The sequence below is a fragment of the Tetrahymena thermophila genome (genome assembly GCF_000189635.1).
Source record: "Tetrahymena thermophila SB210 genomic scaffold scf_8254650, whole genome shotgun sequence".
In the NCBI taxonomy this organism is placed as follows: domain Eukaryota; phylum Ciliophora; class Oligohymenophorea; order Hymenostomatida; family Tetrahymenidae; genus Tetrahymena; species Tetrahymena thermophila.
In genome coordinates this window covers 159,404-374,863 of record NW_002476418.1, presented here as the reverse complement: position 1 = coordinate 374,863, position 215,460 = coordinate 159,404, and the positions used below count along the sequence as shown (strand labels likewise).

The window sequence follows — 215,460 nt, the reverse complement described above, 5'->3', positions numbered from 1 at the left end:
GTTTATTTGAGCATAAATTTTATTAATACCACAATTATATTTTATTAATATGAAAATGTATCTGTTTGTCTTCTTCCTTATTTTAGTTATTTTTTGTCTTTCTAGCTTTTTTTAATTAAGAATAAATATACTATTGTCTATTAATGTTTATTAAGTTATTTCTTAAGTTTTAAAAATAGTTTATTTATTTACAAAAATTAAAATGCTCAGTTAAATATAAACAATATCATTCATGATTTACTAATTTTACAATATAATCAAAACAGCCATTATATTTTATGCCAAAAATAAAAAAAACAAATAGATTTCATCATTTTTAGTCACTATTTTATTTTTTTAAAATGTTCAGAGAAGAGAGTATTTTGTTTGATTAGTTTAGAGGTGTAGAGGAAATAGCCAGTTAGTTTAATGACTATTTCCAATCAGAAATTTTGTTGTTATTGCTCCCAGCGGGAACATCAAGGTATTACAAACATCTTTAGTACAATGACTTGCTCCACCTTAGTTGCTATATTTTTTGATATATAGCTAACTACAACATTGTAATTTAAAATTTTAATTTAGCAAATAGTCTCAACTAAAATAGTATATTATTTCTTAAAATTTTATGGGTTTTTAATATCATCTTTTATTTTTATATTTTGTAACACTTAAATTATGTGTCTTCATAAAAATATAATTAAAAACGGGAAAATATGTAGAGATTTAATTTTGAGAAATTGAGTCTATTAAATAGAATTTTCATTAGATTTATAATCATATCTAATAAATTTTTAAAATTAGAACTTGAGTATTGTTTGACTAAAATAAAATATTATTTGATGTATTTATTTGAAATCACTTTAAAGAAAAATATGAAGAGGAATAATAATTATAATTATTTGTATAAATAAATGTTATTTGATACTTAAAATCAATAAAAAAAATTGTTTTAGTTAATTTTAATTGCTTAAAAAATAAATGAAATATTTCTTTTAAAATAATTCTGAAGTTTAATATGACTGATTAAAGTGAGGGTCTTATATTAATAATTATTTTTTATTTTATTTAGAGCGTTTATGTTAAATTTTATGAATTTACAGCAAAAATAATTTTTTTATATAAAAATATTTTTTTATTTGAATACAATAATTTTAGAATAATTTATGAATATATAATTAATAAAGAAATTGCTGTTGATAAAGCGTTTCTAAGTAATTGATTTTATTTTACCAATAAATATATATATTCAATAGTTAGTAGAATCTATTTCATCTTTAAAGTTGATTGTCTCACATTTTTCTGATTAGGGTGAAATAATAGTAAAAATATTTTCTTAAGATTTATCAGTCTGTATACTTTATTATTATTCTTTAACTTATTATTAAATTTTAAAAATTAGTTTGAGTTTTAATATACTTAAATTTATTTACTTAAAGGGCTTTAGTTCGTAGCTCTTGAATAAAATGACAATTTTTTCTTCAAGCTGGACTTTTAATTTAGTTTTCTTTAAGAATTTTTACTAAAAATTTGATTGAATTTTTAAAGTGCAAATTTTGAAGTTTGAAATCGCTAAGAGCTACTATTATCTACTAAAGCTTTTGATAGGCCGAAATGTTATTGAATACTTTCTTGATTATAAAAATCATAATTTTTGAGATATTGTACAAGCATTCTAATTTTTCTTTTTACATTTTTTAACTTGATGAGAGATTAAATTTTTAGCTTATTCTCAATTTAAATATTCTTAAAAAATCGTGGATATTTAACTTTTAGATAATACAGAATATTATGAATTACATTTCTCTCATTTTAGTCAAAAGGAATGGTTTTTGTAAATAATCTTTAAGCTATTTACAAAATAAACATTAAGTTTACAAAGATTAAAGCCAAAGTGAAAATGGTTCTTTAAAATAGCTAATCAGTTAACTTATTGTCTAATATAGATAATATATTCAATGAAATCGAGGTTATAATGGCTGATTTCTATAATAAATTATTAAAGTCATTAACAGTATAAGGATTTGATTTAAAGATTATACATATCCACAATAAAATAATACTATTCATCAATGAGGTCTACATTTTAAAAAAATATTTTAAATTAAAAATTTTAATAGATTTTTATTTAAATTTTAAATTATATTTACCTTTAACTATTAATTTTATTGTAGTAATATGGAAATTGATATTAATAGTGATTTATAAAATAGTTTGCCAAATTCCCAATAAAAAAATTTATCTTTGAATCCAGCAAATACAAACGAATATTTAACCTCTTTGAAAATAGACCATTTTTATTTTTTTCCATTTCTAACATTTCTGAATAAGAATAAAGGTATTATTAAAGCCCAAATTATTAGTAAAGGTAGAGAGAAGTAAATTACATAGGGTTAATGATATTTAGAATCCATACAGTCAATATTATAATCAAGATCTAAATAGTACTTATCACCTATTTGTATACAATTTATAGATCTGCTTAAGAGAGTAACTACCATAGGGAAGAAGTAAAGATATGTAAAAATTAAAGCTGTTCTTAAATAATTCAGGAAAAAGTTATCTTTTTTTATCAGTTTAAATATTAATGCCAGTAAAATATAAAAAGTAAGGACTAAAATAGGTTAAGCTAATGAAAATAAAGTTTAATAGAACCATAAAGGCTGCAGGATTAAATATTTGGATATAATGCAATCAAAAGATTTGCTTGTAACACTAAGTGAATTTCCATATAATAGAACCGGAAATTTAAAATAAATAGGTATATTTATTGAAAATGAATTCAGTAATGAAAGCATTTAAAAGTGATCAGTTAATATTTTAGTTATAATTTAAGGTTTATCTGATAGTCTTACTGTTTATTAATAATAATTTAATGATTATGTTATGTTAGCTAGATATATTTTATAATTAGTTACATGTTGATCCCAAAAATAAGATTTCTGACTTGTTCAAAAAATAACCAATAATCTTTGATTGCATTTTTTAGATGATTTTAATTAAAATAATAAAAATATACAAAAAGACAAGTAAAAATATTAGAGAATTCTCAAAAGCGATAAGTAAAACACTATCATTACAATCATAGCATGCATCAGAACTAAATATTTAAGAGTATCTATTTCCCCATATTACTCCATATGAATCACACTATTCGCAAAGTGGGCCTATGTGTCCACGTAAACACATGAACTATGATACAAAAATAAATAATTATCAAAAGAAATTAAAATAAAAAAGTAAGTGAATATTTTTTATTTATAAACTTTGATAATAAATATATTTTTTAAATTAAAGAAAGGTTCTAATAAAAAGTGAAAAATGAACAGATAAATTATTTTTTTCTTCAATTTTATATCATCAAAGGTCTTAAAATAATAAATATCATCAAATATTTATAATCAGAAGATCCTAAATATTTTCATGACTCTATTAAAAACCCTGTTTTTAAAGGAAAAAAAATTACCTTTGAATCTGGTGACTCAGCTTAACAAAATTCAGGATTTTTATTACAATATACTATTATATCAGTTTTATTATTTTCTCTCCAATATCCATTCATTAAGTTTATTGTAGAACCATAGCATTCTTTAGCAGTATCAGGACACTATTTACAAGAGGTGCTGTATTAATCTAAAGAATACTTTCCTTATGGACACTCTTGGCAAATTATAGACTCAATTTATTGAGTTGTTATTTCTCCGATTGAGCAAGAAATGAAATTAATTGTAAAATTTTTTTAAAACTAATCTTAATGAAAGAAAATATTCCCTTTAGAGTCAATTAATTTAGGTAAACTATCTAAAACTATTTACAGGCTCATAATACTTTAAGGAATATACATAATCTGAGATTGCAAGTTAATTCCGTTGTTAATTTATTGTTTAGATTATACTTATCCTATCACCTATATTTTTTTATTTGACTAATCCCAATTCAAAGATACAGATAATGACTAAACAAAGCTTTGAACATCACTGCTGTAAAATTAAAATTCAGTTATATTTATATTTGACGTCAATATTGGATTATTTTCTTCATCAAGTAATTATATACCTTCAAAAGAAATTTAATTTCCACTTTTAAACTCTCTTATTTCTATTTGTCTTTCACCCAAAAATTTTACACTTCCATTTGGTATTTTAATATTCTATAAATCAATATCTATTTTCCTAATAGTTGAGCCTATATTATGACCAAAAATTTTAGCATTATTGTTTATGATTTTATTTTTATTATTATCAGTATTATTTGATTTTTCTAATAAAAAATCTGGTATAACTTATTCATAGTAAATCCCACCTCCTATAAGCGCAGTATTAGAAGTAATATTAGAATTTTCTATTATCAAATTTGAATATGACAAATTAATTGCTCCACCAGTTGAAAATGCAGCTGAATTAAATATAAATGAACATTTATATATATATACTTAAGCAATATTAACCAAATTCTAAATACTAATAGCTCCACCATTTAATCTCAAGCATTTATTTTATTTAAATTTGCAATTCTATATCAAAATATGCAAACAATTAAAAACATACAAAGAACCTCCTAGTCCATTAAAATTAGTGTTATTTTGAAATTGGCTATTATTTATTGTTATATTATTACATTAGCTCGCATATACTATTGATGTATAGGAATTTTACTTTAACTCATTATTCTCTATTAAAACTTCATTAAAAAGTATATTGTCTACGAAATTCAATTCAATTAATGGCTCATTAATCTCTTATCCAGAAAGCCTTGAAGAACTCATAATAAAATTACCACCATCATCAGGTTGTTAATTTATTGAAAATAGTGTTATTTAATTATTCAAAGATGTTAGGTTATTTATGGTGCAATTTTAGAAGCCAACAATCTATAATAAAACATATTTATTATTATTAATATATTAACTTTATTTTGAGGTGGTGTCTACTTATGGTTGTACTTCTTCGATTTTGAAATTTTTAATTGTTAAATATGTCGATTATACTTAAAAGCAAATTTTTGATATTGATGATTAATAAATATAAAAATCAGATATAGAAGTATCAGAGGCCTAAATATTAAATGAAATTTCTTAAGAATTTAAAACACTGATATATTATATTACATCAGATAGGCAAATATAATAAACATTTTTTTAGTAAAATGGCTCTATTGTTAATATTTTAATTTAATTGCTATTATTTACAGTAATTTGCTAAATTTAAATTTCAGTAACCCCTTATAGATAGAATAATTAAGTAGAATTTATTTAATTTAAATAAATATTTGTGATATTTAATTTTTAGCAAAGAGAAATTTAAAAAACTGAAATCAAGCTAGCATCAGTTACTTAGATATCTTATATATCAACGTATTGATTGTTTTAGATCTAAAAAATGTTGTTTTTACTTAAATTTTTAATGATTATTTTCTTTATGACCAAATTGACATTATCTGATAAATAAAATGTCAGCTATTCAGTCTAAATGCTATCAATGGTAATGTTTTCAATAATTACTAATTTATTGTTAGAAATAATTATTTGATTATTTCCAAGCTTTGTACTATTGAATTTTATATTTTAAAGATAAACCTAATCAAAATTGGAAATATTAAGAGAATTCTCAATATTTAATATTATGTCAATCATCTGGAAATTTTTCATTTAAGCATTTTAGTTTAAGACAATACTATCAATTATATTTAAGCTCATATTGTTTATTAATACATTTCTAATGTTTTGTGAGTTAGTTAGATTTTTCTACCAATAAATATTGTTAGTTATTAAGCTAGATTAGATAACTAAAGAAAGTGGTTTATTAGGATCTATATTTTTTTGTTAGATACTGTCTAAATCAATGCTTTAAATATATTGTTGATCTAAGTAATTCATTTTAAAAACTGAAAGCTTTTCCTAACTACTTTATAAAGTATTAAGACTATTACTTAGTTCAATTTGAAAATAAATGTTTTCTAAAGGTCTATTTTACTAAATAATTTCTATATTACAAGATTGTTTTTTAGACAAAGGTATTATCTTGTAGATTATATTTTGATAAGAAGAAAATAGCATTTCCAGAAAGATGTTATTATTTGAATCTTTGTTTATATCAACATTAGAAAGTTACAAACCTTCTTATTCAATAATTTAAAGGAGCTCGTACTAGGAATCAAAACTCAATTTTACTAGTAAAGAACTAAATTTTTATGTGATAATAAATAAATTATCATATTAGATGTTAACTATATTTGTCACTTCTTATAAACCTGATTGAATTTTAGGGTACTACTACTAGAAGCTTAAACCATTATAAATTATGATATCATTTGGGCATATAGAGTAAATGAAATAGGAATCAAAAGAAATCTTAGCTTACTTTAAGCAAGAGTTTTATATTATTTTTATTAAGTTTAAGCTGTAATTAAATACTAGAGTCTATCCTAAGTTATTTACTAAAAATATTAATTAGCGGAAAGGATCATTGACAGCATTTGTTATGATACTGTCTTAAATTGAATAGCTGTATTTTATTTATTAGTTATCTAATTGGGTTATAAATATATTAAATAAAGTATTTTCTTTAGCTATAACACAAATAAGAAGTTATTGATATGAGTCATTAATGTTATATCTTTCTTCGTATTCGTAAGGGATATTCCACCATTAATTAGAGTAATTCTAAAATAATTTAACTTGAAGTTTGAAAACAAATTAAATTTAAAGTGAATTTTAAAATACAATTTGATTTTATTTTTACTTAATAAAATCAAATGTATAAATCATATAGGTAGAAGGAATTATAATATATTAATAATATATTAAAGAGTTAGAAATATCTCCGTCAGTAAAGTTAGCCAGATTAACCTCTGCAGAATTTTTCGTTTCTAAACTCAAACTGGTTAGTTGATAGCTATTCTCATACAAAATTAGAACTTAGTTTTGTATTTTATCATAAAAAAAGTTATCAGGTAAATTTTTTAATTTGATTGTTTTTACTAAAGTTAATTATTATTTTTCTTAATCAAATTAGATTAAATTTAAATTCTCGAATTAAATATAGATAAAGTTGTTATCGTTTATCTTAATTAGCTATGCTAAATAAGGATAAACATTATAGATAGAAGGCTCAAATAATAAGGTATCAATTAATTTTGCATTTTAATATAAATTTAAAGAGAGATTAACTATGTTATAATAAACTTAATATTCGCTATTTATATTTAAAGTTTAGATGTTTTGATACTGAAGGAGATTTACCTCACTCGCATAAAGAACTTCTGTTAAATCAAAAGTAATAACTTTATCTAAGGCTAAAACTGTTAATATAGATAGATTTGTATCGAGAAAAACACTCTAAATAGGCGTTAAATTGTATGGCTGTGTAAATGTTTCAATCAATTTCATAGTAGAATATTCAAAAGCTGAAATATAAAAGTCTGAATATAAGAAAACTATATTTTTATATTTGTCTATTAAAATTCCTTAAGTATTTTATACTTCAATTTGATAAAGAGTTATATTTTTTGTTAAATAGTTATAAAAATACATAATTGGAGTTTAATCAACTAGAAGTAAAATATTTTTCTCTTGGTAATAGAAAAAAGCGTTTTTAGAAAATTAGCTTACTGTCTAATAAGTAAATAATTATATATCTCCTGGTATATTTATAGTGTTAATCTACTTGAGTGTTCCAGTTACTCCAATTAATATATTATTATCAAAATCATAAAACAAATTAGTTTCATCTTATCTGTAATCAAACAAGTAATCAATGCTTGAAAATTATCCATATTTGAATTAATTGACATTAAATTTATTAAAACTAACAAATAATGGGCCTTAAATATCTACTAATGGTGTTACCTATTGTAGATTCTTCATATAAAGCTTTATTATTAAAAAATTTAAGGAAAGATTTAAAAATTTTTTTAAAGAAATTTAGAATAAAACTTTAAAAAATATGCAAAAAATAAAAATGAGGGGTTAAGGTATTTTAGTTATTTATTGATTTAGGTTTTTCAAAAAATTATTTGGTTATTTTCAAATAAAAAAAAATAATTTTGTGCCTGAAATTATGCAATAAGAAAAAATTTAATAAATTTACCCAATTAAACTTATCATTTTGAATTCCAGTATTTAAATCATATATTTAAATATAAGAATAATATATTATAACCAAGCTCTGTTCACATTTTAAATTAAAAAGTATCTGTTTTTTTGGATTATCATTTTTTGGACTTATAGGAACTGTTGTCTTATTCTTAAACTAGTATTCAATAATTAAAATGATTTAAATATTGAGAAATTAAAAAAAAATTACATTAATAGAAAATAATTAGTAATCAGCTGTTTATACTACTATTACTTGTTATTATGAGCAGTATTCATACATTATTATGTTAGATTATATCTGATAAATGGCTTATATTTATTGACTGTCTAATTCATTAAATTAATAAATCGTGTTATTACTTATAAAGGCAAAAGAAAGAGGTTCCCAGTTTAAAATAAAAATTTTAAAATCAAATTTTAAGTCAAATTGAAAGCTTCTTATTCCATTAATTTTAACTGTGTTGATTAGTATTAACATTTTAGTTGAATTATCATAAATTGCTATTCGGTTTTATTAGAGTTAAATATCTTATATTATTTGACTTTATGAGATGTTGTAAATATTAAATGGATAATTAAGTAAATTTAGATGCCAAAATATTCCATTTTGAGATTAAAAAAAGTGAATTAATGTATTGTCATCAGTAGAAACATTTCCCAAATAATTACTATTTTCAAGTTTATTCTTAATTATTATCTAATTATTTACATCTAAAATACTTTCAGATTTTTTTATATACTAATTTTAATTATCTATTGCATAAAAGTCAATTTCAGCATTTTAGTAAAGAGTAAAGCTAGTAGCTGCCGTTATTTGAGTATATTTTTTTTTTTACATATCAAAAGTGTAAAAGTAATTTTGGTCATAATAAAACACAAATTGTTGATTAAAAATTAATGGTTAGTAATTACTATTAATAGTTGGATAGGTTATTCCTATATTAAGAAGAGTGCTTTATTGTAAATCAAAAGAATATATATATATCAGCTACTCATAAAAAATAAATATTTCTCCAGTTTGTTAATAATTTATAGAAGGATAACGTTAAAATGAATCCTATAAATTTACTGATTAATAAATAAATTATTTTTTTTTAATAGAGAATGGTTAGCAGTTAGTCATGGAAAAATAAATATAAATAATATCACTTTATGCAATTAATGGATAAGGTTAATAGCGATTAATAGATCCTTGAATTAACCAAAAGCTTGGTCTTTGCATTTTACTAAACGTATATATACTCTAAATTTAGTTTAATTAAAAGTCTACCATGTATAGCACATTTATATTTTGATCGTTTCTAGTTAAATAAATTATTTAGTCCTCATTTACAATAATAAAATTTTATAAAGAAAAAAAATAATTTTATGGATTATTTATGAATGCTTATTGTGTTTTCAGATTATAAATTTGAGGAACATTTTAGACTAAAAGCATTTCCCACTTTTAGAGATAGTAGCTTGAACTAAATAAATAAAAGTAGTTATAAGTATAGTTAACAAGTAACTATTTGTTAGATATGCTGAAAACGTATTCATAAACTGTTGAGTCTATTATTTTACTTAAAATAAGATATTTATTGCTTACTAATTAAAGGTTGTCATAATTTTAGAAATCTTATTAGACTTAATATTAAATTTATCTAGTGTTAAGTCTAGGCATTTTTTATAAATTTTTCAAGTAAAATTGAAGTTTAGAAAATCTTAAAGATTGCTAATCATAGACTTGGTTACCATCAAATAAATAAAATTAATTATTTTATTGATTATTACCAATGCTAAACATTAATTAGTTTTAATTAACGTTAAAATTATCTACATAGTAAAACATTTGGTATTAATTATTATAAAAATACTTTATTTAAAAAGTATTATCTGATAGATTGTATTACACTCTAATCTATTGATAATTATAGGAATTAGGTTATAAAATTTGAGACATGAATATGTCTAATATATTGTTCTCATAAAATATTACAGTTGTCAAAGTTGATAACTCTGTAATAAAAGGAGTGTCTACTGTTTTTACTAATTACTCGATTTGGATTTATGCTTATCCATCTTATGTTATTATCCTTAAATAATCTGTCATATTAATGAATTGTAGTAGTTTATTTTAAATGTAAAAAATAAATGTGCTATTATCCCACTAGTTTTCAAAGATATTAATCTAATTTAATTCCTGCTAAGTTATGTTGATTTCATTAATAATTTATTCTGAATGCGCATCTAAAATTGAAATTATTAAGCTGTAATCTATTTAATTATATTCTATGATCGAATTTAAATTCAAGCTATAAAATACATTATAATTGAAAAAAGGAACTTCCTTAATTTAATAAAATGATATTTAATTATTCTCAAAAGACATTTTTTGAATAATATTACTAAAATATTATCTAGAAATAGTTATTAAAAAATCATTTTTTTATATTGAATAGATAAAAGTAGTAGATGATAAATCGATATTTATAGTACTATTTTTTATTATTAAGGATCTATCTTTATTTAATAATATTTCCTATTATTTATTTTAATAAAATTTATTTAAAATATGTTTAAAAAAAAATTGATTTATTATTACCTTCAATTAAGTATCAAAAGCGTAATAAGTCACATTTTATTTATTTTAAATTTAAAATAAGATTTATGATGGAGATTAATCTATTGGCAACTTACTTACTTGTGAACTAATTCCATCAAAAACAATTATTTGGTTTTAACTAGGGCTTGTTAAAAATATAATTTAGTTATCAATATCAATATATCCTACATTAAGATCATCCTAAAAGCCTGTCTCTGAATAAACAGTTTAAAATGTAGTGTAATTCACAATAACTAAGCTGTTATTTGCTAAACACCCACCATAATTCCCTACTATAAAACTTTTTTAATTAACTTCTAGCCCATATTGCATGTATAATTCTTCAAAATTATTTAAATTTTATAGTATATTTGAATTGATTATCTCAAAATTTTAGTTGACCAGTGCAAATTAACATTAATTACCTCTAATAAAGTATTAATTACCTAAAAATGAGTTAACTTACACTATTCTTTAATTAAAATTATCAAAGCTACTTTGAAAATATGGACATTGTTGTGTTTATTCGCATTGATGAGTTTCAAAATTTTAATAAGTGAAAGAGGAGCATATTTTTGAGCATTAATTTTTTGTAAAAGGAGATTCAATAAATTCAACGCTTGATTCACAAAAATTTTATTTTAGAAAGCACTTGTTATTTTCTTAACTAAGTTATAAATTAACTTCGCATTTCAAGCAATTTTAGCTAGCATCACAATAGATACATCCTTCAACTAAGCATTAAACACATTATTAATTTTCTGTATTTATTTAACCTTATAGACAAGTTTAAGTACATTAAAAGTTATTTTATATACTATTAAAGGTGTCAGTTTGGCATTTTATACAGTTGTCTTCATTAGTATTAAAGCATTGTTAGCAACTGTTTTAACATTTCAAGCATTATTAAGTCAATATATTATAAATTTCCCCACTCAAGCACTAGCAGAGTAATTTTGAAAATATAACAGAAAATGTAATAATATAATAATCTATTTTCATATTTAATTTTGTATTGCACCTATTTTTTTGTGCTTTTTGTTTGCTAGTTTATTATTTTACTGTTTATTAGATAGCTTTTTTTTGCTTGATTGATTTTTTGCTTGATTTTTTACTGTTTATTAGATAGTTTATTTATTTTTTTATTTTTTTTAGCTATCTTGTTTGTTTGTTTGTTTGTTTGTGTGTCTGTCTATTTATTTATTTATTTACTTGTTTGTTTGTTTTTTACAATTTATGAGCTAGTTTGTTTGTTCTATTACTTACTATTTATTAGCTTGTTTGTTTTTTTACTGTTTATAAGCTAGTTTGTATGTTTGCTTTAATCTTTGCTTATATTTTTACTTTATGAGCTAATTTCTTTGTTTATTTGATTGTTTGATTTATTTATTTTATTTTTTTACTGTTTATTAGCTAGTTTGTTTGTTTACTTTTTTTACCGCTTATCAGCTAGTTTGTTTATTTAATTATTTACTTGCTTGTTTGTTTTTTACTATTTATGAACTAATTTGTTTGCTTGTTTTTTTACCTTTTATGAGCTAGTTTGTTTAATTGCTTGTTTGTTTTTTTTACTGTTTAGAAGCAAGTTTGTGTGCTTTTTTGCTTTTTTTTTTACTATTTATGAGCTAATTTGTTTGTTTTACTGTTTATTAGATAATTTGTTTGTTTGTTTTTTTATTTATTTATTTGTTTATTGTTTTTTAAACTTTATTTTTTTACTTGTTATGAGCTAGTTTGTTTGATTGATTGTTTACTGTTTATTAGATAATTTGTTTGTTTTTTTTGCTTGCTTGCTTGTTTTTTAATATTTATGAGCTCCTTTGTTTGTTTGTTTGTTTGTTTGTTTGTTTGTTTGTTTGTTTTACTGATTTATTTGACTGTTTGTTTTGTCTCTATCAATAATATTTCATTTTTTATAAAAAAATTCACTAAATGATGTAATTTAAACGAACAAACTATCAATTAAAAAACTACATTTTAAGATTTAAATTGCAATCTAAAAAATTTAAATATCTATTAACCAATATGAAATCCTAAAGCAAGGATAACTTATTTTTTTTAAGCCTTAATTATTGGATGTAATTAATTATTAAATTTTTTACTTAAAAATTATTTTACTTATTTACTTTCTTATTTGTTTGTTTTTATACTCTTTATTTGTTTGTTTTGTCACTATCAATAATAGTTATTTACTAATTGATGAAATTTAAAAGTATAAAAACTCAACCTACTTATTAATTAAAAATAAAGGAAACTGACGTATTATGTATGTATGTAAAAACCCACATTTTAAGACTTAAATTATATAATTTAAAAAATTTAAATATGTATTAACCAAAATGAAATCATGAAGCAAGGATAACTTTATACTTTTTAAGTCTTAATTATTGGGTGTAATTAATTATTAAATTTTTAACTTAAAAATTATTTTATTTATTTATTTTCTTATTGTTTGTTTGTTTTTATACTCTTTATTTCTTTATTTGTTTGTTTTGTCACTATCAATAATAGTTATTTACTAATTGATGAAATTTAAAAGTATAAAAACTCAACCTACTTATTAATTAAAAATAAAGGAAACTGACGTATTATGTATGTATGTAAAAACCCACATTTTAAGACTTAAATTATATAATCTAAAAAATTTAAATATCTATTAACCAAAATGAAATCATGAAGCAAGGATAACTTTTTATTTTTTAAGTCTTAATTATTTAGTGTAAATAATTATTTCATTTTTAACTTAAAAATAATTTTATTTATTTATATATTATTTTGCTTATTCATTTGTTTTTATATTGATTATTTGTTTGTTTTTATATTGCTTATTTATTTGTTTTTATACTGCTTTTTTGTTTGTTTTGTCTCTATCAATAATAATTAATTATTAACTGATGAAATTTAAAAGTATTAATCAATCAGTTAATAAATTAATAATAAAGAAAACTGAAGGAATTTAGTATGAAAAAACCCGCATTTTAAGATTTAAATTACAATTTAAAAAATGTAATACCTATTAACCAAAATAAAATCATAAAATCAATGATAACTTTTTATTTCTTAAGTCTTAATTATTGGGTGTAAATAATTATTTCATTTTTAACTTAAAAAAACTCAAATTTCATTTATTTGTTTCAGAATATTAGTACTACATTTTATGTTCCCATGAATAAATATACATTACTTTATATTATTATTATTATTATTATAATACTTAAAACAGAAGAATATGAAGGTAATAAATGAGGAAATTCAATGCGCATATGTATAATAAGAGAATTTACAATCGGAGCGTTTATGGGCCAGAGGGGGTAAAAAAAACCACTATCTTGCCAATCTTTTCATCTCCAACTATTTCACTTGAAGACCTACATTTTCAGACTTTTTCAACAAACATATATTGTATTTCTAAACCACAACTCCAATTTCGCAAAATAGTTTTTAATCAAAATCTTCAATGCAAATTGTTTAAAATTTGAATTTTACTCATAAAAATGGTGTGGGTTCAACTCGAATTCCCCCTCTCTATTATAGTATATGTAAACAATAGTTTTTCTTTCCTATTTTGTATGGGCTAATTTGAAAATGATATTATTCTTTTTTAATATAATATGTAATTGAAAGAGAAGTATAATAATAAAATATTTACATTTATTCAACAGAAGACAAAAAATTTATAAATGGTTAACAGCTAGCATGCAACTATTGACCTTAAGAGTTTCAAATATAAATTATTTTATTTTAAAAATAATTGATAATAGTAAATTTTTATGAGCTAAATCTTTAATATACTTTTTTTAATTAATAAAATTTCATTTAAAAAACCTAATTTTATATAAGATATAATGTTATATCAGAATGATTATTTAAATATTTAAAGCTAATATTAAATAATTTAAATATAAACAACACTATTGATCTTAATTAGCTAGCTAGCTTGGTATTTATCATCGTTTAGAAAAATAATACTTTGATAATTAAAACTTTTTATTTACAATTTAGAAATGAAAACCAAATTAAGACTTTTGATTTAAAGAAAATAATAATAAATGTATACAAATAACTGCTTTGTATTTATACATATTTGCTACATAAATTAAATCATATTAATTATCAAAAATGTTAATACAATTTACAAATACAGAATATATTTTAAACGTACTAACATATTTTTTAGCTTTTAAAACTTTTAAAATCAAGTTTTTTTCAGTATTCTGAAAATAATTAAAATGTTTCTTCTTTTTTTAAATTTAATTTATTTTTTTTTGGATTTTTGATGTTGAATTTTTAAATTATTTTTGTTTTTACATTTAAATTTCTAAAATATATTGTAAGAAGAAAAGAGTTTGCTTTTTTTTAATTAATTAAGGGGTGTGTGAGCGGAGACAGCACTAAGTGCACGTCTCCCCTAGCAGAAATTGTGCTGTTTCGGTTCCCCGCACGGGGAACAATAAGGTATTACAGACATCTTTTGTGCAATGACCTGCTCCACCCTAAGCCGCTACCCTTCATGATCGATAGCTAACTCCAGCCAGGTAAGTAAAGTCTTTCGTTAAGCAAAAAATTTCTTAATTAAATAGTTAATAGTAATTTTATTTTTTATGGGTTTTAAATTAATCAATATATAGTTATTAAAATCAATAAATAGATATAATTTAGTTTTGATAAATATTAGAAAATTAATTTTTTTCACAAGTACCTATTATTTTAAATGCTCTATATAATATTTGTTTAAATATTTTTCAATTTCAAAATTAATTCTTTCGAAATCAACTTGTTTCAAATTTATTTGAGTACAATTTTATAAATACCACAATTATATTTTATTAATATGAAAATATGTTTATCTTCTTCAGTTTTTTTTGTTTATATAATTTATCTTAAGAATTAATAATATACTGTTTGTCTTCTAATGTTAATTAAATTATTTCTTCAGTTTTAAAAATAAATTATTTATTTTATAATATAAAAAATTTATTTTTCAGACTTAATGTAAAAAATATCCTAATTTCCTTGTTTTCTAATAATTAATAATTTTTTTATAAATAATAATAAATAAATTTAAAAAGAGTTAAAAAAATTATGATCACATATATTTAGTAGTTATTAGAAATTAGGAAAAGTTTTTTTTAAATAAAATTTGTTTATTATTAAAAGCAATTGAAACAATTGTTAAAAATTTATCACAGATTTTTAATCCTTTATTAATAAAATTTATTTTTTAAATAACTTAATTTTAATATATAAAAGGTATTATTATTATTTTTAAACAGTTATGTAAATAAAAAATTTAAATACATTTGATTAAATTTTTTTTAAATTTTATAAAAGTTAGAAAAAATAATGAGATTTGATTTTAACTAAATTTTATCTGAATAAAGTATTTATAGAATAGGTTATGAATATATAATTAATAACTAAATTACAGTTAATAAAGCCTTTCTAAATATTGATTCTATTTTACCAATAAATCTATTCAAAAGTTAAAAGAAACAATTTCATCTTTATAGTTGATTGTCTCACATTTTTCAGTTTAGGGTGAATTAAGAGTAAGTATATTTTCTTAAGATTTATCAGTCTGTATACTTTATTATTTTTCTTTAACTTATTATTAAATTTTAAAAATTAGTTTGAATTTTAATACACTTAAATTTATTTACTTAAAGGGCTTTAGTTTGTTCTTCTTGTATAATATGACCATTTTTTCTTTAAGTTTGACATTGAATTTAGTTTTCTCTAAGTATTTTTACTAATTTAGTTAAAATTTTAAAGTGTAAATTTGGAAGTTTGTAATCGCTAAGAGCTATTATCTATTAAAACTTTTGATAAACCAAAATATTATTGAACACTTTCCTGATTATAAAAATCATAATTTTTGAGATATTGTACAAGCATTCTAATTTTTCTTTTTACATTTTTTAACTTAATGAGAGATTAAATTTTTAGCTTATTCTCAATTTAAATATTCTTAAAAAATCTTGGATATTTAACTTTTAGATAGTAGAGAATTTTATCAATTACATTTCTGTCATTTTAATCAAACGGAATGATTTTTATAAATAGACCTTAAGCTATTTACAAAACAAACATTAAATTTATAAAGAATAAAGCCAGAGTGACAAAAGTTTTTTAGAATATTTAATCAGATAAATTATTGTCTAATATAGATAATACATTCAATGAAATCGCACTTAGAATAGCTGATTACTATAATAAATTGTTAAAGTCTTTAACGACATAAGGATTTAATTTAAAGATTATACAAATCCACAATAAAATAATACCATTCATCAATGAGGTCTAAATTTAAAAAACAAAATATTTTAAATAAAAAAAAATTGTTGTAGATTTTATATTTAAATTATAAATTAAATTTACCTTTAATTATTAATTTTATTGTAGTAATATGGAAATTGATATTAATAGTGATTTATAAAATAGTTTACCAAATTCCCAATAATAAAATTTATCTTTGAATCCAGCAAATACAAACGAATATTTAACCTCTTCGAAAATAGACCATTTTTATTTTTTTCCATTTCTAACATTTCTGAATAGGAATACAGGTATTATTAAAGTCCAAATTATTAGCAAAGGCAGAGAAAAATAAATTACATAAGGTTAATGATATTTAGAATCCATACAGTGAATATTATAGTCAAGATCTAAATATTACTTATCACCTATTTATATGCAATTTATAGATCTGCTCAATAGAGTAACTACCATAGGGAAGAAATAAAGATATGTAAAAATTAAAGCAGTTCTTAAATAATTCAGTAAAAAGTTATCTTTTTTTATCAGTTTAAAAACTAATGCCAATAAAATATAAAAAATAAGGACTAAAAAAGGTAGAGCTAATGAGAATAAGGTTTAATAGAACCATAAAGGCTGCAGGATTAAATATTTGGATATAATGCAATCAAAAGATTTGCTTGTAATACTAAGTGAATTTCCATATAATAGCACTGGAAATTTAAAAAAAATAGGTATATTTACTGAAAATGAATTCAGTAATGAAAGCATTTAAAAATGATCAGTCAATATTTTAGTTACTATTTAAGGTTTATCTGATTGTCCCACTGTTCAATAATAAAATTTTTAAAATGAAAGATTAAATAATGATATATTTTATAATTAATTACATGTTGATCCTAAAAATAAGATTTCTGACTTGTTCACAAAATAACCAATAATCTTTGCTTGCATTTTTTAGATGATTTTAATTAAAATAATAATAATATAAAAAAGGACTACTAAAAATATTAGAGAATTTTCTAAAGCTATAAGTAAAACACTATCATTACAATTATAGCATACATCAGAACTAAAAAATTAAGAATATCTATTTCCCCATATTACTCCATATGAATCGCATTATTAGCAAAGTGGTCCTATGTGTCCACGTAAACACATGAACTATGATACAAAAATAAAAAATTATCAAATGAAAAAATATAAGAAAGCTTAATGAAAAATTTTTTTATAAACTTTGAAAATAATTAGATTTTTAGAATTAATGAAAGGTCCTCATAAAAAGTTAAAAATGGATAGAGAAAATTAATTATTTTTGAAAATTTCTATCACCAACACCTTAAAATCGCAAAATAATTATTTTCAAAAATTCATAATCAGAAGATCTTAAATATTTTCATGATTAAATACCCTGTTTTTAAAGGAAAAAAATTACTTTTGAATCTGGTGACTCAGCTTAACAAAATTATGGATTTTTATTACAATATATTATTATATCAGTTTTATCATTTTCTCTCCAATATCCATTCATTAAGTTTATTGTAGAACCATAGCATTATTTAGCAGAATCCGGACACTATTTACAAGAGGTGCTGTATTGATCCAAAGAATACTTTCCTTCTGGACACTCTTGGCAAATTATAGACTCAATTTATTGCATTGTAATTTCTCCGATTGAACAAGAAGCGAAATTAATTGTAAAATTTTTTTAAAACTAATCTTAATTGAAGAAAATATTCCCTTAAGAGTCAATTAATTTAGGTAAACTATCTAAAACTATTTACAGATTCATTTTACTTTAAGGCGTATACATAATCTAAGATTGTAAGTTAATTCCGTTGTTAATATATTGCCTAGATTATACTTATCCTATCACCTGTATTTTCTTATTTGACTAATCCCAATTCAAAGATACAGATAATGACTATATAAAACTTTGAACATCACTGCTATAAAATTAAAATTCATTTATATTTATATTTGATGTCAAAATTGGACTATTTTCTTCATCGAGTAATTATATTCCTTCAAAAGTTATTTAATTTCCACTTTTAAACTCTCTTATTTCTATCTGTCTTTCACCCAAAATTTTTATACTACCATTTGGTATTTTAATATTCTATAAGTCTATATCAAGTTTCCTAATAGTTGAGCCTATATTATGACCAAAAATTTTAGCATTATTGTTTATGATTTTATTTTTATTATTAGCAGTATTATTTGATTTTTCTAATACAAAATCTGGTATAACTTATTCATAGTAGATCCCACCTCCTATAAGCGCATTATTAGAAGTAATATTAGAATTTTCTATTATCAAATTTGAGTATGACAAATTAATCGCTCCACCAGTTGAAAATGAAGCTGAATTAAGTATAAATGAACACTTATATATATGTACTTAAGCAATGTTAACTGAATTCTAAATACTTATAGCTCCACCATTCAATTTTAAGCATTTATTTTATATAAACATGGAATTTTATATCAAAATATGCAAGCAATTAAAAACATACAAAGAACCTCCTATCCCATTAAAATTAGTGTTATTTTAAAATTGGCTATTATTTATTGTCATATTATTACATTAGCTCACATATACTATTGATGAAAAGGAATTTTACTTTAACACATTATTTTCTATTAAAACTTCATTAAAAAGAATCGTATCTATGAAATTCAATTCAATTAACGGTTAATTAATCTCTTATCCAGAAAGCCTTGAAAAACTCATAATAAAATTGCCACTATCATCAATATGCTAATTTATTGATAATACTGTTATTTAATTATTCAAAGATGTTAAATTATTTATGGTGCAATTTTAGAAGCCAACAATCTATAGAAATACATATTTATTATTATTAATATATTAACTATATATTGAGGAGTTGTCTACTTGTGGTTGCACTTCTTCGATTTTTAAATTCTTAATTACTAAATTTATTGATTATACTTAAAAGAACATTTTTGATATTGATGATTAATAAATATAAAAATCAGATATAGAAGTTTCAGAGGCCTAAATATCAAATGAAACTTCTTAAGAATTTAAAACACTGATGTATTATAATTGATCAGATAGACAAATATATTAAACATTTTTTGAGTAAAGTGGTTCTATTCTTAATATTTTAATTTAATTACTTCTATTTACAGTAATTTGCTCAACTTAAATTTCAGTAGCCCCTTATAGATAGAATAATTAAGTAGAATTTACTTAATTTAAATAAATATTTGTGATATTTAATTTTTAACACAGAGAAATTTAGAAAACTGAAATCAAGATAGCATCAGATACTTAAATATCTTATATATCAATATATTGATTGTTTTAGATCTAAAAAATGTTTCTTTTACTTAAATTTTTAATGAAAATTTACTTTATGACCAAATTGGTATTGTCTGATAAATAAAATGCAAGCTACTCAATCTAAACGCTATCAATTGTAATATTTTCAATAATTACCAATTTATTGTTAGAAATAATTATTTGATTATTTCCAAGTTTTGTGCTATTGAATTTTATATTTTAAATATAAACTTAATCAAAATTGGAAATATTAAGAGAATTTTCAATATTTAAAATTATGTCAATCATCTAGAAATTTTTCATTTCAGCATTTTAGTTTAAGGTAATGCTATCAATTATATTTAAGCTCATATTGTTTATTAATAAATTTCTAATGTTTTGTGAGTTAGTTTAATTTTTCGACCAATAAATATTGTTAGTTATTAAGTTAGATTAGATAACTAAAGAAAGAGGTTTATTAGGATCTATATTTTTTTGTTAGATACTGTCTAAATAAATGCTTTAAATATATTGCTGATCTAAGTAATTTATTTTTAAAACTGAAAGTTTTTGCTAACTGCTTTATAAAGTATTAAGACTGTTACTTAGTTCAATTTGAAAATAAATGTTTTCTAAAGGTCTATTTTGCTAAATAATTTCTATATTACAAGATTATTTTTTAGACAAAGGTATAATCTAGTAGATTATATTTTGATAAGAAGAAAATAGCATTTCCAAAAAAAAGTTATTATTTGAATCTTTGTTTAATTCAACTTTAGAAAGTTACAAACCTTTTTAATCAATAATTTAAATGAGCTCATGCTAGGAATCAAAACTCAATTTTACTAGTAAAGAACTAAATTTTTATGTGATAATAAATAAATTATCATATTAGATGTTAACTATATTTGTCACTTCTTTTAAACCTGATTGAATTTTAGGGTACTACTACTAGAAGCTTAAACCATTATAAATTATGATATCATTTGGGCATATAGAGTAAATGAAATAGGAATCAAAAGAAATCTTAGCTTACTTTAAGCAAGAGTTTTATATTATTTTTATTAATTTTAAACTGTAATTAAGTACTAGAGTTTAACCTTAGTTATTAACTAAAAATATTAATTAGCGGAAAGGATCATTGACAGCATTCGTTATGATACTGTCTTAAATTGAATAAGTGTATTTTATTTCTTAGGTATCTAATTGGACTATATATATACTAAATATACTATTTTCTTTAGCTATAACACAAATAAGAAGCTATTGATATGAGTCATTAGTGTTATACCTTTCTTCGTATTCATAAGGGATATTCCACGATTAATTAGAATAATTCTAAAATAATTTAACTTGAAGTTTGAAAACAAATTAAATTTAAAGTGTATTTTAAAAAGTAATTTGATTTTATTTTTGCTGAATAAAATTAAATGTATAAATCATATAGGTAGAAGGAATTATAATATATTAATAATATATTAACGATTTGGAAATATCTCCGTCATTAAAGTTAGTTATATTAACCTCTGCAGAATGTTGCGTTTCTAAACTCAAACTGGTTAGTTGATAGCTATTCTCATACAAAATTAGAACTTAATTTTGTAATTTATCATAAAAAAAGTTATCAGGTAAATTGTTTAATTTGATTCTTTTAACTAAAGCTAATTTTTATTTTTCTTAATCAAATTAGATTAAATTTAAATTCTCGAATTAAATATAGATAAAGTTGTTATCATTTATCTTAATTAGCTATGTTAAATAAGGATAAACATTATAGATAGATGTTTCAAATAATAAGGTATCAATTAATTTTGTGTTTTAATACAAATTTAAAGAGAGATTAACTATGTTATAATAAACTTAATATTCACTATTTATATTTAAAGTTTAGATGTTTTGATACTAAAGAAGATTTACCTCACTCGCATAAAGAACTTCTGTTAAATCAAAAGTGATAACTTTATTTAAGGTTAAAGCTGTTAATATAGATAGATTTATATCCAAAAATACACTCTAAATAGGTGTTTAATCTTATAGCTGTGTAAATGTTTCAATCAATTACATTGTAGAATATTCAAAAGCTGAGATATAAAAATCTGAATATAAAAAAACTATATTTTTATATTTATCGAATAAAATTCCTTAAGTATTTTAGACTTCGATTTGATAAAGAGTTATATTTTTTGTTAAATAATTATAAAAATACATAATTGGAGTTTAATCAACTAAAAGTAAAATATTTTTCTCTTGGTAATAGAAAAAAGCGTTTTTAGAAAATTAGCTTACTGTCTAATAAGTAAATAATTATTTATCTCCAGGTATATTTATAGAGTTAATTTATTTGAGTGTTCCAGTAACTCCAATTAATATATTATGATCAAAATCATAAAGCAAATTAGTTACATTTTCTCTGTAATCAAACAAGTATTTATAGCTTTTAAAATTTCCATAGTAGAAAAAATTACTGCTAAATTTATAAAAAATAACTAATAATGGGCCTTAAATATCTACTAATGGTGTTATCAATTGTAAGTTCTTCATAAGTTGCTTTATTATTAAAAAAATTTAAGGAAGGGTTTAAAAATTTTTAAAGAAATTTAGAATAAAACTTGAAAAAAGATGCACAAAAATAAAAATGAGTGGTTAAGGTAATTTATCCTCCACAGGAGGTTATTGATATAGGTTTTTCAAAATATAAAATTAAAATTATTTATTTATTTAACTTAAAATCAAAAGATTTTTAAATTATATGAAAAATATTTTTATAAAATTAGTTGATTTTTTTCATAGAAAAAAATAATATTGAGTTTGAAATTTTGTAATAAGAAAAAATATTTATAAATTTACCTATTTAAACTTATCAGATAACATTCCAGTATTTAAATCATATATTTAAATATAGGTAAAATATATTATAACCAAATTCTGTTCACATTTTAGATTAAAAAGTATCTGTTATTTTGGTCTATCATTTTTTGGTCTAATAGGAACTGTTGTCTTATTATTAAACTAGTATTTTATAATTAAAATGATTTTAATATTGTGAAATTAAAAAAAAATTACATTAATAGAATATAATTAGTAATCAGCTGTTTATACTACTATTATTTGTTATTAGGAGCAGTATTCATACATAATTATGTTAGATTCTATCTGATAAATAGTTTATATTTATTGACTGTCTAATTCATTAAATTAATAAATCGTGTTATTACTTATAAAGGCAAAAGAAAGAGGTTCCCAGTTTAAAATAAAAATTTTAAAATCAAATTTTTAGTCAAATTGAAAGCTTCTTATTCCATTAATTTTAACTGTATTAATTAGTATTAGCATTTTAGTTGAATTATCATAAATTGCTATTCGGTTTTAATAAAGTTAAATATCTTATATTATTTGACTTTATGTGATTATGTAAATATTAAATGGATAATTAAATAAATTTAGATGCCAAAATATTCCATTTTGAGATTAAAAAAAGTGAATTAATGTATTTTCATCGGTAGAAATATTTCCCAAATGATTACTATTTTCAATTTTATTCTTAATAGTTATCTAATTATTTACATCTATAATACTTTCAGATTTTTTTATATACTAATTTTAATTGTCTATTGCGTAAAAGTCAATATAACCATTTTAGTAAAGAGTAAAGCTAGTAGTTGCCGTTATTTGAGTATATTATTTTTTTTACATATCAAAAGTGTAAAAGTAATTTTGGTCATAATAAAACACAAATTGTTGATTAAAAATTAATGGTTAGTAGTTGGTCTAAGGAATTGGATAGGTTAGTCCAATATTAAGAAAAGTGCTTTCTTATAAATCAAGTGAATATACATATATCAGCTAATTTTAAAATATAAATATTTCTCCAGTTTGTTAATAATTTATAGAGGGATATAGTTAAAATTAACCCTTTAAATTAACTGGTTAATAAATAAATTATTTTTTTTTTATAGAGAATGGTTAGCACATAGTCATAGAAAAATAAATATAAATAATATCACTTTATGCAATTAAGGGATAAGGATAATCAGATCCATAAATTAACCAAAAGCTTGGGCTTTAATTTTAATCAAATATAAATATACTCTAGATTTAGTTTAATTAAAAGTCTACCATGTATAGCACATTTATATTTTAATCATTTGTAGTTAAATAGATTATTTAATCCTCATTTATAATAATAAAATTTTCTAAAGAAAAAAAATAATTTTATTCATTATTTATGAATTTTAACTGTTCTTTTAGATTGTATATTTGAGGAACATCTTAGACTAAAAGCATGTCCCACTTTTAGAGATAGTAGTTTGAACTAAATAAATAAGTATAGTTATAAGTATAGTTAATAAGTAACTATTTGTTAGATATGCTGAAAACGTATTCGTAAACTGTTGAGTCTATTATTTTACTTAGAATAAGATATTTATTGCTTACTAATTAAAGGTTATCATAACTTTAGAAATCTTATTAGACTTAATATTAAATTTATCTAGTGTTAAGTCTTGGCATTTTTTATAAACTTTGCAAGTAAAATTAAATTTTAGAAAATCTTAATGATTACTAATCATAAATTTAATTACCATCAAATATATAAAATATATTCTTCTACTGACTATTATCAATGCTAAGCATTAATTAGTTTTAATTAACCATAAAATTATCTACATAGTATAATTATTGGTATTAATTATTATAAAAATACTTCATTTAAAAAGTATTATCTGATATATTGTATTGCACTCTAATCTATTGATAATTATAGGTTTTAGGTTATAAAATTTGAGACAGGAATATGTCTAATATATTGTTCTTGTAAAATATTGCAGTTGTAAAAGTTGATAACTCAGTAATAAAAGGAGTGTCTACTGTTTATACTAATTATTCGAATTTGATTTATGATTATCCATCCTATGTTATTATCCTTAAATAATCTGTCATATTAATGAATTATAGTAGTTTATTTTAAATGTAAAAAATATATGTGCTATTATCCCACTAGTTTTCAAAGATACTAATCTAATTTAATTTCTATGAAGAAGTTACGTTGAATTGATTAATAATTTATTCTGAATTTGCATCTAAAATTGAAATTTTTATGCTGTAATCTATTTAGTTGTATTCTATGATAGAATTTAAATTCAAGCTATAAAATACTTTATAATTGTAAAGAGGAGCTTGCTTAATTTTTTAAAATGATATTTAATTATTTTCAAAAACCGCTTTTTGAATAATAAATTAGCGAGGAATACTATATACATCCATAGAAACAGTTATTAAAAAATCATTTTTTTATATTGAATAAACAATAGTAGATGATAAATCGAGATTTAGAGTACTATTTTTTATTATTAAGGATCTATCTCTACTTAACAATATTTCCTATTATTTATTTTAATAAAATTTATTTAATACATGTTTTAAAAAAAATAATTTTATTATTACCTTCAATTAATAATCTATAATATAATAAGTAACATTTTATTTATTTGAAATTTAAAATAGTATTTATGGTGGAGATTAATTTATTGGCAACTTACTTACTTAAGAACTAATTCCATCAAAAACAATTATTTGTTTGTAATTAGTGCTTATTAAAAATACAATTTAGTTATTAGTATCAATATATCCTACATTAAGATCATCCTAAAACCCTATCTCTGAATAAACAGTTTAGGATGTAGCGAAATTCGCAATAACTAAGCTGTTATTTGCTAAGCATCCGCCATAATTCCCTACTATAAAGCTTTTTTAATTAACTTCTACCCCATATTACATGTATAATTCTTCAAAATTATTTAAATTTTATAGTATATTTGAATTGATTATCTCAAAATTTTAGTTGACCAGTGCAAATTAGCATTAATTACCTCTAATAAAGTATTAATTACCTAAAAATGAGTTAACTTACACTATTCTTTAATTAAAATTATCAAAGCTACTTTGAAAATATGGACATTGTTGTGTTTACTCGCATTGATGAGTTTCAAAATTTTAATAAGTGAAAGAGGAGCATATTTTTGAGCATTAATTTTTTGTAAAAGGAGATTCAATAAATTCAACGCTTGATTCACAAAAATTTTATTTTAGAAAGCACTTATTGTTTTCTTAACTAAGTTATAAATTAACTTCGCATTTTAAGCAATTTTAGTTAGCATCACATTAGATACATCCTTCAACTAAGCATTAAACACATTATTAATTTTCTGTATTTATTTAACCTTATAGACAAGTTTAAGTACATTAAAAGTTATTTTATATACTATTAAAGGTGTTAGTTTGGCATTTTATACAGTTGTCTTCATTAGTATTAAAGCATTGTTAGCAGCTGATAGAACATTTCAAGCACTATTAAGTCAATATATTATAAATTTCCCCATTCAAGCACTAGCACAGCAACTTTGAAAATAAAACAGAAAATATAATTATATAATAATCTATTTTCATAGTTAATTTTGTATTGCACCTATTGTTTTTGTGTTTTTTGTATGTTAGTTTATTATTTTACTGTTTATTAGCTACTTTTTTTGCTTTTTGCTTGCTTATCGATTGATTTTTTGTTTGTTTTTTTACTGTTTATGAGCTAGCTTGCTTATTTTTTTACTGTTTATTAGCAATTTTGTTTGTTTGATTGTTTTACTATTTATTCGGTTTGTTTGTGTTTTTTGTCTCTATCAATAATATTTAATTTTTTTAAAAAACTTTCACTAAATGATGTAATTTAAACTGAACTAATTATTAATGAAAAAACCCAAATTTTAAGATTTAAATTATATAATCTAAAAAATTATTAATATCTAATAACTAAAGCGAAATCAAAAAGCAAGGATAATTTTTTTTTTTAATTCTTATTTATTGAGTGTAAATAATTATTTCATTTTTAACTTGAATTATGAAAAATTTTAATAAAACTTATTACTAAAACATTTTTAATTAAAAAAACTCAAATCTCACTTATTTTTATTTGTTTCAGAATATTATTACTACATTTTTATGCTTCTTAATCTAATATTATGAATAAATATACATTACTTTAAATTATTTTTTTACTAAAACAGAAGAATATGAAGGTAATAAAAGAGGAAACGGATTGCATGTTACTTAAGCTTTCCTCCTTTTAATTATACATATTTTTAATTAAAATTTTTCATATGCCTCTGTTTTTTTGATTCTCTTTAAAAGTCTGTCTCATCTAACATACCACCTAACAAAAAACAAATAAGATTTAAAAATAAATATTTATTTCATAAAACAAATATTATATTCAAATTCTTATAATTTTTATTTTATTTTAAAATTTCTAAAATAACATTTTAATTGTATCCTATATATATTTAACATTTATAAACTGGATAAATTAGAACATTAATTTAAATAAAACTAAAATTATCCAAAATATTTATTTTTGTTATTTTAAATACATTTTTTTTATATTATGCATATGTATAACTAATAAATTTTGATTAAGAATACACACCAAGTACTTATCTGATCAAAAATAATTTATAATTACAAATATTTCAAATTATTTGGGTTAAGAGTTTCAAATATAATTTATTTTATTATAAAAATTATTGATACTTGCAAATTTCATAAGAATTTTTATGAGCAAATTCTTCAATATACTTTTTTTAATTATAAAATTTGATTTAAAAAAACCAAATATATGAAATATTTAAGGTCAGTTTTTAAATGTTGTTTCTCAATGATTATTTTAATATTAAAACCTAAGATTAAATAATATAAATATAAATAACATTATTGATCATATTTAGCTTGCTTGGTATTTCTCTTCGTTTATAAATACAATACTGATAATTAAAACTTTTTATTTACAATTTAGAAATGAAAACCAAATGAATACTTTTAATTAAAAAAAAATAATAATAAATGTATACAAATCATTTCTTTGTTTTTATACAAATTTACTGCATATAGTAATTGATATTTATTATATATAAAAATTATTAATATAATTTACTAATACTGATTTATATTTTAAAAGTTCTAACATTTTTTTTAGCTTTTAATGCTTTTAAAATCAAGTTTTTTTCAGTATTCTGTAAATAAATAAAATATTTCTTCTTTTTCATATTTAATTTAATTTTTGTGGGTTTTATTTTGTTAAATTTTTTAAGTATTTTTGTTAATATATTTAAATTTCTAAAATATATTGTAAGAAGAAAAGAATTTGTTTTTTTTGATTAATTAAGGGGTGTGTGAGCGGAGACAGCACTAAGTGCACGTCTCCCCTAGCAGAAATTGTGCTGTTTCGGTTCCCCGCACGGGGAACAATAAGGTATTACAGACATCTTTTGTGCAATGACCTGCTCCACCCTAAGCCGCTACCCTTCATGATCGATAGCTAACTCCAGCCAGGTAAGTAAAGTCTTTCGTTATGCGAAACCTTTCTTAATTAAATAGTTAAGAGTAATTATATTTTTTATGGGTTTTAAATTAATAAATAGATAATTATTAAAATCAATTAATAGATATTATTTACTTTTGATATCTTTGATAAATATTTGAAAATTAAATTTTTTCGCAAGTACCTATTGTTTTAATGGCCATGCATAACATTTGTTTAAATATTTTTCAATTTCAAAATTAATTCTTTTGAAATTAAAATGTTTCAAATATATTTGAGCTTAAATATTATAAATACAACAATTATATTTTATAAATAGAAAATGTATTTGTCCTCTTACCTTTCTATTTTCAGTTTTGTCTATTTTTTTTTATTAAGAATAAATAGACTATTTGTCGGATACTTTATTAAGTTATTTCTTAAGTTTTAAAAATTAATTGTTTATTTTAAATATTATAAAATAATAAGTTAAATATTAATTATTTAATTCATGAATTTTTACAGTTTTTCAATATAATCAAAATAGCCATTTTATTTTATGGCAAAAATAATATAAATTATCATATTTTTATTAAAAAAAAAATAGATTTCATGATTTTTAGTTTCTTTTTCATTTTGTTTTTTAAAATTTTTTAGAGAAGAGAGTATTTTGTTTGATTAGTTTAGAGATATAGAGGAAATAACTGGTTAATTTAATGACTATTTCCGATCAGAAATTTTGTTCTTATTGCTCCAATCTGGAACATCAAGGTATTACAAACATCTTTTGTACAATGATTTGCTCCACCTTAGTTGCTATATTTTTTGATATACAGCTAACTACAATATTGTAATTTAAAATTTTAATTTAGCAAATAGTCTCAACTAATATAGTATATTATTTCTTAAAATTTTATGGGTTTTTAATTTAATTTTTTATTTTTATATTTTATAATACTTACTTAAATTATGTGTCTTCATTAAAATATAATTAAAAACGGGAAAATAAATAGAGATTGAATTTTGAAAAATTGAGTTTATTAAATAAAATTTTCATTAGATTTAATATGATAACATGTCGTCTAGTAAATTCTAAAATTAGAACTTAAGTATTGATTGACTAACATAAAATATTATTTGATGTATTTATTCGAAATCACTTTAAACAAAAATATGAAGAATAAGAAGAAGAAGAAGAAGAAGAAGAATAATTATATTTATTTGTATAAATGCTAGTTGATACTAAAAATCTAAAATATAATTTTTTTAGTTTATTTTAGTTGCTTAAAAAATAAATGAAATATTTCTTTTAAAAAAATTATGAAGTTTAATATAATTAATTAAAGTGAAGGTCTAGACATAATAATTTGAGAGCATTTATGATAATGAAATATATTTTATATTTTTTTCTTTAAAGGTAGAATAGTTTTTCAATATTTTTTAAGTAAAATTTAAATTATTTACTTTTATAAAAAACATTAATTATATTTCCATATTTTTGTTTGAAATAATCATGATGTTTATTGCCCAGATTTTTGAATTAATTGTGAAAATAATAATTTTTTAGTCAATATAGAGTAAGTACCATATCAATTTATTATAAGCAAAATTTAGTTTTTAGTGTTTTGATTTAATTAAGATAATTAAGTTTTAAAAAAAAATTTATTTAATGAAATTTAAACTTTATAAAAGTTTGAAAAAATAATGGGAGAATTTATTTTAAATAAATTTTATTTGGATACAATATTTTTAGAATAATTTATGAATATATAATTAATAACGAAATTGCTGTTGATATAGCGTTTCTAAGTAATTGATTTTATTTTACCAATAAATATATATATTCAATAGTTTATAGAATCTCTTTCGTTGACTGTCTCACATTTTTCAGATTAGGGTGAATTAAGAGTAAAAATATTTTCTTAAGATTTTTCAGTCTGTATACTTTATTATTTATCTTTAACTTATTATAAAAAAATTAGTTTGAATTTTAATATACTTAAATTTATTTACTTAAAGGGCTTTAATTTGTTGTCCTTGTATAAAATGACCATTTATTCCTTAAGGTGGACATTTAATTTAGTTTTCTTTAAGTATTTTTACTAGAAATTTGATTGAAGTTTTAAAGTGCAAATTTGGAAGTTTGTAATCGCTAAGAGCTACTATTATCTACTAAAACTTTTGATAGACCGAAATGTTATTGAACACTTTCTTGATTATAAAAATCATTATTTTTGAAATATTGTACAAGCATTCTAATTTTTCTTTTTACATTTTTTAACTTGATGAGAGATTTAATTTTTAGCTTATTCTCAATTTAAATATTTTTAAAAAATCGTGGATATTTAACTTTTAGATAATAGAGAATTTTATGAATTACATTTCTGTCATTTTAATCAAACGGAATGATCTTTGTAAATAAACCTTAAGCTAGTTACAAAATAAACATTAAGTTTACAATGAATAAAGCCAAAGTGAGAAGTGTTCTTTAAAATATCTAATCAGTTAACTTATTGTCTAAGATAGATAATATATTCAATGAAATTGAACTTAAAATGGCTGATTACTATAATAAATTGTTAAAGTCTTAAACGACATAAGGATTTAATTTAAAGATTATACAAATCCACAATAAAATAATACCATTCATCAATGAGGTCTAAATTTAAAAAAACAAAATATTTTAAATAAAAAAATTGAAAAGATTTTATATTTAAATCGATAATTAATTTTACCTTTAGTTATTAATTTTATTGTAGTAATATGGAAATTGATATTAGTAGTGACTTATAGAATAGTTTACCAAATTCCCAATAAAAAAATTTATCTTTGAATCCAGCAAATACAAACGAATATTTAACCTCTCTGAAAATAGACCATTTTTATTTTTTTCCATTTCTAACATTTCTGAATAGGAATAAAGGTATTATTAAAGTCCAAATTATTAGCAAAGGCAAAGAGAAGTAAATTACATAGGGTTAGTGATATTTAGAATCCATACAGTGAATATTATAGTCAAGATCTAAATATTACTTATCACCAATTTGTATGCAATTTATAGATCTGCTCAATAAAGTAACTACCATAGGGAAGAAATAAAGATATGTAAAAATTAAAGCTGTTCTTAAATAATTTAGGAAAAACTTATCTTTTTTTATCAGTTTAAAAATTAATGCCAATAAAATATAGAAAATAAGGACTAAAAAAGGTAGAGCTAATGAGAATAAGGTTTAATAGAACCATAAAGGCTGTAGAGTTAAATATTTGGATATAATGCAATCAAAAGATTTGCTTGTAATACTAAGTGAATTTCCATATAATAGAACCGGAAATTAAAAAAAAGCAGGTATATTTACTGAAAATGAATTCAGCAATGAAAGCATTTAAAAATGATCAGTTAATATTTTAGTAATTATTTAAGGTTTATCTGATTGTCTTACTATTCAATAATAAAAATGTAATGATTATGTAATGGTAGATATATTTTATAATTAGTTACGTGTTGATCCTAAAAATAAGATTTCTGATCTGTTCAGATAATAACCAATAATTTTTGCTTGCATTTTTTAGATGATTTTAATTAAAATCATAAAAATATATAAAAAGATAAGCAAAAATGTTAGAGAATTTTCAAAAGCTATAAGTAAAACACTATCATTACAATCATAGCATGCATCAGAACTAAAAATTTAAGAGTATCTATTTCCCCAAATTATTCCATACGAATCACACTATTAGCAAAGTGGGCCTATGTATCCACGTAAACACAAGAACTATGATACAAAAATAAAAAATTATCAAAAGAAATGAATATAAGAAAACTAAATGAAAAAATTTTTTTTATGAATTTTAAATATAATTAGATTTTTAAAATTAACAAAATATTCTCATAAAAAAGGTCTTAAAATTTCAAAAATAAATATCTTCAAAAATTCAAAATCAGAAGATCTTAAATATTTTCATGATTAAAATACTGGTTTTAAAGGAAATAAAAATTACTTTTGAATCTGGTGACTCAGCTTAACAAAATTCTGGATTTTTATTGCAATATACTATTATATCAGTTTTATCATTTTCTCTCCAATATCCATTCATTAAGTTTATTGTAGAACCCTAGCATTCTTTAGCAGAATCAGGACACTATTTACAAGAGGTGCTGTATTAATCTAAAGAGTACTTTCCTTCTGGACACTCTTGGCAAATTATAGACTCAATTTATTGCGTGGTAATTTCTCCGATTGAACAAGAAGTAAAATTAATTATAAAATTTTTTTAAAACGAATCTTAATTGAAGAAAATATTCCCTTTAGAGTCAATTAATTTTGGTAAACTATCTAAAACTATTTACAGATTCATTTTACTTTAAGGCATATACATAATCTGAGATTGTAAGTTAATTCCGTTGTTAATTTATTGTTTAGATTAAACTTATCCTATCACCTGTATTTTTTTATTTGACTAATCCCAATTCAAAGATACCGATAATGACTATATAAAACTTTGGACATCACTGCTGTAAAATTAAAATTCATTTATATTTATATTTGAAGTTTATATTGGATTATTTTCTTCATCAAGTAATTATATTCCTTCAAAAGTGATTTAATTTCCACTTTTAAACTCTCTTATTTCTATTTGTCTTTCACCCAAAAATTTTACACTTCCTTTTGGTATTTTAATATTCTATAAGTCTATATCAAGTTTCCTAATAGTTGAGCCTATATTATGACCAAAAATTTTGGCATTATTGTTTATGATTTTATTTTTATTATTACTAGTATTATTTGATTTTTCGAATACAAAATCTGGTATAACTTATTCATAGTAGATCCCTCCTCCTATAAGCGCAGTATTAGAAGTAATATTAGAACTTTCTATTATCAAATTTGAATATGATAAGTTAATTGCTCCACCAGTTGAAAATACAGCTGAATTAAGTATAAATGAACACTTATATATAAATACTTAAGCAATGTTAACCAAATTCTAAATACTAATAGCTCCACCATTTAATCTCAAGCATTTATTTTATTTAAATATGCAATTCTATATCAAAATATGCAAACAATTAAAAACATACAAAGAACCTCCTAGTCCATTAAAATTAGTGTTATTTTGAAATTGACTATTATTTATTGTTATATTATTACATTAGCTCACATAAACTATTGATGAATAGGAATTTTGCTTTAACACATTATTTTCTAATAAAACTTCATTAAAAAGAATCGTGTCTAAGAAATTCAATTCAATTAACGGCTAATTAATCTCTTAACCTGAAAGCCTTGAAAAACTCATAATAAAATTACCACCATCATCAGGTTGCTAATTTATTGATAATACTGTTATTTAATTATTCAAAGAAGTTAAGTTATTTATGGTGCAATTTTAGAAGCCAACAATCTAGAGAAATACATATTTATTATTATTAATATATTAACTTTATATTGAGGTGGTGTCTACTTGTGGTTGCACTTCTTCGATTTTGAAATTCATAATTAGTAAATTTGTTGATTATACTTAAAAGCAAATTTTTGATATTGATGATTAATAAATATAAAAATCAGATATAGAAGTATCAGAGGCCTAAATATCAAATGAAACTTCTTAAGAATTTAAAACACTGATGTATTAAATTTTATCAGATATACAAATATAATAAATATTTTTTACATAAAATGGTTCTATTCTTAATATTTTAATTTAATTGCTTCTATTTACAGTAATTTGGTCAACTTAAATTTCAGTAACCCCTTATAGATAGAATAATTAAGTAGAATTTACTTAATTTAAATAAATATTTGTGATATTTAATTTTTAGCAAAGAGAAATTAAGAAAACTGAAATCTAGATAGAATCAGATATTAAGATATCTTATATATCAATGTATTGATTGTTTTATATCTAAAAAATGTTGTTTTTACTTAAATTTTTAATGAATATTTACTTTATGACTAAATTGGTATTATCTGATAAATAAAATGTAAGCTACTCAGTCTAAACGCTATCAATTGTAATATTTTCAATAATTACAAATTTATTGTTAGAAATAATTATTTGATTATTTCCAAGCTTTGTGTTATTGAATTTTATATTTTAAAGATAAACCTGATCAAAATTAGAAATATTAAGAGAATTTTCAATATTTAATATTATGTCAATCATCTAGAAATTTTTCATTTAAGTATTTTAGTTTATGGTAATGCTATCAATTATATTTAAGCTCATATTGTTTATTAATACATTTCTAATGTTTTGTGAGTTAGTTTGATTTTTAGACCAATAAATATTGTTAATAATTTAGCTAGATTAGATAACTAAAGAAAGAGGTTTATTAGGATCTATATTATTATCTGATATACTATCTAAATCAATACTTTAAATATATTGTTGATCTAAGTAATTTATTTTAAAAACTGAAAGTTTTTCCTAGCTGGTTTATAAAGTATTAAGACTGTTACTTAGTTCAATTTGAAAATAGATGTTTTCTAAAGGTCTATTTTGCTAAATAATTTCTATATTACAAGATTATTTTTTAGACAAAGGTATTATCTAGTAGATTATATTTTGATAAGAAAAAAATAGCATTTCCAGAAAGATGTTATTATTTGAATCTTTGTTTAATTGAACTTAAGAAAGCTGCAAGCCTTCTTAATCTATAATTTAAATAAGCTCATATTAGGAATCAAAACTCAATTTTACTAGTAAAGAATTAAGTTTTTATGTGATAATAAATAAATTATCATATTAGATGTTAATTATATTTGTCACTTCTTTTAAACCTGATTGAATTTTAGGGTACTACTACTATAAGCTTAAACCATTATAAATTATGATATCATTTGGACATATAGAGTAAATGAAATAGGAATCAAAAGAAATCTTAGCTTACTTTAAGCAAGAGTTTTATAATATTTTAATTAATTTTAAGCTGTAATTAAATACTAGAGTCTATCCTTAGTTATTTACTAAAAATATTAATTAGCGGAAAGGATCATTGACAGCATTTGTTATAGTACTGTCTTAAATTGAATAAGTGTATTTTATTTCTTAGGTATCTAATTGGGCTATAAATATACTAAATGTACTATTTTCTTTAGCTACTACACAAATAAGAAGCTATTGATAAGAATCGTTACTGTTATACCTTTCTTCGTATTCATAAGGGATATTCCACCATTAATTAGAAAAATTCTAAAATAATTTAACTTGAAGTTTGAAAACAAATTAAATTTAAAGTGAATTTTAAAAAACAATTTGATTTTATTTTTGCTGAATAAAATCAAATGTATAAATCATATTGGTAGAAGGAATTATAATATATTAATAATATATTAAAGATTTGGAAATATCTCCTCCATTAAAGTTAGTTATATTTACCTCTGCAGAATTTTACATTTCTAAACTCACACTGGTTAATTGATAGCTATTCTCATACAAAATTAGAACTTAATTTTGTATATTATCATAAAAAAAGTTATCAGGTAAATTTTTTAATTTGATTGATTTAACTAAAGTTAATTATTATTTTTCTTAATCAAATTAAATTAAATTTAAATTCTCGAATTAAATATAGATAAAGCTGCTATCATCCATCTTAATTAACTATGTTAAATAAGGATAAACATTATAGATAGACGGCTCAAATAATAAGGTATCAATTAATTTTGTGTTTTAATACAAATTTAAAGAGAGATTAACTATGTTATAATAAACTTAATATTCACTATTTATATTTAAAGTTTAGATGTTTTGATACTAAAGGAGATTTACCTCACTCGCATAAAGAACTTCTGTTAAATCAAAAGTGATAACTTTATCTAAGGATAAAACTGTTAATATAGATAGATTTGTATCCAGAAAAACACTCTAAATAGGCGTTAAATTGTATGGCTGTGTAAATGTTTCAATCAATTACATAGAAGAATATTCAAAAGCTGAAATATAAAAATCTGAATATAAAAAAATTATATTTTTATGTTTGTCTATTAAAATTCCTTAAGTATTTTATACTTCAATTTGATAAAGAGTTGCATTTTTTGTTAAATAGTTATAAGAATACATAATTGGAGTTTAGTCAACTAGAAGTATAACGTTTTTCTCTTGGTAAAAGAAAAAAGCATTTTTAGAAAATTAGCTTGCTGTATAATAAGTAAATAATTACTTATCTCCAGGTATATTTATAGAATTAATTTATTTGAGTATTCCAGTAACTCCAATTAATATATTACTATCAAAATCATAAAGCAAATTAGTTGCATTTTCTCTGTAATCAAACAAGTAATCTAAGCTTTAAAAATTTCCATAAAAGAATACATTAGTAGTAAATTTGTAAAAAATAACTAATAATGGGCCTTAAATATCTACTAACGGTGTTATCTATCGTATATTCTTCATAGGTTGCTTTATATTTAAAAAAATTTAAGGAAGGGTTTAAAAATTATGTTTTATTTTTTTTAAATTCACTGAGCTAATAAAAAAATTAATTTTTTATAGAAATTTAGAATAAATTGAAAAAAGATGCACAAAGCAAAATTGAGGGGGTTTAGGTAATTTATTTATATTCCTTGTAAGATATTAATATAGGTTTTTTGAAAAATTAATTGATTGTTTTCAAATAAAAAGAATAATATTAAGTCTGAAATTATGAAATAAGAAAAAAATAAATAAATTTACCGATTTAAACGCATCAATATTCATTCCTGTATTTAAATCAAATATTTAAAGGTAAGTATAATAAATTATAATCAAACTCTGTTCGCATTTTAGATTAAAAAGTATCTTTTTTTTGGGTCTATCATTATGTGCTCCTATTGTAACTCTTGCTTTATTATTAAACTATTATTCCATAATTAAAATGATTTTAATATTGTGAAATTAAAAAAAATTACATTAATTGAATATAATTAGTAATCAGCTGTTTGTAATACTATTATTTATTATTATGGACAGTATTCATACATTATTATGTTAGATTATATCTGAGAAATAGTTTAAATTTATTGACTATCTAATTCATTAAATTAATAAATAGTGTTATTACTTATAAAAGCAAAAGAAAGAGATTCCCAGTTTAACATAAAAAGTTAAAATTCAAATTTTTAGTCAAATTTAAAGCTTCTTATTCCATTAATTTTAACTGTATTTATTAATATTAACATTTTAGTTGAATTATCATAAATTGCTATTCTGTTTTGTTATAGTTAAATATCTTATATTATTTGACTTTATGTTATGTTGTAAATATTAAATGGATAATTAAATAAATTTAGATACCAAAATATTCCATTTTGAGATTAAAAAAAGTGAATTAATGTGTTGTCATCAGTAGAAATATTTCCCAAATAATTACTATTTTCTAGTTTATTCTTAATGGTTATCTAATTACTTACATCTAAAATACTTTCAGATTTTTTTATATACTAATTTTAATTGTCTATTGCATAAAAGTCAATATAACCATTTTAGTAAAGAGTAAAGCTAGTAGTCGCCGTTATTTGAGTATATTATTTTTTTTACATATCAAACGCGTAAAAGTAATTTTGGTCATAGTAAAACACAAATTGTTGGTTAAAAATTAATGGTTAGTAACCATTCTAAGGACTTGGATAGGTGAGTCCTATATTAAGAAGAGCGCTTTCTTATAAATCAAGAGAATATACATATATCAGCTACTCATAAAATATAAATATTTCTCCAGTTAGTTAATAATTTATAGAAGGATATTGTTAAAATGAATCCTTTAAATTTGCTGGTTAATAAATAAATTATTAATTCTTAATAGAGAATGGTTAGCAGATAGTCCTGGAAGAATAAATATAAATAATATCGCTTTATGCAATTAATGGATAAGGATAAACAGATCCATAAATTAACCAAAAGCTTGGGTTTTAATTTTAATCAAATGTAAATATACTCTAGATTTAGTTTAATTAAAAGTCTACCATGTATAGCACATTTACATATTGATCGTTTGTAGTTAAATAGATTATTTAGTCCTCGTTTATAATAATAAAACTTTCTAAAGAAAAATAATAATTTTCTGGATTATTTATGAATGTTTATTGTGTTTTCAGATTATAAATTTGAGGAATATTTTAGACTAAAAGCATGTCCCACTTTTAGATATAGTAGTTTGAACTAAATAAATAAAAGTAGTCATAAGTATATTTAGCAAGTAATTATTTGTTAGATATGCTGAAAACGTATTCGTAAACAGTTGAATCTATTATTTTACTTAAAATAAAATATTGATTGCTTACTAATTAAAGGTTGTCATAACTTTAGAAATCTTATTAGACTTAATATTAAATTTATCTAGTGTTAAGTCTTGGCATTTTTTATAAACTTTGCAAGTAAAATTGAAGTTTAGAAAATCTTAAAGATTACTAATCATAGACTTGGTTACCATCAAATATATAAAATTAATTATTTTATTGACTATTATCAATGCTAATCATTAATTAGTTTTAATTAACCATAAAATTATCTACATAGTATAATTTTTTGTATTAATTATTAAAAAAATACTTTATTTAAAAAGTATTATCTGATAGATTGTATTGCACTCTAATCTATTCATAATTATAGGTTTTAGTTTATAAAATTTGAGACATGAATATGTCTAAAATATTTTTCTTGTAAAATATTACAGTTGTCAAAGTTGATAACTCAGTAATAAAAGGAGTGTTTACTGTTTTTACTAATTACTCGATTTTGATTTATGATTATCCATCCTATATTATTATCCTTAAATAATCTGTCATATTAATGAATTGTAGTAGTTTATTTTAAATGTAAAAAATAAATGTGCTATTATCCCACTAGTTTTCAAAGATATTAATCTAATTTAATTACTGCGAAGAAGTTATGTTGAACTGATTAATAATTTATTCTGAACTTGCGTCTAAAATTGAAATGTTTATGCTGTAATCTATTTAGTTGTATTCAATGATCGAATTTAAATTCAAGCTATAAAATTCTTTATAATTGTAAAGAGGAGCTTGCTTAATTTAATAAAATGATATTTAATTATTTTCAAAAACTACTTTTTGAATAATAAATTAGCGACTATATACATCCCTAGAAATAGTTATTAAAAAATCATTTTTTTATATTGAATAGACAATAGTAGATGATAAATCGAAATTTATAGTACTATTTTTTATTATTAAGGATCTATCTCTATTTACCAATATTTCCTATTATTTATTTTTAACAAAATTTATTTAAAATACATTTTAAAAAAAATAATTCTATTATTACCTTCAATTAAGTATCCATAGCGTAATAAGTCACATTTTATTTATTTTGAATTTAAAATAGTATTTATGGTGGAGATTAATTTATTGGCAACTTACTTACTTATGAACTTATTCCATCAAAAACTATTATTTGGTTTTAACTATAGCTTGTTAAAAATACAATTTAGTTATCAATATCAATATATCCTACATTAAGATCATCCTAAAACCCTGTCTCTGAATAAACAGTTTAGGATGTAGCGAAATTCGCAATAACTAAGCTTTTACTTGCTAAGCATCCACCATAATTCCCTACAATAAAGCTTTTTTAATTAAATTCTACCCCATATTACATGTATAATTCTTCAAAATTATTTAAATTTTATAGTATATTTGAATTGATTATCTCAAAATTTTAGTTAGCCAGTGCGAATTAGCATTAATTACCTCTAATAAAGTATTAATTACCTAAAAATAAGTTAACTTACACTATTCTTTAATTGAAATTATTAATACTACTTTCAAAATATGGGCACTGTTGTGTTTATTCGCATTGATGAGTTTCAAAATTTTAATAAGTGAAAGAGGAGCAGATTTTTGAGCATTGATTTTTTGAAAAAGGGGACTCAATAAATTCAACACTTGACTCACAAAAGTTTTATTATATAAAGCACTTATTATTTTCTTAATTAAGTTATAAATTATCTTCACATTTTAAGCAATTTTAGCTAGCATCACATTAGATGCATCCTTCAACTAAGCATTAAACACATTATTAGTTTTGTGTATTTATTTAGCCTTATAGACAAGTTTAAGTACATTAAAAGTTATTTTATATGCTACTAAAGGTGTCAGTTTGGCATTTTATACAGTTGTCTTCATTAGTATTAAAGCATTGTTAGCAGCTGCTAGAACATTTCAAGCACTATTAAGTCAATATATTATAAATTTCCCCATTCAAGCACTACTAGCACAACAACTTTGAAACTACAACAGAAAATATAATTATACAATAATCTATTTTCATATTTAATTTTGTATTACACTTTTTTTTTGTGTTTTTTGTTTGTTAGTTTCTTATTTTACTGTTTATTAGCAAGCTATCTTGTTTGTTTGTTTGTTTGCTTAATTGATGTATTGTTTGTTTTTTTACTGTTTATTAGCTAGTTTGTTTATTTGTTTATTTGTTTATTGTTTATTAGCTAACTTGTTTGTTTGTTTGTTTTTTGTACCGCTTATGAGCTAGCCTGTTTGCTTGCTTACTTGATTTTTGTTTGTTTTTTTTACTGTTTATTAACTAGTTTGTTTACTTGCTTGCTTTATTATTTGTTTATTTTTTACTATTTATAAGCTAGTTTGTTTGTTTGTTTATTTGTTTTTTTGCTTGATTTTTGTTGAATATTTATTGTTTATTAGCTAACTAATTTGTTTGTTTGTTTTTGTAACCTCTTATGAGTTAGTTAGTTTGTTTATTTTTTACTATTTATGGAAGTTTTTTTGTTTGCTTTTTTACAATTTATGAACTAGTTTGCTTGATTGTATACTAGCTTGTTTGATTTTTTGTTTTACTATTTATTTGATAAATTGTTTATTTGTATTTTTTTCCCTTGTTTGTATGTTTGTTATGTCACTATCAATTTTAATTAATTTATTTAAAAAACTTTCACTAAATGATGTAGTTTAAATTGAACTAATTATGTAGGAAAAAACCTGATTTTAAGATTTAAATTATATCATCTAAAATTTAAATATCTATTAACAAAAATGAAATCAAAGAGTATGGATAACTATTTATTTTTTAAGTCTTAATTATTAATGGGTGTATATAATTACTTTATTTTTAACTTAAAAATTATTATATTTATATATTTTTTTATTTTTTTGCTTATTTTTTCTACTGCTTATTTTCTTGTTTTATCTATATCAATAATATTTAATTACTAACTAATGAAATTTGAAAGTATTAAAAACCAATCATCTAATAAATTAAAAATAAAGAAAATTGTACGAATTTTGTATGAAAGCGTTATAATTTAAATTATAATCTAAAATATTTAATATCTATAAATCAAAAGGAAATCAAAAAGCAAGGATAACTTTTTATTGTTATAGTCTCAATTATTGGGGTTTAAATAATTATTTCATTTTTAACTTAAAAAAATTTTATTTATTTATATTGTGATTTGTTTGTTTGTTTTTATACTGTTTATTTGTTTATTTTGTCACTATCAATAATATTTAATTACTAACTGATGAAATTTAAAAGTATTAAAAATCAATCAGTGAATAAATTAATAATAAAGGAAACTAAACGAAATTTGTATGAAAAAGTTATGATATAAATTACAATCTAAAAAATTAAATATCAATTAACCAAAATGAAATCAAATAGCAAGAATAACTTTTTATTTTTTAAGTCTTAATTATTGGGTGTAAGAATTATTTCGTTTTTAATATAAAACTAATTACTAAAACAATTTATTTCAAATATTAAATTTTTTTTAATAAAAAAACTCAAATTTCATTTATTTTTATTTATTTCAGAATATTATTACTACATTTTTATGTTCCCTAATCTAATATACTGATTAAATATACATTACTTTATATTATTATTATTATGATTATTATACTTAAAACAGAAGAATATGAAGGTAATAAATGAGGAAAATGCATTGCGCATATCCATAATATAAATAAAAATATAATAAAATAACTGATTAAACCATTCATATTTCGTTTCTAAGAAAATATATAAATATTTTTCATTTAAAACCTACAATTGATAATAAATAATAAAGAAAAAATTGATTGAGTTGTTGTTTTTAAAAATTCTGCTTTAATTTGTAAAAAGGAAATCCAATCAGTAAATTATTTAATTACAGATTTTTTCTAATAAAATTAAATGATTAATTTATATTTTATTTAAAATTTTGTCACAAACCCAAATTCTTTTATCATTGATAATTAAATAAATAAAAGGACTCATCAATCTACTAATAATTTCAATTTTATCTTATTTAATTCTTTTAGATCAAAATTTTAAAAGAAAAATAAACCCACCTATATTCAAGCTAAAATAGCTTTTATTATTCTTAATAAATTAATTTTATTTTGATATATTTATTATTCAATTCAAAGATGAGAAAAATCTGTTTTTTTGGCTAATTTTAGTTTTATTTAAATTAATTTTCTAATTTATCCATTTTAAAAATGGTTAATATTTAAAGGATAATATTGAAATATTATTTTCTAAATTTTAAAATAAAATAAAAAATTATTAGAGTTTTTAATATAATAATATTTTTAAATTGTATTTGTTCTGTTTTTAGGCAGTAAGTAAGATGATACAAACTTTTATGTAGAAAGCCAAAAAATTAGAGGCATAAGAAACACTTTATTTGAAAATATGTATAATTTAAATGTGGAAAGCTTAAGTAACTATTAAATTTTGATTAAGAATACTGAACAAGTAATTATCTGATAAAATATAATATGTAATCACAAATATTTCAAATTATTTGGGATATATGCTATTTTAAAAATTATACATTTATATATATATGTAGAATAATTATAAGTAAAAAAAGTTTTAAGTTGAAGGCATAAATGTTTACCAAGAATTCTTTAAAATTTGATTTTTACGCATTAAAATGGTATTGGTTGGGCTATAATTCCCCTTCTCTATTATAATATATGTAAATGATAGTTTTTCTTTCCCATTTTGAATTGGCTAAACTGATAATGATATTATTCTTTTAAATATAATATGGAATTGAAAGAGTAGTAAACTAAAAAATTATTTACATTTAACCAACTGAAGACTAAGCATTTATAAATGGTTAACAGCTAGCATGCAACTATTAACCTTAAGAGTTTCAAATATAATTTATTATTCTTAAAAATAACTGATGATAAGAATTTTTATGAGCAAAATCTTACTTCAATACACTTTTTTATTTAAGAATTTCATTTATTAAAAACCTAATTTCATAGATTAAAGGTTTGTCTTTAAATGTTAAATCTGAATGATTATTTAAATATCAAAATCTAAAATAAATAATTTAAATATAAATAACATTTACTGTTAATATTAATTAGCTTGGCTTTTATTTTCGTTTAGAAATACAATACTTTGATGATAAAAACTTTTTATAAACAATTTAGAAATTAAAATTAAATGAATACTTACTTTTAATATGTAAATAGTAAATGATAATACTTATCAAAAATTGAATACAATTTACTAATACAGAATTATATTTAAATAGTTCTAACATTTTTTTAGTTTTTAAAACTTTTAAAATCAAGTTTTTTTCAGTATTTTGTAAATAAATAAATAATTCATATTTACTTTTCTTCTTATTTTATGTTTAATTTAATTTTTTTAAGGTTTTGTTTTGTTAAGTTTTTAAAGTATTTTTGTTTATTTATTTAAATTTATAAAATATATTGAAAGAAGAAAAGAATTTGTTTTTGTTTGATTAATTAAGGGGTGTGTGAGCGGAGACAGCACTAAGTGCACGTCTCCCCTAGCAGAAATTGTGCTGTTTCGGTTCCCCGCACGGGGAACAATAAGGTATTACAGACATCTTTTGTGCAATGACCTGCTCCACCCTAAGCCGCTACCCTTCATGATCGATAGCAAACTCCAGCCAGGTAAGTAAAGTCTTTCGTTTGGAAAAGCCTTCTTATTTATATAGCTAAATTAAAAAATAATTATTATGGGTTTCTAAATAATTATTATTAATAAATTTTTTGAAATTAAAAGTAGAGCTAATAATGAATTAATTACCTATAATTCTTTTTAGAAATAGGTGTCTATCTCAAATTCAAGATTTAAGACATAGCTCACAAATATTAAAGAATATGTTTGTTAACGCATAAAAATAATTAAGTTTTCATTTTTTATTTATTTTAATGCAATATAGATACATAATACCTGAGACTAGTCTTATATCTTATCCAAAATTAATGAAATAGCTCAATATTATCTAATAATTATGTCTCTGTGGAATTTTATAAAATGAAGAATGTATAAATTCTAAAAATGAGCTCATAATTATAAAAGTAAATTATTAATTTGAAGATATTTTAGTTGACCTTTTAAAAATAGCTCCTTAAAATTGTAAAATTTAAACAAAATATGCTTTTTTTTTGTAACAATAAATTATAATTTATGACAAGTATTTATATTTTGAATGTAATATATATTTTTTTTACATACATAAATATATATATTCCAAAGTTAAGATGATGTTTATTCTAACTAAAAAAAATCATTAAGTTAATATATTTACTAATTTTCTCAATTTCATGAATTACTTAAGGAATTAGCTAATATCCTAAGACTGAATTTTTTCGTTCCTTTTTAATATTTAATTGATTGATTGATTGATTAAATATTTTATTTTAGTTAAATTTTCTAATTATTTACTTATAGATATTGAATCTAAACGCATTCAAATTTGATAAAGTAAGAATACATTTTTAAAGGCATTTAAGTGATTCTCTATTTAACTTATTTCTATTAAGAATGAGAGGATTGAAACATTTAATATTTGAAAGATATTTACGATCCAAATGATAGTCCTAGATAGACAAGCGTTTTCAGCTGAGAAAGAGATTTCGATATTTCAATAATACCTTGATTACCTATTTTGTTCCCACTAAATAATTATTAATTTGATTACTCTTATTTAATATCTAAAAATTTTACTTTCCTAAGTGAATATCTAAATATCTTAAATTCTTTAATTTCTAAATGGCTTATGATAAACTCTCAGCTCCTTCAGATTCTATGAAGTTACAGCTTCAAAATTAATATCAAGAAAAATTAATATAATATTTTAAAAATAAATTCCTTACTTGCCTAGAAGTAAATTCAATTAAATCAGTGAATTAAAATTTTGCAAGGAACAAGCTAATTCCTAAGCTCCTAATTTCCCTATTTCATTACTATTTTTCAATAATAAATAAATATTGATTTAAAAAATGATTTTATTAAGTTTAACTTACTAAAGAATATTTATTGTCAGTGTTTTTAGATTTTGATATTTTCTTATCGAGTTAGCTATATTTTTTGTGCCTGTACTTTTTAGGTTGTTATTACTATTAATTAAAATTAACATTTTCATTAATTTTTCAAATTAAAAACCTTACTCTCCAACTAAAATACTCAATTCTTCTATATATAGTAATTCTTAGATTCCTTATTCAAATCCAAGAGATTCCATTTCTCCAAAATTATTTCCTCTATTAAATTCAATTAAATAATAAATAAGATAGATAGATGCTTTGAACAATTTAAAATACTCTCCAATGAAAATTTTTAGGTTTTTGAGATTTTAACAAGATTTAATTGAGCTGAATAAATGCTAAAACCCCTTAGAGTTAGTACAACACTATCTAATTTTTTATAAATTTAATAAATTGTATTTAAGCAGCGATGTGTATGTAAATTTACTTTCCTAAATATATATCTAACTAAACTAATTTAGGTAAATTATGCAATAAACCTCCAATACTTTTGAGTCCATTTTCTCCTATTTAGTTGTCTCTTTAAAATTGTTTGATTATTTTATGTAAATTACAATTTAAATATTACTGCTATATTTAAAGTGAAAAATATTCTAAAAAATGGCAATTTTAAAACCCTCTTTCAAGCAATCTTAATCCTTAGTCGCTTACTTAATTTTGTCTTTGAAAAATATAATTTTTTGCAACCATCTAAAAAAGACATAAATTACTTTCCAAATTTTAAACTTAGAAATTTAAGCCCTTAATTGCTAGCAACCATTTAAGATATTTGATCTAAACCTTAAACTCCTAATCCATTAAAGCTATAAAATGTAAAAATAAAAAATATTGATAGTTGGTCAAAGCATGAGGTAAAATTCCCATACAAAATCAAATATGATAAAACTTTGTGATAATTTTGATTATAAATTAAATGATAAGAAAATACTCTCCAAATACAAACGAGAACTCTTAAAGGAGAGATTAATCTTTAATTCCTTGGCAAATTAACTCAACTGACTCTGCATCTATCAAATTATTACTATGGAAGATTCATAAATATTATTTAAATTAATTTTTTTTTGCATACTTTCCTAAAGTAATATGCAGCTTCTCTAATTGCTTAAGCTCATTTAAGACAAAACCAAGCATTCTCGAACCATCAACACCAAACTCTTCTCCACTGAATTATAACTTATAATTTTAATATGAAAAGTATAAATCTAATTAATAAATACATTTGTTATTCTCCTACATGAAATCTAAATTCTTTTATTTTCTTGCAAAAGCTAATTCCTTACAAAATGTAAGCCAAAATCTGATTCATATTATTTTAACTTTATTATAAAAAAATAAATGAAAATAGCTGCTATTTTAATAATGAATCTATAAAATAGTTACTCTTCAATTTTAAAAGTTAAGTGCTAAATATTCTAGCATTCTTTAATGGCTTCTCCCAAATAAAAGGAGCACTCTTCATCTAATTTATTTGAACTATTATTTGTTTAATAGATTATTAAATCTTGTGAATTCATTAGATTACTATTACCCCTCAATAATGAATTAAATGTTAGTAAGATTTTTATTTAAAATCAAAATATTAGCTATGCTTTAACAAAATTGGCTATCTATTTAGTTATTTCTAAAATAAAATATTTTTCATAAACAATTTTCTTATTTTTTCATACTATTTTATTATAATCTAGAAAGAAGAAATGAGAGAATGCTCTTATTTTTCTTCATAAATTGAAAGCTTTGGGTATTCTAAGTTTTATCGCTATGCTAAAATATTTGAAAATTGATCAGGTGAAAGGTCTATCTCCCTGCTATTTTCTACTTGTAATCTTAAAATAATGTTTATTACTTCTAAAATATAGCAAATAAAGAATACTTAATCATTATTTTGGATTTTCTACCTTTTATTAAGATATTTGTAAAATTAACAAGCGGCCAAATGCAAAAATGCAAAATAAAAATATTTTACCTTGAAACTTACTGATTTAAAATAAATACTTTTTATTTTTTTTATTTTGATATAATTATCAACACTTTAAAGTTTTTTTAGCTTTGATTATAAAATAAATTAACTAAAAACTGATTTTTACTTTACTCACAAATTAAACAAACGACTAACTCTACTAAAAGAAAGCAAGCAATTTTCATTTCTAAAAAAACTTTGTATTTAAATATGAATAATATTTAATTGTCTATGAGAAAATTCTTTTCAAAGAACGTCATTAATTAATTCAATTAAATTTATATTATTTATGTGTGAAAAAATCTACAAAGACTGAGTAAAAAAATTAAAAAAAGAATGAATGTAACCAAAGGCAGATAGAAACTACTTAAAAACTAATAAAAAGATTACAGTATTCAAAAATATCTATATAAATACATAAATTTTCTACTAATATATTTGTTTATTTTTTATTTGTTAGATTTATTTCATCCAACAACTCTGACGTTTAAGGGGTAGGAAGCATCGTATAAGATAGCGCATTAACCGCAAACTCTAGTTGGGGCTTCTTGGCCTTTGCATGCTTGTCCTTTCAAAGGAGTATAGTCGACACCGCACTTTGTTTGAGACTCTCTTCTTAATCTGATGTAGCCATTTTCTCCGAATTTGGTACCCCAAGAATTTCTAACGAGCCAGTAATCACCTTCGACTTCATCTGTTCCGTAGCCTACCAAGACGACAGCATGATTGACATTCATGTTGGCTGTGTAGTCGCAACCATCGAATACACCACCTTCATAATCATGCCATTTAGAAGCATCAACTGCAACAGCCAAAGGACCAACAGTAGCTAATGCAACCATAATATCTTCATAGCTATTAGTAGTCAACTTCAAGTAGCCATCAAGCATAACTTCAACTGATTATTTATCGGGATTAAAGCTGCAGCTACCTTCTTCGACTCCCTAATATGAAGAATATGAGTATTTATAATCAGAGGTAATACCAAATAACTAGACATAACTAAAAGCCAATTCAGCAATAGAACCATGACAACCTCCAACACCTCCACAATTGTAGCTATTTTGGGCACAACTTACTAGCTATTGAGTAGAAAGAGTCTTTAGCTTACCACTAGCAATAGCAGCATGACTTTCAATAGTAGCAGCTGAGGCAAAAGCCCAGCAAGATCCGCATTTTCCTTAATCTTTGACAGGAGTAACAACATTCTTTTCTCTCCAATCAACTGAAGCAGGCAACTCTTAAAGAGTTACATTTGAAAGGGTGGATGACAACAATCTACTTGAGGATGAGAAGGGTGATTTTTATCCAGAAGAGACATAACCAAGTGTTTAGTTTTCTAATTCTTGCTCACTTTGATCAGTAAACTAATTAACACCTTTCTTATAGTAGGTGCCTTATAAGCTGTTGAATGAAATGATAGCTTGGAGCTTCTTATTAAAGATAGTCTTTCTCATATGGTATTCAGGAGAGTTAGGAGTGTAACCCTTATTGAAATCAGTTATATACTAATCAAAGGTATAATTATTTAGTTAATTCCATTTGGGAGCACATAAAACCAAACAGAAAAGAGCACAGAGTAAGAAAATTTATTTAATACAAGGACTCATATTTCCTTAAACTTAATTTTCTTTTTTGTTAATTCTAAAAATAATTAATTAATAAATTTATAAAAAATATCGATGCGAATCAGATTTAAATTATATAGATATTTATAGCGAATCATTTAATCATAATATTTCCTAGTAAATTAAGATATCTTATTTAGTTCTTCCTAACTTACTTTTGTTGTATCGGAGTATTCTGAAAAGACAAAATTAGTGTTTAAGCCTAAAGTAATGCTTTAAGCAATTTCTTTTATTGTGAAATTAATTTTCTTATACAAAGTATTCTTTTTCTTCCCAAATAATTCTTTCATATTAAATATCTCACTCCATTAAAGATTTCATGAATGAATGAAATGAAAGCTTTTAGCTATTGAAAAACTCAATTTATTTAACACGAAAATTAATAAATAAACAAACAACATATAATAAATTAATTACTATCACAAAAAACAAATTCTTGAGAGAAAAATAAAAATCAAACAGAATAGTTTACTGAAAGTTATCTTTAATTATTGTATGATTTTCATAGGATTATCTAAAAAATTTCATAATTTTTATTAATAGTGTATTCATTTAAATTATAAGAAGAAGAACTATAATTAGATATTGTATCAAAGAATAAATTAGATATTTCTAATCAATTAAAAAATGTATGTAATAAAGATAAGTAAGTAACTAAATATTTCGAATGAAAATTTGATTTAATTCAATTTTACTTCTTTTTAAATAAAAATTCTAAATTAATTAAAGATAGAAAAAAAATGTATTTTTTTTATTTTTAAAAAGTAAGAATGGAATGTTGGTAATATTTAAAAAAACAAATTAATTAAAAGAGATTAATATTTGTGAAATTTATCTTCATTTCTTTTTAAATTCAAAAAAAAACTTCAAATTATAAAAACTAGTACGAAGTTAAAGTAAATAAATAAATAAATAAATATGTGGAAAGTCTTCTAAAAATTATTATTCATATTTATATACATAAAATGGAATTAATGAATAATTTAAAATTTCTTTTATGAGTTAATTTAACCTTAATAAATAGATAATATGCAATTAATTTTAATTGCTTAAATAGAAAATTTATTATAAAATAAATAGGTTATTGGTGAAGATAATAAAATTAAAATACTCGATTAGTTACATAGATTAAATTTTCTTAACTAAATGTATTAAATTAATATCTATTTAATAAAAATCTTTCCAAAATTCATGTAATTTGCTAATATAATAGATAATAGACCTAAATACTTTCTAATATAATAGATTGATTAACTAAATTTTGAATTAAATATAGTTGATTTTTTGACAATATTAAAACTTAAAATTATTTTTCTTAAAGTAGCTAAAGGATATATTTTAAAATTTAATTATCAATAATTAAAATATATATCTCGTTAAGTTAGTTTATTAATTAACTCATTAATCAGGGGTTGCTCATATAATATAAGTTTTTAGAAGGGTTTAATTGCCCAGCAATATTTTACTATCAATTTATATTTCTTGGTAGAGGTTATTTAATCAAAAAAATTATTCGATTTTGAAAATCATTTGAAAGGTCAACGGCTGAAATTATGGATTGTTTCATTAATAATCATATTATTTTTAAACATAAATAATATTATTATGAGTAGATAATTAATAACAAGATTTTTTAAATTAGGTTATATGTAGAAATATTTTGCAATATTATAGATAGATCACCTTTTACTTATTCAAATGATATTTATATTTTATCATAAAAATTTATTATTTATTTTCCTATCAGAATAATCCTCAAAGACATTCAGACTCATTATTCTGTTTTTATTGCCAAATAATTTTCTAATAAAAATAATTATCAAAACTAAATATGATGAATTATCTCATAAAAATAAACCAGAAATGCAAAACTCTATTATAGAATCACTAATTTGATCATAATTCAATATTCTTGCTTTCAATTTCATTAATTAATATATTGAATTTACAAAAATTTTATAAGATTAAATAAAACAAATTTTTTATTTTTCCTCATTTTATCTAACAGATATTCTAGTGTTTATGACTAAGCAAACTTTTTTACACACTAATTCTTATGCAATTTTAACTAAATTTTTTGAATATAGGATATAAAAATTTAAAAACAATCCTCAAATTGATAGTTTAAACTAGAGGGTTATAAATAAATAAAATATCTACATAAAGCTTATTAAAAATATTTCAATAAATCAAATTTTTTGGTTTTAAAATCAAATATTTTGATTTAAATCCCTGCTTAAAATTTTGATTATTTTTAATAAATAAAATGAAATATGTTCTACTGAAAAATAAGTTTTTATAGTTCTTAATCTTTGTTATTTTTACTCATCAAATCAATATCATTCTATAATCTATTAAAAAACAATAATGAATGCTTTAAATTACATATTAGCTTTAAATAGATAAAGATATAGTTAATTGATTAATACTATTTAAGAGAAGTAGAGTTAATATTTTCAAAGATATTAATTTAAAATCACTTAAATGCAATTTATTTTACTATTCTGAAAACACTAACTAAGCTAGTAACTTGCATTAGTTATTAATATTAATAGAACTAAAGTATTATCAATAACATACTAATTTTAATCTTATTTATTTTAATGTTATAGATATTTCAATTTCAGGATATAAAAGCACTCAATTAAATTATTTGACTTTTTTAGATACAAATATAAACAAGTTTTTACTTCTAAGTATTTAATATAAAAAAGTAATTAAAATAAATAGCAATCTTATTCAAAAGTTAAAAATAAGCCACTTTTAGAAAATATAAAACAATTTTAATAATAAAAATAAGATATCTTCTTTGTTATGATTGAAATTTAGTAAAAGCCCATTGATCCAAGTAATTTTTTATTATAAATTTAAGAATCTTAGATTCAATTTTTAAAAAAATGGTTTATTCGATATATAATCTATTCAATCAAAAATGTATAGTTTTTAGCTAAATTTAAAGGTTAACATGCTATTTTCCAGCGTAATTTTATCACAATTTAGCTGAATTTCTTTGATAATAAGTTAATTCATGTTTTCTTAATTAAAATAATCATTTTTAAGTGATAAATTAGCAAAAAATGGCTTTTTGATCAGAGATCTATTTAATTTTTTGCTTCGTATTAAAAACACAAAAAAAATTTAAATAGATTTTGAATTAAAATATAAATTAATTGATTTTGTTATTGAATTCTACTCATATTTCAAAATAGAAAATGAAGAAATAGTTAAAGATAGCAACAATAAAATTGTTAAAGATATATTAATTTAAGTAATTACTGTTATTGCCTTTTGTTTACCAGGAGTTCTCGTTAGATTATTATTATCAAACCTAACAAGTAAACATGAAATATTTATTTAAAATTCAGAATTTCTACCTAACTCAGTAGGATCTTTTGTTATGGGTTTATTTTAATCACCAGATTTTAAATCAACATTTAGTTTAATGCATCTAGGAATAACTGTAGGTTTTTGTGGTTCTTTGACAACATTTTCTAGTTGGATATTAGGAATTTTAGACAAACAAGAAAATAAATATATAGCTGTTGATATTATTTGTGGGATAATTCTTCCTTTAATCTTTGTATATATAGGAAGAAAAATTGCAGATATAGCTTTTTATTCAAGAAAAAGAGAAAAAATAATGAGTATGCCTCAATAATAAGTAGATTCCCACAATTAAGTTAACAAAAATAGATATTACGAAATAGCAGTTATTTTATTTATTATCTCTATAGAAATTATAGGCTTTAGCATAGCTTTTTCTTCATATTTTGATTTAAACTATTTATATGAAATACTTTTCGGACCTATTGGTGCTTTACCAAGATATATTTTGAGCACTAAACTCAATTACTTATTTTCTTGTTTTTAACTTGGTACACTTTTATCTAATTGGTTTGGAACTGTTATTGCTTTCATATTGTAAGTCACATGCATAGAGAAGTCTGTATGCTATTAGATCTAATTTGGTTCGATGGGTTCTCTTTCAACAGTTTCTTCATGGGCCAATGACACAATCAATAACTTTGAAAAAAATAAACTAAGATCATTACTTTATAATTTAGGAACTTTTGGAGTTTGCATCATATCTGCAATCATAGTAAACGAATTAAGTAAAATAAATAATTGATCTCATTTTGAATCTAACAAGAAATAAACAAATAAATAATGTAAATAATAAACTCAAAAATAATATTTTAAAAATTCTATATTTTACTCTTTAATATGAGTCTAAAGATTCATCTTTATATCAAAAACTTTTTAATTTACTTTTATGTAATACATATTAATATAAATAATTAAATAATTTAATGTTGAAATTCTAATAAATATCTTTTTTCTTTTATTGTCCTTGAACAGGAATGGAGATTAGTTTTATGTAAAGATATATTGTATGTATGATAAGTATTGTCAATCTCACAGAATATTTGATTAAATGAGATTGCTAAAATAGATTAAAGAAGATTTATTCTATTATTAAAAAGATTGCTTCTTAATATATTTAAATTTATTATAATAAATTAAAGGTTTTTTTATAATAGAAATTTTAAGAAAATAATAATAAAAAAATGATAATAAACTAAACTAAATTATTTATAAGCAAATAAGATGTCCAATTATTTTTTTGCCGAATTTTTATTTCGCCAATTATTATTTTGATAATATGTTATATTCTTTTAGATTCTTTTATATATTTTTAATTAGAAGAGTTAAAAGAATAAAATTTAATTAATATTGAAATTATTTTATTTATATATGGTGAGTGAAGAAATTTATTTGTTTAGAATAAAATAATATATTTATTTTTTATTTTTCTAGTTAAATTTTCAATAAAAACTTATTGAAATTCAGTTGACATTATGTATCCAGTCAGCAGAATTTCAATACATAGATTAGCAATATTTATTCATTAAATAAATAGAAAAGAAATAAAAATGTAATAATAATCACATATTTAAAAAACCTAAATTAATTAGAATTATTTAATTAATAGGTAATAGGAAGGAAATTTATTAAGATTTATACAGTCTCATTATTATTCCATATCACTTGGGTATTATTCAAGTCTAGTCAAACTCTAATCTACCTTCTAAGAAAATTTTGGCATGATAGGTCTCGATTTCGAACCTATCCGCCCTAAAATGCTCCGATTTTAAATTCTGCATAGCATTAAAAATTTATAATGATTGCAAACATAAATATATAAAAGCATATATATTAATACAAATTACAGAATAAATTAATTTAAACCTAACAATTAACTTTATATACTTGTTTTATTACAACAATTGTAAAATCTCAAATATTATTTTTAAATTTTATGGATTTACCAAGGATCCATAGTCATTTTCATCTATTTAAGAATTCAGTAGTTGCTTTATTAGTGGGAGCACCATCACCATTAATAACTTATATAGGATCTGCTACTTGACTCATATTATTGATGACTCGGTGTCAAACTAATATGAAGCTTCTTCATATTCTTGTTATTAGTTTCTTCTTCTATTTCATCACTATAGTCATGTTGATACTGTGATTAATTTCCATTATTTTCTTCATTATCATACCCATACATAAAGACATAATTATTATCAAATTAATATGGAGTCATCAACGTATTATCATCCATAATATACTCATCTACATCCCATTTTACTGGTTAATGATTCTCTTCTTAAATTAGCATACCCTATGTTCTTTAGTCATTTTGCTCTTCTTCCAATTTAAAAGTAGACTAGAAGATATCGAAGATTTTTTAAACTTTTTATTCGTTATTGTTTAGCCTTTTTAAAAATTTTTCCCATCCTTTATCCAACTCTTAGTATGTGAATTTGTTCATTTTAGAGACCATCAAGAGAGCACACTATGTAAATTCTACATCTAGCAAGTACAATTAAATCCAAATTTCTTATACATTCTGGCATTTTTATAATCTATCCTTACAGCTAATAGATGTGTTGTTAATAATCTGAAATTATTATATCTACTGCTTACATTTTTATTGTTTCCTACATTTATGCGCTATACAATGTTACTCAAAGCCATTCAAGACAGAGCATATATCTACAAGTCCATAAAACTTTTTTATATAAAAGTCTTAAAATTCCTTCAAATATTACTACTATTTGTTAAAGTTTTAAGTTTCAGACCATGAATCGAAGATTTGTTACATTTTTCTATTAGTTTCTTAAGCCTCAGTTAAAAATTTTTTAAATTCTCCCAGGGTTTTGATTTTTATATCACCCATATACGCCTTGAAGAAACTATATACCTGCAAATTTTTAATCTCAACTTAAGTATTTCTTCCTAACATTTTCAGATTGTCTAATGAGCTCCTTGCGCAGGCGAGATGATAATAGGGTGCGAACTTGTATTCTTAGATCCTAAGAATATCGGAAAAAAAATCCTTATTAAAGGCAGTTATACAACTTCTGAAATCAATGATACAAGCAGCCAAGTTGTCACTTTAACAAACAATAAAGTCACACCATATTAATTCATGGTTCAAATCTTTATGATCTTTATCTTATGATTTCTAATTATTATTTTAATTTCCAATTTAATTATCATTTTAATTATTTACATTTTTGAGACTTTTGACAATACTTCTCAAGATTTTGTGCATGACAAAAAAACAAATATCTTTCGCATTGATATTGCTTTTTTTTACCTTGTAGAATCCTATAATCTAATATCTTTAAGATACCTACTATTTTTGTTGTGATCTTTCGACGAGAGAATTGACCAAACCCACGGCATTATTGTTTGCGTAACGTGATTCATTATTGAGTGTTTCAAGAAATATAAATTAGTTTTTTTAGGTTTTTAGATTTTCTTCAATAGAAATATCAGAATCATTGCGTCCATCATTATTTTATATATCTTCAAATTCTTCCTTTTTTAATTATGATATTTTTTGATGAAGGTTCTTGTATATTGTAAAATAATTTTTTTAAAACTACTTGCGGGTTGTGCAAAAGTTTATTGATTCTGCTAGTAATGCGAGAACTCATTTCAAATTTATTTTCAATTTTTTTTTTTCTTAATTAATCTTTTTGTAGTTATTATTTTTATTAAATTATCCCGAATCCCGTACATTTTTAAAGTTGAGGTATTTATTAGAAATAGCAATCGATGACAAACCTTTAATAAAAAAAATTTGATAATTATGATCTCAGATCTTAAAGTAAAGGAAACTGATGTATTCTATTTATCAATTAATCAAGAATGTGATATCATTCGGAATGAGGAAAATATCGAGCCGAGATTAAATCCAGAAGGAAAACAGAAAAAATAGCTGAGTCTGCATTGAGACCTGTTGAAGCAAAGTAGAAAGATAGCCAAGCGCTGAAGGAAAGCAAAAAGACAAGCCTTCAGCCAACATCCAATACCCAGAATCTGACAGCCTGCATCCGACAACCAAGTCAGCATTTAATCCTAGTAAAGGAAAGCAGAAAGAAACAGCCAGCACCCGACAGCAGCTGAGTCGTCAGAAAGCAGAAAGACTAGCCTATAGCCATCATCAAATAGCCAGCATCAAACAACCTCCAAGTCGCAGAAAGCAGAAAGACTAGTTGCCAGCATCAAATAGCTAGCATCTGACAGCCGCCGAGTTGGCAGAAAGCAGAAAGACTAGCTGCCAGCATTAAACAACCGCCGAGTCGGCAGAAAGCAGAAAGACTAGCTACCAGCATCAAATAGCCAGCATCTAACAGCTGCCGAGTCGACAGAAAGCTGAAAGACTAGCTGCCAGCATCAAATAGCCAGCATCAAACAACCTCGAAGTCGGCAGAAAGCAGAAAGACTAGCTGCCATCATCAAATAGCCAGCATCAAACAACCTCCAAGTCGCAGAAAGCAGAAAGACTAGTTGCCAGCATCAAATAGCTAGCATCTGACAGCCGCCGAGTTGGCAGAAAGCAGAAAGACTAGCTGCCAGCATTAAACAACCGCCGAGTCGGCAGAAAGCAGAAAGACTAGCTACCAGCATCAAATAGCCAGCATCTAACAGCTGCCGAGTCGACAGAAAGCTGAAAGACTAGCTGCCAGCATCAAATAGCCAGCATCAAACAACCTCGAAGTCGGCAGAAAGCAGAAAGACTAGCTGCCATCATCAAATAGCCAGCATCAAACAACCTCCAAGTCGCAGAAAGCAGAAAGACTAGCTACCAGCATCAAATAGCCAGCATCTGACAGCTGCCGAGTTGGCAGAAGGCAGAAAGACTAGCTGCCATCATCAAGTAGCCAGCATCAAACAACCTCCAAGTCGGCAGAAAGCAGAAAGACTAGCTACCAGCATCAAATATCCAGCATCCGACAGCCGCCGAGTTGGCAGAAAGCAGAAAGACTAGCTGCCAGCATCAAACAGCCAAGCAGCCGAGTCGGCAGAAAGCTGAAAGACTAGCTGCCATCATCAAATAGCCAGCATCGACAGCTGCCGAGTTGGCAGAAAGCAGAAAGACTAGCTGCCATCATCAAATAGCCAGCATCTGACAGCTGCCGAGTTGGCAGAAGGCAGAAAGACTAGCTGCCATCATCAAATAGCCAGCATCAAACAACCTCCAAGTCGCAGAAAGCAGAAAGACTAGTTGCCAGCATCAAATAGCCAGCATCTGACAGCCGCCGAGTTGGCAGAAAGCAGAAAGACTAGCTGCCAGCATTAAACAACCGCCGAGTCGGCAGAAAGCAGAAAGACTAGCTGCCAGCATCAAATAGCCAGCATCAAACAACCTCCAAGTCGGCAGAAAGCAGAAAGACTAGCTGCCAGCATCAAATAGCTAGCATCCGACAGCTGCCGAGTTGGCAGAAGGTAGAAAGACTAGCTGCCATCATCAAATAGCCAGCATCAAACAACCTCCAAGTCGGCAGAAAGCAGAAAGACTAGCTACCAGCATCAAATAGCCAGCATCTGACAGCTGCCGAGTTGGCAGAAGGTAGAAAGACTAGCTGCCATCATCAAATAGCCAGCATCAAACAACCTCCAAGTCGGCAGAAAGCAGAAAAACTAGCTACCAGCATCAAATAGCCAGCATCTGACAGCTGCCGAGTTGGCAGAAGGTAGAAAGACTAGCTGCCATCATCAAATAGCCAGCATCAAACAACCTCCAAGTCGGCACAAAGCAGAAAGACTAGCTGCCATCATCAAATAGCCAGGATCTGACAGCTGCCGAGTTGGCAGAAGGTAGAAAGACTAGCTGCCATCATCAAACAACCTCCAAGTCGGCAGAAAGCAGAAAGACTAGCTACCAGCATCAAATATCCAGCATCTGACAGCCGCCGAGTTGGCAGAAAGCAGAAAGACTAGCTGCCAGCATCAAACAGCCAAGCAGCCGAGTCGGCAGAAAGCTGAAAGACTAGCTGCCATCATCAAATAGCCAGCATCTGACAGCTGCCGAGTTGGCAGAAGCAGAAAGACTAGCTGCCATCATCAAATAGCCAGCATCTGACAGCTGCCGAGTTGGCAGAAGGCAGAAAGACTAGCTGCCATCATCAAATAGCCAGCATCAAACAACCTCCAAGTCGCAGAAAGCAGAAAGACTAGTTGCCATCATCAAATAGCCAGCATCAAACAACCTCCAAGTCGGCAGAAAGCAGAAAGACTAGCTACCAGCATCAAATAGCCAGCATCTGACAGCTGCCGAGTTGGCAGAAGGTAGAAAGACCTGCTGCCATCATCAAATAGCCAGCATCAAACAACCTCCAAGTCGGCAGAAAGCAGAAAGACTAGCTACCAGCATCAAATATCCAGCATCCGACAGCTGCCGAGTTGGCAGAAAGCAGAAAGACTAGCTGCCAGCATCAAACAGCCAAGCAGCCGAGTCGGTAGAAAGCAGAAAGACTAGCTGCCATCATCAAATAGCCAGCATCAAACAACCTCCAAGTCGCAGAAAGCAGAAAGACTAGCTGCCAGCATCAAATAGCCAGCATCTGACAGCCGCCGAGTTGGCAGAAAGCAGAAAGACTAGCTGCCAGCATCAAACAGCCAAGCCGCCGAGTCAGCAGAAGGCAGAAAGACTAACTGACAGCCACCATCAAACAGCCAGAATCCAACAGCCGCAGATTCGGCAGAAAGCAGGAAGACTAGCCTACAGCCATCATCAAACAGCCAAGCCTCCTAGTCAGCAGAAGGCAGAAATACTATCCGATAGCCAGCATAAGATAGCCGCCGAGTAGGTAGAAAGTAGAAAGAGTAGCCAACAGCCATCATCAAATAGCCAGCATCAAACAGCCAAGCCGCGGAGTCGGCAGAAAGCTGAAAGATTAGCTGACAGCCAGCAACTGAAAGCTGCCGAGTCAGCAGAAGGCAGAAAGACTAGCCGACAGCCGCTGAGTCAACAGAAAGAAGAAAGACTAGCCTACAGCCATCATCAAATAGCCAGCATCAAACAGCCAAGTCGCCGAGTCTGCAGAAAGCAGAAAGCAGAAAGACTAGCTGACAGCCAGCATCTGACAGCTGCCCGAGTCGGCAGATGGCGAAAAGACTAGCTGACGGCCAGCATCAAACAGTCAGCATCCTACAGCTGTCTATTTGATGCTGGCTGTCGGCTAGTATTTATGCTTTCTGCCGATTCGGTGGCTGTCGGATGCTGGCTATTTGATGATGGCTGATTGAATTCTGCTGAAGGAAACATAAAGAAAATTTTTGGTAAAATATAAAAAGAATAATAAAAACTGGGGAAAATTAAAAAATTTCTAGCAATTTTTCATGCAGAAAAAGTTATAAAATTTGTTTTATCAACCCATCCTTAGCAATTTTGTTAAATTGTTAAAGAAAGATGAAAAATGAATCATTTTCATATAATTTTGTAATTAAATTAATAATAAAAAAATATTTTTTTATTAATATAAATAAAATAATTTAATATTCTAATGATAATATTTAGTGCTAAAAAACATTTACTTATAAACATAATTAACTATTATTTATTTTTGATTTAAGCAAGATAATCTTACTTGAATCTTATATAATAATTTATTTTTTTAAATCTTCGTTTTTCTTTCTAAAAAAAAGACTTTGATTAATTAACTATCTTAATTTATGTAGAATCTTTAAATTAACAACTCTTTTTATTGTTTTTATAGGGAATATTTAAGTAAAATATGCTTCAAAGATTTAAGCATATCTTGCTTCCGCCTTCGAAATATATGTAGTCTAAGAGAATAGTAGCAGCTAGCAATAAAGTTTTTTTAGTGTTATCTATTGCTTCAGGGAATGAAATAAAATATTTTGAAGTATCACTAACACATCCAACATAGCATCCTATTTACTTCTTTTTTATTTATGTAAAATCGTTTCCTTCACTGTCTTTTACAAAGAACTCTAATTCTTAGCATGGTTTACATCCAAAGTTTTAACACAAAAAGCCGCATGAACAGCAAGAACCCTCTATAGTAAAAATTTATTTATCAAACCTATCAAAGACTAAAATATCTAAATCACAAAAGTTAAAAGGGTTAACAACTCTTCCCAATAACTCATTAATTCCATTTTTAACTTAAAAAACCTCAATGGTAGGTCTTTACCAACAAAGAAAAGTGCATTTAAATTCTCTATTGAGAACTAATATCACATGTTCCTGAAATTCACTATCTCCATAACTATTATGTGTAGAAATAGACATTTCAAAGGGTCTGCATCTTCCTGATAATAAATTTCTAACGAAACAGTTGCTTTCTTCAAGTGACCTCATAATTGGAATGCTTTATTTATCAATTTCTTCATCTTCTTAATCAGCAGGAAAAACATCATAAACATTTCTTGTTTAAAACCCAGTAAGTGCCTCGCAAGGTCTAAATTACTATTTAACTATAAATCCTTTCATATTCTTTAAATTAGGAAAATTATTTTGAGACTCTACTTAGCCATCAAACATGTCTATTTCATCTAATTCCTCTTCATCATCATCAATATGCTTTTTATTTTTTTTTCCTGAAGAAGAAGATTTTCTTTTTTTAGAATTTTGGCTGCTAATCAATTTATTTTTGTTATTTGGCGAGTCATCTTATTTTATTTCTGTCAATTGCATATACATATCTTCGTCTTAATCCTCTTCTTTATTACTTGCTTACTTTTTTTGCTTATTATTTTTCCCCATTATGATTGATTAAATATATAAATAGATCTATCTATCAATCTTTATGTTCAGCTATAAATTCTTTGTGTAAACCTAAAAAAAAACTAAAATTTTTCAGTAATTTAATTTATTATGATTTATTTATATTTTTGTTATAAAGCATAAAAAAACAAGATTTCTAAATTGAATTGAAAAATAAATAGCATGAAAAAGAATAGAAGTAATAAATTCAAATATTTATGATTGTTTAAAATACAGAATATCATAAAATACCAATAATTATTGTCTATTCTTGTTAATTACAAATAGAAAAATAAAAAATCTATCTATTGTTAGTCTACAAAAAAATAAACAATTTATTCAAAATTAAAGAATAACCTAAAAAAACATACGATATATAAAATCAATATAAACAAATTATTTTGGCTAATATTTTATATTTAATTTTCTAAATTGTTAAAGTGTGTGTATGTCTGTGCTTATTTAATAGAGCTCTACCAAAACTTTGGTTCTTATATCAAAAAAAAATAAATAATATTGAGAAGTAAAAATTATAGATAAAAATCTTTTGTAGATCTAATGAATTTTAATTATTAAAAACCGATATAATATTAATTATTTTTACTAAAATTAAGTAATTATTTGAGAGATTTAATTTTAAGATTTTGATCAACTAAACTTTACATCATTTTTTCTTTGAGTTTTTTTAAAACAGCATTTTTAAGATGGACGGAATTAATTAATTATGGAAATAAAAATACTTATCAAACTATTTCTTCATTTTTTATGCAAATTATTTTATTTAATCTTTAGTTTCCTTCCTAATTATGATAATATTTAAGTTTAAATAATGTTTAGATATGACTATTCAAATTATTTTTCAACATACCATATTCCTTTAAAATTACTCCTCTGAAATGACCCCATTTTTGAAAATACTTTATATCATTGTTAAAATTTGGTGAAAAAAATTAATATTTCTTAAGAAATAGGTGTTAGTTAATATCTTAATTCTGGAAAAACAAACTAAAATATTTTAAATTTTGGTTGAGTATAATTTCTATTATGTTTAATAAATTAAGAAATTGTTGATTAAATTTAAATGTTTTTATTCAATCAAAATAATTCAATAAATTATTAATGAAATTAAAAATAACAATTTTATTAACAATCAAAAAACTTATTTTTTTATTTAGAGATTAATTTATTTATTTATTTAACATTTTATTTATTTTTAATAAATATATATGGTAATATAAATCATGTACATTCATTCATTAATTCATATTACTATTTTTAATTTTATTTATTTATCTACTCAACCAATAACTTGGACTTTAAGAGGATAAGCGCTGTCAGAGAGAATACCACACATACCACAAACTTTAATAGGTTCTTCATCACCAGCACAACCAAAACCATCAGTAGGAGTTGTATCCATAGCACATTAGGCAACTGATTCTCTCTTGACTCTAATGTAACCATCCTCACCGTAGTCGGTTCCCCAAGAGTTTCTGACTAACCAGTAATCACCGTACTTAGGATCAGTACCATAACCAACTAAAACGACAGCATGATTGATGTCAACGTTTTTAGAATAGTCACAACCATCAAAAACACCTTCTTCGTAGCTAGCCCAGTTAGAAGCATCTACAGAAATGGCAATAGGACCAACTGTAGCAACAGCTTCAAGGAGAGCATTTTAATCGTTGGGAGTAACATTAGCATAACCTTAGTTAATAACTTCAGCACTTTAAGTCTTAGGATCGTACTTGCAGCTGTAAGTTGTACCAAAGTAGGACTAATAACTATATTTATATTCAGAAGTAATACCATATAAGGTAGTGTAAGAGAAGGCTAATTCAGCAACTGCTCCAGAGCAACCACCAGTACCACCACACTAGTTGGGATTAGGAACGCAAGAAACAAGTTGTTAAGTAGAAAGAGTTTTTAATTAGCCAGGTCCAGCAGCAATAGCAGCAGCGCTTTCTAAAACAGCAGCTGAAGCGAAAGCCCAGCATGAACCACAACCACCTTAGTCCTTAACAGGTGAAACAACACCCTTTTATCTCCAATCAACACTTTAAGGTAAATCAGTTAAGCTGGCAGCAGTATTATTTTTAGCGAGCAAACGTTGAATAGGATTTTTTCTGTTCTTCATTGACTTCTTTAAACCAAGTTAAACTTAGAACTCCTTAGTAGTTAAGTCAGTGTTTCTGTTAACACCCTTTTTGTATGAATGATCCTTATTATTAAAAGCAATGATTTCAACCAAATTCTTTTCGAAGGTCTACTTTCTTTGATTGTATTCTACAGAATCGACTTCGTATTCCTTTTCGAAATCAACTATGTACTATTCAAAAGTGTAATTTTAAAGTTAGTGCCATTTTGGCTTGCAAGATACTACACTTAAAAGAAGAGTAGCAAAAATAATATACTTAATCATCTTTCTTTCTTTTATCTTTTTAAAAAGTAAGTCTTAACTAATTTGTTTAACTTTTAATTAATTAATTAACTAATTAAATAAATTCTTTTTCTAAGATTAAATATCTATGAATTTATCTATCTATCTATCTATCTATCTATCTATCTATCTATCTATCTAACTTTCTTAGAGTATTGAATTGATCTGCAAATTGAAATTCTTTTATTACGCTTAGCTATACTTTTTATGTCAATGTTACTTTTCTATTTAATAGTATCTCTGTTATTTACTTATTATCTGCTTTCTTTTATAAATTTCAATCTTAATCATTCATAAAGCTAGTTATTTATTTTCCTATTTATTTGTGAATTATTTTTTCCTTTAGTATATCCAATCAGATTCAAAAGCTTCTCAAATATTCTTAAATCTTTTTCAGTATAAATTTTAAGTATGTAAGATATGTCTTAAATAAAATATAAAACATTGCATTTGAAAATCTAATTAGAAATTTAGCATTTTAATTTATACCAAACTAAATAGTCAAACAGTTAAAAAAAACTAAAGCAAATAAATCAATGTATAAAAATAATTTTAAATAATTTATTTTTTTACTTGTTTATTAATAAAAAGAGATAAATAAATGTTTGGTAATTATCTAAAGCAAACTTTTTAAAATTTACTTTATTTTTTTTAAAATTTCTTAAATGTAAGTGAAGAAAAAAGATTTGATAGAATACAAAATATATTTAATTTTTCTATTTATTTATTCATTTAAATTATAAATTATACTAGTACACATTTTAAAGTTTATTTATTTGTTAAATGTAAGGGGAAAAAAAAATTTAATAAAATATAAAATATATTTAAATATATGTATTTCTTTATTTAAATTATAAATTATACTAGTTTTCATTTTAAAGTTTATTTATAATTAGAAATAATTTTAAGTAAAGACTTTGTTTATTAAATAGATTTTATTTATTTATTTGTTGAAAAGTAAGTGTAGTAAAAAAGATTTGATAGAATATAAAACATATTTAAATATCTTTATTTATTCATTTAAATTATAAATTAGATTGAGTATAAATTTTAAAGTTTATTTAGAATTAGAAATAATTTTAAGTAAAGACTTTATTTATTAAATAGATTTTTTTTATTTATTTGTTGAAAAGTAAGTGTAGTAAAAAAGATTTGATAGAATACAAAACATATTTAAATATCTTTATTTATTCATTTAAATTATAAATTAGATAGAGTATAAATTTAAAGTTTATTTATAATTAGAAATAATTTTAAGTAAAGACTTTGTTTATTAAATAGATTTTATTTATTTATTTGTTGAAAAGTAAGTGTAGTAAAAAAGATTTGATAGAATATAAAACCTATTTAAATATCTTTATTTATTCATTTAAATTATAAATTAGATAGGGTATAAATTAATTTTTTAGTTTATTTATAATTAGAAATAATTTAAAGTAAAGATTTTGTTTAAGTTAATTTGATTTATTTGTTAAAAATTAAGCGAAGTAAAAAAGATTAGATAGAATACAAAATATATTTAGTTATATGTATTTATTTATTTAATTATAAATTATACTATTATAGTATACATTTTGAAGTTTATTTATATACAATATTTATATTATTTGATTAATTAAATTAACTCCGATTAAATTTTTAAATTTATTTTTAAGTCATTCATTTCACAGCAGAGAGGATATCTCCTGCTGTAAAAGCCTATCTAAGCCTTTCGTGCTTTAAAATTATATCTATTGGAATCATATTTAAAACGCCTTTAGTCATCCATATTCTTTTGATTAAGGCTCCTAAGTAAGGTATCCAAATGAAAACAAAAATTATGCAAACAAATACAATGAACAAAGCGTAGCAGAGCTTATCCAGCATGTTTTTAAAGTCTAAATATGATTGATACTGTTACTAAAATTCGCTATTAAGCTGATCTATTGTTGGAGAAACAAACACCATCATGTTTTCTATTTCTTGATATGTAGCACCTTACAAAATAGCTGAAGAATATGCCACTTTATCTCCAGAAGTCTAATGAATAAACCAAATAATTTTTTACTGAAAAAATATATAATAAATTTTACATAAGCCAAAGTATTTGCTAGTATAGAGTTGCCATCTACTCCGATTTGTGTAACTACTCTTGATAAACCATTTTAAAGAGCAGGGATGTTTTTGCAATTAAGTTGTTGATCAGAAGAGACTGTATATTTAGTATATTAGCACACTGATCCATAATTTATGTTTTCAAAGTCGGTATAATAAGTTGAAAATTAGGAAGGGAAAGAGTTTTTAAAGCTTGAAGTTATCACATTATCATTATTCTATATTAAATTTGTGTACATGTTTTATAAATTCTGAGAGCTCGGTACTTTAGGATCAGATAATATAGGAGAAAGGTTTACTAATCCTTCTTAAATGAAGTCAAAGTAGTACTTAAGCAACGAAGGCCTCTATCTTGTGTATTGAGTATGTTATAAAAGTGATTAAATATTTTATTAAAAGTTAATCTCAAGTACAGCATAGACTAATATAAAATACAACATCAGCATAGCTGTCAATAAAGTAAACTATAGAATCACAAATTTCCTTGAATTAGTTAAATTAAAATAATATTTAGTTCATTGATTTTTTTAATTTTTGTAATAAATTCATTAAAGAATAAATTTTATTTTTATAATCAAGCATTTCGAATAAAAAATTTTATTTATTTTTCAATTTAAAAAAATGATAAAATTGTAATGAAAAAAAAAAAAACTAAATTATTTTTTACTTTTTGTGATCTTTTGCATTTAAAATCTTCATTCTTTGGTTTTCTTCATCTTCGTTTTTCTTATCTTCTTCTTCTTTTTATTTATCTAAAACCTATTTTTGCACAACGGAATTACCTAATTAGTTATTATTTAAGACTCGTTATGTGTTTGCATAAGAAGGATTAAATGATGATTAACCCTAGGCGACTTTTAGTTATTAATTATTAACTGCACTGATTAAACCTTGCTCTTAGGGATTATATAAATTATAGCTTTAATTTAATGACATATTTGGGTTTTATGTCTAGTTTAGGATTGACATGTTTGGGTTTTGATTGTAGTTTAATATTGACTAATTTTAATTATTATTTTCATTTGCTATGATATAAACTCCAGGTATTTTTGTTATTTCACCATTAACATCTTCTATTTGCTTTTATTCCTCAGTCTGACCTCCTAACATAGATTTATTGTCTCGATTGCTCTCTTCGGTGTCTACATCTTGTTTTCTTTCTATAAAAACTTTGAGGAATTTCTCACAACGCTTAGCAAATTTATTTATCTCTTCCATTGGTACTATAGCAAAAAAGCTCAGCACAATAGCATTCGTTTTCTGAACAGAAAAAACTATTGGGAGTAAAATAAACTGAGAAGTTGAAAGAATTATAATAGCTAAAATCATAATTGCCAAGAAAATGCTTTAATAAGTATTGATCTATTTGTAGTAAAAATCAAAATAGGTTTGTGCAATATACTCAGATCCATTTCTTAAAGGATATATCCCGTTATAGTTTACAGAGAAGAAATTTGACTTAGTAGTTGTTACTGAGGTTGGTGTTGAAAGGGAATCTTAAAAATCTGAAAGAGTAGTATTAGCTAATCCACCAGCTTATGCCATATAAACATTCAAAGAATCTGTAAAGTTGGCTTACTGTTCCGTTATTTACCCATTTGGAAGAAGTTTCTTTATATTTTAAATAAAAAACGCAATTTTAAAAATGCCATTGTTCAAATAAATAATTATTTCTTATTTTAACTTTAATAAAATAAGTAAATTTAAATTAAATAATATGATTTACTTCTGTGCTAACAACAACGGAATCCATGCTGCTCCCTTTTCTCTATTCAATATTCATTTAAGCTTACTAAGTGTTGAATTGGATATTATTCAAATTCTAAACTTAAGTTCCAAGCTAGTTTATTAAATTATTTTATTTAACAACAAGAAATTTTTTTTTTAGCAAATTATAAAAAATCCTCAAAAAAGAAAGAAAAATAAAAAAAATAAGGTTTTAAATTTTTAATTTAGATAAATTTCTTATTTTAATTTATTTTAATCAAAAATTTAATGAGTTAAATAAATTTTTAAAAAGTATTTTAAACTTTAAAAATTAATTAAAAAACTCAAATAAATTAAAACAACTGGATGGATTTTATTGATTTATTAAATTACTTTTTTATTTATTTTTTATTATTTTCTTAATTTTTTATTTTATTAATTTACTTATTGATTTATTGATTGATTTATTTATTTTTTGATTGTTTTTATTTTAAAAAGAAATTGATTTTTTTAACAATGAATTTAATGGTTAGTTACTGTTGATTGCAAAGAAGCACCATAAGCACTTTATGTAGAAGAAGAAGGAGCTTGTATGTAAGAGCTATAAAAATTAAAAAAATTTTTTAAGATTTGAAAATATAAACTAAATTACTTGCTTAGGAACCATATTTTTCTAGTTGAATAATTGATATCTGCCATGATACTATGTCTGTTATAAGAGTAGTAAATGGCATTCATCGCTTCTTACAACATGTCGTATTCTTTAAATTTATAAGCAAGATCTACACTAGTTAGAATAAATAAGAAAAGAACAATTAGTACGACTGTTCTTTGTAATATTTTTATTGTTTTTGGTTTTGTCTTTTCAGAAATAGCCTACTTTATATCCTTCAATTATCTTAGTTCTTCATAATCTTACGATGTTTGAGATATACTCGAATGACCTGCTGCTTCCTCATTTTCATTTTCTTAATTATTTTCAATATTTTATTCTTCCTCGTTGTGAATGTTATTCTGATCAATAACTTGCTAATCAATTTCGATTTGCTTTGTTTAAGTTTGCTACAAGACATTTTAATCAAGTCCCTCTTCATTCCTTGAAGTGCCCTCTCCTAATAACTCAACAAATTTCAGAATGTGAATAGTGGTGTCCTAAGCATACAAATTATTAATATTAATATAAAAAAAACATGAATGAATGAATAAATAAGTTACTTTGTAAGTAAATTCTTCTTCCAACCATAGATTAATTTCACATTTTTTATACTTTTTGTTTAGTTAATGTTTTTCATAATCAGACTCTCCTAGGCTTTCATCTCCTTTTCCATCTTCATCGTCCTTCAATGGATCTCTTAATTCTTTAATTTTAACTTCTTCTTCCTCACTCTCTTATGAAATTAAAAATAGTTGCTCTATAATAGTTGTGTCCATAGTGATCTAAGCTCCTTGCTCAGTTTGAATGTCTTCTTATACTTTGGGGTCTAAAATCTATGGCATAATAAGATCGATAGTAAACTAATTGCTCATAGGACTATTATTATTAATAAGTGAAGTAGGAATTCCAAAGTTCTCATACACTGAATGAGTAATTCCTACAATAGTCTGATTTTGGAGATTATTATCTAGCTTATATATTAAATAATGCAAAACTTCATCATCAGCATTATCTGTCCTTACATAAGGTGAGCAATAGATTTCATCTTTTTCTTTGAAAAATCCAACAAATTGCAAACCTTCTTCCAAATTAGGTAAAATCTTAATCATAAGAATCGAAGGTACTAAGAACCCTTCTTTATTTGTTGGAGTTATGATTCTTTCGATTCCTATAGCTCTAGGAATAGAAGATTCTATGTAGTGACTAACCAATCCATCATGAATAGATTAAATAAGTTTAGGCATAATATGGTTTTTTATATTTTAATCTACAATTTCATGTTTAGGCCATCCAAGAATTCTAGTAAAATCTTTTCAAATATAAAGGTTTTATAAAAATTATTTATATTCTTTCAATTTAATTTAATTAATTTTAACAAAATTAAATTATTCACTAAATAAAATAGTTTAAAATTCACTAAATAAAATAAGTTTAAACTATTTTATTTAATTAAACCAATTTGTTATTGAATAAAAATTTATTTGTGTTTTCTGATATAAATAAATTTTATCCACTAAAGAATTTAAATCTGAATCAAATTTTAAAAGTCAAATCTTTAAACAGCAAGAAGGATAAGAGTAAGTGAATATAAAAAGAATTAAATCAAATATGTAAAATGAGAAATAAAATTTATTTATTTTGCCTATGATTGTAAGAAAATAATAAATTAAATTTTCAAAAAACTGAAGAAATTTATTCTTTTTATTAATCTAATTAAACAATTTTAAGGAAAAATGTTTAAATTAACTAATGTGAACTCATTCATTAAAATAAATCTCTTATTTTTTTTGTATAAAGGCAGTTAGTTAGTTCCATTAAAAAAAAATAAATTAATTCAGTTTTTAAAAAGTTGCAACAATTTTTTTTTTTTTCAATCTTTTCTATATTAATTTTTTTTATATTGACTAAATAAAAATGAATAGTTGAATCAAAATTAAATTTAGTTCATTGTAAATAATTTAATTAAATTTTTATGCAAAGAAAAAATATAAAAATCAGATTGATTGATGAATTAATTTTACCGTAATTGGTGTTTTGAACAAAGAATCTGGTATCCAAATTTGCACTCATAGTTAGGATACCAGTATTGGAGTTTTCGTTATATTTCATATTTTCATTATCAGCAAATTATTTATTAACAACTGTGTTCTTGCTAACGTAAGCTGCTTTTTCTAGATACACTTAAGCTTCTATTTCGTCATTAACAACCTTTTTAAATTAAATAAATATTTCATATTTTTTGCTAAAAATAAAAAATATTCTTACTTCCTTTATAAAATTACCATAGATGAGCAATGATCTAATATTGTTTTAGCGAATAGAACACAAGCTAATAAAACAGGTCTTAGCATCTTCAATTGTATTAGTAATTCTACTTCCCACAATCTAAAGCTTTTCGATATCAGGACTTTCTTCGAGTAATTCTCTCCAAAACTCTAAATGTAAACTTACAGAATTCTCTATTGACTTCATGAAAACAACAAGTTAGTTTTCAAAGTGAACAATTCCATTTACATCAACATTTTTGTTTTGCTCATTCCTCATATCAGTTTCAATAATATCAAGTTCGATCAAATATTTGTATCTTTAGTTTTCATCAAAAAAATTAATATTAAAAAAGATAAATTAGTCAACAAATTAATTTAATTTAAAACAATGAATTTTAATTGAATATTGCAAATATATTTAATAAACCCTATTAATTAATCAAGTCAAAATTTTTAATATTTTAATTAAGGATAATATTAAGAATTTAATTGATACTAATTATAAATAATAATTTCATTTATATTTAAAGACTTGTTAACTTTTTACAAGTTTAAAATAGAATTTTTTAAATTTTTTAATAAAACAAATAAGCTAGCTAAAATGGAAACAATTATTTATTTATTTATTTATTTTGTTTAATATACAAAATTTGAATTAACTTATTTGCTAAAATATTTGATACTTTAAAATTATTTATGTATGCAATTCAATAAATTTGTTTTCTAATAGTTTTTATGATAATTCAAATAAATTTATCTTTTTTAAAAATCAATTAATTTTATTCAAAATAAAATAAATAACTTTTTTGGAAGTAAATAAAATTGAAAAAAAACAAGATTTATTTATTTCGAACATAAAATTGATGTTTCTTTTAATAAACTGATAAATAAATTACCTAAACATTGAGAATTTTTCATGGATTGAAGGTTTAAACATCTCAGATGTCATCATTTCAGTGAGTGCCTTAAATTTTAATTTTAGTTTTTCATGGTATAAATAAGCATTTAACAAGTGCAGCTAGGAGCATTTATTATATTTCCTTAGAATGACACCAATCACACTTTTTAGGAAAAGATACCATTTTTTTTCTTAACTGTTTTAAAAAATAAAGTAAATATCTTTATTGCTTAATGAAATTAAAATCTTGTTTTAAATTTAAATAATTTTGATTTTAGATACTCTTCTAGGTGTTGCTTTGTTTACGAGTTATGTTCCATGTGGCTTGCTTCATCGTTTATTTATACTTCTTTGGCTATCAATAAAGAGCATGGACAAACTTCTGGAGATTCCTTACATTTTTCACTATGCATACGTAAAATACCTTCCAACTTAATCAGACAAGATCTATCATGCCTGTTTTCAATAAGGTAAATTAAAATTAGAGAATAATTTTCCATATCATCTGGCTTTTTTATTTCATCAGGATATAGTTAAATGTATTTATTATCTCTATATTTCAGGATATTAATGTAGATCATACTTACCATAGGCATACCTATAAGCAAATAAAAAGCAGGAACATTATTGGCTGAAGCGTTTCCGCTAGGTATAAGTATTGCTTAGGCAGATGCACAAAATGATATCCAAAACAAAAGGACATCTATAACTATTTGAACCTTCTGAGTGGTATAATCAAAATAAGGCAGTTTATTATAAGTTTACACCAAAAATATAACATAGTAAAGAGTAAGAAGAATGGTAAGAGTGAGTTGGAGTTATGCTTTGTAATCGATAGCAAAATAGAGGCAAAGAATAAATTTAAGCAAAAGTTTAATTTCAGTAATAGAATTTGGAGGAGTTGCAAAAGCTAACTTTGAGAATGGATTTATATCAATCATTGTCATGTTAAAAACAAAGCTAAAGAATATTTATATTAAAAGTCCAATAACCGATAGCGTTACATAAATGAAGTATAATCCACTATAACACTAAATATCAGTGAATTTACTGCTTTGACAAACAATTGCATTCAAAAAAATATCAAAGAAAGGCAAAGGCTGTACCGTCTTAACAAGTATCCCAAAAAATGACAACAGCTTCAATCCATACGTAACAAATCCTGACACTTATTTGCTTTTTAAATATTCAAAGAAATTAATTACATTAATTTAATATTATTTAAATTCTAATAATTAACTATAGTAATTATTAATTGATTAAAAAAACACTGATTTATTCATTCATATTTACAATTATTATTTAATAATTTTGATTATCTATTTATCAATTTAAACTGAATGCTATTCTATTTAATAAATTCATTTGATATTTAAAATAATTGTTCTTTAAATATATCCTTAAATGTAAAATAACTAAGATTATGTCAGTGTTTGAAATGCAAGTAAAGACTTGCTTGCAATATTACTAGCAAATGTTGATACTTTTTTTATTCTTAAATTATACATGTTCAAATAATTATGTAAAATAAATTACTTTTTCTACTTCTTTCTAAGTGCGATTCCTGCCGCAATAAATATTAATAGCATAAAAAAATTGATACCAAAGCAGAAATAAACTAAAGATTCCATTACTTATCCCTAGCCATTGTCCAATATACCTTAAAACTTTATAAAAAATGTTAGCTTGCTTTTCAATTGTAAACTAGAAAGAAACTGAATATTGTTTGACTGACTTATTTGTAATTTATTTTTATAGGTTTTATATTAAGTAGAAAATATAAATAATGCTAGCAAATTAAAAATGTAGTTTTTAAATTTTATTTACTTAAATGTTCTTCAGTATACTTTGAATCGTCTAAACTACTTGATTGTTCCATACAAAGCTAAGTCTTGGATGAATTGAAAAAATAGCTAGCTAGCAAGCTTCTAGTACAATAAATATTCTATAGAGAAAAGGAGAGACAAAATTGGCTTCTACAATATAATTCATTAAAGTAAAGAATTGTAGTTTTATCTCATTAATGATTCTCTCAAACTGAGACATATCTTCAAAAATTATTTTTTTATTTTGCATAATCATTTTCTCAATACAACTAAATCACCTAGTTTGAGCTTTGAAAGTTATTTGGGTTGCTTTTTAGCTACCTTATTAAATTTTAGTGCTATTTTATCTATCTTTCTTTGTTATCTCTAATATAATTCTTTTTAATTGAATAATACAAAAACCTTTTTGATTGATTTTACTTGAAAAAACTATAATTAACAAATTAATCAATTAGTCAGCCAAGAATTTTACATATCCATTTCAAAAATATTCAAATTAATTACTATTTATGTTTACAAGCTGTACTAACTATTAAAGAGCAAGTTATTTCTTTTTATTTTATTAATATAAAATAACGAGAAATTTCATCAATACAATACAATATAAACAATTTATCTGTTAAAGATGCTTAATTCTTGTTGAAGAGTAAAAAAATTTATTAAAAAATATATTCTATGTCTTAAAATTTATTTAAATTAATTTTTCAGAACTTCATGTCAAAATAAAATTTGACACAAATTAGCAAGAAAAAAATAAACAATAAATTTGTTGTTTAAATTAAAATTTTTTCATTTTTAATTAAAGAAGTTTCCTGCATATTAAAAGAAATTTCAAAAATTATTTATTGAAAAGATTATTTATTATTGCAACAAAAACTACTTTACAATTTAAAATGCATTTCGGCTATTCAAAAAAAAAAAAAAAAGACTGATAAATAAACAAAGTTTTATGAACATTATTTAAATAATCATAAAAAATTAAAATAAATATTTGAATCACTTTATCTTATAATTTAATTTAAAAACTATTTAAAATTTCAACAATTAATTTCAGTTTTATTCAAAAAGTTATCAAAAGCCAAAATTAAATAATTTAGCTAGTTAGTTAGATAATTAAATAAGTAGATAGTTAGTCATTTTTTATTAGTTTTTTGTTTTGAATAAAATAAAATTAAATTTACATTTTCTCTAATTAATTTCATGAATTTTAATAGGCAATGTTTGTTTATTTTTCATTTTTTATTACATAAATAATTTATTAAGATTATAAAATTTAATTATATTATGCTAATTTTGTTATAATTACTCTAGTTAATAATATTAGAAAATTTAGGAGAGTTAATTTGTTTAAAATATCTGAAGATTTTTATTTAATTTTAATAAAATAAACTGCTTTGATAAATTAAAAGAAATAAAAATTAATAAATGGTTTGCTAATTGAAATATGAACCAAACAAATTAATTAATATGAATTACAAATAACTAATATTTAAATAGGAAAAATTAATTAATTACAATAAATCTATCAATTTTCAAAGTTATTTTGAAACATGAAATTTGTTTGGACTTTGAAATGAAATTTCGCTTGAATTAATCAGCTTTGTTTTGCTTTGTATTTTTGATTGAGGACTTGTTTTAATTGAAGTAACATTTGAATCCTAATTTCTTGTGGGAGAAATACTCACTTTATTTATAGATTTCTTTTTTGGTGTTAGTTGATTTGACTTCTTTTGAGAATTTACAAACTAAGTTTCTTTGTAGCTTAATTTAATGTAACCTTACTTTTTAAATTAGTTGCATTTTTTAACTATTTTTATTGGATCTTCCACACTTCCTCCAATATTAATTATGTTGAACATATTTGATTGGTAGAAGGATTAAAGTGTCGAGTCTTTTGATTTAGATTTAAATGATTTTTATGTGCTATTAGCTTGGTTTATATTTGGACTCTCATTTTTCACAATTATATTCTCTCTCAACCACTAGCTGCTGTCTTAGCTATCTGTCCTCAAATATCTTCCTTCATTCTCAACTGTGTTGAATCTTTTTTTTCTCTAACTTTATTCATCTTCATGAGCTGCTTCTGTTGTTAAAAATTCTATATGTCTGTTTTAGCCTCTCGCATTTTAAGTTTCTAGAGACTCTTTGTGAAAAATTTACTTTTAAATATAACGACTGTCATTAGGATATTTGTTACTCGTCTCTGTCTGATTGGTTTTTTCTTCTGCCTCACTCTTCTTGTCTTATTTTTTATATTTTTGTTGTTATTAAATTTAGGCTTTTAATTTTCTTCTTTCTTTTTCATAAAATTAGTGATTTTGAAAACCATTTTATGATTAATTCAATAGCATATCTTACTTTTGGTTGTTTATTTAGGACATTTGCTCAATTTTGTCAATGTTGTTCTCTCTCTTTTGAATAAATTAGGCATTTTCTATGTTTTATTAATGCAATTCTTCATTAATTTAATCTCTATTAGTATTTTAATTGCTCGAGTATGGAGTTTCTTCTTAATTGTATTAATTAGGATTACTATCACTGTTTTAAAAACTCGGGTCTTTTCTAAGAGTATTCATAAATATTCCTTGATAAAATTATTAAGAAACACTATTCTTTTTTGATGTTTGTTAGGATGCTGTTTAATGAGACTCGAGAGCTGAAGCACCTTGTAAAGATATTTAATTATGGTCTAAATTAATTTATATGCTTCCATTTTAAATTTGATTCTAATTCATTTGAATAGGTAGATTAATTTTATCATTACTTTTTTACTATAAAAGCTCCTCTTAATTATTCCTAGCTGAGTTTGTTTCAATTTAAATCTATTTTGATTTACTTGATGAATTGCTATTTCTTTTGCTTATTTGCTTTGAATTTCCTTCTTATGCTATTATAATTTAATTTCTCTTATCAGGATTAAACTTCATAAATGCATTTTAACTCTGATGACTTGACTCTTAATGTTACTATTGCTATTAAACCCTTTATGAATCTAATCTTTAGTTGTTTTCAAGCAATTTTGTCTTTGAACAATTATAAGGAGAAAAATTATTTGAATTTTAAGAAGGAAATTAGTTAGATCCTTAAGATAATAATCTATTCGAATCCTATTGTGATTAACTACTTAAGTCTTAAGGAGAATATTATTCAGAGTTTCTCTATGATAGTTCTTTTGAGCTTTTATAAGATTATTCATTAGGTGAATTTTAAGAATTAGGTTAATTAGAAATTTAAGAGGATTAATAATAAGAGCTTTGTGAGGATTATTGATTTACTATTTTATAAGATTATGGCGAATTATAGGAGGTTTAATTGCTTGATTTTTATGAAGAAAGTTATGCTGTCTATGTTAAATATTAATGATTTTTAAGTAATCCTTTAGATGAATTATTATTTTAATTGTTTTTAGGACTTTAATTTATTTATTATTGAGTATTTTCTTGTAGTAGTTCTAGTTGAGTGTTTTTACTATTTATTTATTGATGAGAACTGTTCTTTATTTATTTCTTGCTGCCTTTATTTGAATTATAATTTATTCCAAATTCAGCAGACCGCTTTTTGTCAAAAAAATCTATATCTTCTTAATTTATTTATTAATTTTGTTGACTGCTGTTTTCATCCAAAGAAGATTTTTGAGATGGGATTTATAATTGTTCTTATGAATTAAGTTTTGGAGTTTAATCTACCTACTCGCTATTTCTCGATAAAGGAAGAATACTTTTGTTCTAATTATAACAAGCTGAAAAACTATATTGTCTTGAAAGAGTTTCATTCATTTAATTATTATTCAGTTTTTCATCATTTTTATTTTATTAATCAATATTTTATATTTAATCTTTGTTCTTCATGTCTTGATAATTTTTTTATAATTATAAATTATTTTGGTTTTTCGTTTCTGTTTGTTCTAAAGAGTTCTTATCCTATTAATTAAAATCAATATCTTGTTTAGGATTCATTTAATATAAATTCTAATCTACCACTTGAAGCTACTTAATATCTTAATTTTATTATTAAAATGTATGTTGCTACATTATAAGAGGCTATTCTAAGTGAATGTCATTTTCTATGAGAGTTTATCTCAAATCTTAGTTTGAGTCAGTTTATTATAAATTATTCAGCAATTATTAGTTCGATGAATTGATTTTCATTTAATTATTGAAAACGTGCTCAGCTAGATCAGAGGGATGTATTACGTTTGGTCTTTTAAAACTCAAGCTGCTGTTGTTATCAATATCGTGCTACTTCTTAAAAACATACTTTTATATCTATCTGATGTATTGATCCATTTCTGCATTTTAAACTTAAATGTTGACCACCTTTCTTTCGTCTATCAAGTATTAGTTTTTAGAAAATGAAGTGTGATGAAAACTTAAGTTATTTTAATTGCTCCTATTAGATTAAATTTCACTATCAGTTACTATCCTCTCATAATATTATTACTAAATATTTGCTTATTGTTATTTACTATGCTATTAAAGCATCATTTAAGGTGAAGATAAATTGTAATTATGCTTATTATACCTATTAGATGAGCTTGATATGTTTTTCAAATGATTTCTGTTTAGAGAAATTTAAATATTTTCATTTTTGATAATATTTTCACTTAATTAATCATTTTATTCTTCTATTTCTTTTAACTCGGTTTAAATGTTTTTTTCATTAGTTTTAGTCTTATGAAGCAAAGGAGGTTTTATCTTTAAATCATAGTCATAGCTTTTATTCAAAAACATTTTAGAATTCATATCTTTATAGTAACCCTTGTGAGGAGTTGAAAAACATTAGTTAGATAATCTTAGATTAGAGTAATTGCCATTATTATCGTTTGTATTAATTTAAAGTTCCTAAAATCTATTGTTGTTGAATGATTGTGAAATAGGTGTTAAACTTTGATTTTTGACTATATTTTTTATATTTATCATATGTTTTGATAGAGGTTGGCTAAAATTTTATGATGAAGATGTATCTAATCTATTAACTGCGTTATTGTAGATTTAAAGATCATCTAAATAATTTCTTGATTTACTATTTGAAGAGTTGCAATTATTGTTATCTATAGTTAATGATCTAATGAGATCTCTGCTTTGTAATTATCTACCATTACTTTGCTAAAGAGTAATTTTGTTAGATTATGAGTATTTAGTTGTATTTGGATATCTATAATTAGGCTTTCTCATTTGTAGTTCATTCCATAAATTAGAAGAGTTTGTTGATTCAAATTCATTCTGCGTAATTATGACTTCAACAGCATTCTTTGGTTAAGCATAAAAATTGTAATTGTGACTTCTCTTTTAATTTTTAGAAGATGACTATCTATTGTTGTAAAAAGTTTATTTTTATTAGTCCAAATATTATTAGCTGCTATTATTTTGAGCACCATTTTTATTTTCGCTTTTCGACCTTGGATTATTGATTTAAGGTAAAATATTGTCTCTCGTTTATTCTTAATCAGTGTTTTGTCTCTCAACCAAAAAGCTTCTATTGAATTAATTAGATTTATTTGATTAAGGTGTAATGGATTCTAAAAATTAAATATAATTTTGGTTGTTATTCTAACTCTGCTTAAGGATTCCTCCCATATAGCTGGCATTATTAATTGAATTTTCAGTTGGCAGTCGATGCTACGGCTCTAATTTATTGATCGTAAATTAAAGCTTCTGTTCATAATTCTTTATCTTGTCGAATTGCTAATTCATAAATTACTAAAATTTAGCTGTTAAATATATGCTCTTGCTTGTATGAAGTATTATTAATAAAAAGCTAAAAATCCACAAATTATAGTAATAAAACAAACAAATTAAATTCTATCGAAATAGATTTTATTTACATTTTTTTGTTAATAAATCTTGTTTGCAATAAATAAATAATATTCAACCAATATATTTTATAAAATTTATGTCCTTACTAAGATAATCTAATTTCTCTAAGATTCTTACAAAAAGAAATAAAAGAAAACCTCTTAAAGTAAATCTTAAAAATAAGCAATAATATTTACATTTTTCTGTAATTTATTTTTTGATTGAAATCAAATTTAATTTAAACATGTAATAAATTGAAGCTAATTTCATAAAGAGTATCATTAGAAATATTTATGAGAACAAAATTATTAAGAATTTTAAATAAAAATATATTATCATGGATGGTAAAAATTTTATATGATGTAAATCTTATTTAATCTAATCTAACCTTAAAATAAATAATAAAAAATAAAAAGTTTTTTAAAACACAATAAAAATTAGTTTTTAATAAAGTGGTTTCAGACAACATTTTTCCTTTTATATGATATTTACACAAATTAAAATTTGTTTTAATTAAAATATATGCTACTATTTTTACTACTAAAGATACATGATTATAACTAAATATTATGATTTGGGTGATAAAATAAGTAAATGATTTTACATAAAAATTAATTAAGTAAATTATATTTTAGTATAATTCTTAAAATTTTCATTAATTAGGTTGATTAAAATACAAGAGTTATTTTTTATTGCATTATATTAATTTTATTATTCAATATTTTTTGGCATTTAATCAGCTCTACTTATCCAAATCAATTACTTCTTCATTGCTGTCTCTTTTATTTTTCATACTTCTAAGCAAATTTTTGTTTTAGTGAATCAAAAATTGCCTGTCTAAAAGCTTATCATCAAGTCCTCTGGATAAAATCAATTTTAAATTATTTTAAATTAACATCCACTTCTTTTAACTTTTTTCGTTATTTATCTTATATGTATTTGGGATTACCAGATTAAAAGCCATCTTAACATTGTCTATCTTTGAATTATTTTCCATTAATGAAACAACTATTAAGAAAAGCATCTTAAATAAAAACCAAAAGAAGACAAAATAAGCAAAAAAGACAAATATATAGGTCATGTACTCAAATCTATAATCTCCATTAATTTATTAAATAATCAAAAATGAGAATAGACAACCTGCTTGTATTAAATGACATTCGTTTTCTAAATTATTGAGTTATTTAGTGACAAATGGCTGCTTCTTGCTCAAAAAATAAAAATAAAAAATGTAAAAAACTATTGAAAGACTTCCTGCAAAAATTGGTATTTCATTAGAGAAAAATATCATAATAATGATTACTTATCTAAAAATGAATTTAACTATTTCCCAATACTAATATTCTGGTTTGTAGCCAACTGTTAAGTACCAGTAATTTATTTAATTTAAAGATTTTTCTGTTAACTTTCCTTCAATTTTTTTACCAAATAATGGTTTTTTTAGGTCTCCATTATGTGAACAACTTTTCTCTCTAACATAATTTATTACTTGATCCTCAACATCGTATTCCATTTAGATTATATTATCTTGTCTTTCATCGTATGGCAATTATGAAGCACTGTTATCAGTATAATTTGATTTACTAAAACGATCGCTTCCATTAATTCTATATAAGTAGTTATCACTGTTTTTGCTTAATTGTAGAGTGCTTCCATCACTCAAAATATTTATTTTTTCTTGATTCGTTTAATTTTCAGTATTACTAAGTTATTTTTAGGTATCTTAAAGCTCGACACTCTTTCTAACTGGTCTATGAATATTAGATTGTCTTGTTAAAATTTAAATAAGAGTTAAAGGAAGATAAGCACAGAAAAATGCAAATATTGGCAGAATGAGAGAATAAATTAAGACTATTCTTGTTGTATTATTGTCACATTGAATATTGTAATCAGCAAACATTCTGTTTTAATCTCCTACTTATGTGCAAGCCGAAATAGAAACTAAATATCTAATTATTGAAATAGAAAACAAGCTACAGAAGCAGAACCAAAACAGATTCCTAGAATAATACTGCTTTTACTGTAAATCAAGCTTTTTAACTTTGTGCAAAGCATAAATCAAGAGATAGCCAAATAAAAAGAAAATAATAGGAGAAATCTCTACAAGAATTAACTAAGTGAATGCAACTGAGGAACTGTTAAGTCCAGAATTTGGAACAAAAAAGCAAGTACTAAGCTGAATAATAACAGTAATTGTGTCAGTTAAATATTTAGGGATCACATACAAATTAGAACTAATATTGGCATTTTGGATTTGCATAAAATTCAAGCAAATTGAGATTTAGCAAAAATGTAAAAACATTTTAATGTAAACAACTGAAAGTCTTCTTTAACTCTGTCTCTTATCAAATAAAAACACTTTCATTTTAGTTAACGTGAATGACATTTTCTCTAGCAAGAAATCTTAAACCAAGGAATTCATTACTAAAAAAGAAATAGCTACCAAGTATATACAAAGTAATACAATTTAAAATATACTCTAGCCTTATTTTTCTTCACAATTTGTGCATTCTAAGTCAAACAAATTTTGAGTGTACTTTGTGTTATCATTAAAAGCACATTATTTGCACATAACTCCTTAGTATCCGTTTTAACACAAACCATTTCCATATCCTAATTTTATTTTTCAAAAAATATTAAAAAACTTTGTTAAATTGTAAAATTTAAAAGTTATTTTATTCAATTCATTAATTTTATTTTTGACTACAAAGTGATTTCAAAATTTGTTTGAAATATTAAAATTTTAATCATTATCTTTGTAAGAATTTTAAGTAGTAAAGTAATGGGAATTAAAGATAATTGTGATTGCCTAATGAGATAAATTATTTTGAACTTATAATTTAAAAACAAATAATACTTCAGACATAATCATCCTTAATAAATTGATCTTTATTAATAATAAAAAATTGGAACATCAGTTTTCTTTCCTCTTTGTAAAATTAAAGAATAAATTTTAGGAATTAATAAGCTTATTTTTATTTCTAAATAAATAAAAAAATTATAAAAATAGTTTTAAAAATGCACCTTCTCCACCAATGCATGAGCCTTAAAATTGGCACTCTAATATAGTTGCAGAGTATTAAGAAGAGCGCCAGTATCCAGGTTGCATAATTAAAGTAGATCCAAAGCTTTTTTGAACTCCTTCAGGCTAATTGAAGCAGCTGGCATTGTAAGGATCGCTGAATGAATAAGTTCCTTATCTGCATTCTTAGCAAAGCTAAAAAGTACTTTAAATATATACTTCACCAATCTAACATTTTCTATAGTTGAATAAAATATTAACCACCTTTGCAGAGCCCTATATTCCAGAAAGAAAACTTATTTATACTTATTAGTCTTTTGAAGGCTCACCAATCGTGAAAAATATAGTTGAGAATTCATTCTCAGAAAATATTGTATAATTTTGTAAAAAGGACTACTTTTAAAAAAGATTGTACTCAGTCATACGCTCTTATATTTCAGGTGTGTTGTTAATGCTAACTATCTGAGTTATATCATTTTGGGTTGGCTTAATTGGAGCTATTATTTAATCATTTTCATCTACCAATTTCCAAAAGAAAACTAAATTAGATGGACTCTTTACATCATTAACGACAAAACTTTGTATCTCTTATTATTAGAGCATAATTTATTTGGTAAAATTAAGAGGTTTCAATTATTGAGATCCTTCATCATAATAACTAATATGTGTTAAAAAAATTGATTTGGGGATAAGCCCAATGTTATTTCCATAAATTTGAGCATTATTATCTTAAACTATTTCATCTATTTGTATTTTAGATAAATCTTAATATCTAGAAATGTTGCTACAAGCTAAACCTCCACCAATCAAAGCAGAGTTATTTGAAATTATCGAACTTTAGTCAACAGAATGCTTAATTTATTTAGCATAAATAGCCCCTCCTATTCCTTAAGCTATATTGAAATGAAATTTAGTGTTAACCATTTCCAAAACATGTGTATTTTCTGATAAGAAAACAGCTCCACCATCTTATAAAGCCTAATTCTTTTCAAAAAGAGAATTTGTGAGTTAAAATGCTGAATTTTCATAGAGATATAAAGCGCCTCCAAATATTGCTTGATTTTCTTTGAAGTTACAACCATTGAAATCAGAAGAATAGTTAATTTGAATAAAATAGCAAGCTCCTCCAGTGTTATTAGCAAAATTTTTGGTAAAATTAGATAAAATAATATTAATTAAATTGGAATAGTCCACTCTCAACGATCCTCCTTTAAAAGCTTAATTTTTTGTAAAATTTACATATCTAACAAAAATTGTCTCAATATTCCTTTTATATAAACAATTTAATTAATTAATTATTTATTAATATATTTATAAAATTTGTAAAATATTTACCTGCCATAAATAGCTCCACCATCACCTTCAAATGCCTAATTATGATCGAAGTCAGCAAATTCTAATTAAATAGAATTAAATTTATTTGTAAATAATGCACCTCCATTACAATAGTGTACATAATTATTTTTAAAAGTTGCATTGAATACTTTTAAAGCGTTTGATAAAGTATTTGATGAAAGAAAAATTGCTCCTCCACTTTAAATGGCAGAGTTGGACTAAAATAGCACATTATTAATGTCTATTGTGTTTGTACTTTCTACGAAAAGAGCTCCTCCATTCCCTTAACTTACATTATCCACAAATTTAGTGTGGTAAATGTTTATAAATTACGCATTTATGTAAATTGCACCACCAGATGTATAAGCAAAATTTTTTTTAAAAACGCTATCTGTTATTGTGACAAGTGAATTTTCAACTCCTGTTGAATCTATCGCCATAGTACCTCCAAAGTTACCAAGTTGGATGTTATTTTCCACAAAAACACTAAAATAAAAAAAGAAATTTTTATTTAGTTTTTTAAATAAAAAGTTAAAAATATTTAATAGGGTGGGTAGGTAAGCAGGTGGCATACATTAAATTTTACAATTTTTTATGTTAAGATAGTCAATAAAAATTTTGATAAATCGCAAAAATTTTTTTTGATACCCACTTTATCTGTTTTGCTAAAATCATTATCGATTGATATTTATTAAATAATTTTAAAAAAATGATATAAATTGCAAATAATAGCAATAAAAAATTTATACCTCACTAATGCTATGTTGACTGACTTAAGAATTTCCATTGAAGAGTAAGAGTTAGTAGCATTATTAAATTTAATGAGAGATTTGTTAATTTTAACAACATCACTTCCTTAGATTGAAATAAACTTAAAAGTATTCTGTGTTCTAATGGTATTATTAGTTATTATCATTTCGTAAAGTGAGAGTTGTTGAACTGAGTTAAAATTAAATATATTTTAATTTAGAGGTTAGCCTGCATTTTTGATTTAACACTTATATATGTTCATTTTTAATATCTTGAAAATATTTACATTTTAAACATCAGCAATGTAGTTTTAGTTGTTTTAATTTAAATCAGCAAATCCGATAGTTGTGTTGTAAGAGTTTAATACTTACATTAAATAGTTTGATGAAAATTATGATTGATTTACTTAAAAAGTTTAAATATAAATTGTTTTAACATTATTAAAAAGTGTAAATTATGATTAGACCCAAGTAGAGTAACTAAATGAACTCTTTGTAATAAAGACGCTTGATATATTGAAAAATTAAAGCATAAATAAATCCTTATAAAGTAATTGTAATACTTATACTGATATTTTTTTTTCTTAATCTCCTAATATATAAATTCCGTCGAAAAGCAAAGTAGATTTAGGTCCATTTTAAAAAACAATGCTTTTAAAATTTTTATAATTAGTTAATACTTATTCAGCCTTGCTTATAGTTAATTCTCTAAACTTTAAGACATTTTACTGTACTTATTCACTGAGAGATTGAATTTCAAATACAATTTAATCACTTTCGACTTTGTAATTATCCTAAGTAATATCGAAATCTGCACAATTAAAAAGGGCTCTGCTAAAATCATCTAAATTTGGATCATCATTAACTAGCTTTGAGAAAGTTTACACGAAAAAGAAACCAACTAGCAATATGAATTTAATAGAAAATTCGAAATTTTTTCGACTCTCCTTCATGTTTGCCTAATTAATTAATTAATTAAAACTATGTTATGTTATTTAATGTGTTTTTCTTAATTATTCAAACAAATTGATTTTCTTTATTCTCAAAATTTAATTATAAAAAACTAAGGAGACATTTACTCAAAGCAATTCTTTTTATATATCTTAGGTTTTGGCAAATTCTTTTCCACAATTTTTTTTTTGACTTCCCAGTAATAGATGATAATAAAGTAAGCTAAGTTTTTAGCTGTAGATTCTTTCTTGCTTGATAAATCAAAAAATGAAAAACAAAAATTTATAAACAATTAATTATTAACTCAATAAAAAATAATCAAAATTCTATTTTCATTTTGTTACTTGCTTTAAATTACTTTATCTTCACCATATTCAGATTATATTTCTTCTATCTATCTCAATAAAATTTAGTTTTAAAAAAGATTTATAAAAAGAGTCTAAGATATAGTAAGATAGTTAAATATATTAGATATGAACACCCACCCTTACACAAAATATTAAGTTTGTTTTTATAACATTCTAAATTGGGTATCTTCTTTTAGCACTCATCTAATTTGATTTTTGATTCCCCCAAAAAAAATATAAATAATTTGTTAATTTCTAATTTTAGGGAAATGTTCTGCTAATAATTAAATCTGATTAAAATTCTATTTTAGTGAATCAAATTCTTATTTTTTTAATGTTTATTTTTTTTTTCTTCAATACAAAAAATATCTTCTTTTGTATTTATTTATGATGTTCCTAAAGCAATATTTCTAAATTAATTAAATCGCTTTTAGATAAATTTTTTTTATTAATGTAAATCTTTGTATTTTTAATTAGCTTTTCGTTTCATGCTTACTACACATTTTAAAGCAATTCTAGCTCTTTTTTCTTATTTATCAAAAACAAGTTTTTATTTCTTACAATTCAAAGCTTATCAAAATTTTTTTAAACACGAATATTTATTTATTTGTCTTTGAGAATTTACTTTGAATAAAAATAATTTTGATTTAAGATATTTAATTGATTCAATGAAAGCAGTAAATAAATAAATACAATTAATCCACAATAAATGTAAAAGAATAATCTAATTTAATTGTGACCAAATATTATTATTATAATTTAATCAATTAAATCTTAAAATAAAATATTAGATTAAATTCTCAAGATTATTTTAATCAAAGATTCTATTAGAGATTCTGATATTATATATTATGAATAATTAATTTGACTAAAAAAAAAATTAAACATTTTTAATAATGTGTTGACAAATTATAAAATAAAATTTAAAATTTAGAAAATAAAACAAATAAATTAATTTGAATCTAAAAACAAAATAATATGTTTTAATTTTAAAATTGTACACAAATTAATAAAGTAAGTAAAAAACAATATTTAATAAATCAATCCTCATTTTAATGGATTGTTTATTTATTATTCTACCTTCCTGTTGATAAGTAATGCGCTCTCTGATCTATGATATCTTAAAGTAGGTATTAGGGCAGACAGGTTGTGAATGAAAAATTTATTCTTTCTAAATTAATTAAAAAATAATGAATGAGTTTGCCAATTAGGAATCAAAAGAATTTTATAAATATAATTTGATTTATTTCTAATTAAAGATTAAGTTGAACAGATTTAAATGAAAACACACACACACACACACACATATTCATTTATGATCTGATGAATTAGATAAAGAGTGCATTAAAAAAACTAATGAATTAATTGTTTTGATTATGTTCATTAAGATTTATTGATGAGATAAGTTTTTATGAATGATTTGGCACTAACAAAAGATTATATATATATATCTCAAATTAGTTAATTAACAAATTAGTCGCTTATATTTTGTAAAAATAAAAAGTATTTGTTTTGCAGTAAAGATAAAAAAGTTAGCAAAAAAGAAAGAACTCAAAAGAAAAAGTTATAGAATAGCATTATAAAAAAGTAGTTAGATATAATTTATTTAGTATTGATTGAAATTAGAATTTTTTATAAAATACCTTTATCAGTTAGTTAGAAATTTGTTTACTTTTAAACTATCTCTTTCATTTTATTTTATTTTAAGTTCATTAAATAATTATTTAATAACTCAAGATATGGAAGGAGAATTTACAAAACTTAAAGCCGAATTAGTTGAAGGTGAGACATAAGAGCAAGCACCTCAAGTAAACGAATTAAATTAGAATCAATTTATTACCCTTTTAGTTGATTAAGCTACAAAATCAAACTAATTGGGTTCTGTTTTAGACTTATTATTCTGTCGATTAATATTTTTTTGTTAATTAGTAAAATGGAAATGCAAACGCAAATGCAAATGCATCTCCAAGTGAAGGTAAAACTGAACCCACATAATCGCCCATAAAATAAAAAGTTAAATAGATAGCACCATAAATATAAAAAATTAAATACCCTGTTTGCTAGAAAGGCAATTTCCATGAAGGAGAGTTGCTCAACTACGTTTATTTAAACACAACAAATAAGGAAGACGTTTTAGGATGTGCTGTTTGCCAAGAAGAAAATAAAAAAGGTTAATGGAAACCCTTGAAGGTGTTGCTCCATCAAGCTTTGGAAAATTCAGCTAAACAAGCAAAGTCTGAATTCAATTGTGATGAACTTCTAATTTATCTAGATGAATAATAAAAACTAGCAGAAAAAGAACTCAATTAAATATATGAATCATTCAATGAAAAAATTCTTTCAATTAAAACTTCTATTCTTAGCTTTTTCGATAAAATGAAGGATTAAGTGCTTTCTCATACATCAGCCACAACTGAAATTAACAACCTCTTCGACAATGTATATGAGTTTAATGGAGATGTAGACAAACTTAAAAGTTCCGTTTCAAGGCTTGTTAATTTCATTCCTCAAGAAGAGTAATTAATTAATTAATAAATAAATATTCATGAATATACATGCTAAAATTTCATAAGCGCAAGAGCAGGTCAGTTAGTTATTTCTAATGTTTTATGCTAGAAATGACATGTTATTTGCTCTTAAATAATTAATTATATTTTAATATTCAATCAAATTAACTTTTATTAAATTAAAAATAAAGCGATGAAGAAGGAGAAGCTGAATTGGAATAAAAAACTATCAAGATTAACATAGAAAATCAATATTAGGAAATATAAAGAACATTAGAAAAAGGTAATAAGGAAATAGAAACTTTATTAGAAACTCAGAAAAAGAGTCTGTCAGAACAGATTCTTTAAGCAAACATAATTTATAAGAATAACATTAAGTTCTGGTTTTCTAATACATATAAGCATGCACAAATTACTCTTGTTTCCAAGAATATTGTTAAATCAAATGGCTCAAATCCTAGCTATAGATTTGCAATTATGGAACCTGCCTTGCCTAAAAATAAGTAATGCAAATTTGCCTTTAAAATTAAGCAAGGATCTACTAACAACTGGCTAGCAGTCGGTATTTGTCACAAGAACACAATAGTCTCCAAGAATTATGGTTTCCAATTTTCAAATCTAGGTATATATTATTAATCAATTAAATAAAAATAATAAATTAAGTTGACTATATTGAAAATTAATATTAATTTATTTAAAATTTAGGACATGGTGCTTATATGATTAGCTCAAACGCAGGTACTTGGTCAACTAGCTAAAGTGCATTCAACAATGTAGTTAAGGCATTTAGCTTTGCAAAAAATGATGTAGTAATTGTTGATTATGATCCAATCGGTAAAACAGTAAAATTCTCTAAAGAGAAAAAACCTGACTCAACTTACAAACTTGATATAACTCACATTGATAACGATCCTCTTCATGCTTGTGTCTTATTTTATTATGTGAATGATGAAATAGAATTTATTCAAAATTATAGACCCAATGCAGCCAATTGAAGCTTTATTATGCTCATAAATTGTATAATATCTCTAAAATTTGATATATTTTCTATGTTTCTTTGTGCATTTAGCTTAATAAATCTGGAATATAAAAATATTATTAAAAAAAACCATTTTTTTTTTGAATTTTATTAATAAATCTTTTTTTTCTTAATATTTAATAAGTTATATTTTTCCGAGTGTTGTAAATCGAATTTTTAAGATTCTTAATAAACCCATAGCAAATGTCAAAATTTTGGTCAATTAAATAAAATGAACAATAGAAAATCAATTAAAATTTATTGACGACAATAGAATAATTTAAATTTAAATTTTTATAATTTTTCAGATTTTTAAAATTAGAATATTTTAGTATTTAAAAGAAACAAGCTTATAATAAGTAGATCCTGTATATTAAAAAACATATCATATGAAAGTGAAGAGGAAGGTGAGTATAGTTTTATTATCATAAATACAATTCCAGAATTGAAAGAAAAAAAATTTACAAAAGGAATCTTTCTTTTAAAAATTAAAAAAATTAAAAACAGAAAAAAACTTTAGTCAAAATAAATTTTTTTTGCATGTAATTAGAATTAATGAAAATATATTAAAACTTATAATATATTTGTTATTTAAGTTAGTATTTAATATTTTTAAATAAAGAAAATCAACAAATAATATATTTAATTAATTTAATTCAAATTTATTTGAGCATGGTAACTTAAAAAATAAATTCTAAAAAAATATTTTCTGTAGATCTTCGTAGATTCTCACCTCACTCATATAAATATTTTCCAATAAACAGATTTTTGAATTAACTACTCAAAAAATAATGACTGTTCACCTAAAATGTTTATGCTATTTAAATAGGCAAAAAAATAAAATAGCTTATTAAATTTAATTCAAATTTATTTTATAATTAAAAAATAAAAATAATTTTTACAATTAAATAATAAATAAAATATTTTGTTTTTTTTAGTAGATTTTAGTATTTATTTGAAAGAGTTTATATTTAATATAAGAACATTAATTAATTAATAATATTATTATAAATAATATGAAACTTTAATATATAAATTTATTTTATTTAATTCAATATAATTAGTTTATTATTTATTTATTTGAAGAATAAGGAAAAAAGAATTATGAGTATAAAAGTGTTTCATCTAGTATTTATTTTTATTTATTTATTGATTTAGGTATTTGTTTTCAATTAACTTTAGAATTTTAAATGCTACTTGTAACCGTATTTAAAGGTTAAAATGTCTTAACATTACTACTAAATGTATTTATTTTATTGTAATTGTTTATAGAATTATTAGATTTTTCTTGAATTGCAGCAGAGATTGTTGGTATTTTCTTCAATGAGTGTACTTCTAAGGATGCTGAATCAAAATTGTTTTAGAAGTTGCTGTAGTAGCTTTCAGTCTCAGCATTGAGATTTTTGAAACTCTTTTAAATGCTATTTTTTGATGTTTTATTTTCTTGGATGGATCTTTAATTATAATTTTTCAATGGGCTGCTCTACTCAATTTGATTTTTTACCATCGATTTATGACTTGAATAGAAGTTTCCTTGGCTACTGCTGTAGTAATTATTGTATAAAGAATAGTTTGGTCCTCTTTAGGAGCTTGATTTGCTAGGTGAGTACTGCACATAATTTTATTTCAAAGAGCTACTCTAAGGAGGATTTTTATAGTTATATCTTTAATCTTTTAGCTATAGATTATTTTTTGGTGTGGATGACTTATTCTATAAGCTTTTAACTGGAGCAGTATCATCTGTTAAAGAGGCTTTTCTTTATCCCCTCCTATCTTCAGCTTATATAACTTCGTCTTTGGCTTTAAATAAATCATAATCTACCCATTTTAGCATTAAATCAACAAATTCTTGTTTATTAATCTAATTAATTTAATAAGAGTTTATTTTTAATAAATTTTTAAATTGATACAAAAAATCATTATTTTTACTTATCCATCACCATTCACATCGCATTCTTTCATCATTTGTTCCCAAACCTGGTCATTTAAAGAGGTTCCTCCTATCACTCTTTGCAGCTCATCCTTTGTAATTTATCCATTTCTATCCTAATTTGTTAATAATTAAATTTATTTCCACTCTTCATTTTTAAAATTAAAATAATAAAATTTTACTTCATCAATCAAATCAAATGCTTTGTAGAGGTTTTCTTTGGTAATAATCTGTTCTTTGCTAGCAGTGGCAACTAAGAATTCCTAGAAACTAACTTTCCCAGATCCATCATAATCAATCTCTTTGAATACATATTCAACGATTTTCTATGCTTGTTGTTTGTCTCCTATTAATCTTTCGTAACCTAATTTGAAATACAATATAATAACTGAAGAATATTTATATTAATTTAAAAATTATTTACCTTCAATTAGCTCTTCTTTTGAAAGTTAGCCATCGCCATCTTTATCAAGTTCGATAAAATTTTAAAAAATTTACTCTTTCTCTTTATTTTTCAGTATATGCAAAGAGATCATATTTAAAAGTGCAGTTTTCACTTTATTCCTAGCTGAAAATTATGCTAGATTTTTCATTACCGCATCTTAAATGTTAGAGCTTTTAATACTCTTTTATATCCAAGGATGTTAGTAGGCCTATTATGCACTAATACGAAGATTTGGATCCTTTTAGAGCATTTTTTCTATTAGATCCTTAGCTTAAACACTAATTTTTTCCCATTCTTTACCTTTATTAAAATAAGTTAGTAAGAAAACGATTGATTGATGATAAAATAATTTGATATACCTTCGAATTATACTTATTTATTTTAAATTGAATTAAAAACTTCTTCATCGTTTTTGCCATCGAAAGGTGGATAGCCACAAAGCATAATGTAAAGTACAACCCCTAAACTCCAAATATCGCACTTTTCATCATATAAATTTTTTTTGATTACTTCTGGAGCAAGATATAAAACTGTTCCAGCAATGTCTTTTATTTTTTTAGCTTTATCAAACTTTGTCGAGCATCCAAAATCGATAACCTTTATTATTTATTTATTTTTTTTATTTTAATTCATGTATAAAATAACTAGAAGCAATAATAGTACTAACTAAGTTACTATCATTCAAGTAAACTTTTATTTAAAAAGTTACATAGGTAACTTCAAAAATTCAATTGAACGGATGGTTGATTTAATTAATAGATTTGATTATTTGTTTTGATATAAAAGTTTGTTTGTTATGTTAGAGTAAATACATCAATAAATAAAAGTTAGAGAAATTCATGCGATAATATTCAAAAAAATTAATTGAAATTGAAAGAAAATGAGAATAATAGAGTAAATTAAATAATAAGAATAAACAAAATATCTGAAAATATTACTTTGATTTAATCAGACTTTTTACTCGTAAACAGAATGTTTTCAGGCTTTAAGTCTCTGTGCACAATATTTTGTTGGTGACAATAAGAAACAGCTGAAAGTATTTGGCGCATATAACCTGATGCTTGAGCTTCATTGAAGCCATTTAACTCCATAATTTTAGTGAACAGCTCACCACCTGACAGAAGTCTAAAAAGTAAAAAAAAAATATTTATTTATTAATTAATTTGTTTACCAGTTAATCTATAAATAGAATTGATATTTATTTATTTTAATGCGAGATTTACCAAGCAATAATATAAAATAAGTAAATAAATTAATAAATCAATCAAAATCCAAAGAAATTAATTATCTCTGTTTTTCAAAAATTTTGAGTAGTGGTAGTGGCTACTTTATTAAGTTTTCTTTTATATAAATTTAATTGATAATTTCAAAATAAGTGCTTTTTATGAGCTTTTATAGTATGGAATTAAATGGTAATAATTTATAGATTATGTTGAATTTTATTTCTTTTTTTTCAATTCCACTTATTTAAGTTTAGTTAGATTGCCAAGGATAAAGAATTGGAATTTTACTCTGTAACAAAGAAGTGGTGTTGATCATCTTCGTAGTGTTCAAGAATTTTTAGAATGTTAGGGTGGTCTATTGACTTTAGTAGAGCGAGTTCCTACAAAAGTATTTGTTTATCTTTTTCGCTAAGTGTAACTTTGCTGACCATCTTAATGGCTCTTTTAACATTAGTTACCTTTTAAATTCCTACACAAACAGTTCCAAACCCTCCTAATATTATTTAAAACAAAAAAACAATAAATAAATAAAATAAATCTGAGTACTGAATTTCTTGTTGTAAACATGAATTAAACTTTTACTGTATTAATTAAAAATGCTTATGTATCTAGATTATTTTTAGATAAATTTAATTATAGATTTTTTTAAAATTGCACGTAAATAAATAAATTCTATTTTAATTTATAACTAAGTCAGTATGTAATTAGAACCGTTGAATTAAGCAAGTAAGTAAATACCTTGACCAAGAAATTTCCCCATAGTATATTGGCTAAAAAAGTCTGCTTTGGGAGTGTTACAAACATTTACATTTATATATCCAAGATTATATTTCATATGACTTGTCCCTTGTTTCTATCTTCTCTGTTAATAAATGAATGAGAGTTCAATTAAAAATAATCGTTTTATATGAGAATTTCATTTATTGTTGTTTAAAAAAGCAAAAAAATATTGTTTTGTACTTCTATTATTTGGTCATATCTTAATGAACTCCATGTTGATCCTTTATTAAATTCACTTATTTTCTCGCTAGCCATATCGCTACTACTTGCTATGCTTCTCATGCTGTAATTTTATTAATAGTCTATTTATTATTTTGTAAAAAAATTAAATGAATCAATCAAAAAGTCATAGTTTTTAGAAGGAATGAGTCAAATCATTCAGATTTATGAATTCCTATTTGTTCCATTCATTTAATAGTCTAAGTATTTTTCAATCATTTGTGAAAAAACGCTCTTAAAATATATTCATGCCAATGTAAGCAGATGATTAAATTAAATCTGAAATATAAAAGGATGATTGAAGTTATTGATTACCAGTTATTATGTTGAAATCTCTTTCATCTGATTGGCAGCAACCCATTTTATAACTAATTAAATATCTTATAACAATGCTTTAATCTATCGAGGAGTAATTGAAATGCTAGTAATAGATGCAAATATTTGCTGCTGCTAAATGAGTTTTTTACAGTATATTAAAATAATGCAAATCTGATTTATTGATTTAATTAATTATCAAAAATCAATCAATCTCTTTTTTATATTTCTTACTGTTATTTAATTGAATAAGAATACTTTATAAAATCCCTTAATTATTGCTTATTTATAATTTCTTTTTTTTAAATAATTTTTATATTTCAATCTGTGGATTGATGACTTAAACAAGCAATTATAAAAGGGCTCTCAAGATACAAATTAATTATTATTCAGATTTTACACAAACATAACATTTTTGAACTAAAAGTATAAACTTTACATATATAAAATTCACATCGAACATATTTAATTCACATTTAACTTAATCATGGTCACTCATTAGACTTTATTTAATTATTGGTTTTATTTAAAGTAAGCATAATTGTTTAAAAATATTTTTAACCAATTAAAACACATTTTTCTCTCTCAAGGTCTCTTTTTTCTCTCAAGTTTCCTTTTGATTAAATTTGAAACCATTTGATTTAATAATCAAACAAAACTATCAATCATTCAAATTATCTATCTATTTCATTGAATCAATGTAATTTATTAAATATGATTTTTATTATAAATAGAAAAATATTAATTTCAATCTAAAAACAAACATTAATTAATTAATTAATAACCTATCTACCATTTCTCTTAAAGATATCAAACAAAATATGAATTGAATAACAAGAATAAAACCTAAAAAGAGCTCATTTACTATTTTACCTTAATTACATAATCTATAATTAGTAAAACACCAACGAATTCTTATGTAATATAATTATCAACTGTAAATTAAATAAATCAACGTTTAATAAATAAATTGTCTTCTTAATTTTTATAAACATTATATTTTAAATGAAAAGAATATTTTTATTCAAAAATAATTTAGAAATAAAATGCATAAATTTAAAATGTTTTAATTTTTGATTGTTTTATCCTTCAAAGAAATGTTTAAGCAAGTTCATTTACAAATGTTATTTGTTTCAATAAAAAAGTAATATTAATTTATATCTATACACATTTAAATATATATTCTTTTAGAATAATTGCTTCTATTATTAAAGTAATTTAAAAAATATAAATTTATGGTAGATTGCCAAATTTCATTGTTTGATCTATCACTATTATGGGAGATAAAATAAAACTATTCAATAATTTCTAACTATGAAACATGTTTTAAAAAAATGAAGAGATAATTTGAGTTTCAGTGAATAGTGTTAGCAAGTATTTTCTATAATTTGCAAAATCTCCATTTAATAATTACGTTTGTATAAATATAAAGGTCAAATCAATAAAAACCAATAGTAATATATTATCTCAATAGAAATTAATTATGTAATAATAGCCTAATACGTGATTAACTTGTAGTAAGCAATTATATATTATTAATTAAATATACAATTATTATGAGTAGGTTATAAACCTTATTTATCAATTTTGTTTGTTAGTTAGTTATTTTGCATTTTAGTTTTTTCATTGAATTCAAAATTTTATTTTGAAGCAAACTCCTTTATCAATCAAGACATTTTGAAATTATATTTGTTTTTCTAATTGTCTACTTTTTTATGATTTTCCTGATTTTACCAACTAGCTGGTTGGACTTGCTTTAAAATGGCCTGATTTAAGTTTGGTTAGCAATTAAGCTGCTTTTTTTTTATTATATATGCGCTTTTTGTTTGTTTTTATTTGACGTATTCTTCAAAAGTTTCGTTAGGTTCTCCGTTCTCAAGTTTGTCGTCCATGTAATCACAGTATACTTTTACCCATTTGGCTACTGCCTCAGCACCTATTCTTGTGTCTTCTACAAGTTTAGTTCTGCTTATATATCTGCAAAAAAATGCCACTTTCTTTTTTACATAAATCGGATACCTAATTTATCCATAATCACTTATATAATAAGGCATTTCTTGTTTCAATTTCTTCAAAAATTTCTCATATTTATCTTTCATGGCCAACTTTTGGCAAACAATCCCAGGCTCATCGTTAGGAAGTGGTTTCATCTTTTTAAAAGGATACATTTTCTTAGTTTATAATAATGTCGATATTCTTTTCTTTTTTGGTTCATCTTTTTGGATATTCTGTTGTCTTGGTTTCATTAGTTTTGGAAACATCTAACTCATATCAACTAACAAATGATTTTTATCTATTATCTCATTTTGAAATAAGCTTCTATCATTTTATTTAGATAAATTCAACTCATTTTAATCTTCTTCGTCTTATTCTTCTTCAAAGTACTCTTCTTCATCTTCCTAAAAAATATTGCCACCATCATTTTTGTCTTAGTAATAATTATAGTTATTTGTTATATTATCATTATATACGTTTGAACCATTTTTAGTAAGTTTATTCGTATTTTATAACTAAATCTAACTTTAAATATCTCCAAGCAAGCTGCCACCCTGTAAATTTTCATAATTTTTCTCTAAATACATTATCTGCCTGTTAACCTCTGAGTGGTATTCACATAGCATTTACACTTTTGTCCTGATAGATTATTCAATCAATTTAAGCCTCTCAATTTCTCTTCTGTCGTCTACTTCCAATTCATTATCATTTTAATCATGAGTAATCATTTTATTTATGTTATTTAAAAAATAATAGCTTAAAATAAATTTATAAATTTATAAAGATCTTCCTGATTATAAAATATGACAATTTTATATTCATACCGTTGTTGTATGTCTAATTCATTCTAAAGAATTTATATATAGCTTGCTTATAAACAATTTTTTAAATTTACTTTTTTTAAAAATTTTTTTCATAATTCTCAAATAAAATTTTAATTCTAAGTTATTGTTTTCCTTCATTAACCCATTTAAATATCAAATCAAAATCCTCATTCATTTTACCTTTACTAAAACATATATTAAAAAAAAATTTCTTTGATAATCAAAAGTTTTCTTAGATATTCAGGGATTATTATTGAATTTTTAAAATTGGTGGGTGATAGACGTTCATCAAAGTCTAAAAATGTTTAGAGAAAGTTATTTTTTTACAATTTTCTATCATTAAAGTGTTAAAAAATAAAATAATAAATTCTAATATTCATAATCAAATGATGATTTTGATAAACTATCAAAATTTCTGTGTATAATTTACAAATTTTCTTTGATATCTAAAAAAATAATTATTCTTTAAAACATAAACTAGGTTGCTTTATTTTAAAAAATAAAATTATTTTTGCTATGATTAGCTCATTTATATAAAAGTAAATTGATTATTTTTTAAAATAAAGAAACAAAAATATTTAAAACAAAATAAATAATATCAAAAATTAAAAGCAAAATAACAATTTTATTTTCAATTTTTATTAAAATAATTAATAGCAAAAATATTTTTGGTTAAATAAAATTTTTAGTTAAAATTAATTAGATCTCAAAGAATTTTATTATTTTAAGGAAAACATATAACACTATTAAGATAACTGTGAAGCACATCATAGAAATTAAGCACATTCTATATGAATTAAATAGAAAAGTTAAAGAAAAAATGGCAATTGTAAACTACAAATGAATATTAGCACAATTTTTAATTTATTTTAAAATTCTTTTTATATGATAGAATGATCAAATTTTTATTGTACTTCATCAGACATAAAGACTTTAGATGAGAAAAATAATGAATTAATATCTTTTTGAGAACTTTATATGAGACAGACAAATAGATTGATTATTTAAGTTTTTATATGAATTTATTCTATAAACAATTTGTATTATTTTGATTGGATTTCAAACTCTTTAAAACAAGTTTTAGTAAAATATTAGCTTTAAAAAGGGGTAATTAGCATTTAAAAAATGGACATAGGAGAAGGAAAGAATACATTGAATATTATGCAGTGTGAGTAAGCTAATAGAATTAACATTGAGCAGAATGGAGAAGATGAATATGAAAACATTAACGAAGATGATTTTTTCAATTTGCTTGAATGTAATTAATTAATTAATTCACTCATTTATTAATTGATCATTTTATGATTATTGATCCAAAATTATCTAATTTCAATTACAACTTAATTTATTTTTTTTGAATTATTAGAGGAAAGTATGCAAAGTAATGAAGTTAGTTTCAAGGGCCAGGGACTTAAAAAAGAACGTATTGGATAAACTGGATTAAGAGAATAGTCAGATAGATCAAACCAAAAAAAAAAAAGTAATAAATTGAAAAAATTAGAGTAGTTACCTCTCACAAAAAGATTATTGGTTTACTTGCTGAGATTCACATTTGAATCAAGTCATCATCAAGATTAGATATAAAAGTATGCTGAGGATCGTATTTTCAGAGAAATTAAAAACGATTGTATGAGAGCAATAGGAATGCTTATCGAAATTGTAAGCGATACTTAAGATGACACTTAAGTTATGAATGAAAATACTATCAATGATGGAAAATTAAAACCAAAAAAGTCTAAAATGGGTAAAACTTTAGCTTCGATATAGCAGTATTAATTATATTTCTAAATAAAATAAATAAATAAATTAGGAACTACTGATTTAGTGAAAACTGCAGCTGCTGTACAACTTGGTTTAATTAACAAGTCTTCATATTAAGCCATAAGAATTAGTGATGAAAATAAATTAATATTGATTAAGAGTATTATGGTAATCCTTTGCCAGTCATCTAATAGCACACAAGTTAAAAGGCATATGAGCAAAGCCCTCATTTCTATCTTAGAAAAAGAAAAATGTAAATAAATCATATTTTTTCAAATTTCATTTAAATAATTTGCAAAATTTATGACTTCAAATAAAATAAAAAATAATCTTCACAAAAGCAAATTATTTTCTTTGTAAATCTTCATTCAAAATACAGCTAGCTGCAATATTATATTTACAATTTTTAATATTAATCAAAACGCTTAATCTTAGAATATTTGTTCTACAAAATATTCTTTTAAAAACACTTTTATCTCAAAATAAAACACTTTTCCCAAAAATAATTCTTTAAATTTATTGGAATTAAAATGTATCAAGTTTCTTCAAATTAAGTGCTTAGAAAATGTTAGATACTTTTTTAATTAAAAGGATATTGACTAAGTAACTTTAAAAAAGTTTGAAATAATTGTTTTATTTAATAAAATAATAAAAAAAGTTTTTTTAAAAATAAAATATCAGCAGATATTTATTATCATCAATTAAAGCTTTTTAAATAAAAGGATACATACAATTAATTAATGTCAATAAAAATTTGTAATAATTACTTTATTTAATAATAGCATTTAGCAAAAATAGTTAAAATAAAATTTCAGCAAAATATCAATTATTAATTATCATTTTTATTAACCAATTTTATAATCCATTTTATCATTTTTCAAAAATAAAAAATAAAAAATAAATTTTATTGATAGCAAAACATGAATTTAAGCTTAATTTTTTATTTTTATTTTTCATTTTATTATTTTATTTAAAATTTGATAGCTTGTTGCAAATAAAATTAAATTATTATAGAATTACTTGTTTTAAAACAAATATTAATTATCAGCAATAATTTGAATTCCCAAATTTATATCATTTATAATAAGATTATTCAATAATGACAAATAGAAAAATTGTATTTATGCAAAGTAAGTAAAGTTTATTTTATTGAAAAACAATTAAAAATGTTTGTTGATCTAAAATTAATTAGATTTTTACTGATAAAGCTAGCTACTATTTTTAAATTTAATCAAATTTTTTTTGCTTTAACCAGATTTATATTTGAATAAATAAATTTATTCTAGAATAAATTTTTTAAGATAATTAGTAAAAGTATATTAATATTTTTTATATATTTAATAGAAGAAACGAAAGATGAAGTTTTGAAATTTGTTTCTTAAATTTTATAAGCTTAATAGTTTGATAAGTAGATTGGATCTTTACTTTGCATAGAATCTGTTATTAGTGTTCCTTTGAATGATTCATAAGCTTAATATATTTTAAATAACTTCTTTAATCCCTTGTACTAAATAGCAGATTAGCTTTACTAAAAGTGCAATGACGGTTTGATGATATATCAAAATTAGGTAAATTTTCTTTATTTTTAACAAAAAATTATAAAAGTTAGTTAAAATAAATCAATACTAAAAATTAGCTTTAACTTAAACAAAAACTTTTATAAAATTTAAATGAATATTAAAACTTTCAGTGAATAATAATTCTTTTTTAGATAAATCAAGCAAGGCTAACCTGGAAAAGACAACCTCAAGATTGGGAAGATGAAACTATTGATAAATTTAAAGTTTAAAGTCAAGATTTAGAGGATGACTTAGTATATTTAGAAAATTGGGGCCAGTTAATGAATAAGATTGTAGGGCTAATCACATTTAAAAAAAAAATATTGACTAAAGAAAACTCTTTTCAAATTTTAAACAACGCTTTCTATTTCTAAGTTTTGTATAAATTAATTAATATGTAAGTTAAAGTAGAGGAGTAAATAAATGACTGTTTAATTTCATTCACAACATCCTATGGCTTAGACTCATAGTTGAATTCAAATTTAGTTAATTATCTTAAAATTGTCTCTCGTTTCATTAAGGTCTTGCTAAAGCACAGAAACAACGACTACACTCTCCCCGAAAACATAAAAAACACTCCTTTTTGCTTGATGTTAAAGTAAATTCCTCATACATTCATAAATAAAAAAATAATATTAATAATTTTCCTTACTAAAAATTAAAGGGATTTAATTCCTAGGGCCGTCGTCTCACTTAAGGGTTTGAATTCATTTTTAATTAACTTCGCTTCACTTTATAATGAATTCAAAGTAGAAGAAACTAAAAATCAAATTATGAACATTGTCAAAAAGTCTCTAAAAATTTCTGAATTACAAAATTATTTCTTTGATATTAAAGTCTCCTTCATCTGTGATTATATCGCTCCTTTGCTATAAGTTACGCCTAATGATTATGAAGATTTTAAAAAGTTTGGTCCTTCTTTTCTATAATATCTCGAGGATTTCATAAACATGAAAGATCAAGATAAAAACAAAACTACAGCTGCTAAATTAATAATTAGATACAGCAAATACGTCCACGGTGCTCTTACTTTCTTCGTTTAGTTTTTCTTAGAAAATATACATTCAATCATAAACGGCATCCCTTCATCTGATCCAGTCTTTTAGGTAAATCAATTTTATTTTCTATTTTTATTTTTGAAAAATATTTACAAAAAAAATTTTTTTTGTTTTTTGTTTTTTCATAATTTTATAATTTTGAAACGAAATTTATCTTTTAAATGTTTTTTTAATTTATCCAAAAAATTGAATCAAAAGATTTTGAATACCATTTTGAAGAAAAAAATTATCAAAATTTATTTGAAAATTTTTGAAAGACATCATTATATGATTTTGAATAAAATTAAACTAAAAACATTTTTATAATTTGTAAATAAAAGGTATTAGGAGCTGCTTAAAATAGCTTGATAAAATAAAAATATTAAGATGAAAATCAGCTTGATATGTCAACGGTTGTATTGATTTCTGTAAGGAATTTGATTAAATAAAGAAAAGATCTTATTGAAATTGTTGATGGATTTTTAACTAACAATTGCTAGTTAATCTGCAGCTTAGAAAATAGAAAAATATCTTATTTCGCAATATCATAAATTTTATTGTTTTTTACTGAAATGTCTGATACAGTTTTGCATAATAATTAAGATATTTTCATGAGATACTTTTAATTATTGCTTGACTGTACAAATAGCCATGGATAGAAAGACCTTGTTGGTTTTTGTTACTAAGTATATAAAAACATCTACGATATTGTTTCAAATAAAAATTCGTCGAAACGTTTAAAACCTCATGCAACTTAAATTTTCTAATTTATTCTATCATAAATTTAAGATAGAAAATTTGACATGTACTTTGAGTGCCTAAATGCTATTATGCAAACTTATAAAAATGAGATCTTTATATAACAAGAAATAATTTACACTACTATGAATACTCTTTTATGTAAGCTTTTTGAATCTTGCACACTTTCAAAAAATAAATCGAAAATGCATTTAGAAGGTGTTAAAAACCCTCTTTTAATGCTTGAAATTATTACATCATGGGATGAGTTAACTCCAGATATGCGCTAAAATATAGATTAATTATTAGATCCTTTGTATAAAACTTTATAAACTTCGAAAGAGCACGATTTAGCTGTGAGTATCCTCAGAATTTTCCGTCTTAACATGGAAAGGCAGAATGGAATAAAATCAGAAATTTAATTATAAACAATATACTTATTGAAATATGTTTATGAAAAAGAGGAAATCTTTATATTTGAAATTTATAAGATTATCAACTACATCATTTAACAGTAACCACAATACCTCACTGAAAATTAAGCTCTTTTCTAATTCGTAAATAGCTTTAAAAATAAATATAAAATTAATTAATATTTTTTAAAAGTTCCTTGAAATGGGTATAAATGGTATCAAGACTACTTCAAGATTTTCCTGCGCTTTTGATAAATCCCTTGGATGCCTTGTTGTTCATCTTATGATGCATCATTTTAATACTCACATTTCCTTGGATTATTACAGATCAATTATTCAAAGTACCTGCTATTCTTTTAAGCAAGAGTTTTATGAGCAGTATCTTGAAACAAGGTATTTATTTCTACATTTATTGAATAAAATAATTTAAACAATCAGCAAAATATAATTGCTTTTTCTATATTTTATTTGAATTTCTTAATACTTTTTTTATCTTTTTCAATATTTTATTTTAGCTTTTAATATTTTATTTGAATTTTTAAAATTTTATTAACATTTTTCAATTTTTTCTTAATTGAAAAGTGCTTTTTTTCAAAGGATTTAATTTTATATCAATAAATAATTAGATTAATGGAAGTAATATTGAGTTGCTTTGAAATAAACTTTTAGCATACATTAACAGTCTTGTAAGAATTACAATAGACCGAAAAAAAATGTCAACAAGTATTAGACAAAATGTAATTAATTAACTATTTATTATTTATTTATTTTATAATATATCTTAAAATAAAATTGAATGAAATAGGTTAGAAATCCTTCTTTATAAGTTTGGTATATTTTAAGAAGTTTATGATAAGAAACTCTATATTATTGGATGCTGTAAGCTGCTTCTGAACTATGAATAGATTCCATATATATAAGCTAATTTCATTGAGCTCTTCACTAGAGTACTAAACATGCTCCTTTCTATTAAGAATGACTAAGAATTTGTTGCTAAATAGATGGAACAAAGAAAGAATTTAGTTGATGAAGTGAAAATTGTTAAAAAAAAAAAAGATTTAGATTCTGAATCTGATTCCTCTGACCTTGATGGTTTTTATGATGAAGAAGCCAAGGATAACAATTAAATTAGTGATGACGACGACGATGATGATAATAATTCTGATAGAGAAAACAGTTCTTTAAAAGAAATATATTCAAGAAATAAAAATAAAGATGATGTCATGCAAGTCTCTGAAGACGCACAAGTTATCTAAAGCAGAAAGAAATAATTAGCTCATACTTACATGCATAGAGATGCTTAAGAAATGTATGAAGACATTAATGATTACAAAAAAGTTGAAAAATACATATAAACTACTTTTATTGAAGATCTTCCAGAAATCAAAAATTCTATGACTCTTGGAGCTCTAGAAAAGCATTCAGAAAACTCTTATGATGACTTAAGAAAATTGAAAGTAATAAATTAAGTTACATTTAAATTAATTAACTCTTTCTTTTAAAATAAAATTTAGCGTGCTTAAAAGAGCTTAAAGCTTTTGCACACACCTCTGAAGAAGCTAGATGAGTTTACTGTATTCTAAAAGATGTTTATTGAACTCAAATAAAAGTTAGGGCAAGATATTACCAAATTAACTTCTTCATTGACTTAATATTAAATTTAACATCTTGAAGAAATTCTCAAAACAAAACGTGTTATTAACTAACAAGAAACCTAAGAAGAATTATAATCAATTAGAAAAATAGTAAAGTTGAAAAAGAAAAATTAATAGCAAGAAATTAACATGAATAATAACCATAATTGAGTTAATGATTCAGTTAGTTAATCAATAAATCAGTCAATCGTCAGTCTACTTTAAAATTAAATTATTAAATCAAATAAAGTAAATAAATAAATAAACTAAATATTAATTAATATTCACTTTTTGTTTATAAGAATTTATGTATGTATGTAATCTAATAGGATAATACAATATCTTACTTAATACTTTTCATAATATTTTCTTTTCAGTTTTTTGCGGATGTTTATTTTTTAACTACATTTTAATTAGTAAACCAGTTTTATTTTAAATTTATTTATTTATTTATTTGATTTTCAAATATTTTAAAATTAAAAAATAATTTTTTAACTTTTGAAAAATAAAATTAGGATTTTTTATTAAAAATAAATTATTTAGATTAAAATTAAATTTTTAATTTGAATATTTATTTAGATTGTTAAAAATATTCAATTAATAATTCATTTATTTTTACAATTCATCTTTTTTATTGTTATTCATTAATTTAATTAATTTTATTTAAGATTAATTCTTTATGATAGAGAAAAGAGGGAAAAAAATAAACTAGAAAATTAAATATTTAAATTTGGCTTCTAAGCAATATTTACAACTGTTTAAATAATATTAAATATAAAAACATAAAGTTTACTTCTTATTTAAAAAATTTGTTTGCAAATTTATTTATTTTTTGAAGATAGATTCTAATCAAAAAATATTTGATAAAAGCAAAATCAAATAGCTAAATATGAGAATCCCCTATACAAATCTATGAATAGAGAATTTAGCTGTAATGCTTAAGTTAGTAATCATAATGAAATTCTTTATTAAATCAATTTCTTTATTTTAAAAATGTTGGCCTTTATCTTGAATTTTGTTTACTGATTTAAACCACTACCTCTTTTTTTTAAATGTTAAAAAAATATTTAATAAAAAAAAATATATATAAAACAAATTAATAAATTCAAAGTGAAATAAACAATAAAATAGTAAAAAATAAAATAATCAAGGCAAACAACTTTTCGCAAAATAATAAAAAAAAATTTTTTTTTTTTTACAAATTAGCAGTAAAGATTTAAAGGTAAGGACATTTAGATAAAGCTAATCCAAAAGCTAAAGCACTTTTATCTTCGAATTCATTACAGCTTTTAAATTAATTTTAAACATAGTTAAGTTTAATCATTATTTATCTAAATAACAATTTTAGAGGTTTTGTTTCAAATGTTTTAAATATTAAGAATAATTAAAATAGATGAAAGAAAGAATTTTCTATCTTTAAACATTAATAAATGAGCTATATATACACAAATTTTAAAAAATTTAATAAACTGATTGATTCTCAAAAAATAGATAAATCAGAAAATTAAATACATATTTTATATATTGATTTCTATTGCATGAAAAATGAATTTTAATTTCTTGGAATTATCTAATTTAAATCCTCATTAATTAAGACCAAAAAAATTTTTTGTTCTTAAAATTGATGAAAATTTTTTAAACTATTTTTTTACTATAATCGTTATTCAAGAGTATATCTAATTTATGTAATTTATTTTCTTTTCTACTTTTATTAGATTAATTTCTGAAAAAACTATTTCTTTAAACCAAGTCCAATAATTAAGACCATTAAAGAAATTTAGGCTTTAATATTAAGAATAAAATTTTTTTTCACTTTTTAACCATAATTATTGAGGATTTACTATATTTTTTATTTATTCTTTAAGTTAATATAATAAAAAAATTAAAATAAATAAACAATTTTGGTTACTAGAGCTCAAGATCTAACTTTTAAAGCTGAGGGCAGCTTTATAAAGCAAAGCCTAAGCCTGAGACACTTTAATCACCAATTTAATTGTCACTTTTAATGAATAAAGCATAAATTATTTTATTAAAACAAAAATAATTTATTAAATAAAAATGCCTAAATAAAATATTTTTTATTTGAAAATGTAAATGTGTTTTTTATTTTAAAAAGTTTTTATGTGAATGAATTAAGTAATTTAAATTGAAAAAAATAAATTATATTTACCCAAGATAAATCTACAAATTTTTGAGATTAGATAATTTTGCTAAAGAAGAATTTAGGACTTATGGACCCTCATCACAAATTTCATTATGACTTTAAATAAATATTTTATTATTAAATGAAAAATTGAGATAGTTATTTAATAAATCTATGAATGATTTTGGTTGTTTTGTTTTAATAAATTAGAAATAAAATTATGTAAAAAAGATTCAACAAAACTATAAACATATTTTACGTTAGGTCAACATTTAAAGTTGAGATATTAATGCATTTTGATAAACCAGACCATAAACCTGAGACTCCTTGGTCACCAATAGAATTAAAACTTTCATTAAAAAGTTAGTTCAAGCGAAATAATAAAAATAAAAATTAGTTTTTATTATTTATTTAGTTCTTAATAATAAATTTAAATAAAGAAAAATAATAAATTTACCCTAAATCGATTGAAAAATCATAAATATTAGACTGCTTAGCCAAAGCTAAACCTAAGTTTGAAGCACCCAATGCACCGATTTTATTTTTACTTTTAAATATTTGAAAGTAAATTGAAAATATTTTTAAAAGATAAAAATTCTGAAAAAAAAAACAAAAACAAATAAATAAATAAAATAAATTTGAGTTAATTTATTATATCTTTTTTATCTCTTAAATACTGTTTTGTTTGTAAAAAAATAAATAAATAAAATAAATTTGAGTTAATTTATTAAATCTTTTTTATCTCTTAAATATTGTTTTGTTTGTAAAAAAATAAATAATATTAATGTTATAAGATAATATTTTTACCGTAAACTAAGAGTTAATTTAGAAATATTTATGCACTTTTCTAAAAATTAACTAAAACGAGAAACACCATTATCACTAATTAAATTGTATCTTTTAAAATAAAAATATTTACTTTGAATCAATTATATAAAGTGAACAAAAGAAAATATAATTAAATCAAAGTTAAAATTAAGTTTAAAAAGGAAAAATATTATTTAATAAAAATAAAAAAAGAAATAATAACAAAATTAAATGTTTAGAAAATATTTAATTTAAAAAAAGAACAAGAAACACTAACTAGTGAGTAGAAAAAACCAATAATTATATTTACCCAAAGTTTATTGTTAAATTTAAGAGATTTGTACGCTTAGCCAAAGCAGAGCCTATATCTGATATACCTTCATCATCAATTTAATTAGCTCTTTAATGAATAAAAAAATAAATATAAATAAAATAAAAGAAATTTATAAATTAAAATAATAAAATAATATGAAAATTTAAATGCTAAATTTTAATTACAGTAGAACCTTGTTTAACTCTCAACTAACTAATTATTGAGGTTCGATTTTTAAAATATTATAAATTAAATTAAATATCAGATTTAGGATTTTTCCTAAAATCGAAGTCGAAGAAATAAAAATTTTATGGTAATTATAAAATGTATGTAAAATAAACCAACCAGTAAAGTTTACAAAAAACAGAATTTAAAAATGCTCTCTCTTGATAATTTTTTACTTAAAATATAAATTCGAAAATTAATTAAAAAAATATATTATTACCTAAAATCTATATTTAATATTGAAAGTTTGAAGCATTTTTCTAGAGCTTAAGATAATGCTGATGCACCAATTGCACTAATTTTAGTGTCACTTTTTATTTATTAAATATATTTCAAATAAAATTGATGATAAGAAGATATTTATTAAAAGTAAAATTGAAATAAAATTAGTAAATATTTAAATAAATAATAAACATTTTTTAAAATAAATAAATTATAAAAAGTTTAAAATAAAATATAAATAAATAAATATAATTCATCAATTCTGCAAGAAAAGATAATAAACTATATATATATTTTACTTTAGGTAAAGTGATAGATTTGTAAGACTAATGCATTTTGTTAAGGCAGAACCTATGTAAGAAGTTCCCTCATTTCCAATTTAATTTACTCTTTTCATTGGTTTTAAAAATAAAAAATAAGTTAATAGTAAAATAGTTATAATTAATTAAGGTTATTATGCTAAAGAAATTGTTAAATCATACAAATATTGCTTAATTTATTTTTTCTAAATTATATATTATTAAACTTTTTCACAAATAACTTAAAATTAAATTAAATCAATAAATTATTTTTACCCCAGATCAATAATTAAGTTTTAAAGATTAATGCATTTTTCTAAGCTATCTTGTAAGCCTTAAACACCCTATGCACCAATTTTATTACCACTTTAGGTTTATTTAAGATAAATATATTAATAAATTAAAATTAGAATAAAAAAATGAGAAAAAATAGATCAATAATTAAATAAATATTGAAGCAATAATGCTAAATCTAATAAATCAATTAGTTAAAATTGTTAAAATATAAATCTTATTTATTAATAAAAACTTATTCTTATGTTATTAATTTTCATTTATTTATTTTTTTTAATAATATTGTTTAATGTTTACAAAATAAAAAGGAAATAAATATATTACGATAGCATAAGATTCAAAGTTGATAGATTAATACAGTTAGATAATCTAGATATCAAGTGTGATGTCCCCTTATTACCCAGCTTATTGACACTAAAAATATAAATACAAAATTGTTAGATAATTAAAGGAAAATTTAAAGGTAATTAATTAAAAAATGGGTGGGGATTTTTTAGTTAGAATAAAAGTTTTATTTTCAATTTAATTAATTGCTTAATTATTATAAAAATATCATAAATATCACTCCTCCCACATAAAAATAATAAAGTATAGTTTATCTACATAATTAAATAGAAATGTTAAAATAAGCTAGTTAATAGTAGCATTAAAAAAAATAAATCTATGTTTACCCAAAATATAGTGACATATTAGAGATATCAGTAAGTTTTGATATAGCTAAACCTATTACTGAAGCATTTTAAGCACTAATTTAATTTCCTCTTTTATTTTAATTAAACAAATAATTATGTATAAGTTAATTAAGAGTAAATATTAAAACCATTAAATTTTAAGTTTATTCTAATTATAAATCAAATACATTTTTTAACATTAACTTAGAATTTTTGTTTATTCTAAATAAATATCTTCTTATAATACAAACTAAATCAAATAATTAATATATGTATTTTTACTAAAGCCAAAGCTCGAAAGTTTTGAGGTTAGTGCATTTTTCTAATTTAGAACCTAAGCAAAATATAGCCTAGTCATCAATAATTAAATCACTTGTTACATTTTAGATTAAATAAATTTAAATAGAATAAAAAAATCATAACTATAAGAAAGATATAATTTATAAATTAAAGTAAATATAAATTTTATTTATATTTATAAAAATTAATTAAATAAATAAATAAATTTAAAAATATATAAGAGGTAGGATTAAAAGTTAATTATTTTTACTTAGCATCAATACAAAGATTAGTTTCAGATGATAGAGAAGGCCATTCTAAAAACTTTTTAATTATAAATAAAATTAATGTTGTAAATATGTAAAAAATCTATTACTTAATTTAAACTTAATAATTTTTATTTCTATTATATCATCATTTTTTTTAAAAGATATTTATTGAATTACAAATATTATTAAGGTTAATCTTTGATAAGTTTATGATGTAATTTAATTTATAAAAATAAATTATTCATCGCAATTAAAAAAATCAAACATTTATGATTTGTGAACAAGACATAGATTACTTTTTTAACAATAAAAAATTTAACATTTTTATTTATTTCATAAATTAAATTAAAAAAAAATATACAATTTTTTTATTTATTTGAATATAAAAATTTTAAAATAAATTAAATTAAATCCAAACTAAAGCTTGATTGGTAAAAAACAATTGCCATACCATAATTTAGTGTAGATAATTGCTTTTTAAAAATAAAACCAAAAAAATCTATAAAAAAAAAAACATTGTCTTATTCTGCATTTGGAATATTTTGAAAAAACACATTTATTTGGACCCTTTAAATTTTTATTAATTAAATATTTTTTATGTTAAGCTTGCAAATGCTTTCTAATTCATTTGAAAGTTAAACTCTGATATTTAATTAAATTTGATGAAATAAAGGCAAGTAAGTATATAAGATAAATACAATTTAATTAATATTTTTAAAGGATATATATACCATATTGATTAGAAGAATAAACAAATTATTAATAAATAAAAATACAATTCAACTAATATTTTTAAAGGATATATATACCATATTGATTAGAAGAATAAACAAATTATTAATAAATAATATGTTGAATTTTTCTATTTTACTTTTTATAAAATAACCTACAAAAATATTTCATATATTTTAAAAGTTGTTTTATTTGTAAATTATCTTTTCAATAATTCAATAAATAAATAAATTAATCAAGCTATCAATTAATATTTTATTTATTAATTAATGTATTAATTCATAATCAATAATCGTTTTATTTGATATACCAAAAATATTTATATTTAGTTAGTTAATAAATAATATTAAGTGAATTAAATTTAATTCCTCTTAATTATTTTGATATTGTCTTTCTTTCTTTTAATTTAGATTTACTTATATTTTTATTAAATTTTTTATTTATTTTGACTACAAAATACTTGAAAATTAAAATTTTTTTTTTTACAATTTTCAGATTAATCATTTTTTTATGAAAGGTTTTCCAGATGCCTTAGCTATTTTTGCACGATTAGCACATATTTATTCATGTTTGTTATAAGAAGACTCCTAGAATTTTCTTTTACAGTGAGGACATTCTATTCTGTCATCATATTATGGTATATCTTATGCTTATTCTCCTCCTTTATTTGACCTTAAAACAGCTCTAAACTATTCAGATTGCATACGCCACTTAGATTTTTTGTCTTATTACTATGTGTTCGTTTTGGCAGGCTATTTATTTTTAGATGCATATTAATTTCTCATCTTTTCTTCCATTTATGCTTATTACAATATTTATTCATGTTCTTCATCATTTATTCTTTATTTTTTTGTATCAAATTTTTTTCTTTTTTACTAAAATACCTTTTTACATATTTTAGCGTGTTTTTCTAGAGCTTCTGGAGCAAATCTTCTCCCGCAGCCCTCAGGACACTCTTCTAAATTATCTAAATTATCTTAAATAGCTTCTCTCGCATTTATTTAAGTAAGATCGTACTTACTAGGTTCGTTTACTTTTTAATTTGATATAATTGGCTATTCTAAAGCACTATTTACTTGTTTCTATGAATTATTCTTATTTAATTAAGCTAATTTATTATTTTTTTGTTGCTAGTTATTATTTTAATAGTTATTTTTATATTAGCCATTGTCGTACTATTTTTCTTCTTCATCAGTGAATGTCTTTGAGCTATATTTTCCCTAATTGTTAGAAAACTTTGTTTTTGATACAAATTTCTAGTTTGCAGCATTCTCTTACTCGTCATCATCGTCATCTTTATGAATTGAAGTATCTAAATTTTTTGAAAAATTGTAATACTTTTGGCCATTTACTTCTCCTCTGTATGAACTAGTTCTTGGTGGTTGTTATTATTACTATTGTTATTGCTGCTATCTTTAGCTAAAATCTCCTTAGTTAGGTGAATTAAACTGCTTTTTATTACCAATATTGCTGCTGTAGCTATTTTACTAGCTATAATCAGGCTGAACTTTATTTTGCAAAGGTGGTTTCTTGACAGCAGGTTTCTTTTTCATCTGATTAGAAAATATTAAATCGTCATCGTTTGCATCTTAGTTACCCTAATATTCATAATTCTACATCTAATTTTATCTCTAAGAGTTATAGACCATTTATGGGTCTTTCTTTTCCATCGTCCTTTGCATGGATGACTAGTATTGAATTTATATATTGTTGCTATTATCTCTTTTTAAGCTTCCATTTAAATTTGTATTGTTATAATTTTTAATTTGCTAATTACTATCTGCTCTTGCAAAATTATCTTGTCTCTAGCTATTTTAATTGCTTCCATATTAATTATCTGAATTCTATTACTACTGAGGGCGTTATAGAGATCCTCTTTATCTAAGCGATGGTTAAGGAGCGAACTCATTATCTGAAAACTCGTTGGATCTCTAATTTTTAAATTCTTAAAGCGTATCACTGCCATTGTTTTATACATCTACTTTAAAAACTTTGCGAAACTATTTATTTTAATTGAGTGATGTATTTGTTGTACTTTGTGAGTTGGCTCCCTAATATCCATCGTTTAAGTTATTTTACAAATCTTGCTTGCTGTAGTAGTTATTAGTTTCCTTGTTTTGCATTTTTTGCTTTAATAAACGCAGCGAGCTCTGAGCTTGCTCAAAATCACTAGGATTTATATTCTTAGCTCCTGACCCAAATTATTATTGCTATTGTTGTTATTGCTATTAAATTCTCATGTAAGGTTACTGATTAGCATTCATATTAAAATGGTTAGCTTAGTAGCTATTGTTATTATTTTTATATGGGTCCGTACTGTATCCTTAATTATCAAAATTCATATTGCCAGTGTAATTCAATCTTCCTCCATTAACTTGCTAGTAATTATTGTTCTTCCCTTTAAATTAATTAAAAAGTAAAACTTCAAGATGACTGAGTCAAAATTCTAACCTAAAATATTAAACAAAAAATAATTTAAAATAAATACCTAAAGCTAATTCTCCTGTGAGTGCTAAATTTCCCTTTCTTTCATCTTTTGTCAAATAGTTTGGTCTGTAGATATTCTGTGCTGACTGATTCGCTGAATGTGGATACTACATACCCATGTTAGTTTGCTAAGTATAAGAAGATGGCTAATATTATTAATAAGATTGCATCTGAGGATTCCATTGGTTAGCTCCTCCATACTAATTCCTTTGAAACTAGTGATTATTGTTAACATTCCATTAATCCATGTGTATTTGCATCCTTTGAAATATACCTTGGCTAACTATTTATTGCTTCCTTTGAAAACTTAAAAAAAATAGACTACAATGTTTTACAATTAGAATGTTTTTATTTTGAAACTAAAAAACCTCTTTAATTAAACTTTATCTCCAATCTTTTATATGATTCTTCGCCTCTCTTAAAAAATTAATCAGAATTGGCATTCTACATTTTTCTTAAAAGTTATCTATCAATCAGAGATTAATAAGGTAATAAATTATCCTTAAAAACAAACAAACAAAAAAACAATTAAGAGTGTCAATTGATTGTTGCATTTTCATTATATAAAAACCTGCTCTTTATAATATTTGTTTATTATTAATTATAAATTACATACTTACTGGTTTCTCTATGCTCTACTAAGTATTTTATCTTTAACAAATTAAAAAGAGGTTATCTAAAACAAATAACAAAAAATCAATTAAATTATTGATTTTTTTAATCATTTCTTAAATAAATAAATACTTTAATTTCTTATCAATTAAGACCAACTCAGAAAAAATAAAATTTTACATTAAAATTTGACCTGACTTTATGTCTTAATTTTTATTTTATTAAAAAATTGACTTTAATTAACGAGTATTTACAGTATTTTCTTTATTTATGGTTAGTTTATAAATGATTAATGAGTCTAAAATTTGTTTAATTAAGGTGCATAGGCTATATGTTGTGCTCTTTCTACATGACTAAACATTGAATAATTTCAACTTTTCATTTTTTGATTATGTGCTTTGCATTTTAAATGTTATTTTAAAACAAAAAAATGAGTTACAATAGAATGTTAGATTTAAAAATTTTTGATTAATAAATAGTTATATTTTAAATTAAATTTTGGTTATTTCCTCATATAATTCTATTCAATAACAGAGAAATAGTTATTTATATTATAAATAGAGTTACTATTGAATTACTTTAAGAATTTTCTCATAAATATTTATTTTTTCTTTAATGTATTTTTCAAAATAAAAATATTTTTTATAAAAATCTTTAAACATCAATTATATTAATAATTATTTTTAGTAATTATATTTTATATTAATTATTAAATTATCATAAAATATCTTTAATAGAAATTTATATAAAATTTTAATAAACTTATGAAACAAATTGATAAATCATATTACTAAATTTAAGTAACCCTTTAAAAACATGAAAATTAATACTTAATAAGAAATAAAGAAAGTGTTAGGTTATTAATTGATTATAAATTAATTGGCTTTTATTAATCATATTGAAGCAAGTAATATATTTAAATCAAATAATCTAAATTAGGAAGTTTTTAATATTTATTTGGTTGAAACTTTAGATTCGTTTAATATAAAAGAAAAATAAATAAATAATAAGACAATTATATATTTACAGTAGTAATTTCTTTAAAATTTAAATATTATAACAAAATTATATATATTTTAATTAATAAACATTTTTTATTTAGAATAGTATATGCGTTTGTTTTTAACTTATGCAAATTCCTTTGATATATTTTTATATTCAAAGATTAACAAAAAGTTAGCATTTAAAAAGCGATTAATTAAAATTTATTAATATTTAAACAAAATAAATATATGATCAGTTAATCAGCTAAACCAAAAAATGGAATAGTAAATTATTTTTTTATCAGTAGGAATATTTTAAAACATTTTTAGAAATTGAATTATTTAAATGATGGATAGATAATAAAAATATAAAGATAATAACTCCATTTAAGTATTGAATGGTTTTAAAACTTGTAGGATTTAATAAGATATTTTTATTACTTAAAAGTCTACAAAAAATTATATCATTTGAAAGTAGTTTGTATGTTTTTTTAAATAATATTAATAAATGAAAGAGTAATTTGAAATTGGGAGCAATCAAAACATAAATGATCTTTAAAATAAGCTCTATCTATCTAACTATTCATTTATTTTTTTACTTGTTTATTTATCTATCAAAACAAAAAATTTAATAATTTGATCATTTAAATTAAAAATCTGGCATTTTAAATATTGCTTAGCTGATTCCCAATTAACGAATTAGTATAATAATTTAAATAATAAAAAGAAAAAAAATCACTGAAATAAAAATATATTAATGACAGAACCGGGTCAAGAAAACCAGCCTTTCACAAAGGTAGCTTAGAGCATTAATATTCCTGATAGTTTGGAAACACAAATCTCAAAGAATGTCTCAAAAATGGAGCTTCCTGAGTTACAAAATTTGAAAATTGAGTTTATTATGGCAATCAATAACTTGTACAAGAAACACCAATTGAATTTCTAATTTTAAAATTTTTAGAGTATGAAAATAGAATAACTCTCTACTATTATCAATCGCATTATGATATTGCTTATTACTTTAGTAGCAGCTTTTGAAGTCATTTAATAACTATCATTTTTCTTGACTAGTCTTCCCCTTTATGACTCTTAAAATGTCCATATGGCCAGGTTGATAGCTACTTGCGTATAAAGTTTATTTTGTATTTACTTATTGCTAAGATTGGGTTTTATGAATGATTCTAATCATATTATTGTTAAGACATTCTTGTGTTTGCTTGTCGTTGCTATGTTAACAGGTGTATCTGTATTTAATAATTTGAATTATATTTATACTATCATAGATAGCACATATGATGTAATTACTTACTACACAATTGGAGGCTAAGGATTGCTTTTCTTAATTTCTCTCTACTTTTTCTTGAGATTATTTGTTACGAAAGCAATAAAAATAACAAATGTTGATGGTGAGAATGTATGCTATGATTTTTTTACAAAATCAAAAATAATCACAACTTATCATAAAATATAAAAAGCTAATATTTGAACTACCTCTAATATGAGCTGAGTTAGTTAGTTAGTTAGTTTATTGGTTGGCTACTTTGATTGAAATAAATTATTTATATTAATTTCAACAAACAAATTGAAGATTGAAGAGCTTACAATAAATAATAATTTATTGAAAATTGTTTATTTGTTTATTTTATTTAGCAGATTTAATTAATTTATCATAATTTTATTCCTACTTTTCTTTTAAAAAACAACAGTCAATTTCAAAAATAAATAAATTTGATTTTAAAATAATAAATAAATAACATTTTAGTTATTTTTAATCACTTAATTGCAAGTAATTTTGTACTTATAAAACAGAAATTGACATTTCTAAATCCTTTTAATAAAATAAATAATCAAAAAATTTTCCAATTGGAGAATAGGAATGAAAAGAATAATTTTTAAAAAATGTTATTTAGTTTTTACAATAAAAATGATAAAATAATTATTACTTTAAATAAATAAGAATAAAATCAATGAATTTTCTATGTTTAATATTAATTTATCAATAAATTATTAAAATTAGTAGAACTTATTTTTAATATATTATTTACTCCTTAGCATTTACAATCACATAATTAATCAAAAAATTTTCGAATTGGAGCATATGAATGAAATATATAGTTTTAAAAAAATGTTATTTAATTTTTACAATAAAAATAAAAATGATAAAAGCACCTCAAAATAATTATTACTTTAAATAAATAAGAATGAAATCAATGTATTTTCTATGTTTAATATTAATTAATCAATAAATTATTATAATTAGTAGAACTTATTTTTAATATATTATTTACTCCTTAGCATTTACAATCAAATTAATCAAAAAAAATACTTTTCCAAAATTTTTTACTAAAAATTATTATTTAAAAATATGATAGATAGTATCATTATTAATTTATTAAAATATTATTTATATTATATATATCGTGTAATATCAATCAATATAAATTATCAAAATATCAAATATAAATATATAGATTGTTTGTTTGTTTGTTTGTTTGTTTAACTTCAATCAAAATAATAACACCTTATTTTACAATTATGACTTTTAAAAAATTTAATAAGACTTACTAAAAAATTTCATAATGAAAAAAAATGAGTAATTAATCACTCCTTATTATTAATATTTAACAAAAGGATCCTTTAACAAAGGTATTATAAAAAAATAATTAAAAATTTGAAAGTAAGATAATTAATGAGCTCGCTACTCATTCATTAAATTAGTAAAAATTAATTTTATTTAAAAAATTATTTATTAAAATTAATCTCGCATAAATTCTCTTTAAAAATTAAAACACATTTTTTGATTATTAAGAAATGGTTTTTTATTAATATTAACTATATATTTATTTACTTTTTAAAATTTGTTTGATTTAAGAAATATTTTGCTTAATTTTTAAAACAAACAATGAAGATACAAGGGCTTTCAATATCTAAATTGTAATTATTTGCATTCAAATTTTTATCTAATAAAGCTTAGAGAAAAATTTCTTCTAAATTAAAAAAAACTCAATTTCAATTTAAGATAATAGTTTCCTATTTTATTTGTTTGATCTATTAAGTTAAAATTAAATAAAATGATTTCAAGTTCAAATAATTAAATTTTTGCTTTTATTTGTTAAAGTTAAAAGTTATAGAGTTTTTATTGAATTTGAGAAAAAGGCTGATCTAAATTTATGTAGAATAACATTACTACATCATTTTAGATATTTGATCATCAAAATTTGACAAAAAGAAATAATTACGTTTATGATAAAAAATCAATAATCTAAGTTATGATTTTAATAAGAGAACTTAATATCCTTAGTTAATTACCTTAATTTATCATTAAAATAGTCTGTCCTAGACCCTAGAACAGAGTCAAAATTTTGAGTTTTTTAGCTTAAATTTTTTTCCCTAAAAATATCAATTTCTCTTGTTCGGAATATAGAGAAAGTACGGTAATTATATGACTAAAACAATAAGTCCTATATGATCTCTGTATGTATGTAAGTATGAATGTATTTATATATTTGTATTTGTTCATCTGAAGTTTTTAAAATCTAGTTTTTTTGATGAAAGAAATACTTATTTTAATTAAAAAAACAAAATTTCTCAAAAAATATTTGAAAATTAAATTAATTAAAATATTAATATTTTAAAAAATTAAATTAGTTAATTTAATATAAAATTTATTATTCGAGAATTTCAATTTTATCTAATTTAAAACATAATTGTTCTTTATAAAATAGAAATTTATTTCATTATAATGGTTTCGCAATATTTTCTTTTTTTCAAGTATTTTCGAACATAATAAATAAAAAAATTTCTTTAAAAGTAGATGATTAATAAGTTTAAAATAAATAAAACTGTTTTAAAATAATCTTGAAATTAAAACAGTTTAAATAATTTAAGTTATTAAATTAAAAAATATGTCTTAAAAAACGTACTGTTGTTTATAATTAAATATTACTTTCTATTAATTGTGTCTAGTTTAATAACTTTTTTTATTTTCTATTGTGAAAATATATTTTTTCTCAAAAAATATCTATATTTTTCACTCTTAATCATAAAAGAGTATTATCTCAGATCTATTGTAAAGTATTTAAAAATAGTAATCAAACAAAATACATAAATTATAAAATTCTTAGCTTTTCATTAATGATTAGAATCTATAAAAAATTGCATTTTAATTTTTTTAATAATGTTAAAGATATAAATAAGAAATAGTCTAATTATTCATTTAGAATGAAAGATAATATGAAAGCAAAGAAACTAACTAAAATGATAAAGCATAATATAAATTCAAAAAATCATTTCCTTTATACTTTTAAGTATTAACAACTAATTAATCTTATTTTAATTAAATACAAAAAAAAAAGTATTTAAAATAAAAAATATTAAAATTCTTAAAATATGTTAAATTGTCTATAACACTCAATAATATATAAAAATTTAACACTTTTATTTTTTAAAAAACACTTTTATTTTTTTAGGATATAAAACACTTTTATAGAATCAAAATAAATTAAGGTTAAAAACATGATATAATTAATAATTCAATAAATTAAAAATAATTCATAAAATTAGTATTTTATTTGTAAACTAAAAAAAAATATTATCTAACTTGCTAACTTTTTGTATCTAAAAAGCTAATAAATGGGAAAAAAAATAATTGAAAATTAGAAAAAATCATTGCTTATTCTTCCTAAATTTGAGTGCAAATGCAGAAGAGAATATGATACTCTTTCTTCTTTAACAAACCACATAAAAAATGAACATAATAATCTCTAGTAAGAGTTTAGAATTCCCAGAGGAGTTCCTGGTGGTAGAAATAAAAAGATAGTAAAATCTGAAAGACTTTATTTGGAAAAAGTATACAGTAAAGACATAAATTAAAGCTAGTAACTATCAGATGATGAAATTAGATTGATTTTTAAATATATTAATGATCTCATATAAAACATTGTTTAAACATATAACGTCCATAATTTTTAAACTGAGCTCTAAAGAGAGAACATTAGACTTTAACCTATTTGGATTAAAATCAAGAAAGAGAATATTTTACAAATGATGTAATAGTACCTACTTGGCTTTCTCATGTTTTCTTGCAAACAAAACTTAAACTTACCTTTTAAGTATTTAAACAATGATGTATTCAAAAGTTTAAAAGATTGCTTAGTGGATGAAGATAACAATTAAAATAAAAATTCAATTGAGATATTTAATTAAAATGAAAACTCATTAAAAATGGAAGAAATCCAAACAGACAGTAGTAATTAATAAATTGATGAATTTAAAGACCAATTTATAAAAAAACATTTGGAAAATAATCTGGCATTTAAAGAGATTGCACTTTGAAATTTTTTTTTTTTTTTTTCAATTATCAATAAAAAATGTTCAAGCTTTAAAATGTTAATGTAAATATTTATATTAAATTTTATATTTTTGTAAATTAAATGTAATAAATATTCTAATTATTAATTTAAGATTTTTTTACTAAATCAATTCTCATCATTTAAAATTTTACTTTTATTCATTAATTAATTGGTAAGATTAGAATCTTTATTCAGTAATAAAAAAAATAGTTTCTAACAATAAATACCTTTACCTTGCACATCAATATTAATAATAGCTGGTTTTTAATAATTATAAACCAATCCCGGCAAAAAGTATAAATAAAACTCTTTTAATCATAAATGAATTATGATTTTACTATCAATATTTTTTGGTAAAATAAATTATTTTTAATATACCATTCATGGCTAATTATTTTTTAAGAATTTGAAAAATAATTCCCACAATTTTATGAAGCCTAAAACTGAATTTTATTTAGGTATCTCAACTCCCTAAGAATCCAAAGCCTTTGTTCATGATTTTGCTTTAAAATTCTCTAAAGGGTAAGCCTAACTTCCAAAGAAAGAAGGAGGAATAAGAAATTGAATGATATTGAATTTTTAATCATTGAATTAATTTATAAAATATGAATTTTTTAACTTAATAATATTAAAACTTTATTTAGCACCAATTGTTGTAAGAATTAATAATTAGTTTTTATTTATATATCTTTGATATGATTTTTATATGCAAAATAACCACAGATTAAAAGAAAATTGAACTAAATTTTATTTCTCCGTGGTAAAAAAAGAGTAAAAATACTTTTATTTCAAATCATCTTAACAGCTATCATTAAATCTTAATATTAATATTTTATATTCAGGTTGAACTATTTTTTACTTAAAAGTGATTAGAATATTTAACAAAAAACTCTTTTGATCTTTTTTGGTTTTTTTACAAATAGAAAATTTTAGCAAGTTTATTAGACCTTATTTACATATATATTTACAAAACTTTAATTTTTGTATAGAAAATTGAAAATAATTTTTTTATTTGAAATTTTATTTTTTAATCATTTATTATTTAGCTAAAAATAGTTATTCAGTATTAAAAAAAATAGTTTCTAATAAAAAATACCTTTATATTGTAAATATTATTTATAGTTTTGTTTTTATCATATAAATAAATAAAAATTATGATTTTACTGTCAATTTTTTTTTGGTAAAATAAAATTGTTTTTATACCACTTTCATTGTGAAATATTTTTTACGAATTATAATGATATATTTTGTTTAATATTTTTATATCTTTGATATTATTTTACATCTCAAAATCATAACAGATAAAGAGTCATTTTAACTAAATAATATTTCTCCGAGGATAAATAAAAATTAAAACACTTTTATCTCAAATTATCTTTACAGCTATCATCAAATTTTAATATAAATCTTTAATTTCTTCCTGAACTGTTTTTTACTTAAAACTACTTCGCTAACTCAATCTTATTATTTATGAGATAAAAAGAGTAAAAATACTTTTATTTCAAATAATATTTTTTTCTATCATTCTTTCTTAATATCAATCAATTATTTTTTTTCTTATTGAACTGTTTTTTAATAAAAGCTAATTAGAATATTTAACAAATAAGGCTTAATTGATCTAAATGGTTTGTATTTTTATAAATAGAAAATGTTAACTAAACTATTTAGATCTTATTTACATATTTACAATATTTTTAGTATTTAAAAAATTGAAAATAATTTTTTTAATGTAGGAAAAATTTATCTGTTAAGTTGCCAACTCCTATAAATAAATATATTCAAAATAAATTTCTTATAAAATTTCATCTTTTGATAAAATTCAACAAGTTTTATGCTTAAATGTATTGTTTAGACAAAAAAGATAATTTATTCATTATTTCTGTTTTTGAACCTTTAAAAATCATCAATAATTTAAGAAAACTTTTTTTTACTATGAACAAAAATTTTTTCTATTGCTGGCAAATACAAGGTTTTACTCAATGATTTAAATGAAAATATTAGGTTTAATTTATTATTTTACAATACTTTTAAAAGATATAAAATAACTTGTTTAATAATTTAGACTTTTTTATTAATATAATTATTTAATTTAAGTTATTTTTTTAATTTTGATATTTTAACTAATTATTTTAATAGCTATCTAAGTTACCATTTTTAAATAGAAAAAAATTTTTATATGTTTGAAAGATATTTTTCAATCAAGTAGCATTAATAAAATGATTTATCAATATGCAGAACTAAATTCACATTAATTTTATGAAAGGCATTTCCTTCGAATCCCCATAGAAATAGGTATATTAATTTATCTTTATTTACTTTTTTCAAGATTAATTTTATGGATGTTTGTTTCCTTTGGTGTATTATTTTAAGCTAATCTTGATGTAATTTTGGTTGACAAGGTAGAATAAGTAATTGGATTAGTTTTTGGAGATAAAACTTCATTGATATTGTTTTGCAATTTATCTATTTAATTAATTAAATTTTATAATTGGATGATTTAAATTATTTAAATAAAAATATTTTAATTTCATTTTGTTGTAAAAAAATATGCTTATCGTTAAATAAATCTTTTGAAATCTTTCTATATGTAAAATTAGAGATAAAATGTCATCTTTTTGCTATTAGAAATTGTTTAAACTGATTTAATTATTTATTTTAAGTAAATTAAGAGTATAAAATTTACCTTTACATAAGCTTGTTGTTTATAAAAGTTTTCTATGGCCTTTGCTGGATGTTAATCCGTAAACAGAATTATTATTCGGCTGAAAATCAGTTACAATAAAAGATCTATTCTTATAGTTATTGGTCTAATTATTTGATGCATCTTTTTTAAAACCAGTTGCAGAAGATTGAAATCTGTTTTAATTGTTGGTATTACTGTTATTCAAATTCAACTTTTTGTTTTGCTGTATTAATTATTTTATTTTGTCTAACTAGTTGATATTTTTTTATTCTACTTTATTGAAAATTAATTTATTTTCTTCATAATCACCTAGTGTTATTAAAAGATTAGGATGCTAACATTTATTATTTGGCGTTTGGTTAACAAAATAGTCTTCTTTAATAGCATCAATAGATTGATCATGTAACTTTCTATAATTATTATTCATTTTTTTCATTTATGAAAATTAAGCTAATTTTCTTGAGCTTGTTTGATGTTAAATAAAATCTTTTAAGCTACTTTAAGTATTTTTTTGAGACATTTATGCATTAGCTAATTGAATTTATTTTTTAGTTTGAGGAATATCTCTCTCAGTGAGAAAATCTTTCACAAGAATATCATCATTTTTAAGATTGCTTTATTCGTTATATTGAGTTGTTTAGCAAAATTAACTAATCTAAGACTTAGCCTATTCACTATTAAATCTTTTAATATCTTGTAATTAATACTCTGTGTCATTTCTTTCAGTCATAAATTATGTTTCAGGAAATGATTGGAAAGAGCCTTGTGTATTTTTCTCAGTAAAATGAGACAAAATACTTTCTCTAATACTAGTTTTATCCTTATTATTTTGAATTCCCTAAATTTAACCTTACAATATATTTTGCTTTGCTAAGTTACCCTCTTATGATAAAATAGTTCCCACAAAATTATTGCTTTATGCAGCTTATATTGCTTAAAAACGAGCAGAACTAAATTTAGATAAAGCAGCAGTAGGTGAAATAGATCTTTCTTATGTAAAACTCTTGTTCTCATTAAGAATATTACCTTTTTAAATATAGTTTGCACTGAAATTTCTATTTATTTTAATATTTTATCTGTTTAATTCTAATTTGTTTTGATCTTTTCTGTAAACTTTTTGATCTTCAATCTAATTTTTTTGGTTTTCATTTGACTAAAGCTTATTTTCTTCTGGTTTTCTTTTGAGTACTTTGATTCTTTTGTCTTCCAATTCTTCATTCATATATTCTTAAAACTCCTTTTCTCTTTTTTCTCTCATAATAGCTTCTATCTTAATTCCTTTCTTTAGCATCTAAATTGAATCTCTTCTCTAATTTAAGTAAAATAAATTTTTTTTTAAATAAAATTTAAAAATCAACCAAAAAAAGCAAAATAAAATGTTAAATAATAAAAAAAACTTGAAACTTAAAAATAAAAATAAAAACTATTATGTTACAAAAGAAAATATTTATAACATAAAAAATTTAAAGGAAAATATTATGCTTAAAATTAACACTTAACACTTAAATAGTTTAATTAAAACAACTTCTTTTTTAATTTAAGAATGGATTTGTTTAAAGATTAAAATTGAAAGGAAATAATAAAAAAAATTTTTTTAATTTTACTTGCTATTTATTTTCAATTGATTACAAGAAGATTTATTTAAAGTTTTTCTTTCCCTTTTAATATGATTTAAATATCTGCTTTATTGGGTTGTTTGCTAATTATTTAATTAATTCATCTTGATCTGTTTATTGCTTTTCTAAAGAAAATAAACCATGATCTTGTTTGCTTATAAGTATAAGCGACTTAGATAAGTTTTAATCTTAATAATTTTTCCTTGCACTTTTTTAAATTTATTAATGTAAATTTTCATTAAATTCTGTAAAACTTTATTCAGTTTCCTGAGATGAATTAATCAAAACAGTTTTAGGTCTTTGATAATTTTTTTAATGTTTGGGAGAATGAGATTATTGCTAATTATTTTACTAGTTTTTATTTTATATAGAAACTGATCTAATTTTCTTATCCTCATTGAGGACTTTGGCTATAACACCTTTTACTGATGCAGGAGTTAAATGCCTTAACTATTTTATTTTTTTTATAATAATTTCTTTCATATGCTTTGGCATTGTTGAATCGAAAATTGAATCACCCTATTTTAGAATATTCATTCTTTTAACTAAAGATTTATTCAAATTGTCCATTCCTTCAAAATCATCTTTGTCAAAAATTTCTTTGTAATCAGCTTTATTCTACTGTTGTTAAGCATATTCTGAATGAATATTTTCCTTTTGATTTAGTTAAAGCTAATCCAAATTCTCTTCTTCTACTTAATTTTTATGAGCTTATTTAGTTTTATTTTTTGTTTCTAATTTCTTTTATTTGACTTCATAAATTTTTAAATCTGCTTTATTTTCTTCCTATTGAATTTATTCCTCTTATTTTTCTTCCTCTTCTTTCATTTTAATATTTATTTTTTTTCTCTAATTGATTATTTCCATCAACTCTGAAGTGCCAAGCGATTTCTTCTTGTTAAAATTCTAGTTCAGCAAAATATAATCAATAGTTCTTTGCATATAAAACTCATCCTTTTTTTAACTTTCTGCAACCATCATATCATAAGTTTTATTTAATTTTAAAACATTCAGAAGAAGCTTTTCAAAAATAAAAATTGAATAAATTAATTTAGAATATTGAAAATTTTACCTAAGCTGTAATTGACAAAATAATTGCTTGGTGAGACACAACAACCACCCTATTTTGTCTAACTGTGATTTCTTCAAATAACTCTTTATCTCCACAAAATGAACCAGGTGTATATTAATATAAAGTGACTAATCTCATATTTCTAAAGTTATCTCTTGCAATTGATAATAAATTAAGATTTGTTTTATCTTTATTAGTGCGTTTTACAGAAATTCCTTAGCAGTTTTAAATAATTTTATCAACAGGATTTATATGCTTTCTTTTTTAATTTACATTATTAGAAATGTCAATATAAAATTTATTGTTATTTTCTGCAAATTTCCCCCTCAATTCATTTTTATAATCAACAATAATTTAGTTAAGCTCCTAAACAGAATAATTCTTTTGCAATTCAAGCTATCCAGAATACAGAAAAAAAATTTCATCAGTTGGATCTCCTTCTTTAAATAATAGACTGTTTTTACCTAGAGATAATTCCTTGATTTCAGGAATAATATTTAAAATATCTCTTTCTGCAATGCAATCAAAGAATTTGTATTATTTCAAAAAGTTTAACCTACTGCTAACTATCTTAAGATAATAGCTTTTTACAATATTTTCAAATCCATCTCTGCTTAGAGAAATCACTAGGCAGTCATCATCTAAGCTAATTATATTCCCATTGCTATTAAATAAATTAAAATATAAAAAAACTGTAAAAATTTGTAAATTTTAGCTATCATCGTATATTTCAAATATTTAATTTCTTTATGCACTTAAATAAAAAAAGTAATCAAATTAAAAATTTAGATTTTTAAGTGGAAAATAAAACAAAAAGCATGAGCTTTTAATAAAATTACTGTCTTTAATCTTATCTTTTAATAAATTAAGACTATCATAAAAAAATAGATTTTATTACTATTAAAAACTTACTTAAACAAATTCTATGAATCTCCTTTTTTAAATTATTTTAGATTTATTTATTTATTAAATTTCTATTTACTTGCTTATATGAAGTCATTTTTAATTAAATTTTATGCTATTTAATGATTTTTGTGATTTTCATTTCTTGATAAATGAAATAAGCTAACATTTTTTGTTTCATAAAGATTTTTTGTGTTTTTATTAACTTGAAATATGAAATTATATGATAAATTTTTATGGTTTTTAAAAATATTACTGCTTGCTTCTTGAAATTTGAAGTAATCAAGTAAAATTCTTTGCTTTTATTTAAAATTTTTAATTTTATTAGGTTCTTGAAAAAATGATTTCATAAAATACATTTTTATTTCTTTTAAATATTTTGATTTTTATTTTTATCATAAAATAATCTATTTATTCATGATTTATTTATTACTCAAAAAATAAAAAATAAATTCAAGTGCTTTCATGCAACTTTTACCTGTGAGTTTTGTAAATCAGAGATTCTTCACAAAAGTAGTCTCCAACATTTAAAATATATGTTAAGTGATGATGAGGATAGTTTAATTAGATATGATCTTTATCTTAAGAGTTTAGTTGTTAGTAAATATTGTCACTTTCCTTTATTGATTCTACTTTTTGCTTAAATGTTTAAATCAGATCAGTCTTTGACATATACTTGGCTAAAGCCTCCTTCTTAGCTTAACCATTAGAGTAATTTTTTTTGATAATATCTTTGTTTAAATTTTGAAAATACTTAATTAGTTCATGTTGAATTCTATATTCAATAAATTTTTCCTTATCACTCATATTTTAATGTGAATGGCTATGATGCTATTCATCTATACTGTGAAGACTGCTTTTAAATATTTCTTACTCATTTTTATGTTAGTTTTCATGAGTTTAGGTTAGAGAAATATTTAAATCTTATTTATGTTTGATTAAATTTTGAGTTTCTAATTATTTTTTGCTCTTTTCTTTAATAGAAAGTAAAGAAATACTATGACGTTTCTTAGTTGGCTCAACTCTAAGTACAGCAGCTTAACCTCGTAGGATAATGTATATAAAATTTGATTATTAACCTAAATTTAATTATAATGAAAGAAATAAGAAAAACTTATTTATTAATTGAATAAATAGTAGAACAAAAAGGTAGAATATTATTTACCATGCTCTTATATGCAGCTGTATTTAGAGAAAGAATGAACTTTAATAGATGCATTTATTATTTCAGTCATAGAATCGTTAACTTAAAATATTTATTTCTTAGCAAAAAAATCTAATTGTTAAAATGCCATAACAGCTAACTTTGCTTCATAGAGTGATTTTTGTTAGTTATTTATAGCACCCAGAAGAATCTTTTTTAAAATGCAATTTTATGAAATGACCAAATTAAAATTTTAATTACTTCAGTGTCTTCTTCTCTTTTAAAATCTACTTTTTCAGATTAAATGATAGCATTTAGCTTTCGATTCAAGGTTGTACTTTGAGCTTTTTAAATATTATTTAGCTTTTTCTAAAGATTATTTACTTTCTCATTTTAATCAGCTTTTGTTTGATCATTATTTTAAGTATTTTTTTCTTAACCAAATCCTTCTAAATTACTGTTTAACTATGGTGATTAATTGTTAACTGCATTTCTATTTAGTTATTCTTTAATTTAATGTCTTGTCCTAGAAAATATTATATCTAATTCCTCATTTACTACTTCGTTTTGTATGAACATTTAATTATGAGAAACAGCACAAAACTTATGATTTACACTGAATAACTTTTTAAAAAGTAAATTTACTTGTTAAATCTTTAATGTTAAATTTCTCTAATTTTTTTTATTAATTATGATATTTTGTCACTAATTAAAATAAGGTTTTTAAGCAATTGTTAAAGCCAATCATAGTCTTTTCAAAATTTATAAAAATTTCCGTAATACTCACTCAGTAACATTATTGATAAATATGATTTATTTTTGTTTTAATAATTTTTCAGTAATCTTAAAATGTTTTTCTCTCTTAGATTCTATTAAAAATTTGATTTTTGATTGTTAAACCAGTTAAAATATTTCAATTATTAATCTTTAAAATGATTTATTTAAATTTTTACACAAATTTTTTGTTTTTCAACAATTACAAAATATGATAAAAAAATTGAACATCTTAGAAGAATTAAAAAATATTTTAAAATTTAAAAAGTTTATTGAGTATTTTAAAAGATATTCCTTATGGAATTTTTAAATGTATACACTTAAAAAGCTTATTATAGACAAATAAGTTTGTGATATGATCATATATTTGCTATTAAAAAAATATAGCTAAAGTGATAAAAATTCAAAACAATAAATGTTTACTTTTATATTAAAAAAGAAAAATTTTTTATTGAAAAATTATTAACTTAATAAAATCTATAATACACAAAAATAGCTCAAAGCCATTCTTAGATTTTAATGAGCAATCTATGGAATCTTTAAAAATAAAAATTTATGTAAGCTCTCTTATTTTATTAAATTTTGGATTCTAGTTGTTTACATTTTTAGAAACAAGTAAATCAAAAAAAATATATACTGTAAATCCTCCTTAATTAACACCAGCTCAAAAAAAAAATTTTTTCTCCGAATATTGGTGATAATCATCAATACACCCATAAATCTAATTAAATTTTATATTAATTAGATATAAATTTTAAATGGTAGATAAAAATTTTAGATAAAAAATCAAGAAATATCTAAAACTAGAAAATTGTAGGAAGTTAATTAATTATGGCAGTTTTACTGTTTATATTTAATAATTATGCAAATAATAAATATATATATAGCATACAATATGATAATTTATCTCAATCATATAAATCATACAATACTTAAATTTAATTTATTTTTTAAGACGAAGACAAATAATTTTTGGAGGCAACAATCTATAAAATATTTTTTGTAATAATTGATTCCTGTTCATTCATTATCTTAATTAAAGATTCAAAACCTTTTGATTAACTTTTAAAATGTATTTTCATATGGAATATTTAAGCTACCAATCTTTTAACTAAAATCTTTTCATTTTTTTTGCTTAATTTAGCTTTCAACGCAATATATAGATAATAAATGAAAGGAGACTTAAACTTAATCAAAAAATTAGAAAATTATTGGACATTTGAATCACTTAAAAGTATTGATAATTTATTACAATCCTTAGCAAACCAATATTTGTTATCATAGCAAATAAAAAAGCTTTGATTGTCTTTCCTCTTCAACAAAAATTCTAAAATTATATATTCAAATCACTTTCATAACGAACAACTAATTTGTTAATGTTTATAATGGTTAATTAATTTAAAAATGTTGTTTAATTAATTTTCTCAATAATTTATTATAAATATTATTATTGCCAATCTTCGATTAATTAGTATTAAATTTACTAATAATTAGGATTAGTAATATTTTCAGCAATTAAACCTTTTATCTCTATGGCCGATTCAAATAAGTTAAAGACTTTAGCTATCATAAAGATGAGAGAAATAATAGAAAATACCAAATAAATAGTTATTATTATCTAGAGCAATATATCATTTATTGTTGCTAAAATTCAGCAGTGCTAAATATATATATATATATAACTATTTCACACAAGAATAAAACCCTTTAAGATAAAAGGAGATAGAATCTTTTTCCTTTACAGTAAATTTTATAATACTTACTCAGAGGTTCATTGTAAATAGGATAAATAAGAAATTCATAATTAAATGAGCAGAATAATATAAAACATCTTATTATCAGTATTTTTGTTAATTAATGATTTCCCTAAATGATTAAACTCTAAGCTTATAATAAAGCTATGAGAATAGTAATAACGTATTAAATCAAGATGTATGGATAGTATATTAGATATATTAAAAAATCTGTTATTATGTAAAGACAGAACTAAAAATAAAAATGAATATCAGTATATTTCTAAACTTCTATTCTTAATATCTTGAATATATAACTAAAGTATTGATGATATGACAGTTTATAAAAGCAAATACATCAACTTAAAAAAGTGTAAAAAAGTAGAGTATATTTTGATTCCTTTCTTTAGAACTATAATTGATTTTAAATATTTAGTAAGCTCGAGAAATAAAAAGAAGAAGATCCAAACTTTCAAAATGTATGGAAATAATCAATAAATATTAACTTTGTCTTAATTAATCAAATACTCTAGCTAATTTATTAGTATACATAGTATCTTATTAAGCAACAATAATTTGGTATATTTAATTAAATATTATGTAAAGATGGATTTAAAATCTAAACGATAAATTAATATTACATAATAATTTCCGCTATTAGTATCAAAAACAAAATAACCCAATAATGGATTATTTCAAAATAATTTTAAACAAATGTAACCTGAAACCAACTCATAAAGATCGATTGAAAAAACATTAATTAGTTGTAAAGTTTTCGTAGCTTTTCTGCAAACAAATAAATTCTAAACCAATTATCAATCTATTTATTTTATCTTTAATTATATCTTTTTATTATTAAATTAATTTATTTTTTTTATTCAATTAAATTAGCTTTTCAAATATAATTTTCATAATGTTTATTAAAAATTTTATATTTTGATAAAATATGAAGATCAGGGAATTTATTTTAACTACCTGATAGCTAGAATTCAATTCCTTATGATATTATATTGTAAAAAATTAAAAAAGGTTTATCATTTATTTCAAACTTATTTATGGGATAAATAGAAGATAAATTACCAACAGGAACATCTGTTTAAGTAACAAAACATTAAGATTTACAAAAAAGATTAGATTTAGCTTAATTATCTTGCATTATTTAAAAAGAAGCCAAATAAATAAAATTAGTTCAATAATTAAAAAATTTATTTTTAGATGAATAATGAAAAATTGATGGGTGGATGGATCACCATATTTTTTTTACAAACCAGCCTCAACTTTAGCTGTCATTGTTTAATAGTTAATATAAAAATTAATTAAAATATAGAAAGTTTTTTTGAAATTTATAGAATAAAAAAATATTTTTTACAGTAAATTAATTTTTTTGCTTTGAACTTTTTTAAAGACAAACATTTTTAGCTAAAAAAGAAGGTTTTGCTTTTCATATAGAATTGAATAAAATAACTTAAGCCTTCTTTTAGATCCTATTTTTTCAATTTGAAAATTTTAATTAAATTTTATCTCTTAATTGTAAAAATAACTTTAGCATAAAAAATAAAATACTCTTCGTAGTTAAAAAGAAAAGATTTAAAAAAGAAAAAAAAAACAAGCAAATTTTCATTTAATCATTTTTTATTTTAATATTTTTAGAAATTCAGCTAATTACACATATCTTATCTACAGAATTTTAAAACCTAGAATAAATGTTCTGTCTTGAATGCTATTAGATATTATAGTAGTAAGATCTCCGATGACATAGTTGCTTCATTTTAAAATCAATAGCTCATCTGTAATCTGAATAAATTATTCCATAATTAAATCCGATACCGATTTAATTATTTGACTTAGATCTGCTATTTGTACAGATGAAGTGCTTTCATGCAAAGTTTTACAGAAATGGAGTACTTTACTTTTATGTTGGTTGTGATTACCAAAATTTAGTCTATCAAGGCTAGTTTTTGGCTTTTTATAGTTTCCATGGTCTTACACGTTAGCTTCGAATGCTAGAGGATTTACGTATTCATAATAAAAGGTTAATTATTTCATGTATTTGCTAAAATATTCTTATTTTTTAATTTTTTCCCAAGTAATACTACTGCAAAAATACTAAACTTGATCCAAATTCCCGTTATCTATTTTTATAACATCTTCTTTTTTTAATATTTCAGTAATTTATATAGCATCATTTTCTTCTATATGACAATATTTGTGTAGCAGTTGAGCTATCTGTAACGTTTCCTTATCAATTTGGGAAAATTTTTTAACTAGCTGGTCATGAATTTTATCAACAATAATTGGAATCTAATGCATGACATTATAAATATCTAATATTTTTATACCTATGCTCTCTGGATTGATAGTTTCAGACACTATTCTATCTATTAATCCTCTGAGATTTTTTTGTGATTTACTCATACTATCTAATGCATACATCTTACGTATTAAACCCATTAAGTTTGAATGGCATAACTTACTATTAACTTAATTTTGTATAAATAAGGAAATTTGTGGATTGAAATATTTTAATGCAGAGTGAGATGCATAACTTTTAACTTGATTTTATGCTTCTTTAAGTATTACTTTTTAACCATTCATAATAACTTTGGTACTTACCTGCTCTAATGCCTCTTATTCTAATTCTAATAATAAATTTTTAGCTCCATTACATGCATTTTTTAATCTTTGCCATCCCCAAGATAGCAGTGATATAACTAAACTAGTTGCTTTCTGATTCCAATAATCTGACCAAGAAAATTACCTTGTGCTGTAAGCTCCATAAGCAGTAATTATATCTGCTGCACCTTCAGTAATTAAGCCCATTCCAAAAGAGGACCAGAATCCTGTTGTTATTAACACACCACCTACTGCAATTTGAATACCAGCAAGAGCTCCAACTTCTATAACACTTCGCCAGGGGATAAATCTTTTTTCATTAATCACCACTAAATACTCAATTCCCCTAGCAGCAAATTCTGATAACTCTAAGATAGGTTTAGTTTCATCCATAAAAAGTTCACTCAAAGTTCTTACTTTACTTATTTTAATATTTTCTTGATCTAATGATGCTTTTCCAATTATCCATTCTAACTGCTGCGCTTTTAGATGTCTAAACACTAAACTAAAATCCATATTTTTTTTTCTAATACTGGAAATAAGTTTAATTGCTTCAATTTACCCCAAATCATTAAAGCTTACATTGATCTGTTCTTCATTTAATCCTCCTAAGCTTTCTTTAAGGGTTATTGCTATAAAATGAATACTAAAACTTGCATTTTGGCATAAATCTATAATTTCATTAACAACCAAGCTATCTAAATTTTCAAGTTTTATACTAATAATACTTTCTTAGATATGACTAATTTTTTCTTTAGCTTTATGGAGATATACAGATTCAGTAATATTATTTTCTGAATTGAAGAAGTCTACAGTATGAACATTAAGATTGCTAATAGCTGTGAGTATTTCATCTTTCTTACCTGTTATTTCAAGACTAACATTTTAAGATTTTATTTCACGGAGTTTATTTTTAGCATTAATGGAGTCTAATCTTGGAAACTCAATATTTAACCTTGAATAAGGTAATACGTTAGTTGCTTCTTTGACTGCAATATCAGGATTTATCATTAATTTTAGTCTTTCTGCATTAACTTGAGTTAAATTAATACTAATATTCTTATAGTTATCTAGAATTTTAGAACCCTTATTAAATATATTATAGAAGGGCTTAGAATTAAGAAAGGCTTTCGTTATAGTATCAATAGCTTGGTCAATAGTACCACTATCTTCCCTTACTGTCAAATCATTAAAAACAACTTCAAATTCATCATAGCAACCCAGTTCTCGATATATCTCCCCAAGCCCATTTCTTTCAAGACCATTATAAGAAACTGCTACTTTATAAATTTCAGTATTATAATCAGTGCTCTTTTATTAAGTATTGCTATTACCATTGACTATCTAAATATATTATTTCTTATCTTGGTAGTTTCTTATGCATGTTATGTCTATTAACCTTTGTGATTTCTTAATAGTAGAGACAGCATTTTGTAAACTATTTGAATAAGAATCTAAAATTTATATCTTTTGAATTAACTGTTTAGATAAATCATTTTTAATGTCTGCCTAACTCTACTGTAGTATAAATTGCATAGAATTCAATAACGCCATTTCATCATTTAAAACAGTTAGGGCTTTGCTAAATTCTATAATGGCTTGCTGTTTATAATTTCTACTCTGATCATTTTAAGTCCAAAACTTTTCTTTACCTTTTAATAATAGCCACGCCTTACCTGCAAATGCCGCTGCGCTGCAGTGTTAATCAAGCTAAACTGCTTGATCAAAATGACTCATCGCCTGATTGTATTTATCATTCAGTGAGGAATCATTAATCACTAAATCGTTAGCTATAGAAATGTGGTAATAAGGATTTTTTATTACATTATTACATTTATAATCATTTTCAATTTTTACTCTAAATTCTTAATATTCATTCTCAGCATCTTCAATTGGAATTAATCCCTCATCTATCTTACGTAAAAACATCGACCACTGTTCTTCAATAGCTGAAAGCAGATTAACCTCGTATACTGATGGTGTAGTTTTTTAAAAAAAAACCAACTGTTTACTTTTTTTTCTAATGCTCTGACGTATCTTATTTAATAATGAACAAAAATGATTAAACAACTTATCTTTTATCTCTATTAATTTTAGTTCTTCCTTTTGAAATTCGTTCAATATTTTCACTTCAAGGCCATCCCTTAGCTCTTTTACTTTCTGTGGATTAAATTCACCATATTCCATTAAGTCAACTGCGTTTAATATCATTTAACCTGTACCACATTTACCTTATCTTGCAGTCCTACCAAATGCTTGCTCTTCAACACGCTAATTAGATGGCATAAAGGTTACAATTACATGCATACCACCATTCTTTTCAATTTCATCAGTTTTGATATCAGTTCCTCGCCCTGCAAGATTTGTTGCGATTATTATTTCTCCAGGATTGACTTTTTCTATTTCTCTTTCTTAGTTCATGCTATTCATTGTGTAAAGCTTTATTGCTCCTGCTCTATACTCTGATTTAAGATTTTCTGCTATTAGTTTAGCGTGCTCTATTGTTTCACAAATAATTAAAGTTCCTCTTTCCTTATTCGCTTCATTTATTGCAGAAGAACATATTTCATTAAACCACTTGGTTTAATTAGCAGTGACTACAGTAGATAACTCAAGATACTGCTTTTGATGCAAACTAGGGATATCGACAAGATCTACATTATAAACTTCTGATAATACTTCTTTTGCTTTCATAGACCCAAGGGTACCAGTAAGACCAAAAAGATTACTACCATAATTATTAAAATACCCCATATTTGATCTAAAATTTGTCATAAAAGTCTCAGAAGTCACTTTCAGAGAGTGCTTAATCTATAAGAATTAGTGCAAACCATCACTCCAATTAGTAGAACTTTGAACAATCCCTGTGCTGTTATAGTCTACAGGTTTTATAACTCCTTCTTGTACGACATAATGTACATTCTCTTGATAGCCAAAGGCTACGACAGCATTGTCTATCCATTTAGATGCTTGATTTTCTACAAATTCTTTAAAATTACCAGGTATTTTTATAAAACTATTCTCAAATAGTTCATTTATGTAATCCGAAAGATGACTTTTAAGAAATACTTCGATTTCACCTTCTATAAATTGACCAATATCACTTATATCTTTAATAGATTTAATATAGTTTTTTAGATCAGGTACTTTTATAAGCTGTCCTTTTTCATCTGCATATTCTAATATAATATTGTTGTGCTCATAACTTATTTTACCATACAAGAGACACATTTTACCATCAATTTCAACAATTTTCTCTTGCATAGAGATCAGCCTTTGCCATAGAAAATGATATAAAGGTTGTAGTTGATCCATACCGGCAATAGCAGAACTGAGTCTTGCAATTTTAGAACTATCATCAATAAGCATACTGTCTACTTCATCAATAATTGCAACTTCATATTTTCTATTATCCAATGTACCAAGTTAGCTATATCCATCTCTTAAACTATCAAACTGGAATTGAGCTACTTCGCCATATACTATATCCATTTAGTAGCAAGGTTTAGCTCCTTTAATATAAACAGATTTATCATTATTATCGGTACAGCTTAATCCAAAGATATTATATAGTCCAGCTTTTTCCTTAGCATCTCGTTCAGCAAGTACTGGCGAACTAGTTATAATATCTACTTTCTTACCTTTCAACGCACTAATTATAGCAAGCACACTAATAATAGTGGATTTACCCTCACCAGTTGCTATTTGCAACAGTCTTCCCTGATCTTGATTAGCCTGTAATGTCACTAAGCAACTCAAAATTTGAGAATCTGTCATAAGAAAGCCTGTATGTAAAAAATTTGCTCTTTTTATTACAGCAAGTGCCTCAATAAGAGAATTATAATTTTTTAAGCTATCAGGATCAGATTTAACAATTCTGGACCATTCTTATATATCTGATTTGTCCCATTTAATAATTAATTGAGATCTATTTAAATTTCTCACATTTAAATAAATTTTACTTTCTAATCTTGTGTTTTAAATTTGTGCTATCTAGCTAATTAAGCCACCATCAATCATCTCCAATACTTATTAGTTGTGTAAATTTCTACTTTTTAATTCACCCACTAGCTCAGTAGTATTTTTTACCTTGCCTATAGTTTGAAAATTATGTCTTACTGCGATTTGATTTATTCCCTTTAACCAATCCTCTGGATTTTACTACATAAGCACAGTTAAAATATCTTGGTGGTAAAACTGGGCAATTTTGTATTCATCTAATATTTGAATTATGGAAATAAGGTTTTATTCTTTGAAGACTTGTTCTATGGTATTTAAAGATTTAAGATTGATAAACATGGCTTTTAATTGTTCAAGAGCCCATCCTTTCTCTAAAAGATTATTAAGTATATTAGCTAACTTAAAACGATCTACAGATCCTTGAAAATAATTACCTAAAATCTTTAGCTCTAATGATCTTATTAATTAATTAACTCTGGCCTATTGTATATTTATATCGGACACTTTGATTTAATTTATTTTAGCAAAATCTAATAAAAGTTCAAATTCTCTCAGATATGTTATAGTGGATATGGAATTTAGCAATTTTTCAACTACTGCAGTATCAAATTTGTTACAGATATCAAAAGCAAGTTTTTAAATATAAATATTACTTGTTTCTTGGTTTATGCGCTCTAATAGTAACTGTTCTACCCACTTTTGCTTTAGATCAAAATAACTGTTAGTACTATTCAACAATATATTATGTGCTGTTTCAGAATCAATAGTTGAAAAAAATATCACTACGATGTCATTTAACTGCTCAAATGATAAATTGTCATTATTTCGACTAATTATGAGAGCTTTAAGTATTTCTTCTGATTTTCCTATTTGAAATTTTTTACTTTATTCAATATATATCCAATTTTTATAAAAGTTAAACTAATCTCCCTCACTTAAATCAAATCTTGCTAGTAAATCAGAAAGTAATAGCTCTCTCTTCCATTAAATTTAAGGTTTTTGAGCAATCTTGTTGAGATCTAAATATTTTAATGAAGCTAGAGTATCAAGTAATTCTAAATCAAGCTTAACTTCTGTACTAACTTTAAGTCTTAAATTAGTAATAGCATCACTGCACCATATTTTAAATATTTCTGATGTATGCCCCTTATCCTAAGCAGCCCATAATCCTCTAAATGATAAACTCCTAATATTTTCATCAGAGCTATCTATATTACTTTCTAGAACAGATAAACATTTTTTAGATATATTCTTAGCTACTTCAGCTGCACTGCTTATGCAACGAAGCATTGCTAAATTCAATTTTTCAGTTTAGTTACCCTCTTACAAGCATTCTGCCAAAGTATCGACTGCATTATCTAAATTTAAATAACTCCCTTCTCTGATAATTTTGTTATACCCATTAATGATATCGCTGCTTACTTTTTTAGACAATATTCGTTGTTCGATAACCGAAACAATTGTTTGATTTGAACAATATTTAGGTTATTAAACTAAAATGTATGCAAAAATATTGGAGAAATTTTCTAAATTTGAGTAGTCTTCCATTTTTTGCTCAAAAAATTATATCTCTAACAACTTTTGAATAGTAAAATCAGTTAGCTCAAATCCATTTCTAAGTTCATGATGAATATCTTTAAGTAATTTATTTGAATCTTGTGTACTAATTGGAGGTTTTATACTATCAATCCTTAGTAACAGGCTTGCTTGAAATGAAATTTCCTGATTTTTAGCAGCTAGTTCTAAAGTGGATTGTACTAGCTCCCTACTTTCGTCACGTACTAACAATGACATGATCTTATCATTAAATTTTCTACCAGTTGCTATAATTTGATTTACTAAATGATAGCATGATCTCTTTAGGTCACTTGACTTAGTGCTAGCAGATAAAATTGCTATACTGTTCATTAATTCATCAGAAATATCTTGTTTATTTAAGCATTAAATTAAAATATATATTACTTTGAATTGTGAGTCGGGATAATTATCAATAATGAAATTTAATTGCTTAAAATTTTGTTTAAGTAATGGAGATTGCTTTGAAAGATTAGATATTTTTTCTAGATATTCACTGTCTGTAGTAGGATCTAAGCTAGATAGTTCCAGCTTTTATTTGTGAGCACTGTCTAATTTACAAGAACCTAATATTGTAAGAATATTTTTTTTAATAGACTCATTAGAATTTGTATTATCTGCCTTTTCTACTAAAGCATTTATGCACTCTTGATCTCCATCTAACTCTAAAAACTTAGCAAAGCTCCTAAATCCAATGATGCTACTTTCAACAATATTCTTATTTTCTTGTGTAATTCCATACTTTAGAACTTTTTTTATAAGATGTTTATCAAACAAGCTTTTTTAGATGATAGAACAAATTGTAGATAAAAATTCCTGTTTGATTGGTTCGTTGTCAGTAATTAAAAACTTATTACATATCTTAGTTATTACTTTTTCTGATAATTCCTCACCTTTTTGTCCTTGCAGGGCAAAGATTGATAATATTTGGTCAGAAATCAAATGATTATCTAAACCTTTTTCTAATTTTACTAAAAGTATTCTTGGAATATTTTGATTATTTTTTGCAATACTATAAAAAATTTCAATTATTTGATTACATGCTTGTTCAGGATAAAATTATAATATTAACTTATCTATTAAGTAATCAGGTACAAGCTGTTTATTTCTAGATATGTTATTTAAAATAGATAAAACTTATTTGTTAGTTAACTCACTAGTCAGTGCTTTCAGAGTGTCAATAGGCAGCTTTTACCCTTCATCAGTTTTGATCTTTAGGTAGGAAATAGCTTTTTCTTTGTAAATTAGATCATTAGAGATAGCACAACCTGCTCTTTACAACTCCAAATTATCAAATACTCCATCAGACAACTCCTGGTTATTCTCAGCAGCATCTAAAAGTTTAAAAGATTTTAATCTTAAGCTTGAATCTTCTGCTAAATGAAGGTCATCGCTAAATATATGTAAAGTTTTTTCGCTTAAAACTCTTTAGCCATTCAGAATTACATTTCCAAGTGCCTTAAGTGCCATATCACATACTTCTGGTATACCAAGTACATTTTCCAAAGCTGCAATAGTATTTTGAAGGATTAGGTATTTACCAGAGGTATATATATCAAGTATCTTAACAACTTTTTTTTAATTATATCCATCAGCAAACAAAATATGATCAAAAATACTAAAGACGCTTTCACCAAACTCCTGTTTATCTGCTTCATGTAGTAATATTGATAAAATATTATCATTTACATGTTCAGTGAAATCTTGTTCTCCCAGTCTTAGATTTTCAAAAGCATAAACTTTAGGTAAAAATTCAATATGACTGGGAGAAACAGGAACTCTATTCTGAACTAACTTATTTAAACCTTCAGTATAAGCTAGAGTAGTATAAGTCGAGACGTCAGCTATTTGATTATCAACATATTCCCTTATATTTTTTAAAACAAAGTCACTCATTACATTATGATTTGCTAAGATAGATAAAGCTTTTGAAGATAGGATTTATGTTTGTTTATCATTGCTATCAAGAGCAGATACAAGATGAGCAACTCCTCTTTCCGTGATTCGACCACCTTTCTGTAGAGAATCAACAAAAATCTTACTAGTAATTGATGAAATAGATGGGGAAGTAAGATTTTCCTTAGAACGCAGCTCAAATGTAATATCTCCTATTTCACCAACTACTACTTGATCATCCAATAACTTACTGGACAATTTGTCAAGATTGGTTACAGGTGTTTTTTCACAAATACTCCCTAAAGTTATAACAACTAAGTTAACCATCTTTTCGTCTAAACTATCTATATTATTTACCAAAGAATTAGCTATTTGCTCCGGTAAATCCTTGGCCTTTTCAGCAGTCAATAATATACACCTTAAAACTTCAGTTTTTAGTTCATTACCTGAGCCTATATTCTCAATAACATCTTTGCAATATATAAGCTCCTAGTCATTCAAACCTTTACTAAAAGTGTGCTCAAGATAGTTATTAATAATCTCACAACAATATACTTTTGTTTGGTCATCAAAAGAATCATGCTTTAATAATTTGCTAAGCCTTAGTATTGTTTCATCTTCAAATAATTCTTTACACCTCTTGATATCTTTTGTTTGTTAATTTATGTAACCTATTGATTGTTCTAATTCAGTGTTAATCTCTAGCTATTCTAAGCACGCATAGAAAATTTTTTTATAATTTATTTCTTTGCTATCTGCTAATGTGCCTAATATTTTTATTGTAAAGCCTTTGAATTTTGTATCATTATCATCTAAGCAAGATTAAATTATTTTTAGATGATTTGGATTTAAAATTTTTCTGTCTCGTAATGCACAGTTATAAATAGCACTAATCGCATCCAGCCTAATTTGATTAACTTCATTTCGAAATATATGCTCAATCTTTTACACTAAAATAGGTGTGTTTTCTAAAGTTCTTTTTAAAGCAATAATTCTACAATCGCAGGATTTATAACATTAACAAGTTTATGTAAATGTTTTTTTAAAAAACACCTTACTTAATAAATCAATTTCTTTTACAGAATCTCTTCCAATGTGATCGAATTCAGTTGGTTTCCAAGAATCAAGCATTTCAATTGTAAGTTAAATATTATCTTTTTGAAAAAATTTGGTTTTTATAAAATTTAAATTGCCTATACAACTAATTAATTTATTAATAGCTGAATAGGTCAAACTCTACCTTTTTGATATAATGTTGAATGTTGCAGCAATCATCCTATCAGTTAGAAGCGAACCTAGAAGACCTCCTGTAAACCATTTCGATGTACTTATGAATTTGTTTACTAAATATCTATCTTTATCGTCATCTTTAATAACCTTACCATTTTTAGCCAAACCATAAATGATTTTGACATCTGTATAGGTACCACCAAACCAAGTACGGTCATTACCTTCGTGATTCTGTTTGATCTCTGGTAAAATTTAAGCATTAGAATTTGCTTTTATTTTTTTGCTTCTACTTTTTAAAGCATTAGTTAAGCTTAACAGATTAATAGCTATTTCTTCTGACTTGCTATTTTTAAAGGTAAATTTAACTTTTTGCTAAGTTTTTGTAACAACTGCTGCCAGTCTTTTTCTAGGGTAATTATTTGGTACTCTTATTTTACCAAAACTTTTTATTGAATAAATTGTATTACCTTCATCATATTAGTTTTTTAATAGAATATTTAAAAAGTTTTTCGCATCAGACTCGATTTCTTCATTAATTAATATTTCTAATTGCTCTATAACTGTCTATTTTACTTACTCTTTAGAATTTCTAATTTTGTAACCTATAGCATATGCTATTTCAGAGTTTATATGTTTATTCTTACTATCTTTTAGTATTTTTATGAGTTAACTATATTCAATATTACCTTATTTTCTTACTGAGTATTTTACAATTTTAGCTAAATACATTTTAGTTGCTTAATCAATATCGGAGCAAATAATTAAATTGCAAACAGCTGTTAAATTTTCAAACATTTACTAAGCATTTAATATTAATTAATTGGCTTTCTGAACACTAAAAGACTATTTTAAACATTAAGGAGTAATTTTGATCTCACCTGCTACAAATTCGATATTAATCCTCTAGTGTAGATCAAAAAACATTTTCGGTAGGTGTAGACTACTTAGCTCTATTTAAGTTATTTCTTTAGCATTTTTCATGCTACTCAACTTAGAAGATTAATTTTAATTTGACATAGAGTTATTAAGAATTCTTGGAATATAAGCTGATTAATCTTCAAAGTGCGCTACTGTCTCAGAATTATTTAATTTACTTTAATTAGTATCTATAAACACTTTTAATTGCAATTAATTAGATTATCATTTATTTCATCATCAAAGACTTATTTAAATAACAAATAATTTTAAGGGCCTTTCAGTCATTTAAAATAAAAAGATTTTTAAAATTTATAACTGACAAATCTAATCATAATCTTACATTTAGACTATTAATTTATTATTAGAAAATTTTATTAAAGCATCTTTATAAGATATAAAATTAGATATTGTATCTACTATGTAATCTGTGGCAAATACCCAGAAGGGGAGATTTCTGAGCCCCTTACATTTTTCAGATCAACTTTTTTCTATATCTAGGCAATCTCCAAAAAATTTAATTCTAATTTTATTCAAAAGCTGCTAAATATTATAATAAATCCCAAACACTCAGATACAAGCAATAATTGTAAAAAATGTCTCTATGCCTAAATTTATAATTCAGTGATTTAATAAGCAAATAAAAAAAGAGAAAATAATCAACAATAATCAAGAAAGGTGAATTTCGGATAATCCAACCTCTAGAAAAAAATTAAACACAGACGAAATGATAACGATCTACTATTTTCTTTACTTAGTCTATCTCAAAAAAATTTTATTCTAATATTTATTAAAAAGCCACTATATATTCTAATAATACAAAGACAGATATAATAATAGAAAAAAATCTCTCTGTGTGTACATTTACAAATTAGTGATTTCAAAAGCAAATAAAAAAAGAGAAAACAATCAGTATCAATCAAGAAATGGCTTTTTCGGAAATTAAACTAAACTAACATAGGTGAATTCACTAATTTAAAATAAAAAGATTTTTAAAATATTTTATCTTATAAAGATGCTTTAATAAAATTTTCAAATCATAAATTAGTAGTCTAAATGTAAGATTATGATTAGGTTTAGCTAGACAATCTCCAAAAAATTTATTCTAATTTTTATTAAAAAGCTTCTAAATATTCTATTAAATCCTAAACACTTTGACAAAAACAATAATTGCAAAAAATATATTTATGCTTAAATTTATAATTCAGTGATTTAATAAGCAAATAAAAAAAGAGAAAGCAATCAACAATAATCAAGAAAAGTGTATTTCGGATAATCTAACCTATAGAAAAAAATTAGACAAAGACAAAATGATAACGATGTACTATTTTTTATACTTATTCAATCTCCAAAAAATTTTATTCTAATTTTTATTAAAAAGCAGCTAAATATTCTAATAATACAAAGAAGCATACAATAATAGAAAAAAATCTCTCTATGTGAACATTTACAAACTATTGATTTCAAAAGCAAATAAAAAAAGAGAAAACAATCAAGAAATGGGTGTTTCTGATAATTAAACCAATAGAAGAAAAAAAATGATAAAGGCGAAATGACAATAATAACCTACTTTTTTTCAATAGCTAGCCAATCTCCAAAAAAATTTATTCTAATTTTTATTAAAAAACCACTTATTCTAATAACTCCCAACAACGCAAACACAAATTATATTAGGAAAAAATCTTTTTATGTGTAAATTAATAAATTAGTGATTTTAAAAAGCAAATAGAAGAAGAGAAAACAATTAGCAGTAACCAAGAAAAGTGTTTCAAACCCTACATATAAAAAAATTTAACATATGCGATTTGAAAAACAAGTACATAAAAAAAAATTAATTTATAATCTCAAATTTTACAGGCTAAAAAACAAATATTATTCAATATCCTTAAAGCTGCTTAAGAAAGAGTTTGATTCAATAGAATTCCTCAAGAGGTTGATAAGAATCTCTGGTTGAAGAGCAAATTCAACTCTTTCTTCAAAGTCAGTTGAGGGGCTCTATTTTGACTTAAAGTAACTTAGCTTTGAGAAATTCTAAAAGAAAAGATCAAGAAAAAGAGAAGCCAGGTCAGATAATAATGCTTCAAGTTTCTTGGCTAGCAGTTCCATGTATGATATCACTAGTACTATTTATTTTTTTTCATAATTCCAAATTGCTTCATTCATCACAACTATTCTTTAAAATCTATGAATAGTTAGTTATTTCATTTTCAATTTTTATTTATTTTTTTATAAATTTTGTTAGAATTCTTAAATTTGTAAATTTTTAAAGTTTAATCTTATTAACAAAAAATAAAATAAAAACTTTATTTAAAATAATTTATATTAAATAACTAAAAAAACTCAACATTTATATTTATTAAACCTTTTTTTAATAAGGTTCAATATACAAATGATTTTTTAATTTTTTCTAACCTTATTTTAAATCTAATTTTTTAAAAGATGTATATGGGAAATAATTAAATAAAACTCGTTCTAAAGAAGAAAAAAAATAATTTTATTATGGCAAAGGAAAATTAATAAAAAGATAATTTTTGTTAATACATATTTAAATTTGTTGCATTAATAAAAATTGCTTGAATAAATAATATGTTTAAAAAAAATGACTGAACAATAATAAAATAAATTAAGAACTATATTATCAATTGAATTCAATAAAAATATAAAGTGATTGTTTTAATTTAAACCTATTTATTGTTCAAATTTTTGAATATCACAAAAGATACTAACAAATTAATATACGAATGATTTATAAATTGTTTATTAAATTAAATAAAATTCAGTGATTTATTTTGTTACTTACATTCAATATAAATATTCATTTAAATATAAACAAATAAGTATTATAAGCATGCTTTCAAACACTAACAAAGACAGGTTGATTGATGAGTTAAGGAGAGAAGTAGAAGAGCTTCGTTAGAATGAAAAAGATTATTAAGATTTGAATTTTTTATTGACAAATCTTGAAAGTAGGTATTAATTGTTAAATGATGAAAAGAGACAATTAGAGTTAGACTTTAATGACCGCACTGATGTATAAATCAGATAGATTGCAAATTTAAAGACTGAAGTAGATACTTTAAAAGAAACTCTAAAATACAAACAAAGAGAGTTGGATGATGCTGTCGCAGAGCTGAAGGCTATTAAAGAAGTATCTGATCACAAATAAATCAACACTGAAAGGCTTAAAGTTGAATTAAAGCAATCTTTTGAAAATAATTAACGTCTTAAGGAGGATAATTAGTCTATGGAAACTTAATTGAGATGGTAAAAAGAAGAAAAAAAAAACCTAATGGAAAGGATGGATCAGCTTACATTGAATATTGGTAAATATTAAATTTTTTGAATTTTGAATTCTTCAAAACTTAGAATGTTATAAATGACAAGTTAATTCTAAATTAAATAAAATAAATAAAGAGGAAGTTATGGAAAAAAACGAAGATTTAGAAAGAGTTTTAGAGGAAAGTGAAAAAGACAAGCGCAACCTAGAAAACTTACATGCACAGCTATAAAGTGAATATGAACTTTTAAATGAAGAGTTAAGAAGGAAAAATTAAATAATTTCAGAACTAGAGTCTTAAAATAGCCATTAACTTAAGCAAATACTTACTTTAGAGAGCGATAAAGGTAATAAGTCTTCAGAAGTTATGAAGCTTAAGTAAGAGTTAGAGGAGCTAAGACATATTAATAAAAATTAGAAAGAGGATATTTTTAATCTTGATCAATGTGTTAAGGATAAATAAAGTCAGCTTGATTAGAATTATAAGGAGCTAAAATCATTATAAAATAACTATACACTTGCCTTAGAAGAGTCTAAGAAAGCATAAGATCATGCAGAAGTTTTATTAAGAAGAGTAGAAGAGATGTAAGAAAGAAATGATTCTCTAATAGTAGAAAATGAATCAACTAAAAAAAGATTAAATGACAAAGAAAGAGAGAGTCGTTAAGAGTTTATGAAAAAAGAAGAAGAAATCTCAATTTTAAAGAGGGAGATTGATGAAAAAAACGAACTCCTCAGCGAAATGGAGCAGCAAAGCACAAAAGCTTTAGAAACAATTTTACGCTTAGAATCTGAAAATAAAGATATCATCAAAGACTACGATTGGATTAAAAATGAACTTGATGAAAACAATTCAAGAATAAAGAATGAAATCAACAGAAATCTAGACTTAGTTAATGCAAACAGGTAAGTTTCTTTTCTTTATTAAATATAGATATTTATTATATATTAAAATATTTATCATGGTTGTTAAGATTATTTTGTTTAATTGATTAATAGATTAAAAAATTAAATTGGTTATTTTTTGAATGATTTTTTTATTTGTTAATAAGGGAATTAGAAGATGCTTTGAGGGAAAGAGAAGAGTTAATTAATGACTTGGAAAGAAGAGAGACGGAATTAAGACAAATTAGTGAAGAGCTAATGGAGGTTAATAGAAATTAGAAGAGGGATATAATGCAGATTTAAAATGAAAATTAATTAAAGTAAAGCAGAATAGAAGATTATCATAAAAGAGAAGAAAAAGATAAAGATTTGATCATGTCATTTAAATAGAAAAATGATGATCTTTCAAAAGAAAATGGATAGTTGCATTTAGCTGTTCAAGATTTAAAAGGCTAGGTGAATAAATTATCTTAGTAACTTGATATAAAAGAATAAACTATGAATTAAATTGAAGAATAAAGCTAGAATTCACTTCAAACTCTTTTGAAGCTGGAGGATGATTATAAAAAGTAATAAAGAAAGAATGATAAATTAAAACAAGAAAATTTAGATCTTAAAAGCTAGTTGGCTGAAAGTCACAAATAAGTGAAAGATGTAATAGCAGAAATAAGATTTAAAGATGAATAATTAAATGAAAAATTGACTGAAAACCGCTAATTGAAAAATTAACTCAATGATGTTGTAGATTAAAGATAAGAATTAATATAAGAATTTGAAAAGATTCAAAGAAAAAACTAATTACTTGAAAAATAAAATTTCGAATTGTAGGACAATCTTTAAAATTTGTATAAAGAAGAAGCGGCTTTGAAGCAACTCATGGATAAGAAAAGATAAATTCGTGAAGCAAGAATAAAAGAAGAGTAGGAATTAAAGTAAAGTTTAAGCTAGTTAAAACAAACTTTAGAAGGTAATTCACATCATTTAAATTAATATGCTAGAAATATAGCAAATAATAATCAGAATATTAATATGGATTACTAAAAGACAAAAGTTGGATAAAACAACCAGTCTACTTCATATAGAAGCTATAATAATTAAAGCTATAATAATATTCTATCAAACAATAATGTTCTTGATGATTTCTAGATAACCAACAATATATAAACAAATAATAAATCTTCTTCATACAGAAATTTGTGATTTGCTTGTATATTTTATTTTCTTAATAAAATAAATATAAAAAAAGTTAATTTTAGTTATTAATCAGAAATTTATTTATTTTGTAAAAGTGTTGCAAAAACAAAAAACTATTTTTAAAAATAAAATCGGGTTTTAAGTTAAAATTATACTTTGTAATCTATAATTAAATTATTTAGTTTAAAAAAGAAATTTAATAAAAAAATGTTCAAGAATTATTTAAAATTCATCTTAATTATTCTATCAAAGTAAATTTTCTATCTAAAATATAAAATACAACAAGCAAAAATTAAAAACTCAAAAAAAAAAAATAACTTAATATCTTTAAAAATATGATGAAAAATAATGTACCAATGAAATTTTTATTAATTTATCAAAAATATAATAATTTTAAGATTTTTAATATTTTTTTTAACATTTAGTTGATTTTTGAAAAAGAAATTTATTTTTTAATCATTAATAATATAATAGTTTTAAATATCTTATTTTTTAAATTAAAATAATTTAGTAAAATTCTAATGAAAGCAAATCTTATTTGACACTTTTTTTAGTAAAAATAGACTAATTTATTGGTTTCTTATTATTTCTTGATCAAAACCACATTACATAATCTAAGTGAATTAAATTTATAATAAATTAAAATAGAAATTTATTTCTATTAAATATTTGTTGATTTTAAAAAAATAATTTATTATTTTTTAATTATAAATTAATTTTAAACAAGTAAAAGAATTACTAATATTTTTTTATTATGAGTAAGATAGGATAATATTTCTTAATGCATTTAAAAAAATATGATATTAAATTTTGTATTATGCTAAGTAAATTGAATATCTCAATTTTATTTATTACTTAATTTGTTGGTTTAGTTGAAGGTAGATCTAAAATATATTTACATTAAAATCAAGCTTAATATATAAAATATATGATTTATTTATCATATAAATAAATGAATAGTCTTTTTTAATTTTGTTATTAAAATGATAATTTAATTTCTAAAAATATTTTGTGCAGAATTTTTGATAAATAAAATAAATATTTACGATAAAATAATTTATATTCTACTTAAAAAATGATTTTTTTTTATATTATAAATTAATTAGTGAAATTAATGTTGAAAAATTTGATATAAATGAAGGTAAATCAAAAAAATGAAAGATTTATTTATAAATGAATGAATAAGGGATCAGGTTGCTTGTAAAATGAAATTCTTTGCTATTGTAAAATATATATAATAGAGATCAAAAGTATTTATTGAATTAAATCAATTGAGCAAAGTTCAAAAAAGTGTGGGGAAAGGCTGAAAATAAAGAGGAAGAAAATTTTGATTGAGTGAAATTAAGAAAAGAAATCATCAAGCATTATCTAAAGAAGAAATCAAAGATAATTAAAAACAAAATAAACTAATAAACAAACTTCAAACATATAAATAAAAATGGCTAAGAGAACTCAAAAGGTCGGTATCACCAGAAAGTACGGAACAAGATATGGTGCTTCCCTCAGAAAGGTCGTCAAGAAGTTCGAAATTACCCAACACGCTAAGTACGGTTGCCCCTTCTGCGGTAAGGTAAGATAAAATATTCTCAATATTTTCCCATTTTAGTTTGTTTGTTTGCGATTGAACTGAATTGTTCACTCGCATTTAGTTGCCATATATCAATCAATCAAACAACCAAATTAGACCAATAAAATATCAAAATAAAATCAATTTAAAAGAATGTTAATGTTTAGCTTATTTAAATTTCATAAGCTACTCCTTGCAGCGTAAATAAGATAAAATCCAGTTCAGCAGCTTTAAATTTTGGCCAAATATAAATCATCAAAGCCGAACTAAAAATAAACTAGAATATCTTCTCATTAAATGTGCTTGAATTTGTGGAGAAAACGCGTAAAAGCCATTTTAGTTTATAGAGAATATCCATTTCATCAAGCCAATAGCCTTACGTTTGTTAAATATGATTATTGTAGAGATTTTACCCAGAAAATCAAAAGATATAATGAAAATAAATGAAGAATCAATTTGCTTATAATGTTGGATCTGCATTAATCAAAGTGATTTAGTAGAAAATTTATAAATCAGCAATAAAGAGACTAAAAAAGAGTCTTTTTGAAATGCTGTGTGTAAACTAACTTAGCCATTAAGGAAAAGTAGAAACGTTTTTTAAGATGAAAATTAAGATAGTTAGTTAATTAGCATTCAGAAATACAAAATAAATAAATGTAATCTAATGAAAAAAGGTTATGAAACGGTATCATCAAATAGTAGTTTAAATGCTTAGCTAACAAAATTAGAGCAATTTATAAATAAAAATTGACTGTATTTAGAGTAATATAATTAAACCTAAAAGTTAATGCAAACAATATATTTCATTTAAAAATGTAAATAATACCAATAAAGTAGAAAGATTTAGCAAAATAGATTTTCCAGCTAATAAGGAAATAAATAAACGAATGAAATATGAACCAAGCAACTTAGCTAGCTGTTAATTATTCAAAAAAGAAAGAAAATAAAAGAAATGTATAAACGTTCACATGTTGATTGATAATTAAAGATATATGGCATATTAATATAAGATAATATATAATTAGAAGTAGTAATTAATCATTTTATTTGAATTAAATAGGTTGCTGTCAAGAGAGCCGCCGTTGGTATCTGGAAGTGCAAGCCCTGCAAGAAGATCATCGCTGGTGGTGCTTGGGAACTTACCACCCCTCCCGCCGTCACTGCTAAGACTACCATGAACCGTCTTAAGAAGTTATAAGAAGAACAAGCTGCCGCCGCTGCCTTGGAAAAGAAAAACTGATTATGAATTAACTTAATATATAAAAATAAATTTTTAATTCTAACAGTATAAATATTAATATATTTTAATGTGTAAAGAAGATATTTATATTGACTTTATTTAAACAATTAACTTCATCCAAATACCTCACTAATAACTCTCCATAAATTAAAAATTTAAATTCAACCAATCACTAACATTCTATCTATATATTTATTTGTAAAATGCATGAGTTATATGTAATCTCTCTAAAAATGTATTTATGATAATACAAATAATTGATTTATTGATTGATTGCATTGCATCTATCTTATTTAAAATAAATATTCAATTAAAATAAAATAAAAATTATCCTAAGTATTTATCTTAGGTTTCCTTACAAAGCAAAATTAATTTTTGCTTGCATTTTAAAAATTAAAAGAAAAAGAATCATAAATAATTTTAATATCTTCTTAAGAGAAAGTTTAATTAACCTTTTTTTTCTGTGAAATTTTAGCCCTAACTATTTTCCTAAATGAATGATAAATTATTTCACTTGAATTTTTAAATAAAGCTCTGACAGTATTTTTAAAAAATATATTTATTTAATTAATTAAGGCTTTTAATATGAAGATAAAATCAATTTTGTAAATAATTACCAATTAATAAATTTAAAAAAAAAATTATTTTAATTTTATATTTATGAATGATTATTTGTGGAGTTTTACAATATCTTAGAATATTATTATTATTGTTATTATGCATACATACCAAAATTAAATCAATCCCTCTTTTAATTAATAAAAAAATTTTTATATTTCAATCTGATTTAGATTAAAAAAAACTTTATGAACATAAATATAAAATCAAAATAGATTCACAAATATTTAAAAAAATATAAATATTTATTTTGATCATAAAATTTTATTTTCATATATGAATTAATAATAGTAATCATACATTTTAAATAAATAAGCATTAATTTTTTAATATAAAAATAATTTAATTAAGTTCAGAAAATAAACATTTAGAGTGATTCTAATTACAAGACAGAGTAGTTTTCAAATTAATTTTTTTTATAGAGATAAGTAATTCAATTTATTTTTAAGTTTTCTATCTTTAACTTATAATTTTTTTCAAACTTCTTTACTTATTTTGCATCTAATATTTAATAAAATATAATATTTATTATTTTAATTTAAATTTATATAGATATGATTATTAGGTTGGTTATATTCAATTAAAGAATACCTTCATAGCAAAATTAATTTTTAGGTCTTTTTTATGCTTGCTTATTTTAAACTGATTTATTCTGAAAATAAATAAATCAACAGAGTTTTTAAAGCATATAATGGAATAAAAAACATAAATAAATAAATTTTGAAATAAAATAGTTAAAGCTAATAATTTGAAATAAATATTAAGTTAAAAAGAAAAACATCTTAGTTTTTTCTTTAATTTCGTTTTAATGATATATAAAAGCTCATAATAAAAAAATACAAACTGAAATAAAGCTTTTCCTTAAATAGCATAATAAGTAAAATTTAGCTATTCAATTTAATGGTTAATAAATTTACTGTAATTGCTCATATTATTTTTGTTACCAGCTCAAAAAAAATGTTTCATTCTAATTTTATTTGTTTCAGAATCTTATTACTTGGTCTTAAAATATGAGAAATTATAGTATACCAGACTACTTTTTTTAATAAATTTTTTAATACGAATTATTATTAGATTTATGAATAAAATTGTTAAAATAAAAATGTAATTAACTCTAAATAATTAATAAATTTCATATTAATATAATATTTATATATTTCAAAAATATTTTTATTGATAAAAAAAGAAGTAAATAAATAATAAATTATTTTTTATTGCTTTTAATTAAAATTATTTACTTTATTTTAGCTACTAAATAGTAGTATTGGGAGAAAATTAAAAAGCTTGTTATAATTTTTTTTTTTATTAATTAAGATTTATTTTTTTAATATTGAGTGATAATACTCCAATACATGCATATAATTTATTTGAAAAATAAATAAATAGAAAATTTAACATATCTTTTGTAGGGTTAAAAGCGATGCTTGCAAATTTAATCAAGAGAGGTTTTAGTAATAAGAATCTAATTAATCAATTTAGGAGATATGGGCTTTAGTAAAGAAGGATGTATGAAAAGCGCTAAAGTTTTTTGAATGAAATTTAGTGGGATTTAAAAAGTATTTCATTTTTGAGCAATAATGCGTAGGAGAGCGAACAGACCTTAAAATTTAGTATTTAGTACTTAGAAAATCCTTTGTTTTTGATTATTACAAAGAATATTGCACAAAAGATTCATGAAAAACCAGATACAGAAAATAAGATAATAGAAACTATATAGTCTATTTTCGAGCAGAAATAACAGAGCAATGATCTTATTTTAAAGATTTTTAGTTTGTCTATCAATCCCATTTTTTAAACTGCGAAAATAGAGTCATATTTATGTAATCAGCTCAACTAGATGCTTAGAAAAAATGAATTTGGTTTATTCTCAGATTGCATTAAAAAGAATAAAAAATTCCTTAAGCAGTTTATAACAAAGGCGCAAAACGAAGAAAGCATTAGCATGAAGGGGATTTTAAGCTAATTTCCAGATATCGATTTAAATTAGGATGAAAACTTTAGTTAGGTAGAGGAAAATAGTTTGAAAAAAGATATAGAACTAGCTGAAAGTACTCCAGTAGAAGAAAACTAAAAAGCTAGTACCTACAAGAATCTTCTAGATAATCAATGGGAGGAAAATAACATTAACTACTATGAAAGCAATATAATTAAAAGCTAATTTGAGAATTCTGAATTATATATTACTTTAAGAGACTTGTAAAATCAAGAAGTTTCATATTAAATCTTAAATGATGATTTTTTAAAGTTAGCAGAAATAGAATTTACAAATTCTGCTGCTAGTAATTTTAACTATCTAGTAAAAAAAATGGAAGAAGAGCAAAACTTGTATGCACTTTATCTCATCCTAAAATACTATGAACAATCTATAATGGGAGAGGCTAAAGACGATGTTATTGTCTAGAATTTTTTAAGAAGGATAACTACCATTCAAACAACTGAGTATTTAACTCATCTTTTATAATAGTCTCTTGATGTGTATTAAAATATTTCAGTTGAAAATTTGATTTACATTATTTCCTAGGTCAAGAACATAGAAATTAAATTTTCTATAGAATGTTTAAAGCAATTGCTAAAATAGAAAGGAGACGACTTGTTGATAGGCCAAATAGTTGATATCGTTAGAATTTCATCAGAAGTTATATTTTGCAAGTTTTATACTGAAGATCTTGTATTAGAAAATTAGATAGAAAATTTTTTGTAAAATAGAATTTTCTCAAATTAACAATTAGATATGCTTTCTTTAAAGCCATGCTTTTTTGATTTAATGAAAATTTGTACAACAATTAAGTCAATCAAAACCAAACAAAAAATTCAAGATTATCTCGTTGAGGCTTCACTTCATTTGTATGGTGGATGTTTTCACATTCCTGAAGCAGAGGGAGATGCTGATAACAATCATTTCTAGATTCAAGCTTTTAAAGACATTCAATCAACAGAAAGATTTGCAAGATGCGTACACATATTAAGCAAAAACTAACAAACTGAAATGAATCCTGAAACAAAAGTTCTCTTTATGACTTTTATTGAGAATATTTTAATCCATCAAGTTTACACTTAAAGTTAAATAATATTGTATTAAATAATGGATATCTTAGTGAATACATCAGTTTTATATGACATGCAAAAGTTTACAGAAATTAATAATTATGTCAAACAAAACTTCAAATAGCTTTTCCAAGATTAGCAAGAGTAATTAGATTACAATCGCTATTAAGAGCAATAAATAAGTTAAATGGAGAGTAACCCGAAAAGCAGCAACAAGTAATTCGACCTTGAAATAGAAGATATTGATTAAAATAGCATCAAAATAACAATTCATTACAGAATTTGCAGCTATATTAGATTCGCAACTAAATTTAAATTCATTAAGGATTTAGAGCTAGATTTTATTGACAAATTGGTTAAATTTTTACCTAAAAATGATCAAAGACCATTTTCTTATATGTATGAATCTATTCTGTCCAATCACTCTCACTGGATGCTTGAGGATAGAAATAAAATTTAAACATTCTTGCATTTGCAAGACATTTGCTATGTTATTCTTAAGCAAACCCCTTACTAATTAAATTTTCCTATCGCTTTTTGTGTGACTCTTCGTAACTACATTTCGTTTAACAGTCTATTTCTGAAAAAGTACCACATAAAAATAGTAGACATATCTGAATACACTCCTTCAAATATTTTAAAAATAAACAAGCAAAAGAATTTAGAAAATAATTCAGAGAGTGATGACGACTTAAGCATTGACACAAAATAAATTTGCTTCCCCTTCAATATCGAATTAGTCAAAAAAATATCAAGCCAAAACAAGAACCTAAAACTTTTCCTAGAACAATACATTTATGAAGAAAGTAGCGAAATTACTCTATAAAAAAAGAAAAAATACATATTCGAATAGATAGAGTATCAAATAGCAAACAACTTCCCAAACCCAAATGATATTTTTGAAATTATCAGAACCTAGAACTCAATAAGAAAAGAGCTGTAATAAAATCCGAATTACTTTGAATTAATAAGAAATTATACTATCTTCTTACTTAAAGCTGACTATAGCCACATTATCCAAACAAGCAATTCTCAGGTTATTTTTTAATTTGACTTTTATTAATTTGATAAGAGAAAAGTTTTACAAAATTTAATATTTTAAAAAAAAATTATTAATTTTAAGTAATTTTTTATTATAAAATTCATGTTTTCAAAAAATTAATTTATTTTTTGGCTAATTGAATAATTTTATAATTGATTATAATAATTTTTTAATAAATAGCAGAGTAATTTGACTCAGGAGATTTCGGGTAGTGAAAAAAATAATAGTGACTAAATGACTGAAAAGACTATAGAAACCAAGGGTAATTATTTAAGCTAGAAATAATAAAATGATGGAGAGAAAATATTTGGAGAAGTGCTTTTCTTCACTCGTTTATGCCTAGAAAATCAAACAAAAAGCATCGATTTCCAGACAATTGTCAATTTCATTATTAATAATGTAAACTACATGGATTTTACAGGATTAATGTTTTCTAAGTAGTTTATTAACACTACAAATATGAGAGATCCTAGAGTTCACTCTTCAATTTAAAAGAGAATTATGTCTATTATCAAGCAGGAACATCTTAATTTGAAAAATTCTCTCAACCTATTAAAGGCTTTTTCTTTAGATGATTTTGATTACAAAACCCTATTTTTACTTGAAAATGAAATTATCAATAAATTAAACTTGATTAATCATACAAATATGGCTGTGCTCTTAAAGAAGTACTACTTTAAATCTAAATACCATCCTTCAAGATTTACTTCAGGCATTTCTTAAAACGCTTATAAGTATCTCCCTTAAATTAATGACTAGACATACTGGATTTTCTTATTTTTGAGTAAATTTAAACCTTAGACTCTTTAATCTCTTAACTTACAATAAATTCAGTTTGAGAAAGATGCTTTATAAAATGAATACTTGCTGAAGTTTATTTAGATCTTTGCTAATTATGATTTAGAAAGATTGGCTTTAAAAAAGATAGAACCTCCTTAAATAGCGCAAAACTTCAACAAAGAATACTATTAAGATATTAATGAGGAAATAAATGATATAAAATCAGATGTTTTTAATAGAAGTTAAATACTTTTCGAGAAATTGCAATTCTACCTTATCAAAGCACCTTAACATACTCCTTAGGACATTGATTTTTTGAATTACTTAAAAACTAAGTTCATGAACTCAGAAACATTTATTCCTCCATAAAAATCTACAAACCTATTTTTATATTTGCAATTATTCTATTACTTTAGAGCTCAGACAGATAACTAAAAAGTATTGATCACTCCTTAAAATGCTTCCCTTACAATAAATGGTCTTTTCAATTAATATCAGAAGAAAATTAATTTAAATTTAAAAGAATTAATTTAAGGATGTTATTATGTCAATGAAATGTGCAAAAGAAACGATAAACACACTCATATAAATCTTTAGAATTTCTAGAGGCTATTCGAATTAATATAAGAAGAAAACAGAGAATAAATACTAACTTAGACTCCTTGTTTGCAAACGTTAATGAGAATGTACTTATAAGTAGAATCATTCTTGCACAAAAACTCAAATAGTCTATAAGAATAGGATAAACAGATATTAGTTTAATAGCTAAGATCTTCATTTATTTATTACAAGATAAAAAGAAATGAAAACAAAGATATAATAATCTAATGGTTATATTTATTAGCTAGGAACAGCAGTCTGGAAAAATAAAATAATACCTTGAATACTGTTTTTAGCAAATAAGACTAACAGCTCTTAGATAAACTAGAGTTAATCTTTTTAAAAAATATGGATATCTAAAATAGTGATAAAGTGATAGAAGTTTTTAATGCTTATATTAATACTGAGCTATGCTCATTCTAAATTCTTGAATAACTAGAAATTTTCTTAAAAAACATTGAAAATTAATAAAAAGCTCTAGGAGACAGAGTCGAAAGCAGTTAGGAACTTAAAAATACATAATAAAAAATTTCTTTACCTTTCCAATATAAATCAAAAAAGAAATATTAAGTCTGATTTAACTAAATTAATTATTTATTTATTATTCCGAATTATATATATCTTTATCTCATCAAAAAAATTAATTTCTTTTATCTAAATTTTGCTTATTTTACAAATCTTTCCTTTCTAAATATTTTAATATTAAATTTATTGTTATCAAATATAAAATTTTAATCAATTACATCAGTATTGATTTATTTAGCAAACTAATAAAGAAAACAAAATTAATTAAAAAAGAAATTTAATAAAAAATTTAAAGTTTTCATTTAAACATTAATTTTAAAAATACTTCTTAAGTTTTTAATATTAATGACTAAATTTTAATTTTTTTATCTGTTTATAAATTCAATTGTATTTTTATTAACAAATAAATTGATATTTTTACACAATTTTAAATTATTTTAAATTAAAAACTTTAAAAGCTAACAAACTAAAATTTTAAAAAAATAGAATAAAATTATAATTTTTAAGCAAAATTTTTCAAAAAAATATGTTTCACTAATTAGTTTAGTTACTATTTTATTGTATTCTATGGTATTTATTTAGTACATAATACTAATTTGGATTAAAATTGATAAGAAATATATTCTTGATACTTTTGTAGTTTCTTTGTATTTTGATAGTAGAATAAAATAATATTTTTTGATTTATTGTAAAATTTGAATGAATTAAATTAGATTAGATGGGTTTTTGTTTCTAATATGATTAACAACTAACTAAATAACTAATAATGAATAAATGAATGATTTTTTATTGTTTACTTTAAGTGACTGATATTAGTAATGAAATAATAATTGATTGATTAAACAATTAAAAGAAATGAAATGAATAGAATTTAACATTAAAAATAGTGTATTATTCTAAGGGCGTATAATTAAATAATATATCTTTTATTATTTTCATAATTTTTATGATAACAAAAATTAATTTTTCATTTTTGTCATAAAATTCCAGTGTAAAAAGCACCTTTGTTAATATATGTAGTAGGCTCAATTTAGTTAGTAGCAGCAAATATAATAACAACAGTAACAATAATAGCCTTAGCAACAGCAATAGCAATTACAAACAAATCTGCAGCCAACGATGCAGAATGTATAAAATTCTTAGTATAATCAATCGCCGTACATCGGTGTTGAATTACCACACTTGTATTTGAAGAAAGCAAAACCTTTCAGCCAAATTTCTACTACTGCTACTCCTCAAACAAATTCATCATTTGCTCATTAATTTCCATCACCTGCCTTATTAGCAAATGCAAATAGTATTAATAAAAATAGCAGCAGCAATAGTGCTTGTATTTAGATATAAAAGCTAGAATCTACGCCTACTCCTTAATTATTTAAATAAATTTCTACGACTCCATTGCTGCTGTCTTAGACTTCTTAATCCGCTAGTGTTCCTTTAGTAAATTTAACTCCTCCAAAATCACATACAAAAGAACAAAGTAAATTCAAAGGAAATGTAAAAGAAAGTGATGTTAAAATGAAAAAAAAAGGTTCTAAAAGCAAAAAGCAGGAAGAATCAGCTGGAACTTCAAAGAGAGTTCCAATTATGTAATAAGTTGGAAGAGGTAAAAGTTAGCCTATCACAGCAAATTATCAGATAGAATAAACGGCAAAATAAAATTTTAATATACATAGAAGTCCTCTTACTCCAAATTTTTTATCTAACTAATTGATAGAAGCGGATTTATTTTCTAAAAAAGGCAATAAATCAGTTAAAAAAGGGAGTCCTTCTAACAAAAATTAAAATAAAAACTATCAAACAATGCAAGCTCCTGCTTTCTCAAATAATATGCAAGGAGGAATGATAGAACTAGCCCTTAAAAATAAATCTACTTAAAAGAAATAATCTAAAAATAACTTTTTAGATGATAAATTACAAGATGATTAAAAAACACTAGAATCAAAACAATCTTATTTGCTTAATTATGAACATCAAGAAAGCGTGGCGTAATTTTTACCCTCATTTAATGGAATGAAGACTCCTTTTTCTTAATAGTTTTAATCATAAAAGCACATTCAACAACATCAGTCTGTATAATAATAGTAGTAGTAAAATATGCCACCTTAAATTTATCAATAAATATAAACAAAATACGCAGAACCTTAAGATTACAATTTATATTAAAAAACCAGCTACAATAATTTTTAGATTAATCCTGCTCATGTATCACTTCAGTAATATTAGCTAAAATAACCAAATTAATTTTCATAGTATTAATCTATAATTCCAAACTACTTTGAGAGTTAGTAGTAGTTCAAAGAAGTCAATCTTCTCACTTCTTCTGTCTCTTCCAATTCTTCTGGGTAGATGGCCAATTAATCAGAAAATTAACAAAGTACTGCTTAAAACAGTGAAAAAAAGCTAAATGCTAAAAACAATTCCTAAATATTTAATACAATTAATTTATAAGCAAATAAAAATTTGATTACTAGTCAAAATTAATCAAAAAAGTCTAACAAAAAAAACTCGCTCGCTAAATCTTAAACTTTTTATAAAAATACCAATCAATAATAATAAGGCATATATAATTAGAATAGACTCTAAAATCCTCAAGAAAATTACTTATATTACTTAGAATAGAACAATGATAAACACGAAGTAAAAGAAGAAGAAGATGAAGAAGAAGAGGAAGAAGAAGAGGAAGATGATGATGAAGAAGAGGAAGTAATCGATTAAATTAAATAACAATAATAATAATTTATGCATGAAAACAATAACAATCATCAAATCAATAAATAAAATAAATGGACTCATTTATTTATTGGTTAAACGAATAAATAATCTGCAAATAAATAAATACAGTAAAATATTTAGCATAATTAAATGCAATAAACTTTATAGCAAAGCTAAATATAGTAAAATTTATAACATGGATAAATGCAATAAAATTTATAGTATAATTAAGCACTTTAAAACTTACAACAGAGCTAAATACAGTCGAATTTATAGCCTATTTAAGATTAAAATTTATATAGTTAGTATAATAGTGACGATTTTTAAGAGGAAGATGAACACGAGAATTAACTTCAAAATATTCGATTTTACAGTGAAAAAAATTTTCCTCTTTATTATGACTAACACTTATATTAATTATACTAGCAGGGTTAAAATATTACTATTAATCCAAATTAAAATGGAAACTAAGTCTATGAAATAACAGAAGGGGAAGATGATGAAGACGACGATGAAGAGGAAGAGGAAGAGGAAGAAGAAGATGAAGAAGAAGAAACAGAAGAGTAGGAAAATAAATAAATTATTTTTATGGGAAACAGGCAAAATGATATTTATTTTAGGAATAATGAGTAAGAAGAATAAGAAGTGAGTGAAGAGGATCAAGATGAGGATGATGTAGACTACGATGACGAAAGCTAGTCTAGAGTCAAAAATAAAATAAATAAAAATAGATTGTTTGAAGATGATGTTGAAAATTAATTTTAATCAAGTGATTTCGATGCTTAAAAAAATGATATGAAAATGTATAATTAAGCTGAATATCAATAAACAAGGATTAACATGGGGAGTAAAAACAATCTATCAGTTGATAAAATAAATTCCTTAACTTAAGTAAATACCTCAAACTATGATCAAATGAAGTCTCTAATCTCCCCAAAAAGCAGAGTAAGTTCCTACTAACAATTTAGCACTCTTAAATTTCAGAAAAGCAATAGTAATAATAATTAAATGAGAAGCAATACAAGTCTTGGTGAAGATGGAAACAACTAAATTGAACTAGAAATGGATGACGAGGAAGACTCTCACTTGACCAGCTTTGCTAATAATAAAAATCCATCAAAGTAAATTAAAAATTAATTAGTATTAGATAACAATGAAATATTCCATTTTATAAAAGTATCCCAAACTTGGTCAATAAATAAACAAAATTTAAGAAAAAATCAAATACAATAAGCTCAAGAGGAAGCTATGTTAGCGAGCAGGAGTAGATGTAAGAAGGAAATAAAATTATGCAAAAGAACCCTTCTTAATTTTTACAAACATCTTAGGGAATTTAACAAAACCAAAATTTCAATTTACCTGTTACTATCAGAAATAACTCTAAAAAAAAATCGAAAACTGCCAATTTTTAACCTTAGCATTAAATTCTTTACCAAAACTTCAATAAAGATGCGTTTTAAGCAGGAGTTGAGATTAATAATGAATACTTTCAAGGCAATCAAGTAGGAAGTATTATCTTTGCTTAGTAACAACAATAAGTTTAATTCAATAACTGTAACCAATATAAGTTTAATATTCAAAATGTTAATATTCAGCATCCTGGAAATGTTTCTTAAATTATTGATAATCAGAAGATATTATTCAAAAATAATAACTAGAATGAAAACATGAAAGTTAATTAAAGCGATATTAATTTACAACATCAAATTAAAGGATTTGATTAAATTTACGAGGTTAATGATGTTAATAATTCTATAATTGAAAAATAAGTGCCAGAGCCTCCACCTCCTGCTGGTTCTCAATATTCTAAACACGAGATTTAGTAGGTAAACAATATAATTAATTATACTCATAAAAACTCATTTTCATCTTCTGCTTCAAAAGTAAATACCAATCAAAACTCTTTAAAAAATTTGGAACAGAATAACAACAATAATAACAGCAAGAGAGGCTCTTTTTACACTCTTTAAAGCGCCTCTAACAATAATAACCAAATAATTGATGCTAAATCAAAAGTTAAGTTGATGCATTTGTCTTCTGCAGAAGTCACACCCTAGGGTTCTCAACTTGGAAACACTCCTCAAAAGGGTATTATTAACCTAAATAACTTTACTATTTCTCCTAGACTTTACGGAAACGATCAGATAAATAACACATAGATAACATAAAGTATCCTATTTATTCCTCAACAATTTAACTAACTAAAACGAGATTAGTTCTTTTTAGAAGACTAACAAGATAATTTAAAGTCATACTTAGCAAACAAAAACAAATAACAGCTGAAAAAGAAGTAATCAGACGATACAACTAGCATTACTAACCATCTTTCAAACTCTCCAAACAACAACAACAACAACAATAATACTTAAAATATTTAAGTACAACAGAAATTATAAAGTTAGAATAAGAAAAGCAAAAAACATAAGTAAAGCAAAAGCTGTGTTAAAATTTGCATGTCTACTGTACTTTTGGATAACAACACAAACAATGATGATAATAAAAATACAAAATAAAGAGTTTACAGTTAGCAACCTTATTTGGAAGACCCTCAAATTAAAAAGAAATGGGTTTTAAGTAGAGCCAGTAAAATGCAAATTGATCCTAGACTAGCTAATTAGCTTATTGAAGAGATAAATTTATATTAGCATTCTAAAGAAGTCATCTTAGAAAAACTCATTCAAAGTATTCTCTCATATTAAACGCTTAAAGGAAAGCTTAAAAAGAAGGATAATAACAATGAAGTTTCTGTTGTTTAGGCTGCTAAAAACAGAACAACTTAAATTTTCCGCTCAGTTTCTCAACTCTTCACAAGCACAAGTAACTCGAACCCATCATAGCAAGAAATATAGCAGAAAATGATGCAAAGAATGGTTAACAATGGCACTTAAGCTGCAGTAGCGACCACGTTAAATAACAGGACTACTACGAATGACAATTAAGTTACTTGTGAATAAGAAGACTGCACTCGCTATGAGAAAGATTACATTTAAGAGAATAACTCATATGAAGATGAGAAAAAGGCATATGCAAAAAACACATAAGTACACAATTATAAAGATATCATTCAAACAACAATGGCTACAACTACTGCAGCAGGTCAATTAAGTGTTTATAACAATAACTCACATATTCATAGTATTAATAATTTGCCTAATTCATTTATTAGCAAAAAGGCAAATTACTTAAAAGGAACAAGCAATGATAAGAATAATACAATTAACACTTTGTCATCAATAAATAATCTGCCTAGTGCAAGTAATCAAGCTCTTAAAGCTATTTCTAATGTATCATACAATAACGCAGTTAATCATTCAACTTGTCCTAACTCTGTCAATATAATTAGTGATAACAACATTCCAGGCGCAATTATTAATGGATCTATATGCAGTTCGTCTAATATCCAGTTAGTATAATAAAATTCTTAATAAGTTTCTTTGTTTTCACCAAACCAAAAAGACAAAACAATACGCATTAAAAAGAGCAATAAAAACATAAACTAATTTGATATGTCTAACAACTAGCAATAATCAATCATCTTAGAACAAGATGGATAGAAGCATAAAAAAGTTAACGCTCCAATAAGTTATTAATAAATCGGTAGCGATAAACAAGCTTAACACAAAAAAAAAGAAATAAGCAAACATCATAACTTCAATACAAAGATGATGGATTTAAGTTCAATATCAGTATCAATAGATCCAATTCATGCTATTGTCACTCCAAAATTGCCTAATAATTCTAAAAAAAGTTTGATTTCATCTTAAATTAATGCAAACAAAGAATCAAAGAGCTTAGAATACAAACAAAACCCTTAGACAATAAGTGCTTATGTTCAAGCAGTTCTTCCATCTTAGCAATCTTCAAAATTAGCAGAATTTCAAATCAACCAAAGAGAGCAAAGCTTTAGTTTTAATAATTAAAATATTTGTCCCATATGCTAACACGAAACTTAGTTGTTTGCTCTAAACTATAAATGTGAGCATAAATTTTGTATGTACTGCATAAGGTAATATATAGAAAATAAAATCTATAACAATGATGTCATGAAAATATTTTGTCCCTACAAAAATTGTAGATTCAAACTTCGTTCAGAACACTTAAAGCCATACATTTCACAAGAGATGTTTGACAAATTTAAAGCTCTCAGAAAAATAGTATTTAAAAGGATGAATCCTAATGTCAGATGTAAGTTTTAATTTTATCTTAATTCATATTTAAAAAATTATCCAATTAAAAAAGATTGTACAAGAGCTGATTGTGATGGCTACATGATAGGAGACGAAGAGCATCCAAAATTAACATGTAAAAAATGCTTTTAAGAAGTTTGTTTTCACTGCTGCAATAACTGGCATCAAGGTAAAGTTAAATTAAATATGTCTTTACATTAATGATTAAATTATAAAAAGGTTTAAGGTGCGACTAAGCAATTTTAGAAGAAGAAACGGAAGACGCTTAAAAAGAAATAGGAAAGCAAACATGTCCAATGTGTAATTCAAAGTTAAATATCCTCTAATAAATTGATGGAGTCTAATGTAAATAAAATCAATTAAAAAAAACTTAAAATAGATTTTTTTTTATAAAAAAGACTCTAATAAAATAATGTGTTCTGCTTGCAACAAACCTTTTTGCAATCTTTGCCGCAGATAATGTGGATAATTTCACTTTGCTCCTTGGAACATTTGTTATGGATGTCCAGGTAAAAAATTCAAATTATTAAATTAAATATTTAAAGAAATAAAAATAAAAAAAGGTTAAAAATACAGTCTAGAAGAGCCTCAATGCTGTGAAAAATTCTGTATATTTTTATGGGGTGTTATGAAATTGATGATGTACATTTTCCTTTCAGTGATTGGATTAGCTCTTTATCCATTTATTGTAGCTATTGTTAGTTTATTTATGCCTTTGATTATCTATGCTTATTTCAAAGGAAATAGATTGTAATATAGTGGATTTAAAAAATATTTGCTATTATTTTCCTTGTTTCTCTTAGGAATTATTTTATATCCAGTTTGGCTGCTAATTACATTTATACCAGGGACATGTCTATTTTTCAAAGATATGTATCAAGAAAAGCGGCTCTATGGAAATGAAATTGATGCATCATAAGTAAATCAATGAGTAAGAGAAATGAGTATGATATAAAAGCTCACTAAAATATAATAAATATTATATGCATTCACTTTAAAAATTAAAAAATTTAATCAAACCTTTTAATAAAATATTTTGTTTCTAAACTATTAAATGATTGATATAAATTGATGAATAAAATATTATTAATAATAATAAAAACTAAACAATATTAAGAAATAATTTACCAATAAATAAAAGATTTATAAAACAGTAATTAATAACTAAAATGTAATCGCTATTTCTTAGAAATAAAAAGATAGCTTAACTAATAAATGACTAATTATATCAACTATTAGAATTAGCGTAAATATTTAAATGGCTTATCAATTAATTAGATATTCTTATTCTCACTTCCTAAACAAAAACTCTATGAATTAAATAATTTACTAATTAATTAAATTAAACTTTTCGAAAACATCTTACTTACTATTTCTTATATCTATAAATATAAAAGAAAGCAATTCTAAATACTAACTAAACAACCAACCAACCAACAACTATAAAAAACAACTTTTTCAATCAAAAACTTTGATAAATTTTCTATCTATTTTCACTATAAAAACTCACACACACATACATATACATTGATATTGAGTTATACAATCTTTTGTATACTTTTAAGACTATCTTATTCAGATGATATTTATTAAATAAAAATTATTTCATTTAACTTTTAGTTAAAATAATAAATAATTAAAATTATATTTAAATAAATTATTTGTAAATTTTATATTCAAATTGCTAATTAATTATTTATTAAAAACTATAAATTAATTGCTCATTCATTATTAATAAATATTTCTAATTTAAATTCTAGAATTATTTTAATTATTATTTTTAAATAAATATATAGTCTTTCATTACTGTAAACCACCCAAAAACAAACAAATAAATAAATAAATAAATTCTTTATTTAAATTTTGACTTAAGATTTTGAAAAAAAATTTGATTAAATTTTAAATGCACTTAAAATCATTTAATTTCTACTTAAATTTTTAATTTATCAAAATTAAATCTAAGAATTTATAAAAATGAACAATAGATAAAATATTCCAGGTTATAGTAATCCTTATGAATAATACAATAGCGGCAATAGTTATAAGTAGAATCCCTACTAATAGTAGCTTTAACAATAGCAAGGTTATATGCAACATTAATAATAATTTAACTAGAAAATGTCAAATAGCTATCAGCTTCCTATAAGTAGATAGACTTAGAATACTAATGCTACAGCATAATCAACAATTCAAAATTAATAATATAGATAGTAGTAAATGCCACAATAATAATATCAATTTTAGCAAATTTAAAGCTCTTATGGTAATAGATTGACTTATGAAAATTATGAAAAGCCGATACAAAATTAAAAAGTGAGTGAATAATAATAAATGCAAACTTTAAAAAAAGTTGCAAATTTCTAACATTCATCAAGGTCAAATTCTTAAGAATCCAGAAAAAGCAGTGATGATGAAGACAAGCAAAGAGATTCTGATAGCGAAGCAGAAATTAAAAATTAAAGTGAAAGTGATTCAGAAGATAATTCTTCAAAATCTAGCAGAACTTCTAGGACTTCAAGCGAAGAAAGAAGTAAAAGTAGCTCCAGGGAAAACTCAGAAGATGAAGAAGAAGATGATGATGGCAATAATAATAAAAATTTAAGTAATTCCTAATCAAATTCACCAAGAAAATCAGCAGCTAGCAATCAGTCAGATTAAGAGAGTGAAGAAGAAAACAAATCTCCATCACCTGTTAAAAAAAATAAAAAAAAAAATAAAAATAGAAACAAATAAAATGATAAAAAAAATTAGAAACAATAAGCAGAAGAAGATACAGATGATAAAGTAAATTAATCAATTGCTGGAGAATATTTGAGCAAATCAGGATTTATATTCAAATCAGAAGAATAAATTTGTAAGGTGAGAGAAGAAATTAAGTAAGTCAACAGCGAACTTAAATAAATAAATGAAGAACTGAATAAATTTTTCCCTTTTCTCAGCAATTCATAAATACGATATGAAAAAAAATAAGAAAATAATACAATAAACAAAGATAAATAGCATGGTTATTTAAAGAATAATATTGAAAATATAATCAATAATCACAGATAGCAGCAGCAATTTATTTCCAATACAGGAGTCTATCCTCAACAATTTATAAACACTTAGGAGTTAATTTATTCTCAAAATTTTCTCAATAATTCATAAAATATGCTAAGCTAGTCTTAAAATTAGTTATATTCTTCATAAAATGTTATGCCATTTCAGCTTCCATAAACTTAAGAATTAAATGCTATTGATCAAAACAGCTAGGATACAGCAAATTAAAATAATGATTTAGAAGAAAGATAGTAATATTAAATACCATAAAGAGATAACAGTATGAGTGTAAGATAAACAAAGAATACTATTGATATGCAAAATGAGACAAAATTAAACACTTAAAATTAAATTAATTTTAATTAATTGAAATCTGAAAGTAATACTCATACTTCTTTAAGTAAAATGAATAATGATGTTGATTAATCTTTTAATAAGAGTAAAGAACACGTTTCTGATAAATTGATTAGCCGCAGGTCGATTCCTAGTAAATTAACAAACGAAAAACTTCCTCAAATAGTATAAAGCAACCAAACAATAATCTCAAAAAACAAGTTATAAACAAAAGACCAACTAGGCTCTGATAGTTTAAGTTCACAGAGTAATATGAGAAATTAACAAAGTTCGGAATAGATTCAAAGTATGCAGTAATCAACAAAAAAGAATAGTCAGTCAAACGATTAGAATGAATAATACAATTTCAGTTTTAAAAATAATGAAGACAGGTTCTTAAGAAAAAAATGAATATCAAGTTATTTTAAATCTAAAAATATTTTATTAATAAAAATATCATATGTAAAAATCAAATTAATCTATTTGAATAACTTTATTTGTAATTTATTTTCTTTCATTATTGTGTTCAGTAGGAGAAAATTCAAATCATTTAATTATTCAAAGAAGAATCAATCAAAAGCAATAAAATTTTGAAATTTTAGTTTGTCTTTCATCTTCTTTTGATTTAAATTTGTTTAAAGTAAATAAATTAATAGCTAAATTTTCATTAGATATTATTATATAATTTGAATTAGATAGAGCTTATCGAACACTATTGTTTTTATCAAATATTTAAATTTAGTAAAAATCTTGTTTGTGTTATTCAAATTGGTAAAATATGTCATTTATTTTTTAAAAAGCAAAATTAAAAAATATATTTTTGAAAGCTTAAAAAATTAATGAGAATGAAAATAAAATAATAATTGAAAAAAAATGTTATATCTTAAAAAAATTAACCATACTTAATTATTTGAAAAAGTAAGTAAAAAACATTATATTGATTTTTATATACTTCATAAATTTCTAAGACTTTATTAGTAAACATTTTTTTATTAATTAATTGATTTTATCATTAAGAATAATGCACAAAAAAATACTAAAATAATATTTAATTTACTTTCCACTGAAATACTTTAAATTTATTTTTACAAAAAAATTAAATTAAATTTGAAAAATGACATCTCTTAAATAACTTTTATTATAAAAATAACTTTTCAATTTTTTGGTAATTCATGAATATTATTGTTTCACTTTTTACAATAAAATAACTAGGAAACATAAAAATTTTTTTATTTGTTCACTAAAACGAGTTATTAATATTTTTTACCAATAATATGAAGATGGCCTTAACAAACAATATGTAAAATATATTAAATTTTTAAAAATTAATTTTTAAGAAAATAATTTTAATGCGTTTTTTATCCAAATTTAAACACATAAATAAAAAATTACTTTCTTTTAAAACTTATTAATTCTTTTTAGAAGTATTTTTTTGTAGAATTAATTAATAAGCTTATAAATAATTACACTTAATATATATCAAATTTGTTAAACATAAAGATTGTTTTAGATGATATAATTTATTATATTTTAAGATAGCAGTCCAGCTTCTAGACCTAAATCTGCTGGGTAAGAGTTATTATTTTGCTTGTAGCTCTCTACTATTATTTTTCTGTAGTTAGTTGATCTTACATTCTCATATATTTTAATCAATTTATAATTTTTAGGAAAATAATCATCGAATTGCTTCCATTCTAAATTTGGTTAGCCAGCAATGATAAACTTTATTTCATTTACTAATTCTTAACCTTGATCCCAGCTAAGAAGACCTTTGATAAGATCGTAGCCCATTAAAAAATAAAAATCATATTCAGGGTTTTCTTTTTCGAATCTTTTCATTAGTGGATAAGTTGGGATGGTTCTGTTATTCTTAACTTCAATATCATTTCTTTGTTATTAATAAAACAAGATTAATCTAAAAAAATAGATAAATTAAGACTTACGTGACTAATTTTCCTTCTAGGGAGGGATTTTATTCGATCACTTCCTTTACCGCAATACTAACCATTTCTAATCTATGCTTGGGTTCAGTTTGAGTAATTTTATCAGTTCTTAAGCCACATGGAACAATCTAAATATAATAAAAATTAACTTTCTGTTTTATTTTAATAAAATAAAATCTACCCAAACTTCGTCTACAACATGTTGAAGTAGAGACTGTTTAGCTATCTCAATGTGGCTTAAAGTTGGAGGATCAAAAGTACCTCCTAAAATACCTATTCTTTTCTTTTAACTTTAAAAATTTAAGTTAAATTTTGTTTTTAATAATAGCAAATTTACTTCATTTGAAATTTTAATCTTTATTTATTTACTTTTGCTTTTTAATTTTTTTTAAGTATCTTAATTGATAATCAATTTAATTAATTATTAATTAATTAATTAGAATATGAGTATATCTTAAATTAATGTTTAAAATAGACCAACGAAAGATAGATAAATAGTATACCTGCCTATTAATATTGTTAAAATACTTTTCCATCGAATAAGCGCGGAAAAAAAAATCAAGACAAACTAGTCATCTTTTAATGATAATGTGTTTAACTGATTATACTGATTGAAATCAACGCATATTAATCAATAAAACAAAAAAGATATTGTTCAAAATTCAAAAGAAATTTGATAGTGACAATTAATTATTAATAAAATTCATGTTCTTAAAATAAGTATAATATTTAACAAATAGTAAAAAATATTTAATTTCTTTTACATGACGTTACTTTCTATTGTAAAATAATAAATTCACATATTATTCACACACAAAAAATTATTTATTTCCCTTAAATGACTAAAATTTAAATAAAATTATACTAAATAAGTATACACGTATCATAATTAACTTTTATGTATAAATTAATAGCAATGAAACAATTTTATTATACAAATTAAATAATTATTAACGTTCATTTTATAATATCTAGCTAGACATAAATTTAAAGTGTTAATTACCAAATTTTCATATTTTTATAATAAATAATTAAATTTTAAGTATAAATTATTAGTGATGTAATATTGTATATAAATAAAATAATTATCATCATAAATCTTATGCAAACTAAGGATAAATTTTTTATATTTATTACCAAATTATCTTTTTTAATACTCAATAAATGAGAAGTATATTAACTTCTTCATATATTATTTATAAGGTGATATTTTAATTGTATCAAAAAAATAATAATTACCATAAATTTTATACTAACTAGATAGAGATAAATTAAAGTATTAATTACTAGATATTTACTTTTTATAGTAAATAAATGAAATTATTAATCAAATAATTTTATTTTTAAAGTAAATAATAAATTCTAAAATTTATATTAATTAATTAGATATAAATTTAAACAATGAATTACCATCTTTGTGTAAATTATTAACAAACTAATTTTATTCAATTAATAAAATAGTGATAATTGTACATTTTTTTGAAACTCAACATTAATTTATATATAATTATCTAGTTTTTACTTTTATATTAAATTCACATAGTCATACTCTTTCTGTCTGTGTAAATTAATAATAAAGCAATTTTATTATCTAATTTGAAATAAATTATAAAAAGTATTTTTCAATGTTTGATTTCATTCTTTATTTATTATGATGGTAAATATATAAATTTTATTTTTCTATTTAACTTGAGAGTAATATTATTCAATTCCCATTTTAAGTTACACAAAGATACTTAATGAGTCTTTACACCAAAAACATTTAAGGATATTAGAAAAACTAGAATAGATTTAAGTAAGTCTATATCATAATATGATCTAAATTATATAAAAAATAAGGATTTTTTAAAAGAAATCCGATTAAATTGTATTACAAAAAATTTTTTACAGTATGTAATAAAAGGAAATTTTATTGAGCGATCGATTATTGATGTAAATTTTTTGAAAATCTTTTTAAAATGAGATTTATTGATATTTACAAAAATATACTGGAATGACAGATAAGTGAAGTTATAAATAGAATTTATTATATATTTTAGTGCTTTTTAATATAATTTAATTATGTCGCTATAGCTAAAGATATTTTATTAATAGATAGAAAAAAGCTTTCATATTTAACTATTTGTGCTAAATTTATTTTGTTATGTTTTTAAAATTCAATCAAGTTTAAGGTACTCTTTATGATTAATTTTTTGGTAATCATTTGATAATGTACATCAAAAAGAAAAAAATAACTATTATTCCAATTAAATAGCATGTAGTTCTTGAAGCTCCTCCATGTTTAAGAACATCGTCGATCTTAGAAAGTACATTTTTCAATGATTACGTGCCATTTTCATAATTAGAACTCATTTTATTTAAGAGGTCTTTCTTTTCGCTATCTAAATGGTTACTTATGTCTTAAGCTAGAAATTTCAAACTCTAAACTGATTCTTGCAATTCTTCTACTTTTTATTCTTCTATATCCCTATAAACAGCGCTGCCGTTTTGCTTTTTATTACCTCCATTCATTTTTCTAAATTTGTGCTTAATTTTTTATGTAAACTTAATGAAAATTTTAATACTTTTTTTTTATATATTTTTTTAATTAAATAAAGACCTTTTTAATCAAAATGTTAGGCTGTAAAATTGTAAATATAAGAGCTGTTCATTTCCATTCAAAATTAGTCCTCTTAGAATACATAAGAAAATCACATTACAAACGCGTGTTAATTTCTTAATATACTATTAAAATATAAATTTATTCTCTTGTTGTAGAAAACAATTATTTATTTCTAATATTTGACCAAATAAATGTAAACAAACATTTTCACATAATTGTCTATATTACAAAAGCATAATAATATGAAAATTCATAAATAAATTAAATATTCTATTTGTAACAACTTTATTGGTATAAAAATAAATTAGTTAACTAATTTAATGAATTCCATTAAAAGTTTTTTGGTAAAGAAAATAAAAAAGCTTTTTTAAAAAACACTAATAATTGATGAAGTTATAATTATTCTAAATTAAAAAAAAACATTCCAACTTAACCTCCATTTTCATTAATATTATTCATTTTTTTTTCTTTAAATTAAGGATTAAAATGAAAAATTTTGATTTTTTTTGTCAAAGGTTAATTTTAGAAATTCCTCTTAATATTTTTTATTCTCAACCAATATTCAATTTTTATTTTAAAATTCTAAGTCAGTTTTGGTTTTAACTAATTACTATCATGTATAGTTTTCAGTACGATTAAAGCATATAAACCTAAAAAATGTATTCAAACATATTTATTTAAGAATTCATTAGATTAAAAATGTTTGAAAGTTTTTGATAAAGTTTATTGCACTTTTGAAATGTTGGAATAGATGAAGAATAATTTATTTTGAATTTTTTGCATAATTAATAAATAATAAATAAGCTCTGATAAGTTAAAAGAATAATTAATTGAATGAATTTTAATAGAAAATAGAGTAAAATATACAATTAGCTATTAAATTAAGTAATTTTCCGTTTTTTGTTTTTAAATTTTTAGCTAAAATATTTATTTATATTTTTTATTAATTTATATTGAATTAATTGAAATATATTTTTATTTTAAAACAATTTATTTACTTTTTTTATTTATTTATTTATTTTTATTTGTTTTTTGATTTATTTTGAAAATTGGATAAGCTACATTAGGTTTAAAATGGTTGATTTATTATTTATTGTTTTTATTTTTTATTTTTGTAATTTCATAAAATGAGGAAAGTTATTTAAAATCTAATCCTGGTTAATTAGTTAAATTAGTCTTTGAGCAGCATCTCAAGCTAGCTTACTTTATTTTCCTAAGTCAAAAGTATTTGAATCTTCTTGTGTTTGATTGTGTTTGTACTTTCTCTTTTTAGGATGCATTTGACAACTTGTAGTGTTTAGCTGACTGGTAATGAGAAAGCTTTGTTCTTTAGTAGAATCGAAAGGATTTTGTATTAGAAGGTAATTAGATTGGTTGTTGCTAGAATCTCCTGATAATAAGACTTCTTCTTAGTCTTCTGCTAGAGGCTCATTAGATCCTCTTATAAATTAATTTCTAATGGAATGATCTCTATCACTTCTTAATGTTGGAGTTAAAGCTGTTTCATTGTTTTGGGATCTACTATTTTGACCCAAGGAAAGGTGTCTTGTTAAAATGTGAAGTTTGTTGAATGAGCTTTGTTTAAAGTTATTGGCTTCATCTTCCATTTTTTATTGATTTTCTTATTCTACAGAGGCTGATGAAGAAGCAGAAGAAATTGAAGAGCAGTAACTATTCATATAGTTGTTGGTATTGTTGTTATTATTGTTGTTGTTGTTGTTGTTGTTGTTAAAATTCATTAAATTGTTATTGAAAAAATTGTAATTTTAATTTGTTTAATTCTTTTAAAATGCAATATTTAAGTGATTTTCAAAGTTATTATATTCAGCATCTAGTATATTCTTATTTGTTTGGTTATCAAAATTGCTTATTTAAGGCTATGGCTGAAAGTAGTTGAAATTTTAGTTATAATTCATATCTCCTTCTTATTATTAGTTTATGTTTTCGAAATTGCTGGATTAGAAAGGATTATTTTTATTCAAAGTGCTACTTCCACCATTATAATTTATATTCTGGAAAATTTATGCAGAAGAAGGATCAAATATTTTTAAATTGCTTTCAAAGCTATCGGCATTCAAATGTTAGTCAATATTTTAAAAACCATGAAAAATATTTTAACTTTTTAAGCTTGTAAATTATTAATGCTAATTTTGTTAATTTGGAAAATGATTCTAATTTTGGAATGTCCTTGGTATATTATTTTATATAACATGGCTAGGTTTGCATTGATAATCTAATTGGTTTAATGTTCCGAATTCTCTTTCAGAGTCCTCGATATGATTTTCTTCTAGGTTCATCTTATTAGATAAATCTTTTTCCAAAGAACTAGTGTCATTTGACTGATAGAAAATTAAAAATTTTCTTCTAAATTCTTATTGGTTGCATTGAAAGAGCTCTGCACATTGCACATTCTCAATATTATTAGGAACAAAAGTAAGATCAGGTTCTATGAATGCAAATTTAAGCTAAAGAATAATGAAATACAATCTATTTATTTTAAAAGCTTGATAAAAAAAAATATATAAAAATTTTATTTACGTCAATGTTGGTTTCCATTCTCTGTCATCAAGTATTTTCCAATATATTTGCTTTGTGTTATTGTTTATATTAGGATGATAAATATACTCTTCTGCAAATGCTAAAACAGGTTTATAAGGGTAGTCTTTCGTTACTATGAAATAAATCTACAATTTAAATTAAGTGTTGAAAATTTATTTGCTTATTAAGTAAAATAATTATTTTATTACTCTAATAGTTGCTCCACTAAAAACGCCTTATTATGGTTAAAGAAGTACCCTTAATTTAATATGACTATTATAAAATTAAGGTTCGCAGACATAAACTAAGCAGTTTTCATCATTCAGATTTTGTTTTAGTATTTCCTAATAATCTTTAGAAAATCTAATATGCCAAAAACTTTTAAATTTCTATAGCTTTAAGGTACTCGAACACTCGCTATTTTAATAAGATTAATTCTCAAATACTCCTAAAATCCCTTTTTTGCTATTAAAAATGGTATTCTAACTAAATTGATTTAAAGCATGAAATAAAATAAATAAAAAACAAAATTTAAACCTAAAATACCACAAATAAACCATTTATTTAATTGTCTATTTATGAGATTTTTTTTAAAAAAACTAAAAATTTTTTAAATGATTCAATTACCTTTTCTTTAAGTTAGATTGTTTGTTAAATGCTTTTTGCTAAAAAGGAGTTTCATTGCTTATCCCTCTGTGAATTTAATAAATGAAATAAAATTGAAATTAATCATGTCTGCTTTATAAATATTAATAATCTAACTCATGCGAATGTTGCAAGCGGAGGGAATTATTTAAATCAGAAAAACTTAATGTATTGTTGTAATCATTCAAATGGTTTTAGTTAACAGAATACAGTTCAACGCTTTTGCTGATTTAAGCTAACTATTCATTCATTTAACTATTTGCACTGCTGTTTGAATGCTAAATAGACTCTTCCTCTTCTTCTATCATCATATTTTTGTTGGCATTCTTCATCTATTAAGCTAATTTAATCATTCTTTCTTAAATATGCAAGAAAATTTCGCTGAATTTCTTTATTATTTTAAATTCTATCTATTAATCTAAGTACTTATGATTTAAGCTTCTATCTATCTTATATATAAGTGTTTGGTAATACAAAAACTTAGTATTTATTCTGTATTATTTCTAAAATCTCCTCACTCTATCTATATATCAACATTTAAAAATAGACTAAAAAAATATTCATTATAAAAAAAATATAATAAATAAATCTACTTTTTATCTAAAATATTTTAATCATAAAAATAATTAAAATGTAATCTCTATTTTAAAATAATTGAATTTAGATTTAATTTATTCGGTTTATTTGAATTATTGCGCTTTAAATTAGCTTGTTTAAATAAAAAAAATAAATATTAACTAAATTATTAGCCTAGCTTGATTTTTTTTCAAAATATTCTAAGATTTTTTTATTTATTATTTTTAATAATAAAATTATTAATTAACAATTAAATATTTTATAAAATCATTAAAATTATTAATTAACAATTAAATATTTTATCAAATCATTAAAAATTGAATATTTTAAAAAATCTACTTTTCTTTAGTATTTTTAGAATTAATATTATTGTCTCTGCGGTTATTTTCTTAAAAAAATGTAAGAAAAAGTACCTTTTTAACGGTTTGATCTGATAAATAGATTTTAGTTTAATTGTTTTCCTTTTTTATAAATATCGGCTTAACCTTTCATTTTCTTTCTTCAGCTCTAAGCAATCCAAAATAACAAAAATTAGATAATCAATAAAGATATTAAAAAAAATAAATAATGAATTAGGTTACTAGAATATTGAAGAGAAATGAAAATAAAATGAAGATTTACTTAATGGTTAATACTTAATTAGATGGGTTTGAATAAATCTTGAATAAAAGTGAAAAGAGGATACAATATAAATTCTTGAAACGAGTATAAATATTTACAGATTAGTAGTAGATTAATAAATTGTTAATTAATAGTTTATTTTAGTGTAAATTTTCTTTTAATTATAATTTGAATAAAATTTGAAAAAATGTAATTAATTTAATTATTAATTATTTTGAAATTTTTCTGGTCGGATGAAGACAGCAATCAAATCAGGATAAATATTAATTATTTTAGTTATGATTTTGGATTTAAATAGCAGCAATACCATTCTTTTCAAGCAGAATTTCTATAAAATTTAACCACTGATCTCTTTATATCTAATAAAAATTCAAATATGTATTAAGATATGATCTATTTAAAAATTAGTTTTTTGAATATAAAGCACTCAAAAGTTCTATAAAAAGATAATATTTAGAACCACTGAAATTTTTTTGAGTGTAAACGCTTATGTTGACTAAATCAAAAATATTAAATTATTTACTGAGCTGTTTGCTTCTATTTCAAGAGTTCTTTTCTCTGTTACAAGACTTATAATGTTGTTATTTCTGTCTAATTATAATATATGCAGTAAGATTTAATATTATCTATCTATCTATTTAAATTAAACTTACTCATTTCTTCTTTTGGTAGTGTTTTAGATTTTACAGCTCCTACCTTTACATTTGTGATCTCCTTAAAAAACAAAAAAAATATAGTTATAAAAAACTTTTTTAGCAAAAATGAAAGTATATTACTTCTACCCTTATTTTTCCAGAAACTTTCTGTTTCTAGCTTTTAGGTTCACTCCAACAGATCTCCTTTATATCTTCTGTAACCCATATAAATCTCAACTTAGGACAAGTAAATCTGTGATGTTTAATAAAGAAAGCACCTATTTTGCAAATAAAAATATTTTTAAAGCTTTGAAGTGAGCATCTTGAATTGAAATCTCCAAAATTACCACTTGTCATCATTTTAAAGTTTTAGATGATCTGTAGTTAACCTAATATAGATTAGTCCATTGACATATTTTTAAAAAAGCTATGGCTTGTTTCTTGGTTTAATTTTCCTTTTAATTGTTTTTAATAATTTCAATAATTTTCAGTATTTCTAATGTTTTTTTTGTTAGAAAATCTTAATCAATTTATTATTATTTGTATGATTTATAAACCAACTAAAGTCATCTAATTATATATACAGGCTTTTACAGAACTTAAACCTTTTATCCTTATAAGATGCAATAATTATTTGGAAAGTAAGCTCTCTACAAATAAAAGTATAAAATCTTACAAAGCTTTTGCATGTAACCTTAAATTGATTTAAAACAGATAGTATTTTTTTTTAATTATATTAAAAAGAGCCTAGCTAGATTTACTAGGCAGTAAGTAAATAATAATAAGCGAAATATAATATAAAAATACTTAGATAGTTATTGTAAAGATTTTTATGTTACTTAAGATTGATTTAAAAATAAATATACAAGAAAATAAAATTAATTTGATTATATGTAACTTTAATACTTAATTTCTTATTTTACTTAAATCAATTACTTTAAAAATCAGGATATAATCACAATAGTTCTAATTTTTATATCTTTTAAAGGTCTATCAAATTTATCTTTTTTTGCTGTAGCAATTTATTAAACAATATCCATTCCTTTTGTAACTCTTCCAAAAACAGTGTGCTTTTTATAATTCATTAAAATTTAAATATAAAATAGTTTTTACAATTAATATACCTTATTATCCAACCACTCAGTTGGATTGCATGTTATGAAAAATTAGGATCCATTTGTATTTGGACCAGCATTTGCCATAGAAAGAGTGCCTGCTTTATCATGCTTAAGCTTAGGATGAAACTCATCTTCAAACTCGCCACCCCAAATTGACTCTCCTAAAATTTTAAAAATAAATTAGTTATTTTTTAACTAGAACAAATATGCTTCTTAAAAAGCTATTCATAGAACTAATTTTTCGTTCATTTATTAGCAAATTAATTTTTTTAAAATTATTTATTTTTTTATTTTATTTTACCTCCTGTTCCATCACCTTTAGGACAACCTGTTTGAATCATGAAATTAGGTATAACTCTATGGAAAATGAGATTATTATAGTAGCCATTTTTAGAATGAGTTACAAAGTTTTCTACTGTCTTTGGTACTAATTTATCATAGAGCTCTACTTCAATGTCACCTTATGTGGTTTCTATTCTTGCGGAGCTAGCTGTTGAGTTATTTTTCTTTTCTTGTTGCTAACTTAGAAGTTAGGATGCCATTTATTGTTCTTCTTTTGAAGGACGCTCATTTAATACATCTCTTGATAAAATCTTATCTTGCTAATCTTCAGGTTCTCTACCTGAAAACAAATAGAAACGATTTTTCTTGAATGCAGAAGCTATGAGTAGAGGGTCTGATGCAAGCTTTTAAGAACCACCAGTGTTGCTTGGATTTTTCATGGGCTTACCTTGATAGAGGAATAATTTAAGAAAGCGTTCTTGTTCGTTTTTACCTTAAACTTAGACTATTTTTGCTTTAGACAAAGAGTAGTATTTAATACCAACCAGTGTTGGGTAAACTAACATTTCGTTGTTTTCGTCAAATTAAAGGGAAATGCTATTGGCTTCCAAATTTGTAGGATCAAATATTTTTTCGGTTTCTCTCTCTGTAGCCATACGTCTACTGAAAGCAAATTTATCTAACTTATGCAATTTGTATTCTGGATCTTAATCATTATCTTAAATTTCTTAAATACGCTTGTCACTTTCATCAATAGTGTGAATTATTTTGCCTGTCTTAAAATTAAAAATACGAATTTGCTTATCACTGCCGTAAATAGCTAAATATTAGCCATTGTTAGACAAACAAGCTCCTAAGGGTACAACTTACTTCTTCAATAACTCGAAATAATCTGTTTAAAGCTTAGAGCTGAACTTGAACTTACTATTCTCAGGAAAATCAAAAGTCTTTGGGTCCCAAATTTCAATAAATCCTCCTTTATCAATGCTAACACAGCAATCGTATTCTTTATTAAAGAACAAGAACCTAACTGAATTAGAATGTATTTCAAGAGTCTTTACCAAATTTAATTTTTCTTCATTGACATCATCATAAACATTAATTTTTCCACTATCGAAATCACTCCTATATATTAAAATAACAAACATGAATTTTTCAGCAAAATATTTCAAAAAAATCAAATATTATTTTAAATTTCTAAATAAAACTACAAAAGTTTATCTAGATTTTATTTAAAAATAAAAAATTTTTGAAATTTCTTTAAAAAAAAAAAATTTTTATAAGTTAATTTAAAATTTGTATTTAATAAAAAATTTATTTGTTTTTAAATATGTTTATAAATTTATTTACACACATAAGTATGTTGTTTCTCTGTCATCTAACTAAACAAATTAGCAAGTGGCAGGTCTAAAATCGAATTTCTAAAAGTTATTTAAATCAGTGCTCAGTAAATCGAATTTCTTCATGGTTTAGTCAGAAGCACAAACAGTAATAAGAGAATCTTAACTCAAAGAAATACATGCTCCTGTTACTGGACCTTTATGACATCTAAAGTATTTGATTTGTTCAATTAGTTGATAAATTTTTCTCCAAAATTTGACATGTCCGTCTACACTAATTGTGATAATCGTATCGTTTTTAGGAGCTCCTATAACTAAGTAAAATATAAAGAATAAAATTAAATACTTTTAGAAATTAATTTATAAGCTTTACTCATATTAACAACCTCCCTATGCATGTAACTTTTTTCATACATTTCTCCACTTGGAACATTTTTTAATAGCACATCAACAATATCAACTATTATTTTATGATGATTATTTTTCAAAAAAACAGATAAATTCAATTCAAATTACTATTTTTTAATAACTTAACAGAAGGACCAACATCTGCGCTTTCTAAGTTTTATTTTCTTTACTAATTTTATTTGATAAGCTATTATTTTTTTTCGTTTTAAGAAACTTTGCTTTCTTCGCTGTCACTCATTTTTGATATTTGCAAAATTAATAATAAATTACGAACTAGAAGTTCTTGGATATCTTTTAATTTTTAGTTATTAATAAATTAATAATAATAAAGCAGATAATTAAATAAATAGGATTTGTTCTGCTGATAGACAGTTTACTTTAATCCCAAAAAAACTAATCAAAACTCATTTCTATATGTTTATTTTTAACGATAGATTTATAAAATGACTTAGCCAACAAACCAAAAAAATTATATAATTTTTAAGATAGAATACAATTATAATAGTTAAAATTGAATATATTTATTTTATAATTTTCTAAAATAAGCTACTAAAAGTTACTCTTAATAGATTGTCTTTATTAATCAGCCAAGAAGTATAAAATATATTTAATATCATCTGTTTAGCTTTCAAATTTCTTAGTTTAATGAAATTAAACGAAATATATATAATATACTGTATTTATTTAAGTATTTTACTTTTAAAGTAGACAACACAAGAGATAAAAATAAATATTTTTTATTTATTTATTAATATATTGAAAAATAAATAGAAATTTATTCAATTTTAAATAAAGTAAAATGGTTTGCATTATTTTAATTTCATTCAACTTTTCTAAAAACATAGACAACTCTTTTGAAAAAGGCAGGAACCTTATTACTGTTGAGCTCAGGTATAATTTCTTTTTCCAAGATAAATTTGTAATTTTCCAATAAATGTTGCTTGAATTCTCCTGGATGCAACTTGATTGATTTGAGTATTTATCTAAATTCTTCACTAAAACTTTATTTCTTTTTATATGATCTCCACTCTTATGGTTCAAGAATAAAAATTCCATTAACTCTCAGACTCCTATACACTTTATCAAATAGTCTCTTTATACCTTAGTCACCAAAATTTAAGTGAATCCATTTTGTAGTAGAAAAGCAGCAAATGGTATCAAACTTCTCAGTAAGCTCAGTACTCTCAACATAATTTTCTAATCTAAATTTTGTATTTTATGGAAATCTTCTTTTAATCACAATCTACTAAGGAAAACTTTAAATTTGGTTATCTCCTTCTTACTAAACTTATGTGTGTTCGCTGCTAACATTATTTTGCTATTCTAAAGTTAGTTCTTTATTTAAATTATTTGTTTCATCTTTTATATTTTCAGTGTCTTCATCTTTTTTTTCTTACTAATTATCATCAACTTAACTATTCAAATTCTAATTTTATTTACATTCAGTTTATTACTCAAATGTTTAAGATTCCTCTTAAATTTTAACATTACTCTCATTGAATTTTTAATCTTTATCCTTCTCTAATTAATTTTCTTAGTTTAACTATTTAAGACTATCTTCTTGTTAAACTTTGATAACCTCTTCGTTATTTTAACATTAAATTTATTTCTTATCTTCTGTTTATGCTTATTCATTATTAAATTCAGATAATATCAAATTTTATTAGATATTTTAAATATTTTCAGTTAAATTATCTTTGTTATTTAAGCTATCATTATTGCCAATTAAATTTGTATGACCTTATGGCTTTTCAAGTTCCATTTAAAAGTGATTAGAATCAGGATTTTATAATATGTTGTCAGCATTTTTTTTGAGAAACATCTCTTTTAATTTTTCATTTTATTTACTCCTATCAATTAAATAACTTTTAGGGATCTTACTCAGTTTATCTTTAATTTTTTTATAGTTATCTTACTAATTCTAAGAGCTATTATTATCCTCACTGTGTTCGTTGCAGCTGCTTTTGCATTTAGACTACTCCTTTTCTAACAAATTATAATTACCTACAGCTTTATTAATCAGATTGAAATCAATATCAATTCCAACTATTTTAAATGGAAAGTACTTTATTGCAATCAGTAATGTCAGGGACCCATCATTACATCCTATATCTAGAACTTCCTTGTTTAAAAACCAATTTCTATCTAAAACCTTTAATCTTGGATCACTCCATTTCTTTTCGTATCTGTGATCATAGTAGCTTCTAAAGTTTCCATATTAATTTTCTTTACCTTGTTTGATTAAATTTATTGGATTTGTTGATAATTTTCTTTAAATAATTTCTTCAACTGATTCTACTTTGCTTGAATCATCCTAAATTGCTCGTTTTTCTCTTAAAGGTTTATCTTAGTCAATCTAAATATTATTTTCTTCACCTTAAGTATGATTTTAATTACTTTATTCTTCCTATAACCTATCACAATTAGTTTTATTTTGCTATTCATCATCCTCTTCAGTTTCTCTATGTACTCTCTTACTAGTTTAATGCTAGCCTATAGGTAAATAGTCAGTACTAAAATTTAATCTTGCCTTTCTTTTCATCTTAATCTTTTACTAATTTAAGTTTTTAATTATTTAGAATTTTAATGATTTTAATAATTTGTAGACAAATGCAAATATAAAAGATTCAGAAGCTATTAAATTAAATGATATTAATATTTTTAATTTAAAAACATCTAAATTCTACTTTCTCAATTTAATACCTAAATTTGTATTCCACATATAATAAATAAATAAACTATTCTTAAAATATCAATTAAGGATTTATTTTATAATTTAAACTTTATTAGTCATTCGATAAAAAGAGCTTAAAAAAGGATTTTACCTTTTTCTATAGATAGAGCTAAATTGATCAAAGACAATATTTTATGTTCAAAAGCAACTGTTTTAGCCATTATCAAAAATAATAATATAGAGATAGTATATTTCAACAAAATGATTGTATTATAGTTTATTTATTCAATATTTGTCTTCAAAAAAAATTTTATACTTATCTAAAATTAAATAAATACTTTAAACAGTCTATGGATTACAAATTATTATACTGTAAATCCTCATTAATTCTAACCACATTTCCTAAAAAATTTAAAGTAAATTAATTAATTATTACTATAAGGGTCGTTTGGAATTTGAGTTGGGAGTAATTGAGAATTCATGAAGATTTAAGGTATTTTAAATAAACATAATTTGTTTTAATGATTTTTTATTTGAATACTAAAATTTTATTTGTTTTTATATTTACCATTTGATTTAAAATTGCAGAAATAGATCTTATATAATAAATTCATCTAAATTACTTCAAAATATATCTTTAGAATTAATTATTTTAGCTTTTGATTTATTTCACTATTAATTCTTTGAAAATATGCAAAGATAAATTCTGATCAAAAAATTTTTTTTTGCAGAAATCTTTGAATTAGAAATTAGGATGATTTTTAAAGAAGTAAGCAAGCAAAAGAATTTAGAAAAATTTTGGAGCTCAAATTATTAATTTGGTACACAAAATAGCTATTTTGTATCAAATATCAAGTAATAATAACATAGATAAGGAACCCAGAAAACTATATTTCATCTTAGTTTTTATGCATTCTTGTTGAGAAAGAGTAAAAAGTATTGTTTTAATTAGTGATATGTAAATTTATGCTTTAAAATTTACAGAGGCTGATAAATAATAAAAGGCGTCATAATTTAATTGGATATAATTGCTTCTATTGAAAAGTTTGTTAAAATATAATTTAAAAGCAAATAGTTAATTAAAAGATCTATTAAATAATATATATAAATAAAGCAAGATTTATTAGGAATGGATGTTAAGTACGAATCCCTGGGATACTAAATGGCAAATCCCAGCACTAATATGTTGCAAGTTGAAGAATAGTAAAATTAACCAAGCAGCAGTGGCAGAAGAACCAGATAGAGAAAACCAATTGAAAAAAAGCCAATTTTGAAATTAGGGTAAAGAGATTATTAAAAAATAAATAGGTATTTTAATGAATTGTTTGTAAATCTAAATAGAAATATCTGGCTTTTCAATTCAGGTGATAAGTGGAATGTAACTTTTGTAGGAAGTTGGTTGATTCTTTCAACATGTAATAAAAATAAATACAAAAAATCACATAGCTCTTCATAATTTGTTTTAAAATAAAAAAGTGTACTATTATACTTTCGTTGGTAGATACACATTAGAGACTTTCGATGTTGACTACCTTGTTTATTTAAGCATTGTATTTAATATTTGGTTTGCATACAGCTATATCAGATGTATAACAACCGAACCAGGAGTCATTCCTAAAGGAAATATTGAATAGGATCCATTTAAAGATTTAGAAAAGGAATAGCAATCTCAAGAAAGTAGTTTAGACTCAACAAAAGCTGATTAAAAATATCAACCAGAAAATCCAGAAGAACATCATAAAGATAATTTAAAAGAGATAAACATCGTAGAACCTTAATAAAATAAGAAGGAAGAACCTGTAAAAATTAATAAAGTTAAATTAGTTTTTTTTATTCATTATAATTCAATAGAAAAAGGCAGATATAAAGTATAAAATTGATTATGATCATTAAGGAGGTGCTTTTATAGAGTAAATTAAGCATGAGCAACCCATATAATTTTACACATAGAGATATTGCGCTACCTGTAAGATCATTCGTCCTCCCAAAGCTTCTCATTGTCCTAGATGTGATTACTGCGTAAAAGGCTACGACCAGTAATAATATTAGTTGAAATTTAATAAAAAGACTGATAACATATTATATTCTATATAAAAAATATCATAATAATACTAAAACAAGTTGATAAATAAATATTTAGTTAAAAATAGAGATTCATAAAAAAAGTGGATTTGATATAGATAAAATGTTATCAAAATTTCATACTTTACTACATATTGAAATAAATTTTTTTGTTTATTAAAAAAGTCATTGCTATTTTATTGGAAATTGTGTTGGAGCAAGAAACTACAAATATTTCGTTTACTTCCTAACATCCATGACTTTAGTTGGTAAAAAAATAAAAAATATTAAATTCAGAAAATATTACTCAAAATATTATTGAAATAATACCAAATTATCTTGAAGTTTTTTATTAAATTTCATTATTAATATTTTTTAGGGTTAATTTGGATGGGAACAAGTTTGGCTGCTTCAATTGATTTATATAATAAAACTGATGATTTTGGATCAAAACTTGATGACTGGCCTGTTTTGAAATACGGATTTTACTTTTTCTGCTTTTTATGGATCTATGGAATTATGTAATAATTTTATTTCAAATAAGCAATTTATTTCTAAGTTAATATTTTGATTAAATTATTTAAAGTTGTGGAATGCATAGAAATCTTAGATTCTTAGTTTAAATAGGTTTCCTAATAAGTTTAATTCTTATTGCTGTGTTGTGCCATGATGAAAGCAGATTATTTTATATGACTCCCTTATGCCACCTTATATTCTTTTTATGCAATTCGCCTATTGCATTTATGTAAATATATTTATATGAATTAAAGTACAGATTTTAAATTGCTTATTTAAATAATTCTAGGGTATTCCCGATGTGCATAACTTATCTTTATAACACCTCTAGAAGAGTAATTCTAATTTCTTTATAACTATTTTAAACAGCAAGATCAGGCATATACTATAAAAAGGATAAAAAATAATAATTTTAATATTAATACCTATTATAAAACCTCTGAAAATTAAAATTATAGAAAATATATTTTTTAATAGCCTTTAAAAGCATTTATAGATCAATAACTATTTTTAGAAAAAATGCAAATCATTTTTAAATAAAAATAAAACAATAATGAATAATTCTAGAAATTCAAATAATTTTTTCGTTTTTTAGTTACAATAAAATATAGCTGAATTAAAGTAAGACTGTTCCAGAGTTTTTCTTTTGTTTTAATTTTTCTATGCAATAAGATCAGAAAAAATTCGATTGAAAAGAAATTATCTAAAAATAATTTATTGTAGATTAATTCTAGAACTAATTATATATTTAAAAATATAGATTACAGTTAAAGAGAAGAGTTAGTTAGATGCTTATATGAAAGACAGAAGATTTACTTATTTAAATTAAAGTATAGTTACTACATGCCAAAATTTAAAGGATTTTATTTTTGCTGCAGATATAAAATCAGAATTAAATTGATATTCTTTACAAACCTCATAGCACTTATTAATAATAATTTGTTAATATCTTGTACACATAATTAAATAAATAAAATTACTGTTTTTGTTATTTATTTTTATCTATAATTTTATTTGTTAAAGGTCTAATTTTTAGAATAAATTAATCAAAGCACTTAAATTTTCTTAATATGTTTATTTATTATTAGATTAGAATATTTTTATTATAATATCAATAAGAAAATTTTACATTAGGAATAGATAAAATTTTTAATTCTTGAAAGAGAAAAAAAATTTATTTTTTTTTGATTAACTTGTTTGTACACTTAACATGTACTTAACTTTATTATTCTACAAGTTTTAATTATATTATGCAATCAACTGTTTGAAATGTATTCTATAAAAATTAAGTATTACGAATTATTGTATGTAATATACATCATCTTGATTAGAATATTTTGTCTTACTTACAATAATAGACAAAACAATAAAAAAAACTTTAAACTAAATAGATATATCTTATTTTCAATTAGAGATGTTTTAAGCTAATTTAGATTCAATAGATTCATTACCTATTTACTTTTATTACCAAGATTATTGTTTCTAAACTAAAATTAATTGAATAATGCGATTTTTTAAATGCATTTTAAGTTAACTGCTTACCGCATATTTTTTTGTGTAAGTAAATTTTAATATTTTTTATGTTTTTAGAAGGAAATAAACAATCTAATTATCTATTTCTTAATTTTTCAAATTAACATGAGTACAGAAACAGACCAGAAGTAAAAAGTATTTACAATAAATATATCAATAAAATGCTTATTTGTGTTTGACTTTGATAAAATAGAAATGAATTTTAAGTTGAAGAAAATAAATAAAAAATTTACATTCTGCATAGAGCAATAAATAAATAAACAAGTTAATAGATTTAATGTTTGGTAAATGTATAAAATTTCAACTAAGCTTCAAAATGCAAGGGATTCAATAAAATGCATATAAATATTAGAAAAAATTTGTGTTATTCACATTTAATAAATAGATTAATAAATAGATTGACTGATTGATAGATAGATAGATAGCTAAATACACAATTAATAACTAAGAAGAAATCAATCAAGATATTACAAATAAGCAAATATAATCGATATGAATCACTAAATTAATTATGATAATTCTTTTAATTAAAAATATTTAATACATACATAAAAAATTCAATAAGTTTAATAATATTTATAATAATAGTATATAAAAGCTATAAAAAAAAGAGGAATCAAGCAGAGAATAAACTAGCAAACACTTAGTTATTCTATCATCATATCATACTAAGACAAAAGGGATTTAATTTATACTGTTAAGTAAATAGTTTATAGCTGATTTTAAGACATGGGCTAAGCTTGTATTAATGGTAAACCTAAAAAAACTCATAGAATAGAGGATAAGGATGTCTAAACTACAGATAAATCTAAAAACTATGCAGCTGCTACAGCTAACTAGAATCAAAAGCCCGATAAGCTCATTCAAGAATGTCTCCTTGATGGGTAAAAGAACTCCTTGACAAACAGCGCAGCAGAAGTGAGGAAGAACAAAAAAATCTGCATCGATTCTTCAATTAGCGATTCGCTAGGGTGCTTTATAACCACTGAAAATATCAAAAACGTTTATAACATTTCAGATACAGTTTTAGGTAAAGAAAGCTTGCTTTTTATTTATTTTTGCATTAGAAAAATATTCTCTGTGTAATTTTTCAATTTCAGAGCAATAAATAATCTGGTTCTATTAAAATCTACATCATTTATATTGATATAGACTTATTTTAAATTTGATTTGTGTTATTTAAATAATTTATATATACTTATTTATATTCATTCAAGGCAAAGGAACTTTTGGTACAGTAAAAGAAGCAAGTTTAATTTCCAACCCTTCAAAAAGGTTTGCAGTAAAGTGTATATCCAAAGAAGCAGGAGGAGATACAAAAAATTTTGACTGGCTTTATAGAGAAGTTAGCATCTTTCGCCAACTGGACCATCCAAACATTGCAAAACTCTATGAATGCTACCAGGATGATAAACATTTTTACTTGGTTATGGAGGTATTAAAATAATTAAATTAATTTACAAAAATAACTAGCTAAAAAGAAAGCAAAATATTATTTTGAATAACTCTACTTTGCCTTTAATAATCTATTAAAGATACAATTTCAATTTGTTTCTTTTAAAAGCAATAAAAAATTTCTACATAAAAGTAATTCAACAAGCAAAATAAGTAAATGGTCAACTATCACTTTATTATTTAGCATGACAAAAATAACTTTGCAAATCTGAATAAATTTCAATTTTTATCTTAATTTTGGATTTTCTATTTCTTTTCCTCTGATTAAAATCTGAAGAGTTTATCTATTCATTAAAAGGTTTTTTGTTTCTAAAAGTTGATAGTAAATTTTTCAAAATAAATAAGATTTAAAGTTCATTAAATACACAAAACATGCTACTTTGATGTAAAATTTCTCTACCAAAAAGAATTTTCAAAAAAATTGACTGAAAATATCAAGAGCAATTTCTTTTAGTATGTATCTATCACAAACATTTTTGTTAAGCCAAACAATTTTAAATAAACAGCTAAAAATAGTACTTATAAAATTTTAAATAAATAATTTATCTTGCTTGTTAGTTTGTTTGATACGATATTTGATTAACTACCTTATAAAATAACAAAGGATAATACGTCTTCTCTGATTATAATAATCAAATTTGAACATCATAAGTGCAATATTTTGATAAAAAAGTTTTTTCCCCAACTAAAGAAAGAATACTGCTTATTTGAGAAGGCATTTAATTTAGATAAATTATAATAAATCATTCACATGATTGTACAATATTACAAGCATATATCTGTCTTTCATCTATTTTTATCATAACGCAACAAAGAGTCGATAAAGTGAATTGTAATCTTTAAAAATTTCTAATATAACAAATCGCTTTCTTTACATAGTTAATTATTTCTACATAAATTTAAATTTATCAATTCAATCATTTATTTATTTTATAGAATTGTGATGGAGGATAATTACTATAACTAGTCTTAGAATAAAAAAGATTTTCAGAGTAAATGGCTAGCTAGGTTATGTCTTAGATGTTATCAGCAGTCAAATATTTACATGAACTAGGAATAGTTCATAGAGATTTAAAGCCTGAAAATTTTCTTTTTACGAGAGATTAGTCAGAACTGAAAATGATAGACTTTGGCCTATCAAAGCAATACAATAGCTAACTTGAAATGATAAAATACTAACTGAATGAAAACTACAAATTAGAGCAATCGCGCTTATCTATTTATACTCCTTAATCAAATTATTCTTCTAAGTCAAACAATATGTAAACTATAGTAGGAACTGTTCAATATATTGCTCCTGAAGTCCTTACTCAAAATTATGACAAACGTTGCGATATCTGGAGTCTTGGAGTAATACTGTACTGCATACTTTATGGAGAGTTTCCCTTTACAGGAAGAAATGACACAGAGATATTTGAATAAATAAGAAAAGGAAATTTTGAATTCAGAGACGAAGTTACTATTTCTAAGTAAGCGAAAGATCTTATAACCAAAATGATTTGTGTGGATCCAAATAAAAGAATTGACATGTCATCTGCTCTCAAACATCCATGGTTTAAAATGTAAAATACTCATTAATATGATTAAGGAAGAATAGTATAACTTAAGCACATCAACAATCTTAAGTCATACCCCTAAAAATTAACTCCCTTCTAGCGTCTTTACATTCATCTCTACCATAAAATGTTTTCAAATAATTCATTCATCAAAGATCTGACTCGAGTTTTCAGGTAAAATAATTATTACAATTAAATTATAATAAAAAATGTATTTATTATATAAAGAGCCATTGATTACAACAATGAAGGCATCATTAATACAGCAACTCTTTAAAAATCAATGACGAGTCTTGGTTACAATTAATCTGTTGCTGAAATTCAAAAAATAGTAAGCAACATGTCTGAGTCTTCTATATCAAAGGTGGGATAAATCAACACTAAAATGGATGAATACATTGAATACACCCAATTCTTAGAAGCAAATATTGATAGAAATATTCTGATTAATGAAGATTACCAATAAAAAATATTTAATTATATTGACACTCAAAAGAAAGGTGTCATTTTAAAAGAGGATATTGGCAACTGCCTGAAAAGAGAAGGAATCAACTATTCTTAATGTTACATAAAACTATTAAAGGAAGAGATACTTGCGTTATTCAATATCAATAATAATGTAAACTAAAATGAATAAGAGGAGGACGAAGAAAATAAATTCAAACTTTAATTCTCTGATTACTTAAAACTTCTAATACCCGCTCCTCCTACATAAAATAGCAGTTTTGTTGATAATATAACAATAACTGACCAACCAGGATAAATAAAAAATAACTAATAAAAGAACTCACCCTTATAAATTAAATGAAAATCATTCTTTAATTATTCAATTTAAAATTATCAAAACTTCAATCAAAAATATTTCATTCCCTTTGAGCTAAACACACAAACAAACAAACAAATAAAGAAGAAGAAAAAATATAAGATTTCATAGTATTCTTAAATTACTTACTTTTTCCTCCCTCGAAAATGCGTTAATTTATATATTAGCCATACAACATTTTGTTAATGAGTTTAACTTTAAGGAATTTATTTATACAACATAATAAATAAGCAAAAAAACAAACAAACAAACAAACAATCAATCAATTATATGCTCAATTAAAATATTGGTATTATAGATTTCTATGAAAAAAGCTATTAATTAAAATAACCAATCTAATTAGTTAGTATATTTAATAGATATACTTTATATTATTAAAAAATAATTAATTATTTATATTAAAATCAATTTGTATTTGTATATATACTGCAAATCTTCATCAATTCACTTTATTTACTTTTCATTACAAAACCATTTACAATCAGTCAATATTTTAGATACTAAAAGAATTTATATTGGAGTTCATTATTAATAACTAGAAAAAATATAGTAGATAATAATTTCTTATAAAAATTGTTCATAAATATAATAAAGATAAAAATTATAATATTTTTTAAATTCAGTACTTAAGAAAGACATAAATAAGCATATAAATAAATATCAGTATCTATTAGAATTTTATTTACAAATAACTAATTTAGAATTCATCAGCTAAATGTTTGAATATCAAGTATTTAAATTTCAAAATAAATAATATTTAAAAATTATCATATATTTTTTTCATATATCTAGCTAACCATTTGAATTATTTTTAGAAAATTAAAGATATTATAAAAACCATCTTATTATGGAATCTATCTAATTTTTTTACTAAAACAAAAATGCCAGCATTTTTTATAAACTAATAATCAATCATCATTTGGATAATTTAAAATATAAAAACTACACTAAATACTTGTTATTTAATTAAAGAAAACAAAGTATTACTTGGATTCAATATGCTAAGTTATGGATTAAGAGAGAGTATAAGAAAAAAATGTTTTAACAACTAAAGCCAACTAAATTTTAGTTATTACATTTGATATTTATCAATTCATCGTTAATATATTAATTAAATTATGATTATTTCTCTTATTTATTGGTTGTGTTTGTTTTAGGAATCTTAAGCATAATATTTAAAAATGTTTAAAAATAATATCTTTTTAATATTTAGTTAAATTTATAATTGCTGCTTTTAATAGTTCTAGTTGTATGTATATATATGCAGATCAAATTAATTTAAATAAAAAACTATAATTATAGTTTTAAATATATATATATATAACTCAGAACATAATTTTGATTATAGCGTAATGAATAACAGCCAAGAGAATTTTGATTTTAAAAACTGCACTACTTGCTATCTCATATAGGAAAACAAAGTTTTACTTGGATTTAAAAAGAGAGGTTTTGGTATTGCAAAATGGAATGGATTTGGAGGCAAAGTAGATTCAAATGAAACAATTTTATAAGGTGCAATAAGAGAAATGTAAGAAGAATGTAATATCACTCCTACTAAATTAAAGTTTGTTGGATTAATAAAATACACACTACCAAAACTTAAGATGATAATTTTATCTCATTAGTTTATCATTAGTGAATATGAAGGTTCAATATAAGAATCTGAAGAAATGAGGCCCTAATGGTTTGAATTTTAAAATATTCCTTTTCAAGATATGTGGTGTGAAAACCATATTTGGTTTGGTGATTTGTTAAAATAAAACTACTTTTATGGTGAATATACTATGGATGGTCCTGAAGATCTGTATTCTAGTATGAACAAAATAGTAGAAAGAGAACAACTTTATTAACTTCAAAAATAGTTATCAAACAGACTCTTAGAGTGAGCCTTAGTAGACATTTAATCATTTACTTGATTAGAAATTAGTTTTTTTTATTAATATATAAAATTCTAAGAAGTTGCTTGATTGATTAAAATAGCAAAATCTGTAAATCTTTTAAAATAAAAAGTATTAATTGAATAATAAAATAAATTCTAATTTGTATTATTTATTTATAACTTTATATTTTAAAAAATAATAAATTTATTAGATTGGCTTTATAAATTTTACTAAATTTTATTATTTTAATTTAGAATAAATAATAGATAAAACCATAATAAAATAAAAAAATGGCAATAACTCAAAATTTGAAAACAGCTTTTCTATTTTATTTAATTTGAGTAAGCCTTTTAATATTTAGAAAATAGCTATAAAACAAAAAAATTTTAATCAATAAAATAATTTTAAAATTAAAAATATGTTTGGACTTGAATTTAATAAAATTAAGCAGAAAAGAATTAAATTCTAACCACTAAAATAGCATTAATATTTAAATTAAATGAAGAAAAAACATATTGTATTTCTTCAATTCTATAAAAAGAGACAAGTAGAAATAATAAACAATTAAATATGAGAAATAAAAGTAGTATACATTTTTATAAAAACAATATTTTTTATATTGGGTAATAATAAATCTAACAAACTTAAATTGATAATACCAGAAAAAATAAAAAAGAAAAGTGTTAATCAATTAATTAACTAAAAAAAGTAGAACTAATAATAAATGAATTTTATAAAAAACTTTGATATTTTCTCTTAACCTATTTAATTTAATGCCTATAATTAAAAAATAAGAAAGAGATCATTCTTCGGAGCCTTCTTAACTATTTCTATAGTGATAACAACTCTAATGTATTTCATATATTTGCTAAACCTGTTTTTTACTAATCAAATTGATCCTAAATTTAGAATGCAAAGCTTTGTCTCAAAAGATGCCATAGACATTCCTTTAGATAGTGAATTTGTTGGGCTTCAGTTTTCGTATAATTACATGAATGGTAAATATTAAAGCTTAAGTGAAATAGAGGCTCAGTAAAACAAAACATACCTTGTGTTTATACCTATTTTATTTTAGTCAAATGCAACGAGTTACAATGTTACACGTCTAAATATGACAAAATGCTAAAATGCACTTTTAGATGGTTATGATTGCATAGATTTTGATAGCTATAAAAACTTATCTTTAACTATGGACAACAAACTAAATGTTAAATCTTACTTAGTTATTACAGTTTACAGATGCTAAGACACTGATTCAATAAAAACTTTTGTTCCTAATAATTGCGCAAACGCTAGTGAAATAGATAATGCAGTCATATATGGACAACAAAATATAAGATTAAAGACCACATAATTTAATACTTCATCAAATAAAATTGAAACAAATTTTAAAAATTAGTTTATGCATAATTTTAATGGCTAAATAGGTATAGGTTAAATTCAAACAACTAAGTAGATAACTAATGTAAAATCAGGGTTTTTAATTCAGAATAAGGAAACATTTTCTGGTCCAATATCACACAGTTTCACACAACAAACTTTAGATAAAGCTAGTTATATCTAGCAAACGCGAAATAAATTGATTTATGAAATTTACATAAGTATTGATGAAAATATTTAGCTTTTTAGTATATAATATCCTACCTTTCCTGATGTCTTGGCTCTTTGCAATAGTACTTTTAGCTTTATGATGATTTTAGGTTTCTTTGCTAGGAAAATAACTCAAAAAATGATTCTTTAAGAGATGTTCATCTTAATTTTACAAAATATTTATTAAGAAACTTATTCTAAGATATTAAAAATAAACAAATTTGTATAATTCAGCTTGGATTTGAAGCTCAAACAAATGCTAGTAGCTAAAAAGGTAGAAGAAGCAACAAACAGAGAAGAAGACGATGATAAAATTTCTGAAAAATCTAGCCCTATAATAATTCCATTTACTTCACCGAAGGTTGGCCATACTAGATTTACAATAAATACTGATTTAGTTAACGAAGAGCAGTAGTCTATTTAAGATTAGAATTCCATCTTTTCTTCTTTAGAGCAAAACACTTATGGAAGTAGGATTTAAAGTGCTAGACTTATATATAAAAAAAGAAACAATTCTATCACAAATAAAAATGCAAAATAGCCGCCAATTCAACATAAAAATAAATTTAAAATTAATTTATTTAATTAAAATTCAGCAAAAGCAGAATCCCCTTCTTCATTCAATTTTATCCAGTAACAAAAAAGTCCAACATAATAAGATACATTATAAAGGACATAATAATGCAATTAAACTGTAGCAGATGTTTTAGAAGACTAAAGTCTCTTTTAGACATTAAACAAAAAAATAAAAGCTCTAATTTAAAAACCAATTTCATATAAAGTACAAAACCTTTTATTCAAAACAAGGTAAATTAAATTTTAATCCATCATCTTTATTTTAAAATATATTGATAAATTAATAATGACTCCAAAATTATTAGATTTATTTTATTTTCTAATATTTACTTTGTGTTTCGCAATTTATAAAGTGTGACTTTTTAACCAACCAATTTATTTTATTAATGTAATTTAAATAAATTATTAGGCTATGCAAAAAAAGGAAATTTTTAGAATCTCAGGGATTAAACAGATAAATGATAATTGATGTGGAAGAATAAGTAAATGAAAGTTTAGACTACTTTAAGATCTACAAAGACATTCTTATGTTAAAGAAAGCTATATTTATCCTTTTAACAAAAGAGCAGCTTGCAGCCTTACAACTAGTAGGTTTTTCGGAAAATTAAGCTCGATCATTAACGGATTTGAATTCTAAGAGAGATATATTTTCAGCATGTAAATTAAATATATAGAATTATTTTTAGCTAATTTATTTTAAATTAAATTTTAGAAATTGGTTAAAGAGATAAAAATTATTTTGAAGAGCAATTTAATATACACAAATCAAGTGAAATTCAAGCCTAATACATTTACTAATTTTTATTAAAATGCTAAAAATAACAAAACATGAGCTTGGTAGATGAAAGATTGTTTTCTTCTTTAAAAATAAACCAATGAAATGACATAAATCAGAATTAAAAAAAATAATTGTTTTGTATTTTATTCAGTTGATATATTTTTTAAGAACAAAAAAATATTTCTATTTATTTAATATTTTAAACCAAATAAAAAATCATAAATAAATAAATTAATAGAATATTAAAATTAGGAAAGTTTCTATTAAACATAGAAGTTAAATATACCAATTTTTATATGTATAATTATATTGTTACTGGAATTGTAAATTTTATAGAAAGTTTAATATAATTATAGGGTATTCCAACTATTATTGAATAAATTCTCTCTACCTTTATTAATATCTGATTTAACCTAATCGTGAGAATTAATTTATTTTTATTGAAAACTTGGATAATACTGGTAAGGTAAAAATAAAATTTTTATTTTATAAATAAATTGGATATTACTTATTAAAAATTTGTTAAAAATGTTTTTTTAAAAGTCTAAAAAAGTAGCCCTCCTAGTGAAATACTTGGAAGGAGAAAAAAGTTTCAAATTATTTGATCGTTTTTGGAGAAACTGAGGGTTTGCTTAAGAGGAATTAATTTATTTAAGTAAATCTTTAAATTTTTTATTTTTTATAAATAATTTATTTACTTACAAAAATATGAATGATATTTATATTATAAAAACAATAATTAAATCTATATTCCTATTTTTATTTTAGGATAAAAATTTTTCAAAATATAATATTCAATTATTCAAACATTTAATATTAAATAATCATTTTTTTGCCACTTGTTTATCAGTAGAATATTTTTATAAAGACAACTAATCTTTTTGATTTAAGACACTTGCTTATTACTTTCAATTTTTATGATTCATCCAATTAGTTTTAACTTTTAAAATAAATTTGTTTAATTTTAAATAAATATCAAATTGAATAAACATTTAAATTAAAAATTATTTCTTAAATTAATTAATAAATAAAATAAAATTAGTGGAATTAAAAGATAAAAAAATAAATCAAATAAAAGTTCTAAAATAAAATGATGAGTTAAATTAATAAAGAAAGAACAAAAAAAAGCAAGCACGATTAAAATTAAAAGAAAAAAGAGCTTTATTGTTTTAAATTAGTTTTTATAATTAAAAATATCAAAATCCAAAACAAATAAATTGTTTTTACAAAAGATAAAGTGTCAAATTTGAGAGATTAATACACTATGCTAAACCAAAACCTAATTCTGATGCACCTTCAATACCAATTTAGTTTTTACTTTTTAAATATTGAAGAAAAAATATATCATTAAATAGTTAATTGGAAGGAAGAAATGAACAATAAATTTGAAATAATAAGATTAATTAATTATAAAAACAAAAGTTGAAAATAAAACTATGAGTTAATTTATATAAAAAAAAGACAAAAAAAGCAAGCACAATATATAAATGAAAAGAAAAAAGAGCTTTATTGTTTTAAATTAGTTTTAAAAATTAAATATATTACAAACCAATACAAATAAACTATTTTTACCTTAGGCTAAGAGTCAAATTTGAGAGATTAATGCACTTTGTTAAACCAAAACCTAAGCCTGATGAACCTTCGTCACCAATTTAATTGTCACTTTTTAAATATTGAAGAAAAAATTAATCAAAAAAAATAATTAGAAGGAAAAAATGAAGAAATAATATGAAATAATAATATTAATTTATAATTAAAGCAAAAGTACTTTAAAATTATGAGTTAAATTAACAAAGAAAGAACAAAAAAAAGCAAGCACAATAAAAAAATAAAAAGAATAATAAAAAAGAGCTTTATTGTTTTAAATTAGTTTTTATAATTAATAATATCGCAATCCAAAACAAATAAACTGTTTTTACTATAGATAAAGTGTCAAATTTGAGAGATTAATGCACTTTGCTAAACCAGAACCTAAGCCTGATGCACCTTAGCCACCAATTTAATTGCTTCTTTTTAAATATTGAAGAAAAAATATCTCATAAAATAGTTAATTAGAAGGAAATAATGAAGAAATAATTTGAAATAATAAGATAAATAATAAAATCAAAAGTTGAAAATAAAATGAATAGTAAAATTAAAAAAGAAAGAACAATAAAAAGAAAAAGAAAAAAGATCTTTATTGTTTTTAATTAGTTTTTATAATTAAAAATATCACAGATCCAAAACAAATAAACAGTTTTTACTCAAAATTAAGTGTCAAATTTGAGAGATTAATGCACTTTGCTAAACCAGAACCTAAGCCTGATGCACCAATTGCACCAATTTAATTGTCACTTTTTAAATATTGAATTAATTAATAATAAAAGCAAAAGTTAACCATAAAATGATGAGTTCAATTAACAAAGAAACAACAAAAAAAAAGTAAGCACAATAAAAAAATAAAAAAGAGTTTTTTTGTTTTAAATTAGTTTTTATAATTAAAAATATCACAATCCAAAACAAATAAACTGTTTTTACAATAGATAAAGTGTCAAATTTGAGAGATTAATGCACTTTGCTAAACCAGAACCTAAGCCTAATGCTCCTTCGTCGCCAATTAAGTTTTTACTTTTTAAATATTGGAAAAAAAAAATATCATTAAATAGTTAATTGGAAGCAAAAAATGAAGAAAAAATATGAAATAATAAGATTAATTAATTAATAATAAAAGCAAAAGTTGAAAATAAAATGATGAGTTATATTACAAAGAAAGAACAAAAAAAAGCAAGCACAATAAAAAGAAATATAAAAAAGAGATTTATTGTTTTAAATTAGTTTTTATAATTAAAAATATCACAATCCAAAACAAATAAACTGTTTTTACTCAAGGTTAAGTGTTAAATTTGAAAGATTAATGCAATTTGCTAAACCAGAACCTAAGCCTTATGCTCCTTCGTCTCCAATTTAATTAAAACTTTTTAAATATTGAAGAAAAAATTAATCATTAAATAGTTAATTAGAAGGAAAAAATGAAGAAAAATATGAAATAATAAGATTAATCAAAAATGAAATTGATAATAAAATGATGAATTCAATTAACAAAAAAAAGCATGCACAATAAAAAGAAATATAAAAAATAGCTTTATTGTTTTAAATTTGTTTTTATAATTAAAAGCATCACAATCCAAAACAAATAAACTGTTTTTACTCAATGTTAAGTGTCAGATTTGAGAGATTAAAGCACTTTGCTAAACCAGAACCTAAACTTGATGCACCAATTGCGCCAATTTATTTTTCACTTTTTAAATATAGAAGAAAAAATCTATCATTAAATAATTAATTAGAAGTAAAAAATGAAGTAATAAGATAATTAATGAGGGGAGGGTCATACATAGATGGGATTTTAATTTTTTAAATAACAAAGAAGGATTTTGCTCTATCAGAATATATAAAAAAAATTTTTAATCTGATTTTTTTTCAAGAATATAAGGTATATATTATTTCAAATTTTACACTTTCTGAATTTAAAGCTTTCAAAAATAAAGCTATATCAAGCTAATTTAGCTTTATTTATTGTATTATTAAAATATATTACATTTTGCCTTTTGTAAATTAAATAGGCATTTCACTCTAGTTAATTAGTAGGAAAAAATGAAGAAAAAATATCAAATAATAAAAAATGAATAATAAAAAAATAACTAAAAATTGAATTGAAAATTAAGTTTAAATAGCTAAAAATTCTTGTTTTAATAGAAATCAATAAATAATGATGAGAATTTCTATAACAAAATTTATTTATTTAAATAAATTGAAAGTTATATACATAAAAAATATCAATAATAATAAAAATAAGATTTATAAATTAAATATACTACAAACCAATATGGAGAACCTAATGAGATGAAAGTGAAGAGCTTAAAAACTTTTTTTATTAATTTATTTAAATTTAAAAGTTATTAATAACAAACTTAATAATTACTTCATCTAATCTTTTGTAATGTTTAATCTATTATATCATTTATTTTTTTTTCAAAAATACCGAATAGCAAGCAATTTATGGAATTTAATTAATTAATTATAAATGGACAAAAAGAAAAAATATAATATAATAATTAATTAATAAATATTAAATTATAAATTTGGTTTTATGAAGAGATATCACATACAATTTAATTTAATATTCATTATTTAATCTTAATATTTGTATTTAAAATATAATAGGAATTAGAGATGTGCAGTTAGTCATATTTGAAAGAATTTTATTAATTAATTAATGTTCTTAAATTTTATAAAAATAATGTTTATAAGTAGATTTTTCTGTTTTAGCTCTATAGTTAATTATAGGAATATTAATAATTTCTCTAATTATTCTCAAATCACATTAGTTTTTTTTTTGTAAGCACATTTTATTTAGGTAGATATAGCATCCACCAAATAAGTGCATTTAATATCAACTTAAATAACTTTTTAAAATAAATAAAGTTACTCTAAATAATATTTTTATTTCAAAAATTGAGGGCTTAATTAATTTTGAAGCATTAAAATGCATATATATTATTTATTACATCTAATTTTTCTAGCAGTATTTCATTATTAAATATCTCATAATATAGACATCATAATCTATAAACTTTTTGTAAATATTTTAGAACATTAATTATAAATATTTATATTCGTATACCATATTTATTATTTAATGAACAATAATTTGCAAATTCTTTTAGACTGTTTAATTTCTAAAATATACCAATTAATCTCTATATTATAGCCTGATTAAATATTCAAAATACTTTCCCATTTCTCTATTATCTTTTTATAATGCTTAAAATTAATATTACTTTATAGATTAGATTATTTTTCATTATAAACTACCTTGCTCTAAAAGGGTTAACATACATTTTAATGTCGTATGAATGTATATTTTATTTATTTATTTATTATTGTATGGTTTTTTTAGTCAAATTAAATTTTATTTTTGATACTTCTCTATTTGTGTGTAACTTAAGAGTAAAAATAAAATAATAATTTCTTTTTGATATTTATAATGTTTAAAATATGCTATAAGTAATTAAACTAAAAGATATTTAAAAAAAAACATGATATGATATTTATATTACTTCATAATAATTATGCATTATTTTTTTAGCTTATTTTGTTTCTAGAATTTAATAAAATTAAGCAGAAAAGAATTAAAATTCTAACCACTAAAATAGCATTATTATTTAAATTAAATAAAGAAAAAACATAAAATCTTTCTACATTTCAATAAAAAAGAGACTAGTAGAAGTAGTAAATGATTAATTATGAGATATAAAAGGATAATACATTTTTACAAAAACAATATTTTATATTAATAATTTGAGTAATAATAAATTTAATAAAGAAAAATATTAAATTGATTATACCAGAAAAAATAAAAAAGAAAAGTGTTTATTATTAATTAAAAAAAGTAAAACTAATAAATAATAAATGAATATTATAAAAAACATTGATATTTTCTCTTAACCTATTTAATTTAATGCCTATAATTAAAAAATAAGAAAGAGATCATTCTTCGGAGCCTTCTTAACTATTTCTATAGTGATAACAACTCTAATGTATTTCATCTATTTGCTAAACCTGTTTTTTACTAATCAAATTGATCCTAAATTTAGAATGCAAAGTTTTGTTTCTAAAGATGCCATAGACATTCCTTTAGATAATGAATTTGTTGGGCTTCAGTTCTCTTACAATTAATAGAATGGTAACTATTAAAGCTTAAGTGAAATACAAGCTCAGTAAAATAAGACATACCTTGTGTTTATACCTATTTTATTATATTCAAATGCAACAAATTACAATGCTATTCGTCTAAATTTCACAAAATGCTAAAATACGCTTTTAGAGGGTTATGATTGCATAGACTTTGATAGCTATAAAAACTTTTCTTTAATTATGGACAACAAACTAAATGTTAAGTCTTACTTAAAATTATTGCAGCTTACAGGTGCTAAGACACTGATTCAATAAAAACTTTTGTTCCTAATAATTGCGCAAACGCTAGTGAAATAGATAGAGCAGTCATATATGGAGAACAAAATATAAGATTAAAGACCACATAATTTAATACAACATCAAATAATATTGAAACAAATTTTTAAAATTAATTTATGCATAATTTTAATGGTTAAATAGGTATAGGTTAAATCCAAACAACTAAGCAAATAACTAAAGTAGACTCAGGTTATTTAATTCAGAATTAAGAAAATTTTTCTGGCCCAATATCACACAGTTTCACTCAGCAAACTTTGGATAGAGATAGTTATATCAAACAAACAGGAAATAAATTGATTTATGAAATTTAAATACGTGTTGATGAAAATATTTAGCTTTTTAGTATATAATATCCTACCTTACCTGATGTCTTGGCTCTTTGCAATAGTACCTTTAGCTTTATGATGATTTTAGGTTTCTTTGCTAGGAAAATAACTCAAAAATTGATTCTTTAAGAGATGTTTATCTTAATTTTACAAAATATTTATTAAGAAACTTATTCTAAGATATTGAAAATAAACAAATTTGTAAATTTCAGCTTGGATTTGTAGCTCAAACAAATGTAAGTAGCTAAAAAGGTAGAAGAAGCAGTAAACATAGAAGAAGGAGATGATAAAATCTCATAAAAGTCTAGCCCTATAATGATTCCATTTATTTCGCCTAGGCTTGGTCATACTAAGTTTACAATAAATAAAAATTTAGTTAATGAAGAACAGTAGTCTATTTAAGATTAAAATTCCATCTATACTTCTTTAGAGCAAAAAACAGAATTAATCAGTTAAGATTATGGAAGTAGGATTTAAAGTGCAGGATTGAAAAATAGAAAAAAAAACAATTCTATCACGAATAAAAATGCTAAATAGCCGCTAATTCTACATAAAAATAAATTCAAATTTAATTAATTTAATTAAAATTCAACAAAAGCAGAGTCCCCTTCATCATTCAATTTTATCAATTAACCAAAAAGTCCAACCTAATAAGATTAATTATAAAAGTCATATTAATTCAATTAAACTGCAACAGACGTTTTAAAAGACTAAAGTCTCTTTTAGACAATAAGCCAAAAAATAAAAGCTCTAAGTGAAAAGCCAATTTCGTAGAAAGTACAAAACCTTGTATTCAAAACAAGGTAAATAAATTTTGATTCATAATCTTTATTTTAAATTATATTGATCAATTTGATTCAAAAATTTTTAGATTTATTTTATTTTCAAATATTTACTTAGTGTTTCACAATTAATAAAAGTGCTACTTTTAAATTTTTAAACTATTTAATTTATTACTATAATTTAAATAAATTATTAGGTTTTTCAAAGAAAGGAAGTTTTTAGAATCTTAGGGATTAAATAGATAAATGATAATTGATATTGAAGAATAAGTAAATGATAGTTTAGACTACTTAAAGATTTACTAAGACATTCTTATGCTAAAGAAAGCTATATTTATACTTTTAACAAAAGAGCAGCTTGCAGCCTTACAACTAGTAGGTTTTTCGGATAATTAAGCTAGATCAGTAACAGATTTGAATTCTAAGATAGATATATTCTCAGCATGTAAATCAATCAATCAAATTTAATAATTATTTTTTGCTAATTTATTTTAAATAAAACATTAGAAATTGACAAAACAGATAAAAATTATTTTGAAGAGCAATTTAATATACACAAATCAAGCTAAGTACAAGCCTAATACATTTATTAATTTATATCAAAATGCTAAAAATAACAAAACATGAGCATAGTAGATCAAAGATTACTTTCTTCTTTAAAAATAAACCATTGTAACTGAAATAAATAAGGAGAAAAAAAATATTTTTTTTTGTATTTTATGAAATATGTGTAATAAATAAATACATTTTGTATTTTATTTAGTTGATATATTTAATTTTTAAGGACAGATATTTATGTTTAAGATTTTTAAACTGAATAAAAAATAATAAATAAATTAATAGAAAATTAAAATTAGGAAACTTTCTATTGAACATAGATAATTTAGATACAAATTTTGATATATATAATTAATTATATTGCTACTGGAATTGTAAATTTAATATCAAGGTTATTCTAATATTCGAGTATTCTTACTATTATTAAATAAACTATCTTTGCCTTCATATTCATCTCTGATTTTTTTTTCCTTCATTTTGAACCATACCACACTCTAAGTGATCATAATTTTAGATTTATTTTGCTTGAAAGCTTAGATAATACTCACAAATATATTTTTATTTTATTAAAAATTTGATATTTACTCTACTAATGATATATTGCTTTTTATTTTTTTATTGATTAAATTTTGAAGATTTATTCGTATATTTATTTCTTAAGAAATTAATGTTAATATCTTGGAGTCTTAATAATTGAGGAACTGCATTATATAGATTTATATTTGCGTTAAAAAATATTAATTAATACTTTAGGTTGTTTGATGTGTAATTTTAAACAGTAAATGAATGATTAAAAATAACTCATGCTTTATCAAAAGTATTAATTTCTTTTTTACTTCCACATTTTAAATTACTGAATAATAAATCAATTAGTTGATTTATATATACTTTTACTCTTTATTTGTTTCAAAATAAAAAACCAATTAATAGAAATTTCAATTATGTTTATTTATAGATAGATAGATAGATAGATAGATAGATAGATAGATAGATAGATAGATAGATAGATAGATAGATAGATAGATAGATAGATAGATAGATAGATAGTCTTAGTAAGTACTTAAATTACTAAATCTATCTTGAAAAAATAAATTTGCATATTTATTTTTATTATCAGATCATCAAATTGAAAAAGTAAATTTCAAAAACTGTAATAAAAAATAATAATCAAATAAGTCATATAAATTTAAACAAACAAAATGTATTGTTTAGGTAGCATTTTTACATTATTTTCTTTTAATATTTTGAAATAAAAAAATTTAAATAATCAATATTATTTTAATAATTTCTAAATAAATGAAAATTTTTATAATCGCTCCATTATCAAAAATTAAATATACATATATGTATATACATAATTTAATTAAATTTAAACACTAAATAAGATAATATTAAAACATAATTTTTTACCACAATTTCTTTACAGTTCCTATCAAGTAAAGTTTTTCTTTTATAGTATTAATAGCACATTTTTAATCTTTAAATTTATTTTGTAATGTATTTTAGCTAATATTTGTTTTTCTTTTAGGGCACACCATAATAGAGATAAATTATATTCATATTTGATTTAATACTTTATTTTTAATTCTATTATTTACCCATTTTAATATATTTGCTATTAGACATTTTTATGTAATATGTATATATGTATTATTTATTATTGTATGGTTTTTTAGTCAAGTTAAATTTTATTTTTGATATTGCTTCATCTTCTCTATTTGTGTGTAACTTAAAATAAAAAATATTTTATTTTTGCTATTTATAATATTTAAAATTAGCTATAAGTAATTAAACTAAAAGAAATTTGAAAAAAATATGATAATAATTATTCATCTTACTTCATAAGAATTTTGTAATTTTTTTCATCTTATTTTGTTTCATGAATTTAGAAACCAAAAGCAATTTAAATTCTAACCACTAAAATAGCATTGTTTAAATTAAATGAATAAATAATATTTCTTCAATCCAATAAAAAAAGACTAGTAGGAATAATAAAGGTTTAAGTATGAGCCAAAAAAGAAGAATAAATTGTTATAAAAACAATATTTTATATATATAACTTGGTAATAATAATTTAGCATAGAAAATTCTTAAATTGATAATAAAAAAAAAGAAAAGAAAAGTGTTAATTAATTAATTAATTAAAAAAAGTAGAACTACGAATAAATGAATATAATAAAAAACTTTGATATTTTCTCTTAACCTATTTAATTTAATGCGTATAATTAAAAAATAAGAAAGAGATCATTCTTCGGAGCCTTCTTAACTATTTCTATAGTGATAACAACTCTAATGTATTTCATCTATTTGCTAAACCTGTTTTTTACTAATCAAATTGATCCTAAATTTAGAATGCAAAGTTTTGTTTCAAAAGATGCCATAGATATTCCTTTAGATAATGAATTTGTTGGGCTTCAGTTTTCGTACAATTACTAGAATGGTAAATATTAAAGCTTGAGTGAAATAGAGGCTCAGTAAAACAAAACATACCTTATGTTTATACCTATTTTATTATAGTCAAATGCAACGAGTTACAATGTTACACGTCTAAATATGACAAAATGCTAAAATTAACTTTTAGATGGTTATGATTGCATAGATTTTGATAGCTATAAAAACTTATCTTTAACTATGGACAACAAACTAAATCTTAAATCTTACTTAGTTATTACAGCTTACAGATGCTAAGACACTGATTCAATAAAAACTTTTGTTCCTAATAATTGCGCAAACTCTAGTGAAATAGATAAAGCAGTCATATATGGATAACAAAATATAAGATTAAAAACCACATAATTTAATACTTCATCAAATAAAATTGAAACAAATTTTAAAAATTAGTTTATGCATAATTTTAATGGCTAAATAGGTATAGGTTCAATTCAAACAACTAAGCAGATAACTAATGTAAAATCAGGGTTTTTAATTCAGAATAAGGAAACATTTTATGGCCCAATATCACACACTTTCTCTCAACAAACTTTAGATAAAGCTAGTTATATTAAGCAAACAGGAAATAAATTGATTTATGAAATTTACATAAGTGTTGATGAGAATATTTAGCTTTTTAGTATACAATATCCTACCTTTCCTGATATCTTGGCTCTTTGCAATAGTACCTTTAGCTTTATGATGATTTTAGGTTTCTTTGCTAGGAAAATAGCTCAAAAAATGATTATTTAAGAGATGTTCATCTTAATTTTACAAAATATTTATTAAGAGACTTATTCTAAGATATTGAAAATAAATAAATTTGTATAATTCAGCTTGGATTTGAAGCTCAAACAAATGCTAGTAGCTAAAAAGGTAGAAGAAGCAGCAAACAAAGAAGAAGACGATGATAAAATTTCTGAAAAATCTAGCCCTATAATAATTCCATATACTTCACCTAAGATTGGCCATACTAGATTTACAATAAATACTGATTTAATTAACGAAGAGCAGTAGTCTATTTAAGATTAGAATTCCATCTATACTTCTTTAGAGCAAAAAACAGAATTAACTAGGTAAGATTATGGAAGTAGGATTTAAAGTGCTAGACTGATATATAAAAAAAGAAACAATTCTATCACAAATAAAAATGCAATATAGTCGCCAATTCAACTTAAAAATAAATTCAAAATTAATTTATTTAATTAAAATTCAACAAAAGCAGAGTCCCCTTCTTCATTCAATTTTATCAATTAACAAAAAAGTCCAACCTAACAAGATACATTATCAAGGACATAATAATGCAATTAAACTGCAACAGATGTTTTAGATGACTAAAGTCTCTTTTAGACATTAAGCAAAAAAATAAAAGCTCTAAGTGAAAAGCCAATTTCATAGAAAGTACAAAACCTTCTTTTTAAAACAAGGTAAATAAATTTTTAAATTAATGATCTTTATTTTAAAATAAACTGATTTATTTAAAATAATTTCAACATTATTTATTAGATTTATTTTATTTTCAATTATTTAGAGTTTCATAATTTATAAATTTTATCACTGTTAAATTTTGTTTAATTAACCTATTTATTTTATTAATATAATTTAAATAAATTATTAGGCTATGCAAAAAAAGGAAGTTTTTAGAATCTTAAGGATTAAATAAATAAATGATAACTGATATGGAAGAATAAGTAAATGATAGTTTAGACTACTTTAAGATTTACTAAGACATTCTTATGTTAAAGAAAGCTATATTTATTCTTTTAAGTAAAGAGCAACTGGCAGCATTACAACTAGTAGGTTTTTCTGATAATTAAGCTCGATCATTAACAGATTTGAATTCTAAGAGAGATATATTTTCAGCATGTAAATTAAATTTATAGAATTATATTTGCTAATTTATTTTAAATTTTAGAAATTGGCTAAAGAGATAAAAATTATTTTGAAGAGCAATTTAATATACACAAATCAAGCGAAATACAAGCCTAATACATTTACTAATTTATATTAAAATGCTAAAAATAAAAAAACTTGAGCATAGTAGATGAAAGATTGCTTTCTTCTTTAAAAATAAACCATTCAAACTGAAATCAATCAGAATTAAAAAAATTTTTTTGTTGTGAAATATAAGAAATATATTTTGTATTTTATTTAGTTTATAGATTTTTAAGAACAAATATTTCTATTAACATTTTTAAACCATAGAAAAATCATAAATAAATTAATAGTTAATTAAAATTAGGAAACTTTCTATTAAAAATAAACATTATATATTTAGAGTTAAATGCCTTTTTAATTTTGGATAGGCTATCTATACTAATGAATATTTATTTAATTAAAAGAAATTTGGACAAATTTTTTTGAATTTGTTTGTGTATTTATATCAAAAAAATAAATACCCTCAAAATAATTTTGGGTTAATATGTTGTTAATAGCTAATTAATTTTAGTTTTGTTTGATTATTATATGAAATAAAGAAATATTTACATGTTTGTTATTTACCATAATATTAATAAAAAATAAATCACAAAGTTTATTAATTTATTTTTATCATAAAAAGTAGATAAAATACTTAATTTTTCATCTTAGGCTTTTTTTGTAATTTTTTGGATTTTTATTTAAATTTCATAATTTGCTAATAAAATGAATGAAAAAAAATTTATTTTATTTTTAAATTTTGAAATAAACTAATTAAAATCAATTTTATAATTTATAAATAAGAATTATTATAATCACTTCATACTCAAACAAAAATTAAAACTACATACATAATTTAATTAACATTAATAAGCAAAATTTTAATCTTTCATTAATTTTTTAATTTATTTTAGCTAATATTTATTTTTCTTTTTGGGCACACAATATTAGAGATAAATTTATTTATTATTGAATAAATAATTTATTTTAACTCTATTTTTTACCCATTTTATTATTACATGTTTTTTTTTAATGAATGAATTATTTATTATTATTTGGTTTGTTTAGTCAAATTAAATTTTATTTTTGATATTACTTTATTTTCTTTGTTTGTGTGTGTGTAAACAAACTGTAATAAAAAATATTTTATTTTTGGTATTTATAATGTTTAAAATATGTTAAAAGTAATTAAACTAAAAGAAATTTGAAATAAAATAAACATGATATAATTAATTCTCATCTTAGTTCATAAGAATTTTGTATTTTTTTTCAGCCTATTTTTTTTTATTAAATTTAAAATAATTAAGCAGAAATAAATTAAAATTCTAACCACTTAATAGCCTTATTTAAATTAAATGAAGCTAAAATCTATCTATCTATATATTTATACATTCAATAGAAGTAAAAACAAAAAAGTATGAGTCTGAAGAGAAGATTTTATTTTAACAAAAACAAAATTTTATATAATTAATGTGGATAATATCAAATTTAACAAAACATTTCTTAAATTAGTATATAATACCACACAAAATAAAAGAAAAAATTTAGAAAAAAAAAAGAAAAGTCTTAATTAAATAATTATACATATATAGTAGAACTAATAAAAAATGGAATTTTTGAAAAACTTTGATATTTTCTCTTAGCCTATTGAATTTAATTCCTATAATTAAAAAATAAGAAAGAGAACCTTCTTCGGAGCATTCTTAACTATTTCTATAATAATAACGACTCTGATATATTTCATTTATTTGCTAAACCTGTTTTTTACTAATCAAATTGACCCTAAATTTAGAATGCAAACTTTTGTTTCAAAAGATGCCATAGACATTCCTTTAGATAATGAGTTTGTTGGGTTTCAGTTCTCATACAATAAAATGAATGGTTTATATTAAAGCTTAAGTGAAATAGAAGCTCATTAAAATAAGACATACATTGTGTTTATACCTATTTTATTTTAGTCAAATGCAACGAGTTACAATGTTACACGTCTAAATATGACAAAATGCTAAAATTAACTTTTAGATGGTTATGATTGCATAGACTTTGATAGCTATAAAAACTTATCTTTAACTATGGACAACAAACTAAATCTTAAATCTTACTTAGTTATTACAGCTTACAGATGCTAAGACACTGATTCAATAAAAACTTTTGTTCCTAATAATTGTGCAAATGCTAGTCAAATAGATAAAGCAGTCATATATGGACAACAAAATATAAGATTAAAGACCACATAATTTAATACAACATCAAATAATATTGAAACCAATTTTAAAAATTAGTTTATGCAAAATTTTAATGGCTAAATAGGTATAGGTTCAATTCAAACAACTAAGCAGATAACTAATGTAAAATCAGGGTTTTTAATTCAGAATTAGGAAACATTTTATGGCCCAATATCACACACTTTCTCTCAACAAACTTTAGATAAAGCTAGTTATATCTAGCAAACAGGAAATAAATTGATTTATGAAATTTACATAAGTGTTGATGAGAATATTTAGCTTTTTAGTATATAATATCCTACCTTTCCTGATATCTTGGCTCTTTGTAATAGTACCTTTAGCTTTATGATGATTTTAGGTTTCTTTGCTAGAAAAATAACTCAAAACATGATACTTTAAGAGATGTTCATCTTAATTTTACAAAATATTTATTAAGAGACTTATTCTAAGATATTGAAAATAAACAAATTTGTAAATTTCAGCTTGGATTTGTAGCTTAAATAAATGTAAGTAGATAAAAAGGTAGAAGAACCAGTAAGCAAAGAAGAAGAAGATTAAGAAGATGATGATGAAGAAGAAGAAGATGATAAAATTTCAGAAAAATCTATCCCTAAAATGGTACCATTTGCTTAGCCTAAGCTAGGACTAACTAGGTTTATAATAAATGCTGATTCAGTTAACTAAGAGCAATAGTCGTTTTAAGATTAGAACTCTATCTATTCTTGTATTGAACAAAAAGCAGAATTAATTAGGTAAGATTGTGGAGGTAGGATTTAAAGTGCTAAAGGGCTATGTATAAAAAGAAATAATTCTATCACAAATAAAAATACAAATTAGTCAATTGAACAAAAAAATAAATTCAAAATTAATTTAATTAATTAAAATTCAACAAAAATAGATTCCCCTTCTTCACTCAATTTTATCCAGTAATAGAAAAGCTCTATTTAATAAGATAAATAATAAAGGGTATATTAATGTAATTAAATTGAAACAGATTCTTTAGAAAACTAAAGTTTCAAGTAGATATTAATCAAAAAAATAAAAACTCTAAGTGAAAAACCAATTTCGTAGAAAGTATAAAACCTTCTATTTAAAACAAGGTAAAAACATTTTTAATTCTTGTATGTGATCTTTATACTAAATAATTTAATTTATTTAAAGTAATTTAAACATTATTTATTAAATTTATTTTGTTTTCAAATATTTAGTGTTTCACAATTTATGAGTGAGTTTACTTACCACTGTTAAATTTTGTTTAATTAACCTATTTATTTTATTAATATAATTTAAATAAATTATTAGGCTATGCAAAAAAAGGATGTTTTTAGAATCTTAGGGATTGAACAGATAAATGATAATTGATATTGAAGAATAAGTAAATGATAGTTTAGACTACTTTAAGATTTATAAAGACATTCTTATGTTAAAGAAAGCTATATTTATTCTTTTAACAAAAGAGCAGCTTGCAGCCTTACAACTAGTAGGTTTTTCGGATAATTAAGCTCGATCATTAACAGATTTGAATTCTAAGATAGATATATTTTCAGCATGTAAATCAATAATTCATTCATTATAGAGTAATTTATTTTTTGCTAATTTATTTTAAATTAAATTTTAGAAATTGGCTAAAGAGATAAAAATTATTTTGAAGAGCAATTTAATATACACAAATCAAGCGAAGTACAAGCCTAATACATTTAATAATTTTTATTAAGATGCTAAAAATAACAAAACACGAGTATAGTAGATAAAAGATTGCTGACTTCTTTAAAAATAAATCATTCTAACTTATATTTAAAAAAATGATTCTTTAGTATTTATTTTGCTAAATATAAGAAATATAATTAATATTTTATTTTAATAATTTATTTATTTTGCTAAATATAAGAAATATATTTAATATTTTATTTTAATAATTTATTTATTTATTTTTTAAGAACAAACATTTCTATTCAACATTTTTATATAGAATAAAAAGTACAAATAATTTAAGGATTGTTAAAATTAGGAAATTTTCTATTAAACATAGACTATTCATTCATAATATGTATATCTAATTTATTATGTGTTATTAATTAATTAGAATCGTAAATTTGATTGAAATGGTAATCTAATTTTAGTAAAGTATTCTTACTATTATGAATAAATTGTCTTACCTCTATGTATTTATGAATTTAATTTGATTTTTTCATTAAGAATGAAGCCACACACTAAATGATTATGATATTTATATTTATATTACTTGAAAATTAATTGGATAATAGTAACAAATATAATTTTTATTTTATAAATAATATAGATGTTTGTTTGTTTACTGCACTTAATTATTTATATATCTCTAGTTACTGATTTAATTTTAAAAATTTATTTAAAAAAAAATTAGTTTATAGCCATCAAATGTTTTTTTTTTCAGAAATAGCAATAAGGAAGGACCTACATTATATTAAAATATAAATAAGATCCATTAAAAATTCAGAAAGTAAATATATTTAAATTTGATATGTTTTTATGAGATAAGTTAGAATGAATGATACTTTAGCAAACAACTTATCTAACTAGAATGAATAAAAAGTTATGCTATATATAGTGTTTTTTATCATATAATGTTCTTATTTTTTAATAACTATTTAATTTTAATGAATTAAAAGACTATTAATTATTATTATTATTAAAAAAAAATTAAAAAAAAGAGTGATTGATAGATAACATCTGTCTAAACAAAAGTAGAAGTTTTTGAAAAATAAATAAATAAATGGATTTCATCAAAAAGATAGATTTCTTTTCTTTGCCTTTTAATTTTTACATAGGTAACTAATAAGTAAAAAAAGGTACTTTTTTAGGATCATTAATGTCATTTTCGATCATATCTATTGTTCTTAGTTATCTCATATATCTAATGTTATTATTGTTAAATAATAAAATTGATCCTAAGTTTAGATCTCAGGTATTTATAACAGATGAAACAACAGAGGTTTCTCTATAAGATGATAGCCTTTGATTTACAGTATACAAAGTAAATAACTTTAGAAACATACTAAATGCAAATGAATAAAACTTATTTAGTTCCAATAGCATACTTTTTTTATTATGGCACAAATACAACAGTTATTTAACTTAACATCACTAAGTGCTCTAATAGCAATCTTGTAGGCTATAATTGCATAGATTTTTCAAGTATATCAAATTACACATTAATGTAAAGTGGAAAGAAAGATATATAATCTAAACTTTATTTACTTATCTATTCTTGTTCAACTATTGATGACTTCAAAAAAACTGTACCAGATAATTGCGCCAGCTAAGATGAAATAGACTAATTTGTGAATAGCGAATAAGCAGGTCTAAATCTGAAGCTATACACTTCTCAGTACAATACAACTTCGTAGTAAAATTAAATAAATTATTTGAATAAGCTAATTTATCCATTTTAAGATTAATTTGTTTTGAGTACAATATATGCTTAATAGTAAGTAACTTAAATAAGCTAAGGGCTTTTCATTCAATCATAATCTTAATATTCTAGCCCAATAAACTATAATTTGTAAAGTAATATTGTTGGCTAATAATAGAATGATCCTTACATAGAAGTTGAGTTATAAATGGATTAAATTGTTTAGCAAATCTCAATTCAATTCTCAACAATTCCAGAAATTTTAGCTTAAGTGAATTCAATTTTTGCTTTACTTCTAACTTTTGGTTTCATTTTTAGAATTTTTTCTCAGAAAGAAATACTTAAAGATTTTTTCTTTGTGTTTTTATAGAATATGTATTAAGATACATATTAAAAATTACTAAAGGCAAATAAATTAATTGAAGAGAAACCATAAAGTTAATCAATTCAACCAAATACATAACTCACTAATGAATAAGAAACATAAGAAAAAGAAAGATTTAACAATATATTTTTACCTTTATTTTAATCTAAATTTAGAAATTACATCGAATAGAGTCAATAAAGCAAATAAAATAATTCTGTATGTACAATTGAAAAAGATTAAATACAAAATACAGAAAATAGTAAAAATAATGATTTATTATTTACAGATTCTGAACAACCAAATCAATAATCTAACACAATAATAAACAAGTAAATAAATATAAAATAAATGTGTTCACTTGGATAAAAGATAAAAAATTAATCCAGTTAAATTTAAATTTCTAAATTTAAAAATTCATAGTAAGAAATTGGTAATGATAGAGAGAGAATTTTAAGTGATTTGAATAAAAATGTAACAAATTCAAATCTAAGTATTAAATTAAGCTCTGATAGCAACTATGAATATTTAATTTAAAAGTTAAGAAATATTTAAGATGCAAAAATCTTTGAAAAAGCTAAAAAATTTATTTTCTTGAAAACGTAATTTTTTTTATTAAAAATGATTTTTTGCTTAAAGATAATTTTTACTTAAATATTTTTTATTTATTTATTAAAAGATCTTAATTTAAATTGTTAAAAACTGCAAATTTGTGGAAAAATAAGAAAAAAGACAAAGATGAAACATGTGAATTTTAGTCTCATAAAAATATAATAGAATAATAAATCAATAAATAACTTAGTATTTTAGATTTATATAAAGACTTTCTATTTATTAAGAAGTCTATTATGATGCTTCTGAGTAAAGAATAATTAGCTGCCATGCATCTAGTAGGATATTCTTCTGAGTATTAAACAGATCAAATAAAATTTTAAACATAAAGTATTTCATTTTTAAAAAATATTTTTAAAGTTAAATTTTCAAAATATTTATTTATAGGTAATTAAAGTTTCAAAAGTTACTTCGAAGAGCAGTAAGATATCCTGAATTCATAGGATTTATAATGCAAGTATATTTAGTAATTTTTTTAGAAATTCTAATACAAAATTGATAACGAGTCAGACATTGATAAAAGAATAATATCTACAATCAGAAAACAGTGAAATGGTTTTTATGCTTAAAAACAAGATTAAAAATTATATAAAAAACTATCTATTTATTTTTGTTATTAATTTATTTTACATTCAATTTTAAATTATATTTAAAATCTTTATCATTTTAGTTAGTTAACTAAATATTTTGTTGTTGATATTTTAACACTCTTTTAAAAATTAATATGACAATTCTCTTTACTATTTACTATTTAAAAGGATTTATATTATTTTTTATTAAAATAAACTTTGATTATTTACAATAAATCAATTATCACCTAAACAAAAATTTTATTTTTTCTACTTTGATACTCATACATTTTCTAAATTCAAAGAAAAAATCTAATATTAACAAATTGATTGTGATTTAATTAATATTTTCAATTTAATTATTTAATTTAGGTATGTATGATAAAAACAAACTTAAATTAATTATTATATTTTTCATTTTTGAGATTAGATTGAAAAAATTAGATAATTAATTTTTTATCTAGTAAGAGTTTTGAAGTAACCAAGAAGATATGCTAGTTAAGCCACTAATAAATTAAAATAGGTAATTTAGAATATTTGTTAATATCAATTGCAACAATGCTTATTGTTTTTGGCTTTATCATATATCCTCTGTTGCTATTCCTAAATTGTAAAAATAATTTAGATTAAATTCATAAAAAGTTAGTAGTTAAAGATAAATAAAACAAAAGAGATTTATTTCTCTATAAAAAGCAAAATAAGTAAAGTAAAGTAAAGTAAAACTAAACTAATTATTTAAATAAATATATAAGGGAATTTATTCATATATGAGCTAAATTATAATAAATATAATTAATTGTTAATAATAATTCACCTAAATAAATTAAGTCTCTATTATGCTCTAATTTTAATATTCAAACCTAAAATACTATAGTTGAAAAATTATATATATAAGTAAATAATTTAATGTCCCATGTCTTATTTAGAAGTAGAGTTAGAAACGGATTACATTGTTTAGTAAAAATCAATTTAATTCTATTCAATTCCTTAAATTTAAATTTATAGGAATTAAGTTTTTGCTTTATTTATAACTTTTGGCTTCATTTTTATCTTTTTAAAGAATATGTATGAATATAAATTTTAAAAATTACTGAAGTCTGTCTGTCACATTCTGAAAAACCAACTCTTTAAAATTTTTAATTACCGTATAAATAAATTGTATTTTTGCTTGAATTAATACAGTATTATTTTTTTTATAATTTACCTAAATTATTGCAACGCATTTTAAATAAATAGTATTTACTTACTGATTAATTATTAATGTATTTTATTTTTTATC

The 215,460-nt window shown here is 22.7% G+C and overlaps 51 protein-coding genes across 51 annotated transcripts; 21 read left to right on the top strand and 30 right to left on the bottom strand. All coding sequences in view use genetic code 6, as the record gives it.

Annotated features, from left to right (window-relative positions):
• Positions 1-2,787: 2,787 nt before the first annotated feature.
• TTHERM_00076980 (transmembrane protein, putative) lies at positions 2,788-5,674 on the bottom strand (the record flags this gene model as incomplete). The annotated part of the gene is made up of 6 exons (XM_001015639.2): positions 2,788-3,171; positions 3,446-4,571; positions 4,635-4,849; positions 4,967-5,032; positions 5,087-5,199; positions 5,371-5,674. 6 exons carry the CDS (start codon positions 5,672-5,674, stop codon positions 2,788-2,790), a joined length of 2,208 nt encoding a protein of 735 aa, XP_001015639.2.
• An 8,370-nt stretch (positions 5,675-14,044) lies between these two features.
• Positions 14,045-14,356, bottom strand: TTHERM_000075961 (hypothetical protein; the record flags this gene model as incomplete). The annotated part of the gene is made up of 2 exons (XM_012797559.1): positions 14,045-14,232; positions 14,308-14,356. 2 exons carry the CDS (start codon positions 14,354-14,356, stop codon positions 14,045-14,047), a joined length of 237 nt encoding a protein of 78 aa, XP_012653013.1.
• Positions 14,357-18,309: 3,953 nt separating this feature from the next.
• TTHERM_000075950 (transmembrane protein) lies at positions 18,310-19,389 on the bottom strand (the record flags this gene model as incomplete). Its single annotated transcript, XM_012797558.1, has 1 exon — positions 18,310-19,389. One exon carries the CDS (start codon positions 19,387-19,389, stop codon positions 18,310-18,312), a length of 1,080 nt encoding a protein of 359 aa, XP_012653012.1.
• Positions 19,390-25,649: 6,260 nt separating this feature from the next.
• Positions 25,650-27,129, bottom strand: TTHERM_00075940 (hypothetical protein; the record flags this gene model as incomplete). Its single annotated transcript, XM_001015634.2, has 2 exons — positions 25,650-25,661; positions 25,747-27,129. 2 exons carry the CDS (start codon positions 27,127-27,129, stop codon positions 25,650-25,652), a joined length of 1,395 nt encoding a protein of 464 aa, XP_001015634.2.
• Positions 27,130-30,393: 3,264 nt separating this feature from the next.
• On the bottom strand, positions 30,394-30,623 carry TTHERM_00075930 (hypothetical protein; the record flags this gene model as incomplete). Its single annotated transcript, XM_001015633.2, has 2 exons — positions 30,394-30,512; positions 30,563-30,623. 2 exons carry the CDS (start codon positions 30,621-30,623, stop codon positions 30,394-30,396), a joined length of 180 nt encoding a protein of 59 aa, XP_001015633.2.
• A 1,369-nt stretch (positions 30,624-31,992) lies between these two features.
• TTHERM_00075920 (transmembrane protein, putative) lies at positions 31,993-34,109 on the bottom strand (the record flags this gene model as incomplete). The annotated part of the gene is made up of 2 exons (XM_001015632.2): positions 32,549-34,109; positions 31,993-32,322 (listed from the first exon to the last, which is right to left on the bottom strand). The coding sequence occupies exons 1-2, from the start codon at positions 34,043-34,045 to the stop codon at positions 31,993-31,995; spliced, it is 1,827 nt and encodes a 608-aa protein (XP_001015632.2). The 5' UTR covers positions 34,046-34,109.
• A 5,111-nt stretch (positions 34,110-39,220) lies between these two features.
• Positions 39,221-40,674, bottom strand: TTHERM_00075910 (hypothetical protein; the record flags this gene model as incomplete). The annotated part of the gene is made up of 5 exons (XM_001015631.2): positions 39,221-39,308; positions 39,407-39,555; positions 39,628-39,750; positions 39,815-40,155; positions 40,281-40,674. The coding sequence occupies 5 exons, from the start codon at positions 40,672-40,674 to the stop codon at positions 39,221-39,223; spliced, it is 1,095 nt and encodes a 364-aa protein (XP_001015631.2).
• A 3,087-nt stretch (positions 40,675-43,761) lies between these two features.
• TTHERM_00075909 (transmembrane protein, putative) lies at positions 43,762-44,677 on the bottom strand (the record flags this gene model as incomplete). The annotated part of the gene is made up of 3 exons (XM_001471290.2): positions 43,762-43,776; positions 43,878-44,495; positions 44,588-44,677. The coding sequence occupies 3 exons, from the start codon at positions 44,675-44,677 to the stop codon at positions 43,762-43,764; spliced, it is 723 nt and encodes a 240-aa protein (XP_001471340.2).
• Positions 44,678-45,428: 751 nt separating this feature from the next.
• TTHERM_00075900 (kinase domain protein) lies at positions 45,429-47,345 on the bottom strand (the record flags this gene model as incomplete). The annotated part of the gene is made up of 12 exons (XM_001015630.2): positions 45,429-45,447; positions 45,512-45,604; positions 45,661-45,750; positions 45,811-45,903; positions 45,955-46,047; positions 46,108-46,200; positions 46,259-46,351; positions 46,542-46,634; positions 46,760-46,852; positions 46,901-46,993; positions 47,049-47,147; positions 47,212-47,345. 12 exons carry the CDS (start codon positions 47,343-47,345, stop codon positions 45,429-45,431), a joined length of 1,086 nt encoding a protein of 361 aa, XP_001015630.2.
• Positions 47,346-48,255: 910 nt separating this feature from the next.
• Positions 48,256-49,398, bottom strand: TTHERM_00075890 (papain family cysteine protease; the record flags this gene model as incomplete). The annotated part of the gene is made up of 1 exon (XM_001015629.3): positions 48,256-49,398. One exon carries the CDS (start codon positions 49,396-49,398, stop codon positions 48,256-48,258), a length of 1,143 nt encoding a protein of 380 aa, XP_001015629.1.
• A 3,658-nt stretch (positions 49,399-53,056) lies between these two features.
• On the top strand, positions 53,057-53,545 carry TTHERM_00075880 (CrcB-like protein; the record flags this gene model as incomplete). The annotated part of the gene is made up of 1 exon (XM_001015628.2): positions 53,057-53,545. One exon carries the CDS (start codon positions 53,057-53,059, stop codon positions 53,543-53,545), a length of 489 nt encoding a protein of 162 aa, XP_001015628.2.
• A 626-nt stretch (positions 53,546-54,171) lies between these two features.
• On the top strand, positions 54,172-54,525 carry TTHERM_000075879 (hypothetical protein; the record flags this gene model as incomplete). Its single annotated transcript, XM_012797557.1, has 2 exons — positions 54,172-54,352; positions 54,410-54,525. The coding sequence occupies 2 exons, from the start codon at positions 54,172-54,174 to the stop codon at positions 54,523-54,525; spliced, it is 297 nt and encodes a 98-aa protein (XP_012653011.1).
• A 286-nt stretch (positions 54,526-54,811) lies between these two features.
• On the bottom strand, positions 54,812-56,429 carry TTHERM_00075870 (hypothetical protein; the record flags this gene model as incomplete). Its single annotated transcript, XM_001015627.2, has 2 exons — positions 54,812-56,311; positions 56,379-56,429. The coding sequence occupies 2 exons, from the start codon at positions 56,427-56,429 to the stop codon at positions 54,812-54,814; spliced, it is 1,551 nt and encodes a 516-aa protein (XP_001015627.2).
• Positions 56,430-56,550: 121 nt separating this feature from the next.
• Positions 56,551-60,023, top strand: TTHERM_00075860 (hypothetical protein; the record flags this gene model as incomplete). The annotated part of the gene is made up of 4 exons (XM_001015626.2): positions 56,551-56,602; positions 56,746-57,371; positions 57,442-58,348; positions 58,708-60,023. The coding sequence occupies 4 exons, from the start codon at positions 56,551-56,553 to the stop codon at positions 60,021-60,023; spliced, it is 2,901 nt and encodes a 966-aa protein (XP_001015626.2).
• A 497-nt stretch (positions 60,024-60,520) lies between these two features.
• Positions 60,521-61,510, bottom strand: TTHERM_00075850 (scramblase; the record flags this gene model as incomplete). Its single annotated transcript, XM_001015625.1, has 1 exon — positions 60,521-61,510. The coding sequence occupies one exon, from the start codon at positions 61,508-61,510 to the stop codon at positions 60,521-60,523; it is 990 nt and encodes a 329-aa protein (XP_001015625.1).
• Positions 61,511-62,807: 1,297 nt separating this feature from the next.
• Positions 62,808-64,034, bottom strand: TTHERM_00075840 (papain family cysteine protease; the record flags this gene model as incomplete). Its single annotated transcript, XM_001015624.2, has 1 exon — positions 62,808-64,034. The coding sequence occupies exon 1, from the start codon at positions 63,933-63,935 to the stop codon at positions 62,808-62,810; it is 1,128 nt and encodes a 375-aa protein (XP_001015624.1). The 5' UTR covers positions 63,936-64,034.
• A 1,578-nt stretch (positions 64,035-65,612) lies between these two features.
• On the bottom strand, positions 65,613-73,656 carry TTHERM_00075830 (PAS domain S-box protein; the record flags this gene model as incomplete). The annotated part of the gene is made up of 13 exons (XM_001015623.3): positions 65,613-65,972; positions 66,026-66,530; positions 66,715-67,658; positions 67,774-67,887; positions 68,292-68,355; positions 68,407-68,906; positions 68,970-69,718; positions 70,431-70,617; positions 70,675-70,993; positions 71,573-71,770; positions 71,857-72,750; positions 73,111-73,241; positions 73,402-73,656. 13 exons carry the CDS (start codon positions 73,654-73,656, stop codon positions 65,613-65,615), a joined length of 5,220 nt encoding a protein of 1,739 aa, XP_001015623.3.
• A 1,276-nt stretch (positions 73,657-74,932) lies between these two features.
• TTHERM_00075820 (endo-1,4-beta-xylanase xylA, putative) lies at positions 74,933-79,231 on the bottom strand (the record flags this gene model as incomplete). Its single annotated transcript, XM_001015622.2, has 1 exon — positions 74,933-79,231. Exon 1 carries the CDS (start codon positions 79,091-79,093, stop codon positions 74,933-74,935), a length of 4,161 nt encoding a protein of 1,386 aa, XP_001015622.2. The 5' UTR covers positions 79,094-79,231.
• A 700-nt stretch (positions 79,232-79,931) lies between these two features.
• Positions 79,932-85,254, bottom strand: TTHERM_000075819 (transmembrane protein, putative; the record flags this gene model as incomplete). Its single annotated transcript, XM_012797556.1, has 4 exons — positions 79,932-81,808; positions 82,220-83,484; positions 83,553-84,038; positions 84,302-85,254. The coding sequence occupies 4 exons, from the start codon at positions 85,252-85,254 to the stop codon at positions 79,932-79,934; spliced, it is 4,581 nt and encodes a 1,526-aa protein (XP_012653010.1).
• Positions 85,255-85,651: 397 nt separating this feature from the next.
• On the bottom strand, positions 85,652-86,089 carry TTHERM_000075818 (transmembrane protein, putative; the record flags this gene model as incomplete). Its single annotated transcript, XM_012797555.1, has 1 exon — positions 85,652-86,089. One exon carries the CDS (start codon positions 86,087-86,089, stop codon positions 85,652-85,654), a length of 438 nt encoding a protein of 145 aa, XP_012653009.1.
• A 925-nt stretch (positions 86,090-87,014) lies between these two features.
• Positions 87,015-89,101, top strand: TTHERM_00075810 (hypothetical protein; the record flags this gene model as incomplete). Its single annotated transcript, XM_001015621.3, has 5 exons — positions 87,015-87,186; positions 87,337-87,407; positions 87,529-88,115; positions 88,298-88,728; positions 88,812-89,101. 5 exons carry the CDS (start codon positions 87,015-87,017, stop codon positions 89,099-89,101), a joined length of 1,551 nt encoding a protein of 516 aa, XP_001015621.3.
• A 1,191-nt stretch (positions 89,102-90,292) lies between these two features.
• TTHERM_00075800 (calcium-dependent kinase) lies at positions 90,293-93,784 on the bottom strand (the record flags this gene model as incomplete). Its single annotated transcript, XM_001015620.3, has 9 exons — positions 90,293-90,985; positions 91,054-91,170; positions 91,237-91,418; positions 91,479-91,799; positions 91,859-92,096; positions 92,438-92,624; positions 93,011-93,215; positions 93,461-93,584; positions 93,683-93,784. The coding sequence occupies 9 exons, from the start codon at positions 93,782-93,784 to the stop codon at positions 90,293-90,295; spliced, it is 2,169 nt and encodes a 722-aa protein (XP_001015620.3).
• A 1,919-nt stretch (positions 93,785-95,703) lies between these two features.
• TTHERM_00075790 (hypothetical protein) lies at positions 95,704-96,759 on the bottom strand (the record flags this gene model as incomplete). Its single annotated transcript, XM_001015619.2, has 1 exon — positions 95,704-96,759. One exon carries the CDS (start codon positions 96,757-96,759, stop codon positions 95,704-95,706), a length of 1,056 nt encoding a protein of 351 aa, XP_001015619.2.
• A 1,221-nt stretch (positions 96,760-97,980) lies between these two features.
• TTHERM_00075780 (hypothetical protein) lies at positions 97,981-104,168 on the top strand (the record flags this gene model as incomplete). The annotated part of the gene is made up of 11 exons (XM_001015618.3): positions 97,981-98,113; positions 98,222-98,599; positions 98,666-98,869; positions 99,961-100,184; positions 100,328-100,773; positions 100,840-101,281; positions 101,554-102,507; positions 102,557-102,756; positions 102,990-103,100; positions 103,169-103,820; positions 103,878-104,168. The coding sequence occupies 11 exons, from the start codon at positions 97,981-97,983 to the stop codon at positions 104,166-104,168; spliced, it is 4,035 nt and encodes a 1,344-aa protein (XP_001015618.3).
• A 558-nt stretch (positions 104,169-104,726) lies between these two features.
• Positions 104,727-109,726, bottom strand: TTHERM_00075770 (cyclic nucleotide-binding domain protein). The gene is made up of 16 exons (XM_001015617.2): positions 109,627-109,726; positions 109,522-109,574; positions 109,254-109,343; positions 108,972-109,061; positions 108,625-108,714; positions 108,283-108,372; positions 108,007-108,096; positions 107,706-107,795; positions 107,258-107,347; positions 106,948-107,037; positions 106,598-106,687; positions 106,400-106,489; positions 106,168-106,257; positions 105,907-105,996; positions 105,197-105,283; positions 104,727-105,038 (listed from the first exon to the last, which is right to left on the bottom strand). The coding sequence occupies exons 1-16, from the start codon at positions 109,666-109,668 to the stop codon at positions 104,948-104,950; spliced, it is 1,353 nt and encodes a 450-aa protein (XP_001015617.2). The 5' UTR covers positions 109,669-109,726; the 3' UTR covers positions 104,727-104,947.
• Positions 109,727-110,751: 1,025 nt separating this feature from the next.
• TTHERM_00075760 (A C2HC-type zinc-finger protein) lies at positions 110,752-113,148 on the bottom strand (the record flags this gene model as incomplete). Its single annotated transcript, XM_001015616.2, has 2 exons — positions 112,740-113,148; positions 110,752-112,649 (listed from the first exon to the last, which is right to left on the bottom strand). The coding sequence occupies exons 1-2, from the start codon at positions 112,996-112,998 to the stop codon at positions 110,752-110,754; spliced, it is 2,157 nt and encodes a 718-aa protein (XP_001015616.1). The 5' UTR covers positions 112,999-113,148.
• A 1,942-nt stretch (positions 113,149-115,090) lies between these two features.
• On the top strand, positions 115,091-115,819 carry TTHERM_00075750 (transmembrane protein, putative; the record flags this gene model as incomplete). Its single annotated transcript, XM_001015615.1, has 1 exon — positions 115,091-115,819. One exon carries the CDS (start codon positions 115,091-115,093, stop codon positions 115,817-115,819), a length of 729 nt encoding a protein of 242 aa, XP_001015615.1.
• Positions 115,820-118,758: 2,939 nt separating this feature from the next.
• Positions 118,759-119,667, top strand: TTHERM_00075730 (zinc finger, C2H2 type family protein, putative; the record flags this gene model as incomplete). Its single annotated transcript, XM_001015613.2, has 1 exon — positions 118,759-119,667. The coding sequence occupies exon 1, from the start codon at positions 118,849-118,851 to the stop codon at positions 119,665-119,667; it is 819 nt and encodes a 272-aa protein (XP_001015613.2). The 5' UTR covers positions 118,759-118,848.
• Positions 119,668-121,908: 2,241 nt separating this feature from the next.
• On the bottom strand, positions 121,909-127,768 carry TTHERM_00075720 (hypothetical protein; the record flags this gene model as incomplete). The annotated part of the gene is made up of 7 exons (XM_001015612.2): positions 127,364-127,768; positions 127,124-127,313; positions 126,437-127,037; positions 125,056-125,719; positions 123,972-125,003; positions 122,368-123,676; positions 121,909-122,147 (listed from the first exon to the last, which is right to left on the bottom strand). Exons 1-7 carry the CDS (start codon positions 127,679-127,681, stop codon positions 121,909-121,911), a joined length of 4,353 nt encoding a protein of 1,450 aa, XP_001015612.2. The 5' UTR covers positions 127,682-127,768.
• Positions 127,769-131,373: 3,605 nt separating this feature from the next.
• On the bottom strand, positions 131,374-138,497 carry TTHERM_00075700 (helicase carboxy-terminal domain protein; the record flags this gene model as incomplete). The annotated part of the gene is made up of 2 exons (XM_001015610.2): positions 131,374-138,082; positions 138,145-138,497. 2 exons carry the CDS (start codon positions 138,495-138,497, stop codon positions 131,374-131,376), a joined length of 7,062 nt encoding a protein of 2,353 aa, XP_001015610.2.
• A 1,993-nt stretch (positions 138,498-140,490) lies between these two features.
• Positions 140,491-141,112, top strand: TTHERM_000075699 (hypothetical protein; the record flags this gene model as incomplete). The annotated part of the gene is made up of 2 exons (XM_012797554.1): positions 140,491-140,791; positions 140,874-141,112. The coding sequence occupies 2 exons, from the start codon at positions 140,491-140,493 to the stop codon at positions 141,110-141,112; spliced, it is 540 nt and encodes a 179-aa protein (XP_012653008.1).
• A 2,238-nt stretch (positions 141,113-143,350) lies between these two features.
• TTHERM_00075690 (hypothetical protein) lies at positions 143,351-143,752 on the top strand (the record flags this gene model as incomplete). Its single annotated transcript, XM_001015609.2, has 1 exon — positions 143,351-143,752. The coding sequence occupies one exon, from the start codon at positions 143,351-143,353 to the stop codon at positions 143,750-143,752; it is 402 nt and encodes a 133-aa protein (XP_001015609.2).
• An 894-nt stretch (positions 143,753-144,646) lies between these two features.
• On the top strand, positions 144,647-147,160 carry TTHERM_00075680 (hypothetical protein; the record flags this gene model as incomplete). The annotated part of the gene is made up of 3 exons (XM_001015608.1): positions 144,647-145,121; positions 145,213-145,981; positions 146,128-147,160. The coding sequence occupies 3 exons, from the start codon at positions 144,647-144,649 to the stop codon at positions 147,158-147,160; spliced, it is 2,277 nt and encodes a 758-aa protein (XP_001015608.1).
• Positions 147,161-148,592: 1,432 nt separating this feature from the next.
• TTHERM_00075670 (60S ribosomal protein L37a) lies at positions 148,593-149,961 on the top strand (the record flags this gene model as incomplete). The annotated part of the gene is made up of 2 exons (XM_001015607.3): positions 148,593-148,724; positions 149,782-149,961. The coding sequence occupies 2 exons, from the start codon at positions 148,593-148,595 to the stop codon at positions 149,959-149,961; spliced, it is 312 nt and encodes a 103-aa protein (XP_001015607.1).
• A 2,038-nt stretch (positions 149,962-151,999) lies between these two features.
• TTHERM_00075660 (hypothetical protein) lies at positions 152,000-156,622 on the top strand (the record flags this gene model as incomplete). The annotated part of the gene is made up of 2 exons (XM_001015606.2): positions 152,000-154,660; positions 154,847-156,622. 2 exons carry the CDS (start codon positions 152,000-152,002, stop codon positions 156,620-156,622), a joined length of 4,437 nt encoding a protein of 1,478 aa, XP_001015606.2.
• Positions 156,623-157,585: 963 nt separating this feature from the next.
• Positions 157,586-164,404, top strand: TTHERM_00075650 (Ibr domain protein; the record flags this gene model as incomplete). Its single annotated transcript, XM_001015605.3, has 6 exons — positions 157,586-160,407; positions 160,464-163,471; positions 163,526-163,642; positions 163,693-163,818; positions 163,872-163,982; positions 164,037-164,404. The coding sequence occupies 6 exons, from the start codon at positions 157,586-157,588 to the stop codon at positions 164,402-164,404; spliced, it is 6,552 nt and encodes a 2,183-aa protein (XP_001015605.3).
• A 1,043-nt stretch (positions 164,405-165,447) lies between these two features.
• On the top strand, positions 165,448-167,256 carry TTHERM_00075640 (hypothetical protein; the record flags this gene model as incomplete). Its single annotated transcript, XM_001015604.1, has 1 exon — positions 165,448-167,256. The coding sequence occupies one exon, from the start codon at positions 165,448-165,450 to the stop codon at positions 167,254-167,256; it is 1,809 nt and encodes a 602-aa protein (XP_001015604.1).
• A 1,068-nt stretch (positions 167,257-168,324) lies between these two features.
• TTHERM_00075630 (cytidylyltransferase) lies at positions 168,325-169,130 on the bottom strand (the record flags this gene model as incomplete). The annotated part of the gene is made up of 4 exons (XM_001015603.3): positions 168,325-168,733; positions 168,789-168,916; positions 168,970-169,078; positions 169,126-169,130. 4 exons carry the CDS (start codon positions 169,128-169,130, stop codon positions 168,325-168,327), a joined length of 651 nt encoding a protein of 216 aa, XP_001015603.3.
• Positions 169,131-170,987: 1,857 nt separating this feature from the next.
• Positions 170,988-171,299, bottom strand: TTHERM_00075620 (transmembrane protein, putative; the record flags this gene model as incomplete). Its single annotated transcript, XM_001015602.3, has 1 exon — positions 170,988-171,299. The coding sequence occupies one exon, from the start codon at positions 171,297-171,299 to the stop codon at positions 170,988-170,990; it is 312 nt and encodes a 103-aa protein (XP_001015602.1).
• Positions 171,300-172,580: 1,281 nt separating this feature from the next.
• TTHERM_00075610 (ubiquitin-conjugating enzyme) lies at positions 172,581-175,191 on the bottom strand (the record flags this gene model as incomplete). The annotated part of the gene is made up of 6 exons (XM_001015601.3): positions 172,581-173,877; positions 173,929-174,074; positions 174,138-174,393; positions 174,556-174,621; positions 174,691-175,096; positions 175,167-175,191. 6 exons carry the CDS (start codon positions 175,189-175,191, stop codon positions 172,581-172,583), a joined length of 2,196 nt encoding a protein of 731 aa, XP_001015601.3.
• Positions 175,192-175,456: 265 nt separating this feature from the next.
• On the bottom strand, positions 175,457-176,819 carry TTHERM_00075600 (meiotic cell cortex carboxy-terminal pleckstrin-like protein; the record flags this gene model as incomplete). The annotated part of the gene is made up of 4 exons (XM_001015600.3): positions 175,457-176,129; positions 176,294-176,484; positions 176,547-176,683; positions 176,753-176,819. The coding sequence occupies 4 exons, from the start codon at positions 176,817-176,819 to the stop codon at positions 175,457-175,459; spliced, it is 1,068 nt and encodes a 355-aa protein (XP_001015600.3).
• Positions 176,820-177,349: 530 nt separating this feature from the next.
• Positions 177,350-179,791, bottom strand: TTHERM_00075590 (peptidyl-prolyl cis-trans isomerase, cyclophilin-type protein; the record flags this gene model as incomplete). The annotated part of the gene is made up of 6 exons (XM_001015599.1): positions 177,350-177,475; positions 177,530-177,684; positions 177,825-178,930; positions 179,156-179,459; positions 179,519-179,605; positions 179,662-179,791. The coding sequence occupies 6 exons, from the start codon at positions 179,789-179,791 to the stop codon at positions 177,350-177,352; spliced, it is 1,908 nt and encodes a 635-aa protein (XP_001015599.1).
• A 582-nt stretch (positions 179,792-180,373) lies between these two features.
• Positions 180,374-182,095, bottom strand: TTHERM_00075580 (bicoid-interacting protein; the record flags this gene model as incomplete). Its single annotated transcript, XM_001015598.2, has 1 exon — positions 180,374-182,095. One exon carries the CDS (start codon positions 182,093-182,095, stop codon positions 180,374-180,376), a length of 1,722 nt encoding a protein of 573 aa, XP_001015598.2.
• A 1,261-nt stretch (positions 182,096-183,356) lies between these two features.
• Positions 183,357-185,705, top strand: TTHERM_00075570 (DHHC zinc finger protein; the record flags this gene model as incomplete). Its single annotated transcript, XM_001015597.3, has 9 exons — positions 183,357-183,508; positions 183,569-183,642; positions 183,704-184,026; positions 184,079-184,263; positions 184,475-184,557; positions 184,668-184,809; positions 184,875-185,033; positions 185,094-185,139; positions 185,565-185,705. The coding sequence occupies 9 exons, from the start codon at positions 183,357-183,359 to the stop codon at positions 185,703-185,705; spliced, it is 1,305 nt and encodes a 434-aa protein (XP_001015597.3).
• A 1,361-nt stretch (positions 185,706-187,066) lies between these two features.
• On the top strand, positions 187,067-190,156 carry TTHERM_00075550 (Serine/Threonine kinase domain protein; the record flags this gene model as incomplete). Its single annotated transcript, XM_001015595.2, has 4 exons — positions 187,067-187,367; positions 187,555-187,772; positions 188,729-189,522; positions 189,577-190,156. The coding sequence occupies 4 exons, from the start codon at positions 187,067-187,069 to the stop codon at positions 190,154-190,156; spliced, it is 1,893 nt and encodes a 630-aa protein (XP_001015595.2).
• A 1,367-nt stretch (positions 190,157-191,523) lies between these two features.
• Positions 191,524-192,057, top strand: TTHERM_00075540 (NUDIX hydrolase; the record flags this gene model as incomplete). Its single annotated transcript, XM_001015594.2, has 1 exon — positions 191,524-192,057. The coding sequence occupies one exon, from the start codon at positions 191,524-191,526 to the stop codon at positions 192,055-192,057; it is 534 nt and encodes a 177-aa protein (XP_001015594.2).
• Positions 192,058-192,775: 718 nt separating this feature from the next.
• On the top strand, positions 192,776-195,096 carry TTHERM_00075530 (AMP-binding enzyme family protein; the record flags this gene model as incomplete). The annotated part of the gene is made up of 3 exons (XM_001015593.2): positions 192,776-194,448; positions 194,627-194,874; positions 194,930-195,096. 3 exons carry the CDS (start codon positions 192,776-192,778, stop codon positions 195,094-195,096), a joined length of 2,088 nt encoding a protein of 695 aa, XP_001015593.2.
• A 745-nt stretch (positions 195,097-195,841) lies between these two features.
• On the bottom strand, positions 195,842-199,220 carry TTHERM_00075529 (transmembrane protein, putative; the record flags this gene model as incomplete). The annotated part of the gene is made up of 10 exons (XM_001471289.2): positions 195,842-195,935; positions 196,223-196,312; positions 196,568-196,657; positions 196,915-197,004; positions 197,239-197,328; positions 197,513-197,602; positions 197,859-197,948; positions 198,183-198,272; positions 198,850-198,896; positions 198,954-199,220. 10 exons carry the CDS (start codon positions 199,218-199,220, stop codon positions 195,842-195,844), a joined length of 1,038 nt encoding a protein of 345 aa, XP_001471339.2.
• A 1,903-nt stretch (positions 199,221-201,123) lies between these two features.
• TTHERM_00075510 (AMP-binding enzyme family protein) lies at positions 201,124-202,795 on the top strand (the record flags this gene model as incomplete). Its single annotated transcript, XM_001015591.2, has 3 exons — positions 201,124-202,136; positions 202,313-202,560; positions 202,623-202,795. The coding sequence occupies 3 exons, from the start codon at positions 201,124-201,126 to the stop codon at positions 202,793-202,795; spliced, it is 1,434 nt and encodes a 477-aa protein (XP_001015591.2).
• A 2,044-nt stretch (positions 202,796-204,839) lies between these two features.
• TTHERM_00075500 (AMP-binding enzyme family protein) lies at positions 204,840-207,191 on the top strand (the record flags this gene model as incomplete). Its single annotated transcript, XM_001015590.1, has 3 exons — positions 204,840-206,530; positions 206,722-206,969; positions 207,019-207,191. The coding sequence occupies 3 exons, from the start codon at positions 204,840-204,842 to the stop codon at positions 207,189-207,191; spliced, it is 2,112 nt and encodes a 703-aa protein (XP_001015590.1).
• A 1,436-nt stretch (positions 207,192-208,627) lies between these two features.
• On the top strand, positions 208,628-214,163 carry TTHERM_00075490 (transmembrane protein, putative; the record flags this gene model as incomplete). The annotated part of the gene is made up of 6 exons (XM_001015589.2): positions 208,628-210,345; positions 210,548-210,795; positions 210,864-210,983; positions 212,309-213,602; positions 213,680-213,942; positions 214,000-214,163. The coding sequence occupies 6 exons, from the start codon at positions 208,628-208,630 to the stop codon at positions 214,161-214,163; spliced, it is 3,807 nt and encodes a 1,268-aa protein (XP_001015589.2).
• Between the last annotated feature and the right edge of the window lie 1,297 nt (positions 214,164-215,460).